Raw genomic sequence first — 287,663 nt, forward strand, 5'->3', positions numbered from 1 at the left:
GGGCCATGGGAGAGGTGCCTCTCCCCACTGCAGCCCTGAATGTTTGCGCAGCCCTCGATAGGCTGCTGCTCGGCCACACAGCTTACAGGGAACTTAGCCCTTAACCTTCTGTTTGTTAGGCTAAATAGATTGAACTCCTTAAGTCTGTCACTATAAGGCAGGTTTCTAACCCATTAGGCATTGTCATGACTCTTCTCTGAACCCACTCCAGTTTTTTTTTAATTGTGGACACCAGAACTGGACACAGGATTCCAGCACCGGTTGCACCCTGCCAAATACAGAAGTAAAATAACCTCCCTGCTCCTACTTGTGATTCCCCTGTTTGTGCAGCCAAAAATCACATCAGCCCTCTTGGCTACAGCATCACACTGAGAACTCAAGTTCAGCTGATTATCCACCATGACTCCCAGATCTTTTTCAGAGTCACTGCTTCCCAGGACAGTCTCCCACCCTGTACATTTGTCTACATTCTTTGTTCCTAGATGAATACGTATGCATTTAGTCCTATTAAAATGCACATTATTTGCGTGTACCCAGCAGTCCAAATCGCTCTGTATTAGTGACCTGTTCTCTGCATTGTTTACCTTCCCACTCCCACAATTGTTGTGTCATCTGCAAACTTTATTAGTGATGATTTTATGTTTCCTTCCAGGTCATTGATAAAAATGTTAAATAGCATAGGACCAAGAACCGATCTCTGCAGGATGCCACAAGAAACATACCCACTTGATGACAATTCCCCATTAACAGTTACATTTTGAGCACTAGTAATTAGCCACCTTTTAATCCATTCCATGTGTGCTATGTCGGTTTTATATCATTCTAGTGTTTTAATCAAAACGCCATGTGTTACGAAGTCCAGCGCCCTACCGAACGCTATGTCTGTTCCAGCAACACTCTCAGCTTTATCTGCCAAACTTGTCATCTCATTGAAAAGAGATATCGAGTCAGTCTGGCGGGATCTATTTTCCATAAACCCATGTTGATGGGCATTAATTGCATTAGCCTCCTTTAATTCTTTTTTAGTCGAGTCCGCTCTCAGCTGCTGTATTATCTAGTCCAGGATCAATGTCAGAGTGACAAGCCATTCACACTGGATGCTAGGCAGGGCTCTGCAGCACCTCTGACACATAGGGCTTGAAGGGGAGTCCAGCAAAAGGGCACACACTGGAGGTTAGTACAGAGAGGGAGCTAACACCTACCCTCGCTCCATGCCAGCACGCACACTTTTCTCCTTGCTCTGGCCCCAACCTTACTGCACCGCTGGTGATGCCCAGCTGTCCTGCTGGAGCACACAGACCCCAGGGAGAACTAGAGCAGTGGGAGAATGGTAAGTGCATTTCACAGTGGAGCTCAGAATTACGAATATTTCAAAATTCACCTAGAAACAGACACCAAAAGAAATTCTTTTTGAAAAATCAGAACAGGCTGTTTCAATGATTTCTAAGTGATGTGCCACCTGGTTGGTTTATGGGGAACCTGGAAGCACAGCTGAGCCAGAGCATAGGCATGTGAGTGCTAGCACCCCCAGGAACTGCTGGCTCTCATCTCCCCTGCAGCTGCAGCGTGCCTGGCAGGCTGAAGGGGAGCTGGGAGCCTGGCAGGACTGCCTGAGCCAGGAGCTGGTGCTCCCAGGGATACCAGGAGCTTTGCTCTGCATTAGCTTGCCAGACAGAAGAGCCAGGTGGGTGAGCTGGCAGGAAACCAGGCAGGCTTGGCTCTCTCAGATCTTCACTAGAATCAAACCATCTCTGGGAAGGGTTTTGAGTTCAAGCAATCTGCATCCTTTGAAGGAAAACCATTCTGACCAGCTCCCATGACAACAAAGATTGTTGAACTGACTCCATGCTCATTCCGCATGGTTCAAGGCTGCTATCCAGAGGTGGAGCCCTCGAACCTCAGCCAGATCCGATTACAGCACCAGCTCCTGTCACCATCGCTCTCCTGCAGTGAGCCACCACCCTGCCGACTCTCCTGCTGTGAGAACCACTCCCAACAAACCATTGATTCCAGGGTGGTGCATGTCTTCCGGACGTGTTCATTACTTACCACTGTCCAGGGAAGAGCTCATTTACCCTTGTGACTGTTCACTAAACGGTCACTATGACTATTTGCACTTTGTGACTGCTCACATGGCATTGTTTCTGTTCCCTGATTGGCTAATCTAACATTTTATAAACAGGGAAAAACCCTTTTCTGCTGTGAGTTATCCATCCTCGTTCAATAGATCCACTGAGCAAACAACAAATGAGCTTTTCAAAATGTCAACAGAGCACAGCTAGCTTCAATATCCCCGTCCTCAGCCCAGCTCCCAGCAGCTTCCTGGAGGTCCTGCTTTCTGCCAGCGTTCTCAGGAAAAAGTCTTGCTTCTCTGAATGACAAAGTAAAGGGGTCATGACTAGTAAGCAGGGGAATTAATGGATGCAATTCCCACAAACATAAAAATGCCTCTCTGCTTTGTTCCCTGAGCTTTAATCACAGGTGAGCACATACTGCTACTGAGGGCTCTGAGTCCTCACGCTCAAGGCCACTGAAACGTGTTCTTCCAGTTATTTGTTCTCGTGATGAAGTATCAAACAGAGACTTACCTTGCTAGGCAGAAATCAGCAATTCTGGGATCCGGGAGATTCCCCAGATTTCACTGGGACTCTCAACGGCTGCTTAATGCAGCAGCCTTTGGTTAGATGCTGCCTCACGGCTAATACTTATAAAGTTCACATCTGGTTACATTGCTCCATTATACTGACAAGCTGCGGTACAGATACCCAAGGAGCCACGGTACAGCTGCATTTAGACTGTTAAAGCAACATTCATATGTGTCTGAGCGGGTGCTGCATAGATTAGAGAAGGAAAGCGTCAGGATCTTCTATACAGCCCTTTTCAGCCAAGGATCTCAACGCACTTTATAAACGCGCATTAACTGAGCTCCCAGGAAAATCGGTGTCACTTCCCATTGTGCAGACAGGCAAAGGAGAGAAGCAGAAGGATAAAGTAACTTGTCCAGTGGCAGAGATGGAAATGGAACGTCTGATTGCTAGCCCCTTACTCTAACCACTAGCTTCACTCCTACCTTTTCCAGAGAAATCCACCAAGCTGGATGGCCAGTGTAACTTGATCATCAGCCACAGCGGGAAATGCCCTGGCTGGCTAGGAATGCCTTCACGATCAGCATGTGACAGCACCCAAAAGTGTGCAGGACACTTGAGCGGATACTCAGCCAGATCGGGCCCTTTCAGGGTATTATCAGGGACAGTATAAATACTGCTCTTGGAATGCTGGCCACTTCGCTTCAAAGGTAGGAAAGAGGACTTTGGAGAGGCTCCTTAGAACAGTATGGACAAAACTCTGCAAAGATTTTGCTCAGTTGCCAAACAGTGCAAGGGGGGACAGGTGCCTCTGAAAAGCACAGAGATCTGCAGGAAAGGGCAGCCCATACACTCTAGAACGTGTACCATTAGCCTCAGGCCAGATGGTGCTAATAAGACATAATGAATGAGAAGGTGGGCGTGCTTTGTGGCTCTCAATGTCCCTAAAGACGTGGTTATGTCACGCTACTCACACCCTCGAGTGCTGCCCTGCTGAAAATGCACTGGGCCAGCAAGTATTTGCAAATCAAAACCAAGCCCTCTCACCTGGGAAATGTCCAGGGTTCAGCTCCCGAGAACCCTGTAAAATCCCACCCCTTTGAAAGCATTTATTAAGCAGAGTGCATCTGGCCTGCCAGGAAAAACACACCCGCCCCACATCTGTCTCTCATTACCTTGAGTGATGGGCCTTCCCGGGGCTCCAGTTCCTATCCCATGCAGATGGGCTGCTGCTCCACTTTTCCCTTACAGGCACTGCCAGGGCTCCAGTGAGCAGCTGCAGGTCCCAACGCACCGCTCTAGCTCTTAGCACAAACTTACCGTCAGGGTTAGAGAACTAACACAGAGCAACTTTCTGCTCCTTCTAGAGCATTTCCTCCATATCGCTGAGGGCAGGCAAGTTCCACTATTGGGACCGTGTCTGCTGAGACAATCCCTGCTATCTTTCAGCAGCGCAACGCACGGGATAAGTTCTAGGACAGGCATTTTGCCAGGGTAAATATTGCTGCAGCTCAGTGCGGGTGCACCCCAAACACCGAGGGTGGCAACAGCATGCCAGGTGTACCACAAAGTGGAGGCAAGCACCGTAGGCCATGGGGAGGTCCCAGTGACCGCTCAGACAAGAGGCCGAGGGAGAGGGTATTTCACTGGGGCTGGCAGGGAAGGGGCGGTGGCAGATGTCCTAGGTACAGAGGCTAAAACAGTCACAGTTCAAAGTCAGCAAGAGCAGTTCCTGTTGGGGTCCCTGAGGCAGCCCATCCGAGCCTCAGGGCTCTTCAGCTTAATAACTGGGCTGCCCTCTCCAGGCCTGTGTCTATTCAAGCAAATAAGCCCTGGCAGGTTTCCAGGCCAGGCTCAGTCAGTGCCTCTCACTCAGACCCCTCTGCCCTGGCTCCCTGCCCAGCTACTGCTGCTCCCCCATGAGTGACACACAGACCTGCTCCCAGCCAGCTGTGATGTCTAGCAGCCACAGGCCATTCCACAGGCAGCTCTGGGGGCTTCCCTCTGCCTCCAGCTTTTCTGCAGCTCCTGGCAAGCCATGCAGCCACCACTCCCCAAAAGTAGCCAGTCCCTTCCTGATTCAGGACCCAGTGCAGTGGGAAAGGATGAGTTGGGAAACATAGTTCTTGCTTAGCAGATCCCTCACTAGCATGTCTTCATTAATGATCTGGAGAATGGCATGGACTGCACCCTCAGCAAGTTTGCAGATGACACTAAACTTGGAGGAGCTGTAGGTATGCTTGAGGGTAGGGAAAGGATACAGAGGAACCTAGACAAATCCAGGGCCAGAAGATATCCGATGAGGTTCAACAAGGACAAAGTCCTGCACTTAGGATGGAAGAATCCCATGCACTGCTACAGGCTGGGGACCGAGTGGCTAGGCAGCAGTTCTGCAGAAAAGGTCCTAGGGGTTACAGTGGACGAGAAGTTGGAGATGAGTCGACAGTGTGCCCTTGTTGCCAAGAAGGCTGATGGCATTTTGGGCTGTATAAGTAGGGGCATGGCCAGCAGATCGAGGGACGTGATCATTCCCCTCTCTTCAACATTGATGAGGCCTCATCTGGAGTATTGTGTCCACTTTTGGGCTCCACACTACAAGAAGGATGTGGAAAAATTGGAAATAGTCCAGCGGAGGGCAACAAAAATGATCAGGGGGCTGGAGCACATGACTTATGAGGAGAGGCTGAGGGAACTGGGATCGTTTAGTCTGCAGAAGAGAAGAATGAGGGGGGATTTAATAGCTGCTTTCAACTACCTGAAGGGGGTTCCAAAGAGGATGGAGCTCGGCTGTTCTCAGTGGTGGCAGATTACAGAACAAGGACTAATGGTCTCAAGTTGCAGTGGGGAAGGTCTAGATTGGATATTAGGAAACACTATTTCACTGGGAGGGTGGTGAAGCACTGGAATGGGTTACCTAGGGAGGTGGTGGAATCTCCATCCTTAGAGGTTTTTAAGGCCCGGCTTCACAAAGCCCTGGCTGGGATGATTTAGATGGTGTTGGTCCTGCTTTGAGCAGGGGGTTGGACTAGATGACCTCCTGAGGTCCCTTCCAACCCTGAGATTCTATGTCTCTATGAAAGCCTGAACCTGGTGTAGCTTCACGCGTCCATTGTCCCTAGCACAGGCTGAGCTGCCCCTGTGCTGGGCAAATGGTGTTAAGTCCTAATGGGACCACCCTATGAGACGGTCACAGGGTGTTGTGTGTGGGTGTTCACCATGTGCTGTATATTGCAGTCAGGGGCGTTTTCATTTCTCACTACCATGTTTTCAAGGTATAAAGGACCATGGGAAAGTCACGTTCAATTCAATCTAGAGATGGATTCAGGCTGCAACATTCCGATCCCATGAATCTCAAACATCCCAGCACTCAGGCTGTTCAGACGTAGGGACCAGACCAGGAACCTAGAGTTTAACTGCACTTATCCACGAAAATGGGCCTGAGCTGAAAGTTTGGGGTTGGCTCCAAATCTGGATCCAGACTTTTCCAAAGCCCAAGGATATAAAGATCTGGGTCTTTGGTTGAGCTCATTGCAAAGAGAGAAGGGGCACTGGATCAAACACCTCAGTACTCAGTGGTGTCCCCCCAAACAGCTTTGGTCTAGGCCCATTCCCAGCACAAAGCGCTGGCAGGTTTCTGGATACACAGGAGTCCTGCTCTCTGTATCCTCTTCTGCTCAAAAAGCCCTTCGAGTATAACTTTGCCTTTCCCCTCTGAGTAACCCAGAAGACAGTGGAAAGCCAGGCTGTTCTTTCCTTAATATTTGGCTCGCTGTGTTTGTTTTCTTCTGCTTTGTGTCCTCTTAGATATTCCCACACTGGGATGACATTTCAGAAAGCTGCAGAAACTTTTCAATCTCTGGATCCAAAACTAGCGAGGAGGGGACCTCTACAACGTTTAGAGCTCTGGCTAAGTTTGAATCAGAGGCAAAAGCCTCACCTGAATTCTATTTATATATTTATTTATTTTTTTATTTATGGATGCAGATACTTTCAGTCACAATGATTTATTTCAGACTGAGAACAACAGAACAAGAAAGAACAAAAATAAAGTCTCAACATTGCCAACACCAAGCATTCAAAACACATGAGTCAGGTCCCAAAAAATCACGGGCTTGTAATGTAATATACATTTTTAGTCCTTTTATTTGCCTTCTGGGTTGAGCCTTTAAGGTTCACATTTCAAGCTTTTCTCTGCACTCATGAGGGCTTGAAATTTACATTTTGTTTTGTTTTTCCAAAGGAAACTGAGATTCTCACTTACTCACCTCACTCCAGGAGCTGGGACTTGTAAAAAAGGCTATTGTGAGACCGATGATAAAACGGAGAGTTAGCGACACTGAAATCTCCAGCGGAGAACACACAATGTGTCTGTCCCCTCTGTGACAGGCTGCATTGAATGGAACAAAAACCTGGCTCCCTGGCTCTGCAAACATGAGCTCTTCGAGAGGTAAAGGTGCAGTACACTGCAAATGAAGGCATAAGAGTTCCAGAGCTGATACACTTATTATCCAGAGCTTATCAGATCTACCTGAGCCCTTTGGGTCAGCAACTGCACTAAAGATTTCATGGGAACAACTTCCTAGTGACAGCTTTGCAACTTCCTGCTAGGCCAGGACAACCACGGTGACAGACTCGGTGTAGTTTGGCATGTACCTTTCTGCTGTGAGCTGGTGTCCAGGATCACAGAGTCGGGGGCACACGTCCAAAACCAGGAGATTAGCACAATTTGCCAGACTTGGTCTGAAGTTCAAAGGAGAGCTGGAGTCAGCTGAGGATTCTGGGGAAGGTTCAGGTCAGTTATTGTAGCTGAACACACTGGCCTGTCCCCCGCCAACTACAGCTCCAGGCAGCACATTGGCCAGGCAGCATTTGAAAGAGGTGGCGGGTTTGTTGTTTGCTTTTTGCGGGGAGTAATTTAAAGGAAAAGGTGCTTATTCTCTCTCTCCCCACCATTGTTTCAGGGGAAATTTCCCACCTCGGGGTGCACAGCGCTTTCTGCCAGCAAGTTCTGGTTTAGGACCTCAACACTCAAGCAGAAGACGAGGAACAGAACCCATTGCAGGAGGTTACAAGGAGAAAGACCTTGGGATAAAAGCATTCGCCTTGTCAGCAGGTTAGTACAAGGCAGCAGAAGCCCTCTAAAGTCAATGGGAGCAGGATCGAACCCTGTGTGCCTGGCCTGTCCCTTGGGAGCTCAATTGTCAGAGGCAAAGATGATGATCAGCTTTGTCAGAAACAGCCCAAACCAAGTGCACCAGGGCAATGCAAATACCCAGTTCTGGGCAGACACCCATGCGCCCCTATGGGCTGTCTCGGGCAAATGAATTTTAGAAATGAAGGAAAAAGAAAGCAGATAAAAATGGGCAGAGGCCCATGAGAGCACAGCCTCCCTTACTCCAGTGCTGCATGGCATAAACCCAGGCTGAACCACATGCAGGACTCCCTCCGTGTCCCATAGTCCCCAGGACCAACAGGGAGAAAAGTCCTTCAGACTCAGCTGTGGCGATGAGCTGAACACTTTGCCTGTGGTAGAGGTCCCAGAGCGACCCAAAGGAATTTGTCCCAATAACTGTCCATTATTTTTGTGCCACCCCAGCCTGGTGGATTATGCCAGTACTTCCAGATCCTTTAGTCTCTATTTCCAGCTCCTGCAGCCTGTCCCACGCACTGCTGCTAAGCAAAGTGCAAGGTGCTGTGTAAAGCTATTGGGTAAAGTCAGGGGCTGGAGCGTCAAACTGTAGTAGCCCGTGGACAGGCGGGAAGCAAGGTCACTGGCTGCCATTTGGTGCCATCTAGCGACTCTTTGCAGAAAGAGCTGTCAGAAGATTTCCAGGCCCAGTAACCTGTCTGATACCAGCGCTGTCCTGTTTTCCCTTAGCACCTTTGCCCGTTTTCTCGGTGATGGGCTGTGCACCCACCCTCTGAGGCAGAGATTCCTTCTCCCCTCCCACAGTCCCAGTCCCCTCTCCCCCCTGCCCCCAGGCGCTGTCATTGTCACAGGAGACCCTGTATGAGCGAAGTGAGCGCTGGAGGCAGGTCAGCTGCCCGGTTGAGTCTGCAGCAGCAGGGATGCCAGTGAATGGCACCCGCAGCCCCATGGGTTCAGCTAACCCTGCAAACAATGGGGGGGAGGTGAGGTGCACCCACACAGCACTCACCAGAGGGATCCCATCACGGGGGGGGAGGGGCACGAGACACTTACCATGATGGCCAGCGTGAGGGTAGGGGCTGCAGAATAGGGCAGAAGGACTCAATTCCCAGAGACCAAGATGAGCACAGACACCCCCTGTTCTGGGACACCCAGAGCCCTGGGCACCGGGCCTCCAGTGTGGGGAGCGTGTTTAAAGGGGCAGCAGCGTGCCTGAGCTGCCCCCAGGTCCCTGGCAATTGAGGGCCTGGCTGCACTGACAGAGCAGGCCGGTGTCTGTGAGGGATGACTGGGCACTGGGCTGCACTTGCTATTTACTTATACTGCAAATGCTGCCTGGGGCCCCGTGCAAAGCCATCTAGGCTGGTCTCCCCTCTGTCCAGCCTATGTCAGTAGCCCCTGCTGTGGGGGGCAGATGGCTGGGGAGGAGACAGCACTGGGGACAGGTTGGGGGAACTAGGGCTCCCCTGTGGGACTCAGGGTGCTTGCCTGTCTCCGTTTAACTTGGGTTTTTCCTCCTGGCTGAGCTCTGCGCCAGGACCAGCTGCCCCCCTCGCTGCCAGGCGACAGGGCAGAGTGCCCTAGGATGGCATCGCAGCTCATCCCGTGTGTCTCACATGTGGGATGGGGGCCGGGGGCTGAGATCATTTCCTGTTCTAGATGTTGGATCAGATGATGAACTGTCTGATCACTGGTGCACCCAGCGGAGCCACAAGAGGGGTAGTCACAAGGCAGCCATAAAGACACCCACGTGTCACAGCCCAAAGCGTCTTGCGGCTAGCGATAGCCCCCATCCGTGGGCACTGAAGCCTGGACCTCCAACCCCACACACAGACCTCCACCTCCTGAGCTGAGGAACACAGGGCCCTGGGCTCCTGCTCCACTGATCACCCAGCCGTGAGTGCCAGGGGCTGTAACTGGGAAGCTGGAGGGCAGGGTAAAGCGTGTGGTGCCTTTGGCAAAGCATGGAAAGGGCTCTTGCTGGCAGCAACGGGAATGGGCAGCAGCTGGTGCCCCCGCAGTCCCAGTGCAAGAGCATGACCCATTCCACAGGGGAGATGGTGCAGAGAGCAGGGGCTGGAGGCCCAGGTTAGTTACTTCCGAGGCCTTCTCGGGGAGAAGCCAGTCCCACAGAAGCCTTGCCTGGGGCCCTGACATTTCTGAAAGACACGAATGGTGCTGGAAGCTGAGCTCACGACCCCTCAGTTTGCTGGGGAGGTACTTGAGTTCTAGGGTCTTGGCCCGTGGCCTGTCACTCCACACCTCAGCTTCTCTGCAGCTCACAACTCGGCCAACAGCCCCTGGGGCGACAGCCATGGCACTTGGCAGAACCTCTGTGTTCGTTCTTCTGTACCCAGCCACTTCCTCACCTATGGGTCCATGCCCGGAGAGACTCGTAGTGGTATTGCTATGGCGAGAGTTCGCCTTCCTGTATCAGCCTTATCTGGGTGTCTGCTTGTGAGCAGCTGTTGGGCCTCTGCAGCGCAGATAGTCATTGGAGTGCAGCAAGACTGAGAGACAAAGCAGCCCTTGGCCAGCTCCTCTCCCGAGTTGCCAGACAGACAAGGGGGAAGAGGTCTGAGAAGGCGCTGTCACATCATTTCACTCGCATGAGTTCACCTGATGCTGGCAAACCCAGAGCTGGATTCTGATCTCAATGCCACCAGCCCAAGTCAGAGGGGTTGGTCGACAGTTCACGGGCACACCTCTGAAACATGCCTCATTTCAGGGACCATCGTCAGGTCAGCACGAACTTCCCGCCTGTCATCACAAATTTGGGGTGTCCCGTCCCGCCCCCCGATTTTTTTTTTAGAGTTATTTACATCAGGAACAAAGAATCATGATGAGCGAGTTGGTTGCACTCAAGGAACGCTGATGTTTGAAGAATCACACAGGGGCCAGACGTGATGTTCAGACCTGGAACCAAAGTTCCTGAAAGGTCAGAGGTGTTGGAAGGAAACTCCACTTACTGATACATTTGAGTTTTCTATACCAGAATCCATTTTAATTTAATGAAAGAGACATTGGCCAGGCTGCACTATATAGTGTGACCAGATGTCCCGATTTTAAAGGGACAGTCGCGATTTTTGAGTCTTTTTCTTATATAGGCGCCTATTACCCCCCACTCCCATTCCAATTTTTCACATTTGCTGTCTGGTCACTCTAGCACTATAGCTTTTCTTTCCTCTTGATCTTTTCTCTCACTGCCCAGCATGAAAACTTCAGAAAAAAACAGATTGAAGAATTGAAGGAACAAGAAGTTAGTTCCAAAGTGTTTTTTTTTTAAACAGACAGTTGGCAATTCCTGTGGGACAATTGGCCTGATACATGATGCAATTGCTAATAACCAAGCTAAATTTGCATTTGATGAAGGATCAGCCCTGAAGAAGTTTCTCAAGGAAACAGCTGATCTCTCTCCTGCAGAGAGAGCAAAACATTTTGAAAATAACAAGGCTATTCAGGAAGTCCATAATGCTGCTGCACAAGAAGGACAGTGTCAAGTAGAGGAGGATAAAGTGAACTTCCATTTTATTCTGTTTTATAGACCAGTTTTACAGGTGCAAAGGGCTGATCTTTATAGCGTGTGGCTTTATAGGAGAGAGACACAAACTTACCCAAAGGGCAGTGTGGCAGATATCCACAACAAGCACAGACAAATACAGCACCAGAGACAACTGGCAAGACCTATAATAAGTGGAACTCATCTGGAAACCCCAAGGATGGAGCTGGGAAGGGGATGAAGGAGTGGAGACAGGAGGGCTAGAGCCCTGGCTGTGGGCTGGCATTATCACAAGAGTGGGGAATTCAGCAGGTGCCCAGAATATGCTGGCGCCTGTGTCACGGAGTCCCCGGGCGATGCTCTGGAACAGCTCCCCACAAAGCCAGTCAGGACTTTGGGGAGCCTCCTCTCCCTTGGAGCAGACTTGTTCAAGGCAAGAAGCTCACACGTCTTCACCTCCTGGGTCTCTCCTTGGAGCATTCAGCATCCTCTGCCCCTCCGTGCGCTTCCCACAGTGAGCCCACCTCAGCGGGGTCCTGGGGAAGCCACTGGGTCCTGCACCCCCACTTCACAGTCAGACGTGACTCTCAGCCAGCCAGTAAAACAGAGGTTTATTCGATCACAGGAACAGGGTCTAAAACAGAGCTTGTAGATACAGCGAACCGGACCCCTCAGCCGGGTCCATTCTGGGGGCAGTGAACCAGACCCCCACGTCTGTCCTCAGCCAGCTCCAGCCTAACCACCTCCTCCAGCCCCTCCTCCTCTGCTCAGTTCCTTTCGTAGGCCAGGAGGTCAACTCAGGGAAGCCGCAGCTGCCTGGGTGGGTGCATGGGCTATGCAAAGATCAGCCCCTGAAATTCTTTTCCACACTCACCATAATTCATCACCAGATATCAAGGTAGAGCTCATCCTGACTCTGCTTACGTAACTCTAGCGGTACAATTATACCTTTCCATGCAGAGCAGCCCTGAGGGCCAGGGCACCCCATGAAGTCTGCAGCCCTGGCTGGTGGGCACAGCACAGCACCAGCACAAGCTCCTCCCGGCTGCTCAGAGGGCAGTGGTGGCTGTCCCCCAGCCAGCTCCCTCCTCGCCTCACTGCCCTCCTGGTGGGACAGCTTGGAGCCGAGAGGGAACTAGGGGAGGCGCACAACATGGGGAAAGTGTAAACACAGTTTTTCCTCTAGCCAGAGCTTGCAGGCTTCCCTCCCGTCTGCGGAAGAGGTTGTTTGGGTGCTGGGCGCCCATGTCTCTGTAGACGATCAGCTGTCTCCATTTCAGCGGCACCCCTGCTTTTGGCCACCAGACGGTGCTGCAGCACAGGCCTCTGAGTAACTTTCCTCTGCAGCTTGGAGCCAGGCGGGGTTATTCTGGAGTCACCAGTGGCGTTTTCAGTTCACAACCTGCCTTAATCCGAATTGACTTTCCAGTGCAGACCAGCCCTCGCGGCGGGAGGGCTCCAGATGGCAGGGGCACACTCACACATGCTTGGGCTGGGCTTGAGGCTGCAAGGGGCTGGGGCACAGCCAGGAAACTGGGAACAGCAGAGCAGTAAAGCAGAGTTAGGTTCATCAGTAACTGACCTGCCCACAGACTGCACAGCCCAGCCGGGGCTGGAAACGGCCGGGGGCTCAGCCAGGCTGCGGGGAGCAGCCACACAGGAGAGCAGGGGGACGGTCTCCTCGCAGTGCAGTGCAGTGGGACCCTAGTGCCAGACTCTGGGCCCGCAGGGCTGGACAGCACAGAACTGCCCAAGAGAAATGAGATCTGTATCTACTTTTCTCTTTCCCTGCGAATGTGGCGCTACTGCAGTGAATGGGACCCGGGCTCCAGCGACTAGCGAGCTCCTTCCACAGCGTGGGCAGCAGCAGTGCACAATCCGGCCCTGGAGGGGCCCGTGCGACGGTCACCGGGCTATCGCCATCCCTGTCCCCTTTAGGCAGCACATGGGCATGGACGGACCAGCCCACTTCACTCCAGCCACCAAGTGGTAACAGCCTCGGAGCTGGGGAGCTGCCGGTGAAAGGGTTTATAACCCCTCAGCAGCCCCCTGTCCAACCACCCTCTGCCTCCCCCTCCATGCGATGGGAATTGGTGACACTGCGCTCCAAGGTAGCTTGGGTGGCTTTCCCTGGGCTACCGCAGCAGTGGTGATGTGCCAGCTGGACACGCCCACTGGGGGATGTGCTAGGATTGCTGAGGCCTGCACCCCTGGGTGGATGGTGCTGGGGCTAGCGGGAGAAAGCTGGCAGGGTAAGTCTCACTGAGCTGCAGCCACACCTTGGCTTGCAGGGTAGACACGCCTTCTGGGGCTGGATTAGGCAGCCAGTGCTGTGCAGTAAAAACAGGGGCAGGGGGTTGTTGTTATTTGTATTAGCTTAGTGTCCAAGAGAGCCAGCCACGGCCCAGGGCATTAGGCACTGTACAAGCCCTGCCCCAGAGAGCCTGTAGTTTTTACTACTGAATTAAACAAAGCCCTGTGCAGCAGGGGGACCCCGTGTCGCCCAGGCCAGCCATGCAGGCAAATGTCCTAGCCCGGAATGATAGTACACAGATCTCAGACCGAGATTTCCTGCCTCATAGACGTGGTTTCTCAGCCTGAGCGAGGGGTCGCTCTGCATGCTGAAGGAGCCAGAGACTCTCTTGACTAACCTCTGGTACAAGGAATGCACCGACACGTGCACTCGTTCATTCCACATGGATCAATTACTTTGGTGTCCTCTGCTCGCCAGCCCAGCTATCCACAGCCGCGGGCGTGACCTCGGCGAGGGAAGTCGCCAAGCAGGGGGTGGGGGGCGTGGACGGTTCTGAAAGGACAAACACTACGTTTATGACCTAGGAGAAAAACATCACTCACCTGGCCAGACACTGCACAGCACACCAGCCCTCACCAGACAGACGCTCAGGGAAGCCTGAATGGCAAAGCAGGTGACTAGCTGGGGCCTTCCACAGGGCTGGCTGTCACCGGGTCCCGCCCCGCGTGACTGCTGTCATGTCCATCCCAAGCCTGCGCATGGATAAACAGGGAGATCCTCTGGGTGGGCAGCCTACTCCAGGTGCGTACAGCAGAGCCTCCATTCCGGAAAAGAGAGAATAGGGCAATCTGCTCTGTGTACCCCCAATACTCCTCCCCCGCCCCTGTGACACTGGCAGACCAGGCGACAGCTGATGCCAAGGCCTGAAAACTTACAAAGTCATAGCTGGAAACAGACTTGCTTGCCTGTGCGTTAGCGTGATCAGCCTAAGGATTGGCTGTGAAGTTGGTAACACTGAACTGCATTCAGTGTTTAGACTTCATGAAATGCTTGTAGGATGCAGCACGTCTTGCTCTCCCCTAGAACCTCGCTAGCCCATGGGGCTGCTCTGTTGCTGGTCGGTTGTCAACCTCTCTCATCATGTAACTCACCACACCGGAGAAGCAGCATTAGTTAGTTAAAGTCTTGGCCTGAGGAAGGCCAATTAAATCTGGTTAGCATCAAAGGCGAGAGGCCCCATGGTGCGCAGGCCTCACTCCTCCAGCAAGGAGAGACCTAGGCATGATGCATCCCAGGGGTTTGGCCTCTGGAGTGAAGGGGATAAAATCCCTGCGAGGAAGAAACTGAATCTCTGATGCTGTCTGAACTGGGAGGGGCAAAGCTTCCTAGACATAAGCAGAGAGATGCGCTGCTGCTTGGCCAGGGTCAGCCCTAGGAGGCCATTTGAACTGCGAGATTGCTACAACCCTTGCCAATCGGAGGCTTCGGCGACAGTGCCAGCCCATGTCAGTTTGACGACGTCATGGTGATTCCCCCCAGCGCAGATGGGGGAGCTTCTCCCGGCAACACAGCTACCAGCTCTCGGGAGGTGGAGTAACTACACCGAAGGGAGACGTTCTCCTATCAGCACAGGTGGCGTTGTCACTAAGTGCGACAGTGGCACAGCAGGTGTAGACAAGCCCACAGACTGACACTCACAGGTGTATCTACACCTGTCGCTTTAACTGGTAACTAACTCTCGTCTTCCTTTCTCCTGGTTAGTTTATTACAGGACTGGCTACCAGCGCTGTCTTTGCTGTGAGTTCTACGACACAAACTGACCTGGGAAGTGACGGTCTCTTGGGACTGGGAGCAACCTGAATATTGTGTCATCCTTGGGATAAGTGACTATTTATCCCCGGGTGTCACGACAGACCAGAGCACCCAAGGGACCTGTCTGGTGAGACGGTTACACTGCTTCAGGTGTTCACATCTGTACTGGGCTGGCGACACTGAATTGTAGAACATGCGGCCAGTCTGGGATCTTGGCTGTCAGCCTGCCCTAAGGAAGTGAACCGCTCCAGACAGCATGACCCCCCCCCGCCCCCCACGCATTCGGGGGCCTCTATGTCCCAGCTGGAGACTGGGGCCTGATTTCCAGATGCGCTGAGCAGAAGAGAGGAGGATTGTTTATTGAAAACCCTCCCCCGTCTCTGTGCCACCCCACCCCCACCCCTTTGCATAAGTACCCCGGTGCCCTTGGAACAGCTCCCTTGGGCCTGGCTATTCAATAACTCTCTCCCCACTGACACCCCCAGAAGTGGGGTCACAACCAGGCCCCTCCTGCTGGCAGGTCAGAGGGACACCCTGGATAGCTGCAGCCCTGCAAGTATTTATCTTGGTGACCGCGAGGACGCCTCCTGTGCACCGCCAGAATGGGGGATGCAGCGTCACCCTGGGAGCAGCTGCACGTTCTTTACTGTGGGAAACTTTGAACTAGGAATAACATTTAATAAAACTTGAGCTACAACCAATACATAGAGATGCCCAGAAACCCATAACAATGCCTTGCGGACAATAAATGCACAGAGCAGGGGATAAAGGAGATGAACAATAACAACCCATCACTCCGGTTGTGTCTTTTAATGGCACCAGCCCACTGGGGAGAGCTTCGGTCTAAGGCTCAGAATAGGGGTTGTGAGAAACAGCCTCTTCCTCCCTTGCCATCCCTCCTGGCTCTGCACGGATGGTGACCCAGACCCTCACTGTGCCACAGCTGGAATTCAAGACCCAGTCGCTATTGTAGGCCAGTCCCCGGCCAGTCGAGTCCCCTTGTGGAGGGAGATGAACCGTTAACCGGTGGCATGCGGCTGTGTCACAGGCGAGCTGCACGGTGCCTTCAGGGTCATCGTAGGTACATGGGGCCCGGGCTGTCTCTGCTTCTCCCGAGGACAAGAAGGAGTCTGCCGGGCCCGGAGCAGCCAGACACACCAGTTGCTCTTGAGGTAAAGCCGGGAGCGCCCATCCCTTTAGGTGGTCAGGGCTTGTGCAGAAGGTCTGAGAGTTCAGGGGCGCGGACCAGTTCCGGATCCAGCCAGAGAGAGAGGCCAGCCGGCAGTCGCACACCCAGGGGTTGTCCTTCAGGGCCACACCGAACAGGTAGTCGTTGGAGTCAAAGATCCCCTCAGGCAACACCTGCAGGCGGTTCCCAGCCAGGTCCAGCACCTCTAGGCTGAGGAGGCTGTGGAAGGTATCCCCCGCCAGGGCAGTGAGGTTGTTGTGGTCCAGCTGCAGCGTGGTGAGGCTGAAGAGGTCTCTGAAGGCCCCCACGGGCAGGTGAGTGAGCTGGTTGTGTGAGAGCACAATGGTCTGCAGCTGGAGCAGATTGCTGAAGATCCCCTCAGGGATGGTCTCAAGCCGGTTGGAGGCAGCGAAGAGCTGGCCCAGCTTAGGCGTGCCGCGGAGCAGGCTGGCAGGGAGTGCAGAGAGGTGGTTGCCCTCCAGGTTTAGGACCTCCAGGTTCGACAGGTCGGAGAAGATGCAGGGGCGCAGGCTTGTGAGGGCATTGTGCTTGAGCTCCAGTCTCTGCAGGTGGGAGAGCCCGGAGAAGGCTCCCGGGGGCAGATCCGCCAGCACGTTCCTATCCAGAGAGAGGTCTTTGAGGCTCCTCAGGGGCTGGAAGATGCCGAGCGGGAGGCGGGTGAGGCTGATGTTGCTCAGCTTCAGCACTTGGAGCAGGGCGAGCGGGTCAAACAGCCTGTCAGGCAGCTGGGCCAAGGGGTTGTGAGACAGGTCGAGCACCCTCAGCTCCCTCAGCGGGGAAAAGACCATGGGGGACAGGGTCTCTATCTGGTTCCCTTGCAAGTGAAGTGCTTCCAGGCTGGGCGTGCGGTTGAAGAGCCCTGGCTCCAGGGCTCGGAGGGCGCTGAAGGTGAGGAAGAGATTGCGCAGCTCCAGCAGGCTGCTGAAGGCCGCGCTGCTCAGGGCTGACAAATTGCTGCCTGAGACCTCGAGCTCGGCGAGGCTGGACCGCTCCCCAAAGGCGCCCACTTCCAGGGCCAGGCTTGGGTTGTTAAGGAAAACCAGCCTGGCGAGGCTGCTGCAGTTGCTGAAGGCCCCGCTCCTGACAGTGGTGAGGGAGGTCTCCACGAAGAAGAGCTGAGTGGCATTGCCCGGAAGGCTCTCGGGGATGCCCCAGATCTCCTCCCCAGAGCAGAACACCTTTGTTCCGTCATAGCACTGGCAGGGGGGCGGGCAGGTCTGGGCAAACCTGCCCAGCAGCAGGCCCTGGAGACACAGCAGCAGGGGTCTGGGAAACATCATCCTGCGCTAGAGAAAAACACACAGGTCAGTAGCCCCGCACAGCCCCTTTCCAGATGCCATTGGCTGGGGGGGGATGGACTGGAAAAGTCACAGAAAGCGGAAGCTCACCGGGGGCTGCAGCCTTTCCTTTAAGGCAAAGGTTGCTCTGAGTGACAGCGGGCTGGTCTGAGCCGTCTGCTGAGGTCGGCTCTTCTCACCTCTGCCACCAGGCTGCTAGGGATCTCCACAGGCTCCCCACGGTACAGCCATGAGCAATGCCTCTCCCCCAACAATCCTGGCCTCAAGAGATCTGGGGATCTACTGGCTTTACCCCAAAAACTTCTCCCTGCAGCTCCGCAAGGAGCCTCCCCCCGACCTGGCAGCCACTGGGTGCCCAGCCCCTGCATGTGGCCGCAAGTCGCGATCCTGCGCACCCACCCGCCCCACTCCAGTGGTCCCACTGCAGGCAGCTCCCTCCAGCCGGGTGGAGGAGGGGCAGGATTTGGGGGACAGGCGGGAATCCCGATAAAGCTGCTGGGAAGTGACCTGCAAGGCAGGTTAAGTCCCCCCGGCTACGCAGCAGGAGGAGCACAGGGGGCTGAGACAGGGGCAGGAGCAAAGCAAGGTTCTAATCCCCGTTCCGCCACAGAGCCGTCGCGGGGCCTTTCCCAAGGGACATGGCTGGAGCAGGTCAGGGGGGCTGCAATTGGGCGTGTGATCCCAGAGCCACGCACCCAAAGATGTGGCGAGTTCTCAGCCCTGCTAAGGGCAGGCTCAGGCTCAGTATTTCGCAGGGAGCCCTGAGACGCCCACACAACTGCTGCCACCAAAGTCAAAGTCTTCTTTGACTTATCACCTTTAAGTGAAGCACCTGGTGCCCATTTGTGTCCATAAGGGCTGTGATCCAGTGCCCAAGGCCTCACCACCCCCCCGACCCGACCCGCTTCTCTAAGCAGAGGGGTTTGTCTCTGCCACGTCTCCTTGGCCTCCTGCTCATGCAGTGTTTGTTATTAGAGCCATGTGCTGGGCTGGGAGCAGAACCACATCCGGGCTCTGTGCCAGGAGGGGAGAAGGATCCTTCAGACCGATTGCTGCAAGGGCCAAGCGCTGCGCTCGGCGACACCAGGGGAATTCCTGGGGAGTGACGCTGAGTCAGCAGCCTTACACCGGGGAAGAGCGCTGGCTGGCCCCACAAGTGTGCATTTGCCGCTGATGTTTGAAATCAGTGGTGAAGAGGGACTAGGCCTCACGGCTAGTTAAAGTGTTTGGGGGGAGCAGGAGGGATTTGGGGGGGTGAAAGTAAATGTCTAACTGGGATTTATTACCACATCTGAGGAGCACACAGTGAGACACTTGATACGGTTATGAAAATACTTGTTCTGCGACAAGGCGCCTGTCGCTCTTACGTACATAACGTCATTATCCGACCCTTGGGAAAAGGATGTTCTGTGGAATTGGTCTACACTAGAGTGTCTAATGAAGGTTCAGGGGCAGTGAGCCAGATCCTCAGCTGGTGTAAATGAGCTCCAGTGACTCCAATGGAGAGATGCCAACGTGGCTAGATGAACCTCTGCCCCATTAGGCCTGGTTTTGTGTAAACGGGTCTCCAGGCATCGCGCACATTCAGTGATGCACCTGCTTTATGTTAGTACCATTCTATCTGCATTTGGAAATGTGTGGTTTGTGGGTGCACAAGGCACTTGTTTTGCCATGCATGTGCACAAATCAGGGATTTAGAACATACGTGTAGCAGCGTGCATGCACATGCCTGCACACCCAGGTAGGCAGGTACAGCCAGAATCAGGGAGGTCTGTCACAGAAGCGATATGCTTAATGGATTTTTGTAAAGTGGCTTTGCAAACCTTCTATTTACAAGTCACACTTCAGCATCAAACATTTAGTGAGATTGTAGGGGTGTGTCTGTACACAGGCAAAGTGGCCTCACTTTGTATGTGCACTGCCAGGAGTGCAAGCACAATGCTCCGGTTTGCACATACAACTGGCAGGTTAACTAGCGGTGTTTACATGTCCGTCCAGTAGGACGTGTAAAACATCCCTGCACTCTTGTAGCTGCAATGCCCAGGCAGAAAGAGGGCTGCTCACACTCACATTTATAGAAACCAGTTAACATTTCAGACAAACCCACCAACCATTTCACGTTTTCCCCAACCTGCAAATCCTTGGTGCGCTTTGAGTTTTGCACAACCCTTGCTATCAGATGAAACGTCATTGCCTTTCTCAGACCATACTGGGTGAGCTGAATAGCTGCAGCCAACATTAGGTGATATTTTGCTTTCCCAGTGCCTGGTCCTAGCCTATATGGAATCAGACAGTGACAGAGATTTCAGACCCCTCAAGCAACAAGTCACCTCCAGAACACAGCTGTTATCGGCAGTATCCGAAAGCATGCACGAGTTACACGAACAAGATATCTGGCCAACTTCTTCTCTCCACGGCACTGCTGTCAACCTGGAGTGACGCCACTGATTTTATTAGGGAGACTCTGGATTTATACCAGGGCAACAGAGCTGGATTTGACCCACCCTTTTTAGCTCTACAACCCATGCTGTTTTTCATGCAAAGCCAAAAGCAGCTGCAATAGTCCCTGTTCCTGCCAACAAACCCAGGATCCCAAGCACCTGAGAGGAGTGACAATGCAGACACCTACCGTCGGACCAAGCCAGGCAGCCGGTGCAATTCTGCTGTTTCCTCGCAGGAGGGATTTGCCCCTTCAAAAGGCAACATGTTTACTGAAAGGGACACGGAAACAACTGACCAAGCACTTTCAGCCTGGGTGGGGCCAGTGATTTCTGCTTGGCATCAACAACATCCTCTGTCCTGAGCGTGCTCTGAAAAGACTCAGTGTGTCGGTGTGAGCAGAGAGAAACGCTTTGCTTCTCAGTAAACCAAAGAGCAACATAACACCATGTCACGGAGTCCCCGGGCGATGCTCTGGAACTGCTCCCCACCAAGCCAGTCAGGACTTTGGGGAGCCGCCTCTCCCTTGGAGCAGACTTGTTCAGGGCAAGAAGCTCACACGTCTTCACCTTCTGGGTCTCTCCTTGGAGCATTCAGCATCCTCTGCCCCTCCGTGCGCTTCCCACAGCGAGCCCGCCCCAGCGGGGTCCTGGGGAAGCCACAGGGTCCTGCAGCTCCACTTCGCAGTCAGACGTGACTCTCAGGCAGCCAGTAAAACAGAGGTTTATTCGATGACAGGAACAGGGTCTAAAACAGAGCTTGTAGATACAGCGAACCGGACCCCTCAGCCAGGTTCATTCTGGGGGGCAGTGAGCCAGACCCCTCACATCTGCCCTCCACTCCTCGACCCCAGCCAGCTCCAGACTAACAACCCCTCCCAGCCTCTCCTCTCTGCTCAGCTCCTTTCCCGGGCCAGGAGGTCACCTGATCCCTTTGTCTCCAACACCTTCAGCTGGCACCTTTGCAGAGGAGGGGCCCAGGCCATCAGTTGCTAGGAGACAGAGTGCCAGGCATTTAGGTGCACTGGCTCTTTGCTCTGCCAGATACTTAAGAACTGCCATGGGGACACTGAGGCACCAACACAGTATTCAGAGAAACATTAAGAACATTCCCAGTTCGTCACACACCACCACTGACCAGCTCCCCCAAAACAAAGGCACTTCCCAGGAGTGGGAACAGCTTCTGGAACACCCAGCATCAGCCGTTTCTAAAATATTAGAATGCAACCAGCAGCGTGTTTAAATTCCCCCTCGACTTTAATGAAGCTCACGCAAGAACGGGCCTAGCAAAGTGGGTAGAATATAAAAATCTGATGCTTACAGAGCACCTTTCATTTAGGAGGATCTCAAAGCTTTTTACAAACTGCCTGCATGGTGAAGGGCTCTCCCCCTTCCCCATAAAGCAGCCACCACCGGGGTGAAATACAGCAGCTGCTTGACATAACACCGCCCAAAGCTTTTAGGGGAAGAAGTGATCAGTAACTTCTTCTGTTGCTACCAAAGGGGGAATGAGAGGGATGCAGAATGTGACCGTTAGAGACAGAAATCCAGATGCAAACTGCAAACATCCCCCCCCCCACACACACACACACACTTTGGGGACATTCAAATCCAGTCCACACCCCAATTTCTCTGTTAAGGCCTTTTAAACAAATGCCTAGCTTGGCCCCGTCTCTAGCCATTAGGAATTGGCCAGAAACTAGCACTAACACTGATGATCTTGCAGAAAGTTCCACGGGATTAATAAACCACCAGGGTTTGAGGGTTTGGTTTTACATCTCATCCGAAAGGCATCCATCCCTTCCAGCAGCGCAGCCCCCAGTGCCAGGCTGGGAATGCTGTCAGAATCACCATCTCCTGATCAGCCAGCACTGCTTCCTGCAGCCCCCGGCTAGCCTCACATCCAGCCCCCGAGCTTGCTTGGCGTGGGAGAGCAAAGATCTTGTCCAGCTGTGATATGGCCAGAGAGACACCCTGTTCCCCAGGCCCTGTCAGTGAGTCCTAGCTCAAAGGACCCCCTTCAAGGGCCAAGAAAAAACAGTTGCCTAAGCTAGCAGGGCTAGAGTTGTATTTAGTAAATCTGGGGGGGTCGCTTGTGGGGAGATGATCACATACCTGAGGAAGTTGTCTGGTAAGGGGCGGTTCTTGTGTAGGTGTCACCAGCTGGTTGGATGCCCAGAGCTGCTACTGTACAAAACTTCTGTCATAGTCATATCCTACACTAGCCATCAGGAACTGACTTTTCTAAAGCCAGACTAAGCCCCCAGCTGCGCTGGGTTGTTTAAGTGCCTCTTAGCTCCTGCTCTCTGCGGGGTGAGACCGGGCCACAGAAGGTGGGAAGCGTCTCTTGCTGTAGAAGCAGAAAAAGAAAAACCAGATTCAGCACTTTGTCAGCTGAGTTAATGTGAAGCAACCGCTTCCTCTCAGCTGTGCTGGGCTCAATGTAATTTCTGCCCTGTGGTGAAACCTCCTGCCGCTACTTAACACGCATAACCCAGGTCTAACCAAATGCCCAAGAGGAGCAGTGCGGTGAGTCCCTGCTCGCTCACGATGCTGTGAGTCAACTGGAGCACCACTGCCTCTGAGGGCACTACTCCAGCGCAACACTGGTGCAAGCAAAGGGGGATGAGATTCTCCATTGGGACTGGCACGGAGGTCTCTGACCCACCCCACAGCTATCACCCAGCCCTGGCTCCCAGTGAGCTAGAAATGCCCAGGGCCTTCTCCCTGGGTCTGCCAAGCCCATGCACCTGAGTTTTGTCGCACTAATCGCCTCCTCCACCTGTTTCAGGATGTGTGGCAGATTCTCAGTTGGCGCCAGTGGCCATGGGGTTACTCTGAGCCACACCCGCTCAGAGCGTTCAGCACACTTGGCTAAGGACCAGAAGATAACTCAGAACGTGTGTAGTGTGGCTTGACGTTCACGCCAGGTTATTCACACGTGCAAGCTAAGGCCCCAACCACTCTGGGAGTGACACGGCCACTCACCGTGTCAGTAGGAGAGGGTGTGGCACCTACCAGGCAGGGCTGGAACCAAATGGGCACAGGGCACTTTCACGTGCTTGCAGGAGGTTTTGCACAGCCAAATGCGTGGCTCTGAATAAAACGCGAAGGGCAGGTGCTGTGGCAGGAACACATGTGACACGGGAGGCCGGCCATACAGTTTCAGGGGCCTCAGTGGCTGGACGTTCACCCACTCCCTGTCAGTGCCCTAGAGCTCCTGGGGTGCCCATGGCTAGTCTTGTGCCAGTGTCAGGACAAGCAAATCCAGTGGTGGGGTCCCTGCTTACGCTTAATAAAGACATTCTCCCTCTCTCACACCAGCTTTTCTCCCCAGAGAACTGTGCTGACCCCAGTGTGTGAGAAGGAGGTGGTGTGGGGGGGAAGCAAATCTGGCCCTTTGATATTTCAATGCTTCCAATAGGCACCAGCAGCACACGGTCTCCTCCAGCCAGTGCCCTCCTGCTAGCACAGAGACAGGGCAGCATGGCCACTGGCAGCATAGCGGAGATAGATCCAGCCTGGTGTCCGCTCTGCCACGGCACCTCCATATCAGCCCTGCTGGACTCGCTTTCCCCAGTAAGCTGCCTCTGACATGGCCACATGGGGTTCAGCTGCCCACTGGCCTGAGTGCCAATTGGGGCCGGACACCGCAGGGATTGGGCAGGGCCTCAGCACTCCAGAGGAGAAGCAATCGAATCACCTGACTGGATATAGTATTTCTGGACCTTAAAAGTGTATCAAGCAAAGCATCATCTAAGCCCTGGTGATGCGCTACCCCTGCCTGTCAGTGCGTGCCGTCTGCACAGCTGGGGTGTAAAACAGTGTGCGTGTGTATGCTGGAAGTGTGTTCTTTACCTAGGTTTTGGGGCACTGGATATGCCAGCCTGCCCTAGGCAAAGGAACGGTGTTTCGTCTGCCTGTGTCTCCCCCATAAATTGAGCGCAGAGACCATGGAAGGACATTTACATCTAAGGTAAACAGTGATTAAGCCACCTGGAGAAGAAAATTCACCGGCCTGGGAGGGGGACAGCCTGGAGTCTGCACAAGCAGCAGGGGAGAAACCGTTACCCACGAGTCACTGGACACTGAAAGGACGGTGAGGGAACCCCTCCGTCACCTAGGGGACAGCACCCTGGGACGGTGGATGCAGGGTTGGGAAATGCTGGCAGCCTGATGGCAGCGAGGAAGCTGTGGAGGGAAGATTGTAGCTTGCTACAGACAGACACTGAAAGGCCTGTTTGATTTTGTTTGTAACCATTTGCCATTGCTATCATCTCTGTTTAGTATCACATCAATCTCTGAGCTTTATTAATGAAAGTACTAGCTGTGCTCTTAGCTGTCTCCGTGCTGGTATAGTGAAGTAACGAATGAGTCCGCAGGGACCGAACGGGCTGGTGTGTGTACTGTCTCTCTGGAGACAGCAGCCGTGGGTCAATTCTGTGGGTGTCCTGGCAGAGAGACACTGCAGAGAGGCATCTCGGGGATGCTCAGGAACTGGGTTCACTGAGTGCTAGCAGCAAGGCTTAGTCTGGCAGAGTCCTGAGGTGGAGGGGTGGACAGACGGGTGTGGCAGAGAGCTGACAAGTCCCAGCAGAGGTAACACAGCAGCTTACGGGTCTGGGTATCCTAGCAGAGCGTCATGCCTGTCCTGGGTGGAGGGCAGTGAGGGGAACCCTGACCCTTGTCACCAGCTCACTGCCAATGCTTTCCAGTTAGCCCACCCCCTGGCCAGAATTTTAGCCATAATTAGGGTTTGAAACTAAAATGGGGAAGGGCAGGGGAGGGAATCTGGCTTTGAAACAAAAATCACTGCTCAGGCCAGGGGACGCCAGTTTGAAAAATTGCAGCAAAGCGCGCCCCAGCCTGGGCACTACGAGGCTGCATTCTTGTTAGCCACACAGGGAACCCGCCCCAAGGAGCGTCCTTGTCACTTGGACAGCGGCAATAGACACGCAGAGATCGCTGTGGCCTGGAGGGAGTACACAAGAAGCGAGAGTTACATGGACGCGGGAAGGAAGGACGAAGTGCTCCTAACGCTGCTGACCAGAGCAGGGCCAGCACGTTCAGCCCCTGGCTGTGAATGCGAGGAGGAGCTCCAGCAACACAGGCGGATGACAAGACAGGCGAAGGGCTGTGGTTTGAGGTCAGTGAAATAAAGAGGATGTGCACAAGGGGGAGACATCGAGCCAGGCCCAGGCTGGGGAGAAGCCGTGCCAAAGGAGTGGGGGGCGTGCTTGGTGTGGAAAGAGAGCCCAGCTGACAGTGCTATGCCGTTGGCTGAAAGGTCACACCCAACCCCGCTCTGGGGCAGCGCCAGCCATCAGCCTGGGCACTTCCCCAGCGTTGGGCAGATTTTCTTGCCACTCCCAATTCCAGTGGAGTAAACACCCACTGCAGACCCGGCGCATGTCAGAGCCTTCGGCCCAGAGGGGCAGAGTCTGGCCTCAGCGACTCAGGTGTAAATCCAGCGTGAGTGCAGTAAGGTCCATGGGGTTACCCTGGATTTATAGCCGGCGTCACCAGGGTCACGCTCTGGCCCTTGCTTTCCAAACACTGGGCCTGGAGGTTTTGTTTCACCAGTTTACACCGACCCCCCCCCAATGCTTCCGAGAACATCAGAGGAGTCTCTGACCAAAAGAGCAAGGGAGCTGTTCAGCCTGCTCAGTCACCGCATGCTTCAGAGGGTAGGGGAGATGCAGCTGCCTGGGGCCTCACAGCAGGCGGCTCTCAGAGTCCGGTGTCTGGAGGAGTGAGAGAAGAGGTTAGTGACCAGACAGAGCGGAGTTTGGTTGGGTCAGTGATATTTTATTGTCACTTAGTCTTCATATTGCTGTAGCACTTGGGAACCTCAGCCCTGGACCAGGACCTATTGTGCAAGGGGCTGTACAAACGCAGAGCAAACAGAAGGTCCCTGCCCCAGAGGGCTCACACTCTAAGTATTGGCCAAGAGACAACAGGTGGATACAGACAGGTCAGTGGGGAAGCACAAGGAGACGACACTGGTCAGCACGATAGGCTGGGGAGTCGGCTCCGGAGTGGGGAGATGGCTCTAGCCATGGTAGGTGAGGGATATCAGCCCATACTGGAAATGGGGGGATGGCAGAATGTGGGGTGTCGTGCCATAGTGATTGGGGGAGAGGCAGACACTGGGCACTGCTGTGGGGGTCAGTGTTATGGGTGCTGAGAGGTGAAAAAACAGGAAGGTCCATGCTCCATAACAAACAGCATGCAGTGCAGGAGCACAGGGACGCCCACCCCAGCTGATTGCACGGCAGACACACACTGATCCAGCCCAGTCCTTGGGCCACAGCGTTTCCGGGGCACCAGGCATTTGGATTGTGCTCGTTTTTTTCCTGAGTTTCCATGCAGTATAATTGTTTGCCTGAATTGGGCTGATTGGTTCTGCGAGTTGCTCATGGGTATGGAGCCTGATTCTACGGCCAGCTCTGCCCCAAGGCTGATGGGAGCAGGAGCTAGGGAGGGCTGGGGCAACCCCACGGACACACTCTGCCACAATACACCTGTGTCACGGCTGGGCACGAGCCCCAGCAGAATCAGTGTGCAGCACCGGGGACCCCAGGCCCAGCTGGCCTGGGAGTGGAGCCTGCCCTGTCCTGACAGCAGGGCCATGACCATTGGATCCCTATGCACGTGGCGCTGTGGGGCTGGCAGCTCAGAGGCCAGGCAGAGCGTCAGGCTGGCCCTGATCCTTGCAGGCCCCTGGCCCTTCCTCAGCAGAGCTCTGGACCCTCGCAGGCGACAGAGCTGGGACAGTGAGAGGGAGAAGGGCCAGGGACTGACTGCGCCAACTCCTCCTCAAGCGCCCACGGCTCTGCCTCAGAGTTGCTGAGGGAAGCCAGCGTTTTGTGCCCCTAGCCTACATCCAAGGCCTCAGGCTGACCCCACCACGCAGCACATGGGGGGAGCTGTGCCACTCATGGGGTGGCCATGGAGAGCCCTGGGGGGGGCTACTTCCTGTGTGCCAAGGCTGGGCACATGGGGGCACCCACAGGGGCGAGGGTGACAACAGGCCTCAGGCTGTGCCTACAGGGCAGGGTGAGGAGGTTTGGGTCAGTCTCTGAGGAAGGCAATTTAGCCCCAGTCACTATAGTCGATGTAAGGCCTACTGGTAGCATATGGACTGAAATCCTCCCCCTCTCCCAGCCCCACACTCACTGGCCATGCCCTGAGGGGGCAGGGCACAGAGGGACTCTGCAGTGCCAACGCAATCCACACAAAGCTTCACGGTGCCCAGCCTACGCTTTGTTCTGCCCCTTCCTTCGCTCCAGGACCACCTGGCTCCTCTTCCTGCAGCTGTAGGCTACCAGCCCCACCAGCGTGCAGAGCACAGCCAGGCAGCCCAGTGTGATGACAGCGACCACCACCCCGCTCTGTGTGCGAGTCAGGCCCCACAGCCCCCTCTGGGCGACGCCAGGGACGTCCGGTGACCTAGTTAGGGACCCACTCGCAGTCCCTTCGCTTGGCTGGTTGGCCAGCGAGGGGCTGAAGGGTGTTGGTGGAACTTTCTCTGGAGCCTGGTCGGATGGATGGGCGTAGGGTGATGTTTCTGGGTGACTGAAGGAGGTGGGGTTTGGCCTGTATGTCATGGCCCCAGAAGGGGTCTCCGGAGAGGAGTGCCCCTCATCAAACGATACGACTGGGGCACCCCTCACAAGGAGCGGTAGGGCGCACACAGGCAGGCTGTCTCCCACCTTCAGCAGATTGACTCGGAGCCAGTTCTTCAGCGCCAGGATGCTGGCATCGCAGCGCCAGGGGTTGTCGTGCAGCTTCACTTGGCGCAGCTGGGCCAAAGGATCGAGGAGGCCTGCGGGCAGGTTCTCCAGGGAGTTGTTCTGCAGATGGAGGCTGAGCAGCCCAGTGGCATTCCGGAACAGGTCCCCAGGCAGGGCACGCAGCCTGTTGTTCTGCAGGGAGATGTTCTGCAGCTTGGGCAGGCCCTGCAAGAGCGCTCCCTCCAAGTTGCGCAGAGCGTTGGAGTGCAGAGACAGCTCCAGGAGCTCGCTCAGACCCTGGAAGGCAAAGGTGGAGATGGTGTGGATCTGGTTCCTGCTCAGAACCAGCAGCTGCAGCTGGGTGAGGTTGCTGAAGACGAAGTCTGGCAGGGCGGTGAGCTGGTTATCATAGAGCCACAGCTCCCTCAGCTTAGGCATGGGCCCAAAGGTCCCAGGGGCGATGTCTCGCACCGCGTTCCCATACAGTGTCAGCTTGGAGAGCTCAGGCAGGTGCAGGAAGACCCCCTGGGGAAGAGCTGCTATGATGTTGTTGGACAGGAAGAGCTTCTGCAATTGGCCATTGTGTGCGAAGAGCCCGGCCGACAGGCGCTTGATCTGGTTCTGGTGCAGCCCCAGCTCCTGCAGCTCCCGGAGCCTGTCGAAGGCGCCCGCAGGGATCTCACGAAGCTGATTCTCGTACAGCCTGAGCACCTGCAGCCTCGGCAGCCTCCGCAAGGCCTTGGCCGGGAGGGTGGTGATGCTGTTCTTGGCCAGGTTGAGCTTGGTGAGGCTGGGCAGCCGGTCGAAGACCCCCTCCGGGAGGGAATGCAGGTTGTTCCCATGCAGCTGCAGCTCTTTGAGGTTGCTGAGCTGGGCAAAGTGGGAGGGCTGAATGTGCAGGATCTGGTTGCCCGACAGCAGCAGCGATTCGAGTTTCCCCAAGGTTTGGAAGAGCTCCACGGGCAGCTCTTGCAGCTTATTGCTGGACAGGCTGAGGTAGCGCAGGGCAGCCAGGCCCTGGAAGGCTCTGGGGCTGATCCGAGACAGGTCGTTCTTCTCGATTCTCAGCGCAATCAGCATGGAGACGTTGCCGAAGGGAGCGTCCCCCAGCTCAGCGATGCGGGTGTTGATTATCTGCAGGCTCATGGCGTTCGCGGGGATGGGGCTGGGAAGTTGCATGATCCCTGCTCCTGAGCACTCCACTTGGGCTGATTTGGAGCACTGACATTCTTCAGGACACTGCCCAAGTGCCAAGCGAAGGACTTGAAACCCCACGAGCAGCGGGACCCAGCCTGTCAGTGCCATGGGGCCTGGAAGCAAAACAAACAGAGACATTCAACAGCCATGCTTTCCCATCAGCTGCCAGAACCCCAGGCGGGCTGGAGGTTGCCAGGGCCATCAGTCACCTCACCAGAGACCGGCTCTTACAGCACCAGGGCTGCAGCAGTTTCTCACCGTACAATACGCAGGACAGGCCGAGGAAATCAGCGTTCAAGCAGAGATGCCCTGCACTGGCTGGGTGAGATTAGTAGCCACCAGCATCTAAGTGACACACACAATGCCCCCAGAGACACTAGCAAAGAGTGAGAAGGCCTTAGCACCTAGAGAGCATGTGGCCTCAGGGGCTGCAGGCTCTACAGACATGGGCCTTGTTACCCCCACTTCGCAGAGGGGCCTGAGGGGTGGAGAGAGGATGTGGCTGGCACAAGGGCCCAGCAGGTCTGTGGGAGTGCTGGGGTTAAAGCCCAGATCCCCTGGTGCCCAGTGCAGGCTCTAACCATTAGAGAATGCTACCTCCCTTATTAACATCTTTGGGCTCCAGCTGCAGCTGCCCTGCCCGTGACCTGCCCCTTCTTCCCAGTGTGCACGGGGATGACAAGGCAGACAACATTGCAACAGGGAGCTCTCCCACTACTGCTGCGGCTGGAACAGGGCCTTTCATAGAATCATAGATTATTAGGGTTGGAAGGGACCTCAAGACATCATCTAGTCCAACCCCCTGCTAAAGCAGAACCAATCCTCAAATCCCTAAATGGCCCCCTCAAGGATTGAACTCACAACCCTGGGTTTAGCAGGCCAATGCTCAAACCCCTGAGCTATCCCTCCCCCCCATCCCACAAGGATGCACCAGATTCCCCATTCCCAGGATGGCAACACGCCGGGAGCCCCTCACCCGCAGCAGGGGCCAGCCACACACCTTCACACCCTGGGTTCAATGAAAGAATGCTAATACACTGGCAGCGGGCACATGGGAACAGATCAATAGCCCCTCTAACCCTGGAGCTGCAGGCAGGGCCAATGACTGATGCTTCCACAGGGAGTAGATGCACCTGGACTGAGCAGTGCTGTTCTGTGGGAGTTGTACTGTCAGAAATGAGGCGCCCAGAGGCCTAGCTGGCTGGGAACGGGGCCAGAGGATCCTAGCTTGGCGCTGTGATCTGGATTTTGTACACGTTACTAAAGCCAGTTACAGTTCCTTCCCAAGCCAGCCCCTTTCCCTGGAGAAGATTCAGGCTGGAGGGCTCGACCACCCCACTGAAGATGCACAGACCTCCCACCCACCCGAGGGATGGGAACGGGATCTCGGAGTGTCAGCCTGGACGAACAAAGGGCAGACTGGAACAAACTGGGAGCAAAGCCAACGAGTGTCTCACACGCAGCCCAGCAGCCCCCGCACCCCACCACAGCTATTAGAATCATTCACAGACTTCTCGCAGGAAGAGTAAAAATTGCTCTGCTCCTGCGCAGCCCCCAGGGGCTGAGAGTGTGGTTTCCTGTGCTCCGGCAGAGCAGCGTTCGTGAGCTGTTCCAGCTGGAACCAGCTTTGGAACGTCTCCAGAGCAGAACCCAGTGGAAAACTCAAACCAGCAGTTCCTGGCATCCAGTCAGGGTTTAGAAATTCAACCAAACCCCAGGACAATTAGGTGAGCAAAGCTGCTAACAATAACACTGGGCTGTTACATAGCCCAATCCATCCTCGAACAGTTAGTGGAGCTGAATAATTACATCCACTGCACGAGCAATAATAATAGGTGTTAACTGCACTGTCCAGCAGGTTCCCCACTGCAATGAGCCTACAGCTTCCTCTGCCACAACATCATCTCTGGGGCTGGGGCACAGCGGTGCTGAGCATAGACACCCAGGCCTGCGTGCTTGATGGCAATAACCGGAGGGGGTCAGGCTGATGGCTGGAAACTCTGAGCCCTGGCGTTTGCAGGGCTGCTGAGCAGGCGTAACTCCACCCGGAGCTGGGCTTCGGACGGTTTACAAGCTCCGGTAACTGCACATTCACTGCTACCTAGTCAGCCCCAGTGGCTCACTGCGCAGGGTTCACGGAGCCCAGGGGATCTTTCACAGACGCATCGCAGCTCCGCTGCATGCCGGGACAGGCACCTCCAGGCACCGTGCAGCCCTGGCTGGGGTGAGCTGTGACTCACATTAAGTGCCAGGCTCTTTGGAACCATTGCTAACGCTCCCAGAAAGCAGCTCTTTGCTTGGGGTTAGCCCTGTGGGGAGACAAAGGAAATGCCTTGGGGGCAAGTTCTTTGGCTTGCCCTGTGGGCCAGTGGCCGGTGGCCCTGGGCTGTGGGAAGGAGCCTGCTGATGGAGTGCCAGGATGCTCTCCGGGCCAGGCCCCTTTTCTTTCTCCCTGGGCTTGTTCAGGCCAGCAAAAGGCAAGCAGGTGCTGGCCCCCTGCCAACTCTGGGGCTGCCTCTTGGGGTCAGGAGCACAGGGCCCTAGAGCTATTCTCAGAATGGGGCCTGGCTCTGGCTCGCAGGCTAACTACACAGGAGCTTGGCCGTCCCCAGAGTCTGCAGCATCCCCAAACCTGACTGGCACGGCAGCAGCAGCAAGGGCCACCAGAGGGAATTCACCGGGAAGGCCACCATGGGCCTTGCTGGAGGGCAGGCCTCAGTGCCAGGGGGACCCTGGTGTGGGGGACAGGCTGGTTCCTTCCTAGGGAGGAGTGCGGAGATGGGGCTGTGGGGCCGTCCTGCCTGTGCAGGGTGGGGGGGATGAAACACACCTGGCTTCTGAGCCCACAAGAACTAGGACATGCCCCTTCCCCCACCTTACTGCAGCCCCGGCGAGGGGCTGAGCAGTGAGCCCAAACTGGCAGACGCCTGCCCTGAGCAGGAGGGCACCCCACACCCACACACAGGGTCCCAGCACGCAGGCCCCAACACGGGCTCAGCAGCTCCAGAAAGGCTGTCCACAGCCCTGGAGTGCAGCTCAGATGGCAAAATCCTCCCAGATGTATCTGGTTGTGGCCCTGGAGCACATTCCCAAAGAGCCACACCCATGAGACAGGCCTAAAGTGTCCAGCTGGCGTCCTGAGGAGGGGCTGGCCGGCCGCGACTCATCCAGGGCTGTGGTGCATTGAGGAGCCTGCAGCTGGACAGCAGAGGCTGGCCAGCCTCTCCCAACCCACCTGGAGAGAGAGTCAAGTGATCAAAGGCAGCCTCCTCCTGCCAAACACAGCAGGCAGCTGTGCGGCCGGGCAGAGACAGAGCCCACGCTCAGGCCCTGGTCCTGGGGAGGGGGCGCTCTGAGCCTAGGCAGCCCAGGGGAGACGTTTGGCACGATGGCATGGTGCCAGCATATGGGCTGCCTCGGGATGGCACGTGGGTGTGAGCACTGGGGTAATAATGCGGCCACTTTGCACTTCTCTGGCACGCCCGGGCTCCTGGCTCTTTAAGTGGGTCCAGAGACCCTTGGCAAACCCTGCCCCAGGGGTGGAGGTGTCTGCGTAAGGCTCGCAGCAGCCCGGCCCACCTCACCTTGAGGGGAGACAGATGCCCTTTGGAGCCCAACCGTTCTCAGCCACGGGGGGCACTGCAGAGCCCCAGCACCCATCCCCAGCCCCTAGCCTCCCACACTGGGCTCATGACCTTCACCTCCGCTGGCCGCACCCATCACTGGATGGAGCCACAGCCCCCTGACGCTATCACAGCCCCATCCAACCCCCATCAGTTCAGAACTCAACATAGAGGCGCTGGTCCACACAGGGTAGAAATGGAAAGTTGCTGTTTGCCCCCCTCTCCTGCTGCCCAGGACTCAATCGCCAGCCCCTGGCAGCTTCCCAGGAGCTCTGACCCCTGACTCCAGTAACTCATTCTGACACCCCCTTTACCTGCCGAAGTGCTGGGTGAGCGTCCCAGTGTGGAGCTGGGAGGACTCGCTAACTGGACTTGCTGTATCGCTGCCAGGGAAAATATTTGCTTGCAAGAGGGAAAAAATCCCTAAAAAGCCATCACATTCTTTTGGTTTACAGATGGAAACAGTTTGCATCTGAGAACAATTTTGTTTACATCAAGCAGCTTATAAACTTAACCAAGCACTCTGCACATCAAACGGTCTCTTCACGTCACACCCTTTAAAGTGAACTTGAACGATTCCAGCACCAGGTCATTAAAACCAGCTGAAAACTGTTATATTCCTTTGTCTTGGTCAGGACAAGAAGTTAGCACTGTACAAAGGAAGTGCCTGAATATTACACACACACAGACACACTGTTCCCCTTTAACAATCAACCTGTCTGAAACTTTGATTTTACTTTCTCTTTTCACCCATTCTTTAGGGATTATTATTTATCAGGCTTTGATTTTTACTTCTCTTCTCTAACTATTCTCTAACTCTCACAAGAATTCTCTAGAATTGGTTTGCTGGATAAGAACAAACCCTCGAGCTGCTAAAGGGACTGGAAGGCTGGTTGAACACACTGACGCCCCTCAGCCCTGTCCCTGAAGAGCTGCCCTGAGCCTGGAGCCAGCACTCTCAACAAAGTACATGAAAAAGTCACTTACCAGCCCTGTGTCTTGCTGCTCAGATCTCGCAGAGCCAGGGAGATGTTGAGCAGCAGAAAGCCCAGTGCTGCTGTGTGAGCAGAGTGCTGTGTCCCCTCCCAGTATTTAAACGGTCTGAATCAATGAATCAGCAACAGGGCAGCGTCAGAGGCTAGAGAAATCATTGGAATAGAAAAACATTGGGACTATTTCTCGCCTGATGTTCCCAAAGCGAAGGGAGCATTTGTGTGAAGAGCTGTAACGTAACCCTTTATATGAACCCTTGTGAGTCCTGATGCTTTTGTCTGGAGGAAGCAGCAAGCCCTGAGAATTGGACGTTACAACAGCAGAGATGTTGCCCAGATCCCAGGTCCAGGTCACAGGGAGCTCCCCCTCCCCAGCGGATCACAGACAACCCTCCAGTGAGACACACAACCGCTCTCGCTCCTACATTGAGACTAACCATTTCTGTGCCTACAAATCTGGGACGAGGGGGAGCTAGGCTGACGATTAGCAGAGTCTTATGCTGCTTAGACAGAGCCTTTCCCCGCTGACCTCAGCGTGCTGTACAGAGGGAGGAGGCTGCACTTCTCAGATGGGGACACTGAGGCCCAGGGAAACTAAGTGTCTTGCCCAAGGTCACACAGGGAGCCAGGGATACAGCAAGGAATAGAGCCCAGGGCTGCTGCCTCCCAGCTCCCTGCTGTAACCCCACTCAGCACTGCCCCTGCCCACTGGCAGCTTTGACACAGCGTGCGCCCCACTGGGGGACAGCCCCATGCCCCCCATAACAGTGGGAGGAGAAACTTACCGAGCATCAGCAGCGGCCAGGGCCGGGGGCGCACTGCTTGTCCAGGCCAGCCCCCCGCAGTGGGGCCCCTCAGGTGGCTCCTGGGCACCGGGCCGTGAGCCAAGGCCTTTGGGAGCGACCCGCTCTGACCCGCCACAGCCAGGCAGCCTCATGCCACTTCCATGCGAGTCCTGGTCCAGCTCGCCCCATGGGGCAGACACGTGCCTAGCTCCATCACACTCTCTCCACTCTCCCCATGGGCCTAGGACAACCCCCAGCAAAACCCTGCTCAGCTCTGCCTCCGGACCCCGCAGCCGGGGTGAGTCCCCAGCACACACCTGGCCCAGCAGCCTCTGGTGACTGCCCCCCACCCCTGTGCCATGGCGGTCCCTCTGCCTGGCCGGGCGGGGAGTGAGGGACAGAGCTCGGCTGGGGGTGAGGGGGGCTGGCAGGGCAGGGCTATTTGGGGCTCCGTACAGTATGTGGCCCAGGCCTCAGGCCACTCTTGGCTTTCGAGGAGCTGGCTAAGTGGCAGGCTTGGAGCTAACCACAAAGTGCAGGCTGCAGTCAGAGCCACGGTCAGGGAAAGCTCACGGCCAGCGCGCTCGGTCAGTCCAGCTCACACAGTGCCACGCCTGCAAAATGGCCCTGGGCTGGCCCTGGGGCGAGCGTCTGCCCTCGAGCCCAGCTGTGCTGCTTCACGGACTGATGGGTGATCACCGGGCCTGATCCCACAAGCTCTCCCCACAAGCCCTCCCCACAAGCCCACCGCCAGCCAGGCTCCGTACAGGGCACACGAGCGATGGGTTAGAAGGACGAGGCACTTCCAGCTGGTATACAGAGGCAGCTGTAAAGCTTGTGCTTAGCCCGGCTCAGCACTGCATTGCCATCCATGAGCGTAGCAGAGGCACAGCCACGGTGGGGTTCCAGGCGTCCCGTTTTCTACTGGAATGCTTGGTCGAAAAGGGACCCTGGCAGCTCCAGGCAGCACCACTGACCAGGCTGTTCAAAGTCCGATCGGCAGCACAGCAGGGCTAAGGCAGGCTCCCTGCCCGCCCTGGCACCGCGCAGCTCCCCAGAAGCAGCCGGCATGTCTGGCTCTTAGGTGCAGGTGTGATCAGGGAAGTGTCGCATGTCTGGCCCCCGGCACCAGCTCCACAGCTCCCACTGGCCAGGAAACGTGGCCAATGGGAGCTGTAGAGGCCGTGCTTGCAGGCACAGATGCCACGCAGAGCCGCCTGGCTGCACCTTCACCTAGGGACCGGACATGTCGCCCACTTCCAGGAGCGGCGTGGAGCCAGGGCAAGCAGGGAACCTGCCTTACCCCACCTGTGCCAGTACCGCCCAGCTGGAGCCAACATCCTGAACCCCCTGCCCCAGATTGGAACCCTATCCCACACCCTGACTCCCTCCTGGAGCCCGCACCCCCACCCCCTGCCCCAGGTCAGAACCCCATCCCACACCCTAACTCCCTCCCGGATCCCGCACCCCCACCCCCTGCCCCAGGCCAGAACCCCATCCCACTCCCTAACTCCCCCCCAGAGCCTGCACCCCTCCTGCACCCCAACCCCCTGCCCCAGGCCAGAACCCCATCCCACTCCCTAACTCCTTCCCGGAGCCTGCACCCCAACCCCCTGCCCCAGGTCAGAACCCCATCCCACACCCTAACTCCCTCCCGGATCCCACACCCTCTCCCGCACCCCAATCCCCTGACCCAGGTCAGAACCCCGTCCCACATCCTAACTCTCTCCTGGATCCCACACCCCTCCTGCATCCCCACCCCCAGGTCAGAAAACTATCCCACTCCCTAACTCCCTCTCGGAGCCTGCACCCCCTCCCACACCCCAACCTCCTGCCCCAGATTGGAACCCTATCCCACACCCTGACTCCCTCCTGGAGCCCGCACCCCCACCCCCTGCCCCAGGTCAGAACCCCATCCCACACCCTAACTCCCTCCCGGATCCCACACCCTCTCCCGCACCCCAATCCCCTGACCCAGGTCAGAACCCCGTCCCACATCCTAACTCTCTCCTGGATCCCACACCCCTCCTGCATCCCCACCCCCAGGTCAGAAAACTATCCCACTCCCTAACTCCCTCTCGGAGCCTGCACCCCCTCCCACACCCCAACCCCCTGCCCCAGATTGGAACCCTATCCCACACCCTGACTCCCTCCTGGAGCCCGCACCCCCACCCCCTGCCCCAGGTCAGAACCCCATCCCACACCCTAACTCCCTCCCGGATCCCGCACCCTCTCCCGCACCCCCACCCCCTGCCCCAGGCCAGAACCCCATCCCACTCCCTAACTCCCTCTCGGAGCCTGCACCCCCTCCCACACCCCAACCCCCTGCCCCAGATTGGAACCCTATCCCACACCCTGACTCCCTCCCGGAGCCCACACCCCAACCCCCTGCCCCAGGCCAGAACCCCATCCCACTCCCTAAATCCCTCCCAGAGCCTGCACCCCTCCTGCATCCCAACCCCCTGCCCCAGGTCAGATCCCCATCCCACACCCTAACTCCCTCCCGGATCCCATACCACTCCTGCACCCCAACCCCCTGCCCCAGGTCAGAACCCCATCCCACTCCCTAACTCCCTCCCAGAGCCCGCACCCCCTCCCGCGCCCCAACCCCCTGCCCCAGGTCAGAACCCCATCCCACTCCCTAACTCCCTCCAGGAGCCCGCACTCCCTCCCACATCCCCTACCTCTACCCCAGCCCTGAGCTCCCTCCCATACTCCAAACCCCTCATCCCCAGCCTCACCCCAGAGCCTGCACCCCCAGCCAGAGCCCTCACCCCCCTCACATCCCAACCCCATGCCCCAGCCCAGTGAAAGTGAGTAAGGGTGGGAGAAAGCAGAGGGGGGCTGGGGCGGAGCTTCAGAGAGGGGGCGGGGCAGGAGTGAGGCCTCAGGGAAGGGTCGGGGCAGGTTCTGTGCAATTAGAAAGTTGGCAGCCGTACGCCACGGCCTGGCAGTCCGGCCAAGCTCCAATGCCCTGACATCGCACTGCGATACGGGAACTCGCCCCCAGGACAGACCCGAGTCTGCTCGTCAGTGGTGATGGCCCCTGCTCAGGCCTGCCTGCATGGCCCCTTCTGCTGGCTGCATGAGGGGACTCGCTTCTTTTCCTCGACATGGGGTGGCCACAACTTCTCCTCCTGATGCTGCGCATATAGCACGTGTGCACGGCAGACAGACAACTAGGCACTGCACGATAAATGGCAGCAGGAGGGGGCGGAACGGGGGGGAACCGCTGGAAGAGAAATGGGATCAAGGGCAGAAAAACAGAATGAGGGGAAAGAACGAGAAACTCGGCAGAAACTGGAAAGTACAAGAGAGACCAGAGAGTTTGTAGCTGGGGCTGGAAGATGGAGCACGGGAGAACAGCAGTGCCAGAATCACGGCAGGAGACGTGGCACACGCAGTCACTGCACAACATACCGAGCTTTTTATTCACAGGCAACAGCTGGGCTTGGTGCAGAGCAAGGACGGGGGACACAGAGACACACATGAGGACATGGAGCCCCCGGTGTGCACACACGTGCTCATGACAGCCATGCAGTCAAGGAGTGTGCCTCTGCCATCCTGCAATAAACCGGGTGCCTTCGTCCCTGCCCTAATCAAATACACGGAATTGCATGGGCTAGTGTCCTGAGCACAGGACTGGCGGCCTGGTGCTCTATCCCCCACTCTGGCATAGGCTCCATCTGCGGTCGAGGGTGAGTCCCCATCCACCTCTGTGCCTCAAGTGCTGATACGAACAAACAATGTCTGGAGGAGGAGAGGCTCCAACGTGGGCTCTTTAGCAAAGGCATTTCCGAGGTTTTCATGTTTTACAGGCTTCCTCCTGTTTTCCTCGGTGGGCAAGGTGGGCTCTTGCAATTATCTGAGCCTCACACTGCCTCCCTGCCGACACAGGAAACACCTTGCAACAACAAACAGGCTTTGCTAGGCAGGGGTGAGCCGTGAGCTTCCCCCTCCACACCATGATGGCTCCCTGCATTCGGGGAAGTGCTTTTCCCCTACCCAGGGCCAAAGACACCCTGCAAAGGGAATGAGTCACAGAGCACAAGTACATTGTTGTTAAGCCATATGCCGCAGAGGAAGGGCCACTCCAGAGAAGCAGCTGCTTTCCCAGAGAAAGTGATTCCTGGAGCCAAACACTGCACCTCTGTCCAGCCAAGGATTCACCCCTGCACCAGTGCCATGGATGTCACTGAGCTAGTAAAGGAGGATGGAGGAAAGCAGAGATCTATTGGGGAGCAACATCCCCCCTCAAGGCTGCCTGGAATCTTGGGGTCACTGGTCCAATCACCCCCGAGGGGGAGCAGCCGATGAGTCCCTGGCCCTGTCGGGCAGGGTGTTCAGGGGAATTGCAGACACACGCAGGCTACAGACTGTCCATGTTGCCACGTCTGCACGAAGTCAGAGAGAGGACCACTCCGCCTGTCCAATCTGACCTGGAGGTGCCCCCAACCTCAGATCAAAGACAACTAAAGCCAGCCCAAGACAGCAGGTTCTCAGTCAGCACTCCAGCCTCCACACCAGGCCAACTGCAGCTCAGACAGCATTGGCCTTTGGAGAGGTGACAATGCTCACTTAGGACCCAGCCACGAATCTGTGCCTAAGCAGCACGCCCAGTGATTGCTCACCCTGAGAACCACGCCATGGGAGCTGGGTGACTCTGGGATGACACCAACTGAAACAAAGACTCTTCTTCACAGCCTGCGCGCGAGTCCATTCCTGGGGCTTTGCTCAGGCAGAACTCGCTAGCCGTTTGGATGAGTTATGCTTAATTATACTTTCCAGGCTGAGACTCCCAAACTGCTTATGTGGGGCTGAAACGGAGCAGCCCTTACATTCTTCACAGGGCGTCTGCGTTTGTTCTGCCGCCCAATCCCTTAAAAGAATGAGTTTCCTCTTAATTAAGGCCTAGGCTGATTCTGTATGTACCCAGCCCTCCAAATGGAATCATTCAGCTCATTGCCACATGAATGAATGAGTCTGAGTTTCCAACACCATCCACCAGTGACTGATGTAGAGAAAGCTGTTTGTTTAAATGAACATGCACGTGCACACGCAAACACACCCCAGAGAGGAAAATGCTTCCCTTCAGCAGCTATTCCCTTCTCTATTATTTCATGTACATCTAAAGCCCCTTCCCCTATCCCCTGCCATGGATTCGGGGCTCCTTACACACAGACATTCTTGCACCAGGGTTTGCTGCAGTAGCAGTATAGTCGCCTCAGTTCCTTTCAACAGAAGGAAGGGTCGGACCGACTGATGTAGAGTCACGGGGTTCGGTCACCCACCCACCTTTCCACACAGTAATACTCATCCTTTGTTCGGCCATGACCTGCTGGGTACTCCGCTGTGATGCAATTTTGGTTCTTTCCCCACCAGCTGAGATCTGCTGCTGTAGACAAATGCCTGCAGGCGGAAGCGAGTCCTGAAATGAGACACAATTTACCTGGGTTCGTCAGCACTTGAAGCCTTACCTTTAAATCGAGGTTGGATGTCAGTTTCTAAAAGATCTGCTCTGGCTCAGCCAGAAGTTATGGGCCGGAGGCAGGAATCCTTGGGTGAGGGTCTCATGTCTGTTCTGTGTTGCTTTTTACACCACACGTATCACTGCAGCATCTGGACGCCTTTCAGTCATGCATTAATTAATGCAGCTAATCGCTGACACATTGCTTCCTCAGGCAGACGTGTGTGCAGCTGGAGAGCTCTTGGAAGGAAGGTGGAGAGCTTGGGGTGGTCTTTGGTTCCTGGGGGTGTTCTTCCTACAGCCTAGCACCAGCCCCGAGGAAGCTCTCTCTCCCGCACACAGACAAGTTTTGCCTGTACAAAGCCCCACTGGGCCAGAGGAGCAGAGCTGCTGACCAGTCTCCATCCCAGAGCTTTAGTTGATCTTTTAAGTACCAAGGGCCGAGGACATTGGCCCCTCGAAGATGAGGGCTGAGACCATGAACTTGATTCGCTCTTCTGTGTGAAGCTGGAGGAGAGAGGGGAGGACAGGTGTGATGTCAAATTACAAAGGATGAATATAAAAAAACAACACAAGCACGTAGGGCCAAAATTAGAAAGGCCAAGGCACAAAACGAGATTAAACTAGATAGGGACATACAGGGTAAGAGGAAAATATTTTACAAATACATGAGAAGCAAGAAGACAACCAGGGACAGGGTAGGCCCGTTACTCAATAATGGGGGGAAAGACAATATCAGAAAACACAGCGGTGTGCAAAGTGGTACATGCCTTTGTCGTTTCAGTTTTCACCAGAAAGGTTAGCAGTGATTGGACGACTAACCAGTGAACATCAGTGGAAACGGGGTGGGATATGAAGCTAAAAAAGGGAAAGAAGAAGTTAAGAATTCCTTAGGTTAGATGTCCTGAAGTTGTCAGGGTCTGACAAAATACACCCTAGGATACTTAAGGAACTGGCTAAAGACATCTTGGAGCCATTAGCCATTATCTCTGAGAATTTGTGGAGGACAAGAGAGATCCCAGAGGACTGGAAAGGGCAAATATAGTACCTATCTATAAAAAGGGAATAAGGACAACCCAGGGAGGGAATTATAGACCAGACAGCTTCACTTTGGTACCTGGAAAGATAATGAGGAAATAATCAATTTGTAAGCACCTGGAAGATAATAAGGTGATAAGTAACAATGAACATGGATTTGTCCAGAACAAATCAACCTAATATCCTTCTTTGACTGGGTAACAAGCTGTGTGGATAGGGAGGAAGCAGAGATGTGGTATATCTCGACTTTAATAAAGCTTTTGGTACTGTCTCACAAGCTTTTGGTACCGTCTCATAAACAAACTAGGGAAATGTAGCCTAGATGAACCTCCTAGAACAGTGGTTCTCAGACTTTTGTACTGGTGACCCCTTTTACATAGCAAGCGTCTGTGTCTGCTCCCCCCTTAGAAATTAAAAACATTTTTGTACATATTTAACACCATTATAAATGCTGGATGCAAAGCAGAGTTTGAGGTGGAGGCTGACAGCTTGAAACCCCCCATGTAATAACCTCCCAACCCCCTGAGGGATCCAAACCCCCAGTTTGAGAACCCTTGTCCTAGAAGGTAGGTGCACACCTGGTTGGAAAACCATTGTCAGAGAGTAGTTATCACTGGTTCACACTCAAGAAGGAAGGGCATATCAAGTGGGGTCCTGCGGAGATCTATCCTGGATCCAATTCTATTCAAAATTTTCATCAATGATTTAGATAATGACAGAGTGTACAGTTATAAGGTTTGCAGATGATACCAAGCTGGGAAGGGTTGCAAGTGCTTTAGAAGACAGGATTAAATTCAAAATGATCTGGACAAACTGGAGAAATGGTCTGAAGTAAATAGGCTGAAATTCAATAAGGACAAATGCAAAGTACTCGACTTAGGAAGGAACAATCAGTTGCACACATACAAAATGGGAAATGACTGCCTAGGAAGGAGCACTGTGGAAAGGGATCTGGGGTTATAGCGGATCACAGACTGAATGAGAGTCAACACTGTAATACTACTGCAAAAAAGCAAACATCATTCTGGAATGTATTAGCAGGAGTGTTGTAAGCAAGACACAAGAAATAATTCTTCCGCTCTACTCAGCACAGATAAGGCCTCAACTAGAGAAATGGGCACCACACTTTGGGAAAGATCTGAACAAACTGGAGAAAAGCGAAAAGAGCGACAAAAATGATTTAAGGTCTAGAAAACATGACCTATGAGGGAAAATTGAAAAAAATTTGGGTTTGTTTCGTTTGGAGAAGAGAAGACCGAGAGGGGACATGATAACAGTCTTTGAATAGGTACAAGTTTGTGATATAAAAAGAGGGTGATAAATTGTTCTCCTTAACCTCTGAGGACAGGACAAGAAGCAATGGGCTTAAATTGCAGCAATGGGAGGTTTAGGGTGGACATTAGGAAAAACTTTCGGTCAGAGTGGTTAAGCACTGGAATAAATTGCCCAGGGAGATTGTGGAATCTCCATCATTGGAGATTTTTAAGAGCAGGTTGGACAAACCCTGTCAGGGATGGTCTAGATCATACTTAGTCCTGCCATGAGTGCAGGAGACTGAACTAGAGACCTGTCGAGGTCCCTTCCAGTCCTACGATTCGATGTGCTGGCAGTAGCCAGCATTGCTGAGGAGCTGCACTGCAGCATTCGGTACCAGCTGGAGTTTCCTAAGCACTGAAGGTGCTCTTGGTCTGTTACACAGGACTTCAGACTAGATGATCCAGTGGTCTCTTCTGGCCGCAGAACGTACAACTCTCTGAAGGCAGTACGGCTCTGGTTCTGACTGCAAACCCGACAGCAGGTGGGGTCGTGGAGAAGGGAAGGGCATTCCAGACCTCCTGCCTGAACTGCTCCTGATGGAATGGATCTCGGAGAAGAGCTCACCCCTTGTTTTGAACGTTTGCAGCACGGCAAGCAGGTACTCTGTGTCTGTGTGCAGAGAACACATCTGCGGCTAAAGCTGTGTCTACACGAGGCTGTTTCCCACCGTCACAAGAGCTGATGAGTAATGGCCAGAGCACTAGTGTATGCAGCACTCCACCCTGCGGCCTGTCCTTGCTCACTGGTGGCCTAGAGAACAGTGGATAAAACCCCCACAGCCGCAAGCACTTTGGCTGCTTTAGTGCTCGTGCTGTGGCTCCTGCCGCTGAAGCTGGTGGTGGGGATCTTAGGGTTATACAAAGCCAGTGCAGACAAGGCTGATGGCACTGGGACTCTTCTGCAGCAGGGAGACCTTTCTGCTTTCACATTCAGGCCTGCTCCCATTTGGGATCTGTGCAGCTAGCACCATCTTTAATCAGGGGTTGATGGAGGAGCCACAATGAACACCCAAAGACACTGCTCCCAAGTCCAGAGCTCTCCATCTGGGGTGCTGTAGCATTAGCACATGGTTGCAAAGAATGATCACAGGCAAAACAATAACCTGCCCTCCACCATCTGCACAGATCCCACAGCACTGCCCCTTGTGCATGGGCTGGCATCTCTGTGTGTCAGTATTAAGCATCTTGTACCTTCAAAGCACTTTGCAAACTGCAGCTGATTCTGTTTCACCACAGCAGCCCTTGAGGCAGGTACATAAACACTGTTAAACCCATTTTCCAGGTGGGGAAATGCAGCGAGAAAGTAAGTGACTTGCCCTCTGCCACACACCCCAAAGGCAACAGCAGAGTCAGCAACAGAATCAAGGGACGGCAGCTCCCAGGCCTGAGCTCCCTGCACAAGTCCGCACTGCACAGCCCTCTGGGATGTTAGCAGAGACTGATCTGGAATGTACTCAGCATAGCTGGAAAGCAAAGGCAGGGCCAAGCACGAACATATAGACACAGTTTAGGATGAGATAAACATTTGTCAAAGCAAATCTGTTTTGCTGTGAGCCTGTTCACATAGGACAAGACTAAGTATGTCTAAAACAACTAGCTAGCCTTTAAAAATAAGCAAGCACTAGAGATTTTTCCCTCATCCAGTTGAAATGATTGAAATAGGGTCAAATCCTAAGGCCCTTAGGCAGTTTTTCTTAGTTTTTGACTTGCGCAGAATTCACACTGCCAGCAGCGGGATTTGGTCTGAGATCTGGCCCACGCTGTGTAGGCCAATAGTCTGCAGACACTGGGGGCGCTCAGCTAATAGAGACACAATGGACAAGGTGTTTGGGATCTTGCTGGAAAGCAGGCTGAGTTTTCAGAAGGGAGCGGTCTCCTCTCCATACAAGCCAGGACAATGCTGAACAACTAGGTCAGGAAATGGCAGTGCATTAAGAGCTAGAGGCTGTCCCAGGAGAGCAGGCAGCTCTCTGCTGTCTAGGTCAGGGGGTTTCTCTCACAAGGAAACTGTCGCCGTCCTTTTGAAAATGCCGTCCCACAGCCGCAGTGTCCCCGCGAGGGCTGGAGCAGTCTGCTCTCCTCACTGCTCCTGGAGCTTTCACTCGTCAGCTGCAGCGAGTGCCAAAGAGCACCAGATGCTCCTCCTCAGAAGCAGAGGCCAGCCCCAGACTCCGGCATCCCTCACTGAGGGTGGATTCACTGCGTGTTTGTGATGGCTTTTTGCTCCAGGGCAGAGGTGGCTCGAGCAGATCACAGGCGTGTTGCTAACCTACTGCACCCACCAGTACTGGAGCTCAGATGGGCGGCGGCGGCAGCACCTTCCCAGCAGCCCAATACGTCTCTGCCATACCCCAGCCGCAGCGTCTTTATACAGCGTTAGTGTAAGAACAGAACGGCCAGGTTGGGTCAGACCAAAGGTCCATCTAGCCCAGTATCCTGTCTTCCAACAGTGGCCAGTGCCAGGTGCCCCAGAGGGAATGATCAGAACAGGGAAAAGACGGTTACTCACCTTTGTAACTGTTGTTCTTCGAGATGTGTTGCTCACATCCATTCCAGTTAGGTGTGCGCGCCGCGCGTGCACATTCGTCGGAAAACTCTTACCCTAGCAACTCAGTGGGCCGGCAGGTCGCCCCCTAGAGTGGCGCCATCATGGCGCTTGATATATACCCCTGCCGGCCCACCCGCTCCTCAGTTCCTTCTTGCCGGCTACTCCGACAGTGGGGAAGGAGGGCGGGTGTGGAATGGATGTGAGCAACACATCTCGAAGAACAACAGTTACAAAGGTGAGTAACCGTCTTTTCTTCTTCGAGTGATTGCTCATATCCATTCCAGTTAGGTGAATCCCAAGCCTTACGTAGGCGGTGGGGTTGGAGTGAAATGTGGCAGAATGAAAACTGCTGAGCCAGAGGCTACAGCATCTCTTGACTGTTGAACCAGGGCATACTGCGAAGCAAAGGTATGGACCGAGGACCAATGGAGCTGCGCGACAGATCTCGTGGGTAGGAACATGAGCCAGCAAGGCGGCAGATGAAGCCTGAGCCCTGGTAGACTGTACGATGATGTGGCTTGGGGAAATATGAGCCAAATCATAAGAAGTGTGGAAGTCTGCCATCACCCAAGATGAGATCCTCTGAGAGGAAAACAAGCAAGCCCTCCCTTTGGCCCGCTACCGTGACAGAGCTGGGGCACCTTACGAAATGGTTGTGACAGCGCAATATAAATGCGAGCACTCCACAGATGTCCAAGGAGTGCAATGGTTGTGCCCATTGCGTTGAGCTGTGGGTAACATGAAAGGCCGAAACCACCTTAGGGAGGAAAGCCGGGTGCGGTCATAACTGCACCTTGTCTTTGTGAAACCTAGTGTACGGCGGAACCCCCGTAAGAGCTCTGAGCTCGGAGACCCGTCTGGCCGATGTAACAGCTACGAGGAAAGTTGTCGTCCAAGACAGGTATATCAGAGGGCCAGTCATGAACGGCTCGACTGGGGGAGACATAAGTCTGGTTAAAACTAGGTTGAGGTCCCAGGTTGGGGCTGGGCGGTGCATCCGAGGGTGCAAGCTCTCCAAGCCCTTGAGGGATCTCGAACCCATAGAGCGTGAGAACACGGAACGTCCACCTTAGCCTGGCTGGAAGGTAGAGATGGCTGCTGAGTGTATCCTCAGCGATGATACCGCCAGGTCCTGCCGCTGAAGGCCAGAGGCAGGCCAAATAGAGGGGATCGAGACCTCAGCAGGAGCAAGATCGAGCGTATTGCAGCTGTAGAAGAAACGCTTCCACCTGGCCCGGTACGTTGACCAGGTGAAAGGCTTCCTGTCACCCCGGCTCAGTTACACAGCAGCCACACCGTGAGGCGAAGAGGCTGCAGGTCCGAGTGACGAAGCCTGTCATTGCCCTGAGTGATGAGGTCTGGGTGGGGTGGCAGGGTAATTGGGTCCGTTATTGACAGGCCGAGCAACGTGGTATATCAGTGCTGCCTGGACCACTCTGGAGTGATCATGATGATGCGCGCTCTGCCCCTGCGGAGTTTGAGCAGGACCTAATGAACCAGTGGGAACAGTGGGAAGGCATAATGGAGTTGGCCTTTCCACGGCATCAGGAATGCGTCCAAGATCGATCCCGAGGAGAGACCTTGGAAGGAGCAGAACATCTGGCATTTTCTGCTCTCTCGGTGAGCGAACAGGTCTATGTGAGGAAACATCTCCGCTTCTGGAAAGCAGAACGCCTCACATGGGGCAGAGTGATCACTCGTAAGACAGGAAAGACCTGCCGAGTCAAAGCACCAAGACGTTCCGAACGCCTGGGAGAAAGGACGTCACCAGCTCCATCGAATGGGCCATGCAAAAGTCCCGGAAATGGATGGCCTCCTGACAAAAGGGGGGAGGACCATGTCCCTCCCTGGATATTTATGAAGCACATGGCCGCTGTGTTGGCTGTAAACACCGAGATACAACGGCCTCGCAGCTGCCGCTGGAACCCCTGGCACGCCAGGCGGACTACTCTCATTTTTGGGGCATTGATGTGGAATGCCAGCTCCCGAGAAGACCAAAAGCCTTAAGCTCGGAGGTGACCATGAGCACTTGAGCAGAGAGATGACGCGTCCGTCATCAGGGGCAGTGAGGGCTGGGGCGGATGAAACCGCATCCCTGCCCACACCAGGGAGGGAGTTAGCCACCACTCCAGGGAGCCTAAGGTGCTCGAGGGAACGGTGACTACCATGACCATTGGCTCCCTGTCTGGGTGGTACGCCGAGGTGAGCCGGACTTGGAGAGGACGGAGGCGGAGCTTGGCGTGTTTGGTTACAAACTTGCGGGCAACCATGGACCCAGGAGACTGAGACAAGTATGAGCCGAGGTCGTTGGGAAAGCCTGCAGACCTCAGATGATTGTTGCCATCGCCTAAAACCGCAGTTGTGATAAGCAGGCTCCGGCTAGGTAGGAGACCAGGATAGCTCCTAGGAAGTCCAACCTCTGCGTGGGAACCAGAGTGGATTGCTCTATAGTAATCATCAGGCCTTGACCTGTGAATAAGACCGTGACGATGCCCACGAGCTGAGTGGTTTGTGTCTCAGAGTCTCCTCGGATAAGCGAATCATCCAGATACGGAAAAACGCATATCCGACATCAGCGAAGGTAGGCGGCGACTATGGCCGTAAACCAGAAGTACTGACAGTTGGCTAAAAAGCGGAGGTATCTCCTGTGCGGAGGGAAGATGGCGTTGCGAAAGTACGCGTCCTTCATATCCAGGGCGGCATAGTAGCCCCCAGGAGGCAAGGATGGAATAATGGTTCCCAGGGATACCGTGCGGAACTTCAACCTTATCCTAAACCGGTTGAGTCCGTGCAGGACTAGGAAGGTCTGAGACCTGCGTTCGAGTGGGGGGGACTAGGGCATAACGGGAGTAAAACCCCTTGCCCCTTTCGTCCATCGGCGTCTGCACCTCTTGTACGAGGAATTGCTCGTGAGAGGGGTCCCTGAAGGGGGGACAGGGCTGGAACAAATTAGAGGTGGTACCTATGCTCCACCGTGCGCAGGATCCAGCGATCTGAAATTAACTGGGGCAACGCCAGGAGAAAGCGGGATTGGGATCCCGGCCTGTGACTGGTACACCGCCCTCAGGCGCACCTTGGAAGGTTCGTCTTTGGTCCCAGTGGTAATTGCGAGGGACCTTGACCTTGGCTCTTTAGGGGTCCTGACGTTCGTCTGCGACCACCTTGGCCTCACCGTTTGCCAAAGTCCTGTCTCTGGCTAGGCACAGAGTATGGCGGCTGGGGACAGAAAGGCCTGCGTTTGGTCGCTGGCATATGCATGCTGAGAGAGCGCATTAGGACCCTATTGTCCATCAGGCTTGGCAGCCTGGGGCTGTCTTTGCCGCGAAAGGCCTTTACCAACAAAGGGTAAATCCTGAATGGCATACTGCAGCTCCGGCCGGAGGTTTGAAACCTGAAGCCATGAGATGCACCTCATGGCGGCACCAAAGGCCAGAGTCCTGGCTGCAGAGTCTGCTGCGTCCAACGAGGCCTGGAGGGACGCTCTGGGTACCTTTTTTCCCCCGTCCTCCAAGATGGCAGCGAACTCTTGGCGGGAGTTTTGAGGGAGAAACTCCATAAACTAAACTACATTCACCCAGGTGCTATAATTATCGCAGCTAAGCAAGGCTTGTTGCTTTGCTACCCAGAGCTGCAGGGCCTCTGCAGAGTACACCTGGCAGCCAAACAGGTTCATTCGCCAAGCCTCTTTCGGTTTCGGGGCTGGCGCCCGCTGGCCATCGTATCAGAATCGTGGTCCTGAGCATAAGATCTGCGCATGTGGGATGACACGAATGCGTGTCCAGATGGCCATGGAGGTACTAAAAGAAGGCACAGGCAGAGTCTCTGACTCTATCGGACCTTGCCCAACTCGGCACCGGGAACCGGCACCGGGAGGCGTACCGGTACCTGGAACGAGATCCAGACCCGCAACCAGAATGGTGCCTGGAGGTCGACCGAGATCTCGAGGCTCAGGGAGAGGCTACAGGAGTCAAGGTACCTGTCGCGGTGCCGGGAGTCGGAACGGTGCCGATAGCGGGTCGGCGAACGGGATACCGACCGGTGCAGCGAGTGCGACCAGTACCGATGAGGAAAACAGCACCGGGACTGCAAGTGGTGTCGGGCATGCCGACAGGATCTGGAGTGTCTGCGGGACCGTGATCATGAACGGTGCCGCTCTGCTGTGCTGACAGAGGATGGTCACATGAAGAGACTGTATTACCCGCACCGGCGGTGCCGGGGTCAGGCAGCATCACTCTGTCATGGCAATGAGATCCCTCGCCGTTGGTAATGTCTCCAGCGTGGAGGGAACAGCAGGCTCAACCACAGTGCATACTGGGGAGCTGTCAGGCACCGGATTCGACGGCCCTCGTGGGACCGGGATCGACGGTACCGAGGTCGTCAGAGCTTCGGTAGGCGTCGGTGCCGGGTGATCCGAGTTAGATGAGCTGTCTGGCTGCGGTGCCGTTGGCACGGAAGCAGCAGGAGCAGTAGCTCAACCATGGCGCGTGCCGGGGAGCCGTCAGGCACCGGATTCTACGGCCCTTGTGGGACCGGGATCGACAGTGCCGACGTCGTCGGTGCCGCAGCAGGTGTCGGTGCCAGGCGATCCGACTTAGACGAGCTCTCTGGCTGCGGTGCCATTGGCACGGAAGCAGCAGGAGCAGTAGCTCAACCACGGAGCGTGCTGGGGAGCCGTCAGGCACCGGATTCTACGGCCCTTGTGGGACCTGGATCGACAGTGCCGACGTCGTCGGTGCCTCAGCAGGTGTCGGTGCCGGGCGATCCGACTTAGACGAGCTCTCTGGCTGCGGTGCAGTTGGCACGGAAGCAGCAGGAGCAGTAAGCTCTACCACGGCGCGTGCCGGGGAGCTGTCAGGCACCGGATTCAATGGCTCTGGGGGACTGGAATCGACAGTGTCGATGTCATCGGTGCCTCTGCAGGTGTCGGTGCCGGGCAATCCGACTTAGACGAGCTCTCTGGCTGCGATGCAGGTGGCACGGAAGCAGCAGGAGCAGGGGGCTCAACCACGGCGCGTGCCGGGGAGCCGTCAGGCACCAGCAGGAATTGTAGGCTCTCTCGACCTCGGAGGAAGGGAGCGGTGCCGAGTTGACTTCGGTGCCGGCGACGGCCGGTGCCGAAAGGCCTTGGCAGTACCGGCGGGGTCCGGTGCCGAGGAGGTGCTTCTGCCAGCCGCTTGATCATCGCTCGGCGCCAAAGGTGGAGGGGTAAGTGAAAGTCCCACTCCTTTTTGTTCTCGGCTTAAAAGCCTTGCAAATGGGGCACTTAGCTGTCAAGTGTGATTCCCTGAGGCACTTCAAAGAGGAGTCGTGTGGATCTCCCTTCGGCATCGGCTTCTGGCAGGCCGAGCCCATTTTAAAACCCGGTGAGCCGTGCATGGGCTCCGGCACCGGGTTCATGGAAGGGGCTACTTCCTGAACCCCCCTAACAATTACTAAACTAACTATGTTAGCAAAGAAAAAATGTATAACTATACAAATATATATATAAAAGGATTATAACTGCATAACTATATACGAGAACTACGAGTAGCTAGGGAAGTGGAGGTCAGCTAAGCCGCGCTCCACTGTTCCAACGACCGACACGGGCGGTAAGAAGGAACTGAGGAGCGGGTGGGCCGGCAGGGGTATATATCAAGTGCCATGATGGCGCCACTCTAGGGGGTGACCTGCCGGCCCACTGAGTTGCTAGGGTAAAAGTTTTCCGACGAATGTGCACGCGCGGCGCACACACCTAACTGGAATGGATATGAGCAATCACTCGAAGAAGAATCACCAAGTGATCCATCCCGTCACCCATTCCCAGTCAGAGGCTGGGGACACCCAGAGCATGGGGTTGCATCCCTGATCATTCTGGCTAATAGCCACTTATGGGCCTGTGTGGGGCTGGCTGCTGCCTGAGCCCCCAAGAGGTGTGTGGTGCTCTGCCTGTCCAGTACACTCTGCAGAGAGAACGTGGGCTCTGCCTCGAATCCGAGTAGGACACGCCAGGCAGGGGCTCACAGGGCAGCCCCATAGAGGGAGGGGTGGGATTGCTGTGGGAAAGGGGACGTAGGGGGGCTTGGGGTGGGGGTTCATGGGCTGCTCAGCGGGGAAGACAGCAGGCCCTGCAGCAGCCCCCCTCCCGCTGGTATTTCACTGGTGCTACATCTCCAGCATCCCGGGAAGCTGTGTGAGCAGGAGATCAGCTCCCGGCACAGCCACACAGAGGGAGGTGAATGAGGGAACAGGAAATGAGGCAAGGTGCCCGGGGAGCGTTGTAGCAGGCACGTCCGCCCCGGCTACCCGGGAGTGAGCCAGCTGCTCTGGGGAGGGAAACAACGGTGCCCAGACTGCAGCTGTTCCACAACACTCGCCAGGGGTGTGTGTGGCTGTCCTGCACCTCCTCACACCCACTGCCTGTGCCTCAACCCCCCACCCCCAGGCACACGGCCCTCCCCATTGGCACCCTCCACTTCCCCCACAAGTGCTCACCTCTCCCAGCAGCCCCACCCCTATGTCCATGGTCCCACAGGCCCTCCCTGCCCCCCTCTCCCTCCCCCAGGCACTCCCCCTCCTTGCCCCTCGGGCACTCCCCCTCCCCGAGGCACTCCCCCTCCCCGCCATCCCAGGACATGCCTAACAAGGAACAAAGGTAATGCCACACGAGAGCACTGGGGCCTGAGTGTTCCCATGCACCAGTCACAGGGAAGCTCCCCCAGCCCCTCTCCCGTTTGCCACCCGCCCCCGCACGCCGATCACTTGGTACCTGCTGGTTGTGTGTCATTGGGGCAGGGACCATCTCGGATTTCCTACCAAAACAGGCCCCTGCCCCCGATGGCGCCATTAGCCCTGGCACCAGCCCAGCCATTGCCCCGAGAGCCCGTAGCAGGCCCAGCACTCAAGAGACCTGGGCAAGACCCGCTCCCCTGCGGACAGGCCAGTTCTCGCCCCGCACCCCCAGAGCTGTGCGCCCAGCTCCCTTGGCCAGTGCGGGGCTGCGGGGCAGGGCTCCGGCCAGGGCCCCAGGGCTCTATTCGGAGATTGTCTGGTTGGAAAATCAGAGTCACGGCTAAAATTAGCAGCTCCGTGGGCTTGGCCTTGGCCCCAGTTTCTCACACTGCTGCCAAGCAGCCGGCAATTCTCTCCGGCCGCCATGCAGTGAGACAGCACAGCCTGCTGGAAACACAGCCAGCCTGGGAGCCAGCTTCTCCGCCAGCCCTATCAGATGGTGAGAGATGACATCAGCCTCTGAGGCAGGATTAATCACAGCTTGGATCTCGCTGTTCCTCGCACAGCAAGGAAATGGCAGCATGTCCTGTGCCATGGGAGGGGATGGCCCACATCTGAGGCAACCGCACGAAGCCCTGCAGCATGTCCTCCCCCTACGCCAGCTCCCGCCAGGGCCTCGGACCCCTCCGCTCCCTGTGCTGGCTCCCCCTGGCCCCCAGAACAGGACGTGCGGCTGAACCACATGGGACAGACGTCAGCAATGGCTCGTCTGAGCAGCAACTCAGACCCCAGGGACGAGGGTGGGGTAAGAACCCGTCGAGAGTAGAACAAACCTCGCTAGCCCAGGCCACTGCTCCCCATGGGATTGAAGCACGACACACGCCACCATTCTCGTCTCACCGCATTGTCCTCTGCTCCTAGCCCAGATCCCCCGGGCACCCCAGTTGCTGGTCGCTGCTGGGGAAGACCTGTCTCAAAGCACTGGGTCTTGTGCTCAGATCTGACCTGGAATCGCTTTCCAGGAGTGCACGAGGAAAACACATGTACACAGAGGAAACCGTCTGCCTCCGCAAACACCACACGGCCTCCAGCGAGCTGACCTCACTCTCACCAGTCACCTCAGGGGGCGTCTCTCTCCAGGTACCATCACCCCATTGCTTCCCCCCATACTGCACATGCCGAGATTCCTGCAAAGTTATTTCACGTCCTTCAATCTACCCCCTTCACCATCTTCGCCCTGCCAGGGCCGTCTTCCTCACACTCCTCCCTCTTCCTTCTCCCGCTGGGCCAGGCTGCTGCTGGTGCCTGGAAGACCTGCCATTCCCAGGGCGCCAGGTCAACAGCTGCCATTCAAACCACTGCTGAAGAGAGAAGGATGGAGCAGTGGTTGGACTGGGACCCAGGACCACTGGCTTGATGCTCCTTACAGCCTTCCTGTGCAACCTTGGCCAGGTGCGTGTGCCTCCACTGCCCTCCATCCCCCAGGGATGAGAGCCCTGCCCTACCCCCAGGGGGTTGCAGTAATAAATACAAGAAAGGGCGCGAGTGCCCAGACTCTGCAGCAAAGGGGCCATTTATACCTCCGATAAATAGAAAACTCCACCTCCAGCCAGACGCTGTCCTCTACCTAGACCAGGAACTCTGTGTCCCCAGACACCAGCCTCCTGCTCCCCCAGCCTGGCCCTAGACTGTGGCCGGCTTCTGCGTGATTACGAGGGTGCAAAGATCCAGCCACAGCATGTTCTCTGCACCCTCACGCACACACCACTCCATGCGGAGGAGACGTCACAACGGCACGTGAGGGAAACCTAGCTGCTATGTCCTGCTACGGAGTGATGACTGGGGACCTCGGTGCCTCCCCATGTTCCCCCCAGGGCACCCCTCATCCCTGCCCAACATGGGGTATAAATCACCACCACACTTGGGTCTCCCAGCCTGCAGCCACCATGTTATCCTGGGTCTCTCCCACCGCACCCAGGCTGCCACTTAAAGACTAGAGCTCCCCCTCTGAAGGGGTAGGGCCTCTGCCACAGGAGAACTTGCCACTTGCCACTGTTATGCAGGACCCATCCAGCGACGGCTGAGCTCAGCAGCCCGGGGAAGAGGGAGCAGCGCTGTTTCTTTCACAAGGACATGACAATGGTAGGAGCACAGCCCAGCTGTGAACCATGTTCAGATGAGGAAGCGATCGGCTGCCCAGATGAGTGAGATAAAATTAAAACCTCCACTGAGTTAACAGAAGGAAAGTGACTGTTTATGAAAAGTCCAAACCTTTGTGTTTCCACCCCTGCCCCTTCCTGGAAAAGCCCTGACTGAGCCCAGGTAATGGGAACGGACGGGACCTAGCAGCGTCAGCAACATGGGGCTTTGGCCAGGGCCCCAGGGCCGTGTTCACAGAGGAAGGAATGCGGAATCCCAGCCAAGTCATGCTGCAGAGATAATCCCAAGCGGAAGCGACATGTTTGAGGGCTGGGGATGAATGGAAAACTGGATTGCAGGGGAGGTGGACCTTGGACCTCCCCATGCTCACGGGTTGAAGTGGAGGAAGAGGCTCACTGGAGTTTTGCCAGCCCAGGATTTGTTCCAGATCAGCCTTTCCCCGCTCCACCAAAGCAGGGGTCGGCGTTTAAAACGCAGCCGTCCCCATCCACCCTGCAACCACCAAGCCATCAGACCAGGCAGAGCACCAGACACAATGCGCTCCCCCCACCTCTGCCTCCAGCTCCCGCAGGTAGAAAGGTGAGGTGTTATTCTCCCCTTTTCCAGAAGGGAAGCACCCAAGAGGGGAGCCCCGAGCAAGCCAGCGTCTGAGCACAGATCAGGTGCCAGGAGGTGCTGGCTCCTAGCCCTGGCCATTCTCCTCTGAACAGAGAGCAGATCAGCCCCGTCCCAGAGAGACGTACTGCACGGCAGCAGGCTAGGCTGAGGAGTGGGAGTGCGGCCACAAGGCGATCCAGGTGACGTGGCTGGCTGGCACACACTCAAAATACGAGTGCCCTTCCCACAAGAGTGAAACTGCATCGCCCGCCCGCCAGTACCAGCCCTTAGCCCTCACACAGAGTGCTTTGCAAACGGTTGCCCCCGCATGGCAGGGGACTAGAAACCCGAGTTTGAGAGGTTAACACTGAAAGTTACTTTCTCCAGGCCTGAGAAGGCAGCTGTGAGCGCTGGGATTGGAATGCAGCAGTCCCAGGGCCAGGCTCCCTCTCACTTCATTTCCCTGATCATTTTCAGTTTATAAACAATAAGAATAATAACCCTTGGCTGCACCTTGTCCACCAGCTCCTCCCAATCTGTTACCACCAGGAAGTGCCTTGGCTCCTGCATTGCTATTGAAGTAACTTCACTGGGGGAGATGCATTGGCACAGAACCTAGATTCATCACACATCTAGTCCTCCGAGACCTCAGCCGGTGAATTCTGTGGCTCTTTACACATCCTTCATCGTTAACATTAGCCAATACATGCATCTTCTCCCGTTGCTGGGCCAGCTCCTTGCTGATGGCCTCCTAAGCACAGTGATTTTCAAGCTTCATCTGCTGTAGGAAAGATTTTAGACTTTCAGCTTTGCAAAACTGCAGTGCAGCGGCAACACAAGTCCGAGGATGGACAGCAGAGATGCAGCCGATGGAAAGGGCCACTGTGGCCAGGGAACTGCATGGCGCTAATTGTGTCAAGTCATTTAACCCAAAACCACAGCACTGAATGCTTCAGGGGCAGGCGGGAGGAAAGGGAGAGCACCGTGAACAGAGCCCGGTAGCTCTACCAGGTGGGTGTGGGAGGGACCGTGGGGAGACTCTGGAGCTGAGGAAGGATTAGGAGGGGAAGCGGCTGGTATGGTCTAAGGCAGGGGTAGGCAACCTATGGCACGGGTGCCGAAGGAGGCACGTGAGCTGATTTTCAGTGGCACTCACACTGCCTGGGTCCTGGCCACCAGTCTGGAGGGCTCTGCATTTTAATTTAATTTTAAATGAAGCTTCTTAAACATTTTAAAAATCTTATTTACTTTACATACAAAATAGTTTAGTTATATATTATAGACTTATAGAAAGAGACCTTCTAAAAACGTTAAAATGTATTGCCAGCACGCAAAACCTTAAATTAGAGTGAATAAATGAAGATTCTCCACACCACTTCTGAAAGGTTGCCAACCCCTGGTCTACGGGAACACAGGGTGTCTTAGTCCCAGGGCAGCCTGGTAGATGGCAGGGATGTGCTTGGAGCAAGGGGCATGGGAGTTAATACCTTCTTTCTGGGTAAATTTGTAGAGAGCTGGGAAGAGTTTCAGCGCCCGGGAGCAGACTGGGGGAAACAGAGCAGCAGCTGTGATTACACTGTGCTGCAAGCATGCTGCATAGCCCTGCATGCCAATGCAACATTTCAGAGCTGCTCCTCCCACTGGGCCAGCTGTGTGTCAAACAGGGTCCAGCCAAAGGCTGTCCCAAAGGGAGCAGGCCCATGGAGGGGCAGGGGTGCTGAGCAGGCACCACAGGGCATAGAGCAGCTTGCAATGATCCCAGAAGCAGCAGGAATTGGCTGCGGTGTAAAGTTCACACTGCACACCAGGTCCTATGCATCATGTGCACCCCTCGGAGGAGTGAATCCAGCCCCCAGAGGTGCAGAGCCACCTTGGCGTGGAGGTGACGGGACTTTGCTGCACAGCGGGTGTTTAATGGGCCAGGCCTGTGCACAGCAGCCTGCAGAGTGGATTGGGCCAGGAACCCCTGTGACGTTTCTCTGCCACCCCCTGGCCCCATCCCTAGGCAGGGCCTCATTCGTAGCAGTGTGCAGCCATGGGGCTGAAATGGCTCCAGTCATCCTTGGGGAGCAGATCCCCAGCACTAGGCCCAGTGACCGTGGCTAAGCACTGGCCACCAGGGCACCAGGGGAGCGTAAGTGGGTCCAGGGACTTGCAGAACCCGTTGGCACCGAGGCGAGTTTCACCCTTGGAGCTGAGGGGGCTCAGCACCATCCCGGATCAGGCCTGAGAAAGAAGCTGCCCCCTTGACACAGGCGTGAGGGCACAGAATTAAAGGCTTTCCCCTGCGTGTGTCCATGTTGGGGGTTACTACCACCAGGGGGCCAGGCAGTGCCCCCCAGAGAGCAGCACGTGGGTTTAACGCAGAGGAGCTCCCTGTGTGGGGGCAGCTTGACACACAACTGACTTCAGGTTCCCATCCTGCATGGAGCCCCGACGTCCAGCCTTCACTTTGCCCAGGAACCAGACTGGTTTGTCCAGGCCCTAGGCAAGTCCCCACACTCTGGGAGGTCTGGACTGGGAGCTGTACCGCACAGCTCAGCCCCTCTCTGGCACTGGGCAGTAACAGTTAGTCAGAGCAATCTGGGCCTGGGAGAGGAATGGCGCCCACCCAGCCTTCTATTCTTATCACTCCACTGACCTCAGAGCCTTGCACCAGGTTTCCTGTTGTGAAATCCAGGATGCCAGGCCATGGAAGGAGATCACGCTGCTCTGAGTGAATGTCTGACTGTGCTGCAGTGAGCTGAAGCCTCCAGTGTGCTCAATTTTGGAACTTGGTCATTACGAATGAATTTGGATTCAGGTCTGGATTAGGGTTAGGCTAGTCTTAGGGCTTGAGGCCAAACTGGGACAAGGTGTGTGTCACGGAGTGTGGGGGAGTCCGGCCCTGCACCCCTCTTCCTGGGACCCACAGTGACTCTTAGCCAGCCAGTAAAACAGAAGGTTTATTGGACAACAGGAACACAGGTTACAGCAGAGCTTGCAGGCACAGTCAGGACCCCTCCACCGAGTCCTTCTGGGCTTTCAGGGTGCTTGGATCCTAGCTAGGATACCCTGAATTCCGCCCACACAGCCTCAAGCCCAAACTCAAACTGCTTCACTCCTGCCACTCCCTTCCTTTGTCCCCTTCCCGGGGAAAGGTGTTGACCTTTCCCCTCCCTTACCTAGCTCAGGTTACAGGCCCTGGCATCGTCCATCCCCTAAAGTCCTCCCCTGCTCTCCCGCTCCCCACACAGACAGTCCCTACTGCATCACATCTCTCCCCCCTTCGAGACTGAACTGAGCGGGGTCACTCTGCCCAGTGACCTGGGGAAGTTCAGGGTCCCCTCTCCGGGACAACGCATCCGCTGTCAGGTTGGCACTTCCCTTCACATGGACCACGTCCATGTCATAGTCCTGCAGGAGCAGGCTCCACCTCAGGAGCTTGGCATTGGCTCCTTTCATCTGGTGCAGCCAGGTCAGGGGAGAGTGGTCGGTGTACACGGTGAAGTGTCGCCCAAAGAGATATGGCTCTAGCTTCTTAAGGGCCCACACCATGGCCAGGCATTCCTTCTCGATGGCCGCGTAGCTTTGTTCCCGGGGTAGCAGCTTCTTACTCAGGTACACGATGGGGTGTCTCTCCCCCTTTTCATCCTCCTGCATTAACACCGCCCCCAGTCCCGTGTCTGAGGCATCGGTGAACACCATAAAGGGTTTGTCAAAATCTGGGTTTGCCAGAACTGGGTCGCTAACCAGAGCCTCCTTCAGCGCCCGGAAAGCCTCCTGGCACTGCTCAGTCCAGATCACCTTGTCTGGCTTCCCCTTTTTGCACAGTTCAGTGATGGGGCCGGCTATGGCACTGAAGTGGGGCACAAACCTTCGATAGTACCCTGCCATCCCAATAAAGGCCTGGACCTGCTTTTTGGTTTGGGGAGCAGGCCAGTCTCTGATCACCTCCACCTTGGCTGGTTCCGGCTTCAGGCAGCCGCTCCCCACCCGATGGCCCAGGTAAGATACTTCAGCCATCCCCACCTTGCACTTCTCAGCCTTTACTGTTAACCCAGCCTTTCGGAGTCGGTCCAGGACTTGTTTAACCTGGGACACGTGGTCCTCCCAGGTCTGGCTGAAGACGCAGATGTCGTCAATATACGCCACGGCAAAACTCTCCATCCCCCTCAGTAGCTGATCCACCAGGCGCTGGAAGGTGGCCGGCGCTCCCTTGAGGCCGAAGGGCAGGGTCAAAAACTCATAGAGCCCCAGAGGGGTGATAAAGGCCGATTTCAGCCTGGCATCTGCGTCCAGCGGCACTTGCCAGTAGCCTTTGGTAAGATCCATAGTGGTGAGGTACCGAGCACCTCCCAGCTTGTCTAGGAGCTCGTCAGGCCTGGGCATAGGGTAGGCATCAGATACGGTGATGGCATTGAGCTTTCGATAGTCCACACAGAACCGGATTGACCCATCCTTCTTGGGAACCAGCACTACTGGCGAGGCCCAAGGGCTGGAAGACGGCTGGATCACCCCCAAAGCCAGCATGTCCCTGACCTCTCTTTCAAGATCCTGGGCAGTTTTACCAGTGACCCGAAAAGGGGAGCATCTTATAGGGGGATGTGACCCGGTCTCCACCCGGTGGACAGTCAAATTAGTGCGTCCAGGCTGGTTGGAAAACAGCTGTCGGTATAGATGCAGCACCTCTCTGATCTCAGCATGCTGGCCCGGGGTCAGCTGATCAGAGAGGGGAATCGCCTCCAGGGGGGAACCAGCTTTTGTCCCAGGGAATAGATCTACTAAGGGGTCATCTCCCTGCCCCTCCCAATGTCCACACACGGCCAACACCACATTCCCCCTGTCATAGTATGGTTTCATCATGTTCACATGGTACACCCGACGGTGATGTGCCCGGTTTGACAGCTCCACCACATAGTTTACCTCATTCAGTTGCTTGATAACCTTGAAGGGGCCTTCCCAGGCGGCCTGGAGTTTGTTTCTCCTCACGGGGATGAGGACCATCACCTGATCTCCGGTAGCGAAGGCACGGGCCCGTGCCATGCGGTCATACCAGACCTTCTGCCTCCTCTGGGCTCGGGCCAGATTCTCCCTGGCCAGGCCCATGAGCTCGGCCAGTCTTTCCCGAAAGGTCAGGACATACTCCACCACTGACTCTCCCTCGGGAGAGGCCTTCCCCTCCCATTCGTCCCTCATCAGGTCTAGGGGCCCCCTTACCCTCCTTCCATACAACAGTTCGAAAGGTGAAAACCCGGTAGATTCCTGGGGCACCTCCCTGTACGCGAACAGCAGGTGAGGTAAGTACTTGTCCCAGTCCTGCGGGTGCTGGTTCATAAATGTTTTTAGCATCATCTTCAGCGTCCCGTTGAACCTTTCTACCAGCCCGTTGGACTGGGGGTGATATGCTGAGGCCCAGTTGTGCTGGACCCCACATTTCTGCCATAAGGACCGGAGCAGGGCCGACATGAAGTTGGACCCCTGGTCCGTTAAGACCTCCTTGGGGAACCCCACCCGGCTGAAAATTGTCAGCAGCGCATCTGCCACTGTGTCGGCTTCGATAGAGGACAAGGCCACCGCCTCGGGGTAGCGAGTGGCAAAATCCACCACCACCAGGATGTATTTCTTCCCTGACCGGGTCATCTTGCTGAGGGGTCCCACTATGTCCATGGCCACCTTCTGGAAAGGTTCTTCTATGATGGGTAAAGGCCTCAAAGCCGCTTTCCCCTTGTCCCGGGCCTTCCCCACCCTCTGGCAGGGGTCACAGGATTGGCAGTACTGTCGGACATGGGTAAAGACCCCAGGCCAGTAAAAGTTCTGTAGCAGCCTCTGCCTGGTGCGTCGGATTCCTTGGTGCCCTGCGAGAGGGATGTCATGGGCCAGGTACAGCAGCTTGTGACGAAACTTCTGGGGAACCACCAGCTGCCTCCTGATCCCCCATGACTCTACTTCCCCTGGGGGAGCCCATTCTCGGTACAGGAACCCCTTCTCCCACAGGAACCTCTCCTTGCAACCTCTCCTCATGGTCTGTACCGCACTAAGGTCAGCCCGGTCCCTGTGCTTCCGCAAGGAGGGATCTTTCTGCAACTCGGCCTGGAACTCAGCAGCTGGGACAGGGATGGGGACCGGCTCTCTCCTGCTGGCTGGGTCTGAGGCCGCAGCCTCTCTGCACTGTGCCCCTGGGCGTTCCCCGCTCCCTGGGTTAGGGTCCTGCACCTCGGGTCGAGTACCTTCCCCGTTGTCAGGGTGCAGTGCCCTTTGCCGACTCTGACTACGAGTCACGACCAGGGCACTCTGGGTGTTACTAGGCCAGTCCTCGAGGTCCCCTCCCATTAACACGTCAGTGGGCAAATATCGGTGTACCCCCACATCCTTGGGGCCCTGCTTGGCCCCCCACTTCAGGTGTACCCTTGCCACAGGCACCTTGAATGGGGTCCCGCCCACGCCCATCAGGGTCAGGTAGGTGTCGGGCACCATCCGATCTGAGGCCACCACCTCGGGCCGGGCCAGCGTCACCTCTGCGCCCGTGTCCCAGTACCCAGTGACCTTCCTCCCATCTACCTCCAGGGGAACAATGCACTCCTTCCGGAGGGGCAGCCCCGCGCCCACCCGGTAAACCACAAACCCGGAGCCTGGCGCATCCACAGGTGGTACGTTGCCAGCCCCCCTTTCCTGGGAACGTAGCCCCTCCTCCGATTGGGTTTTTACCCAGTCCACCCTCTGCGGGTTGGGTCTGCTTGGTCTGTCCCTGAGCTTGGGGCACTGGGCCCGTATGTGACCTCGTTGGCCACAGCGATAGCAGCCCATGTCTCGTGGGTCCCCTTGAGTGAGTCGGAGGGACCTGCCGCTGGATGTTCCCCTTTTGAGGGGGTTCTCCATAGGACCCCGCTGGGAGCTCCCATGATGACTCTCTCTCTGCGTTGAGGCAGGCTTGCTCCTTCGAGACTCCTCCCTGCCATCCCCTGCCCGACTGTCCACAAATTGGTCGGCCAGCTGGCCTGCGTGCTGTGGGTTCTCCGGCTTCTGGTCCATCAACCACAGCCTCAGGTCGGACGGGCACTGCTCGTACAGGTGCTCCAGTATGAATAGGTCAAGCAGGTCCTCTTTAGTTTGGGCCCCAGCTGTCCACTTGCGAGCATACCCCTGCGCCCGGTTGACCAGTTGTAGGTATGTGACCTCACGGGTTTTACGCTGGCTCCGGAACTTTTTCCGGTACATCTCAGGAGTCAGCCCAAACTCGCGGAGCAGGGCCTGTTTGAACAGTTCGTAGTCCCCTGCCTCCGCCCCTTTCAGTCGGCTGTACACCTCCACGGCTGTGGAGTCCAGTAAGGGGGTGAGAACTGCGATCCTGTCTGCAGGGTCAACCCTGTGCAGCTCGCAGGCATTCTCAAAGGCCGTCAGGAAGGTATCTATGTCCTCCCCCTCCTTACGCCGGGGCAGCAAGTGCTTATCAAAGCTCTTTGTAGGCTTGGGTCCCCCCTCACTCACCGCAGCCGGGGCCCCACTGCTCGTCAGCTGGGCCAGGTCCAGCTCATGTTTACGCTGTTTCTCCTTCTCCTCCCGCTCATGTTTACGCTGTTTCTCCTTCTCCTCCCGCTCATGTTCACGCTGTTTCGCCTTCTCCTCCAGCTTTTGCCTCTTTAACTCGAGCTTCTCCCTTTCATATTCCAGCCGCGTCCGCTCCACGGATGCCGAGCGTTGCCGGGAGGATCCCCTGCTGGCCGGGGGTGTCACGGTGCCCTCGGTATACACTGGGCTCCTCCCCGCCCTTCCCCTAGGCCTAGGAAGGGGGGGTCTCGGGAAGCCCTCGTCCGCCGCCTGACCACTCCCAGCGGGGACAGACACTGGTGCCTGCGCTGCATCTGCCCGGCTGCTTCCCTCAGAGACAGGGCTCCGTTCATTCATGCGGTCTCCCTGCTCCAGCTGGGCAATCAGCTGGTCCTTGCTGAGCCTCCCTGGGTGCAGCCCCCTCTGCTTACACAGTTCCACCAGGTCACACTTGCGCCGCTTGGCATACATCTTCCTGCTGGGCACTCACAGGCAGGGGTGTTCGCCGCTCCCCACGGTTTCCAGGGGGACCCCTAGTGCACCAGCCCTTCTTGAGGTCACCACCTCTCTGCCAGGGTCGAGCTGCAGACTCCTCCGCCCCTGGGACCACTCGCTGCAATCCCCCGGGGGACCCTGTTACTGCAAAGTCCTTCTCACTGGGCACACACTCCCAGGGGCTAATCACCCCTTCGTTTTACTGCTCCCCAGCCACTTACTGCAGGAAGCGCCGTCCACGGGGTGCAGTATCTCCCGCCGCTGCCACCAGTTGTCACGGAGTGTGGGGGAGTCCGGCCCTGCACCCCTCTTCCTGGGACCCACAGTGACTCTTAGCCAGCCAGTAAAACAGAAGGTTTATTGGACAACAGGAACACAGGTTACAGCAGAGCTTGCAGGCACAGTCAGGACCCCTCCACCGAGTCCTTCTGGGCTTTCAGGGTGCTTGGATCCTAGCTAGGATACCCTGAATTCCGCCCACACAGCCTCAAGCCCAAACTCAAACTGCTTCACTCCTGCCACTCCCTTCCTTTGTCCCCTTCCCGGGGAAAGGTGTTGACCTTTCCCCTCCCTTACCTAGCTCAGGTTACAGGCCCTGGCATCGTCCATCCCCTAAAGTCCTCCCCTGCTCTCCCGCTCCCCACACAGACAGTCCCTACTGCATCACAGTGTGTAAATCTCTCCACGTGTTGTTCCCAGGAGACTTCTGGTATTTTGGGCCACAATCTTGCACAAACAGTTTTTGCAAGATTTCCAGTGCATCCACTTCTGGAGGAGACAGCTCCTGCCAACTTTGGATCCAACCCTATTCATCAAACCCCACTGCCCCGAAATTTGGGGGCACCCTCTCTAATATATATGGCAGGAAGGAACGGTAGCCCCTGCTAGTCTGCAGGACAATTTCCTCTCACACATACATGCTGCCTACCTTCATTTCTTTCCTGATTATAGGTAGATTTGCAGTATAATATTGATATGACAGGTACCAGAATTGGTCTGACACCAAGTGCTCATAAAAACGTGCATAAGCAGGAATCCACATGTATGGTAGCAGCCTGTGAAGTCTCAGTATGCGTTAATCTGGAAACAACTGAGAAACAGTTTCACACTCTTCCCTCTTCTCTTTGAGCACACTGCAATAAAACATACTCCTGCTTCTATTCATGGTGCTTCCAGGCAGATCCACGCTTGCTGTAACAAAACAGACTCAACCCTCCCACTCTGACGGGGTTTATCACATTGTGCTACAAGGCAGATTAAACACAGATGAGCCTGTTTTCATCAGCAAGACAACTGCTATTCAGCACAAGTTGAGGAAAGGGCAGGGAAGGCTATGTTGCCTCATTTTGGTACCTGTCCTAGGTTGAGGTGTTAGTAGAGGAGGTTTTGGAACAAACTGATAAATTAAATAGTAAGAAGTTACCAGGACTAGATGACATTCACCCGTGTTCTGAAGGATGAAACTGCAGAACAACTAACCATGCTATGTAACCTAGCACTTAAATCAGCCTCTGTACCAGATGCCTGGCGGTTAGCTAATGTAATACAGATTTTTTATAAAGGCTCCAGAGGCGATCCTGGCAATTACAGCCTGTAAGCTTAACTTCAGTACCAGGCAAATTGGTTAAAACTATAGTAAAGAATAGAATTGTCAGACAAGAAGATGAACACAATATGTTGTGAAAGAGTCAACACGGCTTTCCTAAAGGGAAATCATGCCTCACCAATCCATTACAATTCTTTAAGGGCATCAGTGAATGTGGACAAGGGTGATCCAATGTATATAGTTTACTTGAACTTTCAGAAAGCCTATGACAAGGTCACTCACCAAAGGCTCTTAAGCAAAGTAAGCTGTCTTGGGGTAAGAGGGAAGATCCTCTAGTGGATCAGTAATTGGTTAAAAGATAGGAAACAAAGGATAGGAATAAATGGTCAGTTTTCACAAAGGAGAGAGGTAAATAGCAGGGTCCCCCAAGGATGTGAACTGGGCCCAGTGCTGTTCAACGTATTAATAAATGATCTCGAAAATGGAGTAAACCGTGGGGTGGCAAAATTTGCAGAGGACACAAAATTACTCATGAGAGTTAAGTCCAACGCTGACTGTGAAGAGTTACAAAGAGATCTCACTGAATTGGGTGACTGGGCAACAAAATGGCAGATGAAATTCAATGCTGATAAATGCAAAGTAATGCACATTAGAAAACAATCCCAACTACATATACAAAATGATTGGGTCTACATTAGCTGTTACCACTCAAGAAAGAGATCTTGGAGTCATTGTGGATAGTTCTCTGAAATCATCCACTCAATGTGCAGCAGCAGTCAAAAAAGCTAACTATGTTAGGAACCATCTGGAAAGAGAGATTAGACAGAAAATATCAATGCTACTATATCCATCCATGGTACACCCACACTTTGAATACGATGTGCAGTTCTGGCTGCCACATCTCCAAAACAATATATTAGAACTGGAAAAGGAGCAGAGAATGGCAACAAAAGGGATCAGGGGTATGGAACAGCTTCCATACAAGGAGATATTAGAAAAGGGATGACTAAGGAGGGCTATGAATAGGTCTATAAAATTGTGCATGGTGTGAAGAAAGTGTTATTTACCCCTTCTCATAACACAAGAACCAGAGGCCACCCAATGAAATTAATAGGCAGCAGGTTTCAAACAAACAAAAGGAAGTATTTCTCCACACAGTGCATGATCAACCTGTGGAACTCATTGCCAGGGGATGTTGTGAAGGCCAAATGTTTAACTGGGTTCAAAAAACAACTAGATAAATTCATGGAGGATAGGTCCATTAATGGCTATTAGCCAGGATGGGCAGGGATGCAATCCCATGTCTGGCTGTCCCTAAGCCTCTGACTGTCAGGAGCTGGGCCTGAGTGACAATAAATTGCCCTGTTCTGTTCATTCCTTCTGAAGCACCTGGCACTGGCCACTGTTGGAAGATAGGATACTGGGCTAGATGGACCTTTATTGTGTTCTTAGACATTACAGCGGGGTGCAAATGCAGATCATTAGACAATAAAACTGACCAGAACCAAAGGAAAGTGACTCGTTTATTTCCCATTGTCTAAACAGAGTAATGTCCAAAAAGTGAACACCCTGTGGAAGCGATGAACACCAATAATCTAAGGTGCCATCTGCAAGTCCAGTGAGGAGACAGATTTTCTAATAACGCAGTTTAGTCCTTTTCAAACACACACAATTTGAAGGCCAGGCAGGGCCATTATGATAATCTAGTATGAAACTCCTGCCAGGGCTGGGGGAACAATTGTATAGTGGGGGTGCTGAAAGCCAATGAACCAAACTGTAAACCCTGTCTGGGATGGAAACCACACATTGGTTGCTATTATTTCTGCAAGCCATGGGGTGCTGCTGCATCCCCATCACCCAACTTCCAGCACGTCTGCATCACACAGGTCAAGAACCTCACCCAGCCATTCCTGCTTCAAGCCTATAGCTTCTGTTTGAGCTGGAGCCTCTCTTTTAAAACCAACAAAACAATACATATAATGGAGGGTACAGAATTATCCTTCAAACAGCTGAAACCAAAAGCTATTCAAAATGCGCAAATTGAAAATTCCTTACGATTACATCAGTCTGACTCTCTACAGCAGCATTAGTAGTTAAGCATGATGGCCAAAAACTCTATACACAACCTCTACAACTAGTTTGTGGGCACTTCAAAAGCTAGACAACTGGCTGAAGCTGGGGTCGTTATTGTAGGCACATGCTATAAAACACACAATAGATAAAGTACATTTTCAATATACAACGCTGTGCAGCTGAGAAACGCACACAGTCTCCTGTTTACAGTGCTCGCTATGCAAGATCTGTAATGTCCAAAATATGAGGCCTGTGCCCAGTAATGCAACTAATCCTCTATGTTTCATTAGTGCCGAGCTCCTAATCTGCATTCCTAACCCCATGTAAAATTCTCACCAGTACAACGGATTGAGCAGGGCTATTGCTGCAGTGCACAAGCTGCCTGACTTCATACACCACGTAGAAAGTGGTCACAACAGTTAAAACTTGGACTGTTACAGCCAAAACATAGAGATACAAAAATATTTGAATATATGGAATGTTACGTTTAAAAAATGGCTGCGCACTGAGACGGTCTTGTGATCCACTGAGTGGTGTGGCAGTGGTTGAGACAATTTCTCTTACTCTGTTCATTTCTCTCCTTATGCCGGTGGGAAGTTGGGTTGGAATTTCTGTGGGGTGAAATTCAGATGGCTCAACATCTCCAGTGACGGAGTCAATAAAATATGGAGTTGCAGATGGAGCCAGCAAGGGGGTGTTCGTATGTATCACAGGCACAGGAGCTGTGGAGGACTTCCAAGTGAAAGGCAAGTGTTCAGTGACAAGAACAGATGATGTGTGGGAAAGAGTGGAGCTCTCAGGTGTGTGGTGTGGAAGGGCTGTGGTAGAGGGGCAGTGAAAATGATCATCTGGTAGAGACAAGACAGAAATATTCCTTAATGCTATGGGACTGTCACAAGTTAGGAACGTGACATTTTTTACTATGTCTAAATTCCTCTGCAGCCACACTCTGAATTCAGCTATTTGACAATCACATTTCCAAGGATTGTTGTCAAGCACGACCTCTTGCAGCTTGGGTAACAACGCAAAGAAGTCTCCAGGAAGAGACTGCAGGCTGGTACAATTTAGGTAAATTGCTTGGAGATTATTGAGATTATAAAAGAGGTTTTTAGGAAGAACCTCAATCCTGTTATTGAAAAGGGAAATCTCCTGAAGTTTCTGCAGACCCTGGAAGATGCCGTCCGGGAGAGTAGAGAGATTATTTGTATGCAAAGACAAACGCCGAAGTTCATGTAGACCACTGAACACGTTCCTTGGGAGAACACTTAACTCAGGATTGAAAGTCAGCACAAGTAACTCTAAATCTGTCAAATTACCAAACACAAAATCTGGCACAGTTGAGAGTTTGGTGTCATATACCCACAGACTCCGGAGAGTCCTAATTTCTCCAAACAATATTTCTGGAAGGGATCCCAGTGGATTCCCATACAAGGTCAATTTAGTCAAATTGTGCAAATGCAGAAAGAGCCCATGAGGTAACAACTGCAGTTTATTTTGAGAGAGCGTTAAACTATTTAGTTTAAGGAGATTGCGAAATGCACCCGGGGCAATGGACTGAATGTCATTTGAATGCAGAAGTAGCTCCTGCAGCTCTCTCAGGTTATCAAACACACCAGAGTCTATTGAACTGAGCCTGTTCATATACAGAGTGAGCTTCTCAAGTTTGGTTAATGTGCTAAAGATATTTCTAGGTAAGGCTGCCAAATAGTTTCTGGATAAGTTCAGTAGTTTAAGCTTGGCGAGGTTTCTTAGTACTCCATCAGGAAGCTCTGTCAGATGGTTTTTGTTCAAAAACAGCTCCTGCAAATTGACTAGTTTGTCAAACAGGCTGTGCTCAACATCTTTCAGCAAATTCTTTTCAAGGATCAACTGCTGAAGGTCCACCATTTCATCGAACACTCCTGTGGGAAGCTGAGTTAACTTGTTGTCAAACAGTTTGAGGGTCTTCAGCTTTACTAAGCCTTTAAAAGCTCCTGGCAAAATTAGGGAAAGCTGGTTTGAAGACAGAATGAGACGCTGTAGCACTGTCATTCCGGAAAAGACTTTGTCCTTCAACTCTGTTGCTTTAGTACTTGTTATCAGAATTTGTGTCATGTTGGTAGGCAGACCTAATGATGCTAGGTCTTTGATACCGGAACCAGAGCAACGGATGGCATCTTTCAGAATACACTCGCATTTCTTAGGGCAAACAGATGCATTCAGCTGAAGGAACAGATGGATGATTACAGCTAAACGAAAAACCAACATCCTTGCTGAAGTGCCTGGAATATGAGCAGTTATAAATTAGTACTAGAGAATCCAGTTTCCATTTTACATATTTGTAACAATTTGGTACTAATCATAAAATTTCCTGTGTGAATGACTGTAGCAAAAACCTAAAAATGTACTAAACTTCGGTTTGGTTTATGATGAAAGCTCCCCAAACGCTATGGTTTTATTTGATTACGTGCATTTCAATGGTGCTTACTAGGGTTGCCACCTTTCTAATTGCTGGTAACTGGACCCCCTGTGGCCCTGCCACTTCCAAGACTCCACCCCATATTCCACCTCTTCCCCCTGGCCTCACCCCTTCTCTGCATCTTCCCCCAGACCTTGCCCTTTCTCCGCCTCTTCCCTCCAAGGCCCCACTGTTGTGGTGCCTCTTCTCCGAAGGCCCCACCCCGACACTAATTCCTCCCTACCCCCAATCACTCGCTGGATCGTCTCCAACTCCCTCCCCGCCCCAACTGGGCTCCCTCTGCTCTGGGGCGTGGACAGGAGCTGCTGCAGCCTGACAAGGAGCTGGCCTGCAGGTAGGAGGCAGCGGGGCTGGCAGGGGTTAATGACCCCACAGTATCCGGATGTTGGTGCCCGGTCAGTACATCTGACTGGACACTGCCAGGTCCCGCTTTCGACCAGACTTTCCGTTCAAAAACCAGGCACCTGGCAACCATAAATGGCACCCGGATACAGAAGCCAAAAAACAGACTGTCCGGGTAAAGGCTGGAAGGATGGCAATCCTGGCGCTCATCTTTAAATTCAGAGTACTGAAGATTTATCCTCTTGATTTTTTCATATTTGTATTAGCCACAATAAAAGCATATAATATATCAATATTTTGTGATCACTATTCATATTTAAAACTCTTCGAAGCATGCTCTTCTTTGAAGATTAAAACATTGTATGTTTTATCATTGTTATGCAAAACAAGCCCTCTTACAGATATGGCCAAACAGCTCAGCGTAAGCCATCCTCCACATCTATATGGTTACATGAAATTTCTCTCCCAGTTGTACGTCACCTAACATTTGGAAATTGTATGTATTAGCAGAAGCCCAATAGGGTTTTAGATCCTGTCATACCTGGGTAAGAGTTTAACTGCTGAGAGAGATCAAAGAGGCAGCAAAATCTAACAGGGTGATGATAATGGAGGACTTCAACACTCCACCTATAAACTGATCAAATGGTACAACAACACAAAGTCGAGAGAAGCAATTTCTCACCACTTCAATGATTGCATTTTGGAACAGCGAATTCCTGAGCACACAAGAAAGGATATTCTTGACTTAGCCTGAAGTCATATACAGGAGCTAATTCAAGAATTAACAGGAACTGAGCTGATAAGTAATAGTGACCATAATATAATTAGACTCAACACCCAAGGGGAGGTAGGTACTAGTGGTACTAAACTTTAGAAAAGGAGATTTCGGTACAATGAGGTTTGTCAGAAAGGCTCTAATGCTACAAGCAAAGGAAGAAGGAAGTAAAATCCTTAGAAGTGGCATGGAATATACTTACCCCCCCCCCCCCCGCCAAATAATAATAGAATCTCAGAAGACACACACATCACTGAACACAAAGAGAATTAGGAAGGCAGCTAATGAACCATTATGGTTAAATGGCAAGGTCTGAGAGTCTAATCAACCCAGAAAGAAACCCTTCAAAATGTGGAAATCTGACTCTTGTGAAGCCAATAAATAGGAGCATAAGTGCAGCAGGCATGAAGTAAAAGGGAAATTAGGAGGCCAGAATGAATGTAGAAGAGCAAATAGCTAGAAGTATAAAAACAAACACAAGACTCAAGTACATAAGAAGCAGGAAGCCTGCGAAAGATGAGGTGGCTGGTTTAGCAAGGTTAAAAGGGGCCAATTAAGGAAGATAAGGACATTTTGAAGAAGCTGAATGATTTCTTGGCATCATGTTTCACCACAGAGGATGTTTGGGAGATTCCTATCCTGGACCTGCTCTGAGCTGCTCTCAGAGACAGAGATGACAGAAGAGGAGTTGCTGGTGCAAAGTGATAATTTAAAAAGCAGTAAGTCATTAGGCCTGAGGGTCCATCCAAGAATTCTGAAGCAGCTGAGCTGCTAACAGGAACATAAAATCATTCATTAAAAACAGTCACTATTCCAGGGGACTGAAGGGAAGCAGATGTCGTATCTGCTTAAAAAGGCTGTGAGATTCAGGGAAGTATGGACCAGTAAACCTTACATCTGCCTCTGGCAAACTGCTTGAAATGATCAGTACATCCAGGTGTTTTGCTAGTCTATGTTCCTGATTTGATAGGGTGTAACCAGCACGCTTTCTGCAGAAGAAAATTCTCTCAGTAGGACGCTAGAATTCTTTGATTGTATCAATAAAGAAGCAGATTAAGGAGAACCAGCTGACAATTTATTCAGAACCCTCCTCGTCCCCCCAGGGCCTACGATCCCAGACAAACGCCTGCTACAGAATCTCATCGCTGGGTGAGAGGCGAAGCATCCTCATGGATCAAAAGCAGAGTAGGATTGAATTGAGACCAAAACGTCAGAAGATTCAAAATAGGATCGGACATTTATATGGATAACAAGAATATCCAAATTGTTATAATTAAGCTGAAAATTCTGTAGGGGATATTAAACCTCATGCTTCAGGGTTTAAGCCATTTCCTACTGAGGGGCAATTATCCCACTTCCACCTACTGTAGGGTTCTTGCATCATCTTCTGAAGCCTGTGGTGCTGGGTACCATCAGAGACAGGACAATGGGCTAGATGGATCTTGGGTCTGCTCTAGTGCAGCAATTCCTGTGTTCCTAAAGATTTCTCAGTGTATTGTACAAGAATCCCAGAACTCAGTCCATGAACATGTACAACTGACAAGTTTACAGACCAGGACTTGAACCCACATTATTGGAAAATCAAATATACCAGATTCAATAACACATTATCTAAACTATTGTGAATTACTCTCTTATGTCAAGTATCAGAGGGGTAGCCGTGTTCATCTGGATCTGTAAAAGCAGCAAAGAATCCTGTGGCACCTTATAGACTAACAGATGTTTTGGAGCATGAGCTTTCGTGGGTGAATACCCACTTCGTCAGATGCAGTGGGTATTCACACACGAAAGCTCATTCTCCAAAACGTCTGTTAGTCTATAAGGTGCCACAGGACTCTTTGCTGCTTTTACTATCTTGTGCACATTCTAAACCCAGTCCCCAGTGGAATGTTAAATTAAAAAAAAAAGAAATAGGTGCTTGAGTCTTACCTTAGAGGCAAAGCATCCTAGAGGCATCCAGCAAGCATATAGCAGACAAGTGAGGACTCTGAGATGATTCTGCATTTTACATGGGAAGGCTGACAGCATAATGCATCCTCAAGATAACACCTTTTAACTTATGCGAAAATAAGTGGCATTTTAAAGGCAAAGGACAGCATTTATTTTAACTTCACTGCCAAAAGTGAAGTCATATAAGAGAAGTGGACTGATTTTTAGAGGTTCCCTGTACCCACAGCTCCCATTTACTCCATTGGGATTTGTGAGCGTGCAGCAAAACACACACACACACACGGCTTTTGCAAGCAATGTGCCTTGGGACAAAAGAGGAGGTTACTTACCTTACAGTAACTGGTGGCTCTCTGAGATGTGTGGTCCATATCAATATTCCACGCTGGGTATGCATGCGTGCCATATGCCTGGAGTTGCCAAATTCTTGTTAGCAGTGTCCGTTGGTGCTTGTCCATGTCCTTGCCCTCCTCGCGCTTCCAACCAAAGGCATAAAGGGCAGCGCTGTCTGATTGCCTCTCCAGTTCTTTTTCTATGACAAATCTAGTAAAGAGATGAAACAAAGGGGGGGAGGGTGGATAGACTAGATATGGACCAGCTCCAGTTACTATAAGGTAAGTAGCCTCCTCTGAGTGCTGGTTGTTATGTGCACTCCACGGTGGGTGACTGACAAACAGTACTCAAGTAGGGGGACGGTGTGCAGATGCAGGCAGCAGAGCTGTTTGGAGAACACTGTCCCAAAGGAAGCATCAGTGGGGAGTTCTGCACTAGAGCATCAGATCCCACAGACATACGGATGGAACACCAAGATGCTGATTTGCAAATGTCACGCAAGGGCACTTCCTGAAGCAATGCTGCTGGAGTCGCTCTTGCAGAATGAGTTCTCACCCCATGATGAGGAGGAAGATGGAACTAGTAACAGGATGCAGCCTGAAATCCACTCAAGGATCCTCTGGGAGGATACAGTTTGACCTCAGACTCATTCTGCTATAACAAGAAACAATGCAGGTCATTTTCTAATTTGTTTTGTTCTTTGCAAATAGAAGGTAAAAGCTTGTCACACATGGAGAGAACGAAGTCTCTGTTCTTCTTCAGATGCATGGAGCTTCAGAAAAAACAGATACGTGGACTGACTGGTTCAAGTGAAACTCCGAAACTACTTTGGGGGAGGAACTTTGGATGTAGTTGTAAAGAGACTTGGTCCTCATCAAATATAATGTGTAGCACACCCACCACTAGGGCTCCCAGCTCACCCACCTTCCGGCTGAGGTGATGGCCACAAGGAATGCAACTTTCATTGATAGGTTAGACATGAACACGTAGCTAACGGCTCACAAGGAGGCTTAGTGAGTACCGTAAATACAAGGCGCATGTCCCAATGAGGAGCAGGTTTCCTTACTGGCAGGAAGATTCTGATTAGGCCCTTTAAGAGAGTCTGCTAGCCAATGGGTGAATGAAAATTGAATGATCACCTGACGATGGATGCAATGCACTGATTGCTGCCAGGTGGACTCATATAGAAAAGACGGTTACTCACCTTTGTAACTGTTGTTCTTCGAGATGTGTTGCTCATATCCATTCCAATTAGGTGCACGCGCGCTGCGTGCACACTCATCAGAAGATTTTTACCCTAGCAACACTCGGTGTGTTGACTGGGTGCTCCCTGGAGTGGTGCCGTTATGGCGCTGGATATATCCCCCTGCCAACCCAACAGCCCTTCAGTTCCTTCTTGCCGTCTACTCCGACAGAGGGGAAGGAGGGCAGGCTTGGAATGGATATGAGCAACACATCTCGAAGAACAACAGTTACAAAGGTGAGTAACCGTCTTTTCTTCTTCGAGTGCTTGCTCATATCGATTCCAATTAGGTGACTCCCAAGTCTTACCTAGGCAGTGAGGTCGGAGTGAGATGTGGCAGCATGCAAAACTGCTGAGCCAAAGGCTGCATCATCTCTAGACTGTTGAACCAGAGCATAATGCGAAGCAAAGATGTGGACCAAGGACCAGGTAGCTGCGCGACTGTCACGGAGTGTGGGGGAGTCCGGCCCTGCACCCCTCTTCCTGGGACCCACAGTGACTCTCAGCCAGCCAGTAAAACAGAAGGTTTATTGGACAACAGGAACACAGGTTACAGCAGGGCTTGCAGGCACAGTCAGGACCCCTCCACCGAGTCCTTCTGGGCTTTCAGGGTGCTTGGATCCTAGCTAGGATACCCTGAATTCCGCCCACACAGCCCCAAGCCCAAACTCAAACTGCTTCACTCCTGTCACTCCCTTCCTTTGTCCCCTTCCCGGGGAAAGGTGTTGACCTTTCCCCTCCCTTACCTAGCTCAGGTTACAGGCCCTGGCATTGTCCATCCCCTAAAGTCCTCCCCTGCTCTCCCATCCCCACACAGACAGTCCCTACTGCATCACAGCGACATATCTCCTGGATTGGTACATGAGCCAGGAAGGCAGCCAATGAAGCCTGAGCCCTGATAGAATGTGCGGTGAGATGGCCCGGGGGAACGTGAGCCAAGTCACAGCAAGTGCGGATGCACGTCGTCACCCAAGAGGAGATTCTCTGGGAGGAGACAGGTAGGCCCTTCATTTGGTTGGCCACTGCAAAGAAGAGTTGAGGCGATTTACAAAAGGGCTTCGTCAGTTCAATATAAAATGCGAGCGCCCTACGGACATCTAGGGAGTGCAATTGTTGTTCCCGTCGAGATGAGTGTGGCTTCGGGAAGAAGACCGGAAGGAAGATGTCCTGATTAGTATGGAAGGCAGATACCACTTTAGAGAGGAACGCTGGGTGTGGTCGCAACTGCACCTTGTCCTTGTGAAAGACAGTATACGGTGGGTCCACCATGAGCACTCGTAGCTCGGAGACTCGCCTGGCCGATGTAATGGCTATGAGGAAAACTGTTTTCCAGGACTGGTATAGCAGTGAGCAAGTTGCCAATGGCTCGAATGGTGGAGACATAAGTTTAAGACTAGGTTGAGGTCCCAGGTAGGGGCAGGGCGACGTACTTGGGGGTATAGGCGTTCCAAGCCCTTAAGAAATCTAGTAATTATAGGGTGCGAGAACACAGAGCGGCCACTCTCCCCTGGGTAGAAGGTAGAGATGGCCACCAAGTGCACTCTCAATGAAGATACCGCCAGGCCCTGCTGCTTAAGAGACCAGAGGTAGTCCAAGATGGTAGGATTGCGACCGCAGTAGGAGTAACATTCTGCATTCCGCACCAGCAGGAGAAACGCTTCCACTTGGCCAGATACATTGACAGAGTGGAAAGCTTCCTGCTACCCAGGAGTACTTGTTGTACCGAATCAGAGCAACGCAACTCTGACTGGTTTAGCCACGCATCAGCCACGCCGTGAGGTGAAGGGCCTGCAGGTCTGGTGGCAAGGACTGCCATGGTCCTGAGTTATCAGGTCTGGGTGGAGTGGCAGGGTAATTGGGTTGGCTATCGACAGGTTTAGCAGCGTGGTGTACCAGTGTTGCCTGGGCCACGCTGGGGTGATCATGATTAGGTGCGCTCTGTCCCTGCGGAGTTTTATCAGGACCTTGTGAACCAGTGGGAACAGTGGGAAGGCATAAAGCAGCTGGTTCTTCCATGGCATTAGGAATACGTCCGAGATCGACCCCAGTGAAAGACCCTGGAAGGAGCAGAACATCTGGCATTTCCTGTTCGCGTGGGAAGTGAACAGGTCTATTTGGGGAAATCCCCACTTCTGGAAGACTGAATGAATAACATCCGGGCATATTGACCACTCGTGGCACAGAAAGGACCTGCTCAGTTGATCCGCTAGTGTGTAGCGCCAGTTCCTGAGATGATCGGAGGCCTTGTGTGCGAAGGCGTCTGAGGTGAGCACCCCAGCCGAGAGAGGACGCGTCTGTCGTCAGGGATATGGAGGGCAGGGGTGGATGGAACAGCAGCCCCGCACACACCAGGGAGGGAGTCAGCCACCAGTCTAGGGAGCCTAGTGTGCTCGGGGGAATGGTGACTATCGTGTCTATTGGGTCCCTGCCCGGGCGGTATACTAGGTTGAGCCACATTTGGAGAGGATGGAGGCGGAGTCTGGCGTATTTGGTCACGAATGTGCAGGCAGCCATATGACCTAGGAGACCGAGACAAGTGCAAGCCGAGGTTGTAGGGAAATTCTGTAGACCTCGGATTGTTGCCATTGTCTGAAACCACAGATATGGTCAGGAGGCCTAGGCTAGAGCGGAGCCCAGGGTAGCTCCTATGAAGTCTAACCTCTGCGTGGGAACCAGAGTGGATTTCTCCATATTGATCATCAGGCCTAGATGTGTGAATAGGTCCCTGATGATGCCCACATGCTGGGTGACTTCTGTCTCGGAGGCTCCTCGGATGAGCCAATCGTCCAGATACGGAAATACGCGTATCCGACGTTGGTGACGATATGCGGCGACTATGGCCATACTCTTTGTAAATACCTTTGGGGCCGTAGAAAGGCCAAAAAGCAGGACCATAAACTGGAAGTGCTGACGGTCGGCTACGAAGCGAAGGTACCTCCTGTGCGGAGGAGGGATGGCGATGTGAAAGTACGCATCCTTCATATCGAGGGTGGCATACTAGTCTCCAGGATCCAAGGACGGGATAATGGTCCCCAGGGATACCATGCGGAACTTCAACTTTATCATAAACTTGTTGAGTCCTCGCAGGCCTAGAATAGGTCTGAGACCTCCCTTTGACTTGGGGATTAGGAAATAATGGGAATAAAATCCCTTGCCCTTTTCATCCTTTGCTACCTCCTCTATCGCTCCCATGGCGAGGAGTGTCCGCACCTCCTGCAAGAGGAATTGCTCGTGAGAGGGGTCCCTGAAGAGGGACGAGGTTGGAGGGTGGGATGGCGGGGTTGAAACAAATTGGAGGTGGTATCCATATTTCACCGTGCGTAAGACCCAGAGATCTGAGGTTAACTGGGACCACGCCAGGAGGAAGTAGGAGAGACTGTTGGAGAAGGGAGGGAAAGAATCCTGGCCTGTAACTGGTATGCCGTCCTCGGGCGCACCTTTGAAAGTTGGACTTTGGTCCCACTGGTGGTTTTGACGACCTTAGTTTTGGCCCCCTTGGGGTCCTGACTGGCTTCTATGCCCATCTCGTCCGAGCCACCTGCCCAAGTCTTGTCTGTGTCTAGGCAAAAACTATGGGCAGTGAGGTTGGGGACGGAAAGGCCTGCATTGAGTTACCGGCATATGCATACCTAGAGAACGCATTATGACCCTATTGTCCTTCAGGCTTTGCAGTCTAGGGTCAGTCTTCTCTGAAAAAAGACCTTTGCCATCAAATGGCAAGCCCTGGATGGTATACTGCAGCTCCGGTGGGAGGTTGGAAACCTGCAGCCATGAGATGCATCTCATGGCAACACCCGAGGCCAGAGTCCTGGCTGCTGAATCGGTTGCATCTAGCGAGGCCTGGAGGAAGGTTCTGGGCACCTTTTCCCTTCCTCCAAGAAGGCAGCGAACTCTTGGCAGGAGTCTTGAGGGAGTAGCTCCGTAAACGTACCCACCTCTGCCCAGGTGTTGTAATTATAGCGGCTGAGTAGGGCTTGTTGATTAGCCATCCAGAGCTGTAGGGCACCTGCCGAATACACTTTTCGGCCAAGCAGGTCCATTGCCTAGCCTCTTTCGACTTCGGGGCTGGCGCCTGTTGGCCATGGCACTCCCTCTCATTCATGGATTGAACGACTAGTGAGCAGGGAGGATGGACATACAAATACTTGTACCCCCTAGAGGGTACCATGTATTTACGCTCGACTCCCCTGGCCGCAGGAGGGATAGAGGCTGGGGATTGCCATATAGTGTCGGCATTGGCTTGGATGGTCCAGGTAAATGGTAGGGCCACTCTGGTGGTGGGCATCCACCGACAGAATGTTCACTACCAGGTCCTCTATCTCTGGGACCTCCTCCACCTGGAGGTTCATATTGAGTGCTACCCTCCTGAGGAGATCCTGATGAACTCTCAGGTCGATTGGAGGAGGGCCTGAGGATGATGTTCCTGCCACCGCCTCATCTGGAGAAGAGGAAGAGGAGATGCCGGGGACGAGCGGGTCCTGTGTGGCCTCTTGCTTGTGGGCCACTTCCTGCTCCAGTGGGACCAGGGAGACTGGTGGGTGGACTAGTGCTTCCTCTGTACTAGCCGGAGGGGGACAACTAGCTGTAGCCTCTGGCACTCAGTGCTCTGATGGGGCAGAGTGAGACGGAACTACTGGAGCACCTTGGGCCTGGTGGTACGCCCAAGGTGTCCAGAAGGACTACTGATGTGGGTCTTGGTCCTGGGTCTGGGCCTCCTGAAAGACTCCAGTGGGCACATCCGAATCGCAGTCCGGTGCACAATAGCTGTCCGAGTGGGACGACACTGAAGTGTGTCTGGATGGCCATGGAGGAGTGGAGAAGCCCTGGGCAGAGTTTCTATCTCTGGCGGACCTTGCTCTACTCGGCACCGGAGACCGGTACTGGGAGGCATACCAGTACCGGGGATGAGATCGGGACCTGCGACTGGAGCGGTGCCGGGAGGTTGACCGAGATCTCGAGGCTCGACGTTGGGAGAGGCTACAGGAGTCACGGTGGCTGGAGCGGTGCCGGGAGCTGGAAAGGTGCTGAGAGTAGCGGGCCGGTGAAAGGGATGCCAACCAGTGCCGCGAGTGTGACCGGTACCGAGGAGGAGAACGGAGCTGCGACTGCGAGCGGCGTCGGGAGTGCCGACCAGACCTGGAGCATCTGCGGGACCGTGATTGTGAACGGTGCCGCTCTGCTGTGCCGACAGAGGATGGTCTTATCAAGACATGCTTGCCGATAGACTGTATTACCCACACCGGTGGTGCCGGGGGTTGAGGCAGCGTCGACTCTGTCAAGGCAATGAGATCCCTCGCCATTGAGAATGTCTCTGGCGTGGAAAGAACAGTAAGCTCAACCATGGCACATACCGGGGAGCTGTCAGACACCAGATTCGGCGGCCCTCGCGGGACCGGAATCGACAGTGCCGAGGTTGTCGGTGCCACGGCAGGTGATGGTGCCGGGCGATCCGACTTAGACGAGCTCTCTGGCTGCAGTGCAGGGGGCACGGAAGCAGCAGGAGTCTTAGGCTTTCTCGACCTTGGGGAGAGGGAGTGGTGCCGAGTCGACTTTGGTGCCGGCGACGGCTGGTGCCGAGAGGCCTTGGCAGTACCGACGAGGTCTGGTGCCGAGGTGCTTCTGCCCGCCGATTGACCAACGCCGAAGGCAGAGGGGTAAGAGCCGCCTCCATGAGGAGCTGCTTTAGCCGAACATCTCGCTCGTTTTTTGTTCTCGGCTTAAAAGCCTTGCAAATGTGACACTTATCTGTCAGGTGAGATTCCCCAAGGCACTTAAGGCAGGAGTCGTGTGGATCTCCTGTCAGCATCGGCTTATGACAGGCCGAGCACGGTTTGAAACCCAGTGAACCGGGCATGGGCCCCGACACCTGGTGCGGGGAAGGGGCTAATCCCCGAACCCCTCTTAAATATATACTAACTATGAACAATAAAAATTAACTATAACTATATAACTTTGAACTATATACACAACAAAATAACTAGAGAACTACGAGTAGCTAGGGAGGTGGAGGTCAGTGAAACCGCACTCCACTGTTCCAACGACCGATACAGGCGGTAAGAAGGAACTGAGGGGTGGCTGGGTTGGCAGGGCTATATATCCAGTGCCATAGCAGCGCCACTCCAGGGGGCACCCAGCCGACCGAGTGTTGCTAGGGTAAAAATCTTCCGACAAACGTGCACGCAGGGCGCGCACACCTAACTGGAATGGATATGAGCAATCACAAGGGATAGCCCAGCGGTTGTGAGAGAAAGAAGATAGTCCAAAACAGGGGAATATCTGACAACTCAGGAGATGTTTCTGCTGTGCCCAGATGGAAAAATGCATCATTTGGCTGAATAGCATTTCCTAGTGGAACTGTTTCTGCTATTATTAAGGGTGGTTTGTCCAGCTTCTGATCAGGAATGTTCTAATGTTGATGTCCATCCAAAAATCCAAGCCAGGAGATGAAGCACTTTGAGGCTGGGATGCTTGATCCTGTGCTTCTCCTAGATCAAGAGATCAGGGAAGGACTGGCTGATGAGTGGAGAATGAGATGACTGTTGTAGTAGATTTGGGAGCCAATAGGGGAAAACAAGGATGAATTGTACCCTGTTGTGACTTTGTAAGATCCAAGGTAGGAACGATAAGGGAGGAAAGACATCGCTCAGATGGTCTGATGAGGGGAGAAAGACAGCATCGCTCTGAGGGCATAGTCTAAGAGCATCTCTGGAGCAACGTATGTTGCACTTCTTGTTTGTTCAGCAAAACAGATCCTGACTGGGTCACCCACTGAACAAAAATGTTATTTATTATTGAATCATGCAACTCCCTCTGATGGAGACATACCTGCTGTGGGTGTCCATTAACACGTCCTGAGTTCCTGGAAAATAAGGTGCCAACAGGGTGCTTCGATTCCTGATGCACCACTTCCACAGGGTGACTGCTCCTACACACAGGGGGACTGATCTCACTCCTCTCTGGTTATTGATTCATGAGGCAGTTGTCAGGTTGTCTGACGTTATGAGGACATGGTGGGATAGGATGAATGGTAGAAAAACCTTGCAAGCGTCTTGCGGTGCCTGGAGTTTCAGAAGGTTGATGTGCATCCTGGTCTCTTGGGACATCTAAGTACTGCACCATATGGTTGTCCATGTGGACTGCCCAGCTGAAGAGAGAGAGGTCTCTAATGATCATCTTGTCTGGCAAGATAATAGGAAGGGGACACCCACACATACCTGATGGGGATCCTTCCCCCACACCAAGGAAGATGTCACTCTGGATGGAATTATCACTAAGGTATTCATGCCGTGTCTGACTGCTGAATACACTCTCTGGAGCTACTCCTGAAGGCAATATAGGTGACGTCTGGCGAATGGGATAACGTACGTCCATGAAGCCATTGGCTCCAGAAGGAAAAAAAACAAGTTCTGACTGGAACTCAAAGGTTGCCTATAACCTGATCTATTAGCGTGCTCCTGGTGCACAACCTGTCCCTTGGGAGATGAACTCTCGCCATGACTGAATCTAGCATGGCCCCTATGAAGTCTATAGTCTGCATGGACTGAGGACACTTTTCCAAGCCCCCACTGACTCCTCAGTAAGAAAGTCGTTGAAGCATTGATGAGGTTGACTCATAGGCTTCCAGATATGTTTTGGCTATGAGACGCCAACCATCGACATAAGGGAAAACAGTAAAGCCGTTCTGTCTGAAAAGAGCTGCTACTACCAGAAAGATCTTGGTAAAGACCCTGGGGGGCAGTGGTGAGGCCGAATGGGAGGACCCTGTATTGGAAGTGGTCAGGGTCCACCACGAATCTGAGAAAATGCCTGTGGACGGAGTGAATATCCATGTGAAAGTACATGACATTCATATCAAGAGCTGTAAACCATATGTCTTTTTCCAGGGATAGGATATTGATGCCAGAGCCACCGTGTGAAATCTCAGTTGGTGAATAAAGTGGTTGAGATTACAGAGATCGAGGATACGTCTCTGTCTCCAACTACCCAACTTTTTAGGGACTAGGAACTATGTAGAGTAAAAACTTTTTCCTTGGTGTTGAAGAGCTGCGCACTCTATTGTTCCTTGCTGGAAGAGAAATTCCTCGTGAGAATGGGGGCTTTGGAGAAGGTAGGTAAGTAAATTTAATTGCATAGCTGGGATAGATGATATCTAATACCCACTTGTCTGCTGTGACACTCCAGTTGTGGAACTGGAGTGCTAAACAATAGCCAAGGGGTACGTGGGGATCATGTAGAGGCATCATAAATGGTTTGCACCTCTTGAGCTCCTGTCACTGTCACGGAGTCCCCGGGCGATGCTCTGGAACTGCTCCCCACCAAGCCAGGCAGGACTTTGGGGAGCCTCCTCTCCCCTGGAGCAGACTTGTTCAGGGCAAGAAGCTCACACGTCTTCATCTCCTGGGTCTCTCCTTGGAGCATTCAGCACCCTCTGCCCCTCCGTGCGCTTCCCACAGCGAGCCCCCCCCAGCAGGGTCCTGGGGAAGCCACAGGGTCCTGCACCCCCAGCCACTTCGCAGTCAGACGTTGACTCTCAGCCAACCAGTAAAACAGAGGTTTATTCAATGACAGGAACAGGGTCTAAAACAGAGCTTGTAGGTACAGCGAACCGGACCCCTCGGCCGGGTCCATTCTGGGGGGCAGTGAGCCAGACCCCCATGTCTGCCCCCAGCCAGCTCCAGACTAACAACTCCCTCCAGCCCTTCCTCTCTGCTCCCTTCCTTTCCCGGGCCAGGAGATCACTGATCTCTTTGTCTCCAACACCTTCAGTTGGCACCTTTGCAGAGGAGGGGCCCAGGCCATCAGTTGCTAGGAGACAGAGTGCCAGGCATTTCGGTGCACTGGCCATTTGCTCTGCAGCAATCAGACACCCTTATCCCAACACCTAGATACTTAAGAACTGCCATGGGGACACTGAGGCACCAACACAGTATTCAGAGAAAACATTAAGAACATTCCTAGTTCGTCACAGTCACAAAATATCTTTTTACTGGGGGATAAGATTGAGATGGTGCTGTAGGCCTGGCAGGTGCAGGAAAACGAGAGATCCATACTCTTTGTCTCTTACCAGGAGGGTCAGAACACTGCTGTTGAAATAATTATGGAAATGCCGGTCTAGATTTGTAAGGCTGCCTGTGATACTTCCCTTTTAGGGCAGCTGTATATATTCCCATGGAGCGGAGGGTGGCCCCGGAGTCCTTTAAATTATGTAAGGACTCATGAAGGAAGGCAAAGGCACATGCACAGGGCAACAGATACTGCTTGCAAAAATTCTCTGACCCCCAGGGCATGAAGTGCATGCGTTCCCACAGTGGAATACACATAGAAACCTGCATTCAAAGAGGCAAGACAGTTATGGTCAGTGTGGATGTGGTACACCAGAAAGAGTGGCGTATGTGCCTCAACAGCCCAGTAGAAGTCTGAGTAGAGCCAGAATTCTTTATTTCATCCACCCCCCCCCCACCCCGCATCATGAATAAGGTACAGAAATACACGCCTAAGAGGAGCAGAATGTCTTGCTTATGTTATGTCACATGGCCAATACATAACTGAATATACAGGCTTCTGTAGCAGACCCAAAGGAACATCAGTCTCAGATTCATGCATGTATTTATTTTGAAATCCCCTGTACTTCTGCCAAAGTGTAAGGGTCTGGGAAACAAGGTCCTCCAGTTCCAGCCACTTCTCCATCACAAGGCTTTGCTGCATCGTGGCAGCACCAGCAGGGAATGGGCACCTTTCTGCTCCAGACTTGGGCTAAGCAATCCAGGCTGGGCCCTTTTTACCTCCTTTCTGTGTCTCCCCAGTTGAATTCCCTTGCCTCCATGAACTGTCTGCAACAAAAACCTAAGTCAATAAGGATCTTCGTGAAAGCAAAAGGTTCATAAAATATTGTTTTGGTTCCAGGTTTGTGTCTGGGTTTTTAAAAAACCTGTCAAGCTTCTGGGTGTTGGCTGGACCCCTCTCAAACACATTCTACCTTAACTTTTCTTAAACAAAGTTCTTTGTCCTAAAATATTTAAATGTATTTCTGTTCTGCAGTATAGAAAGGGTCTCAGCCTAACTCATGAAGTGATGTTTCCAGACTCAGAGCAGGACGGATAAGGCAGTGGCAGGAACAACATTATTTGCAGGCCGAAGACTGGCAAGAAATGAAAGTGTCACCATAGAAGAAATGCTATCAGCACACCACGCTGCAACCATGCAGCACTGGAAGATCTCAATAATGAAGCAGAAATGCATCACTATCCTTAGTAAAGTACAATTTACAGCCTCGACAGGGCCTTTATCAATCCATGATGCAAGACTACGGTCACTGTCATTGTTTCCAGATATTAATCTGGTGTGTGTATATGCGCACACATGCCCCTTACTCAGGAAGAGTGCATAGAGACGGGGCTGAGCTGAAGCCCACTGAAGCCAATGGGAGTCATTCTATCCATCTATTTCAATGGGCTCTGAATCGAGCCCTAAATGTGTGACAGGGGGAATTAGAGAAACATTTCTGAACACTAACAACAAAAGCTATGAAAGTACACGCTGTTCATTTACATTTTTATTTCAAATAGCTTCAATCGTAAAAATGATTTTACAAGGCTATTTACAATTGTAATGTACAGTTATGCATGTGTGCCTCTTTGACAACTGGGTACCATTCTAGAGCAGCATTACATGTTTTTAAATATAAAGACGCAGTATCACTTCTGATTTAAACCAGCTTTTTAAAAATAAGAGGAAGGTGAGCTTCCAGAGAACGCTAAAATCACAAGCCTTCTATTTTTGTTAGTTTCAAGGAAGTCATCACCTAAACTAAAAGTAGTTTCTGGTTCAAAATTATCAAACAAGCTGCAATTGATTGAAAATAGCTGTAAAACCCTGAAGCTGTACTGTATAAAATTAACATATTCAGGACTCTAAAAATTGTCAGAAAACCACCCCTTTCCCTCAGACATACAAAAATCTAATTTTATAATTCAAAATTTCATGGGAGAAATTCTAAAGCACTTACTAAATCTTGAATGTTGTGATGACCAAGGAAAATACTAAAAAATTTGCAGCATAAAAAAGCATCCTGTGTGTGTTTAATGTTAATATAATACATACATAATACAGTAGAGGATTATTTACCAAGATCAGATGAACTGGTTCAGCACAATTTTCATAAACACAGAAGAAATAAAATAAATAGAATAAAAACCTGTGACCATTTTAAAAATAAAAGTGCAATTGTATGAGTTCCCAATTTAAAGTTTACAAACGAATCTAAACAATCTTTGCTTTGTGGTTGGCTTCTCCACTTTGACTCAAGCATTATTTGCAGCCTATTTTACAGCGGACTTAGTTATATAATGTCTGAAATCTACAGTTACCACTAATTATATCTGAAGGGAAGGAGAACTTTAAAAACAACCCTGAGGGATAGACATGTTAAAGATTTGGTTATTTATTTAAAATTTTTTAAAAGTTACATTTATTATTTAACAATTGCTTTCCTGGGTAGACCATTCCTTTAAGTATGTGCATAAATAATATTTATATCAGTCATATTTACAAATCCTAACACAGTGAAGTAAGACATATACAGATTTAAATTTAGGTCTGTATACACTTAAATAATTTAATAAGAAATTCTGAATCAAACTCTTCAGTGTGAGGCTGAATTATATAACAGAAAGAAAAAAGACCATCAAGAGTATTTAGTAGGACCCACTACATAGTTCTGTTCATCTGAATTCATTAGCTTTCAAGAACAATTTACAAAAAGGTTTCTTTTAAGCACAAACTCTGAAGTCCAACATACTTCAACATATGAACTGAACTTGCTAATTTGGGGGCAGATCTAGTCTGCTAGCTTTCTGTACACCTGACAAACCATATCGTCCTCTCAAAGTGATACACAGGCAAATAGAGCTGAACCCTGCCCTGAGGTAAGAAGGTGCAATTCCCAGGGACATCAGTAGGAGCAGTGCCTACTTCCATGGCTGTATTTGAACCCTCAGAAGTACAAAACCTTGTAAGAAAAAGAAAAATTTTAAAGGATTTTTTCCCAAAAAAGACAGATGATCTGTTATTCTTAACAATAACCAACTGTTCTTGGTCAAAGACCCTAGCTGCTCACTCATATGATGTCAAAAACATCCACTACGTTTGGTGCCCAACTTGAAGAACACAGCACCGGACTCTCAGAGGTGCTGAGCACCCACAATTCCATCTGGAGTCAAAGAAACCTGCAGGTGCTCGGGACCAGTGAAAATCATGCTCTCGTTTTCACAAGCCATGCACCCAAAAGTAATGGACACACTTGACAATTTTGGCCCTAATTAAAAAAGTCAGAATACTCTTTAAACAAACTCACTGCTCTATCAGTACTTTACTCCTTATTATCTGGATATTTCTAATGGGCTGGTACATGGAATATTCTCATCACAAATGAAAGACTGACTTTAACATCTGACCGAGGACAGACAAATTAGCAGTTTGTGGGAAGAGCACTGAGCAATAGTACTTGAAAGATGCAGAGCATGTGCACATTTTTCTCTTCACTTTTGACTGAACAAGCAAGTTAAAATGAATTAAACTAACTCAACCCCCCTGTAAGTTAACATTTAAACAAATATAGGATGTGGTCGTAAGTCACAGCTCCAAGGTCCAAGATGCATAGCTTCATGGAATCTTTCCACTAAAGTAAAATATTTTCTATAAAAGGGAGATATAAAGAATATTCACTCAGCTAGCAATAGCCTTTCCCCCCAAATTCCACACTAAAGAGATATTTAAAAGACTCAACAGCAGCAACATCATAACAGTGATCCAGTTTTTACACTCTTCTAAAGTTACAAATATTGTTTGAAGTTTAACAGAATAAAAGGCAGGAAAAGGACAATTCTGGTCTGCACTACTGATTAAAAGCTGGTAAATGCCTTCCTAAAATAAAACAGGAAGAGAACTGTCAGTTGCCATAGGGGATAGTACACCACAAGTGTACTATTAATTCATGAGGAGTAACTGTTAATGTAACTGCTAATCTTCACAGTCCTAGAGGAATCCTCCAAAGCATTTATGCCCCAATTATTAATCCCAGCGTTGGCATGGCATGTTCAACACCATCAAGGCAAGGAGGATATTACCACACACTGCCTTATATGAAAACACAAAGGAAATAGGCCTGAGCTGCAAAACTCCTCTTACTAAAGAATCCTAGAGAACGATATCCTCCCTAGATAACTTTAACGAGCTATCCCCGGGATTTTATAGAGGGGAACACTCCCTAGAGTGGAGCAATTTCCACAGTTTTCATTCAGCCCTACATACAGTCCTACAGGATTTTTAGTATAAGGGTCAGAGCTGGATTTCTGGTGTCCTCTCCCAAAGTTCAGAGTTGCTTAGATCAGTCAATTTCATGGAGTTAAAAAAGGCAGTCCAACTTTTAGCATGTTTTATTCTTTCAAAAGAGCAATAGGAACTGACTGGAGGAGTTTTTCCTCAATGTTTTACTGTTTTTTTGGTTGCCAAAGGCTTTGGGTTTTTTACCCATTTTGATAGGCTTCTAAAACCCAACCTTTTTGAAGTTGCTGCTGCTTACCGTCTCATATTTGCAATTTCATTTTCCAAGTGGCCTAGTACAATGCTCTCTGGCACCACCTCATGGTGAAACTGTGCACTGACACTTTAAGTACTCGGCACCACTGGGTGGAAAAGGTGGTTTGTTTGTTTGTTTTTAAAAAAAGAAAGATCCAAGGCAGCCCAATAATTTTATAAAAAGATCTGGACTGTGGCTCATCTGTTTCCATCTTAACATTGCTGCACACAACTACATGGTAATTAAAACACTGGCAGACCAATCCTTTGGTATTTATAAGCCCTTGTGCCCAGGATTAATATTTGCTAATGCTAAGGGCATGTGAAAACCATTTTCTGCCTCCTAGCAGTAGTTCTGCCTTGCTGGTGCAAAGGTGTTAAAAATCACCCAAATGATACAAACAAAACCTGGTCTGATAACAGTAATCTAATCCCTTTGTTGGACAGAGTAAGAACGTATGGAGCCACCAGTCAGTTAAATGCAATAAAAGTAAGATGTAAGGGAAGAATTATTTGGCGTAGGTTCTTCAGCATCCCCCTTCTCAAAGACCCCAACAACCTGTCCTCTGTAGCCTATGACAATTCAGGATTAGCTGAAGAGGATGGTAAGAGGAGAGTGATGCGCTTCCTTCCTCCTAGGGACTGAGCACACAGTTTTTACTGCATTCCCAGTACTTGGAGGGTCAGACTTCAAGACTAGCTGCAAGTCCAAACTCTTACCTGTCCCACAGCTGGGAACGCTCTTGAACTATAAGGTAGGAACCTGGGTTTAGTCCATGTGAAATGGAGGGATACACACTAAACTCCAGGATCATCTTACAGTCACAATGCTTTCTGATAAAAAGTGAAGAAGAAATAACTGACAACCCTTTCCATGTGGTTTCTATGAGTCTCTAGTACTGCTGTGAAAAGGCTGTGTCAAACAGCACACTGCACTCACACTGCTGTTGGAACACAGGGTGGAACAATTACCACCAAATATTAACATTCCCCAAATACTCAAAGGACCCTATTTAACCGCCCTCCAGTTTAAACCTTTAAATACAGCTCACTTTGGACAAGTGAGGTTTCAAAATGTAGTAAAAAAATGTTTCTTCTAGCTCAGTGTTTTTTCATGTATAATTTGTACGATGTCCAGCTCTGAACTTTGTATTCAGAGACCAAAGAACCGGAAATGTTTCTACTAGGAGAACGCTTAGCATGCTGCAATACTAAATAAAGCCATAAAATTACATAGCTCTGAATACTGCTAAAGAAACATACCACTGAGATTCATTGTTATGTTACAGTGATTATTGGATATGAACCATTTTCCTGGGTTGGATCTTTAGCTTCTGTAGTTGTTCTAGGTTTTGGTGGCCATTCTGGATCAAACAACAGTTCCTGAGCTAAGTGCATGTACTTGGCTTTTGGAATCTTCTTTCTGCAGCCAAACAGGGAGGAAAGGAAGCATCCTCTCCAGCGATCCAAAGGCTCCTGCAGACGGGACAGGGAAATGAACAGATATGAAAACTGGGCTGCTAAGAGCAAAATACTTTAAAACCACATCAGAAAGTTTACAATGAGACATCAGAAACGAATCTGACTTTGGCCTGGTCTACACTACGCATTTAAACCAATTTTAGCAGTGTTAAACTGATTTAATGGCGCACTCGTCCACACTACGAGGCCCTTTACATTGATATAAAGGGCTCTTTAAATCGGTTTCTGTACTCCTCCCCAACAAGAGGAGTAGCGCTGAAATCGGTATTACCATATCGGATTAGGGTTAGTGTGGCCGCAAATCGACGGTATTGGCCTCCAAGAGGTATCCCACAGTGCATCACTGTGACCGCTCTGGACAGCAATCTGAACTCGGATGCAGTGGCCAGGTAAACAGGAAAAGCCCCGCGAACTTTTGAATTACATTTCCTGTTTGCCCAGCGTGGAGCTCTGATCAGCACGGGTGGCGATGCAGTCCCAAATCCAAAAAGAGTTCCAGCATGGACCATACGGGAGATACTGGATCTGATCGCTGTACGGGGAGACAAATCTGTTCGATCACAGCTCCGTTACAGAAGATGAAATTCCAAAGCATTTGAAAAAAATCTCCAGGCTACACAAAGCTCCGTGACAAGCGTAACGGAAAGCCAAAGAATCAAATGGACGCTCATGGAGGGAGGGAGGGGTTACGGAGGACTCCAGCTATCCCACAGTCCACAGCAGTCTCCGAAAAATATTTACATTCTTGGCTGAGCTCCCAATGCCTGTAGGGTCAAACACATTGTCCAGTGTGGTTCAGGGTATAGCTCGACAATTTACTCCCTCCCCCCCCGACGTGAAAGAAAAGGGAAAGAAATCATTTCTTGACTTCTTTCAATGTCACCCTATGTCTACTGAATGCTGCTAGCAGACACGATGCTGCGGCAGTAAAGAGCAGTATCCGCTCCTCTCCCCCCCCAGTGACAGATGGTGCAGTAGGACTGGTAGCCGTCTTTGTCATCAGCCCGTGAGTGCTCCTGGCTGGCCTCAGGTAAGGCTGGCCGGGGGCGCCTGGGTAAAAATAGGAATGATTCCTGGTCATTCCCAGTAGATGGTACAGAACGGCTGGTAACCGTCCTCATCATAGCAACTGGGAGCTGCGCTCCATCAGCTCCCTCCCTTTCCTGTGTAAAGAAAAGATTCTGTGCTGCCTGGACTATCATAGCAGCGGGATGCTGGGCTCCTCTCCCCACACCGCTTAATGTCCTGCCTGGACTGTCATAGCAGCGGGAGGCTGCCTCCCCCTCATTTTATCTCACTATAACAAGTCATTGTTTCTTATTCCTGCATTCTTTATTACTTCATGACACAAATGGGGGGGACACTGCCACGGTAGCCCAGGAAGGTTGGGGGAGGAGGGAAGCAACGGGTGGGGTTGTTGCAGGGGCACCCCCCGTGAATGGCATGCAGCTCATCATTTCTGCGGGATCTGACATGGAGCAGCTGTGCTCTCTGGTACACTGGTTCTCTAGTACACTGGCCCCATATTCTAGGCAGGACTAACTCTATTTTTAGAAACCATAAAGGAGGGATTGACTCAGGGAGTCATTCCCATTTTTGCCTTTGTGCCCCCGGCCGACCTCAGCCAGGGGCATCCATGATAGCAGCAGACAGCACAGAAGGACAGATAACCGTCATCTCATCGCCAATTTACAATGGCAGCAGACGGTACAGAACGACTGATAACCGTCTGTGCTGTCATGCAAAAGCAAACAAATGCTGCTGTGTAGCGCTGCACTAACGCCTCTGTCAGCGGCATCCAGTACACACACAGTGACAGTAAAAAAAAAAGCTGAACGGGCTCCATGGTTGCCGTGCTATGGCATCTGCCAGGGCAATCCAGGGAAAAAGGGTGCGAAATGATTGTCTGCCGTAGTTTTCCTGGAGGAAGGAATGACTGACAACATTTACCCAGAACTACCCGCGACAATGATTTTTGCCCCATCAGGCACTGAGATCTCAACCCAGAATTCCAAGGGGCGGGGGAGACTGCACGAACTATGGGATAGCTACGGAATAGCTACCCACAGTGCAACGCTCCGGAAATCGACGCTAGCCTCGGTACATGGACGCACACCGTCCAATTGATATGCTTAGTGTGGCCACGTGCACTCGACTTTATACAATCTGTTTTACAAAACCGGTTTATGTAAAATCAGACTAATCCCGTAGTATAGACGTACTCTTTCATTATGAATTGTTTTAGTTTCTGATTCAGAAATTGTTGTCATTATACAGGATCAAGACAGTGTGGTGAAGAGTCTATATATAGGATCGCCTACCCCCTCTTCTGCATTGTGGCAGCAATGAGATTTTAAAAGGTACAAATGCGAGGAGAAAATAAGAATCGGCATCACAGTATCTAGGTCTCATGCACCAGCAATCATTTTCATGTACATTTCAAAGTGTTCATGGTACGGCCTATAACCGTACTGGTTCAGAGGAACTAGTCAACTCCCAAAGTAAATTATTGAGAAGTAATGGCCTTAAAACACTTTTTGTGATGTAACTGTGTCTGTCTGATGCCCAAGTTTTGTGAAAAAATGTCTAAATATTTTACACATATACACGTTTGTTCAATGGTATTCAACCAACAATAAGCAGTAAGCAATTTAAACTAACCGTGCCTATCTGACCGTGTGTGCTATTAAAAAGCATGCAAAGCAGTGAATTAGAAGTAATCTGCTAGTCTGTCGGAATAAATCACTCCGTGTTTACTTATTTTTAAAGTCTTCATCACTCCCCGCATACTAAATAGGCAATACATGAACCTTAGAAATTTTACTCCACTAATTGGAATGAATAGACAAACACACTGCTATCATTCTCAAAATATTTGGTTCCTCCCATTTCTCAGTCTACTGTGTTTACTGGGTATGACTGCCATTTTGGTGGATATAAGTGATTGCTCTTATGCGTCGTGGCTTAGATTTTCCCCTGTGCCCAATGCTAGCACGAGCCCTAGGCATCACGACAGTTCTCAAAATCGGGCTCAATTTTGACTGAAGCAACGGCTGGGCCTTGTGCAGGCTCTCTGCCCAGAGGCAGACAAACACTATAAGGTGTTAAAGGTAATAACCAAGCCAACAGTGTTTTACTACATTGCATTTTCCATAGACAGTAGCCTCGGGGTGGTACAAAACGCAGTTTGCTGACTATCTCTTGAGGTGGAAGAGCTGCCAAAACCGTCACCTTCTACAGCAGCTTAAAAAGTAGTAGTAATTTACTATGTCTATCATTTTGTTTCCTGTTGTTTGTATGTACCATAAATTACTGGTCACACACCTTTTTCCCCAACACCAACACCTTTTGAAGTCAATTTAATTCATTTCATTGGGAGCTGGCTCAAACCCACAGTTAAGAACCCTGATTTCATGAAAATTAAAACATTTCTAGTCCCACTCTACTGATCTGCTGACATGCAGACTACTATTACGTATCTGGAATGAACATTGGTGACACTGAACGTGTTAGTCTCTAAAATTCTAAGTGTGTCATTTTGGAGTGAAAAAACAAGTCAATGGAAAAATTAGAGAGGTCTCACACTGTTTCTCAAGTCCTGTAAGTGAAGCTAAACATCTTAATGTACACTTACCTGCTTAGGACATGTTTACAATAATATTTAAAGATGCTTCTGTTAAATTCCCTTTTAATTGTAAAGTTACAGAAATATGATAAGACACTTTTTAAAAACAGGTTTATACAGGCAGAAAACAAACACACCCATATATCGCTACGAAATGCATGGTAAAAAACTAAACTAATCTGCATACAGTTGAATGATTGACAGCAAAAATACTGGTCTCCAACCTGAGGTGGCTGGGGTATGGTGAGGCGATATTCTCCTTGTTTGTCTCGACTGAACACAACCTTCCAAAGGATCATGTCAAGGAGGATATTCTGTGAGACATTGCAGTGAGTGGGAAGAATTAAAAAGACTAATGATCATTTGTTGTTAGTGTGCACATAAAAATAAAATCTGAAACAGTGATGTAGGCATAATTAACTCAGTGCAGAACTAAACTCAGTTTTCATTTGACAACATTTTTATTAGTATTTAAGAGAGAAACCATCATCAGTATTTAAGTGCTTAAATGAGGGTTTTAAGAGCACGAATATATGCTTTACATTAATTGCAATAAGTATGACAACTGCATTTACACAAATAGGATTTTTTTTTTTAAACAACAAGTTTTGACACTACTATTTTAAGAATCTCCAGTAAGCACTGAAAGTTCTAAGGAAGCTTTGAATTAAGATTCTTTTCTCAAATCATGTTCTGCATTGTGATTAGTCTGATATTTTGGGTATTTATTTAACAGTGTTGATCATAGTCCAAAGTTAGTTAATAGGTGAACCAGAGCAGCAAACCGGTCAGGGTTTCCGAGGGCACAGATGCGGATGCTGTGCTCAAAGGCGGAGGGACTTGGTGAGCTGTTCATCTGGTCTGTCTGTTCTCTAGGAAGGTTGCGTGGCTGGGCTGTGGAACCCTGACCAGGCTAGGTGAGACAGGTCTGTCTATGTTGCAGCGAGGGCAGTGTGGCTGCAACCCTGTGGTCTTTGAACAGCCCCAGGGTTTGAAGTGTCCGAGAGGTTAACCCTGCCCTGTTAAAGCGGGGTAGAGCTGAGCAGTGAGGTTTAGTATGTAGTCAGTTGCCAGGTGAACTCCTGAGGTAGGCAAATAAGAGTGGCAAGCTGGTGAGTTTTGGAGGGAGTCTGGCTCTTTCTGTTGGAGGTATAGCTCTACTCCAGGTAGCAAATATGGACAAGAGAACAACTGTGTCCTGCCTCAGACATGCTATGCTTACGTTTCTGTCAGAAGACCAACTAGATCTCTGGTGCATGAATGTAAGCTGGTGGCCATACTACAGGAGAAAATGTGTGGTCTGGAAGCACAAGTTTCAACACTTTTTTGACAGCACATTTGGAAATCATTACCACAGACATGACAAGGGGAGGAGTCTGTGAAAGGAGAACTGGAGAGGACAGAAACCAAAGAAATGGGCTGATGATTCAGGACAAAGAACAGAAATTCAACCCAGCTAAAAGTACTCATTCAGTATCAGGTACTCAGTGAAGCAACTGTAGAGGAATCTGTTTCCGGAGGAAGAGAAGAGAAAGCTAAAAGGGACATCCCTCATGGGCATCCTTGCGTTATGAAGCAAACAGCTACAAAGGCAGGTTTTTCACCTGTCTCAAGAAGGCAAACAATCCTCATCAGTGACTCCAAATGAAGAGTGGACACTGAATTTAGTAAAGGACACAAGGAGAGCAGGATGGTGTGCTGTCAACCCAGTGCGAAAATGTGAAATGAAGTGCAAGAAGGGTGGGGTTATTAAATCTTCTGGCAAGTCTCCATTGGTTCCAATACTATGGCATCCCACAGATCACGGAAAACTTCTGGGATCTTGGAGGGGAGCTGAAGAGAAGGAACGTCCAAGTTATCTTCTTGGAGAGCCTTCCAGTCCCAAAAGCAAGGGAAGGCATAAAATATTGGACATGAACCATAGACAGTGCAACGGGCGTGAAGCCGAAGGTTTGGATTTGTGGTGGACTAGGCCATATTCCAGTGAGAGACAGGGCTATATGAATGCAACCAGCATGCATCTCACAGGCAGCTCATCATCTCGCTCAGACACTCACTAGCTGGGGCCAATGAGGCAGATAGGGTATTAATCCAACAACCCAAAGGGCAGATGCTAAGGGGGAAAATGCGGTATTAATTCAAACTCCGTGTGTCATGAACTGAACTGATATGAAAATATGAAGAGCAAATCTAAAGAATGTAGGGGTCTTAGTGGACAAACAAGATGATGCAGAAAAGAGCCACAAAGATGATTCAAGAAAATGCTTTACAATGAGATATTTAAAGAGCACAATCTGTTTAGTTAATCAAAAAGAAGAGAGGTGACTATTACAGTGTGTAAACACCTTGGGGGGGGGGGGGGAGGGAATACCAGGTATGAAAGGACTTTACTCTAGTAGTGAATGGCAAGACAAGAGCCAATGGCTGGAAACAGAACCCAGAACAGCACAAAGTAGAAGTTAGAGACACATTTTTAACAGAGGATGATTAACCATTGAAACAAATTATCGATGGAAGTGGGGGATTCTTCATCTCTTGATCTCTTCAAATCAAGACTGAAGCTGTTCTGGAAGATATGTCTGAGTCAAATTCAATTTCCTGGGTGAAATTTAATGTGATATACAGGAGGTCAGACTAGAGGATCTAATGGTCCCTTATGCTGTTAATAGTTATGATCCCTATCACATAAGGACAGTGACACACACTAAAAAAATCAAGAGTCAGAAGTCTGTGTTCAACATAGTTCACTGCTGCTGTACATTACATTGAATTCAATAACGATGCTTAACTCAATTATTCACCGTATTTCTTATTATATTAATTATCTGTATTATGAAACTTTAAGCTTTGTGGCCTTAACCTTGCCTGAAAATATATTAGAAGTACAGACATAACCGTACTCCATCAGCATTTTATACAGGATGTACTTGTAGCCCAGGAAAAGGCTACATGGAAAAGGCCACTTGTTAATCTGAGCTACTTACCTCTACCAAGACGGATACAATTGCATTGATGATGATGATGATGAGAATTGTTATACGCCACTGATATGGTACACAAACTAGCTGCAAGACAAAGTTGTCACAGGTGAACAATGTCCACTACATGCATTGAACAGTTACACACAAAAAAATGTGTACATATGAAATAAAGCAAATTTGAAACAATCTTGGTTGTAAACCTTGAATTTTAACTCCTATTTTATTACTTAAACACGACTCTTTGTGAGAGGGCAAATCATGCTTATCTGCAGAGTGCATTCGGTAGTATCACTCTCATTCTACAGTATCTTGCTGAGAAATTGTTAAGGGTTTTAAACACATGCTGCTTCTGCATTCGTTAGAGCTAAAGGGATTTTTTTTTAAATAAAAATTAAAAAATGGTGAAACTAAATTTATATTTGGCTCTCACTTAACTCTATAGATATATGCCAGAGTTTCACTAAGCTTACCTTCTGGTAAAATTTGAACTCTAGCTTTCAAAGGGTCAATCCAGCCAATGGGAACTTCAGACTGGAAGAGAAGCCAGCTAACTTATTTTATGAGGTATGAAGTTTATGTACCTGCTTGTTGAATCTTACCTCAAGAACCCTGTCAATGGATTCAACTGGACACAACATGATGAATAATGTGAAGATATAAATAACTATCACAGATATAACAAACAGAACTGTAAAAAGAAAAAGAGAAATACAACATTAAACACACTGTCACGCTTCGTGTTTGCATATATATCTATTACAATAACCCCTGAATAACAGTTCACAACATGTATTTTGCATTGGTAGACCATATACAAGTACATATTACATGAAACAGTCTTGGATTTCTCTCCTGTAAAATTATACCGCAATGCTTTTATTGTATATGCAAAAAAGCCACCTTAAACACCTGGTTAATTCTCATTAACTTATGAAAACAATGTAGCTTATGTGACACTTAACTTACAAGAAGGCTTCCCCTTTCACAACAACAGAATATACATCTCAAAGCACACTGCAGTGGTGGATATAATCCTCATTTCACGTTAGTACGCATGCACATATGTGTATATCTGTGTGTGTGCGTGCGTATGTGTGTGTATATATATATATATTTTCCTCCATTAATCTTCTAAAACAAATATATACCATACATATAATTTCAGATAAATACAAAATGACTAAATTACAGAAGTTCAAATCAACCACTGCCCTAGCAACAAAAAGTTACAGATTTTAGATTACCCTTTTTTGCACTCCCAAGAAATGACCATTTTTAAAAAGTAAGTTTTGAGGCCCATAATACAGACCAGAATCTTTCAGAATTCTGAAAAACATTAAAGCAACTGAATCTAAATCTAAAAAATCTGCATGTGAGATTTCTAAATACACAAAACTATCTTAAGGATATTAGCGAGCAGATTTAGTGTATGCAGCAAGCACACAGATTTAAGAAGGTACAAATGTTATTATCCCGTGTCTTAAACAAAACAGCAGTGGAATGCAGGAGTATTCTGCTACCAAAATCATTGAGTCAATAGAGAAACTTCATTCAATATAGTGGTAATGACTGTATTTAGGTGGTTTTCCCAGAGAGCGCATACCATTTAAATTTCATGCATCTTACTTTGGAAAAAAAAGTTAAAATTTGTAGAATGTGAGAATTTCTGCATTAACCTTCCCAAATTCCCAGAGGAAATCTTGACTATTCTACAATACTGCCCCATCTCTTTTCACCTGAGAAACTATCCCCTCCTTCTTCTCTTGGGGAAACCCCACATTCTTGCAGCAGCAAATCTGTTACTGCAAAAGCAGCACAACACGCGCCTGAACAAATGTGCTAAGTGAACAAAATACACCTACTGTAATTTGGAATTCTTACTTAGAAAAATACAGAAGAATTGTATATAATGAGAAGAGACTTACCATTTTTGTAGCAAGGCTGCCTAAAGGGCTTCCCTTTAGAAAAGACAATTGCCACTATGAGGTACTGGAAGCTGGAGATAAAAAACACCGTTGTGTTTTCATAGTTTTTGATATTGTGCTCATCGTGAAGAGTTTCATTCTCAGGTTGGGAGGAACTGGTGTTTGTGGCTGCTGATAAGTTACAGGCACTGCAACACAGAAGAACATTCAACATGGACTCAAAGTAGAAGACTACAGTAAGTTTTAGCCTTGTCTTTATTGTGAAAATAATTCCAGTATAAATTGCTACAGAGGTTATGGTGGGTATGTTTTGGACATTTTACCACAAGTAATGAAGTAATTCAGAAAGGCCTTTGTGTTAGGTGGTGACAGGTCATGAACTGGAGTTTCTTCTGTGCCCTGTGAGTTCTGGGTTTCCATTGTGTCAGTTAGTGATACGAATTGTATAGGACTTATTGTTCTACTGCCTGTTAAGTAAGTGAATTTTACAAACTGAAAAACAAACGAAGCGAGATAGGTATAAATAACAGCCTGTAGCCCAGTTTGCTGCTGCTTCATAACAGGATGATAGAACTTCATTATACAGAGCTGAAATAAGCATAAAACCCATGAAGTTTGGATCTGAAAATTGCTCTGAAGTTCAGGGTTCTTCAGCTTCAGGGATCCAGTGCAGGCCCCACTTCTACTAACATTAACAACTGGATGTAATTGCTAAGACTCTCTCTTAGTACACAAAACTATCATACAAAGGTTATTACTTTCCCTTCCTTTCCACCCTCCAGACAGTGATGTAAACACTGACAGTCCATCTCTGATGGTCTCTTGTGGCCCTTGCAGCCATTCCTTATAAGGCAGTCACAGAACTCCCCCAGTACATTATCTTCAACCCTTAGAATACGGTTCTGTAGTGTTATACATCGTGGTACTGCAGCTCAGTGAAACTTCTTCTGTACTTCACCTCCTCTAGCAGCCCAATCCCATAACACTCACTTCACTAACCCTCCTAACCCGGACGAAATGAACCTATTACGTCGCTGGCCCTGATCTAACTTCCTGAGCATGAGACGATTATTCCTCTTCCCCCTAGAGGGCAAATCATCTCTCATTCTCTGCTTCCCTTGCAGCATACCCAGCCCTTTGCCAATTCTTCCACACACTATATCCTGATCATCTGACATGACCCCACCTTTTCCTACTGGTCCCCATGAGTCTTACAGGCAGCAGGAAAGAGGGAGACCTCCAGTTCTGTGACAGAAGCTGGCAGGGCAAGCTGAGGCCCACTCAAGGCAAGAATCCCACTGTAGTTTGATTCCAAGAAATCAGATGCCTTTTCTCCTTCCACGGCAAGGAAAACTGCACATTAGCCATTTGCCATGCGAAATGCACCTTGGAATTTCCTAGTTACCAAAGGGCATTAAATTATTTATAAACCATTCCCCCTAATCAGTGCTACCATATTCTGTATTTACCCGTGTACAACTTACTCTGCCTGTGTGGTCCAGGGCTCATACCAGGGTTGCTGTTTGACCCAAATAAATCCTATGGTTTGAAAACCAAGGCAGGTGAAAATCTGAGACAGAACTGAGCAGAGAAGTTGACCTGAGATGAGACCTGAAGGTGGCCTCTGTGCAACAAGCTCCTTCCAGGCAGGATTTAAACTCACTGTATTGGGAGAAAGAAAATCAAGGACAGTTTATAATCTGCACGTTTCCCAGTATTATTTTGTTTAACTTTTATGGAGTGAGGCTATGTCTACGCTAGGAGCTCTGGGCAGGGTGACCAAACGTCCCAATAAAATTGTGGCCATCCCAATATTTAGGCATTTGTTCCGCGTCCCGATCGATGTTAGGTCAGGACGCAATTTGTCCCGATATTTCGCGGTACTCCATTTTGGGGGTGGGGGGTTGATCCGCCAGTGACTCCCCCTCCCCAATGTGTCCCTATATTTCTTTCCTCTCATCTGGTCACCCTACCTCTGAGTGTGATTTCCCTGCATCTGCACCATACCACACTAGCTCTCCTGGGACTTGCAAGAGGATAAGTAGCCATGGTAGCACAAGTAGCAGCCGCCTGAAACTGGGAGGGGTAAGCACTCAGCATGGTTCAGCCATGCCTCTGGGCTACCATGATTACTCACCTATTTATACTCACACAGGCTTGATGAGAGCTAGTACAAGTATGTGTCTGCAAGCCGGGGACTCTCACCCCTACCTCGTAGCCTAGACAAAGCTTCAGAACGTTCTACTTGTGACTTTCAGATATTTGCATTGTCTCAAGTTGCTTTGGTGGTTCTGTGTGTGTATCAGTTTGTATCAGTTTGTACAAGGCAGCATCTCGATAGGCTGCTGATACAGAGATGGTGAAAACCAGCCTCCCATTGGCTAACCCAGCCTTGTGGCACCCAGGGGAGTAACAGCAGAGGTAGACCGAGCTTCCCATCTTCATGGCACCTGTAAGAATCACCAGCAATTACAGGTGCCCTGTCTGTGTTTTCAGACAGTATACCTCCATTTCAAGAGCAATAATTCTTCTGTTAATATCCCCTGAGCTAATCATTCGCTGCTTGCTTTCAAGTGTGGATAAATACATATGCCTACAGCGCAAGTGAGAATGTAATCTCTTTGTGCATGAAAAAAATCCACCTGTGAAAATGTAAACAACAAAGTGTAATCGCACCATGATCTTTTGGATTAAAAGAATCTTAACTCTTTAAATAACGCCTACTCGCTTTTGGTCAAATTTCAGCCTCACTGTACTGTCAAGAGCTGCATTCATGACATCATGGCTGCTAATCAACTTTGCGTGGTGGCACAACGTCACATACCTGAGCTAGCGCCGATTTAGTGCAATACTTTAGCATTAGATTTTCTAATTCATACACTCTTTGGGGGATATTCCCACGGTTTTGTTCACCCTTTTCTGCTACATTCCCTTAAGGAGAGACAGACGTAAGTGGCATCGCTATCTTGGGATAGAAAGGGAAGGAGAGAAGGAGGTTCCTGTGTTCTTGCCTGCTGGCGTGTATCAGGTACGGAGGTGGAAGGTCAATCCCTCCTCCTACCTATCCCTGGTGCACAGAGACTGAGAGAACAGCTGGCAACGAAACAGTAACTACTGACTGAAAGTAGAAATCACCCAAAAAAGGACAAGGGCCACAAGAGACCTGTGGCTGCACAAGGACAACCAAGAACATACTTACTTGCATGACAGACGTAATTAACAATGTAAATTTAAACCACTGACATGAACAATGGGACTGAAAACATGAAACAACGGGATTTTTACCTTCAGGTTTTTTTTTAAATAACCCCATCTCCCTCCCATACTATAGCTACATGCAGAACCGTAGAAGAAAGATGCAGTGAGACACCTGTCAGAAACTTGGGGACTTTATCATATGGTTTATTCATACTTTTGAGATGGTACCTTTACAGTTACCAAACCAAAAGTCATATTGATGTTAGTAGGAATATTTAACAAGATACTAAAAAGTATGTGCTTGAGATGCACAATTTGCTCTTTTTTCATAGTTAAACAGCTGATTGCTAATAAAACAAAACATCAGAAGTAATTCAGCATAATACTCACTGGTAAAGACAACAACCAAAATGATTGCCAGATCGATGAAAAGAAACTGGAAATCTCCTAAATTACTCAGGATCTATACAGAAAACACAAGTGCAATATTACTCATTTCTTCACAGTAAGAAACATTTTATAGCTTTTTTAAAAAATTCATTTGCATGAATACTTGCCCAGAAACTTTATAAACCATGGGTTGATCCAGTAATGGGCTGAGTATCCGAACTCTGTGGGAGTCAGGAGTACCATGCCCCTTGCAGGATCAACCCCTGTGGTAGCAATGTTCTGTATGACACTAAAGCATGCAGATTCAAATCAATTTCTAGGTAGTTTTTCAGTGTAAGTTGTTTTTTTTGGCCAAATTAGTAGATAACAATGCTGCCTACACCCAGCAAACAAAGGCGACCTTAAACTTTGAAGTTCCCCAAGAGCTCTACACAAGAAAATCCCATTCATTTAATCACACAGCAAATGGCTCTAAAGCTGCCACTCCAAAACTCCCTTACTACTAACTGGTATTCTGAATTAAAGATACAGAGGTGAATTAACCAACAACAGTTAAAGTGGAGGGAATTTCCACCGAAGGCCTTTAAATTAAGAGATTTCTGCCACAATACACCCATTTTCTTCCCCACAACTCACTCTCTTCCAATTGCTCTCTCTCAAGCTGTATGTCATTACTGACATGTCATTTTGTTTACAGTACTGTTCCTTTGGTAGTTATTGATACTATGGCATGGTAACCAATGGAAAAACAGGGTTTCATTCTACACGGTCTGTTAGGTTTTAGTATATTATTGCTCTCTCTAGGTACATACCTCCATCACAGCAGTTCTGAGAGCCGTTATAACCTGATTTGGTTTTTATTGTCTTTAATAAACAGAAATTGTTACCATTGTATTCCTTATACTAACTACTGAGAAGGACATGAAATGCTGTGAATACCGTGGGAATGTTAGCTAGTCATCAAAGGCAAAGTTGTAATATTTCTAGATGACCATTATATATATTATCTAGAGAACGAAGGCACGATTAATCTTACCATAATCATCAAGCTCCCAAAGAAATTGACAGTACGTTAATTTGCACCAGCCAGAGGTTAATTTGCTTATCTTAAACCCTTTGAAATATATTTAATAATGTTTGAGTGCTATATTGTCAAATACTCACAGAATATAGTAGGGTAACGCTGAAATACTGGATAATGCTGTACAAAGCCATAAATTTAAATACGCAAAAGGAAGTTATTAAAGCAGCACGGCCTTCCCTGTAAAAACAAATACACCCACATAACTATAGCTATTTAAGCCAACAATTATAGCCCGGTGAACAAAAAGATAGCTAGCACTGAACAGAATAGCCAATGCAGTGAGATATTTTCTGCTAAAGATTGAAAGGTCAAAGACATGTAAAGAAACTGAAATGAAAAAAAAGTGGGGGAAGGAGGGTGAGAATATATTTGCTAGCTGATCACAATTATGAACATGCCATCTACAGAGAAACACCACATTTTTGCTTTATGCTGTTTAATTTAAAAAAGGTTTACTGGAAAACCAGTAAATAAATTAAAATGCATCTCTCTTCTACGGTGGCACATTTTTACTCGACAGATTGCTCTGTGTGTGCATTCAGAATCAGATCTGCTGACGTCAGGGAGACAAATCACTTTTGAGCCCTTATTCCAGAGCCTGCACAGCTGCAGTGTCCTGAACCAGATTCTATTCTGCCTCATGCATCAGGAACGTTGTTAACCAAGTTCCAGTTGCTGGGACAAAAATCAGTTCTCAGCAACTCCATTTGAAACATCAATAGGTTTCTCCCAAACTTATAGTTAAGGCAGAAGTTCCTCAATAATTTTTATTGCTGGTGATTATGCACAAGCAGGAAAGAACATTGCTTGCCTCTCAGACCCCAAGTTAAGTTTGCAGGGACTGACAACACCTAGAAAGAGACACCTTTATACATGTAAACAGAGTAAATCTGGTCCAGAAATCATTGAGATAAACATGAAAATGCACGTTTCTCCTTCACTGTCACTCTTCAGAGCAGAACTGCACTTCAGGGCATGAACAGAATCTGTGTCGCGAACAGCAACTTTTTCAGTCCTGAATGGTCTCTCTCCAAGAGCACAGATATCAGAATTGTTAAAGCTGCCTGTAAATGCCAAAAAATTAAGCCTGATTTCTAATGGCAGCAAATCAATTAATTCTTAGGAAATTTAATATTCCTTCAGACTACTTCGGATGGATAAAGGCCCACTCACAACTTTAAGGAAGAAATTAATTTTACGTGGACAAAAATTGGGATAAACACATATGGGATCATGCTGTGGAAATACAATACATTACTCACAGAGTGCCTTTACTAAAAGCGAAAAATATTAAGGGTTATGTCTGATCCTCAGGATCCAAACTGGGCCCCTCTCAAATCAAATAGGAATTTAAACAGTATATGGAGAAAAACAGGCAAGCACTGCTTTGATTTCATATTGGGGGCACATAGGATATTGCCTTGCACACAGTGCTACATCACTTCTACTTACGGGAAACAGCTTGTTGAAAAGTCTGAGGTGCGTTACCTGATAAGGTTTGGCACACAGGAAATACTAGGAGTTCTGGAGGTGAATGCTGATGCCACAGAAGCCTCAAGTTCAGACAGGGATATACCACCATGGGCCTTCTTCAGTGCCTGCCAGTTATCATGAGGATAGTAAGAGATTTTTTAATAATCTTTTAGCTTTAAAATTCACAATAATGTGACAATAGCTCCTTAAACAAAATAGAAGTGTACTTACACCACAGTCATTTGCACCATCTCCACACATGCCAACATAGTAACTATAAAAACCAGACAAGTGTCAGCATTCTACTTCATTCCACAACTGTAATACTTATTTCATCTATACTGAACACTTCTATACAACCTGACGCTTTCCAAGTGCTGTGCAGACATTAACGAATCCTCAGGATAGTAGGTTATTACTATTATCATGATGTAGATAGGGAAACTGAGGCAGAAAAGTTAAGTGACTTGCCCCAGGTCAAGAAGCAAGCGATGGTCAATGACATAGCCAGGATTAGAACTCAGAACTTTGTGACCACCTTTCCCATACTTAATCTACTGAACCATGCTGCCTCTATAGCCTGGGAAAGGTGTATCTTGCATTATTTTGTTACATATTTTTCAATTTATTTCTAAGGTATCAGATGGAAACTATCCCTAACACTAGGGGAAAAAAATACAGCTGCAAAAATAAATCAGCCATTAGACTAATCTCCACTAAAAAAAAGGTAAGAGCCGATTTGACAGGACATGAATAACAAAATAAACAGAATTCATCCCACAAATATTTACTTGTTTAATAAGTAGAAGTTAACTGAGGATATTCACTGTTCACACTAAGGCAAGTAACAAGATTTTTGATTATGCCTCAGAAACACATTGGTCAATTTGTCTAAATTGATGCTGTACCAAATTTAATTCTTCCGTTGCAACCTCCTAAAAAAGCAGCTACTTCAAAAAGCTGCGTTCCACAGTCCTCCAATAAATGACACTATTTTTGAAAGAGCTCTATTAATTGTCCAATTTGCCAACTGAGATGTTATAGTCGAGCCTTTTTACCAGGCTAAATGTAAATAGCTCAAACAGTAAAATGCTCTGTTTTCCCCCAAGAACATTTTTCTAACACACTAAACACCCAACGTTTGCAGAAACAAACAAATACTCACTCCACATTTTGTAATGCTTCCACTAGCTGGGTTTTCTGATCAGGTGCCATGCGGGCAAATACAGTGCCATGCAACACCAGCTGAAAGACAACGGATTTCTTACCAACATTAGTCTCAGTGCAAAATCTGCACATCATCCAAAAGGCCAAACGCCAATCAGGTTACTAACCTTGGGCACAAGGTCCTGAAAATGCTCCAGTATAACTGCGAATGACTTTCCATTCATTGCAAAATGGTATTTAGTCAGCTGGAGGTCCTCAAGACTTTCATGGACCAATTTAATTGGAATATCCTGTATCAAAAGAAGGAACTTTGGTTATTTTAGTCATAATATACTTACTCATATTCTTCATATTTTAAGGCACTATATAAAGGACCAACAGAAATAGTAGCTTTGGAAATACAGCTTTAATAAAGGTTGCTGAGAATTTTAATTTGAGCTGCAGGAAACCTTGTAAGATTAAATTACACATATTTAATGGCAAAAATTCTACAGTTTATTACACAGTTAATTATAAATAAATATTTTAGAACAAGCCCTTTAATAAAAACAGATTTTTGATGTTTGAAAGAATCACCTGCAGCTGCAGCACCAATCTACCAGATATTTTTTAACATGTGTTTAGAGTAACATTTGATATTTTACTGCTGGTTGGTTTTTTAACACTGAAAGCAGTAAGCAGAACTAGAGTATGCAGGGTCCCAGGGCACAAATGACATCGAGTAACAGGTCTCATATGTGAGGATGCTGCTGTGTCTGGGGCCAGTCTCTGCAGTTTTTTGCTGCTTTGGAAAGGTGGTTGTTTAAGACACTACCCTGCAGCACTGATGACAAATGTTTTTTTTTAAACTGACTCAAATGGGAATAAGATCAAGCCCTTAAATGGAGGCAATTTAACACTGTATAATATATCCTAGGATGGTATCTTTATGCAGGCCAGTGTTCAGTAAAGCTGTTTGTCCTTAAGACAGGTTTCATTATATTTACTTTTTCCCCTGAAGAGGACAAAACTCAGCACTAAATAGATCTCAAGAGCAGAGTTCAGTTTCAATGTAGTTTCATTATTTTAATGTACGCACAGTGCTTTGAAGAGGAGAACAACAATATAAATATCACTATTATTACTATCTATCTCTCAGCTGTACTTAATGCTAAGGGCCTTAAAATTATGCTGCTCTACCACAGGTAGCTGATGGCTTACCAACCACACCGCTCGTCAGGATTTTGGTGTGCTGCCAATGAACAGCTTCTGCAATAGTGAGGCAAACCCTGTTGGCCAGCTGAGTGCAGACCCAGATTTCCTCAAATTTTCCCAAACAATTTTTCCAGACAGAAAATGAATCAACTCTGAGCTTTAGTTGTTAATTAAACCAAGCAGAGTTCAGCGAAAGACGAAATCACAAGAATTTCTTTCTTGAAACAGTTAGCGGTTCTAAACCCAGCCCCATATTATGAATGGCAGGATTGTGCTGTACTTCTGGGATTGCATTTCATGGGTAAGTTAAGAAGTGCACTTATGATGACTTGTACAACTATGTACTAGAATAATTTAAGGAAACTAAAGAAGTGAACCTAGCAGCGACTCTCATGCTAACACTTGTCGAGATAAAGCAATGCAGAAATTACCTGTGAGTTAATGGCTGGTGATGAATTAGTGCATTTTGTAAGGGTATCTGCATAATGCCATTTTATCCTGGCAACTTGCCCATCCTTTGGAGGTAGCGCTTCAGCAATAATGACCTTATCCTGAGGTAGAATCATTCCACAGTCTCTAGCCACAGAGATAGCAGTTAACATGTTATCACCTGTTAAGCAAGTAAAGTAAAAAAAGGGTTTCATTAAACAAATGGCAATATAGATGAACACCAGGAAAGGAACATACTTGAGTGAAACCTGCTTTAAAATAGCAGCAGCAGCAGATCTGTCTGACTGGCATCAGTGACTTCCTTACAACAATTCAAATCCACAGATAGCCATGATATTGTACTTCCTGGTACTTAGTCTTATTTAGTCTGCAGAAGAGAAGAGTGAGGGGGGATTTGATAGCAGCCTTCAACTACCTGAAGGGGGTTCCAAAGAGGATGGAGCTCAGCTGTTCTCAGTGGTGGCAGATGACAGAACAAGGAGCAATGGTCTCAAGTTGCAGTGGTGGGGGGGGCCTAGGTTGGATAGTAGGAAAACCTATTTCCCTAGGAGGGTGGTGAAGCACTGGAATGGGTTCCCTAAGGAGGTGGTGGAATCTCCTTCCTTAGAGATTTTTAAGGCCTGGCTTGACAAAGCCCTGGCTGGGATGATTTAGTTGGTGTTGGTCCTGCTTTGAGCAGGGGGTTGGATCAAATGACCTTCTGAGGTCCCTTCCAACCCTAATCTTCTATGATTATTAAATACCTACTATCATCAATTTCATTGTATTGGGGGGAGGAGGGAAGACAGAGATACAGCATTGAAAGTCTTGTGCATGTTTCAGAGGGTACACAGTTTGTTCTGGGGTACTTAGGAAGTATGCATCCTTTTAAAAATATTGTCCAAAGTGACTTATGCAAGGTCATATGAAAAGCATGCCATATAACAGGCAATAAAATCCCAGTCCTGACTCTTTGTCCCTTCATTTATATAGCACCTTTCATTCCAGGACAATATATAATTGTGTTTGCTCATTTCCACCTACTTGTGTCTCTACGCCCTGACTAATCTGCCAAACATTTTAAATTACAACGATATTTCTAGCTTTCCTCGTGTTGCAGTTGCAATATCATTCTAGTTTGCGCAAACCTCACAAAACTAAACTTGGGTGACCCACTTTACTATTTCACAGCCAAATCTTTTTTCTTTTCTCTTCCAGGATAGTAATGTAAGTGGTACGGTATCTTGTGTGTTTGAGTATCATTTCTGCAAGATCTCCACTACCATTTCCATGGGTAACAGAAGTCCCATGTCTACTCCACACCTACCAAGATGTAAAAGCTATAAACAGAAATATTCCTGGAGAAAGAACGAAAGAGGCAGACGGACACACCACTTTTAATTCTACTGAAATACAGTGGAGCAGGAAAGTTTATTCAGAAGGACCATAGGTCAGATCAATTAATTCAATCAAAATAACTATCAATAAATCACAGGAACACCACAGCATTGTTCACAGTTCACTCTTGGATATTATTATAGTAAGGTAGAATTCTGGTATATCTATACAAAAATTTAAATTTTTCCCCTTCAAATGAATGCATAATTTTTAACAAATAGCACAAATCATATTAATGTGACTTTCCATTGCATCTTCCTTCCAAGCATCTCAAAAGTGCTTTATACATATTACTGAACTAAACCTCATACAAAAACGGTTACCCATCTTTTAGTAACTGTTGTTCTTCGAGATGTGTTGTTCATGTCCATTCCAAGCAGGTGTGCGCGTGCCGCGTGCACGCCAGCCAGAAGATTTTCCCCTAGCAGCGTCCATAAGGTCGGCCCTGGCGCCCCCTGGAGTGGCGCCACCACTGCGCCCTATAAAGCGGCCCACCAACCCTCCACCCCCTCAGTTCCTTCTTGCCGGCACTCCGACAGAGGGGCAGGAGGGTGGGTATTGGAATGGACTTGAACACCACATCTCGAAGAACAACAGTTACTAAAAGGTGGGTAACCGTTTTTTCTTCTTCGAGTGGTTGTTCATGTCCATTCCAAGCAGATGACTCACAAGCCTGAACCTAGGTGGTGGAGTCGGAGTTCACTGCTGACTGGAGAACTGCATGCCTGAAGGCTGCGTCATCCCTTGCCTGGTGCGTGATGGCGTAGTGCGACGTGAATGTGTGGATGGAGGACCACGTGGCTGCTCTACAAATCTCCTGAGTCAGGATCTGAGCCAGGAACGCCGCAGAGGAGGCCTGCGCCCTAGTGGAGTGGGCTGTGACCGAAGGGACAGGGGTCTTAGCTATGCAGTAGCATTCCCAGATGCAGGTCACAATCCACGAAGAGATTCACTAGAGGAGACCGGGAGCCCTTTCATTCTATCCACCACCGCCATGAAGAGCTGCGTTGAGCATCTGACCAGCTTGGTACGCTCGATGTAAAAGGCTAAGGCCCTGCGGACATCTAGGGAATGTAACCTCCGCTCCTCACTGGAAAAGTGAGGTTTCGGATAAAAGACTGGAAGAAAGGTATCTTGTCCCATGTCGAACTGTGAGATGACCTTGGGGAAGAAGGCCGGGTGAGGTCTAAGTTGGACCCTGTCCTTATAAAAGACAGTGTACGGGGCTCGGATGTTAACGCCCTGAGCCCCGACACCCTCCTGGCCGAGGTGATCACCACCAGGAAAGCGGTCTCATACGACAAGTACAACAGGGAGCACGAAGCCAGGGGCTCAAAGGGAGGCCCCGAGAGGGCGGACAGGACCAGGTTCAGGTCCCAGGCAGGAGCTGGCTGACGAACATGCGGAAATAGCCTGTCCATACCCTTGAGGAAACACCCCACCAGCGGGCTCACAAACACCGAGGTACCCCCCTCTCCCGGATGGAAAGCCAAGACGGCCGCCAAGTGAATGCGAATCAAGGAAAGGGAGAGGCCTAGTTGTCTGAGATGAAGCAAATAGTCTAGGATAATAAGGATTGGGACCCCCAGAGGACCGTGACCTCGCTGACCCGACCATATGGAGAAGCGCTTCCATTTGGCCAGGTAGGTGGCCCCGGTTGATGGTTTCCTACTACCGAGCAGCACTGGTCTGACCTGCTGGGAGCACTGCATCTCCATCGGGTTCAGCCATGCAACATCCAGGCTGTGAGGTGGAGAGATTCCAGGTTCGGGTGGCGGAGGGAGCCCCGGTCCTGCGTGATCAGGTCCGGAAGCAGGGGCAGCGTCAGGGGGCGCCTGAACAGACAAGTGCAGGAGTGATGTGTACCAATGTTGGCGCGGCCATGCCGGAACTATCAGAATTACCCGTGCGTGGTCCCTGTGGATCTTCAAAATCACCCTGTGTATCAGAGGGATCGGAGGAAAGGCGTAGAGCAGACTGACCTCCCAAGACTGGAGGAAGGCATCTGACAGAGACCCCTGACTGCGGCCCGGGAGGGAGCAGAACCGTCGGCACTTCGTTTTCCCTTGAGGCGAACAGGTCTAACTGGAGAAAGCCGCAGAGATGGAAGATTGAGCATACCACATCCCGTCGGAGGGATCACTCGTGACCCCGGGACGAGTGGCTGAGGGTGTCCGCCAGGCCGTTCTGTTCTCCTGGAAGGTAGAAAGAACGCTGTCAGGTGGGAAGCATTGTGGATGCAGAAATCCCACAATGCGAGGGCTTCCCTGCACAGGAGAGAGGAGCATGCACCCCCCTGTTTGTTGATATAAAAGACTGTCAATGTGTTGTCCGAGAGGACTGAAACACATCTGCTGGCCAGGTAGGACTGGAAGGTCAAGCAAGCCAGGTGGACCGCTCTCAGCTCTCTGACACTGATATGCAACTCGAGGTCCTCCAGTGACAACAAGCTCTGTGTCCTGAGATTCCCCAGGTGCGCTCCCCAACCCCGATCCGAGGCATCCGTTACCAGAGAGGGGGGGGGTTGAGGGGTGGCAAAGGGGACGTCCATGCACACTTTCTGCGGGTCGAGCCACCACCATAGCGAACTCAGCACCAAGGGGGGAATGGAAACCACTGAGTCCAAGGGGTCCCTGGTCGGGCAGTGTACTGTTGCTAACCAGGACTGTAGCGGGCGAAGCCGGAGTCTGGCATGGTTTACCACATAGGTGCACGCTGCCACGTGACCCAACAGCTGGAGGCAGATCCACGCTGTGGTAATCAGGGCACGCTGGAGTCCGAGGATGAGCTCGGAAACCGTGTGGAACCTGGATTCCGGAAGGAACGCTCTGGCGTGAGTGGAGTCCAGAACCGCCCCTATGAACTCTATTCGTTGCGTAGGAGACAAGGTGAACTTGGCTTCGTTCAAGAGGAGATCGAGATTGAGAAAGGTTCGCCTGACGAACAACACCTGAGCCTCCACCTGCTCATTGGTGTGGCCCTTTATGAGCCAATCGTCCAGGTAGGGGAATACCTGGACGCCCCGCCTGCACAGGAAGGCCGCCACAACTGCCATGCACTTTGTGAAGCCCCTTGGGGCAGCTGACAGGCCAAACGGGAGCACCGTGAACAGCAGATGGGCGTTGGCCACGACAAACCTGAGGTACCGACGGTGTCGGGGAATTATGGCAATGTGGAAATAAGCATCTTCTACGTCGAGGGCAGCGCACCAATCTCCTGGATCCAGGGAGGGAATGATTGAGGACAGGGAGACCATGCGGAACTTGAGCTTTTGTACAAACTTGTTCAGCTGCCGCAAGTCCAGGATGGGTCTCAGGCCCCCTTTTGCCTTCGGTATTAGGGAATACCGGGAGTAGAAGCCTTTGCCCCTGAGCTCCTGTGGGACTTCCTCCACCGCCCCTGCCTCCATGAGGGACTGCACTTCTTGAATTAGAAGTTGCTTGTGAGATGGGTCCCTGAAGAGGGACGGGGAGGGGGGCTGGTGGGGTGGGAGGGAGGAAAACTGGATAGAATATCCTCTCTCTACAGTGCAGAGCACCCCAGCTCTCCGACATGATTCGGGAACAGGCATGGTAGAAGGGGGACAGACGTGACCCACAGGTAGGGGTAGAAGGATCCAGAGTCTCGATAGGTAGGTCGCCCTCAACCGTACCATCAAACAGGGGGCCTAGGCCCCGATGACAGTCTCGATTGACGGGATGCCTGGCCGGAGGGGTGGCATTGGTGACGCCTCCTGCCATTTCTGCCCCGCCTGTGCCCCAGCTCCTGGCGAGTCTGAGGCTGGTAGGGGCGTGGGGCCGCCTGCGGCCTAAACTGCCTGCGCTGGGTCATAGGGGTATGCAAGCCCAGCGAGCGAAGTGTGCCCCTCAAGTCCTTTAGGCTATGGAGACGCTTGTCCGTTTTTTCTGAAAACGGCATCTGCTCCTCGAAGGAGAGGTCCTGAATTGTCTGCTGGACCTCACAGGGAAGGCCTGAGACTTGGAGCCAGGCTCCTCGCCTCATGACCAGGCCCGTGGCCAGGGTGCGCGAGGCTGAGTCCGCCGCATCTAAGGCCGCTTGGAGAGAGGCTCGGGAGATCAGTTTCCCCTCCTCCACCAGGGCCGAAAACTCTGACTTCGAGTCCTGGGGGAGGAGCTCCATAAACTTCGACATGGTTCAACATGCGTTATGACCATATCGGCTTACGATCGCCTGTTGGTTGGCAATACGGAGTTGTAGGCCTGCCGTAGAGTACACCTTTCTACCACAGAGGTCGAGTCTTCTGGCGTCCCTGTTCTTTGGTGTTGACCCCTGAAAACCTTGACGCTCCCGTTGGTTGGCTGCATCCACCACCAGAGAGTCCGGGGGGGGGAGTGAGTGTACAAGTGTTTGTGCCCCTTAGAGGGGACGAAGTAGCGTCATTTCGTTCTCTTGGCAGTAGGGGCCAGTGAGGCTGGCGTCTGCCATAAGGTGTGGGATGTATCCGCTATGGTCTTGATTAACGAAAAAGCCACCCTGGATGGCCCTGAGGGAGCCAGGATGTCTACTACCAGATCCGCGTCCACCTCAATTTCCTCAGCCTGGACTGCGAGGCTCTGAGCTGCTCGCCTGAGCATTTGTTGGAGGATCCGAGTGTCCTCCAGGGCCGGTGCAGCAGTCGTGCCCGAGACCACTTCGTCCGAGGAGGAAGACGAGGAAATTACTTGGATCGGCCCTTCCTCAGGTGCATGTAGCCCTTCGGGGTCCTGCGGCACACAGTACTGTGGTTGCACGGCTGGTTCCGATTCTAAATGCGGCACCGCGACTGGTACCGGGGTCGCCAGTGAGCGGCTTGGCGTATCGGGCGGTGCCTGCTGAGCCCAAACTGTAGTTGCTGCTGGTGTCGCTGCCCAGCTAGGGGGTGCTGAACTTGAATATGGCACACCCCTGCCCGGCGACGGTGCCGGTGGAGGAGGCAACTGCACCGCGGCCACCGAGGCTGACCTTGATCGAAGACCACACGCCTGGCCTAGCGACTGGTGGTAGGCCCAGGGGGTCCAAAATGGCCACTGTAAGGGCGGATGCCATTGTTGCTGCCACTGTGGGTAATGCCCGAAACCGATCTCCAGCTCCGCAACCGGCTGGAGCGGTAGGAATCTGCCTCTGAGTCTGAAGTCTCTGAGTAAGAGGACCTGGGGGGAGCAGCACCCCATGCCGTTGGAGAGCGATGCTGAGGCGGCGGGGAGCCTCCTATCTGGTCCGGTGCCACCCGGGTGGCGCAGGGCGGAGAGGGAGGCAACATCATGGCCGGCTTGCCCCTAGACTGTACTGGGGGACGAGCTACAGTCTGCAACTCCCTACTACGATGCAGGGAGGCTGGCGCCAGGAATCCCATCAAGTCTGAGGCCACCTCGAATGCCTCCAGTGTTGAGGGGAGGCGCAAGTCTCCGCTGAGGTCCGAGGATCTAGGCCAGTCCGGACTTGACCGCCCTCTCTGCGGTGCGGGAGTCAACGGAGCAGCCGAGGGCTGTAGCCCAGCCTATCCGCTTGCACCCGCGGACAGCATCAGCCTCTGGATGTCCCGGTGGGGTGACTGTTCCCTCACCAGCTTCCTCTTCTTAGCGGGCACCGGAGACAGTGAGCGGTGCCACACTGAGGCTGACTTCCTATGACTCGACTCTGTTCGGTGCCTGGTTTTAGAAGACTTGAGCTGGGCCCTAAGTTCTGATGCCGGTGCCGTGGCGCTCCGCACCGAGGAAGATGTGCTGGGCACCGCCTCGGCTGGTTCCAGGTCCGAGGGTGGCCACAGGGCAGCCTCCATCAGGAGGACTCTAAGTCTTTGAGCTCTGTCTTTGAGAGTTCTCGGGCGGATGCCCCTGCAGATAGAGAACTGGTCCTTTTGGTGGCTCTCTCAGAGCACCTCAAACAAGCAGAGTGCGGGTCACTCTTGGGCATGAATTTCCCACAGTCTTTGCAGAGTTTAAACCCGGGGGACCTCGGCATGCCCCAACGGGCGACAAAACGTGGAGGGGGAACCTCCCAACTACCAAGAACTATATACAAATGACCTAAGTAAACTAACTATATACTAACTATATACACGGATTATACACGATGATAGGACACTGCTAACTTGCTATGCGCAAGAGAAGTTCCAGCTAGCCATCACCAGCGGTAAGAAGGAACTGAGGGGGTGGAGGGTCGGCGGGCCCCTTTATAGGACGCCGTGGTGGAGCCACTTCAGGGGGCGCCAGAGCCGACCCTACGGACACTGCTAGGGGAAAATCTTCTGGCTGGCGTGCACGCAGCGCACACACACCTGCTTGGAATGGACATGAACAACCACGCGAAGAACCCCTCCTTTTACAGATGGAAACTGAGGCACAGACAGTTAGACAACTTGCCCCAGGCCACACAGGGAGTATACAGCAGAGTAAGGAACAGAATCTAGATCTTCTGGCTCTTAGTCTTGTGGGTTGTCACAAGATCATACTTCCTCTCTTCAGATACCAAAAGCAGAAATGTTATTGTCCCTGTCTTGTCTTGTTTCTGTACAATATCAAACTTTTTCTATATAAAAGAGAGTGAACTTGGACCAGAGAAACTAAATACAACTCAGCTTTACACTCTGGATGTCAAATGTAACAACCCACATAGAACATATAACACATAGATGGGAAAAAGCATTAAAGCCTTTCAAAACAATACATTTATTTGTTCTCAAAATGTTGGATTAACTATATTCTAACCTGTGACCATAACAGTGCGAATATTGGCTTTATGCAAGTCTTCAAGTACAGCAGGGGTTTCTTCCTTTAGTTTGTTTTGCATTATAATTAACCCCATAAAATCCATGTTGCTTTCAATGGCATCTCTGTAACAACAGGGGAAAAACATTTTCAGAAAAATTACAGCTAATTGATGTAAGGTGGACTGCTTTTTTTTTTAATAATGTGACTATGCTTTTATGGCAAAGCAAAGAGAAAGATTTTATTTTTAATTGTGAAAAATAATAAAAAGATTCATCCTCATAAGCAATTTGAGAAATAATTTCTGTTAATTTTTAATTAGTTTATTTAAGGGGAAAAAATGTAATCACAAAAGTGGAAAAGAAGTCACTCATTTTGTGCAGTAACTGCATTTCTTTGAGATGCGTGTCCCTGTGGGTGCTCGTGCACCTCTGGAGTCCTTGATCCGAGATTTTCTGTCCATTCAGCCCGTGCATGCGCGCTATAGAATCTCATGCCACACACAAGGGCACATAGGGCTGCATATTTTTTTACATTTAGCTGGAGACCCAAATCTAGGAAGAGAGAGAGAGCTGTCTGGGGAAATTAGTACCTTTTTCTAAGATCAACCCTTGAGTAGCCAGTCATCGAGATATGGGAAAAATCAAATTACTCCTTGCCAAAGGTAGGCAGCGCCTACTGCTAGACCCTTTGAGAACATCCTTGGGGCTGAACAGAGACCAAAAGGAAGCACTCGATATTGAAAATGATCCTGGCCCATAGTGTTTCCTCTGTGCAGAATGTATTGCAGTAGGGAAATAGGTGTCTGTAGACTGAGCGCCAAAAAACAATTCTCCTGCTTCTAGAGAAGGGATAACAACTGCCAGAATCACCATCCCAAACTTTTGAGACTTTACAAATTTGTTCAGTCATCTTAGTTCTAAGATTGGTCTCAACTCCCTGTCCTTCTGTGGCATGAGAAAATACTGTGAGTAAAACCCTTCCCCCCCACGTGAGGGGATGGGACCAGTTCGGTCACTCCTAAATGATGGAGCGAGTATACCTCTTGACTCTGTATAGTCTTATAAGTGGGGTCCCCGACTCACTTGTCTGTTTTAATATGCTGCCAGGCCTGTTGGAGATGGGAAAGATCCAACAGTGATGGCAAAAGTTTGCAGCTTGCAACCTAGAGGTGAGGGAGGGGTCAACCCTCAGCCAACCCAAACTGTTGATTCAATGATAACTGGGTACTCACTGAAGGGGCTGGGATGCTCTTTGCCTCTGGAATTTGTCTCTTTCTAAAGGGTTCAGTGATTCTGTGAAATCCAGAGAACTGGGCTCGGCACAGTTTCTGTGCAGTCTGAGACCTGCTAAATCTCCTCTTGTTCATAGGAATGTATCTACCAAGGACATCAATATGGCCCGGTAGTCCTTCCGTGTGTGCAGAGACTTGTCCATAGTCCCCAAGAAGAGCTTCTGACTATCAAACTGCAGGTGCTCAACAGTATTCTGAAGCTTTCTTGGGAACCCTGACAGCTGGAGCCACAATGTCCGTTGCATGACAACTGCTTTGGAGATAGTTCTGGTGGCAGTGTCTGGGACATGTAAGGACACTTGGAGAAAGGCTCCAGCTAATAACTGACCCTCCTTAATGATGGCCTGGAAGTGCTTTCTATGCTCCTGTGGAAGATGATCAATATAGACTGCAAAACTGACTGATAGTTTAAAATCCGAAATTGTAAGGTCACGGATGAATTGGCCTTTTTGCCAAAAAGGTCTAAACTCTTCAGGTTGTTATCATAAGGAGTAGACCTGGAGTAATACTGGTTACTCTGCTCATTTATGGCATCCACCAGCAGGGAATTAGATGGGGGATGGGAAAACAAAAATTCTGAGTCCCTGGGGAGTACATAATATTTCTTATCTGCTTGTTTACCAGTTTGTGGGACAGTGGAAGGAGTTTGCCACACAGTCTTTACTGGATCCTGAAGCACTTCATTAATGGATAGCACAATTCGGGTGGGTGTTGTCAACTGTAGAATGTCCAGGAGTTTGTGCTGTGAGTCTTTACCCTCCGCAAGAGGTAACTGGAGGGTGTCAGCCATCTTCTTCAGAAGGTCCTGGAACTGGTGAAAACTGTTGGCCATCGATGGTAACGGAGGCATGACTGAATTGTCCAGAGATGAAGACAAAATAGGAGTTTGAGGGGTAGCCTTTGTCTGTCCTGGCCTCTTGTTTTCAAAGGACTCCTCGTGTTGGGGGTTTGGTGGTGGAGACTGTGTAACTCATCTCCCAGTGCGACCCAGATGTCTGGCAAATTGCTACTTATGCACTGCCCAAGGATCCCAGCATGCCCACTGACAGGCCCAGATAACGGGGGGATGGTACCCAGGACTGATCCCACAATCCCAGATGTGGGGAAGAATCCTTGTTGAAGGATGGGTTCCTGAAACAATGTGGAGGGAACCCCACAGTGAAAGGGGAGGACTGACTGAATGTCTCCTTCATCCTCCTCAATGTCCTCCAATGCCCCCCCCCCCCCCCCCCCGGCAACAGAAAATGGCAGAGAATCTTGTGGCACCCGGAAGCAATGGCAATCCAGACACCAGGGTCTCAGTGCCAAGAGCTGTTCAGTACACATAAGCCGAGGGGACACCAGCTTGCCTAACACTGACACATCCTGGGAGTAGCAGACTTATCCTGTGCGAAATGGGTTGAGATTGATGCAGCAGTTGAGGCGGATGGTACTGTTGATCTGGAGCACGTAGGCGGCAGGGCTAAAGGTGTCTGGCACTGTGATTTTGCTGGTACTGATGGAGCTGAGTGTGAAGGCACCATTAAAAAGTCTGATATAGACGGTGCTGTTCTAGATGAGTATATGCCCTGGGCCTTGCTGTCCTTCTACACAGTACCCCAGGGCCTGCTAGTGCCATACTTCTCTGAAGTGCTCTGGCATCTCCCAGCCCCACTGGTACCGGAAGAAGAGTCATTCATCTCCATGGTACCAAACTGAGAGGTCGAAGATTGACACCGCAGACTTAGCAGGGGACTGAGGCCTTTTGGGAGCCAGCTTCTTGTGGTGGGAGACCTGGGACAAGGTTGAAGGAGCCCTGGGTCTGTCCGGAAACAGATGTATGCAGGGATCTGCTGACATACTCAGAAGCAGGTTGAAGGGAGCATTCCATCATCGGAAGGTTCAGTTTGGTCTCCCAATTCTTCTGTGCTCTAGGATTTGAGAGCCAGGCAAAAGTTACCCTTCTGGAACTCTCCCAAGCAACACACACACTTAGAGTGGCCATCACTGACTGAGACGGCCTCCCAACAAGAAAGGCAGTGTTTGAAAACCGGCAAGGCAGGTATGCCAACCAGACCAAACAAGCTCCCTCCAAAAAAGGGGGGAAAGGGAGAGGAAAATACCCACAACTCTCACTAGTATCTAATTAATTCTATAATAACAGCAACTAACACTAACTAAACACTAAACTAACTACACATCAACAATAAAACGCCCTGAGGCATGCCAACAGTGGACACACTAGAGCCCGTCTCAGGCAGAGGCAGTAGAGAAGAAATGGAGGGCAGTTCACCCACAGAGCCCTATATACTTGCAGTGCGCAGCACATGGCTGCACAGACCTCATGTGCGCCAAACATACACCGCTAATGGAAAATCTCCAATCAAGGACTCCAAAGGCATACGAACACCCAAAGTGTAACACCCACAGGGATATTACTCGAAGAAGCAGCAGCAGCAGCAGCAGCTTTTTAAAAAATATCCATGTCTAGAAAGTATTTCTCAGGGAAGAAACTAAACTGAATTTTGGCTTTACAAACAGAGCATCTTATGGAATACTTTGAAAGTCATTAGAATTATAGCCACATTTGTGTCTTTGTTTCAAAGCCACAACTTTAATTACTTTCCCAGGAAGCTTACATGGAAAGGTGCAGGTAATAAATGGGGATGATCACAGAACTCTGGAGGTTTCTAAATAGACACATGATCTACCATACTTTCATTATTTTCTTCTGTCACTTCTGTGACAGAACAACATGGAAGTATGCAAGACACTGGCGTTTTTCGTGAATGTTCAGTTGCTTCTGTTGATTCTTCCACATCTGAAACATGAAGTCTGATTCTCTACTCTGGTCCATCAGCTTTGAGCTGCTGTAACTCCCTTACTCAAATAGAGTGCAGACCTTGTGCAACAGTGTGTAGAATCAGGTTCACAATCCTCATTATGTCTTCCATGTTTGGTTGTTGTCAGGAACACCACATCCAGTGACTCTTTAATGGATGCGTTACCTTCTGCTACATAAATATACTTATATTTAAGAAGAAAGTAGGGATTGTCATGTTAATCTGTATCAGATACCGCAACACAACAGTTATGGTACACTGTAGGGTCAGGGCTTTTCCACAGCATGCACTTTATCACCAAAAGACACTTGCTTGCCTTAGGCTTCTCTGCCTAATGTCCAGGATACTAACATCACTGCACAGTTCTGCAGGTGAGTAGACACAGAAGAAAGAGCTAGACAGGAGATGTAATTTAGGTAAAACCAAAACAAGCAGCCTCAGGCAATTCAAGTAGTACAAAGAATGTAAATAGTGCATGTTTTAGTATGAATGGTCTTAAATATGTTAGTTCTCAATTAACAGTAGCCCCTCTTACCTGTTAATATTCTGGACTTTGTGCCATGAAAGTTTTGATTCCAATTTTCTGTGAGCAAGAGCGATAACTCTGAAGCCCTGCTTAGTGTAGTCTTCCAAAATGGTTTCAAAATCAACAGGAACTTTAAAAAAATAAAATAAAATAAAATAAATAAAATAAAATAAAATAAAAGGCAATTACTGAATTATTAAAACCGCCCATATCACATCTGAACTCTATGAGAAAAGTCAGTTTATTCCTTTACCTGTTTCTTGTTTACACAAACTGGCAATCACCTCTGGGGCACCTTTCATGAATGCATCCATTCTCTTCTCCCCTAGCACTCTTGCTATTACACACATGCGTTGCAAAGCAGAAGAAAATGGAAACTGACGCACAATTCCAATCTCATAACTGGCCTGTACAATTAATCAGATACAACAAAGAGGGAGAGTTGTTGGGTATATCTATCCCCTTTATTTTTATAAAAGCCATTTTCTTAGGAAAAGGGAAAATATTCACACTTACCGAGAGCTCAAATAGTTCCTAAAAAAGAGACACAAAAAAATCTTTGTTTCTAACAATCTATTACAGAGCCTCATTTCAAAGCTATATTTCCAGTGCTATTATCAGATATGTATCATATCAGCAATACATCTGAATAATATGATATGGCAGTTGCATCCACAAGATAGATTTTCAAATTTAAACAGCACTGTATTGTAATTAGGCTTCACAAGTTTGATATTAATGTCTTGCATTTATATAGTGCCTTTCACCCCCAATGATCCTAACGCACTTCACAAACGCGGTGTAATAGTGAAAGCACGAACCTGGCATCGATAGATAAGAATTTTATTCCCAGCTTTGCCACAGAGGTGCTGTGTGTCCCTGTGCCTCAGTTCTTCCACATGGGGAGAAAACTTGCCCACCTCAGCGGGTGGTGAGGTATAACGCATTAGAGTTTGAAAAGTGTTTGGGGCATATCTATGCAGCAAAGAAAACCTGTGGCTGGCCCATGCCAGCCAACTCAGGCTCACAGGGCACGGGCTGCAGGGCTGTTTCACTGTTGTGCAGACTTCCAGGCTCAGGCTGGAGTTTGGGTTCTGGGACCCTCCCCGTACACCCTTAGAGACTCATGGATTGAAGGTGCTAGAGAATTGCTAAGTACTATTCTTTATTGCTATAAATTCAGCGCTGTTATACAAATTAAAATGCAGAACCCCGTTGTGAAATATGGTATGAGTTTAACAATGCACTCCCAACTCCACTCAACAACTAGGGCCAGGAAGTAAAAAGAGAATATTGCAGCTAATACATGGGGAGCATACAGAGGCAAACTAGTTACCATGTAAGGATACCTAATTGTTCCAAAAAGCAACATAGTATCTTTAAAACAACCAGAAGTGATCAGAGCATCATCATACTGATGCATTAATTTGGCGTCAAGTAGTGCCATCTACCCAATCACCAACTCCTGCAATACCTGAGTGCTCCCTATATTTTCCCTTCAAAGTAGCCATCAGTCCTGATCCTGTTTAGGATTAAATCTGCAGGACCACAATAGAGAGGAATATGCATCCACTCTTCACTCCTCTAATGAGCTAAAGAACAAAATGCATGCAGAACAGAGATTTATATTTGCTTGAAATTTTGTACCATTTCCTGATTTTTGGCAGGTTTGGATTCTGGAAAAAGCTGTTTTGGAGGTCGAACCACGGTTGGCATTATTCGATTATGAAGAGCTGTTTCCTCTTCAGTTGCTTCTTCCAGAATCTATATGAAAACAACAGCTAATTCACTTTTTTCATTAACTAACTTTACATCAGACAATTATATTTCTGAAAACAACAAAAATTCCAGTAGTCAACATCAAGAGCTCTATCTTTCTCGACAGGATTTCTATTAAGAATCAACAATACTAAATACCAATGAAAGAGCAGATAGGCCAACGTCCGTTCAAAAACTTTAGCTAAAAAAAGGGTGCACACATTGTGCCAGAAACTGACCCACACTCCCAAGACTGGAGAAAAGCGCATTAGATATTAAGAACTCTTTCAGTGTCAATAATTTAGGTTTTCGTATGAGACATAAGTATTTTTAAAAGATGAGTTTCTGGCTTGACACTCTCCCTTTAGAGTGACACTTCAGTACTGTAGCACATCTAGGAATTTAAATCTTGCAATCTGAGGATGGGTATAACAGATCATATATCATATGACTATGTGACATTTCAAATTACTGCACTTAGAAATGCTGATTCCCTTGAAAGAACCAATGAACTTACCCATCCTATGGCTTCAAACATCTTTAAATCGAGCGGGTCCCCAGAAAGCACTCCTTCAATTTTCGTGAGTGAATGACAAGTTGCCATGCAAGCAACAAACTGAGACGTCACCAAGCTCTCATTGCAAGCTCTCTCTTCTGGAAAAAGGAAACTAAAGCAGAAGACAGTAAAGCCAAAGAAGCGATGATGTGCTCTACGCTACAATGATTTATTATGAGATCATTCCCAAGGGTTATATCAGCAGAGCACTGGCTACACAAGTCTTTTGAAGCTTGTCCTTTCCACACAACACAGGGAATGGATTAGGACTCCAGGCTGGGATTTACAGTAGAGCCTAAGGGAGTTAGGCAACCAGCTCCCATTGAATTTCAATGGGATATAGGCATATACACCCTTTTGGCTTCTTTGAAACCCCCATCCTCACTATGTAAGTAGTCAACCACATCTGGTTTGACCACATGCAACTTCACATGGGGCCTGTCTACACAGGAAGTGAAACTGGTTGCCTAAATCAAGTTCATGCTAACTCAGATAAAACAGCCTGACCAGCCAGTGACGATAAAGCCAAAACCAAGTGCATAGACCAAGCTCACAAATCACTGTGCATGGTTTGTGTGCTCTGTTCATAATTCCATTGTGGTCTCTCCCCCCTCAGCTAGCTAACACATTTTCTAGCTGTGTCAAAGTGTCACGGATTTTCCACCAAGTTTTAATCATATTTTAATACCTACCCTTTTCTAGTCACTTTTTTTGTGCACATTGAGGAACACAAAAGATCAGTTTCTTTTCTACTTTATGCAAGTTCTTATATCATGCTCATCACCATAGTCAGGAGGCCAGTTACATATTTGCTCTCATGTCACCCTGTACCAAATAATGAAACCAAACTTCTCTCCCATGCAAATATTGCAACACATTTGTCCTTACCGAGCATTTTCCACTCTTTGGATCCCCCAAAGATCTAAGCCATCTTCAGTAAGTGTGCCAGTCTGCCACAAAAACAAATTAATAAAACAGTCAGTGTCAACAGGAAAAGCCTTCAGAGCCGAGGTGGGCTCTGAAAAGGGCCAGGGGATACAGCAGAAATATCAGCAGAAAATGAAAAAAAGTTACACTTGAGCAGTAACTGTTGCACTTTTACTTCCAGCCAAAATATAGATTTGGTATTTATTAACTGATCTCCACAAAACGAAAGAAGAGCACATTTCCTCATGGATTCTGCAGATAACTGCATATGGCTTTGTGGAAACATTCATTTTGTAAAAGAGAATTGTATGACTCTGTCACTGGCCCAGTGCAATGTATTCACTGCTCAGTGTCTGTAATAAGAACAGCAGCTATCTGTACTCATGGGGACAGGATGGAACACACAGCCCCTCAACCCTCAATTATGTGGAAGAGGAAGAGGAAATTCTGAAACTTTTACACAGAATTAATTCTAAGTGAAAAAGACAACAGATGGACAAAGAAGCAACAGCCCAAGCTGGGGAGGAAGAGTTGAAACTAAACTGTTAGCCATGGCAGTAGTTGTTTACACAGAGTTAACACACCATTTTGAATACATCTGCCAAACAGAAATAAAACAGTTGTGCAGACAGTTTAAGGAGTTAGACAAAAATGTAGAGGGGAAAGAATTTTGGATTAAGTACTAGCTGAAAGGAAGAGACAGACTAGCTGTGTTTACTTGTACTATTTCTGATTTTTAATTGTGCCTATTCCTACATAAGGAACAACTTCAAACATACGAGCTTGGCCTTTCATTTGAAATAAAGTTAAATGAGAAATATGGCCGAGCTACAGAGTCTGAACCCAAATTTTCCTGAAGCTTGGGGGCCTTCAGACAGTTTCAGTTTGGACCCAATCGCCACACAACACTTAGCTTCTCGGAACTATTGACAAAGTAGCATCTGGAGCTTGGAGAGGAACATTCCACTCAGATTTTTAACTATTTGCTAGGGTTATTTCTATGTTTACCATCTACCTACCACCAATGAATTCACTTAGGATCTGTAGCTATTGGAATAGAGTTTTTTTATTTTAACAAGTTAGCCCTTAAATCATGATTATGAATGCCACTGTAGCCACTACTATAACTGCTACTTTTTAAAAACTGCACATAACACTTCCCAGCCAATAACCAGCAAAATATTTTTAAAATGTATCTGACCTTGTCAAAACACACGAGATTCAATTGGCCACAGATATTTATCCTCTGAGGACTGATGCAGAAGATACCAATCTTTTTCAACCGTCTCTGTGCATAAACGATCCCAGCAGTCATTGCAGCAGGAAGTGCAGGCGGTACAGTGATGGTTATAATGTCAAGAGACTCGATGATTATTATATAAGCAGGAACCTAGAGTTCAAGAGAGTACACTAAATGAATAACAATCCAGAGCTTGTCAGATTCACCAGTCTCTCCTTAGTACATTAAATGTAATGTAATATTGGGCCACAAATTTCAGAGGTGAAGCTCCTTTCATCTCTTCCTGGATTATCGCAGGTAGCTTCTGCTGTGCTCAGAAAGTTAACAATGTTGCCACAACCTTTACTTGCACAATACAATTTTAGCAATCTAGTGCAAAAAGGTTTACATATTTACGCCTCTGATATCTTCCCCCATATATTAGTTAAAAGTCAAAGGTGAGTGAATAATGTGCAACGAATCTGATAAATTTGTATTTTCTATAATCTCACTAAATAATTTCTATGAATGATCCTTGGTATGTAGCTCATTTCTGTGTAAAATGTTTTGCCTATGCAATATCTAGTTCGTTTTGATTAGATGTAATTCACACGGTATCCTATTTCTTCTTTGGATCACAGTAACTTCTAGAATCAATTTTCTGATGCAAATGCTTGTGATTAGAAATTCAAATTTCACTTTCATCTAATATTCCTTTAAATTTTGCTTTTTTGCTGAACATTCCCGTCAGTAAATTTGTCTGCTACAACATTCACGGAAAACAAATGCAGCCATAAAGGTTTCATTTAAAAATTAGACTTAGTATTTGCAGAAAGTTGTCTTGTACAAGCTCACCCAGTCCTACTAACAAAACACCGATCAGCCTCTACAGTTAAAATAAAATAGTAGGGTGATAGAGAGATGGCAACCATACCTCATTTAGTATGCTATTGACAACTGTGTAAAGAAACCCAACTCCTGCCACCACCACAAGGAACAGCAGAAACATGTAGGCATCTCTGTAGAGTTTGAAGTCAGTTGGCTTTGGATACAATATAGAACGAACAAGCTGTCCTTTTGACGTACTAAAGCCTATAATGAGAGGGATTTTAAGGTATCAGATTAAAAATGCAAACAATGGCAATGTCATAGAATGCACCAAAAGCCTTTGAGACACTAAAATCCTGAGCTAGTCTTGATCCTCAGATTTTGTAAGTGCTAAACCTATCTGCATGCTGTATCTGCAAATTCTGACTTCTAGAATCAAATCATTAAAAAGATGAAGAGCAAATTTAGTTTTATCAGTGTTCCACTCAGATGGTCTTTATACTTTAGCTGCAACCCTGCACATAGAACTGTTATTTACCCTAGAATAACTGGTTCTTCAAGATTTATTGTCCACACGAACTCCACTCTAGGCATGCATGAGTTAATAAGCACGTGAGATTGGATTCTCTTTAAATAGCCGTACCTGTTGGGGCCATGCCCGCACTCCACCTGCCCTTGTGTCCACCGCAGCTGGAGGTATAATGGGCAGGGTGGCCTCAATAGCCACTCAGTTCCTTAGTCAGTGAGAATTCCAAGAGGAAAGGATTCTGAATTAGTGGGGAAGAAGGGGCGCCATGGAATCTGTGTGGACAACACATCTCAAAGAACCATAGTTACTGCAGAGTAAGTAACTGTTCTTTTTTTCAAGCGACTGCTCACAGAGATTCCACTCTAGAGATGACTAACAAGCAGTTACCTCAAACCTGGAGGTGGGAAGTCTTATTTTCAAGAAGTCCTATTTTCAAAGTAACAGCAGAAGAGCCCTGCTGAAGTTGGCCTCCAATATGGATTCTTGAACCAAGGCATAATTAGAGGTAAATGTATGAACTCAGCTCCAGGTAAGCAGCCCTACACAGTTCAGATATTGGTGTATTACCCAGGCAAGCACCAGAAGCTGGTGAAATGGACTCTAACATGACCCAGATGATCCTTGCTTGCTCTCTGATACCAAATCTTACTACAATCCAAAACCTACTAGATAATCTGAGTAGAAAGCGGTTGCCCTCTAACTCTTTCTGCAAAAGCCAGCAACGGTCTAGGTGAGGCTCTGAATGATTTTGTTCTGTCTGAACTGAAGGGCAAAGCCCTCACCACATCTAGCCTTCGAAGCCTTGATTCCCCCAGGGTGAAAGGAGGTTTGAGAAGAAAACTGGTAGATGGATAGATTGAGATGTAAGTCAGACTACCTTAGGAAGGAACTTGGGGTGAGGCCTAGGGATGATCTTATCCTTGTGACATATGGTGTATGGAGGACCTGCCTTGAGGGTCTGGACTTCTCCCACACTCTTAGTAACAAGTAACAAGCCATAAGAAAGACACCTTTCATGGAAAGATGGTACAAAGAGCAGGTTGCCATAGATTCAAATGGTGGGTCAGCATTAATCCAATGAGGACTAAGCTGAGGTCCCAGAGGTGGAAAGGCATGGCTTCTTAGAATAGTGTTCATGCCCCAGGGAGAACCTGAGGGCCAGGGCTGATAGGCATACTGGAGTGGAGGGCACATAGGAGGATACCAAGACGGAGAGCCCCAAAAGAAACCCTGTCCTTTTTCTGTGTCCTCTGATGGAGTTGTCCCTGGATTCCTATGGAGACCTATATGATGGGAAGGAGAGGGGTCTCCACTGTGATCTGAGGATAATCAAAAAGAGTAGGCCTCCAGCAACAGTGGAGCGGAGCTGTCCAGGAATCCATGCTGGATCCGGTGCATTAGGGGAGAAAGTCTGGTTGCTTGCACATAACATCACTGAGGCACTCCAAACAAGACGACTCTGGGACTGCACCTATAGATCAAAGCCCTTCATGAGACCAGCCAATCTGTGCCGAAATATCCAGCACTGAGACAATCAGTGCTGCAAAGTCCATTGGTACCGTGAAGGTTGTGACTGGCCCCGAAGGAGAGGTGGTGGGTGCTGCAGGTTTCAGCATGGAAATTGGTGCAAGGGAACATGGTACTAGCACAACGTGACGCTGGTGGTGAAAAGTGCTGTTGTGCTCTTTGGCACCAGAATGGGTCTACAAGCTGCGACTCTTGGTGAATGAGGCCCCAGGAGAAGTTTTAAGTCTCTTACTCAGGGCTGGTGAAGGAGTCTTGATCCTGGACCCCCTCTGGAGTGGCACTCGTTCCTCCTTCTCTCAGAAGTTACTGAGATGGTAGGGGAGTGGTGGGGGGTCCATGGGGGGTGGCAGCACTGAAGCTGGAAGCTGAGCCACAGCTGGCTGGTGCTGAAGCAGGATCAGACTGACCCACGCTGAGTTTCTCTGAGGCAGAGGTTGGAGACTCCATGGACTTTTCAAGCAGGAACAACTTAAGTCTCACCTCCCTGTTTTTAAGAGTCTGTTTGGAGAACAAGAGACAAACAGAGCAGCGCCCTTATGCGCTGTCTCCCAGGGAAAGAAGATAGTGGGAATGCTCAGCATTTATTAATGATCTGGATAATGGGATGAACTGCACCCTCAGCAAATTCGCAGATGACACAGAACTGGTGGAGAGGTAGATATGCTGGAGGGTAGAGATAGGGTCCAAAGTGACCTAGACAAATTGAAGGACTGGGCCAAAAGAAATCTGATGAGGTTCAACAAGGACAAGTGCAGAGTTCTGCACTTCAGAAGGAAGAATCCCATGCACTGCTACAGGCTGGGGACAGACTGGCTAAGTGGCAGTTCTGCAGAAAAGGACCTAGGGATTACGGTGGACAAGAAGCTGGATGTGAGTCAGCAGTGTGCCCTTGTTGCCAAGAAGGCCAACGGCATATTGGGCTGTATTAGAAAGGAGCATTGCCAGCAGATCGAGGGACGTGATCATTCCCCTCTATTCGGCATTGGTGAGGCCACATCTGTAGTACTGCATCCAGTTTTGGTCCCCCCGCTACAGAACGGATTTGGACAAATTGGAGAGAGAGTCCAGCAGAAGGCAACGAAAATGATCAGGGGGCTGGAACACACGACTTACGAAGAGAGGCTGAGGGAACTGGGCTTGTTGAGTCTGCAGAAGAGAAGAATGAGGGGGGATTTGATACCAGCCTTCAACTACCTGAAGGGGGGTTCCAAAGAGGATGGAGCTCGGCTGTTCTCAGTGGTGGCAGATGACAGAACAAGGAGCAATGGTTTCAAGCTGCAGTGGGGAAGGTCTAGGCTGGATATTAGGAAACACTATTTCACTAGGTCACTGGTGAAGCACTGGAATGGGTTACCTAGGGAGGTGGTGGAATCTCCTTCCTTAGAGGTTTTTAAGGCCTGGCTTGACAAAGCCCTGGCTGGGATGATTTAGTTGGGGACTGGTCCTGCTTTGAGTAAGGGGTTGGACTAGATGACCTCCTGAGGTCCCTTCCAACCCTGATATTCTATGATTGTACGGGCTTGGCAGAGTCACATAATGGCAGTAACTATGCTAAAACTACATTCTGTGGTTGAGGGATATGGATACCGCAGGGTTCCAGCTCACAGCATTAAAGAGGAACTGAGTGATGGATAAAGCCGCTCTACTCCATGTATCCTAAGCTAGAGTGGTCACAAAAACATGTGTAGCCACAACAGACATTGCTATTCAAAAGGAATCTGATCTCAGGTACAGGGGGCATATGTACACCTGGAGTGAAATCTGTGTGGCCACTAACTCAAAGACAAATTGTTAATGCTAAGGGTTTAAACCTGAAAGGTGCTGAGCATACATAACTCCCTTGGATTACTTCTGATACTTAGAGTGAGGCTAGTACTTTACATCTCAATATGCATAAGGAACAATGCGTAACTGATGTCCCAGGAGCAATGCAAGAAGTCTGGAATTTTAAAAAGTCACAGTTCATTCTGGCTCAGAAGCAGATTAATGTAATATTCACCAGCCTCTTACTCAGTGATTACTTCACCTCTTTACATCAGACAGCACATTTGGAGTGTGGAACCACAGCTGCAGCTGTTCCCCTACCAAACGTACAGGCAGGGAAGTAGTGTCTCCTTTGAACCCACACTCCCCACTGCACAGAGCAGGGATTCCTGTAAGCCAGGGAGAATAGGTAGGACTTTACAACACCTTACTCCCCTATGCAGCCACCTTAAGAAGATGTTTCTTCCAACAACACAGTCCACAAATCCATTAAGCGGGTACTTCAGTCTGCACTCAGCATGGGGGCAGACCACATTTGTCAGTTACTGGCTGCATGAGAATCCCCTGCCAGCTGAAGCTCCCTTCAGTTGAGACAGCTCTCACAGGCAGATTCATTCAATTCTAATTTCCTAAATTATAGATTTTGTTAACTACACTTTGAGGAAAAAGCACAGCAATTTCACCTACTGGAGGATCACAGGGAATTCCACCTAACAAAGTAAATCCAAACTCTTTGTCTATTTCTATCTCTAATCTAGATCATCTATTTGTCACAAGGGCAGATTGAACATCTGGCCCTTTTTACTCAAAGAAAGGAAATGTTCATGTAAGCACAGAACATTTTCCTATTCTTCATCAAGCTTCGGTCCACAGATCTGTTCCAATGGGATTTTCGCAGTCATGTGCCTCCACGGTGGGAAGGAGAACCATTCTTTAAACAAGGAAACTCAAAACAAGGTGCATTATACATTTCCATCTTCCCCTAGTGTGACGGAGTGTGGGCCTAAAAGGGTTAAGTAACCTGACAGGCCACACCTGAGGGACATTTAGGCTTGATAAGCTATCCCTGACTGAGGATGGAGGCCAGCTGAGCAGGAAGGGGCTGGTATAAGGCCAATTAGCAAAGGCAGGAGGAGGCTGCAGCGTGGAAGCCTGTAGTCACTCTCTGGGCTTAGAGAGAGAAGAAGAAAACAAGCAGAACCCCTGGGATCTTGGCCCTGAGGAAGATGGAGCAGAAGGAAGCTTAGTAGAGGTGAAGTAGGAAATGGCAGCAAGGTTTATGACAGTGCACAAAGACCTGTAGTAGAGGGCGGGTCTAGGTTCCCCTGCAGTGATGGGGGAAGTGGCACAGTCTGGGTAGTGAATTGGAAGACTGCCTGAGACAATTCTTACAGAGAGCCTTTGATACTGCAGAAGGGAGAAGACACATAGGGACCTGGCTGGAAGGCCATGCCATGAAGAAGGAGCTTCCCAACTCTCAAAGAGGAAGCACTGTAACTCCTGGAGCATGAGAGAAGCCGTTGCATGTGCAGAGACAGAAGGAGGCATCATGCTGGTCACAGCTATTCCCCAAATGATGCCACAATGAGGTGACCCAGCGGTGAGAAAAGAAACCCGTGACCCCTGGGCCCTAACGCATGGAGAAAAAGTCTGCCTCAAAATGGCACTGGCTAAAGATTGGATGGCCAATACGTAAAATTTGGTGAATTTATGAACTTGTGGACATTTGCCCACATAGCAGACTTCAATACATGAGAATTCACTTCTCCAGCCTGAGACTGTCAGCACTTCTAGGAACTGAACTTTGATGTTCAAAATAAATAATATTTTTGAACATACTCAGGGAATGAGTGCTATGACAGGACTACCTGTCAGAATTAAAAGAACAATATTGGGTCTAATCTGAGAAAGCTCCTAATTTCAAAAATGTATCTAAGCAGAGACAATAGCTCTTGGGAGGTCCTTAATGGACAGAAAGAATAAGGATACTTCGTGGCAGGGGTTCAATCTGGATAATTCCATAAGAGGCAGAATGAAGGTTCAAAGTTTTGCTCTATGACCTTGTGAGTCTGGAATAAGGTTGTTGCCCTAAGGAAGCATTTAATGTTGGGATTCGTACAAAATGTCCTTTTCTTCAACATGCTGGTAACATCATACTACAGAGACTTGACCTTTTGGCTTGGACATTGGTATATCCACATTAAGGCCCTCCTGAAAGAACTCAAAGCTAGGTTTTACTTGAATTAACATGATGCTTAAACTATAGACTATGCAGAACTATGGAGGTCTGTGGACCTCAGCATGACAAAGGGCAATTTATGATATTGCCTTTAAATTGAAGTCAATGCAGGAAGTGAGACTACTGGGCTCCCTTGCCAGAGGTTATTTGCAGACTACACATTTTACATGCAGAAAGAAAACCACATATAATTTTAAGAATGTTTACATTTAAAATACCTGCACTGACCTTCCTCAGCTTCCAATCCTCCACTACCAAGAGAACTCAAAAATCAACAAGAATGAAAAACAAAAGGAATCAGAAAAGAAGTAAGAATTTAAACTGAACATAAGCAGTGTTTCTATCAGAATTTGTCTTTTGAAAATAATTTTTGCTTTTTAACAGTAGTCCAGGGATATGTCCACTAGAAAAAAAATTACTATAAAATAAAAAGGAAATGAGATTAAAATAGATCAGTTAGAGGTTTTAAAAAAACACACAGCAGTAAGATTAGAATAGAAGATGATTAGTCCATGCCTATATTAAAAATGAAAATCATCTATCCATGCATCTTATTCAGGCATTGATGAAAAGCTGTTAGAGGTTTAATGCTTTTACGGGGAAACTCCTTTAAAAAGCTCACAATGTTTTATTCAAGCTAAACCTACCTCTCCTATTTAGAATTATGGTTTAAGCATAGGTCTATAGGTAGGCTGCTTTGTAAGAAACAGACTTGCAACATACTGACGGTTCTTCTGGGGAATCCTATGCAGAGTTTTAAAACAATACTTCTCACTACTGCAAACTGAGTTTAATGCTACTGTAAATGTTTCTGGGCATGTTTTAAATCCCTTGACTCTAATGGTTAATTGATTTGTCAGTGCTGAAAAATCAATAGCCTGCAGCGCATTATCAAGCACTATTGTAATAAAAGTTTTTAAAGTAACTTTGTTAAATGCTTTGGGGAATATCTGTTTAATACAACTAAATTAACCGACAAAAGGTAGAAAGCAGCAGATAGACATAACTATAAAAATCAAACGGTACGCGAATAAGTGAGAACAATTAAAATTTGTACCTGTTCTCACTACTATGGCTTTGACTCGTTCTCCAGTATAAAAACGGGTTTGAATGACATTGGTCCCACAGAACAATGTGTGTCGCTTATGTACTTCTGGACTGTATATTTCATCTCCCATTGCTTTTGGGTCTTCTGCAGGATTTGGGAGATTAGTCTTTGTTACAGGAACACTTTCACCTTAAATAGAAAAAAAGTTCTTCAGTTCATCCGAATCAAATACAAATAATAAGCACTTCTCATCCATAGCTCTCAAAGCACTTTCTAAAATAGTGAGTGTTATCCCCATTTTATAACAAAGAAATAAAGTGATCTGCTTAAATTAACTCAGCCAGGCAGTAAAGCTGGGGAAAGACCCAGGAGTCCTAATTCCCATTACCCCATTCTTTAACCTTCTAGACCTCCCACAGAATCCAAGAGTCTCGCTCCCAGTCTTCCCTCCTCTAAATCACTACACCGGTTAGCAAAACATGAAAATGTTGCTGCTTGTAGTACAGAAGGTAAAAAATAAAAACCTGTCAAACAATAAATTTAACTGTTGCTGTAAAGAGTCATTTGATACAGGCAAGGATACCTTTAGTAAGCTTTGCTAGCATATGTTCCTACATGTACCTTTATCCAGTTTTGATCAGCGGCTTGCTAATTATTCATGTAGCAATTTCAATACTTATAAACAAAATACTAGAGTTTCTAGCAATTAAACATGACCCAGATCAAAACTACTACTCATTTTGCCTAAAGGAAAGGCAATCCAAAAGCTTTCTATAGATGTATCTTTTAGTACGGTTCACATTTTAAGACTTCACATTTGAGAATTCCTAAACTCTCAGCTTGCAGATTCCTTACTTAACAGAAACATGCCTATTTTAATTAAATAGTGAAAATAAAAGAGAGGTAAATAAGAACAGTGAGATGAAGACACCTCCTCATTATCCCATTAATTATACAGAGACTAGCATCTTGCACAATAAGGCCCTGATCTGGTTGGCTTATAGGCAGTACAGTACTACAATATAAATGCTTATTAAATAACACTAATATTGCCAAGATTTGAATAAATACTATCAATACTGTCTTGAGTACATTATAAAAATACACATTTCAGGGTACGTAAACAAATTCCTTCTCATAAGGTAAGTTGCAAGTCAGAAAAAGAACAATGACATAACTTTACCAACTAGCATTTTTAGTCGCATAGCTCAGCCATCCAGGATGTAAATTTTACTTCACCTGTTAACATGCTTTCGTTAACGATGCAAGTACCACTGACAAGTACTGCATCACAGGGCATGATTGTCCCATTAGATGGAATCACCATGATGTCTCCAGGCACAAGGTCTGTGGAAAGGATCTCTTCTATTTCTGAAAGTAAGGTAAGAATTTAAGAACAAGCTCTTTTTCTGCGACTGTAAATAAAGTCTTGCAAATCAGCACCTGCAACAGAATCCTACATGGATGTAGTAGCCATGGCCCGGGCTACAAAAATTATGCCGCTGTTTCTATTATTAATAGTATAACTTAAAAGGATTAAGCTAATAATTCGCTAACACTCTGTATGGACCCTTGATTTTACACTGATGGTGCCTCAGAAATAATACAAACAATTTGCTACATAAAGAACCTAACGCAGCTCAAGACTCCTGTTCCCCAGATAAGAGTGGCCATGCTGGGTCAGACCAAAGGTCCATCTAGCCCAGTATCCTGTTTTCCAACAGTGGCCAATGCCAGGTACCCCAGATGGAATGAACAGAACAGGTAATCATAGAATCAGAACTGGACAGGACCTCGAGAGGTCATCTAGTCCATTCCCTTGCACTCATGGCAGGACTAAGTATTACATGACCAACCCTGACAGGTGTTTGCCTAACCTGCTCTTAAAAATCTCCAATGATGGATACTCCACAACCTCCTTAAGCAATTTTTTTCCAGTGCTTAACCACTCTGACTGAAAGTTTTTCCTAATGTCCAACCTAAACCTCCCTTGCTGCAGTTTAAACCCACTGCTTCCTGTCCTATCCTCAGAGGTTAAGAAAAACAATTTTTCTTTCTCCTCGTAACAAGCTTTAACATACCTGAAAACTTATGTCCCCTCTCAGTTTTCTCTTTTCCAGACTAAACAAACCCAATTCTTCCCTCATAGGTCATGTTTTCTAGACCTTTAATCATTTTTGTCGCTCTTCTCTGGATTCTCTCCAATTTGTTCACATTATTTCTGAAATGTGGTGCCCAGAACTGAACACAATACTCCAGCTGGGACCTAATCAGCATGGAGTAGAGTGGAAGAATTACTGCTTGTGTCTTGCTTACAACACTCTTGCTAATACACCCCAGAATGATGTTTGGTTCTTTTGCAACAGCGTTGCACTGTTGACTCCTATTTAGCCTGTGGTCCACTATGACCCCCAGATCCCTTTCCACAGTACTCCTTCCTAGGCAGTCATTGCCCATGCTGTATGTGTGCAACTGACTGTTCCTTCCTAAATGGAGTACTTTGCATTTGTCCCTATAGAATTTCATCATATTTACTTCAGACCATTTCTTCAGCTTATCCAGATCAATCTGAATTTTAATCCTATCCTCCAAAGCACTTGCAACCCCTCCCAGCTTGGTATCGTCCGCCAACTTTATAAGTGTACTCTCTATGTCATTATCCAAATCATTGACGAAGATATTGAACAGGACGGGACCCAGGACTGATCCCTGCAGGACCCCTCATGTTTTGCCCTTCCACCATGACTGTGAACCACTGATAACTACCCTCTGGGAATGGTTTTCCAATCACCTTATAGTAACTCCATCTAGGTTGCATTTCCTTAGTTTGTTTATGAGAAGGTCATGTGATATAGTATCAAAAGCTTTCTCAAAGTCAAGATATACCATACACCTCTACCTTGATATAATGCGGTTGTGGGAAGCCAAAAATCCCTACCGCATTATAGGTGAAATGCCGCTATATCAGGGTAGCGGTGGCAGGGCTGCAGCGGTGATTTCAAGGGCCCAGGGCTCCCCGCAGCAGCCAGAGCCCAGGGCCCTTTCAATCGACAGAAAGCCCCGCTGCTGCAGCCCAGAGGGAGCAGCGGCAGGGCTCCAGCGGTGATTTAAAAAGCTCCAGGATCCGGCTGCTGAAGAGCGCCCGAGCCCTTTAAATTGCTGGCTGAGCCCCACTGCCGCAACCCCACGGTAGGGCAGCAGGGCTCCAGCAGTGATTTAAAGAGCTCTGGGCTCCAGCCTCTGCGGGGAGCCCGGGCCCTTTAAATCGCCAGCGAGTCCCACTGCCGCAGCCAGAGGGTAGTGGTGGCAGGGCTCCCCGCAGCAGCCGGAGCCCTGGACCCTTTAAAGCGCCGCCAGAGCCCCGCTGCTACCGTACTATATGCGAACCCAAGTTATAGCGGGTCGCGTTATAGAGGGGTAGAGGTGTATCAACCACTTCCCTCATCCACAAGGCTTGTTACCCTGTCAAAGGAAGCTCTCAGATTGGTTTGATACGATTTGTTTTTGACAAATCCATGCTGACTGTTACTTATCACCTTATTATCTTCTAGATGTTTGCAAACTGACTGCTTAATTATTTGCTCCATTATCTTCCTGGGAACAGAAGTTAAGCTGACTGGTCTGTAATTCCCCAGGTTGTCCTTGTTTCCCTTTTCACAGATGGGCACTATATTTGCCCTTTTCCAGTCTTCTGGAATCTCTCCTGTCTTCCACCTCCGCAGTCAGCTCCTTGAGTATTCTAGGATGCATTTCATCAGGCCCTGGTGACTTGAAGACATCTAACTTGTCCAAGTAATTTTTAACTCTTTCTTTCCCTATTTTAGCCTCTTCTGATCCTACCTCATTTTCACTGGCATTCACTACGTTAGACATCCAATCACCACCAACCTTCTTGGTGAAAACCAAAACAAAGAAGTCATTAAGAACCTCTGCCATTTCCAGATTGTCTATTTCCCCCGCCCCCCATTAAGTAACAAGACTACCTGTTACTCAATGAAGGACCATCAAGTGATCCATCCCATCTCCCATTCCCAGCTTCCGGCAAACAGAGGCTAGGGATACCATCCCTGCCCATCCTGGCTAATAGACATTGATGGACCTATTCTCCATGAACTTATCTAGTTCTTTTTTGAACTTTGTTATAGTCTTGGCCTTCACAACATCCTCTGGCAAGGAGTTCTATAGGCTGACTGTGCGTTGGGTGAAGAAATACTTCCTTTTGTTTGTCCTAAACCTGCTGCTTGTTCATTTAATTTTGTGACCCCTAGTTCTTGTGTTATGAGAACAACGCCAGCAGAACCTGGAACAGTTGACAATGTGGCTGTCAACGGAGGTTACAGCCCTGCTTTGATTCACTGAAAGGTACTAGAAAATGTCTCCCCGTGGGGTTTCTATTTTTATCCTTTAGGCCAGAAGTAGGATATTGCAATGTTAGCTACATGCATGGAGAGGTAGATAAACGAAAATGGGGGAGGGACACGAGGGGCTTGTCTTGACCTGCTCCAGCATAAATGCTGATCTGATCATCTGGAAAAAGACACTCAAGTAGATTATCGTCTCCAACTTTTAACGTCACACCTATCCCTTCCTGAGCAGTGCTGTTAAGAGATCACAAGGACCCAATTACTTTAATCATACAGAACTATGCAAGGACCTGTATTGATTTTAAACTATTCATTAAGGATCAGTTTTAGATTTATCTTTTCAACCAGGGAAACTTACCTTGATTTGCTCTGCTGATAGAAACTCTGACAATGCTGTGAGCCGCCACCATGTCATGTAACATAATATATTGCTGGAAGGGGGGAAAAGAACAAGTCACTAATTAGAAGCACTAACAGCCTTCTAGATCCATAGAGAGACAAGATGGGGGAAGGAATATCTTTTATTGAACCAACTTCTGTTGGTGAGAGACACAAACTTTCAAGCTTACACAGAGCTCTTTATGTTTAGCAGAAGGAGCTAACAAGGAACTCAAGGGACGATTCAAGGTGAAGTGGCTCTTTCCCCCCATGGCTGGGGAGATGTTAAAGGAAGTGGGAGTGTGGCAACTGGGGGGCGGGGGAGGAGGAGGATTGTTGTTAGTGGGTTACAGATTGTTGTAATAAGCCATAAATCCAGCATCTCTGTTCAGTCCATGATTTGTCGTATCTAGCAGAATTATGAATTTAAGTTCCCAGACTCATATTTTGAAGGTGTTGTGCAAGTTTCCTTTGAGGGTGAGGACTGATAGGTCACATATAGAGCAATGACTTTGTGAAGTGTTACAGGTGATAGGGTGTTTTTGTCTTTCATCATTTTCCTATGAGAGTTTATTAGAGTGCACAGCGATTGTCTGGTTTCACTCACATGGTTGTTATTTGAGCATTTAGTGTACTGGATGAGGTGCACCACATGTTGTCATGAGCATATGTTGGACACATGGATCTCGAAAGGTGTGTTGAAGGGGGTGCTGAGCATCATAGCAGTGGAGATACGACTGCAGGTTTTGCATCTGCTGCTCTGGCAGGGTCTGGTGCCGCTCTGAGTTGATGTAAGGGGCTTGCTTCTGATGATGAGCTTGGAGAGGCTGGAGGGTTGTTTGAAGTTGAGGTTCAGGAAAGATTTCTCTCAGGATCAGGTCCCCATAGAGCATGGGTTGTAGTTGTTTGAGGACACCTCATACGGGTTCCAGCGTGTGGTGGTAGGAGGCAGTTTTATTTCTGTATTGAAGCAGGTTCTCTTGGGGTATTTGCATGGCCTATTAAATGATGTGATCTACTTCTCTTGTGGAGTGTCCTTGTTTGGTGAAGGTGGCTTTGAGTGTGTTAAGGTGTATATCCTGGACTTTCTCCTCAGAGCATATTCTGTGGTATCTGAGCACCTGGCTGTAGATAACAGATTCCTTGGTGTGTCTGAGGTGGTTACTAGATCTGTGAAGGAGGTGCGGTGATTTGTGGGTTTCTTATATATCGTTGTCTGTTGGGTTCCATTACTGAAACTGATTGTCGTGTCCAGGAAGTCGATGCTCATGTGAAAGTGCTCCAGAGTGAGTTTGATGGACGGGTGGTAGTTGCTGAAGTTGTGGTGGAAATCTTGAGGGAGTTTAAGGTGTCTGCCGAGAGGATGAAAATATCATCCATGATCCTCAGGCATATTATTGGTTTTGTGGTCCATTTGTCCAGAAATTCTTCTTCAAGATGGCCCATAAAGAGATTGGCATATTGAGAGCTATCCTACTACCCATGGTTTGGACAAAGTGACTGTTGTTGAATGGAAAACTGTTGTGAGTGAGGATGAAATGAATGAGTTTAATGATGTGTTTCAGGTGCATATCTGAGGGTTGTCCATTGTCCTGTAAATATTTGAGGCCGGCAGTCATGCCGTCATTGTGAAGGATGTTGGGGTATAGAGAAGTGCCATCCGTGGTTGGGAGGATGGTGCTTTGAGGGATGCTGTTTATGTTATAGTGTTTGTGAAGTCGGTTGTACCCTGGAGGAAGCTGGCCATTTGTGTGGTGAGCGGTTTGAGGATGGTTTCTATGAGTCCTGACATTCCTTTAGTGAGAGTGCTCTGGCCAGATTTGACAGGTCTTCCTGGGTTCCCTTGTTTGTGTGTCTTTGGAAGCATGTAGAAGGTTCAGGGGTGGGTTCTTGGGGAATGAGTTTGTAGACTCTCTCTTGGAGTTTTGTGTGGAAAGATTTGATGACATCCTTAAATTCCTGGGTAAACTGTGGCATTGGTTCTTCTCTGAGTTCTTTAGAGTAGGTGTGACAGAGAGTTGCCAGTTGACACTGCATGTTCTAGATCCATAATCTATCATACCACAAAATAAGCTTCTTTAAATGACCTTGAACTGCATAGTACTATGGGACCCGTTCATGTAGAATATTTTAGGAAATGGATTTGGACCAAAACACCTGGAATGTGTCAATCTTTAAGGAGCAGTGCAAGGTCCATATTTTTACCCAGGCTTCTAGAGAGGGATTGCATATTCACTGAATAAATGCTAATTAAAGCTGATCAGAAATTTTCTGATGAAACTTTGCTTCCTCAGACAACACTGATTTGTTGAGCCCAATATATTTGGGTTCAATGACATTTCAGCGAATCCAAAACAGTGTTTCCACAGCAGGGTGCCAGTGACCCCAGTGCTGCCAGGTTCACAGCTCCAGGGCAGACCCACTAGGAGACTGCATTAGAGCTGCAGACTTTGGCATTTCTAGGGTCTGTGGCTCAGGGCACACCTGCCATGCCAGGGTTTCCAGGCTCCCAGCTGCAGAGCCAGGAGCCTGTGTTATAAACAGATAGCTAAGGGTTAATGTCTCTTTTACCTATAAAAGGGTTAACAAACAGTGACCTGAAACACCTGACCAGAGGACCAATCAGGAGACAAAATACTTTTAAAACTGGGTGGAGGGAAGTTTGGGGGTGAGTTTTTTGTTTTTTGTCTTGGTTCGGTGGCCCTTTTGGCTCTGAGAGTGATTTATCTATCTCCAGGCTTTTTAATCTTCTGTTTCAATACTTTCAAAACTGGGTGGAGGGAAGTTTGGGGGTGAGTTCTTTGTCTTGGTTCGGTGGCCCTCTCGGCTCTGAGAGTGATCTCTCTATCTCCAGGCTTTTTAATCTTCTGTTTCCAAGTTGTAAGTACAAGGATAGTAAGACAATAGGTTTATATTGTTTTTTGTATTTACATGTGTGTAGTTGCTGGAATGTTTTAAATTGTATTCTTTTTGGATAAGGCTGTTTATTCATTTTTTCTTTTAAGCAATTCACCCTGTATATTGTCACCTTAATACAGAGACCATTTTTATGTCTTTTTCTTTCTTTTTATATAAAGCTTTCTTTTTAAGACCTGTTTGAGTTTTTTCACTGGTTAAGGCTAACAAACAAAGGGTGGGGGAAAATCTCTTCGTGTTAGATTTACTAAGCCTGACTTTGCATACTCTCTGGGTGAGAGGAGAGAGAGATTTGATCTCTCGGTACTTGTGTTTCAAGCACTTGAAGCAGGGAATATCCTAAAGTACCCAGGGCGGGGAAATCTGGGAGGAGGTAAAGAGGGGGACTGGAAGTGGGTTATTTCCCTTTGTGGTGAGACTCAGGGCATCTGAGTCTTGGGGTCCCCCAGGGAAGGTTTTGGGGAGACCAGAGTGAGCCAGACACTGAAATTTTCTGGCTGCTGCCAGCGATATCAGATCCAAGCTGGTAATTAAGTTTGGAGGTTTCATGCTAGCTTCTCATGTTCTGAACTCTAAGGTTCAGATCTCAGTAGGAAAGTTATGACAGCCTGGCAATCCTGGAAGCCCCGGGCTCCCAACTCTGGACTCCAGAGGTAATGCTGCACTGAAATAAAACACCATGGCTGGCCCACGTAAGCTGAGTTGTGCTCACAGGACCGGAACATCTACAGAGCCCGAACGTCTACACTGCAGTTTTACAGCACTGCAGCCTGAGCCCCATGAGCCTGAGTCAGCTGGAGGTGTTTTACTGCAGTGTAGCCATCCGCCTGGAGTCCTGATGTCCCTGGCCGGGAATGGCAGGGCTGCTCCAGAGCTGCAGGCTGTCGGAGCCCCGCGCTGCTGAGTGAAACTGACATTGTCAGTTTCATAGCTCTTAACCAAGCAGCTTCAGGTCCTGAGGAGTAAAAATCAAAATTAATTTGGGGGGTTTCTTTGTTTCAGTGAAAAATCTAAAAATGTCAATTTTGGCTTAACCCAAACTGATTTTATCATCATATTTTTCGGTTCATCTCTCAAACTGAAAAATGAATTATTCTCTCTGCTCTAATTCTAATGCAAACATCATGCTCACTAATTTATATACATTTTAAAAATGCAGAGTTTGATTGTGAACTTTAAATGCTGCTGTTTTAAAAAAAAACACCAAAGTCTTCTCTGACCTCAACTATTGAACATTGCTTTTAAATGATTCCATGGTAGTTCTGTCTTCAGTCAAGACTTTCTGACTCTGAATTCAGAGTCCCACAAACTATATTATAATCTCATTAATCTCAACTTCAGTAAACTGCAACCTCCATCTCGGCACTGAAAGTGGATCACCAGATTTGCAGTTCACTGTGCGACAGTGCTGAGGCTAAACCCTCTTCATTCTCTCTTCCAAGGAGGAGGAGTCCATACAAGGTGGAGTAACCAGTATCAACAAACAATCTTTTGTAAGTGTTGTAATGAACCGTGAGACTGAACTAGGAGTTGTAGTGCCATTCTTCCCTTTGGCCAACAGGAGATAAACATCCATAACGACCCAACCCCAAGGCCACATGTTTTTCAGTGTGACCTCTGTGTATTCTTTATGGGGGTCAAACTGAGAAACCAAATCCAATGACCTAGGAACTCTGGATCTGACTGCACCAACTTTCATAACATGGACCATTCTCTTACCCTCACTAATTCACATAAATTAGGTAAATTTTTGGAGATGTAAACAGTATCTCCATAGAACAGAGCACATGAAGGACTTTACCTAAAGGATTCTTATACACTTTAAACATAGCTAATTGGTCTTATCTCCCTTTCTGGGGGAAAAAAGGGTTTGTTTTGTTGTTTTAAATATCGAGTCAAAATTACACACACAATGAAGTTAAACTTTAAAGGGGTTTTCAGGGAATGATTTTGAAATGTGTACTCTAGTGAAAATCATATTATTGATGACAGCTATGTTAATTTGAACTTACCTTTCTAATGGTGTACAGTGAGCTAACAATGGATATCACAGACATAATCACAATCGCTAATGCATAGTAGTAATATTCATCAGTGACCCACAGTATCACGCTGAACAGTTGGAAAATGTAAAATGGATTTAGAACCTGAGAGAGAAAAAGAGAAAACACATACTAAGGTTACACCAAATGTAACCTTCTCCTATATTAGTCTGAAAGAAATTCAACTTATTCTCAGTGGGAGAAACTTAGGTTTTTCAGTTCCTTCTGTCTTACAAAATGTTTTCAAAGTTTTGCCTATGTGCATCCTGTTTCTCACAAACATCTCACTTCATGTGCCAGAGTAAATTATAAAATCAGAGTGATTTCCTTAAAAAGGAACAAATTCCAAAGTCAATGGGAGTAGCATGTGCAAGTGACAGCAAAAGTCGGCCAAAACATTTTCTCCAACTTTTGCTATCTCTGCTACCAATGACACTGAACACTTCACAGCATCCTCAAGAAAAAAAAGACAATTTTAACTTGACTAACAAGGGAACTGGTATCCAGACAACTGCACAGCTGGAGGTCTGGCAAGTTTATTTTCCTAAGGAGCCCAAACTTCAGGAGTAACTGCTAGCTCAATGAGTTTAAAAATGTTATCCATAAAAAAGAATAACTCTAGTCATTTGTTTGTACCTCCAAGAGAAGATACAAAGAAAATGGAACAAGATAAATATGCAATTTAGACTTACTTATCTGGTGAATACTCTTATTGAGTCTTTACCACGTTTACCGTTTGGGACGAGTATATTTAGTGCTCATGAGTAGAGACCTGGCAAGAGCCAGACGCAGCATGGGTTTTTGCTGTTTAACTCTCTCCACAGAGCTCTGATATGATCTGTAATGCTCTTGTTATTTAGACTCAGAACTGGCTTCTGGGACCCACAAAACGTGCAGCTGTTGGCTCCCTCTGATCAGGAGGTCTAAGAAATATTAAGGTCTGTCAGGGTTCCTGCCCCACTCTGAACTCTGGGGTACAGATGTGGAAACCTGCATGAAAACCCCCCTAAGCTTATTTCTACCAGCTTAGGTTAAAACTTTCCCAAGGCACAAATCCTTTCCTTGTCCTTGGACGGTATAGCTGCCACCACCAAGTGATTTAGACAAAGATTCGGGAAAAGGGCCACTTGGAGTCCCTGTTTCCCCAAAATATTCCCCTTAAGCCCCTTCACCCCCGTCCCTGGGGAGGCTTAAGAATAATATCCTCACCAGTTGGTACTATGTGAGCACAGATCAAACCCCTGGGTTTTTGGGACACGGAAAATCAATCAGGTTCTTAAAAGAAGAATTTTATTTAAAAAAAAAAAAAGTAAAAGAATCACACCTACAAAATCAGGACAGAAAGTAACTGTATAGGGCAAATGAAAAGATTTAAAAATACAGGAGGATTTCCCTCTAGGCTTCGCTTCAAAGTTACAAAAAACAGAAATAAAATTCCCTCTTAGCATAGGGGAAATTCACAAGCTAAAACAAAAAATCTAATGTATTTTCTTGCCTTTACTTACAATTTTTGTAATCTTAGAGTATCATTTCAGTTAGGGTTTTAGGAGATGTTCTTTCCTGCCTGGTCCCTCTTTCGTCCAGAGAGAGAACAAAACAAAGAGAGCACAAACAAAACCTCCCTCCCCCAGCCCCCCAGATCTGAAAGTCTCTTATGTCCTTCTTGGTCCTTTTGGTCAGGTGCCAACCAGGTTATTTGAGCTTCTAAATCCCTTACAGGTAAAGGAGGGATTTCATGCTACCCTTAGCTGTATGCTTATGACAAGGTCAATCTCACTAGTGAAGAAAAGGGTTAAAATTTACTTTATACAAAATAATCCTCATTTAAAACCTCACACACATTCATTGCCACTCCAAATATTTATTAATTCGATATAGTACTTTTTTTAATAAAAAGTTCTTACCTCCTTAATCAGAAGCTTCAAAATGGAAGGCACTTTCACGGCAATTTCATTTACTCCATAGAATACTTTTCTGTATGAAGTCAGAGCCAAAAAGTTAGTTGCTCTCTGGTTACAGATAATTTATACCACACTACTGCTATTTTAACCTTGATTATTTTAAAGCACTTTATCTTCCCATTCATTTGAGAGTGTTAGGTGGTCTTTCACACAGTCAATATAGCCTTTTAAATGCTAGGCGAGGATGAATAATAGACAAATGTATCAGCAGTGAGTAGAAAAAAAATTATGTCTGGATGAGTCACTGCAGGCCTTGAATGTTAAGGTATTTATGATCTAGGTGTACACTGAACCACAATCAAATTTTCTGGTGATGCCAAAAAATCTGAGAGGTACCAAGCATACAACAGAAAAAAAACCTAAACACAAAGTGACCTGAAGAGATAAAGATAGTGATCTACATACAATGATATGTGATGCTACAAGAAACATAGAACTGTTGAGAAGAAACACACATACAAAACCAAAGAACAGTTACCTGGAAATAGTAAGAGAAAGATTTAGAGACAACAGTGGAGAGCAAACTACATGTAAGTGTGATATCACTGACAATACTACATAAACAAGAGATGAGCCTAAACAGATTAAGAATAACTATAGGACTCTGAGAATGAGGGTGAAAAAGTCGGGAGCTCAGGTGGTGTTCTCGTCCACCCTGCCAGGCACAGACAGACACATCCTGGAGACGAATGCACAGCTACACAGATTACTTTGACAGGAGGGCTTTCTTTTCCTCGACCATGGTATGCTTTTCCATGAAGGAGGACTGCTTTTGTCCACCTGACAAAGAAATGGAAGAGACTTTTGGGACATCAACTTGTCAATCTCATGAAGAGGACTTTAAACAAGTTGCAGAGGGGCCAGCTGACAAATGCTCACAGGTAGGTATTAAAATAGGTGACCCTGAAGAGGGCTGGAAGTAGGGGAGGAGGAGGAGAAATGGAAATTTACAACAGGGTCATAGGAGTAACAAGAGGGAAATCTCTGCAGGAAACTGCTCACTATCTTAGAAGTCTATACACAAATGCAAAGAATATGGAAAATAAACATGAAGAACTGGAAGTCTCAGTACACAAGCTAAATTGTGACTTAAGTAGCATCTCAATGGCTTGGTGAGATAACTCTCGTGACTGGAATATTGCTTGTTCAGGAAGGACAGGCAAGGACAAAAGAGAGGAGGTGTTGCATTATACAGCAGGAATATATAAACTTGTTCTGAGGTCCAGAAAGAATTGAGAGGCAGACTAACTGAAAGTCTCCGGGTGAAGATAAAAGGGGGGGAAAAAACAGGGGTGACATCATGATAGGGACCTACTACAGACCACCAAATCAGGAGGTGGAGGATAAGGCATTTCTAGAACAAACAACAGAAATATTCAAAACACAAGACCTAGTAATAATGGAACTTTTCCAATAGATATCTGGATAGTAAAAGTAATATGGCAAAACACATGTCCAGGAAGTTCTTGGAATGTGCTGGGTACTTCTTTCAGATGATGGAGGAAGTGGTCAGGGGGACAACCATTTTAGACTTGATGCTGACCAACAGGGAGGAATTGGATGCGAATCTGAAGATGGAAGGGAACTTGGCTGAAAGTGATCATGAAATGATAATTTTGTTATGATCCTAAGGAAAGGAAGGAGAGAGAGTAGACTTAAAAAAAAAACACAACCGACACTGACAAACTCACAGAACTGGTAGGTAAGGTCCCATGGGAAGAAAATCTAAGGGAAAAAGGAGGCCAGAAGAGCTGGCATTTCTCAAAGAAACAATATTGAAGGCACAACAGCTAACTAACTCAAATGTGAAGGAAAGATAGGAAGAATAGTAAGAGTCCAATATGGCTCCATGAGGAGCTCCTTAATGAATGAAAATCAAAAGGAATCCCACAAAAAGTGAAAACATGGACAAATTTCTATGGATGAGTACAAAAGAACAGTGTAAAGACATAGGAAGAAAATCAGAAAGGCTAAGGCACAAAATGAGTTACCCCAGCAAGGGTCATTAGAGGCAATAAGAAAAGGCTCTATAAATACATTAGGAATTTACAAAAGAAGAGTTTCCTCAAGACAGTTAGGTCCACAGCATGCTGAAAAGTTACAGAGATATCTCGGTGCCTGGGCAACAAAATGGCAGATGAAATTCAATGTTAATAAATGCACAGAAATGCACATTGGAAACCATAATCTCAACTATACATATAAAATGATGGGCTCTAAACTAGCTGTTACCACTCAAGAAAGAGATCTTGGAGTCACTGTGAGTAGTTCTCTGAAAACATCTACTCAATGTGCCTCAGAGTCAAAAAAAGTTACCAGAATGTTAGGAAGCATTAGGAAAGGGATAGATAAGACAGAAAATATCATAATGCCACTACATAAATCTATGGTACACCCACACCGTGAACATTGCCTGTAGTTCTCATCACCCTGTCTCCAAAAAGGATATTAGAATTCTAAAAAGTACAGAAAAAGCAACAAAAATGCTGAGGGGTATGGAACAGCTTCTATATGAGAAGCGATTAAAAAGATTGGGACCATTCAAGCTTGGAAAAGAGGCAACTGATGGGAGATACGATAGAGGTCTATAAAATCATGACTGGTGTGGATACGGAAGTTTTATTTACTCCTTCACATAACACATGAACCAGGGGTCACCCAATGAAATTAGCAGGCAGCAGCCTTAAAACCAGCAAAAGGAAGTACTTCTTCACACAACACGGAATTCATTGCCAGGGGATGTTGTGAAAACCAAAGGTATAACTGAGTTAAAAAAAGAATGTTAAGTTCATGGAGAATAGGTCCATCAGTGGCTATTAGCCAACATGGTCAGGAATGCAATCCCATGCGCTGGGTGTCCCTACACCTCCGACTGCTAAAAGTTAGGACCGGACAACAGGGCAGCAATCACTCAAAATATCCGGTTCTCCTCCCTCCCTCTAAAGCATATGGCACCACCCACTGTGGGAAAACAGGATACTGGGCTAGACTGACCATTGCCCTGACCCAGCATGGCCATTCTTATGTTCTTATAAGTAAGAGAAAGACAAAGGAAAGCACAAGTCCACTATTTAATGGGGAAAGCAAGTTAATATGACACCAAGAAGTCTGCTTAGAGTTTAATGGCTATTTTTGCTTCAGGTCTTTGCTAAAAAGGTTCATTGTGACCAGATGCTTAACCCACTTAATATTAACTAAAAGGGGGAAGGAACACAAGCCAGAACAGGGAAAGAACAGATTAAAGAATATTTAGATAAGTTATATATATTCAAGTTGGCAGGGCCTGACAAAATTAATCCTCATACACAGGGCCGGCGCTACCATTTAGGCAGCCTAGGCAATCGCCTAGGGTGCCAGGATTTTTCGGGGGGCAGCATTTTGCCGGGCGGGCGGCAAGCGGCTCCGGTTGACCTGTCGCAGTGGTGCCTGCGGAGGGTCCATTGGTCCACGGCTCCGGTGGAGCTGCCGCAGTCATGCCTGCGGACGGTTGGCTACTCGCACGGCTCCGGTGGACCGCCCGCAGGCATGCCTGCGGCAGCTCCACCGGAGCCACAGACCAACGGACACACCGCAGGAATGACTGCGGCAGCTCCACCAGAGCCACGGGATCAGCGCGGGGGGTGGCGAAATGGCCGTGCGCCTAGGGCGCGAGAAACCCTAGCGCCGGTCCTGCTCATACACTTTAAGGAACTAGCTGAAGCAATCTCAGAACCACTAGCTACCATCATCAAGAATTCATGGAGGACAGGTGACATTCCAGAGGACTGGAAATGGGAAACCACCCTACCTATCTTATAAAATACACTTAAAAGTCAGAAGTTGAAACAAAATTCCTCTTTATTAATTACCATAAGATAAGTGAGATGGGATGACCAGGCCCTTTGAGGCCCCCTGCTGGAGGCCCCAGAGTCCCACCACACTCTACCCCAGGAAGGAGCAGTCGAGATGGGTCTTCCAGGCCCACCTAGATGGGCCTTGTGGAAGCAGCCAAACAGAGCCCAGCAGGCTCAGATAAAAGGACCTGCAGGACTGAGCAGGTCAGTCTCTGGCTGAGACCAGAAGGGTGCTCCTCCATGGTCAAAGGAGCTTGAAGGGCTGCATTTACTAAACCTGGGAGTGAGAGGATCTGAGAACACTAGCCCTAAGGTACCAGACAGAAGTAAAGAGGTCAGGTGGGATGAGGCCTAAGGAATGTAGCAGCAATCAAGTAAAGGAAGCAGTAAATGGCTGCTGTGTTGGTCCCTGGGTTGGGATCCTGAGGAGTGGGTGGGCCAGGTTCCCCCTCCGGGCAGTGCTGGAGTGTCCCACACCTTGACAAGGGTTAAAAGTCCAGGAAAAGGGGCTAGATTTAAAGGGCCCAAAGACAGCACCACAGCCCTCAAATCTTTTTCAGAGTCACTGCTTCCCAGGATAGAGTCCCCCATTCTGTTAGCACAGCCTACATTCTTTGTTCCTAGATGTATATATTTTGCTCCCATTGTGTTCACCAAACGCAGTTTCCTCCCAACTTTATCACCTTCACCTCGCCAGCTCATAAGAGCTCTGTCATATCTCTTACTCGCCTTACTGTATACGCAATTGATTTCTGAATCTTTTGACAATTTGTGGATTTGAAAAGATTATTAAGCATCACAAGAATTTCCTGCCAGGAATTAAGCAATTAAAGCCTTTATTTTTCAAAGACAACAGGCACTGCCGATTCCACTGTTAATGGTAATGCTATTGCTGAAAAAATGATCTGACATGATCTGACAGTTTAAGAGACTAGGAAAAAAAACACTTCTATCTATATTCAATGCCTATATAATCAATCACAAAGGAGACCATTCAAATTTAATGAGATTCCTCAATTCAAGGCTATACATGTAAAGTGTTCTTTTGAAGGGAAGTTTAACTTCCAACCATAAACACTGATCACACTGAATTTTATTCATTTATGAGAAATATACCATAAACTCAGCTATCTAATAACCATGTACCTTTCTGACATCTCTTAAATTCATATTTTAGTCTGAATATTGTATTACCTGTCGTCATGCACCTCCTTAGTCAAACCTTTACTATGTTCATTATGAATTGAAGAGCAGGAAGTAGACTCATCCAGTCCCCTAAAATAATTGTAGAAATTAAACAAGTTCTCAGAATCAAGCTTTTAGCTAATATTCTTTTTTAAAATATCCCATGAAGATGCTTAGGAACTGTAAAGACCAGACATTTGTATTAGAAGTTTAAGTTGCATTATACAAGAACAATATTAAAAAGCAGTCAGTTATGAATGTCATTCCACTTATTTTTGTCTAGCTATTGCAAGTATCAATTAGGTAAATTAAAGACTGAGCAGAAGACCACTGAATTCATCTCTTGGTTAGGTCAAGTCTGCCCTTTGGTTTTACATCATTTATTTTTTAATTTAAGTTTTTATTTTAAACACCTGTGTAACTAGCATTGGACGCTTCCACAAAAAAACAGGCAAGAATTTATTTAATTTGTATTTAATAAAATGAATATGATATGGATTAGCTTTGACCTATAAATTACTATTCAAATCCCTTTTTAAAATTCTTTTCCAAGAGGCCTACAAAAATTGACAACAGTTAGACCACTGCCACAATGAAATCACTGCCATTGTCTCATTGTTTCTTTCTATCCCCTCCCACGCCCCCATACAACCTTAATTCAACCCCATTGTGCATATGCATTATGATACATTTTTAAATTATATGACATACCAATTTTCCCACAGGACCTCTGCCTCATTCAGTGCACAGGATGGATTCAATATTTCTTTTTATCTTCATCATTCAGTGTGTGGCCCCATGTATTTACTGCACATCATCCAAACACTACCCTAAATACAGAATTATTAGTTTCCTCATGGGTTTTCTATAGTATTCATAGTATCAGCTTACCTCTTTACAAAGATTAATTAACGTACCTTCACAACATTCCTGTGAGGTGAGGAGGTATTCAGTTTCCTCATGTACAAAATGAGGAACTGGACACAGAGATTAAGGCCAAAATTGTCAAAAGTGTCCATTAATTTTGGACAATCAATTTAAGAAGCCTAAGGCCTGATTTTTTAGAATAGTTAGCATTTTATAGCACTTTATATGTTTGACAATAGAGCTCCTATGCACCTCATTTATAGTTGTGAACGCTTAGCTCTTCTGCAAATCTGACCCCAGATGTGTTAAGTTGGGTACAAGGAAAATGAGGAATACATGTTGGCCATCGGAGAAATTCTGTGACTTGCCCAGAATCACATAGGAACTCTATGGCAGAGGCCACGATAGAATTAAATTCTCCAAGGGAGGCCTCAACAACAATGCAAACTTTTCTCTTCCTGCAGTTCCCTGCCACATTCACTATGCACTTTCCAACTTGTGCAACAAATGAGACAGGGGTCCTACACTGACAACAACCTCATTCGCTACACAACCCTGCTTCACTCCCAGAGCAAAGGAGAGAAAGTCTCATGTACAGAGTTTCTGTGCCTAGTGCCACTGGCAGATGAGATGAGCAACTGCATAGGAAACCTTGCTCAGCTCCTGAAGCTCCTTGCTCAGCTCCTGGAGCACCCTAATTTACTCTGCAGGAATGGCATATGCACAGTCCAGTTCAGCAGGTAGGAGCTGTGAAGGGATGATGAATGTTCAGCGCACATGGAATCTTCAGAGAATTTAGCAGTCAAGCTCTAACAAACTTCTTCTAAACACATGCAAACAGATTTTTCAGAGGCTTTTTCAGAGAAACAGCAAAAGACATCCATGACACACAGGCAGCACCCTCTGCCAATTTCATATGTCTGCTCCAAAGCATGGAAGGGGTAAAGCTACTTAGGCCTGGTCTACCCTATGCGTTTAAACCGATTTTAGCAGCATTAAACCAGTTTAATGCTGCCCCCGTCCACACAACGAGGCCCTTTAAACTGGTTTCTGTACTCCTCCCCGACGAGAGGAGTAGCGCTCAGATCGGTATTACCATATTGGATTAGGGTTAGTGTGGCCGCAAATCGACGGTATTGGCCTCCGGGCGGTATCCCACAGTGCACCATTGTGACTGCTCTGGACAGCAATCTGAACTCAGATGCACTGGCCAGGTAAACAGGAAAAGCCCCGTGAACTTTTGAATTACATTTCCTGTTTGCCCAGTGTGGAGCTCTGATCAGCACGGGTGGCGATGCAGTCTCAAATCCAAAAAGAGCTCCAGCATAGGCCGTACGGGAGATACTGGATCTGATCGCTGTATGAGGAGACAAATCTGTTCTATCACAGCTCTGTTACAGAAGACGAAATGAGAAAGCATTTGAAAAAATCTCCAGGCTATGATAGACAGAGGCCACAGCACAGTGCTGTGTGACAAGCGTAACGGAAAGCCAAAAAATCATATGGACGCTCATGGAGGGAAGGAGGGGGTACTGAGGACTCCAGCTATCCCACAGTCCTCGCAGTCTCCGAAAAGCATTTGCATTCTTGGCTGAGCTCCCAGTGCCTGTAGGGTCAAACACATTGTCCAGCGTGGTTCAGGGTATATGTCGTCAATCTTCCCCCCCTCCCCCCACCATGAAAGAAGAGGGAACAAAATCGTTTCTTGACTTTTTTTTATGTCACCCTATGTCTACTGCATGCCGCTGGTAGACGCGGTGCTGCGGCAATGAATAGCAGCATCCTCTCCCCTCCCCTCCCCTCCCCTCCCCGGTTGCAGACGGTACAATATGACTGCTATCCATCGTCATCATCAGCCCGTGAGTGCTCCTGGCTGGCCTCAGGTGAGGTCGGCTGGGAGCGCCTGGGTAAAAATAGGAATGACTCCCGGTCATTCCCGGTAGATGGTACAGAACGGCTGGTAACTGTCTTCATCATAGCAACTGGGGGCTGAGTTCCATCAGTCCCCCTCCCCCCCTTCATGTCTAAAGAAAAGATTCTGTACTGCCTGGACTATCATAGCAGCGGGATGCTGGGCTCCTCTCCCCTCCACCGTTTAATGTCCTGCCTGGACTATCATAGCAGCTGGAAGCTGCCTCCCCCTCATTTTACCTCACTAAAAACTCAGTGTTTCTTATTCCTGCATTCTTTATTACTTCATCACACAAATGAGGGTACACTGCCACGGTAGCCCAGAAAGGTTGAGGGAGAAGGGAATCAACGGGTGGGGTTGTTGCAGGGGCACCCCCCGTGAATGGCATGCAGCTCATCATTTCTGCAGGATCTGACACGGAGCGGCTGTGCTCTCTGGTTCTCTGATACGCTGGTTCTCAAGTACACTTGCCCCATATTCTAGGCAGGACTGACTCTATTTTTAGATAAACCATAAAGGAGGGATTGACTCGGGGAGTCATTCCCATTTTTGTCTTTGCGCCCCCAGCCAACCTCAGCTAAGGCCAGCCAGGAGCACCCATGACAGCAGCAGATGGTACAGAACAACTGATAACCGTCATCTCATCGTCAATTTACAATGGCACAGCATACGGTACAGAACAACTGGTAACCATCTCTGCTACCTTGCAATGACAAACGAATGCTGCTGTGTAGCGCTGCCGTACCGCCTCTGTCAGCGGCATCCAGTACACATACGGTGACAGTGACAAAAGGCAAAACAGGCTCCATGGTTGCTGTGCTATGGCGTCTGCCAGGGCAATCCAGGGAAAAAGGGCACGAAATGATTGTCTGCTGTTGCTTTCACGGAGGAAGGAATGAGTGACGACCTTTACCCAGAATCACCCGTGACACTGTTTTTGCACCATCATGCATTGGGATCTCAACCCAGAATTCCAGTGGGCGGGGGAGACTGCGGGAACTATGGGATAGCTACGGGATAGCTACCCACAGTGCAACGCTCTGGAAATCGACGCTAGCCTCGGTACATGGACGCACACCGCCGAATTAATGTGCTTAGTGTGGCCGTGTGCACTCAACTTTATACTATCTGTTTTACAAAACCGGTTTATGTAAAATCAGAATAATCCCGTAGTGTAGACATACCCTCAATCAAACAACTGGCAGTTTTGTTAGTGGGGATTTTTAACAGAGGGGAAAAAACATACTTTCCCCTAACCTCGTTGTCTGAAACAGATGAACCATTTTAGCTGAAAGTAAAAACAAACAAACAAAACAAAAACTCACCACCCACACCTGAGGCAAACATGGAAAATCCAACCTAAACAGTTTAAGTCTGGAAAACTACAAGCAACTGAAAATAGGGTCCTATCATGCAAAGTGCTGGGCAATGTTACCTGTAGGCACTGCTCTAATTAAGGTAAGTTTTGGGATTGAATACAGACTTCCAGTTACAAGATCTTTGCACTCAATTGAAACTAGCCAAGATATATATTTTCGTCCCCAAAAAAGACAGTAAGTTTCCTTACAGTTTTATCACCACTTGTACTCTGATGTAGTGGTTTTGCTAACTTTTCATACTACTTTTTACAGATTTCTTTAGAAAGCAAGAAATGTTTGTGGGGCAACATGACTGACAGGCTTTCACTGACGTACCAAAGTTCCTTAATAGTGGGGTTTCCGTTATTTTTGCTTGCCTCCCTTCCCCCACCCCTTTTTTTTTTTTGGCCAAACACGAACTGTGTCCTAGACTTGTTTTAGCCTTAGGAGCTGTTTGTTTAGATGGCTGTTCAGTGTGGTGAACCGGTGGTTAAGACTGCTCCAGTTTGGTTAAGACAGCGGTTAAGCCTCTGAGCTGTCTGCATCTCCCACTGTAGGAAGCTGCTGTTGGAAAGTGGAAAAATGGGACCGTGTGTTCGTTTTGCCTTTCAGCATAAAAGGAAAAGCTTATCTGCAGGGCACTGGTAACTTTCTTCCTCAACCCCGATGCCCCATGCACTGCTACTGAATGAGGGAGGCGGTGGAGGTAATAACACTCGGGAAAAGCAGCTGGGGCTGTAACTCCATCTGGAAGCACTGTTAGGTCAACGATTTTCAGACCAATTTCATACCTCATTCTATTATTAATGAGAGAATTCCAGCTCCGAAGCAGGATTAATGTGGAATGGCCGGGGTACATTCATAGAGAGCTGGATAACTGGCCACTAGGGCGTAATCCTTCCCTACCTCCCTCTGCTTGGACCTGACTGAACAGCAATATAAGAGGTGAGTATTCCCCCACTGTGAGCTCTATATTGAATGGTTGCAAAAGAAGAGAAATGTCTCTTAATGCTTGGCCTCTGAAACAGCTTGCATCCCCAGGCTTGCCTGCCTTTGGGAAATAAGTCAAGATCCCTCTGAACCTTCCAACATCTCTAATTTAGACTGCAGATCACTACAAAACAGTCACAAGTGACATGGAGCACAGGGGATATGTAGAAGTAAATCAGAGTGGACTCACTCAAGAGCACACCATCCAGGAATCAAAAGTTATAGAAATATTCTCCTAACTTAACTCGAAGTAAAGAGAAAATTACTCTTATCAGTTCCGTAGGGCACCAAAACAGAGTTATGGCTAAGGTGCTTACAACCAGATTCTGCTCAAAATAAGATGTAAATAAAAAGTCTCAGAAGTGACAGGCCACAACGCTGTGATCCCAGGAAGTGGAAGTCATTCAAAACAGTGGTTGAGAGAGTTTTGAGCACCTAGACACGTGATCCAGACAGAGGACCTAAGCTTACTCACACTTCACATGCAGAATTCTCACCATTTCCAGCTGTGCCTCAGGGCAGATGGCTCAATATGGGCCAGGAAGGAGGAACACACATATAGTGGGGCACAGAACACGTCGGTAGGCTACACCCCTTCACCAACAACAAACCAAACCTTCTTAGGATATGTCTACATTGCAGTTAAAAACTCATCGCGGGCCTGTGCCAGCTGACTTGGGTTCGCAGGACTGTTTAATTGCAGCGTACATGTCCAGGCGCAACCAGAGCTGGAATGTCTACACTGCAATTAACTAGCCCCACAGCCCAATCCTGTAAGCCCAAGTTAGCTGGCACAGGCCAGCCCCAGGTGTCGACATACTCTTAGAGATGTGGTGTGCTAGTCGGTGGATTAACCAACACTCCTCCCCTAACAATCAAGAAAATCCTGAAGTTCATTGGGGAGATGGAAAAGGCTCAAACCAGACAAAGATTCACAAGAAAACAGAATTGGAAAACAGTACTGGAATACTGTCATTTTTTTAAGCTTTTTGGGAACAAAGTTATGGCTACCAAGAAAATATACACACTTGCTCTTCAAGGCAAGGGTAAAAAAGAAGTATTCTTACTTTATGATGACAAAACTTTGGACTGCATCATTCCAGAAATACTTCACACTGTGGTGTGTGAAATAGCGAATCTGTAAGGCAAATACATGCAATTAGGCATTAAGCTGGTATCATTCAACATGGATTTCTGTTTAATTTAGTATCACTGTTAAAAATTTATAACAAAACTGAACTTAAATCAGGTACACTGTTTTAAAAATGAAATACAAAATGTTTCCTGTGTGCTCTCTCTCCAATACTGACAATGTATTTTATATAAGATAGTTTACTTTTCAATAGTCTTATTCTTTCATTAATCGCACAATATACTGAAGCACAAGATCTTTACAGTTTGTGACTTAAAATATAAGAGCACATTCTTTTCATAGCTGCCTTGAAGATTAAGGATTCAGATTCCACAGGTCCACTTACAGGAGAATATTTGTTCGGGTTGTTTCTATTCTCTTCAGCAGGGCTTTCACATGAATGACCACTATGGCCATTTGAAACTTTGTCTTCAATAGACTGAGGATTCTGTAATGGGCTGTCTCCCCGAGAAAGCACAATACAAATCTTTGCACAAAACCATATCTTGAATTCATCCTAACAAAGAAAAAAATTGTTACTAGAGAAACAAAATAGCAGAATACTGTTTAATACCTTATAAGGATGCATCGAAGTGAACCTAGGGATATCTTTCTTGTCTGTAATAAGTACCAATGTCAGCTAGAAAACAAGTCAATTAGAAAGGTCCACATACACTTACAGAAATGAAAGACACCATGGGATTGATACCAAATTACCCCCAGGACAAGGTTTTTCCTTTTATTTATAAAAACATTTTACCACTCTAACTCCACATAACACTAGCAAAAAACTTTCAAAGCTCTGATGTGTGCTAGTGAACCCTCAGACTTAGTTTTGGAATCTTTCAGTTTTTATAAATAAATGGCATGGTATTTCTTCCATATATTCAACAATAATCTATTATTTCAGAGCACAAGGGGGATTGGTTTACGCTAAGTGGAGGGGTGTCACTGGTATAGGGGATAGGAAACACAAAAGGAATGGCATGAGTGAAATGACTGCACCCCTTAACTATTTATCTCCATGTTTTCCTATTTCTGAGCTATTCTGAAGTATAAGATTTTTTGTATAGAAATGTACAGCCTCAGCTCATGGTCTTCCAAAACCTAGGTCTAATCAGTTCCTGAAATCTTCTATAACTCTAACAGAAAACTAAGTGGGATATGAGGAGTAAACTTTGGAGGAAGATTGTATTCTTTAGAAATTTACATACACAAATTAAATTCTACAATAATATTGCTTTAGCTAAAAAGGACACTGTCAAGATATTGCCTGTATATTTTTCATATATTTTGCCTGTACACCTACCTTATAATCATCCCTTCTTAAGAGTGAAATCAATTTCTTGATATTTCTTTTTCTCAACTATTTAATAGAGTTATGAATGCAAACAATGTGGAATAATGAGTGCAAGACTATCAAACCTTTTGAAAAATCCTCCTCATGAAGATGTTAAAAGTTTCTCTGAATGCTACTTAGTTTCTATGACTTATCCAGGCAAACACAAAATACTGAAGTATCAAAAGTCCTTACTAACAACAGCAAACATCCTTTGGATATTCACTATTCTTCTCAACACACAAAGCTACACAAGCAGAGTACAACCTTTTACAAGTTTCATAGCAAATAGAGTATTTTTTCTGAAGTCCTCAAGATTTAATTTACCCCAAAGCTTCCTTCATGTTTTCACTTTGCTTACAACTGGCAAACTGCCTCGGTCATTTATTTATAAACTGTGATGCAAAGGAAGTAATATCACTAGGGTTACAAGCCTGAGAGCTGATAATTAACTTTTCTGTTTCAAACACTGCATTCACAAAACTAGAGCACGCTCAGTGTACAAACTTACAGTCGTTCTCAGTAGCACCACTTCACAGTCCTTAAGTGTAGTCCTTTTGCACGTTGCTCTCACACGCCACTCAGGTATCCAGTAGAGGAGGAGGAGGAGGAAGCCACCAGTACAAAGCACCCCTGTAGCAACTAAAACTAGCTTCCAGTGGCACAGATTATAACCATAAATCTCCTGTACAGAAACAGGGAAACAAATAATGAACAAAGATATCCTTAATTGCTTCGGCTGAAAAATTCAGGAGTAACCTGTGACAAATGGTGGCAGATAAATGTGTATATTTCAAAGGTTTTTCCTCCTTTTCTTTGCTGGGGGAGGGTTCAAAAAAGTTTATTTACTATATTGTGGCAATTGCTTTTGTTCAGTCTGACACCCATAGATCATTAAAACCCACGGAAGTGCTACATACACACCAATTTAATAACACTGCAATACAAAAGCAGACTCCTCCCTGGACTGCTCCTGAGGCAGTTATGCAGGGAAACTTGCGTTACAATCTAACCTTTCGTTTTTAAGGATTGGTTCTGGTCCATGGTTCTGAAGATGTAAGGGGACATGGCATACAAGCCTGCTCTACACCCCAATAACAGCTGGGAACAGTTTAGTATACTTCTTTCTGCTCACAACCAGACAACAAACATGAGTGGATAAAATTGATAATTTTTTGGAAAAAAAACTGATTTAAATCTTTATTTAAATTATATAGTTTTTTAAATAAACCAGTTAAAATTAAATCTGAATTTAATATAAAATATGTTAAGACCTAAACTTATTATAATCTCTTGAAACAATAAAAAAAAATGCTGAATACATGAGCCTCTATCAAAATCTTTGAGTTAAAGACTGCTTTTCTATATAAAGAATCAGGGGTAAAACATCTAATTTTTAGGTCAAGCTTTATAAATAGGGCACTATAGGTCACGTATTCTAGTGAGGGCTTGTTTTGTTTAATAAGAATACATTTTATGCGCTGTTTTGGGTGTTTAATTAAGTTTCAGTTACCATCCTAATGCAACATGACACAAATCATGAGCAAAAGGTTAATTATCTATAAGATAGCATATCAGTCACTATTTTCTAACATACTAAAATGCATAATTAATAATAACCTGAAAATATTAAGCTATATAATTGCTTCAATAAATGTATATAGTTATAGTGTACCCTCCCAGACAGGGAACAAAAATGTAGCAAATCTAGTGTAAAGGCTCTATTTAGCTGTAAATCAGCATGTTTTAACCGTTATTATATGAACCAATGAAAAAGCATCTTCTTTAGAAAATAACAAGTACACGTTGATTAAAATTGAGGACTTAAATCAACACTTTGCTGACAAATGGTTTTTCATTCTCTGGGGAGGAAATAAAAAGGGGTAGTTGGGAATGGGGGGGAAGGAATTAAGTAAGTTACTCTGATTTCATCTCAAAATGTAATAACAGCCAAGCCTCTGAGCGTAAGAAGGTACTTTTCACCCACATGACACTTGGGAACCTGTTGTATCAGAAGTAGTGCAGCCCACTGTAACGCTCACGTACAGCTGGCGAAACACTAGCCCGAGACACAGCAAAAAACAAAACAAAACCATGCTTCAAAAACGGCAGTTACTGTGGCAACTGGAGAAAGTCCACTCACCTCCTAGTAGAATGCAACATGAAATATATTCAGAGTACTCTCTTGTTACAATGAAGAACATACTACACAAAAATAGGAAGTGCCTCTTAGGATAATAAATTAACAATCAAAGGTAAGTACCATCACTATCTGGGTTCAGCCTGGGGCACAAAAATTTGGCTGAGTGTTTCAATGCAGTAACACAAAGGAAACTTTCAGATGCTGACCTGTATTTCCTCTGTCTCAGATTACAGGGAACAGATTTCCTTCTCTGACGTATCAATAAAATGGAAGCTATCACTGAGACCTACCAGCATCATTCACATTTATGAAAATATTACACTGAACGATATTTGCAAAATCTCTTTCTGAAACATCATTACACTCTAATTGCTAGAGCTCATTTATTTTTGTCAAAAGATTGTTTTCTTTAAAAAGGGTTTTGGCCAGGACAGTCCCTTCCGGAAGCCCTGTCCCAGCCACCCCGACTTTTTTGGCAAAAATGGATGTTTGTCCCATTTATTCTTGCCAACTTGATCAGCTGGCCAGAGCACCTGGGACAGATGCTCACTTTGGTCAAAACAGTTGGATACAGAGGAATATGCTGGGTGGGGGTTGAGCTACAATGCCAGCTCTGCGCACGGGGGGTGGGGGGGGGATGGACAACGGCTCAGGCAAGCAGCAATGCCAGCCACAGCCTTGCACGGGGAGCAGGCAGGCTCGGGGGACTGGCCCCCCACAAGGAGGGGGGAGGAAGGGTTGGGTTAGCCTCACATGGTGTGCCGTTTTCCCCAAATCTATGGGACAGGAACTGCATCTGGGCGAGTGTGCCAAGTGCGTGCACAGAGGACAGCCAGGCCCACAGCTCTAGCCACACTCCAGACCACACGAGAGCAGGGCCATGATTTGTTTTTATGAAACACTTCACTACAATTTTCCTTTCAAAGGGTATTGAGAAGTAACACATACAATGGGACCAGTTAGATTTTTGGCTGTAGAGAGCTGCTTGGTTCTTCATACTCTTTTTAGGAGTTTGAATAAATGGAAATTTGTACCCCAAGGCTCATGGTCTACAATTCTAGAAGGGGCTCATGAGGACTGTGCCTTAAGCAATATGCCCCAAACAGAAAAGCAACATTTTCTTCCATTTGTGAAACGAGACCATAAAACCGATTACCATCTCATCCTCCTCGCCTGTATTGACAATCTTCTTTTCTTCCTTTTCCATCTTTACTGAGATAAGGAAGTTCTCAACTTCAGATACCGGAAGACCTCTAGCAAGAGAAGTATTGAAAAAAAAACGTTGAAGCAATATTTTGACTACTGTGCACATGCATTAACTTTTGATGGGTCACTGGCATAACTCCATTCACAACATACATGTACATGAAATGCATTGACACAACCTGCTTTCATCCAACTCTTAACAGAATAGTAGATGTTGAAGTATTTTGCTGTTCAATATACAGTAACTCCTCATTTAAAGTCGTCCTGCTTAACGTTGTTTTGCTGCTGATCAATGAGGGAACATACTCATTTAAAGTTGTGCAATGCTCCACTCTCACGTTGTTTGGGTACCTCCTTTCTCCACAGCTAGAAGCCTCCCTATGCCCTCCCTCCACACACCTCCTGCCCACTGCCATCAGACCCTGCGGATCAGCACCTTCCCCCTCTCCCCCTCCCTCCTGCCCACGCCAATCAGCTGGCTTGCAGCGTTTTGGAGGCAGAAGCGGGGGAGGAGCAAGGACTCGGCACACAGTCTCCCCCTGCCTCCCAAACGCCGCAAGCCAGCTGATTGCCCTGGGCAGGATGGAGGGCGGAGGAGGAGCAAGGACTCAACGCTGGCACTTCCCTCCCTCCCCTAATTGCATTTTTTATTTATTATTATTATATATCAACATCAAGACTAAAGCACCTCAGTAAACATACACACCATTATATATCCTTAATATGAACTGTATTTTTAGATTCTTATGGAGGTGGAGATGCACAGCTGGAGAGCAGTACCAAACAGAACACAAGAATTAGAAATTCTTATTAATTTTTTTGGGGGGATGGTTGGGTATTGTGACAGCACCCAAGGGCCCCACTCAGGAGCAGGCCTAAACCACACTAGGTGCTGAACAAATGTACAGAAAGACAGCCCCTGCCCAGACAACCCATTTCCAAACTCAAAAAAAGACAAGAAGTGAGTAACAAACAAAAGACAAGCGGAAAGTGGAGGGTGACAAAGGTAACAGTCGTGTGGTCACACAGTTATATGGATTTATTATGTGCCCACATTGATGTTTCTGTCTCACTAGAAAGGTGCTCTCTTTTACCATTAAATATTAACTAGCCATGGACTTTCATCCTAGCCATACCAGATGGACGGTTTCTTGCAGGGTACACACCAGACATCAAGAATTGAGAAGTGGTTTATTGAGAAGTAGGATTATTTCTGGGGTTTCGATGCACCTACATAATACTTGGTCTTGCGAGTGCAAGGGATGGAAATAGATGACTTCTTGAGGTCCCTTCCAGTCCTATGATTCTAAGACAAAGGATAGCACGGAAGAAACTGTAGAGCAGTGGTCTCCAACCTTTTTACACCCAAGATCTGCTGGCATATTTCTCATAACAAGAACTAGGGGTCACCAAAATGAAACTAATAGGCAGCAGGTTTAAAACAAACAACACAACCTGTGGAACTCCTTGCCAAAGGATATTGTGAAGGTCAAGACTATAACAAGGTTCAAAAAAGAACTAGATAAATTAATGGAGGATTGGTCCATCAATGGCTATTAGCCAGGATGGACAAGGATTTTGTGCCTAGCCTCTGTTTGCTAGAAGCTGGGAATGGGCGACAGGGGATGGATCACTTGATGATTCCCTGTTCTGTTCATTCCCTCTGGGGCACCTGGCATTGGTCACTGTCAGAAGACAGGATACTGGGCTAGATGGACCTTTGGTCTGACCCAGTACGGCTATTCTTATGTCATACTCTACGTGAGTCAGCTCTGGAGGGGCATGGGCACTTTGCCAGCGGGTCTCACAGCTATTTGCTAACAGCAGAGAAATGAGAACACTCAGGCATCTTGCGTTCCCATGCCAGGCTCTGGACGGGAGTGTGCTCTAGTAGGCACAGACTTTTCTGCCCATTTCCTCCAAAGCGTGACCCTTTCTGCCCTCCAATCTGCCCCTGTCCTTCTCTCACCCATCATCTCAGACTTCTCATCCTAGTCCCAGTCTCCTTGACCACCCATGCCCACTCCCTCCCAACTCCTCTGGCTCCTTGTTTCCAGTCTGCTTGGCCAGCCAGTCCCAGTTTCTCCTCTCCTGCACCTCATCTGATCTCTCTCCACCCCAACCTCCAATTACTACTGACCACATTCCTCAGCCCCACTGGCTCCCCATCTCCCTTCCCAGGACCTTTGTCCAACATCACCATCCCTCACCCCAGGCTCCTTTTTCAGTCTCTCTGCACAGCCAGTCCCAGTTCTCTCCTTTCCAGCATTCAGACTCTTGTATCCCACCCCTCCAACTCCTTTCCTCGCCCCACCCGAGTTCCCAGTTCTCATCCAACCGCTTCCCTCTCTTGCTCCCAATCTTTCCCTCCACCTCTCAGTCCCAATCCCCCTGCCCTGGCAGTGCACTGCCCCCCACCCCCCCGCAATCACTTCCTACCCCACTGCTTTCCACTTCTTGTCCCTTCTGCATTTGAATGAGACAGCTTTTTCCTCCACACTGCCGGGGCAGGGGGCATGAGTAACAGGCGAGAGGCACCCTGCTCTCAAGTCTTGTGCCCAGCCCCAGCCAGGGCTGCAATTGCAGTGAAAGTCAGCCCTAGGCTGGCGCATGTCCAACGAATACATAATCTTCAGAGAACGTAGCTGAAAAGCACTAGCTCTAGGGTAGACAACCTATGGCACCTGTGCCAAAGGCGGCACGTGAGCTGATTTTCAGTGGTACACATACAGCCCGGGTCCTGGCCACTGCTCCGAGGGGCTCTGCATTTTAATTTAATTTTAAATGAAACTTCTTAAACATTTTAAAAACCTTATTTACTTTACATACAACAATAGTTTAGTTCTATATTATAGACTCAGAGAACGAGACCGTCTAAAAACATTAAAATGCATTACTGGCATGCGAAACCTTAAATTAGAGTGAATAAATGAAGACTCTGCACAGCACTTCTGAAAGGCTGCCGACCCATGCACTAGCATGTCAAAATTGAGCATGTGTGAACTGCGATGTTTCAAAGACTTATCACTTGGCCAAAGTTGGGCAGATTTTTCACACAGAAGGCAAAAGGCATATATATCCCTGCCACAAAGGCTACCTCTCAGCCAAAAATCAAGTCACTGCTCCAAAGCATAAGGGTGCAAGAGTTTCTCAAAGAAGGTCACTGGAATTTTTTAGTATGGACAAAACAACGTTTTTCCCTAACTTCATTCTCAGAAATGACTGAACCATTTTAGCTGAAATATCAACCCAAATGGTTAAAGTTTGGCAAAGTTACAAATGACTGAAAACGGTGGGGGAACCATCAGGAAGCATTAACTGGGAATGCTTCCACCTCCACCTGTAATAGAACATGTATTATTGTTTGCTTAGGCCTTGATCCCTCTTGGAGAACTGTGCAGGCAGCCCATGTTCCAACACAGACAACCACCAAAGTCACCTGGGATCCAAATGGGTGCAGGAGTCCATCTGCAGGGAGCTCCTTGCAGGATCAGGTTCTTAGATAATAATACAAGAAATAAAGATTAAAAATTATTTCTAAAGAATCTTTTTTTAAATAAGCATCACTTCTAGTCAGCTGAATAACTGTGTCAGTGTCCTCTCACATTTATTTGAACCAAGTAAGTAACCTCTACAATATTAGCCGTCACAGTTCCAATGGAAGCAGATCTCAACAAACAAGTTATTCAGAAAAATGTACTGATACCTAGTGCACTGTACAGCTAGAGAGTCCCCATTTGTCTTCAAACTATGCTCTGGCACAATTCGCTGACATGGCTGCACAAGACAGGACTCTTAGAACACTGTGACGCTAAAATGATTTCTCCTAATAAAAATATTTGAATTTTAAAAATCCAGTTGGACTACTCTGGACATGCATTCTAGGCGTCTACATTGCTAAAAATGCTTCCAGTCATAGAAATACAAATACGACAAACTCAATTTCCCATTCCATTGCTAAACTGACATTTTTATATCACATGACAAACTAAAGTTGAACCATTGGTGTAAATTTCTATTACTCTAGTTTGACTTCACTTTTTTTTTTTTTTTTTAAATTTCAAATGCACACCACTCCTCCATGGAATACACAACTGTTAAATGAAGTTCTCTCTAAAACCAGGTATTTGAGTTTATTAAAATTGTCACCTGTACGTTCTTCACTACACAGCAGATTAATTTTGAAGAACCTTTTTAACTGAGGAAAATATCTTGGAAATTTTATTAGTAAAAACTGCCCTAAATTAATTAATGGTTTCTAACAAAATTCACAAACCTGACCATTGGATTAACAACACGTGTCAAATGCAAGTTTATGTACACACCCCAGATAAATCACAGGATCTTTTTTTCAAATTGGTTTGTTTAACCAGAAAAGTTTTTGGTGCCTAATGAATGATAGTTTCTAGTAAAGTTCACAGCAATCATGAGGAAAGTGCAAAAAGACGTCCATGTATCATGTTGGAACTAACTTGCTCCATCCCTAAAAAATATAGGCATGTTACTCTGCTGCACTATCAGTATCCGTGCCTGAAGGCGGGATTTAGATTCTTGATGAGAACAGGGAGCCAACGCAAACAGTTGCCAGCACCGAGGGGCAGAAGAATAAATGGTACCGAGAAAGCACTGAGGGAGAGAGGAATAAATGGTATTTGATTATTCATATTTGCATATCTGTTTGCAAATCTGGATCAATTTAAATTCTTAAACTTGGAATCATTCCACAAACCACATGGCACCGATAATCCAAGTGTATTTTATTACACTGCTAGGCATTCAAACAAGTAACAAAAAAGTGAAGTACGCTGAAACAGAGTTTTCATTTTGGTACTGAAAATCCTGTTTCAGAAATGAGACTGTTACTTTAAAAATTAATACAAATATAACAAACTACTCTCTCATGCCAGTTCTATCTTTTCTAATTCCAATATGCAAACACCATGCTGTCCAGCCACCAGAACCCAAAACAACCAATATATGCATTCCAATGTGAACGCATGAACACACACTCACCCTGTAAATATCAAAAAGTTGCTGCAATTTGCAAATTAAACGTTCAATTCTGAAAACCTTGTCTCATAGCTTTCATAAGTATCCCCAGTGGCACTCCCTGAGTAAAAGCTACTCACATGAATAAGAGTTTGCAGGATCAGGACACAACCTCAAATATTCAAACAGTTGGTACAAGTAGTGTGTCCTCAAAACTTTCCTAGCATAAATTAATGTTAAGCAGATAAAATTCCTTCATCTCACCACTGCCAGCTGCTCTCCCTCTACATCTCCCCACCCTCTAGCTGGGCTCCAGACGAAGCAGCTCCTGGAATCTGAAGGCCCTGCAAAAGCAGGGCGTAGATGCTTGCTCTGCTCCCTGCTGCACAGCTAAGTCACAGAAATGAACAGAAACAGACACCTGCAAATAGCAGCAGTAGTAATGGATCCACCCCCCTCTTTGCCAATCGTGTCCCTGGTAAAGAGCAAGTCACTTTGGTCTTCAGGCAGCCATGGACCTGAGGAAAATGCCAAAGTTCAGCTGGTTCTATCAACAGCATGGAGAAAAGAGAGTCAAGATTAGAAGGAGAATAAAGGAAAACAGGGGGAACAGGAAGAGTGGCCAAAAAAAAAGAAAAAGGAAGCTGAGGGAACCCAATAAAAGGCAGAATGAAGTAGAGAGAAAAAAGACATGAGAAACAAGATGGCAGATGTGAAGAGAAAGAGAAAGTGAAGAAAAAGCAAGTAGTGACAGTTTAAGAATAGCAAGTGTATTTATATGTTTTACTTATTCTAAATGCATCACAGTGAATGCAAATAGACACAAATTAAAAATTATATCAAATTGGTTTAAGAGCTTATGTCCCTAGCAGCTTGCCAGTATAGTCCTCTGCTACAAAGTTGGGTCTTGTTAAAAGCGTTCTAGCTGTACTCAGCCATAATACAAAGAATGACTATAGTCTCCTCCTAATTTTCTCAATTTCTCATTTCAAACGTTAATTTGCACTAATGTGCAAATGAGGCAAAAAGGCACAAACATACAAAATCTGTTAAAATTAACATTTCATGGTAATTTATCTATCAAAAGCCTTTTTAAAGCCTAATGAGATTCCTGAGGACCATTATTAGACTATTTTCTTTGGTTCTGAAATCAACTTTCTAAGATTTTGTATAGTTAGTAGAGAACATTTGTAACAAATTTATATGGAAAGGATTTTAAGTGAACAATGCTGAACATTTGTCACAGGTATGAGTAAATCAAATAAATAAATAAATAAATAAATAAAAATTTCTGCTGAAAGCATGAGCTGTTCCAATAAATTAAAGAACCAGAAAAACCAAGTTAACTGAAAACTGCAAGATGGTAGGAGAAAATGAGAGAACCTCTTAGCTTGGGAAGGATATCTCCACACAAGAGGAAAGAATGAAGTTTTGAAGGGAGACATTCCTGGTGCCTAGATGTATACAATACCATGTTCTAAGATGGCATCGTAGGCACCAGTACAGGTGGGGGGAGTGTGGAGGGTCGTCTCTTTGTTTGTTTGTCTGAAGTGTTTTGCCATTTAGTTAGGTCCTCCAATACCATCCTCTTCTTAGTCTGTTTTAATTACGTAAGTATTTTTATTTTCTTAGTTTAATAGTGAAAAAAAGAAGTTTAATCTTTAACATCTTTTGTTCAACTGCTTCTCAGATCTTTGGAACAGCATTTAAGTAACAAAAAAAAAAAAGTTTCTCTTACCAGTAGCAGTCTATCCCCCAGTCCTCACCAAATGCTTTTGTTATCACAAGTTCCACGATGCAGTTCTTAATAACTGAGACTCTATCTACAAGGGAAGTCCTGCCAATGAACTATTTTGTCTAAAATCTAAAAAAGTCTCCAAGGGCTTTTCAAACTGTGTTATCAAAAGATTAAAATATCGCAGAACATTTGGCACTGCTTGGGTCTGGGTTTTTTTGTTTTTTTGGGGGGGGGCGGGGAGAGGGTTGGACAGGGGGGAGGATGGAAAGGGAACAATTGAAAAACTTTAATTGGATTTGTATAGAGGGTATGACTCCAGCCATCAGACTGTTGGTACAGCTCACTCTATTCAAACTAGCACAACAGCTCGCTAGGGTCCTAGGACATAGTTTCATGTGCAAGCATGAGCCCTGATGTTATCTGCATGGCTACACGCATATAGGATATTATGCTTCTGACCAAACCCTTCCTTCTATTTACAGGGAGCAGCTTTGAGCTCAACATTTTTATATGACTAACCACACAATACAAGACACACACAAAAAACTCATCAGTGGGCACAGGTGAAGTAGAAAAATATATATATATATATTTTATTCTTTGCTCCACAAAAATGTTGTAAAAAAAAGTTAATCAATGACACGGCCATGGTATACCCTATTAGAAACCCATCAGATCTTGCAGTAAACAGGAGCTGGCTTGATCAATGCCTGAATAGGGAGACCTTCAAGGTGCTGCAAAACCTGGTGTTCATAATTCAAATGGTTATAAAGCACTCTTCCTTAGGGTGTCAGAAACAAACCAGCACGGTGTTAAAGGACTTTGTGCTTGCTGGAAGTGCACTTTTCATAGAACATACAAAAATCAAGTTACTAATCACAAGAGATTCTAAAGAAACACCAAAAGGTAAGGCTATTAACTTGGGTCCATGGCTGAATGCATGTAGTAACAGGCTACCTATTTAAACCTAAGAATAAGAAACAATCTGTTTGTTGACAGACAGCCAGAGCACAAAACAACGAGAATACTGGTCAGCCAACAAAGTGGGGGTCACAGAACACCACCTGCCTAACTATAGTTAAGAGACAAGGTGGGTGAGGTAATATCTTTTATTGGACCAACTTGTGTTGGTGAAAGAAAGAAGTTTTTGAGTTTACGCAGAGCTATTTCTTCAGGTCCGAGAAAGGTAACTGGAATGTCACAGATAAAAACAAGGTGGAACAAATAAGAACTTAACTTAAGGAAGGAGCATGGCAGAAAGAGATCTAGGGGTCATAGTGGACCACAAGCTAAATATGAGTCAACAGTGTGATACTGTTGCAAAAAAAGCAAACGTGATTCTGGGATGCATTAACAGGTGTGTTGTAAACAAGACACGAGAAGTCATTCTTCCACTCTACTCTGCGCTGGTTAGGCCTCAACTGGAGTATTGTGTCCAGTTCTGGGCATCGCATTTCAAGAAAGATGTGGAGAAATTGGAGAGGGTCCAGAGAAGAGCAACAAGAATGATTAAAGGTCTTGAGAACTTGACCTGTGAAGGAAGGCTGAAAGAATTGGGTTTATTTAGTTTGAAAAAGAGAAGACTGAGAGGAGACATGATAGCAGTTTTCAGGTATCTAAAAGGGTGTCATCAGAAGGAGGGAGAAAACTTGTTCACCTTAGCCTCTAATGATAGAACAAGAAGCAATGGGCTCAAACTGCAGCAAGGGAGATTTAGGTTGGACATTAGGAAAAAGTTCCTAACTGTCAGGGTAGTTAAACACTGGAATAAATTGCCTAAGGAGGTTGTGGAATCTCCATCTCTGGAGATATTTAAGAGTAGGTTAGATAAATGTCTATCAGGGATGGTCTAGATAGTATTTGGTCCTGCCATGAGGGCAGGGGACTGGACTCGATGACCTCTCGAGGTCTCTTCCAGTCCTAGAGTCTGAGTCTGAGTCTAACACAAGTTGCAAGAGACCAATCAAGATGAAGCTGGCAGATAACATCTCTACAGTCATAGGACAAAGAACAGTTAGTACGTTACAGATTGTTGTAAACTGAACATAATCATCAAAAAAACCCAGATAACAGCCATGCAACACAAAAACATAAAGTGGAACCAACTACAACTCCGACAACCCACAAAACAGCATCTCCAGAAGAAACCATGACTGGGACTCAGCACATGGACATTACATGGCACTTCATCATCATCAATTTACCAAGATTACCCCTCAGCAGAGCTGAACTACCTGTTCTCTCCAAGAAACGGTACTTCTGCTCCACCACAGAAACTGATACCTTATTATCAGAGGAACCAACTAGGGGCAGAGCTCTTCTTGACCTGCTGCTCACAAACTGGGAAGAATTAGTAGGGGAAGCAAAAGTGGATGGGAACCTGGGAGGCAGTAACCATGAGATGATCGAGTTCAGGATCCTGACACAAGGAGAAAGGACAGCAGCAGAGTATGGACCCTGGACTTCAGAAAAGCAGACTTTGACTCCCTCCGGGAACTGATGGGCAGGATCCCCTGGGAGAACAACATGAGAGAGAAAGGAGTCCAGGAGATTTGGCTGTATTTTAAGGAATCCTTATTGAGGTTGCAGGAACAAACCAGGCCGATGTGTAGAAAGAATAGTAAATATGGCAAGCAATCAGCTTGGCTTAACAGTGAAATCCTTGCTGATCTTAAACACAAAAAAGAAGCTAATAAGAAGTGTAAGCTTGGACAAATGACCAGGGAAGAGTATAAAAATATTGTTCAGGCATACAGGAGGGAAATCAGGAAGGCCAAATCACACTTGGAGTTGCAGCTAGCAAGAGATGTTAAGAGTAACAAGAAGGGTTTCTTCAGGTACGTTAGCAACAAGAAGAAAGTCAAGGAAAGTGTGGGCCCCTTACTGAATGAGGGAGGCAACCTAGTGACAGAGGATGTGGAAAAAGCTAATGTACTCAATGATTTTTTTGCCTCTGTCTTCACAAACAAGGTCAGCTCCCAGACTGCTGCACTGGGCAGCACAGAATGGGGAGGAGGTGACCTGCCCTCTGTGAAGAAAGAAGTGCTTGGGGACTATTCAGAAAAGCTCGATGAGCACAGATCCACGGGGCCAGATGCTCTGCATCTGAGGGTGTAAAGGAGTTGGCGGATGTGAATGCAGAGCCATTGGCCATTATCTTTGAAAACTCATGGAAATCGGGGGAGGTCCCGGATGACTGGAAAAAGGATAATGTAGTATCCATCTTTAAAAAAGGGAAGGGGGAGGATCCGGGAAGCTACAGGCCAGTCAGCCTCACCTCAGTCCCTGGAAAAATCATGAAGCAGGTCCTCAAGGAATCAATTTTGAAGCACTTTGAGGAGAGGAAAGTGATCAGGAACAGTCAGCATAGATTCACCAAGGGCAAGTCATGCCTGACTAACCTAATTGCCTTCTATGATGAGGTAACTGGGTCTGTGGATGAGGGGAAAGCAGTGGATGTGTTATTCCTTGACATTAGCAAAGCTTTTGATACGGTCTCCCACAGTATTCTTGCCAGCAAGTTAAAGAAGTATGGGTTGGATGAATGGACTATAAGGTGGACAGAAAGCTGGCTAGATCGTCAAGCTCAACAGGTGGTGATCAATGGCTCCCTGACTAGTTGGCTTGATTTCTAATTAGCCTTTGTAAAGCATTTGGTCAGCTTCCGGAGAAAGGAATGTACAAATTAGGTGCCCAATCAAGAAGCACTTAAGGGACAATGGATCTTGGGAGGCTCCAATCCACATAAGGAGTCTAGATGAGGACGTTCGAGATAGCAGGTAAGCCATGGCTGCTGCCTGTAAAAACTGAGTCATGCATGGACAAGTGACTTGCCCACATGACTCCAAAACTCCATCCTGGAGCTGGACTTTGCATAGGCGAGAGGAGGGGGTCTCCACTCACAAGAGAAAGTCTATTTAAGCCTTTGGGAAACCCCTCCATTTTGTCTTCAGCTGGCTAAAGAGAGAGCCTCTCCACCCCCAAGGATGCCTGAAAGAAACTGGAACAAAGGACAGTAACTACAAGGGGTGTGAGTGATTGCTGAACCCAGACTAGCAGGAGACTAGTCTGTAAAAGGAAGCTTACTGGAACTGGTGAGGTTTTATCTTCATTCAGTTTTCTTAGACATAGACTTGCGTGTTCTATTTTATTTTACTTGGTAATTCACTTTGTTCTGTTTTTTACTACTTGGAACCACTTAAATCCTACTTTCTGTATTTAATAAAATCACTTTTTACTTATTAATTAATCCAGAGTATGTATTAATACCTGGGGGGGGGGGTTAACAGCTGTGCATATCCCTCTATCAGTGTTATAGAGGACGAGCAATTTAACAAATTTATTTGGGGTTTAGACTCCACTGGGAGTTGGGCATCTGAGTGTTAAAGAGAGGAACACTTCTGTAAGTTGCTTTCAGTTAAGTCTGCAGCTTTGGGGCACGTGGTTCAGATCCTGGGTCTGTGCTGGAGCAGACTGGCATGTCTGGCTCAACAAGACGGGGTGCTAGATTCCCAGTCTTGGCACATCAGTTGGCAGTTCCCAAAGGGGGTTCTGTGATCCAACTCGTCACAGTACTAATAAAATTGCATAAAGTTTTTCTTTGCCCTGAGTGTGTCTCTGTTGTGCACATGAGGGTTCCCAGCCAGACATTGAACCTGATAACCGATTCTAGGCCTAGAATCCAGCTCTTTAATTAGTAATTAATTGGAAACCAATAATAATCAATAACCACTACAGAGTCAGGCAACAGCCTTCACAACATCCCCTGGCAAGAAGTTCCATGTTCTGACTGCGCACTGTGTGAAATAGTACTTAAGTTTGTTTTTAACTTGCTGCCTATTAATTTCATCAGGTGACCTCTAGTTCTTGTGCTACATGGAATAAATAACAGTTCCTTATTCACTTTCTCTACTTCATTCATGATTTTTTTAGACCTCTGTCATATCCCCCCGGACAAGTCATCTCCTTTCTAAGATGAACAGCCCCAGTCTTTTTACTCTCTCCTCATATGGAAGCTGTTCCATAACCCAAATCATTTTTGTTGCTCTTTTCTGTACTTTTTCCAGTACTAATGTATCTTTTTGGAGAGAGGGTGCCCAGAACTGCATATAGTACTCCAGGTGTGAGTGTACCATACATTTACATAGTGGCATTATGGTATTTTCTATCTTATCATCTATCCCTTTCCTAATGGTTCGTAACATTCGATTCATTATTTTGAGTTCTGAGGCACATTGAGCAGATGTTTCAGAGAACTATCCACGATGACTCCAAGATCTCTTTCTTGAGTGGTAACAGTTAAATTAGACCATCATTTTGGAAAACATAATACCAACTATATATACAATGTGCATTATTTTGCATTTATCAACACTGAATTTCATCTGCCATTTTGTTGCCCACTCACCCAGTTTTGTGAGAACCCTTTGCAACTCTTTGCAGTCAGCTTTGGACTTATCTATCTCGAGTAATGTAGTATTGTCTACAAACTTTGTCACCTCACTGTTTACCCCTTTCCCAGATCACTTATAAATATATTGAACAGCACGGGTCTCAGTACAGATCCTTGGGGACACCACTATTTATCTCCCTCCACACTGAAAACTGAATATTTATTTCTGCCTTCTGTTTCCTATCTTTCAACCAGTTACCAATCTACGAGAGGACCTTCCCTTTTATCCCATGGCTGCTTAGTTTGCTTACGAGTATTCAGTGAAGGACCCTGTCAAAGGCTTTCTGAAAGCCCAAGTACACTATATCCACTGGATATCCATATTTGTTGACATCCTCAAAGAATTCTAATAGATTGGTGACAAAAGCCACATTGACTCTTCCCCAACATATCATGTTCATCAATTTGCCTGGTACTGGAGTTAGGTTTATCAGCCAGTTATTGCCAGGTTCAACTCTGGAGCCCTTTTTAAAAATTGGCGTTACATTAGGTACCCTCCAGGCATACGGTACACAGGTTGATTTAAGCGACAGTTCACATACCACAAGGAGTAGTTCTGCAATTTCATATTTGAGTTCCCTCAGCACTCTTGCGTGAATACCATCTGGTCCTGGTACCTAATTACCGTTTAGTTTATCAACTGGTTCCAAAACCTCCTCTATTTACACGTCATCCCAGGACAGTTCCTCAGATTTGTCACCTAAAAAGAATGGCTCAGGTATGGGAATATCCCTCACAACCTCTGCAGGGAAGACCCATGCAATGAATTCATTTAGTGTTTCCACAATGGCCTTCTCTTCCTTGAGTGCTCCTTTGCCACATTGGTCATCCAGTGGCCACACTGATTGTTGGACAGGCTTCCTGCTTCTGACGAACTTTAAAAAAAAAAAAATCCTGATAGTTTGTGTGTCTTACTAGTTGCTCTTCAAATTATTTTTCAGCCTGCCTACTTCTACTTTTATACCAGACTTGCTATTTTCCTCAGTGGGATCTGACTTCTAATTTTTAAAGGATGTCTTTTTGCCCCTAACCACCTCCTTTATTCTGTTGTTTAGCCATGGTGGCATTTTTTTGGTCCTCTCCCTGTTTTGTTTTGTATTTGGGGGATACATTTAGTTTGCGTCTCTATTATGGTGTTCTTAAAATAGTTTTCATCTAGTTTGCAGGCACTTCACTCTTGTGACTATTCTTTTTAATTTCCGTTTTAAAGGAATGAAAGAAAAGGAAAAGAAATTAAGTCTTACTAGCAATTACTGCCTGATCCTGCAGCTGCTGCAAATACAGAATTCCAGTGGGCCTTCTACATACAGGACAGATGGAGAATTGGGTACATAAAACAAAACCTTTGTCAAGTTTTATTGTTAAAAACTGTTGCACAACAGAATCATGAAAAAGGGTGAAGGGAAAAAACATAAGGCCCAAAGACAGACTATGGAAATATTTACAAACACAATCTTACTAAACTATATTGCAAAAGAACAGCATCTTTTCCAAGTAAAAAGAAGCCTATTTTCTCCATTAACTAACTTTGAAACAGCTGGCAGAGCCTGCAGCTAAATTTAATTTTTTTTTCCCCTTTCAAACTAAGGAGGTTTGATTATATGACAGTCATACACAAACTCTGACCTGCATGTGGTGGGACTTCAATACCAAAAGATATTTTAAACAAGCATTCACTGAAACCTGGATTCCACATGCCCCTTCCATTTGCAGCCACTCTCTCTTATGGGACCTGTCACTTTCCTCAGATCCCTTGCCTATGATGTCCCCAAAGGAAAAGCTGCTTCCAAAACCTCCCTCCACCCTTTCTCATGCCTTCTCCAAGCAACATTCTTTTAGTACAAATGTCTAACCCAGAACTTTTGCTCTGATTTGAAGTAGAGTTGATCACCAATGCTATTTCCATAGGGTGAGTATCAGTGAATGTCCACTATACTGTATGAGAAAAGTAAAAAAGTGTTCCTGGTTTGTATGTTCAAGAACAGTGGTTCTCAAACTTTTGTACTGGTGACCCCTTTCACATAGCAAGCCTCTGAGTGCGACCCCCCGCCTTATAAATTAAAACACTTTTTAATATATTTAACATCACTATAAATGCTGGAGGCAAAGCAGGGTTTGGGGTGGGGGCTGACAGCTCACGAACACTCCATGTAATAACTTCATGACCCTGAGGGTTCCAAACCCCCAGTTTGAGAACTCTTGTTCAAGAAACTTCAGATCTAGGATTAGAGGTCGTCTTCTCCCCACATCCATTATACTCCTGATCACAAGAAGCTCAAATTCCTGTGATGTTTCATCTTCAGAAGTAAGATGCTCTTCTAGTGCCAAAAGGTGTAACGTCAGTCCAATATACCCTGTTATAAATTTGAAATAAAATGCCCTTTTTTTTTGTTCTGTTTACGGTGCATTACAAAAAAGGTTGTTTTTAACATCTTGATTTTTGTTTCAAGTTCCAGAGAAAGTAATTAAATTAGAATAAAGAGGGCAAAAGAGGCTCTGACAGAAAGACATTTCTAAATTGAGTAATGCATCTTCACAGAAATTTAAGACCCTGCCATTTATAATTCTGCAGTGTTTCTTCTGTAGACAGACACCCTTAAATATCATTCTTTATCCCCATAATGTAGAATAAATATTTGGATAATGCATACAATTTGTAAGAACTATTCAAGTTCAGAATTTTCCAACTAAGTTTTGAAAGGAGTGAGGGTTATAATTTGTCATGGCAAACAAAGCTTAACACTTTAGTCAACTAACCAACTTCTAACAATAAGAATGACATAAGAATTTAATGAATACATGGAAATTTTACAAGTACACCAGCTAAGTTTTAACAAAGCCCTCTACTCAATACCCATTTTATCACTTCCCATCTTGGGCTTTCTGTTATAATAATGTAGGCTTTTGTTTCTGTGCTTAGGCTTAAGGAAGACCATTGTATCCAACATATACTAAACAAAAACTGTCTTTATATTTGTAAAGTGTTTTCTTTGTATAATTATACTTGTCTGTAGGCTGCAATAGAGATTTCAATGTTTATAATAAAATACATGCTACACTCAAGATAATTTTATATCCTATGTTACATTCAAAATCATACACATCATTATAACTAAACAAAGTTTTATAATTAATGATGTACTGAAAAACCCATTTTTAGTGTATCTGCCTGCATATCTTCAGTTTCAAAAACTTGTTAACTATAACTGTACCTAATAACAACTTGCTAACATTTGTTACAAAAGTAGTTTGGGAAAAACAAAATTTGTTTTATCAACCGGTGAAATATCTAATTATCACCTGCATTTCTTGAACTCTTATATTTTTACTATTTTAAACTGCAGACAGTCACATATTAATGCAGATCTGTGGTTGAGAAATCCAACACTCAAAGCTAAACAATTCCTAAAGTTAAATAGTTCCCAAATGCTTAGACAAATATAGAGGTAATATTTATTACTTGACCAACTTCTGCTTGACAAAAACTCTCTCTCACCAACTCTCTCTAATATCCTGGGACCAACACAGCACAGACATACATGGTCCTTTCTATTCCTCTCTTCCCTATTAATTGCATTATTCTCCACCATCAGATGTGAAGTGTGGCAGAGTAAATGTCATGAGATCAAACGTTAACCTTTGGAATTAAAGTGTTTTTCCTTAAACTTTCCTGAGGCTGTTTAAAACCAACCACACATAGACGCACACACGCACACAAAGAAATCCTCCTCCTCCCCATTTTTTTAATCTGTGGAGCCCATGAGCACTGCTTGCTTTCCCACTGCAGCTTATAAAAGTTTCTTGAATCACAACTGCACAGTTAAAAATGTTAATGGTTACCTTTGTTAACTGACTAAATCAGCAGAAGAATGTCAAGTTCTATCCTCTCCATGTGAACTTGTCAACTTCGTATGTTTACAGGTTTAAAACTACAGAATTTACCAATCTGACTTGTTTGAATGTTATAATTTTTACAAAACAAAACAAGTATTAAATCTGTAGCTTCAGCTTTTGAGTTATCCAACATCAGCATTACTGAAAGGCAATAAGAGAATATATTAAGAAATTTTAGCAATGGCACAGGCCCATTACTAAATGGAGACAGTAAAACTGTTAATAATGCAGCAAAAAAAAAAAAAAAAAAGGCAGAAGGGTTCAATAAATATTTATTCTGTATTTAGAAAGAAGCAGAACAATGAAGTATTTTCCAGTCCATTAGTAACCGAGGAAGTTAGATTATACCTACTAGGATAAAGATTTTTAAATCAGCAGCCCTGGATAACTTGCACCCATGAATCCTAAAGGAGCTGGCACAGGAGAGGTCTGGATCACTTATGAACATTTCTAATATATCTTGGAAAATCAGTGAAATTCTAGAAGACTGGAAGGGTCTAATGTTGTCACAATATCATAAAAGGGCAAATAGGTTGACCCGGGAACTACAGGCCAGTTAGCCTGACATCAAGCCAAGGTAAATTATAAAAGATTGTATAGGATTCAATTAATAAAGAATTAAAGGATAGGAATATAATTAATGCCAGTCAACATGGTTTTATGGAAAACAGGTCATGTCAAGCCAACCTGAAAACCTTGAAAGAGGGGTCATAGTGAACAAACAGTACCTGAGCTCCAAGTACGAGGTGGCAAAAAAGGCTAGTGTGATTGTTGGATGTATAAAGAGGGCAGTAGTAAGTAGGAATAGGGAGATGATTTTGCCTGTGTATGCAGTGGTGAGACCGATACTAGAATGCTGTGTACGGTTCTAGTGTTCACATTTTAAAGAGAGTGCTAAAAAATTAGAGAAGGGGATAAGAAGAGCGACAAAAATGATGCAAGGGCTGGAGAAAATGTCTTACAGTGAGAGACTTAAAGAACTCAATCGGATTAGTTTATCACAAAGAAGACAAAGAGGTGGCATGATTTACAGTGTCAAAGTACCTTCATGGGGAGAAAATACTAGGTACTGAAGAGTTCTTTAATCTAGCAGAGAAAAGCATAACAAAAAGCAGTGGCTGGAAGCTGAAGCCAGACAAATTTAAACCAGAAATAAGGCATAAGAAGTTTTTAACTGCAAGGTTGATTAGCCGCTGAGGGTAGATTCTCCATCTCTGCCTTTCTGGAAGATCTGAATTAGCCAAACACAAGTTACTGTGCTCAATACACAGGCAACGGGGTGAAATGTAATGGCCTGTGATATCCAGTGAGTCCTCGAACTTACGATGCCCGACTTATGTCGGATGCCACTTACGACACTTTTCAATTGACTGCCCACGAGGCTGGTTTCCCACTTACGACGCTTGATTTGCATAAAGTTCACTTGAAATCACCTCCTGGTTGCCTTATACTGGTATGGAGTGAGAAGGGGTTGCATCTGATTGGCTTCGAGGCAGCAGGGTAGCTTGTTGCCAGGTAGGGTGGTCGCTTATTGTTGATTGGCTCCCGGCCCTGAGCTCAGCCAATCAGGAAGTTTGAACAGTGATTGGCTGAGACTCAGCATGTGTGCAGTTCTCTCTGGCTTTCTGAGCCTGTGCTGCCGGCATTCTGAGCAGCATGTGTGAGTTTGTGTGTTTAGCTGAATGATGTTTTCAAAATACAGCGTACAGTAAAAAGGATGTCAAGTATCAGGGTAGCCGTGTTAGTCTGGATCTGTAAAAGTAGCAAAGAGTCCTGTGGCACCTTATAGACTAACAGACGTTTTGGAGCATGAGCTTTCGTGGGTGAATACATGCATCCGACGAAGTGGGTATTCACCCACAAAAGCTCATGCTCCAAAACGTCTGTTAGTCTATAAGGTGCCACAGGATTCTTTGCTGCTTTTAGAAAAAAACGATGTTTCAACATTAGTCATCTATAATTCATTTAGTACAAAAATCTGGGTTATTGTGGTGAAAATAGTGCATCAAGCCTTGGTTCAGAAACCAATCCCCCCTTCATACCATTGATTCCTATGGGAAAATCAGTTTCGACTTGCAACATTTCAACTTACAACGCAATTCTGAGGAACAAATTGTGTTGTAAATCCGAGGACCCCCGGGACAGAATGTCAGACTAAATGATCTTCTAGCCCTAAACTCTATGAATTTTTGAACCTGTAAGATACTGAGAAGTTCTCATGCCCATTCATCTCAGAGTCAATAACATACCATATGTAACAGTGATGCTTTTAATTATTGTACAAAATAATCTACTAGGAAATGAATTGCAGATGAGGAGTTAATTTCTGCTTGCCACGGACCTAGTCTGGATTCACACCAATGATCTAGTGGTGAAAAGCCTCCTTTCTAGACGTCAAAACAAGCTCACAGTACCAGCTGAACATCAGCCTATGCTTTAATTCCCTATAGCGATATCACCTCATTTGCAAGTCAAGCTAAACTACTTAGTATTTTAGCAAGACAAGGTGGGTAATGTAATATCTTTTATTGGATTACGGTCTGTTGGTGAGACAAACTTTCGAGCTACACAGAGCTCTTCCTCAGGTCCAGGAAAGGTACGGAGACTGTCACAGCTAAATACAAGATGGAACAGACAACTTAGCATAAGTAATTAGCACGTATTCTAAGGGATCATTCAAGGTGACAGTATTTTAGCACTATTTGTATCTACATGCTTCCATTGGAATGTACGCATAAACTCACATTAAAAGCTATTTCTCTTATTTAAATATTGGTGCTCTTATGTGAAAGAGAGCAATTAGATAAGGTGAGTGAGGCAATATCTTTTACTGGACCAACTTCTGTTGGTGAGAGACAAGCTTTGGAGTTCACACAGTTCTTCAGGCCAGAAGAAGAGCTCTGTGTAAGCTCAAAAGCTAGTCTCTCTCACCAACAGATGTTACTCCAATAAAAGATATTCCCTCAGCCACCTTGTCTCTAATATTCTGGGGCCAACATGGTTACAACAACACTGCATACAAGAGAGCAACTGTCTTTTTGAAAGAGGGCTCCCCAATATTTAGAAAGGCTGTTAATTTTCTAGCTTTAAAATTGTTAAAGTTACCCTATAAAATAAGGAAAATTGAAGATAACCTACCGTAAAAGGATTTTAAAGAAAACATCACTATATAATATACTAAGTGTTGTACTTCCAAGGGAATGTTTAATTTAAAATTATCTTGATAAAACAAAATTTTTGGACCAATTAGTTGCAGATCAACAATAGTGTCACAGCCACACAAGGGCATTCTTAAAAAATAATCTAAAAAGAACTCCTAGTTTCCAGAGAGAAGGGAATACTACAAAATCACACACACATATCCCCTACCCCTATAACTTTCCACAGGCTAGGGCAGGTGACATTTCCAAAGTAAATCCAAGTAAACAAACACTGTTACATGGTCTATGTCATCAGTATTAAGAATGTGAAGATTTACATCCCTCTTAATATCAACCAGGAGAGCCTTTCGAGAAAAAATGAGAAGTTGGCTGTCCTTACCTCTTTTTCTGAAACAAAGACAAATATCTATTGACAAAATACATTCTGAAAATTCCAACAGTTATGCTATGAGACAAGGACCACTTGTAATGAATGTCACCAATTGCCTTGAATAAGTTGTGCTCACAACTGTATCCACTGTTGAGGCAACAAGAAGTTTAAGATGATAACCCTTCAGGGAGATTTTTATCTCTACGTGTACTGCTGACTCTCGGTATACTATTATTTGGTAATCTATGCACAGAGTAATCACAAGGTCTAACTCAAGTCTTTGAGTCAACTTTAAGAGTCAATCTTACAAATCATTTCCAAGAATGTACACTTTTTTTGTTTTTAAGAAGTGAAGAGAAAGAAAGCCATCTATGCCCTCTAGTGGGCATACACACTGTACACTGAAAAGATCCCACGTGGCAGCTAGTCACCAGACCAGGGCGAGGTGTTCGAGGTGTCCGGCAAGTGGGACGCCAGCAACCACTTTCTCCCTGGGGGCAGCTTCACCAGGTTCGCTGACTGGTGGTTCATCCACAGGGCCCGACTCAACTGTGCTCCCCTCAACGGAGCCATCCACCATGGCAACTGGGACAAGCACTGCAGGAAGCGCGGCTACACAAACAAGACCCTGCTCCATATCCTGCGTGGATGCAAACAGCACTCTTGAGCCAAACGGCACCACCACAATACCATCCAGAACCGGCTGGTGAAAGTCATCCTGCCGTCACTGTGGAAGATCACCCTCGACTCGGGCATCCCCAGGACAGACAGCAGACTGCGGCTCGACATTGTAGCGACAGACGCAGAAAAGAAGAAAGTCCTCATGGTAGACGTCACGGTGCCATTTGAAAACAGATCATCGGCCTTCCATGAGGCCCGAGCACGGAAGGTGTTGAAGTACACCCTGCTGGCTGAGACCCTGAGAGCCCAGGGCTATGAAGACCAGAGACGCGCCCTGATCATGGGAGCTCTGGGCTCGTGGGACTCCCACAACGAGCCGGTTCTGAGAGCGTGCGGAGTCAGCTGACACTACGCCCGGCTCATGAGACAGCTCATGGTGTCCAACACCATCAGGTGGTCCAGAGACACTTATACAGAACACATCACAGGACACCGTCAATACCACATTGAGTAATTGAGACCGCCAACAAGGGAAATAATCCAATTCCTTCCCTGACAAACCAAGGGACGCACCCCACCCATGTACCTATCCGCTCCACCGATACTGATTTGGACTCCTTATACATTCCATGGGTGGCGTACCCAAGTCCACTTATCCACTGACATTTTAAAAACTCTTGCACCCCAATCTGGGTCTATGCCAGTTATGTGATATGTATGTATCTCTTCATCCTTGCAACCGATACCTGTAATCCCTCATAACTCAAGCCTGACTCCAGGTGTACAGTACCTTCCCTCTTAACTTGTGTATATTTAATTTTAAACATTAACGTTAATAAAAAAATTTAAATCAAATACTAAGAAAGCAATCACATAAAAACATTGGCTCACTGGCAGCAATCATCAGAATACAAACACCTGCCAGCGATCTCTTAATCTGTACTATGGAACCAATCTTGTTTGCTGTGATGAGCAGGCAAGCAATCTTAGGGTACATCTATACCTGAGTAAAAGACTCCTGGCCGAGTGGGCTGGAGTCAGCTGATTAGGACTCACAGGGCTCAGGCTCCCAGGGCTCAAAACTGCTGTGTAGACAATTGGGCTCCCCCTGGAGCCTGAGCTCTGGATCCCTGTGAGGGGGGGAGGGTCCGAGAGCCTGGGCTCCAGCACAAGCCCAAATGTCAACACAGCATTTAACAGCCCCACAGCCTGAGCTGCACACGCCAGTCAGCTGACCCCGGACAGCTGCCAGTGTTTAACTGCTGTACACATATACCCTATAAGGTAAACCAAAGACACTGCTAAAAACAAAACTGGTTTGTAAGTTTCTAAAGTACATTGGCACGGTATACAAAAATTAATTAGGGTGGTATTCCAATAAGATTTTAGACAAAATTAGCACCTCCATGAGATCTTGAGATAAGTGAATCACAGACACCCTAATTTCTCTGCCAAAGTAAAGCATCATCACAAGTACCAAATGCAATGGTCTGAAAGAACTAGTCCATTGTAACACTTATTTTGTAAACTGACATGTATCAACAAATTTATTGTTTGGAATGCAGAGTTTTGTTTTTGTTATACAAATCCAACTACAATCAAAAAACAGCAGTGATGCTACAATACTACATTTTTTGACCTACTCATCTGATCCCACAAGTGAACAGATAAGCTAATAATTGTAATCAGCTGGAACAGCATTGATAAAAATAAATGAACTGACTTGTTAGACTTATACAAGGAGTGTATTCAAAGTCCGGGGCAATTTAGATAATAAATTAAGTAACATAATGACAACGAGTGGAGACAGCACAAAAGAGATTTGGGGAACAGAAGGACAGACACAAATGATGGAATTAGATATTTGGGGATATTTATTTTTGATCCTGAAAAGTAAACAAAATTATGGCAGCAATTCTTTTAGAGAGATATCTATCTAGTTTGTCATTGTGTTTACAATAGCAAGTCACTCTCGGTGTACAAGCTGTCATTCACAGCCTGTTATTTTGAGAACTTTAAGTTTTTCATTTGAACTTAAAGAACATATTGGACAGATCCTGAGCTCAGTGACTTTGATATAAATCTGAAGGAACTCCAGTGAAGCCAATGGGTTCACTTTACTTTAAACAAAATAAAATCCAACAAAAAGACTCAAAAATTAAAGAAAAAAGTTAATAGAGAGAGTGCAGCAATCCCAAACATTCCTTAGCCATCTATAAACTCACAGTAGGAAAAGATGACCTCTCAAAGGAATATGCACTTGGGAACTGTCAGATGTTTTAAATAGTTTGTATAGATTTATGGTACCAGGTGAGATTTTAATCCTCCCTCACACATTTGCGTTCTCTTTTCTATGGTACTTGTGATGTCACTAACTCTTAGAAACAAAGATATCTACAGCTCAGACTTCTTAGGGAGGTGCACTAGTTTTGTTAGAATACAGTAAGGCCTCACTAATTTACATCAATCAGAGGATCCTTCGTGAATCACAAAGTTTTTAAATTGGCAAATAAATTGAAGAGTACAACATACACAACCAGGGACAATAACTGATGACTGTAGTTTTACTGCTGACATTTAGATCATAAACTCCAAGGGGAAGAAAGAACATGGCTTCCTGTATGTTGAGTAGAATGTTATTTCAGTACTAGTAAATGTAATGTATATTTTCTAAATGCTGACATCATGGTACTATAATACACACACAACCACACCACAGCATTCAAATCTGAAAGATAAGTGAAAGACCATTTTTTACACAGATTACAGTATGTGTAATATGTTTTTCTATATGGCAGGGGTGGCCAACCTGTGGCTCCAGAGCCACATGCGGTTCCTCAAAAGTTAATATGTGGCTCCGTGTGTAGGCACCGACTCCAGGGCTGCAGTTACAGGCCCCAACTTTCCAATGTGCCGGGGGGACTCACTGCTCAACCCCTGGCTCTGCCACAGGCTCTGCCCCCACTCCACTCCTTCCTGCCCCCTCCCCTAAACCTGCAGTGCACTCCACCTCCCCTCCACAGCCTCCTGCACGCCAAGGAACAGCTGATCGGGAGGCGCTGTTCGGTGGGGTTGTCAGTGAGTGCGAGGCGCTGGGAGCGGGAGATGGGGGGGAGTGGAAAGGGGGCTGCTGACATATTACTATGGCTCTTCGGCAACGTACATTGGTAAATTCTGGTTCCTTCTCAGGCTGGCCACCCCTGCTATATGTGTTAGCTGATTTTAAACATGCACTATTTTTCTGTTCTATAATCCTGAAAACAAGTTTTTAACTTTAGTAAAACCTCTTACATTTACCATTAAGAGAAGGCTTTACCCACTCAAACCAAGGTAATGTAAATGTAAGTATATAACAGATATCTCATTACCCTGAAGTGTGGGCCATGTTCACCTTAATTAGACTGTAAACTCTTTGAAGAAGGGCAGGGGCTGTGTTTTCAATATATGCCTAGCACACTCAATACAAACAACATGCATTAAGGGAATTAGTGATGATAGCTCATTTTTAACATATGTAAACAGTCATTTTATTGAATAATGTTAAATTTTAAAACTAAGAGGTTTGTATAGTTTAAGTTATACACAATTTATGTGCTTGTTAGCTGAAGGGCAGCAGCAGAGACCACACACACACACCAAAAAAAAAAAAAAGAAAGAAAAAGAACAGAAAATACAGTACTATGTTAAATGTAAACAACTAAAAAAATAAAGGGAAGGTTTTAAAAAAAATGACAAGGTAAGGAAATTGTTTCTGTGTTTGTTTCATTTAAATTACGATGGTTAAAAGCAGCATTTTTTTTCTGCATAGTAAAGTTTCAAAGCTGTATTAAGCCAACGTTTATAATGTTTTGTTCAGCGTTACAAGCGCTTCAGAGTTATGAACAACCTCCACTCTCGCGGTGTTCATAACTGAGGTTCTATTGTATATAAAAAGCCACTGAAACACCAGTCCATACATCAGTTGAGAGATTGCTGCTGATGACAACTTACTTATTTACAGGAATATATATGGTTATGACCATATAATTTAGCCTCACAACAGCCTCATGAGGTGGGAAAATAGCCTCATTTTGCAGATGGGGAAACTGAGGAAACGGTCACTTATACATGCTCAGACTGCATGTTTCTGACAGACAGGAAGAGAACACACATCTGACTCACCATCCTGAAATTTACCCTCAATGCCATCACATTCCTGCCAAGGTTCAAGCCATGGTCAATCTAGCTGCTTCTGAGTCTTTCAGAGTAGTCATACAAATCTGGATTACCCCTTTTTCACCCTACTAGCTAGTCAAAGTCTGAGGCCCTGGGATGTTACAGTTGGCAGTAGAAATTGATGGAGTCTGGTATTTTCTTTTATGCAATCTTGTTTATTTGCAAGGAAAGTACAAAGCTTCTCCAAACACAGGAGGAAACAAGAACGAAGGGGTAATGTCTTAGTTTACAACCCCAAGGTTTACTCTCTAGCTTTTTCCAGGATCACATGTGCTCAAAGGCTGCTGCTTGGCTGGCACGCGTGCGCACACACACACAGACACAGAGTCCCAAGGATTTGTCTTAGGAGGGGGCTGTGATTTATCTATCCTAATAACTATGTTAACTGAAAAGGGCATTCACACCCAATCTCAATGTGATTTTAACTCAACTCATAAGAGGGTTTCACCCAGCTCATAACCATAACGTATCCACCATCTCACACAATTAGGGCTTGCCGACAGTTACAACACTACAGCAGCACAGCTCTGCCATTGTAGCACTTCAGTTCAGACACTACTGATGTGGACAGGAGGGATTCTCCCATCAGCGTAAGTAATCCATCTCCTGGAGGGGCGGTAGCAAGGTCAACAGAAGAATTCTTCCATTGACCTAGCACTGTCAACGCAGGGACTTATGTCGGCTTAACAACGCTGCTCAGGGGTGTGGATTTTTCACATCCCTGACCAACATAGTTAAACTGACCTAATTTTCTCATGCAGACCAGGCCTTATATTTTACAGCCAGCTGGAATTAAATCCTGACTGAAACCTGCTGAAATACTCACATTTCATCCCCCACTTAAACTTGTTATTTCTAAATCTGACTTCCATCATTGTTTATGTAAGTGAATATATCTGTGGAATACCTCATGCTGTTGATGCTATGCAAATAATCACCTTTTGTAAAACTGAAATATTAAAACTTCAGATCTTGTATTATTAACAGTCTGGGTTTGTTGCAGGTTCTATCACCAAACTAGTGAATTCTGACAGTTGGTAAGAGGCCCTTCAGTTTCAGCTCTGGAATACTTATTTCTTTCAGAACAAGAGCTATTAATCACAACTCCACTTATTTTTAAATTCTTCCTCATACTCAACTGTGTATGTAGTGAAACTGTCCTTACAAACATTAACTGCGCTAATAAAAGTATTTTGTAGTTCTAAGGCTGACTAACTTTAGAAAACTTGTGTGCAGGAGGAAAGACATTCTTCTTCACATGGGCTCTGTTAAAGATGAAATTTTATTCCTTTTCAGCTCCTAGAACAAAAAAATTTCTTCTTGAAAACAGAGACTGAAACACGGAGGACAGTAAGGTTCTTTCTCTGCTATCCAAATTAATAACTTATTCACCCAGGGATACCAATCCATAGTTAAATTTTCAAATGCAACCTCTGTACCCAAACACCTCTATTTGTGATTCTCAACTTGAGTTACCTGGGGTCTGATGTTCAGAGGCGCTGAGCACTTGAAAACCTGAGTAAAGTCAAGTTGGAGGCTATTTTTAAAAATAATATGCACACTGACCTATACCATCCTTCACATGAGAGAAATACACAAATAGCTTCTACACTCCCTTCATCAAGACCATTGGACGATATGAATGAAAGGTAAAAATATGTGACCCATGTAGGATAATCCTGGCTGGGGACTTCGGGTGCTATTAGAATACAAATAAATAATGAATTATCCCTTTGGGAGCTAGGTTGGATGACATAATAGATCTTTTCCATCACTTGCATTTCTGACTCTTTGGGAAAAGAATATAATATTCTATATACAATAGAATTTTAAGTGCTACAGTGACTGCACTATAACAGCTTCTGACTATGCTTTGTAATAAACTCAGATTACAGGACAGGAATTTCTGATATCTTCCTGATAACTCATAGACTCATAGGTCAGAAGGGACCAATATGATCATCTATTCTGACCTCCTGCACAAGGCAGGCCACAGAACCCTACCCATCCACTTTTATAACAACCCCTAACCCAGGACTGAGTTATTGAAATCCTCAAAATTGGTTTGAAGACCTCAAGCTGCAGAGAATCCACCAGCAAGCGACCCATGCCCCATGCTGCAGGGTAAGGCGAAAAACCTCCAGGGCCCCTGCCAATCCGCCCTGGAGGAAAATTCCTTCCCGACCCCAAATATGGCGATCAGCTAAACCCTGAGCATGTGGGCAAGACTCACCAGCCAGCCCCCAAGAAGGAATTCTCTGCAGTAACTCAGTTCCCATCCCATCCAACATCTCCCCGCAGACCATTGAGCAGACTTATCTGGTGATAATCCAAGATCAATTGCCCAAATTAAACTATCCTATCATAACATCCCCTCCATATACTTATCAAGCTTAGTCTTAAAGCCAGAAAAGTCTTTTGCCCCCACTACTTCCCTCGGAAGGCTGTTCCAGAGCTTCACTCCCCTAATGGTTAGAAACCTTCGTCTAATTTCAAGTCTAAACTTCCTTATATCCAGTTTGTACCCATTCGTCCTCGTGCCTACATTAGTACTAAACTTAAATAATTCCTCTCCCTCCCTAACGTTAACCCCCCTGATATATTTATATAGAGCAAGCATATCCCCCGCAGCCTTCTTTTGGCCAGGCTAAACAAGCCAAGCTCTTTGAGTCTCCTTTCATAAGGCAGGTTTTCCATTCCTCGGATCATCCTAGTAGCCCGTCTCTGGACCTTTTCCAGTTTGAATTCATCCTTCTTGAACATGGGACACCAGAACTGCACACAATATTCCAAATGGGGTCTCACCAGTGCCTTATATAACGGTACTAACACCTCCTTATCCTTGCTGGAAATACCTCGCCTGATGCATCCTAAAATCGCATTTTCTTTTTTAACAGCCGTATCGCATTGGCGGCTCATAGTCATCCTGCTATCAACCAATACCCCAAGGTCCTTCTCCTCCTCTGTCGCTTCCAACTGATGCATCCCCAACGTATATCTAAAATTCTTATTATTAATCCCTAAGTGCATGACCTTGCACTTTTCACTATTGTATTTCATCCTATTACTATTACTCCAGTTTACAAGGTGGTCCAGATCTTCCTGAATAGTATCCCTGTCCTTCTCCGTGTTAGCAATACCCCCCAGCTTTGTGTCATCCGCAAACTTTATTAGCACATTCCCGCTCTTTGTGCCAAGGTCAGTAATAAAAAGGTTAAATAAGATCGGTCCCAAAACCGATCCTTGAGGGACTCCACTAGTGACCTCCTTCCAGCCTGACAGTTCACCCTTCAATACGACCCGCTGGAGTCTCCCCTTTAACCAGTTCCTTATCCACCTTACAACTTTCATATTCATCCCCATCTTTTCCAATTTAACTAACAGTTCCCCATGTGGAACCGTGTCAAACGCCTTACTGAAATCGAGGTAAATTATATCTACCGCATTTCCTTTATCTAAGTAATCCGTCACCTTCTCAAAGAAGGAGATCAGATTGGTTTGGCACGATCTACCTTTAGTAAATCCATGTTGCAATTCGTCCCAATTACCATTGACCTCTATGTCCTTAACTACTTTCTCCCTTAAAATTTTTTCTAAGTCCTTACATACTACAGACGTCAAGCTAACAGGCCTATAATTACTCGGATCACTTTTATTCCCTTTCTTAAAAATAGGAACTACATTAGCAATCCTCCAGTCGTACGGCACAACCCCCGAGTTTATCGATTGCTTAAAAATTCTCGCTAACGGGCTCGCAATTTCATGCGCCAGTTCCTTTAATATCCTCGGATGGAGATTGTCCGGGCCCTCCGATTTTGTCCCATTAAGCTGTTCAAGTTTGGCCTCTACCTCAGTTGCGGTAATATCCACCTCCATATCCACATTCCCGTTTATCATCCCTCCATCATCGCTAAACTCCTCACTAGTCTTATTAAAAACTGAGACAAAGTACTTATTTAGATATTGGGCCATGCCTAGGTTATCCTTAACCTCCATTCCATCCTCAGTGTATAGCGGCCCCACTTCTTCTTTCTTTGTTTTCTTCTTATTTATGTGGCTGTAGAACCTTTTACTATTGGTTTTGAATCCCTTTGCAAGGTCCAGTTCAATGCGGCTTTTAGCCTTCCTCACTTTATCCCTACATGTTCTGACCTCACCAAGGTAGCTTCCCTTGCTAATCCCACCTTTCCTCCACTCCCTGTAAGCTTTCTGCTTTTTTCTAATCCCCTCTCCGAGTTGCTTGCTCATCCAGCTTGGCCTACAACTCCTGCCCATGGTTTTTTTCCCCTTTCTTGGGATGCAGGCTTCCGACAATTTCCGCAGCTGCGACTTAAAGTAATTCCAGGCCTCCTCCTCATTTAAATCCACAAGTTCCTCCGTCCAATCCACTTCCCTAACTAATTTCCTTAACTCTTTAAAATTAGCCCTCGAGAAGTCGAAAACCCTAATCCCAGATCTACATTTGTTTATCCTTCCATCTAGTTTGAACTGAATCAGCTCATGATCACTCGAACCAAGGTTGTCCCCTACCACCATTTCTTCTACGAGGTCCTCACTGCTCACCAAAACCAAATTAAAATGGCATCCCTTCTCGTAGGTACTTCAACTACTTGATGAAGAAATCCATCCGCTATCACATCCAGAAAAATCTGACCCCTATTATTCTTGCAAGCACTCGTCCTCCAGTCTATATCCGGGAAGTTGAAGTCTCTCATAATCACACATTTCCCCTTTGTGTTTACTTCATTAAAGACATTAAAGAGGTCTCTATCCATATCCAAATCAGATCCCAGTGGTCTATAGCACACCCCAAGCACTATCTCAGGGGAAGCTCTAGTTGCTTTTTTACCCAGTGTGATTTTTGCCCAGACAGACTCTGTCTTATCCATTCCATCGCTTCTTATTTCATTACAGTTAATCTCATCATTGATGTACAAGGCTACTCCACCACCTTTGCCTTTCTTCCTGTCTTTTCTAAACAGTACATAGCCTTCAATACCTGTACTCCAGTCATGAGTACTATTCCACCAGGTTTCTGTTATCCCTATAATATCCGGTTTCACTTCCTGCACCAGTAGCTCCAGTTCCTCCATCTTGTTACCTAGGCTCCTCACATTAGTGTACAGACATTTTAATTTTTGGCATTTGGCGTCAGTGACATTCTTTCCCCCGTCGTGCACAGACCTTCTACCACCAGCATCACCCGTTACTCTGGTTTCTACTCCACTATTCCTCCTTGGATCAATTCTTTGGTCCGCAAGGGTATCCCCTCTCACTTTGTTTACTTCCCTCTCCAGGTTATATTCCAGCGTGGAGATCTCCTGAACATCTCCCAACCATCTCCCCCAACTTCCTAGTTTAAAGCTCTCTTGATGAGGTCGGCGAGCCTCCATCCTAGAATTCTATTTCCCTCCTTACTTAGATGAAGTCCATCCTGAGCGAACAGTTGTCTATCTATAAACGCTTCCCAATGACCGTACATCCCAAAGTCCTCCTTATAACACCAATGCCTGAGCCATCTGTTGATTGCCATAATCTTGTCATTCCTTCGTCACCCTGCTCTAGGAACCGGCAGAATCCCACTGAAGATCACCTGAGCCTCGATTTCTTTGAGCGTCTTCCCCAGTCTGGCATAGTCCTCCTTGATACAGTCCAGCAAGTAACTAGCCGTATCATTCGTTCCCACATGAAGGACAATCAACGGATTCTTTCCTGCTCCCGCTAGGATCCTATTCAGCCTCAGGTCCACATCCTGTATCTTAGCCCCTGGCAGACAGCACACCCTTCTGTTCTCCCGATCAGGTCTAGTTACAGGCCTGTCTATTCTTCTCAGTAAAGAGTCTCCAATCACGTAGACTTGCCTTTTCCTGGCGACAGTGTGATTCTCCGGTCTATCCCCCACACCAGCTGGCCGCAAGTCCTCTCGATTTGTATTCGCCCTTACAATCCTCCTAGGGCTCATACTTGGTGTCGCCTCCATTGACTCCTCCCCTCCTTCTGCAGGACTAGCTGCTCGTCTCTTTTTCCTTGCCCTCTCTCCTTCAGCAGCCTGCTGTGCTCCATCTTCATTTTCCAACTCAGCAAACCTGTTCCTGAGTTCTATTTCTCTATCGCTGGCCCGTCTTTTCCTCTGCCTGGTTCTCCTAGTCACATGCTTCCACCGTCCACTTTCCTCACCCAGCAGCCCCTCCTCAGAGTTCTTTGGTCCTGCTTCTATCTGCTCGTCTGAGCTTATCCCCTGTGCCTCATCATGTCTGTGTTCCATCATCTGCTCAAACCCCCTTCTAAACTCAGCCAGAGTTTCCACCTGCATCTCCAGTCCTCTTATCTTTTCTTCCAGCAGCTCTATCAGGCGGCACTTCATGCAGACAAAACTCCTTTCAGGTGCCCACTCCAGGACCATGTACATGCCACAGCTACTGCATCCGGTCATCCTCAGTGTGTCTCTACCTGCTGCCTCCGCCTCCATCATAACCTTCCAACTCTGTGCCTGGCAATCCACGCCTCACACCACACCACAGGCCACCAACACGCACTGGGCTGCTGGCAGACCCCTGCCCCTTCCCTTGTCTGACTTCCTGGTTTCTCTGCCTTGGTCTCCCCTGTAACCTCCCCCTGGGAACTCCCACTGAAACTCCCCTGTTAGCCGCTCTGTTCGCTGGCTCCTGTGCCGCTGCAGCTGTCTGTGCCGCTGCCTGAGTGCCTGGCTCCTTATATAGGACCCCTAATCAGGTAAGCCCCGCCCCCAACTCAGGGCTCAGCCTCGCTCCCAGCACACGGCCCCTAGCAGCCTCCACACACACTCACTCACACACAAACTCCACAATACAATCCACAAACTACAAAAACTACAAAAACCTGCTCCTCCAACAGCACTCCCACTGAAACTCCCGTTAGCCGCTCTGTTCGCTGGCTCCTGTGCCGCTGCAGCTGTCTGTGCTGTTTGGTCCTTGCAAGTCAATATAAGAAAAGCTGCATGTATTTTCTGAAACTTTCTAGTTATTGTACCATATATTTTGATGAAAAGAAGTAAGCCTGTCCATGGTTTAAAAAACAAAACAAAACCTGTTAAATACCACCAACTACATCATGGAAACTGAAATATTCCATTAAAAAAAGAAAACAAACCACAGAGGCAGATGTCAGATGTCGTTAACAAAGAATAAAGGAAAAGAAAAACTATGAGACTTGCAAGGCAAATTGTTCTAAAATAGGATATTTTCCCTAGTTTTTGATAAGACACTAGGAACTGACCTTCCCTTCAGTTGCACATCCACAGGTCCCAGATCTTTAAGGGACACTATACCACTATGGCATGAGCTCTACAGATTTATTATTAATACCAAACCTAAGTTATTTACCCTGGATAAACTGTAGTTCTTTGAGATCATGTTGTCCACTCTCTGTGCACATGTACACCAAATCAAATTATTCTGGCCAGCAGTCTCTACTGAGGTCATGCCTGCAGCTTGGATCACCTTGTGCACCATCATTCAAGGTCGTAATGAGCTCAACTGTTCCTCAGTTCCTTTGCCAATACAGAATCCAGGTGTTACTGGACTGCCGTAGTGGGGAAGAGTGGCAGGTTTTGGAATACATTCAAGCAACACATTTCAAATTAGTAACCGTTTTCTTCTCTGAGTGACTGGCCACACATACTGCACTTCTGATGACTTACAAACAGCAACCTCATGGACAGCAGGTGAGTACCTGGAGTGTATTTACATATTGATTATAGGACAGTTCTGCCAAAATAGGCATCAGATCTTGAGGAGGAAATAATGCCTTTTGATTTCTGAAACTGATATGTTTCTTAGGGGAGCCGCAGAAGCTGCCTGAGCCATGGTGGAGTAGGCTTTAACCTGCCTGATGGATCCAGTCTAGCTAACTCATAGCATGATTTAAGGTACTAAGAACCCATTTAGTCAGTCTTTCCCTCTGCCCGCAAATGCTACAGTCTGGGTAAACTCCTGAATGGCTTTGTTCTGTCAAGAGTCCTAACTACATCAAAGGTATGTAGTTTAGCTTTCCTTAGTTGCAGTGGGGCTTGGCAAAGAAAACGAGCTGATGAATCATCTCTTTCAAATCAAAGTGAAAAACAATCTTAAGTAAAAACCTAGGATGAGGCCTAAGGGTTACCTTATCCTTAACATGTACATGTAAGGTGAACCAGCCGTAAATGCCTGTACTTCTCCTACACTTTGAGTTGGTTGGTATAGCTTTAAAAAAAGAAAAAAAAGGCCATATTAATAGATAGATGAAGTAGTGATAATGTTGCTACAGGCTCAAGAGGAGAACCTATTAACCCAGATAAAACTACATTAAAATTTCAGGAAGGGGGGCTCTCAGAGTGGGGAAAACTCATGATGGATTCCCTTATGGAATCTAGCAACAGTAGCATGGGAAATATGTTGTAATCCCAAGCAGTGGAATGATGTGCTGATGCTACCAAGTGTACCCACATGGAGTCGATGGATAACCCTGTATTCTGTAGGGATAGCAGACAGTCCAGAATACCAGGAATCAGGGTTTCTAGGGGTACAGCTACTCTGCAATGTAAGCCAGGGTTAGTAAATCTCAAACCAGCAAACCCACAGTTTGTTAATTTAGGGATTGAGAAGTCTACTCTCATTTGTAACCCCAGGTTAAGAATTGTTGAATCCTGGATCCCAAACTGGGACTCCAGCTTCTACACTGTATGATGAGAGCCCAAGTCCCACTACCCATATCCCAGACATCCCAGCGCCTCCCAAAATGTGACCATTCTGGCCCTTTGTTTGTGGTGCAGCGTGGGAAAACTTGACTGGCTGCCAAACTTGACTGTCCAAAGGACACAGAAAGTTGGTCCATGGGATTGTGGGATACTTTTGGTGGATTCCAGAGCACAAGTGCAGAGGGGCTGCGTCTACACTGCAGAGCAATAAGGCTTGAACCCTGCGTCACAGCTTGACTCGGACTCAGACCTTCCACTTCTGTGGAGTTCTGGGACCTCAGATCTGAACCCTGGATTAGTGCCATGTGTGTGCAGATGGAAGGGAGGTCAAACTCTGGGCTTGTAATGCAGTACAGACATATCCTATGAGAAGTACGTGGCACTGAGCTGTCGAAATAGAAAACCTCTTCCATTTGGCTGCATAGGTCAGCCTACTTGAGTCTTTCCAGTTCTGCAACAATAAATACTGGACTTCAGCAGAGCAGCCTCCTCTCATGATAGTTAACCAGCCAGCATCCACTCTGTCTGGATGTAGGATCTAACCTTCATCTGAGATAACCCAGTGGGTGAGACAGGTAATGTCAGGGGCTGAGTTGACAGTTATATTAGGTCAGAACATGAGAATGATCTGGTTGCCAACAATGCGGGGGGAGGGGGGGCAGAGGGGAGAGAGAGAAAAGGTAGAGGTTCCCCAAATTCTCTGTACAGCTCTCGATATCAATTTTGTAGTAATGAAATGGGCAGCTGTATAGCTGCAGGCACATAGCCAGAAGGCCTCCTTTGTTGAAACCTCTGTTTCTTCCTCATGGTTTCAGGGATCTTTTGAGGTTGAAATAACAGAAGGATAGCAACTGTCTCAAGTAACTGTGACCCATCCAGTTGTCTCCTAAGAGCTGGGATACAGACTCCCAAGGATCACAGAGTGGCCATCAAATCCTTCAGAGAGTACAGAGTTTCATTGTTTTCTGCATTAAACAGGTCACAACCTTCAAAAGGGAGATCCTCAACTGTTGTCTGGACCTCCTTCTGTATCTCTGAAGACTGCAGATGTTGCCATGGATCACACTGCAGGGTCCAGCACATCTAATGCTGCCAGCAATGATGTACAGGCCACTAATTACCAGTCAGTTACAAGGAAGCCTAATGGGCACAACTAATCCAAAAGTTTCAAATTAGTTCTGTGTGCTACGCTGCAGCCAATAGTCTTACTGAAGTCCCACAAAAGGCTTTTCTAGACCATACTAAAGGTTCAGTCTGCTATCCCAAACTATGTGCCAAAAGACTGTAGGGGATCTGTCAGCTCCAAAGGAACACTCTCAACTTAATTTACACCTGAGCTGGTACATGTCAGACTCATCATTCATTAATAACGTCAATAATTACAGCCATTTATTGTGCAGTCTGTTTTATATCTGTGTATTGTGTTCCGGCCACATGCATCCCTGCAACTACATTAGTTCACACTAACTCAAAACACAACCATCTTAATACACTTTAAAGAGGATTACAGAACATGTATTAACTGGCCAGTTAATACACTTTCAGCTTCTGCATCATGTGGACACAGCTCAACTGGGTGTGCACTAACTAAAATGAATTAACAAGCAGCCTTGGCCAGGAGGGAACTTTGGAAGATATAGTCTCCTGATTCTAAAACCTGTGCAAGTGGTCCAAAAGCAGAAGAAATACAAGCAGTATAGTTCAACTGTGCGTGTGTGGTCTCATTTCTCTCATGTGATTGGTTTATGCTGTGGACACAGAGGATTTTGGATACTGCACAATTCTCTCTACTCATCCCCAGACAAGGGCTAACATTAGTGCCCTCTTTTGCCTCTCTCATCTACTACTGGTACAGGTGATGGCATCTGTTGGCTCTGGAAGGGATTTTGGGGTCTCAAGTTTCACAAGAGTGGGGTCTCAATGACTCTGTGTGTTGGAATGGTTAGTTAATGAAATTTCATAAGGTATATTTACCTGCATTTCTTGTTTAGGTTTTATAAATAAAGTTAGTTTTAGTTATCCAGCAGAGAGAAAGGATATGATTAGCTGCACGTCCTGAGCAATGAATTTTGTTTAGTAATATACTTTAAGAGGTAAGCAGAAGTTATCCTCCATTTTTTAACAAAAATAAGGCTCCAATCCCTAAAATACTGTTAAGTCCAATTTTAGAACATGACTTTCACATTGGGGAAAAAAATCCATCTGTTTTTCAATCTTTATTTTTTTCTAAAAAAATCAGTTACCTTCTCGTAACTGTTGTTTTTCGAGATGTGTTGTTCACATCCATTCCAATCAGGTGTGCGCGCACCGCATGCACAACAGACGGAAGATTTTTCCCTAGCAGTATCCATAGGGTCGGCCTGGGCACCCCCGGAGTCATGCCTTTCATGGTGCCCAATTAGGCCCTTGCCACCCCTATACCCCTTCAGTTCCTCTTGCCAGCTACTCCAACAGAGGGGTAGGAGGGAGGGTATTGGAATGGACATGAACAACACATCTCGAAGAACAAGTTACAAGAAGGTGAGTAACCATTTTTTCTTCTTTGAATGTTTGTTCATGTCAAATCCAATCAGGTGACTCACAAGTCCAAGTTCAGGAGGCAGGGTCAGAGCTGTCCACTGATTGGAGCACTGCATTACCACATCGTCTCTGGCCTGCTGGGTGATTGCATAGTGCGCAGTGAAAGTGTGTATGGAGGATCAAACTGCTGCCCTGCCTATTTCCTGGGTCGGAACCTGAGCCAGGAATGCCGCTAAAGAGGCCTGCACCCTGGTGGAGTGCGCAGTGATTGGAGGGGGCAGGTACCCCTGCCAGGCTGTAGCACTCTTGGACACAGGACATGATCCATGACAAAATTTGTTGAGAAGAGACAGGAAGACCCTTCATTCTCTCTGCCACAGCCACTAATCGTTGAATGGACTTTCAGAACGGCTTTGTTCTCTTGATGTAAAAGGCTACCTTTGGGAGGAAAGCTGGATATGGCCTGAGCTGAACCTTGCCCTTGTAGAACACGGTGTAAGGGGGCTCTGATGTTAGGGCCTTGAGTTCAGACACCCCCCGGCTGAGGCTATTGCCACCAAAAATGCCACCTTGTACAAGAGGTAGAGCAGGGAGCACCTCGCTAGCAGTTCAAAAGGTGGCCCCATCAGCCTAGAAAGGACTAGGCTGGGGTCCAAGGCTGGGACTGGTTGTCAGACGTGTGGATATAGCCGGTCGAGACCTTTGAGGAAATTGCTGATCATAGGGTTGGCGAAGATTGACCGGCCGTCTATGCCTGGATGGAAGGCAGAGACGGTGGCCAAGTGAACCCTTACTGATGACATGGACAGACCCTGCTACTTGAGATGGAGACGGTAGTCCAGTATGAGTGGCATAAAGGTGAGCATCAGGGATGAATGATGCAGCGCTGACCAGACTGAAAATCTCTTCCACTTGGCAAGGTTAAGCAGCTCTAGTGGAGGGTTTCCTACTGCCAAAAAGGACGCATCTAACCTGGTCCAAGCAGGAGAGCTCCATCGGGTTCAGCCACGGAGCTTCCATGCCATGAGGTGTAGGTTCGGGTGCCGGAGACGGTCATGATCCAGAGTTAATAGGTACGGGAACAGCAGCAAAGTAACTGGAACATCCATAGACATTTGTAGGAGCAATGTGTTGGCAAGGCCAGGCTGGAGCTATCAATATCACCAAAGCTCATTCCCTACGAATCTTGAAAAGTACCTTGTGAATGAGTGGAATGGGCAGAAAGACAGAAAGGAGACAGCCTCCCTATAGGAGGAGGAACGCATCTGCGATGGAGCCTAGGCTGTGATTCAGGAAGGAGCAAAACTGTTGGCACTTCCTGCCACATCATGTGGCGAACAAATGCATCTGGGGAAATCCCCACCAACGGAAGATTGAGTTTGCAACATCCGGGCATAGAGACCATTCGTGGCTGTGGAATTACCTGCTGAGATAGTCCACCAACTCGTTCTGTACCCCAGAAAGGTATGATGCTTGCAGGTATATCGAGTGCTCTACACAGAAGTCCCATAGCATGAGAACCTCCTGGCACAGGGGAGAGGAGCATGCGTTCCCGTTTGTTGATATAAAACATCGCCGTGGTGTTGTCTGTCATTAAGAATATACATCTCCCTGTTAAGTGGGCTCAGGAGGTCTGGCATGCCAAGCACACCGCTCTCAGCTCTTTGACATTAATGTGAAGAGCGAGATCCGCCTGAGACCAGTCTGGTAAGGGGGCAGGGAGCGGGGGTCCTGGGGAGCAGTCAGGGAGGAGGAGGCGGTTGGATAGGGCAGAGGTTCTGGGGGGCGGTCAGAGGATGGGGAACAGGGAGGTTGGCAGTGAGAGCCCCAGGGGGCCTGTCAGGGGGTGGGGATGTGGATAGGGGTCGGGAGAGCAGTCAGGGGACAGGGAGCAGGAGGTCTGGATAAGGGGGTGAGATCCGAGGGGCAGTTAGAGGCAGGGGGTCCCAGGAGGGGGTGCTCAGAGGACGAGACCAAAAGGGTGGTTGGATAGGGGGTGGGAGTCCCAGGGGGGAGGCTATCAGGGGGCGGAGGTGTGGATAGGGGTCAGGGCAGTCAGGGGACAAGGCGCAGGGGGGGTTGGATGAGTTGGGGGTTCTGAGAGGGGCAGTCAGGGGACAGGAAGTGGGAGAGGTCAGACGGGGGCAGGGGCCAGGCTGTTTGGGGAACCACAGCCTTCTCTACCCGGCCCTCCATACAGTTGCACAACCCCGATGTGGCCCTTGAGCCAAAAAGTTTGCCCACCCCTGCTGTAGGGAGCAAAGAGGTCGGAGTCTGCCACAAAGTTTTTGTGGTCTCGTTTATTGTTTTGATGAGTGGCAGCACACTATGCGAGGGCCCAGAGGGGATGAGGATGTCCACCATGGGATCAGCATCCTCTACCAGCTCCTCTGCCTGGATCCCCAGGTTCTGGGCCACGCTGCGCAACAACTGTTGCAGGACCCTGCTATCCTCCAAGGCTGGGGCCATTGAAGTGCCCACAACGGCCTCATCTGGGAAGGACGAAGACAAGAGCACCAGCACATGGTCTTGGTCACTGCCCTCGGCGACAAGAGGGTCATGTTGTTCACTGGGCTGCTGTATTGCCTGCATCAAGGTGGTTGCCGGCACCGAGTACAGAGCGGCAGGCAGATGTATTGGCGTCGTCTCCGGTGCCAGCTGCTGTGAAGGGCTGAAGGATGCTGACACGACCAACACCGACCTGGATCTCAATGCCTGGCTCTCAATCTGGGCTAGATGCTAGGCCCAGCAAGTCCAAAAGGGCCACTGAGCTGGTGGTTGCCAATGAGTTGGCCATGGCGTCGGAGGAGGCTGGTGGTGTCGCCGAGACCTAGATCTCCTGCTGCTGGACAATAGGACTCCACCTCACACTCCGAAGTCTCCAAAAAGGAAGACCATGGAGGAGCAGCATGGGTGGTGCCGATGAGCAGTGCCGGGCCTCTGGGGATTGGTGTGGTCCCTCCCATGTGGGTGGCCAGCACCGGGGACTGGCACAGAGGAGATGGGGAGCAGTGTGACATCATCGCTGGCTTGCCCTTAGATGGAATAGGTGGCCAGGTTAACACTGGTGCCTCATCCCTCCTTGGAGAAGGCAGTGCCATCAGGGAAATAAGGTCCTGCACCACCCCAAAAGTCTCTGGAGTGGAGGGAAGTTAAATGTCCCAGCCAGGATGGTCAAGAGGACGGTGTGGGCCGGACTCCACTAGATCCCTTGGGGGGCGGGAGTCTACAAGCCCCTGGGAGGCTCAGGGCCCCAAGTAGGCTGCATGGGCTGAGGCCTCCCTGCTGCTGGCTCCTTAGGCTTAGGAGGAGGAGCACTCCCCTTCTCTTGCCTCTTTTTCTTCTGGGGCACCGGGAACGAAGATCAGTGCCTGACAGAAGTCTTATGTTTGGTGCTGTGTCAGTGCCGGGAGTCCTTAGCCTCCTTTCTTGGTGCCAGTGTGCTCAGCACAGAGGAGGCAGCACTCAGCATAGGCTCCGCTGACCCGGGGTCAGACTGCAGGTGGAAGGCTGCCTTTGTGAGGATAATTCTGAGACTCTGCTCGCGATCTGTAACAGTCCGCAGCCAAAATCCCTTATAAATGCGGCACTTGTCCTTTTGGTAACTCTCACCAAGGCACTTCAAACAAGAAGTGTGCGGGTCACTATCTGGCATCAATTTACCGCAGATTCCACACAATTTGAACCCCGGCAACAGAAGTGTTGGAGAATGAAAAGAGGGGGAAGGGACGAAGGGAGACTCTGTAATGAAAACCTAGAGAAACCACTAACACTGCTACTACTACTAAGAAACTTAACTCTATACAACTGGAAGTGGGACACTGATAAAGGCGCTTGCAGAAGCAAGAGTGAGGGATGTTCCAGCTAGCCATCACCAGCGGTAAGAAGGAACTGAGGGGGTGGTGGGTCGTCAGGGCCCTATACTGGGTGCCATGAAGGCATGACTCCAGGGGAAGCCCAGGCCGACCCTACGGATACTGCGAGGGGAAAAATCTTCCAGCTGTCGTGCACATGGCACGCGCACACCTGACTGCGACTGACATGAACAAGCACTTGAATATGAAGTTTCGCCTGCCCCCCTGAAACTCATTTTTCCCACATGCTTGCCTCTTGTACAGCAATAAATACTGAATTTCTGTCACCACAATAATTTCAATAGCAATACACCTACCAGTAACAGGATATTATGGGCTTGATTTTCAAAAATTATTCGGCACCAACAGCTTCTGTTCAAATCAAAGTGCCTGAGCATCCATTAGGAACTCAGACCTTAAGTCTCCAATTTTAGATCAAGGAAAATGCTAATTATTAGTGAGAGAAAAACCACTTCCCAATGCAATGACAGCAAGCAGCAATACAAAAGAAGGCAGACATGCAGACAGTGTAACCGCAATCTGCTTAAATCTTCTTTTACAGTATTCAATCTGAGTGTATACAATTCTCCTCCACCAAGATAAGGTAAGAAATAAGACACTTCTAGCTTGTGCTTTTTTATTATTATTATTATTATTATTTAATAAAAATCCAATCAATTAATTCATTGTTTTTGGTATTTTACCAAAACAAATTGCAAAAACTAAAGCTTAACTGGAATAGTGTATATTCCATTCAGCTTTAAAATAGCACAGTAATCATTAACCTGACACTTATCTGTAATGCCTTTTGACCCAACTGTAAAAAGGAGGAAAACTGTTCATCTAGGGAAACTTGCGGAAGACAATGTTCAAGGTCAGAACATTCTCAATTTATGCAAACAGGAGCGGCTAACAGTGGAGTTTTGCGAGGGAGTTCTCCAGGTGAAAGAGCAATTACGTGACCCTTGGGATAAGTCTGTTGTCAGTTGTGTGTGTGTTTGTATGTGCTGTGATGTGTTTGCTGTTGGACTAAAATATACGGTGTGGTCTGTTTGTTTGGAGGACTGTGTGGGTGCTGAGCCTAGCGGCCTACTAGGCAAGGCTGAGAACTGAGAGCTTCTTAATGAGGCTTTGATCGCTAAGCCTTTTAGCACCCATCAACCCTTAACCGAGGGACAGGGTTCCTCAGGAAGACTAGAGCTTTAAAAAGCCCGCCTCTAAGCGACCAGAGGAGCTAGGTAACAGGGGAATTTTGCGAGGGAGTTTACAGCATTGTGCGGGGAGGGGGGCTACATACACTTAACATTCCTTAAACGTCTTTAAACTTAAGCCAAAAAACACCCCCAGATAAAAACAAAACAACAAAGGAACCAGCGGCAGGAGTAAAAAGATAACACAGGCAGAAGTCCAGCAACAGAGAGGGGGCTACCCAGTTTATTGCAGCATGTCTGATTACCTGCCCTATGGGCAGGTGCAGTATAGGTGCATTCAGCTCCTGGCTCTCAGAGACTGTGTATAGGCTTTGGAGACCAGGGTGGCTGAGCTGGAGGAGCTAAGGGAGACAGAGAGGTATATAGATGAGACTTTCCGAGACACAGTAGAACAGTCCGACCCCTGATCTGACAGCCTCTGTGTTGCGGAGGAGGATGAAAGCCTCAGGGAAGGAGAACATCCAACTAGAGCAAAGGGAAACAATCCCACTGTTGGGACTCTCCTTCTGGATGACGTGAGATCCTCTTGCACTGAGGATATCTCTTTGGGCGAGGGAACTCCAGTTATTAGAAAGAGACAGGTATTAGTAATGGGAGATTAGTTCATTAGAAATATAGATAGCTGGGTTTGTAATGACCGGGAGAACCGCATGGTGACTTGCCTGCCTGCTGCAAAGGTTAAGGATTTCTCAAGACATCTAGATAGATGTTTGTGTAGAGCAGTTTTCAAACTACGGGCTGGGGGAAAGCCAACAGGTGCGGAGGAGCACATGGTTCGGATAGAGACACCCCTTAGGTGAGGATCTACTAATGGAGATTCTCTATATCCTAGTAAGGAGGAGAGTATGGAAGATAAAATACAGGTAGGAAGAGAAACAGTCAAATGAACAAAAGTCTCATTCAAATACATCATGTAATGGGAGACAGCTAAAAAGTGACAAGTTTTTAAAGTGTGTATATACCAATGCTAGAAGTCTAAAAAATAAGGTGGGTGAAGTACAGTGCCTCGTATTAAAGGAGGATACTGCTATAATAGGCATCACAGAAAGTTGGTGGAATGAGGATAATCAATGGCACACAGTAATACCAGGGTACAAATATATGGGAAGGACAGAACAGGTCGTGCTGGTGGGGAGTGGCACTATATGGGAAAGAAAGCGTAGAATCAAATCAAGTAAAAAACTCAGATGAACCAAACTGTACCACAGAATCTCTATGGATAGTAATTCCAAGCTGTACTAATAAGAATATAGCAGCAGGGATATATTACTGACCACCTGACCAGGATGATGATAGTGACTGTGAAATGCTCAGGGAGATTAGAGAGGTTATTAAAATAAAAAACTCAATAATAATGGGGGATTTCAACTATCCCCATATCACCCCAGTACGGGATGCTGAGATAAAGTTTCTTGACACCTTAAATGACTGTTTCTTGGAGCAGCTAGTCCTGGAACCCACAAGAGGACAGGCAATTCTTGATTTTGTCCTAAGTGGAGCACAGGATCAGGTCCAAGAGGTGAATATAGCTGGACTGCTTGATAATAGTGACCATAACATAATTAAATTTAATGTCCCCCTGACGAGGAAAACAGCACAGCCACCCAAGCACACTTGCATTTAATTTCAGAAAGGGGAACTACACAAAAATGAGGAGCTTAGTGAAACAGAAATTAAAGGGTACAGCACCAAAAGTGAAATCTCTGCAAGCTGCGTGGAAACTTTTTAAAGACACCATAATAGAGGCTCAACTTGAATGTATACCCCAAATTAAAAAACAGTAAGAGAACCAAAAAAGAGCCACCATGGCTAAACAACAAAGTAAAAGTAGCAGTGAGGCAAAAACGCATCCTTTAAAAAAGTAGAGGTTAAATCCCAGTGAGCAAAGCAGAAAGGAGCACAAACTCTGGCAAATGAAGTGTAAAAAGCTAATTAAGAAGGCCAAAAAAGAATTTGAAGAACAGCTAATCAAAGGCTAAACAGTTTTAAGTACATCAGAAGCAGGAAGCTTGCCACTGGACAATCTAAATGCTAAAGGAGCACTCAAGGACAATAAAGCCATTGCAGAGAAACTAAATGAATTCTTTGCATTGGTCTTCACGGTTGAGGATGTAAGGGGGATTCCCAAACCTGACTCATTCTTTTTAGGTGCCAAATCTGAGGAACTGTCCCAGATTGAGGTGTCACTAGAGGAGGTTTTGGAACAAATTGATAAACTAAACAGTAATAAGTCACCGGGACCAGATGGTATTCACCCAACAGTTCTGAGGGAACTCAAATGTGAACTTGCAGGACTACTAACTGTAGTTTGTAAAAGCAGCAAAGAATCCTGTGGCACCTTATAGACTAACAGAGGTTTTGGAGCATGAGCTTTCGTGGGTGAATACCCACTTCCTCAGATGCATGTAATGGAAATATCCAGGGGCAGGTATATATATGTGTGCTAGCAAGCAAGCTAGAGATAACGAGGTCAGTTCAATCAGGGAGGATGAGGCCCTGTTCTAGCAGTTGAGGTGTGAAAACCAAGAGAGGAGAAACTGGTTCTGTAATTGGCAAGCCATTCACAGTCTTTGTTCAATCCTGAGCTGATGGTGTCAAATTTGCAGATGAACTGAAGCTCAGCAGTTTCTCTTTGAAGTCTGGTCCTGAAGTTTTTTTGCTGCAGGATGGCCACCTTAAGGTCTGCTATAGTGTGGCCAGGGAGGTTGAAGTGCTCTCCTACAGGTTTTTGTATATTGCCATTCCTAATGTCTGATTTGTGTCCATTTATCCTTTTCCGTCAGATCCCACTGAGGAATACACTAAGGCCATGTCTACATCTAAAATTTTGCAGCGCTGGTTGTTACAGCTGTATTAGTACAGCTGTATAGGGCTAGCGCTGCAGAGTGGCCACACTTACAGCAACCAGCGCTGCAAGTGGTGTTAGATGTGGCCACACTGCAGCGCTGTTGGGCGGCTTCAAGGGAGGTTCGGGGAACGCGAGAGCAAACCGCGGCGAAGCTGGTCTCCTTTCACGGTTGGCTCTCTCGTTCCCCGAACCCCCGAACAAGCAGGTCTCCTTCCCTGCGGTTTGCAGGGTGGTTCGGCGAACGCGAGAGCAAACCGGGAAAGGAGACCAGCTTCGCCGCGGTTTGCTCTCGCGTTCCCCGAGCAAGCAGGTCTCCTTCCCTGCGGTTTGCTGGGTGGCTCCGGGAACGCGAGAGCAAACCGCGGCGAAGCTGGTCTCCTTCCCCGGTTTGCTCTCGCGTTCCCGGAACCACCCAGCAAACCTCAGGGAAGGAGACCTGCTTGCTCGGGGTTCCGGGAACGAGAGAGCAAACCGGGAAAGGAGACCAGCTTCGCCGCGGTTTGCTCTCGCGTTCCCGGAGCCACCCAGCAAACCGCGGCGAAGCTGGTCTCCTTTCCCGGTTTGCTCTCGCGTTCCCGGAGCCACCCAGCAAACCGCAGGGAAGGAGACCTGCTTGCTCGGGGTTCCGGGAACGAGAGAGCAAACCGGGAAAGGAGACCAGCTTGATTACCAGAGGCTTCCTCCTTCCACGGAGGTCAAGAAAAGCGCTGGTAGGTGTCTACATTGGATTACCAGCGCTGGATCACCAGCGCTGGATCCTCTACACCCGAGACAAAACGGGAGTACGGCCAGCGCTGCAAACAGGGAGTTGCAGCGCTGGTGATGCCCTGCAGATGTGTACACCTTCAAAGTTGCAGCGCTGTAACTCCCTCACCAGCGCTGCAACTTTCTGATGTAGACAAGCCCTAAGAAACTACAGCATCTACTCAGGACACTCCCTACACTAACACCAGAAGAAATCAACATACCCCTAGAGCCCCGACCAGGGTTATTCTATCTACTACCCAAGATCCACAAACCCGGCAATCCTGGACGCCCCATCATCTCGGGCATTGGCACTCTCACTGAAGGACTGTCTGGATATATGGACTCTCTACTCAGACCCTATGCCACCAGCACTCCCAGCTATCTCCGCGACACCACTGATTTCCTGAGGAAACTACAATGCATTGGTGACCTCCCAGAAAACACCATCCTAGCCACCATGGATGTAGAGGCTCTCTACACAAACATCCCACACACAGATGGAATACAAGCTGTCAGGAACACTATCCCTGATGATGCCACAGCACAACTGGCTGCTGAGCTCTGTGCCTTTATACTTACACACAACTATTTCAAATTTGATGACAATATATATCTCCAGATCAGTGGCACTGCTATGGGCACCCGCATGGCCCCACAATATGCCAATATCTTCATGGCCGACCTGGAACAACGCTTCCTCAGCTCTCGTCCACTCACACCCCTTCTCTATCTACGCTACATTGATGACATCTTCATCATCTGGACCCATGGGAAGGAGACTCTGGAAAAATTCCACCATGATTTCAACAGCTTCCACCCCACCATCAACCTCAGCCTGGATCAATCTACACGGGAGGTCCACTTTCTTGACACCACGGTGCAAATAAGTGATGGTCACATTAACACCACCCTATATCGAAAACCCACCGACCGCTATGCCTACCTTCATGCCTCCAGCTTCCATCCCGGGCACATCACACGATCCATTGTCTACAGCCAAGCACTGAGGTACAACCGCATCTGCTCTGACCCCTCAGACAGAGACCAACACCTACAAAATCTCCACCAAGCATTCTCAAAACTACAATACCCACACGAGGAAATAAGGACACAGATCAACAGAGCCAGACGTGTACCCAGAAGCCTCCTACTGCAAGACAAACCCAAGAGAGAAACCAACAGGACTCCACTGGCCATCACATACAGCCCCCAGCTAAAACCCCTCCAACGCATCATCAAGGATCTACAACCCATCCTGGACAATGATCCCACACTTTCACAGGCCTTGGGTGGCAGGCCAATCCTTGCCCACAGACAACCTGCCAACCTGAAACATATTCTCACCAGTAACTGCACACCACACCATAATAACTCTAGCTCAGGAACCAATCCATGCAACAAACCTCGATGCCAGCTCTGCCCACATATCTACACCAGCGACACCATCACAGGACCTAACCAGATCAGCCACACCATCACTGGTTCATTCACCTGCACATCCACCAATGTAATATACGCCATCATATGCCAGCAATGCCCCTCTGCTATGTACATCGGCCAAACTGGACAGTCTCTACGGAAAAGGATAAATGGACACAAATCAGACATTAGGAATGGCAATATACAAAAACCTGTAGGAGAGCACTTCAACCTCCCTGGCCACACTATAGCAGACCTTAAGGTGGCCATCCTGCAGCAAAAAAACTTCAGGACCAGACTTCAAAGAGAAACTGCTGAGCTTCAGTTCATCTGCAAATTTGACACCATCAGCTCAGGATTGAACAAAGACTGTGAATGGCTTGCCAATTACAGAACCAGTTTCTCCTCTCTTGGTTTTCACACCTCAACTGCTAGAACAGGGCCTCATCCTCCCTGATTGAACTGACCTCGTTATCTCTAGCTTGCTTGCTAGCACACATATATATACCTGCCCCTGGATATTTCCATTACATGCATCTGAGGAAGTGGGTATTCACCCACGAAAGCTCATGCTCCAAAACCTCTGTTAGTCTATAAGGTGCCACAGGATTCTTTGCTGCTTTTACAGATCCAGACTAACACGGCTACCCTCTGATACTTGTAGTTTGTAACTTATCATTCAAATCAGCTTCTGTACCAAACGACTGGATGATAGCTAATGTGATGCCAATTATTAAAAAGGGCTCCGGAGATGATCCCAGCAATTACAGGCCTGTAAGCCTGACTTCAGTACCAGGCAAACTGGTTGAAACTATAATAAACAACAAAATTGTCAGCCACATAGATAAACATAATTTGTTGGGGAAGAGTCAACATGGTTTTTGTAAAGGGAAATCACATCTCACCAATCTACCAGAATTCTTTGAGGGGGTCAACAAGCAGATGGATAAGGGGGATCCAGGGGATACAGTGTATTTAGATTTTCAGAAAGCCTCTGACAAGGTCCCTCACCAAAGGCTCTTAAGCAAAGTAAGCTGTCATGGGATAAAAGGGAAGGTTCTTTCACGGATTGGTAACTGGTTAAAAGATAGGAAACAAAGGGTAGGAATAAATGGTCAGTTTTCAGAATGAGAGAGGTAAACAGTGGTGTCCCACAGGGGTCCGTATTGGGATCAGTCCTATTTAACATTCATAAAGGATTGGGAAAAAGGGGTAAACAATGAGGTGGTAAGATCTGCAGATGATACAAGATACCCAAGATAGTCAAGTCCCAGGCAGACTCCAAAGACCTACAAAAGGATCTCTCAAAACTGGGTGACTGGGCAACAAAATGGCAGATGAAATTCAATGGTGATAAATGCAAAGTAATGCATATTGGAAAATATAATCCCAACTATACATATAAAATGATGGACTCTACATTAGCTGTTACCACCCAAGAAAAAGTTCTTGGAGTCACTGTGGATAGTTCTCTGAAAACACCCACTGAATGTGCAGCAACAGTCAAAAAAAGCAAATAGAATGTTGGGAATGATTAAGAAAGGGACAGATAAGAACAGAGAAAATATCATATTGTCTCTATATAAATCTATGGTACCTCCACATTTTGAATACTGCGAGCAGATGTGCTTGCCCCATCTCAAAAAAGATATATTGGAATTGGAAAAGGTTCAGAAAAGGGTAACAAAAATGATTAGGGGTATGGAACAGCTGCCATATGAGGAGAGATTAATAAGACTGGAATTTTACAGCTTGGAAAAGAGACAACTAAAGGGGGATATGACAGAGGTCTATAAAATCATGACTGGTGTGGAGAAAGTAAATAAAGTGTTATTTATTCCTCTCATAACATACAAACTAGGAGTCACCAAATGAAATTAATAGGGAGCAGATTGAAAAAAAAAACAAAAGGAAGTATTTTTTCCACACAAGACACAGTCAACCTGTGGAATTCCGTGCCAGAGAATGTTGTGAAGGCCAAGACTATAACAGGGTTCAAAAAAGAACTAGTTAAGTTCATGGAGGACAGGTCCATCAATAGTTATTAGCCAGGATGGGTAGGGATGGTGTCCCTAGCCTCAGTACGCCAAAAGCTGGACATGGGTGACGGGATGGATCACTTGATGATTATCAGTTCTGTTCACTTCCTCTGGGGCACCTGGCATTGGCCACTGTCGGAAGACAGGATGCTTGGCTAGATGGACTTTTGGTCTGACCCAGTAGGGCCGTTCTTACAGGCCTGCACAACATGCCGCCCAGGGGCCGCATGCAGCCTGCATGGGCTCACTGTGCAGCCAGCAGAGGGTGAGTAGATAAGCAGTGGGTGAGGGAGGGGGGCTGAAGGGGCGGGTAGGAAGTGGCGGGGGATGAGGAGGCGAGCTGGGGGGGGGGCTAAGGAGACGAGCGGGCAGGCAGTGGCCGGGGCTGAGTAGGCAAGCCAGGGGGTGGGGGGCTGAGGAAGCAATCAAGGAGTCAGTGGCTGACCTGTTCTACTGATCTAGTCTGGTTCCCACCCCCTCTCCAAGGGTTGCAGCTGTCTGGAGGTGCTGCCTTCCACGCCTTCTTCAGTCACACCTCATTCATTCAACTGGGCAATTGATTACAAAGTGAGGGGAAGATCTTATTCTACTTCTAGCAAAAAGACGTTTTTCTTTTATCTTAATTATACTACCTTAGGGGCTCGTTATAACATATTACCAAGGTTCAATACCGCTGTTTTGGTGGGGCAGCGCTGGGGAAGGAGGGTTTGTTTCCGTGGGGTGGGCGGTGCTGGGGGTGTGTGTTGTGTTTCGGGGGCAGGGGGGCTTGGCAGCTCTGGGGGAGAGGTTCAGCAGGGCCAGGGGGGTTCTGCCTCAGCTGTTTTCTTTGGAGTAATATGGCCCTCACCACTTTACGAGTTGTGCAGGTCTGTTCTATATACTCATTCCATAAAAGATAAACACGTCATGCTTTTCTGATACAGTAATCTGTGCTCTTAAAAAATAAAATAAATAAATAAAGGCACTGAGAAATCACCCTATTTCCCAAATAAATAAAAGGCCACTGACATAAATTGTGTTTGTTTGTTTTTTAATTTGGAGAAGGCAGGTTCGAAGGGATAGAGAATTAAGGATCATGCAAACAGTTTTAAAACAAGTGAATGAATCAGAAGTAACAAAACTAGGTATGTTTATGACCACTTAAGCCTCTGGCATTTGACACAGGGATCACTCAAAACATAATTTTAACTTAGGAAAGCCACTCTGATAAGCTATTCTTAAAATAGTTTAAAATGAATGCAGAAACTTAAGCAGTAATTCTACCGCAGCTGTTGCATCATGTACAGTCTGTTACTGGTCTCTTTTCTCTGCTGGGGTAAGAGGCTGGAGTCGAGTTTCAGTTAGGGACTGGACCATTTCAGAGCTGCGAGCAGAATACAACCACGGCAATGTTACCTCTAATTTTTCCAACACACGTGCAGAAAGAATTTTGTTATGTGCACCAATATGGAGGTGATGTGTGACATGACCCTGTTTATGTGCACCCATATTGGTGCACATAAAAAATTCATGCGATGGGGAGTGGAGCTGAGGGATTTGGTGTGTGGGAGGGGGTTCAGGGTTGGGACAGTGGGTTGGGGTGCATGGGGGTGCAGTCTCTGGGGTAGGGTCAAAGATGAGGGGTTCAGGGCTGGGACGGAGGGTTGGGGTGCAGTTGGGGGTGAGGGCTCTGGGGTGGGGCTATGGATGAGGGGTTTGGGGTGCAGGAGGGGGCAAGGGTTTGGGGTGCAGGGGGGCTCCAGCTGCAGGTGTGGGCGGGGGTGAGGGGTTTGGGATGCAGGCTGGCTCGGGGCTATGGCGGGGAGAGAGGATTCCCCCCAGCTCTCTCTCGTCACAGCAACCACGAGGATAGAACCATGGATTAACATCAACTGATCCTTATTCTCAGATATGTAGGTTACTTAACAAAGGACGTAGCTTTTCCTCAATGAAACTCTTCATTTTTATCTTACTGTACAACAACCTGAAACATGAAACACTTCAGCATACAATTTTAAACATTCAAACACAATTATCTAGGAAAGACTATTAGGTAACTAGCTATAAAATCAACAGGTTTTAGTTTTGTTTGGTTGGGGTTTGTTGGGGTTTTTTTGGGGGGAGGGAGGGGTATTTAAACTTTCAAGATCTACCATGTCAACTGCATATACAGATTTATCTCAAGGACGAGCTGTAATAGGCACCCTATGTATTTGTAGTAAAAGACAGTTATCACCCCAAAGAGCTCACAGTCTAAGGCCCTGATGCTCCAAATAGTTAGGCCTGGTCTATGCTTAAAAATTAGATCAACCTAGCTATGTCACTCAGCACTGTGAAAATTATTGAGCCTTGAGCGCTGTAGTTAGGTTGACCTAGCCACCAGAGTAAACATGGCTAGGTTGATGAAAGAATTCTTCCATCTAACTATCACCTCTCAGAGTGATAGTTTAACTACATCAACGGAAAACCCCTTCCGTCAATGTAGAAAGCATCTATACTACAGCACAACAACAGCATAGCTGCAGCTCCATACCAGTGCCACTTAGCAACTGTAGCGTAGGTATGCCTGAACATACACATTCAATTTACTGGGTGTAATTCAAGTGCTTGCATGATTGTAGCCTCAGAGACTGCATTAAAGAGTGTGGTGTGTACTTAAGCAGTAGCTACATAATGTGTGTTTTGGGGTGAGATAGTGGAAAGAAATCCAAGCTAATCATGGAAATGAAAGTAAATCTTTAGAAAATTCTTCCTGAATCTTTTAATTTCAGGAAAATTGCTTTTGCTTTAAGAAGTGCCTCCCTCAGTATATTGAGGAATGTATTTTTCCTACTTTTCTCTAGCATAAAGAAAGACAAAGCAGATTGAAACTCAGTAAGGAAAGTTTTAGAACATTTCCGCTGGGTTTTCTTTAAATCTGATAAGGCAAAAGTTGTTGAATTCAGCGCTTCTAGAGGTAATAGCTTATGTCCACTTTCTAAAACTAACTTTAGCCAAGCAAAAGTGTAGAATCTAACTGCTTTTTGTATTTGACAAAGAGGCAGCATCACGAGGATCTAAAGTCCTCTAGAAAAGGAAGGATTGTCCAGTGGTTAGGTCGCTAGCCTGGAACTTGCCTTGTCCCATTTCAACTCCTTGCTTTACCATGGACTTCCTATGTGTCCTTGGGCAAATAACTTAAGTCCAGATATTTGAAGGTATTTAAGTGACTAAATACATTTAATTATATGGGCCTTAGTGTCTTTGTGCCTCAGTTCCCCATCCATAAAATGGGAATAATAGCATTTTTCTAGTCTATAGGGATGTTGGGTTGATAAATACATTAAAAGATTCTGAGGCACTCAGATAAAACAATACAGGACCATACAAGAACCTCAGAAAGTCAAAGGCCTAGCAACATCACTGCACAAAAGACAGGTATAATAAATTACTATTCCACTTGAAAAAATCTGTAACTCACCTTCCAGACTAATGTTATAAAATAATTTATTTATTCATTGCTGAGATAGGCATTGGAAAAGCCAAAAAGCCAAAAATATTTAGTCATCAGTGAAATAGAAGAGACCAGAAATGGATGAGAAGTGTGAGAGTTAGAAACATTTAGTATGGAAGTAGAGTGGAAGAAAGAGTGTAAATGGAAAGTGGCATTTCCCATAAACAAACAATTTCCAGAACAGCAGAAGCTAGAACATCGATGACTGGATAGGAAAATGAACAATTCAACACCTTTGGCTTTTTCAACACTATGTTGGCTGTGTGCCCTGGTTCATACTTCAAACACTATAATTTCTACTACTTCTAGTGCCAGATGGGAGTGAAGACTTCTTGAAGTTGGTACAAAAGGTGTATTCTACAACCATTTCTTAAATTGGACCATGATCTCTGAGCTTAAGCACGGTCAGCCCAGCTCCGTACTGGGAGAGAAGACCTGCAAGAAAAATCAGTTTCTACAACAAATTACATAAGAACATAAGAACGGCCGTACCGGGTCAGACCAAAGGTCCATCTAGCCCAGTATCTGTCTACCGACAGTGACCAATGCCAGGTGCCCCAGAGGGGGTGAACCCAACAGGTAATAATCAAGTGATCTCTCTCCTGCCATCCATCTCCATCCTCTGACGAACAGAGGCTAGGGACACCATTCCTTACCCATTCTGGCTAATAGCCATTGATGGACTTAACCACCATGAATTTATCCAGTTCTCTTTTAAACGCTGTTATAGTCCTAGCCTTCACAACTTCCTCAGGTAAGGAGTTCCACAAGTTGACTGTGCACTGCGTGAAGAACTTCCTTTTATTTATATAAAAAAATACATATAAAATTTGTTTTAAACCTGCTGCCTATTAATTTCATTTGGTGACCTAGTTCTTGTATTATGGGAAAAAGTAAATAACTTTTCCCTATCCACTTTCTCCACATCACTCATGATTTTACTGACCTCTATCATATCCCCCCTTAGTCTCCTCTTTTCCAAGCTGAAGAGACCTAGCCTCTTCAATCTTTCCTCATATGGGACCTTCTCCAAACCCCTAATCATTTTAGTTGCTCTTTTCTGAACCTTTTCTAGTGCTAGAATATCTTTTTTGAGGTGAGGAGACCACATCTGTACACAGTATTCAAGATGTGGGCGTACCATGGATTTATAAGGGCAATAATATACTCTCAGTCTTATTCTCTGTCCCCTTTTTAATGATTCCCAACATCCTGTTTGCTTTTTTGACCGCCTTTGCACACTGCGTGGACATCTTCAGAGAACTATCCACAATGACTCCAAGATCTTTTTCCTGACTCATTGGCGCTAAATTAGCCCCCATCATATTGTATGTATAGTTGGGGTTATTTTTTCCAATGTGCATTACTTTACATTTATCCACATTAAATTTCATTTGCCATTTTGTTGCCCAATCACTTAGTTTTGTGAGATCTTTTTGAAGTTCTTCACAATCTGCTTTGGTCTTAACTATCTTGAGTAGTTTAGTATCATCTGCAAACTTTGCCAACTCACTGTTTACCCCTTTCTCCAGATCATTTATGAATAAATTGAATAGGATTGGTCCAAGGACTCACCCTTGGGGAACGCCACTAGTTACCCCTCTCCATTCTGAGAATTTACCATTAATTCCTACCCTTTGTTCCCTGTCTTTTAACCAGTTCTCAATCCATGAAAGGACCTTCCCTTTTATCCCATGACAGCTTAATTTACGTAAGAGCCTTTGGTGAGGGACCTTCTCAAAGGCTTTCTGGAAATCTAAGTACACTATGTCCACTGGATCCCCCTTGTCCACATTTGTTGACCCCTTCAAAGAACTCTAATAGATTAGTAAGACACGATTTCCCTTTACAGAAACCACGCTGACTATTGCTCAACAGTTTATGTTTTTCTATGTGTCTGACAATTTTATTCTTAACTATTGTTTCGACTAATTTGCCCGGTACCGACATTAGACTTATCGGTCTGTAATTGCCGGGATCCTTTTTAAATATTGGCGTTACATTAGCTAACTTCCAGTCATTGGGTACCGAAGCCAATTTAAAGGACAGGTTACAACCTTAGTTAATAGTTCTGCAACTTCATATTTGAGTTCTTTCAGCACTCTTGGGTGAATGCCATCGGGTCCCGGTGACTTGTTAATGTTGAGTTTATCAATTAATTCCAAAATCTCCTCTAGTGATACTTCAATCTGTGACAGTTCCTCAGATTTGTCACCTACAAAAGCCAGCTCAGGTTTGGGAATCTCCCTAACATCCTCAGCCACGAAGACTGAAGCGAAGAATCCATTTAGTTTCTCCGCAATGACTTTATCATCTTTAAGCGCTTCTTTTGTATTTTGATCATCAAGGGGCCCCACTGGTTGTTTAGCAGGCTTCCTACTTCTGATGTACTTAAAAAACATTTTGTTATTACCTTTGGAGTTTTTGGCTAGCCGTTCTTCAAACTCCTCTTTGGCTTTTCTTATTACACTCTTGCACTTAAGCTGGCAGTGTTTGTGCTCCTTTCTATTTACCTCACTAGGATTTGACTTCCACTTTTTAAAGGAAGTCTTTTTATCTCTCACTGCTTGTTTTACATGGTTGTTAAGCCACGGTGGCCGTTTTTTGGTTCTTTTACTGTGTTTCTTAATTTGGGGTATACGTTGAAGTTGGGCCTCTATTATGGTGTCTTTAAAAAGGGCCCATGCAGCTTGCAGGGATTTCACTTTAGTCACTGTACATTTTAACTTTTGTTTAACTAACCCCCTCATTTTCGTATAGTTCCCCCTTTTGAAATTAAATGCCACAGTGTTGGGCTGTTGAGACGTTCTTCCCACCACAGGGATGTTATATGTTATTATATTATGGTCACTATTTGCAAGCAGTCCTGCTATAGTTACCTCTTGGACCAGCTCCTGCGCTCCACTCAGGATTAAATCTAGAGTTGCCTCTCCCCTTGTGGGTTCCCGTACCAGCTGCTCCATGAAGCAGTCATTTAAAGTATCAAGAAATTTTATCTCTGCATTTCATCCTGAAGTGAAATATTTCCAATCAATATGGGGATAACTGAAATCCCCCACTATTATTGGGTTCTTAATTTTGAGAGCCTCTCTAATTTCCCTTAGCATTTCATCATCACTATTACTGTCCTGGTCAGGTCAATATAGATCCCTAATGTTATATTTTTATTAGAGCATGACATTTCTATCAATAGAGATTCTATGGAACATGCAGATTCGCTTAAGATTTTTACTTCATTTGAATCTACATTTTCTTTCACGTATAGTGCCACTCCTCCCCCTGCACGACCTGTTCTGTCCTTCCGATATATTTTGTACCCTGGAATGATTGTGTCCCATTGATCGCTCTCAGTCCACCAGGTTTCTGTGACGCCTATTAGATCAATATCCTCCTTTATCACAAGGCACTCTAGTTCACCCATCTTATTATTTAGACTACTAGCATTTGTGTACAAGCACTTTAAAAACTTGTCCCTGTTTATCTGTCGCCCTTTTCTGATATGCCAGATTCTTTTTTATGTGACTGTTTATCATTTGATCTGGCCCTTACATTATCCTCTTCCGTTCTCTGCTCCTGACTATAACCTGGAGATTCTCTAACATCAGACTCTCTCCTAAGAGTAGTCTGTGTCCAACCCACATGCTCCTCTGCAGCATTCGGCTTTCCCCCATCTCCTAGTTTAAAAACTGCTCTACAACCTTGTTAATGTTTAGTGCCAGCAGTCTGGTACCACTTTGGCTTAGGTGGAGCCCATCTTTCCTGTATAGGCTCCCCCTATCCCAAAAGTTTCCCCAGTTCCTAATGAATGTAAACCCCTCCTCTCTACACCATCGTCTCATCCACGCATTGAGACTCTGAAGCTCTGCCTGCCTACCTGGCCCTGCGCGTGGAACTGGGAGCAATTCTGAGAATGCCACCATAGAGGTCCTGGATTTCAGTCTCTTCCCTAGCAGCCTAAATTTGGCTTCCAGGACATCTCTCCTACCCTTCCCTATGTCATTGTGTTGGTGACTTGACTTGATCTTTGGCCAGGAACTCTCTTTTGTTCTGTTTGTACAGTTATGATAATACAAATAATAAGAACAATGCATGATTCTTCTCTGAACCAGTACTGAACTGGTGCCCAAGCCAGGTGACTGGGGGAACTGCCTTCTTAGAGGTGCGTTCTATAAGAAGAAAAAGTAAGGTCCAGATCCTGTGGAATTTTTCACAAGTTTAGAAATGCTAACCCAAATATGTTAACCAAATTCCTATTTTGGTAATCACATTCTGCCTTTCTAAAATTTCCCCTGCAATTGCTATTGAATATTAAAAAAAACAAGGCAAAATGTATTCTAAACTTCACTGTTTAAACATACTAGCATCAGGTTGGATCTGAAAAATAACCTGACCCTTTGGGGCTCCCGTGAGTCATCTCTGTTCACCTCCTCCTGCCTGGGGGGTCAGCACAGGGGCAGCCGTGTGCCCCACTCCTGCCAACTACCACCCACGTTGGTGCGCGTTGTGCATGCTGCAAAGCGAGCATGCCAATGAGTCACTACACTTCTCACTCCACAGCACACACAGCTCAGCAAAGCTGCAGTATCTGGCAGAAGCAGGGCATGCAGCCACTGCCATGACAACTCCAAGGGCAGGAGGTGACCAGAGATGGATCACAGACACAGGGAGCAGAAAGCCCCCATCAATCCAAGCCCCAAGGATGAGGTGGCAGTAGCGCTGACAAAGGTTTGGGTCCTATGGGTTCTGAAAACACTAGACATTCTTGGGTCAAGTTTGGGTCAGCTTCTGGGTTGGGCTATAAAATTAGGCCTGAGCAGATCATTAAACTAGACTGCTTTTGTCACTTCTCGCTCCACCATTCATATGTTTGTGCATTATCTAGCTAGACTGTTTAGTTCTTTGAGGCAAGAGTCTGTGCCTTCTTACCTATCGTTAAAGCACCTCACATATAGTTGGCCGTATACAAGTAACAGGACGCAGCATGGGCCAGGAGATACGGCACTGGACTGACAGAAGACCTTGGTTCTTCTCTCAGCTCTACCACTTGCTGTGTGACCCTGGGCAAGTCATTTAACCTCTCTGTGCCTCAGCTTCCCCATCTAACACAGGTATAATAATGCTTAACCACTTTTGTGAAGTGCTCAGTATTGTTATTAGTACAGCATTTTTCACTTGCCGCCCTAAACTGCTGGGTGGCATTGACATGTGCTATTATATAGACACAAGAGTTCTTCCAACAGGTGACTACGCTGAGGACTTGCCTAAAACACTACAATAGCACAGCTGCACCGCTGCAGTGCTTCAGTGTAGCGGCTACCTGTGCCGACAGGAGAGATTCTCCATCAGTGTAAGTAAACCACCTCGAGAGGCAGTAGCAAGGTCAACAAAAGAGTTCTTCTGTCAACCTAGTGCCATCTACACAGGGACTTCGGTCAGCTTAACTTCACCACTCCGGGGTGTGCATTTTTCACACCCCAGACCATCATAGTTAAACCAACCTAATTTTCTAGTGTAGACCAGGCCTAACACTGTACAAAATGCTAGACATCTATCATACACAAGCAAGCCATCTTAACAATCAAAAAGAATCGGGGGTAAAGGGAGAGATGATCCTAGCTGATTACAGAATTATGAGCAGAAAATGAGAAGCTAAACCAGACATCATTAAGTTCACAAGTGAAATACTTCTCTTTGGCTCTTGAAGGATATGTCTACAGTAGACTTTTTTTAAAAAAAACCAAAACTCTCAAGTGGACTGATTGCCAATTAACTCACAGTAGTAAATACACTGTGAAAGCTACCCTCAAAAGTGCCCAAACATTTATTTCTTTCTACAGAAGTTTGTGCATTATGTTAGGGCTTAGCCTAGGTAAAAGTCAAGTGCACATAAACCCAAAGTGAAGAAAAGAGTAAAGATCCATAGATTGAGAACAGCAGAAGCATAAGTAACTGCAACTTACAGTATCTAACTCTTCAAGAAGTTAAAAAAAAAGAGTAAAACAGATGTGGCCATCTGTTTTTCACAAGTTAAAAAGTAATCTCATCATCTACCCTAGGAGGACAATGTTTTACAAAAGTCAACTTTATTCTAAAAGGTAATTGAAGAAAAGCAGCAATGCTTTCAAATGTAGTTGTTCACAAAAAAGCATGGCTAACCTGTCTGAAAATTCAATGTGGACTAGATTCAGCTTCTGAGTCCCCTGCAATAAAAAGGGGGGGGGGGGGTGGTTAAAACAATAGTTGACATTTAGTTTCAGTTGCACTGGCAAACCAAAAAAGTTGAGACTAAACACTACACCACTCTGACAATACAAAGTGATAAATGTCTTCACAGCTGTTTTTTCTAGAACTACGCAACAACTGAACCAGACTTCTCAGCATTCAAAATATAATATTTTAATAAACCACAAGGAAAAACAATTAAAACATTAGACTTGGATAACTATGATCAGATGGTCTGAAGCTATACTCACTAAACATAGGAGTAGCAATGTTGTTAAAAACCCAGCACGGTGGATTTTTTCAGGGGATGTTATTGCTTTTTTCATTTTTGGTACTTCTGTGACATTCTGAAGTAATTACATGACCATATATAGGAAATTTTTTATTTTAAATTGAAACAAAAATTAGAACCTAATTAATAAAAACTAACTAGTCTAAGAACTTAAAAGAGAAGTGATAACAACATCAAGGTTTGCTTATGAGGAAACCAAAGATTTAGAACTGTCTAGATAGAAGCCTAGAGGGGAAGAGGGAATGGATTGAGTGATTACCAATGACAAAGGCATGCCTAGTGGGCTAACCAACTATCACTGACTGTTCATGTGGAGAGTGAGGGACGCAGTAGGTAAAGCTGTAAATTGTGAGAGGCCTTGGCTTTCTAGAATTCAGGAACTTCTGGAAGTTGGACAGGGTATCTGATAATATGGTTCTGTCCAAAGCTACTGAGCTCATCTTGTTTTTCAGTTTTCACAATGCTGAATTCACTTGGTGGTTGTTTCTGACTATAAAGGTAGTAAATGTGAAAGTTGATCAATCATGCAAATGTATGATTGACTGGTGATTACCAAACATCAGTACACAGAAGGAAAGGATAGAAGCAAATTAGTGGATTGAAGGAGTTAAAATTAGAAGACTCCTTTGTCTCAGTTGCTAAAGATACTATGTAAGACTTCAGAATAAGATCTGCCATTTGTTCTGAAAAATAAAATGGAAAAGATGAGAGAACTATTCAGATACAAACATCCTAAGCTTCTGATGTATAGGTGTTTAGTGCAGTTTGATGCAGAATGCAGTGGCACGCCTGTCCAGTGGCCATTCACAGAGAGAGCATGCTGTGCGCTCCGTGAGTGCACTAGCTTCCAATTAGTTTTCTGATGGAGTTTAGATTGTTAATTTAGACCCATAAAGCCCTAAATGGTTTGGAACCTAGCTAATGAAGTGTCTCTCTCTGCCTGTGATATACTGCAACAACTCCAAATAGCAGAGGTTGGTGGCTGGGTCCTTGAAGGGTTCTCAATGCTTGAACATGATCTCCTTCGTGGTCTGATAAAACGCTGATTTATTGACCTTCGGAAGATGCTGCAAGGCTCACGTCAAGCTCATTCCCAGGCCTTTGCTAAGGAGATGGGTTGAGGGATAGAGGGTGGATGTTTGAGAGAGGTTATTTTGCTGCGCTGTTGCTAACAGGGTTTAAAGCGGTTATAGTTTGGAATTATCATCCTTGATTACATACTTCAGTTACATAAATACGAGGAGCCAGCTGGGATAGATGCTTTTAAATAAATTTGAAAACATACAAGAAAGCAACGAAAGGTCTAAATACAACTGGAAAACTTGAACATCAGGTGAGTTTTAAGTTCTTAAACTCAGCTGAACCATATCCTATCAAAACTGAACAGATATGAAGGTTCCTTACAGGGAATACATTTCTTGCAAAAGTTAACAACTCATGGTTGCGTTGGTATAAACTGCAGTTTTACTGAACAGTAAGAACGTACCTGATGTCATAAGAAAGTAACAGTATTGCCTCAGTTATACATAAAGGTGAAGTTTAATCAAGGAGCAAAATTCAAGGGATTTGTTAATGAGAATACTCGCTACCCTACAATAGAGTTAGCCAGACACTAATTCAGGTTATATCTGGGGTTAACAGTGCAGTCACTTAATAATTAATATATTTAATTCAATTAATGATACTGGAGAAATTGAAAACATTTTACATTAACAGCTGTGTCAAGCTGCTGAAAGACCAAGGTGTTAGTGAAGCCTGCATTCTTCAGATCCAGGTTTCTCAGGTAGCTATTTCGTACTTTTGATTGAATTTGTTGATTCCTGAAAAGCACTTTACAGGAGCACTATCAGAGCAGTTTTCCTCAGGGTTTTACTGCTAAATACCACCTCCAGTTCTGATTTTAATCAGACCTCAGAAACCATGGTCAAGCTTCTTCAGCAGTCCTTGGATGGGGAAAATTCAGGGGGTTGCAGGAAGTGGTGTTCTTCCCTCTGAATTAGTGTCTGTACCTGATGTTAGGAGTACTGGATGATTGGAAGAGCCAGATTTGCAGTGAGTGCTTTTGGAATGAGATGTAATAGCAAAGTCTTGACCCCTGTGGTCACTAAAACAGTGACAGTATGCAAGAGTATAAGCAACTAGAGCCCTGGCTAAATCTCACTTTAGCTGATTACATTCTGCCTACCTATAATTCCCTGGAAGTTACAAATGGTCATAGTTTTCTTCACTGCCTGTCTTAAATTGTGGTGAGGCATTACTGTGAACTGTTCTCAAAGACATGTTTCACCGCAGAAGTGGAAGCATTTCAGTGACAAGTGAAATGTATAGAATGCAGTAGTTATAAATTGCTTTGTGATCCTTCAGGATGAGAGAGACAATGTAAGCATTTCAGGTTTTGTCTACACACAAAAATTGTACTAAATTTGAATAAATCTGTTTAGAAACGTGTTTAATTAAATCAGTGTAGCCCTCAAGTGGACCCTCTAAAATTGTTATAAGAATACTTTATATTAACATAGCTTCAGTCACTCATGTAAAGCACTCTTAGGCTATGTCTACACTACACAGCTTTTAGCGACATGGCTGTGTCGCTAAAAGTCATGCAGTGTAGCTGCTATTTTATCGACTTTCCTGCTGACAAAAAACTTCCAACCTCAATGAGCAGCATCTTGCGTTGTCGGCAGGAGCACCTACTTGTCATGGCAAAACTTTTGTCTTTCAGGTGTCAGGGGACGGTTAACACCTCTGAAAGAGAAAAGTTTTGCTGCTCAGTTGCCAATGTAGACATAAACAAGAAGGCTCACACAAGGTAAATGCACCAAGTTAACTAAATCAGTACAACTTTTATGTACAGAAAAGACCACATTTCAGGCTGGATAAAAATCTTTTTTTTTTTGGAAACAATAAAAAAATCAGATCTTTTTAGTTAAATTGGATTTTTTTTATTTTGTCATTTAAATTATAAGTTTTTTTTTAAAAAAAAACTATTTAAAATGAAATCCAAATTTAATACAAAATGTGTTAAGGACTAAACTTCTTATAATTTAGTTGTAAATGTGAAATATGTTTGGATAAGAGAAGTTTATGTATCCCAGACAGTTACGGTTGTTTTGTTCAATAAAAATAAATTTTATATGCTATTTAATGTGTTTAATTAATTCCAGTTAATATATTTTAATGGTTTTATAAACCAATGAGAATGCACCTTTCTTTAGAAAATAACTGAAATCTAAATAGCAAAGTTGATTAAAATAGATTATTTAAATCAAGACTTTCCATTTAATGATTTAAATCACTCTAGAGATTAAGAGGCTAGGGACCTTTCAGCTTGGAAAAGAGGAGACTAAGGAGGGATATGATAGAGGTATATAAAATCATGAGTGGTGTGGAGAAAGTAAATAAGGAAAAGTTATTTACTTGTCCCTATAATATAAGAACTAGGGGTCACCAAATGAAATTAATGGGCAGCAGGTTTAAAACAAATAAAAGGAAGTTCTTCTTCACACAGCGCACAGTCAACCTGTGGAACTCCTTGCCTGAGGAGGTTGTGAAGGCTAGGACTATAACAGGGTTTAAAAGAGAACTGGATAAATTCATGGAGGTTAAGTCCATTAATGACTATTAGCCATGATGGGTAAGGAATGGTGTCCCTAGCCTCTGTTCGTCAGAGGATGGAGATGGATGGCAGGAGAGAGATCACTTGATTATTACCTGTTGGGTTCACCCCCTCTGGGGCACCTGGCATTGGTCACTGTCAGTAGACAGATACTGGGCTGGATGGACCTTTGGTCTGACCCGGTACGGCCGTTCTTATGTACCCTACCTTATTGCACAGGTTCCATGAAAGCATTCCTATTGGCTGAAGGTAATTTTTACACCTAAGTAAAAGACAAATGGGCTTGATATTTTACTAAAATTTAAATTCAGTTATATTCCAAAAGTAAGTAAATCTAACACAGTCTGTAGCTCGGCTCTTCTTGTTCCTTATTGCTTTGACTAGGACTTGTTCTAGGCCAATTCTGTGAAATCCTCCCATTTGAGTGGAAAAATGCACGGAGACATGGAAATACATAGGGTTCCACGATCCTTCACCAGAACTGAAACCCGAAAGGCTCCTATGTCTGAGGCAGTGTCTACCTGCCACTTTCAGCACTAAAACTTTGTCATTCGGGGTGTGAAAAAAACACACCCCTGAGCTACAAAAGTTTTAGTGCTGAAAAGCGCCAATCTAGAGAGTGCGTTATGGCGGGGGGTTGCGCCTGTTTCACGCCTTGTTCAGGGCAGTTATTTTTTATTGCCCAGGAGAGTTCTCCCTTGGCGATGCAGCATGACTACGTTGCCCACATCACCGCGCTGCCATGGCCGTGCTGTAAGGTGGGCAGTGCAGACATACCCTAAGGGCTGTACGTAATACTCTGAAATGTACCTACAATTCAGAGTTGGGGAGGGGCATGGCCAGTAGGGAACCAAAAACCTCAGGGATGATAGTAGGAGAGGGGACCTCCTAAAAGAAATATAAGAATGAAAGATAACAAAAAAGTGCGGCAGAGAAGTGCTGAGAATTTTTTTTTCTTCAAAAACTGGCAAATAGCGCCGTGCCGTGCCGTGCCGTGCTGTGCCGTGCCGCTGGAGGCAGGGGCATCAGGGCTCCTTGGCCTTGGGGAGCGCAGGGTCAGTCTGGGGCTGGGAGGCCCCTGAGCGAGCGGCACAGAAGTGTCTGTGGCCCCCGGCCCCCCGCCCGGTACCTGCAGTGCGAGGCCCACTTACCCGCAGAGCTTTCCCTCTGCAGGACCCCGGGCCGGGCTCTGGGGCTGCCATGGCGACGGGCCAGGCCCGGCGGCAGCGCTCAGGCCATGGCTGGGGGTGCAGAAGGGGCCCGGACCCGGACCCAGCCCGGGACCCGGCGGAGCGGCAGGGCCGGCCCAGCTGTCCCGATTTGGGGGTTTCTCATCCAGGCTCCCCCCCCCATCGCACCTGCTGGGGGCCCCGCGGCTCGGGCTCGGGCCCGGCCCTTCCCGCGGCGGCCGGGGCTGGCCGGGGGGTGGGGGCGCGGGGCGCAGCCCGCCCGCCGCCGGCAGCTCCGGGCACGTGGCAGGCGCGTGCGGCGCGGCCCGGGGCTCCCCCCGCCGCCCACGTGCTCCCCGGCCCCGCAGACTCACCCGGCGGCGCGGCGCCCCCTAGCTCAGCCCCATGGCGCCGGCGGCGTGAGCGGGGCCGGCTCCGCGCTGTGTGCGGCGGGCGGGGAACCGCTTCCAACCGGCTCCGCGCGCCGGGGGGGCCGGATGTGACGTCACCCCTCAGGTGCCGGAACCCCCCCCGCGGGGCTCCCAGTGCCGGCCGGCCGGGGGGGTCACGGCACTGCGCGGCACCGGCAGGGAGGGGCCCCTGGGGCGGGATTGGGGAGGGGCTGTCGGGGGGGGGGTCCGAGATTGGGGAGGGGCCGTTGGGGTGGCACGGGGGGGGTCTGGGATTGGGGAGGGGCCGTTGGGGTGGCACGGGGGGGTCTGGGATTGGGGAGGGGTCGGGGGTGCCGCACGGGGGGGCAGTCAGGATTGGGGAGGGGCTGTCGGGGTGGCACGGGGGGTTCTGGGATTGGGGAGGCGCTGTTGGGCCGGTGGGGGAAGTCTGGGATTGGGGAGGGGTCGGGGGTGCCGCACGGTGGGGCAGTCAGGATTGGGGAAGGACTGTCGGGGTGGCACAGGGGGGTCTGGGATTGGGGAGGGGCCGTTGGGGCAGCAGGAGAGATCTCGGGTTGTTGGAGGGGTCTGGTCAGGTGGGGCTGAGGCTGGGGTCAGCATTGGAGAGGGGTGTGGAAGTAACTGGTGGGGAGTCTGGGTGTGTTGGGGGGCGTGGGGCATTCTGGGAAGATGAGGATGCTGTGGAGCTTTGGGGGTTGTTGAGGGGTCGCTGGAGGTCTTGGAGATTGCATGAGGGGCTTTGGGCACAGGGGGAGGTGTGGTATTTAGGAAAGTTGTTGAAGAGAGTGTGAGGGGTTGTTGCTCAGGAAGTGTGGCTGTAGGGTGCTGTGAGGTGGTTGTTCCTGGTGGGAGAGGGACACCTATAGCTAGGAGAGGAGGAGTATTTTGGGCAGTGTCAGGGGACTCTGTGCATTCTTGCCCTTTCCCAGAGTGGGGTCATCCTAAGCCGGGGTGGGCAAACTTTTTGGCCTGAGGGCCCCATCTGAATGGGGAAATTGCATGCAGGGCCATGAATGTAGGGCTGAGGCAGAGGGTTGGGGTGCAGGAAAGGGCTCATGGCAAGGGGTTGGGGTGCAGGAGGAGTGTGGGGTATATGAGGGGTCTCAGGGCAGGGGGTTGGGTTGCAGGAGGGGACTTAGGGCAGTGATTTGGGTTGCAGGAGGGGTGCAGCTCAGGGCAAGGGGTTGGGGTGCAGGCTTTAGCCTGGCGCTGCTTATCTGGAGCGTCTCCAGGGTGGCAGCAGCACGCAGCAGGGCTAAGACAGGCTCTCTGCCTGCCCTAGCCCTGCACTGCTCCTGGAAGCTGCCAGCACCACGTCCCTGCCGCCCCAGGGGCAGGGCGGGGAAGAGACAGGGACAGAGGGCTCCATGCGCTGCCCTCGCCTGCAGGTACCTCCCCCAAAGCTGCCATTGGCCATGGTTCCCCATTCCCAGCCAATGGGAGCTGCAGGGGGCGGTGCCTGCTGATAAGGACAGTGTGCAGAGCCCTCTGCCCCCCGCCGCCCCATGAGGGCTGCAGGGACGTGGTGCTGGCCACTTCCGCGAGCAGCGCTGGGTCTGCAGCGTCACAGGGGTGGCAATTGGCCATGGGCTGCAGTTTGCCCACCCCTGTCCTAAGCCAATTCACTGGTAGTTATTGGCATGCCAAGTTATGCAATTGGTGGGTGAAAGACATCTTTAAGTCTTTGTCAGAGGGGTTTGCTGTTGGTCTTGGACAGGCCTTTACATTGTGGGTTTGACGCAGTGTCAAGCAGGGCTGGCTCTAACATTTTTGCCGCCTCAAGCAAAAAAAAAAAAGAGCGCCACCCCGCCGTAACATCCTCCCCCCCCCCCCCCCCGCAAGCGCCGCCAAACCCCAGCCAAGCCCCCCGCGCCGTGCCATGCCGCCTGGCCAAACCAAAGAAAAAAACCCTCCAGTGCTGCCCCGCCCCAAGATGCTGCTCCAAGTACATGCTTGGTTGGCTGGTGTCTAGAGCCGGCCCTGGTGTCAAGGCATAAAGAAGAGAGAGCATTTAAGCGTAGGTGCTGTCCCTTTCCTCTGTCAGAGACAGAGAGCACAGTAGTTATAGGTTAGATTAGTTAAAACAATTTTCCAGACTGTGGTCCTCAGGGCTGTAGCTGGTGGGCTGCAGAAAGCTGACAGGTCCAGTGGTGCTGACCTCCTCCTTGTTTCCAGCTGCTAAATTCCATTGATAGAAGCTAAAAGTACACTAAATGCCTTCCTAATTTTGTTCTTCCATATGAGTAACTGTTGCAGTTGACACAGCATGTGATTGTGAAAGGAAGAGGAGGTTGTCCATGGAAAATCTCCCTATTAAGATGAGATCCACCCTTGTGAAAATGGCGGACTTAGCCATTTGTAGTGGCTCAGCAGGGGTACCCATGTGCAAAATTGGTCCAATAGAAACCCTGAAACGGCTGTGTCCAACATCAAGATCGCGTGAGAAATCCAAGTCCCACAGCTAAATGTAGGAGAAACAACTGTCCCAAATGCAGATCACTAGGCCTTCCATTCATCATAATTCAGAAAGAGTTTAAAGTCCATGCATTCAGCACCCACAAACTGTAAGGTATGCCTAGTATATGTTTGTGTTATTTAATTAAGATATAAATACAGACCAAAAAAGTGCCCCCATTCAGCTGCTTTACCCTCAGCATCTCTTGCCACCTGCCCCTCTTCATGGAATGCCCCAGCTCCAGTCCAACTGCTATCCTCTCCTCATTCAGTTCCCTCCTAAGGACTCACTTCTTCCACTGTGACCTACAGAGATGAGTCAGTGCTATAAACTGTAAAAGCATTTTTCCTTGTTATCTTCCTAACTAAATGTCTTAATGCATCTTGTCTGCTTATTAGATTGTATGCACCATGAGTAAGGCTATGTTTTAGTGATGGGTATTTTTAGTAAAAGTCATGGACAGGTTATGGGCGGTAAATAGAAATTCACAGCCTGTGACCTGTCCATGACTTTTACTATATACCCCTAACTAAAACTGGGGCCACGGGTGCTCTGGAGGGGGCAGTCCCGGGTGCCATGGGTGCTGGGGTACGGTGGCCAGGGACCCCTGCTGGTGTTGGGGGGAGGGGATTAGTGGGGCTGGCAGGCTCCCTAACCAGCTGTGGCTGGCATGTCCCTGCAGCTTCTGGAGATGGGGTGGCCAGGGGGGCCCTATGTGCTGCTTTCGCCACAAGGGCTGGCTCCACAGTTCCCATTTGCCGGGAACCGCAGCCAGTTGGAGCTGTGGGGGTGGCACCTGCAGGGGCTGGCAGCACACAGAGCCCTCTGGCCCCGCTGCGGAGCTGCAGGGATATGCCAATGGGAGCTGCGGAGCTCCTTTCCCCGCCCCCCCCGAGGTAAGCACCACCCCACACCCTTTATCCCAGCCCTGAGCCCCCTCCCTGCTGGCCCTTGAACCAGCACCAGCCACTGCAGAAGTCACGGAATCTATGACTTCCATGACAGACACGCAGCCTTAACCATGAGGCATCTGTATCATGGGTCTTGCCCAGCACCAAGAATGTTCTGAATAAATGAATACAGAGAAGAAAAGCTAGATGGAAGCATATACATATTTGAAGTTGTTAAATACACAAGTATATGTTCTAACCAAAGCATGCACTGTTCTTCCCATAACTGACTCTGCACTACCTTGTTAAGCCTATTATAACTGGTTGCAAAATTAAAGTCTTAACTATAAATATGGCTTTGTGTCCACCCCCAAGTTGGTTAACACTCAATAAAAAAAAGTGTTTCTCCCCTGTTAGCACCTAGGGCAATACATGGTTGTCTTCCTATAACCAGCTTGACAAATTATTTTGCAGTGTAGAGAGGACCTGCTACCTGCGCCTGATAGGAAGAGTGTAACCAGTTTAGCCTGGTAGGAACAGCTTGATAGGTGTTGATTTATTACCGTGGTGAGGGGACCTGTGACAGCTGTCTTGAGGGAAAAGCTGCACTGTGAATAATACTCAGTTGTGTTTGTTGCAACAGATTCAGATAAGAATGTCAAACTAGTTACAGAAATGCAGGTATAGTGTACACAAGGTACTTCTTGGCACAGGTCCTTTTCGAAATGCTTAGTAAGTTAGCTCTGTCTGTATTTGGGATTCATCGGTGCAACCCATATTCAATGGATGAAAAATTGGGTAACTGATGGATCTCAAATGATAATTGTAAATGGGACGTTGGCCTCCAATGGGGCTGGGGTCTCAGAGGGATCTGTTCTTGGCCCAGTGCTATTCAATATCTTTATTAATGAGCTGGAAGAAAGTATGAAGTCATTTCTGGTAAAAATTTGGAGATGACACAAAAACTGGTTAAGACAGTTAAGAGGGGACTTGATCATGATCTACCAATACTTACAGTGAGGTACTCATTAGTAGCAACATATCCATGGCCTTTTGCTGTATTGCTCCTAAGCAGCTGTTACGCGGAGCATCGACAGTTCACAGTAGGGAAAGTGTTCCTGGGGAAACAGGGCTTGTAAGTGGCAGTTGCTCTTAAAACGTATTGCTGCAAACAAGCATCTACTGTAGTAGAAAACTTTAATCTAGCAGAAAAAAACATAAGATCAAATGGCTGGAAGCTGAAGCTAGATAAATTCAGATTGGATATGAGGTACAAGTTTTTAACGGAAGGCTATTAACCATTGGTACAACTTAACCAAGATTGTAGTGGATTCTCCATCACTTGAAGTCTTTAAATCAAGACTGCATCTCTTTCTAAAAGATAGACTATAGCTTGAAAAGAAGTCATGGTCTTGATGATCATAACGGTCTCAGCAGGGATTGAGTGGTCTGTAAAAATAACTGTATTTATAAGGTATCAGAGGGTAGCCGTGTTAGTCTGGATCTGTAAAAGCAGCAAAGAATCCTGTGGCACCTTATAGACTAACAGACGTTTTGGAGCATGAGCTTTCGTGGGTGAATACCCACTTCCTCAGATGCATGAGGAAGCTCATGCTCCAAAACGTCTGTTAGTCTATAAGGTGCCACAGGATTCTTTGCTGCTTTGTATTTATAAAGTTATCATTGATGTTAAAATGAAGTTCTCTCCAACCATTTCCTGTTGGTGAAGATAGTAATGAAGGAAATTACTTTTAGACATCATTTTTCATTGAAATTCCTCTAGTCTTTTACAAATAAAAAGCTAATTGGTCTTCATATTTTTCTATCCATAGCAAGTTCTAATACATATCTTACCCACATCAGAAGATTTCCTTTATACTATTATTTTTCTATCCTCTGGCAAATTTGAATTCATTTATTGCTTCACAAATTCTATTACCATGCATACTCTTATTCATTCAAAATTTAACTTGCAGCCAACTGCAAATGACATGTTCCCTCCATCCTTCTCTTTAAGTTGCTGCTTGGCCTCTTTCCAGCTCTTCAGAAGAGAGGGGGGTAGAGATGCTCTCTTGCAATGTATTAGTAATTTTCTAAGAAAGGGGCATGTTAGAAAACTTAATTATGATGAGTTGAGATTAATCAAATTGTTTTGTTGAAGTCTTTTACGTAAGAACATAACAATGGACATACTGGGTCAGACCAATGCTCCATCTAGCCCAGTATCCTGTCTTCCACCAGTGTCAATTGCAGGTGCTTCAGAGGGAATGAACAGAACAGGGCAATTATTGAGTGATCCATCTCCTGTCACCCATTCCCAGCTTCTGGCAAACAGGCTAGGGACATCCAGAGCATGAGGCATCCTATACCAAATTGTCTAAGAGCCATTGATGGACCTATCCTCCATGAACTTATCTAATTCTCTTTTGAACCCAGTTATACTTTTGGCCTTCACAACATCCCATGGCAACAAATTCTGCAGATTATGCATTGTGTGAAGAAGTACTTCCTTTTGTTTATTTTAAACCTGATGGCTATTAATTTCATTGGGTGACCTTAGTTCTTGTCAAGTATCAGAGGGGTAGCCATGTTAGTCTAGATCTGTAAAAGCAGCAAAGAGTCCTGTGGCACCTTATAGACTAACAGACGTATTGGAGCATGAGCTTTCGTGGGTGAATACCCACTTCGTTGGCATGCATCTGACGAAGTGGGTATTCACCCACAAAAGATCATGCTCCAATACGTCTGTTAGTCTATAAGGTGCCACAGGACTCTTTGCTCCTAGTTTTTGTGTTATGCAAAGGGGTAAACAACACTTTCTTATTCATTTTCTCAACACCATTCATGATTTTATAGACCTCAATCATACCCCGCTGTTAGTCAACTCTTTTCTCTCCTCATATGGAAGCTGTTCCATATCTAACCATTTTTGTTGTCCTTCTCTGTACCTTTTCTAATTCTAATATCTCTTTCTGGAGATGGAGTGACCAGAACTGCATGCAGTGTTCAAGGTGTGGGTGTACCATGGATTTATATGGTGGCATTTTGATATTTACATTTTGGCTATCCCTTTCCTAATAGTTCCTAACATTGTTAGCTTTTTGTCTTTTGCTGCACACTGAGTGGTTGTTTTCAGAGAACTACCCACAATGACTCCAAGATCTCTTTCTTGAGTAGTAACAGCAAATTTCGATTCCATCATTCTGTATGTATAGTTGGGATTATGTTTTCCAATGTGCATTACTTTGCATTCATTAACATTGAATTTCACCTGCCATTTTGTTGCCCAGTCACCCAGTTTTGTGAGATTCCTTTGTAACTCCTTGCAGTCTCCTTTGCACTTAACTATTGGCATCTCACTGTTTACCCCTTTTTCCAGATCATTTAAGAATATGTTGAACCACACTGGTCCCAATACAGATCCCTGGGGGACACCACTATTTACCGCTCTCCACTCTGAAAACTGACCACCTATTTCTGTGGTTTGTCTCCTATCTTTTAACCGGTTACTGATCCATGAGAGGACCTTCCCTATTATCCCATGACTTCTTTTAAAGTATAAGGTATTTGATCAGCTCAGTATGGCAGGAACAAGGAAGAAAGCCAGTGGCAACAATAAGAGGAAAACTAACCGTGTAGCTCAGCTGTATGATTCAGTCCATATTTCAGCTGCTCAGCATGGGACTCGTCAACATGAGGAAATGAACCCTATAACACAAAATTCATTATTGTCATTACTTTTGAAAATATACTGGGTGTGAACAGCCATAATTTCCTAGAGACCTTGCTTTACATTTCAACCCACACATATGTGGGAGTGACATAAAAGTAACTACAGCAGCCTTGTTTCACCAAATCCAATGGCCATTTGCAGAGTTCATGGGCTTCCCTTGGATATTATGATCATAGATTCACACACCTTCCCATCTGCATCTGGTCCATAAATAATCTGAATTGATTTGTCTCATTACTTAAATTTGGTATTATTCCTAAATATGCTTTCCATGCAGGAAGTTCTTTTTGGCCCTTTCCCTACACAGACCAGTCCTAACCTTGTTGCTGTCTGTCACCATACCCTTCACAAGCTCCTTTAAATGTAGCATTCTCTTACTTGTGAATTGGCCAGTGCACCCTACAGAATAATAAAAATTATTCCTCCTAGATATGTACTTTCTCTCCCCTACGGTAATTCATAGACTATATACCAACTCCAGCTTCCCTATACGACATTGTCTTTTACCTGGTGACTGCACTAACGTCATAACACAATGGTCAGGCTGCTAGTGTGCTGTGAACACTGCTTATGCTGACAATGTTTCATTGTTATTGTGGTCCCCCGTCTGCCTGTATCTACTTGTTGTCTCATCTCTGACAGAATGTACCTCTGTATTCACTCACTATTGTAATAATCTTTGTACAGAGTATGCCTTGTGAGGTGTCATTTGAAAACTCATAATTTGCTAATCATTATTGTCCTGGTAAAGTATGTGTGGCAACATTGTATGTGAAGTTATAAGATTCCATTGCATGGTGTTATTAACACATGTCCCAAATCCCAGAGCCCTGCCCAACCTGAGGTTGGCAAACAGGTCTGTCTTAAACAAAACAAAAAAAAGTGCAATTTGTATTTAAGCAGTAAACGGAGTCATAAAGCAGAAAGGGAAACAAAGAAATCTCAAATAGGTGAGGGGAAAATAGCAACAGGGAACATTCTTCCATATAGATTCTTTGTCTCCTGGTGTCCAGCTGGGAATGTTTTTCAGGAGAGGGACTGAAACTATAAACAGAGGGACAAACACCCCAAGCCTCCCCACCCCCAACCCATTACATTCACTGTGCCTGAAGCACCCAAGGAAGCAAGTGTTGGAGAAGGGGTCCTCACCTACAGGGTTTGATGAGTCAGACTGCTGAAAGCATCTGATGAGAAATTTTTCTTGAATGAGATATAGTTTTAAGTTATATGTTAATAAACGTCTTATCTTTATTTCTGACTTTTATGCCTCATTACTTGTACTCTTGTAAAATCTCTTTGTAGTTAATAAACTTGTTTTATCTAATCTAGTGTGTTTAAATTGAAGTATCTGGGAAACTCCATTTGGAGTGACAAGTTTTGTGCATATTTTTGTATTAAAGGAATAACAGATTTTATATAACTTGTATTTTCCAGGATAGGACTGGGCAGTACAGGACATACATTTCTGAGGGGAAATCTAAGACTTGGGATGTGTTGGGGTCATGCTGCAGTATAACCAAGGATGGTGAGAGCCAGAGTATAACCTGTGTGTGGCTGGCAGGCTGCAGTCACACACACTCAAGGTGTGACATGCATGCTGGAAGACTGTTTGTGAGCGGCCCAGGTGGGAGCTAATTCAGCAAGGCATTGTAAGGCACCCAACATTGCAGGACAGGGGCAACAGCCCCAACTGGTCTGGATTGTACTCTGGTGTGTCTCAGTCTCATACTTAGATTGTAAACTCAGGGCAGAGACCACCTCTTTTGTATGTGTTCAGTGCCCCAGTCAATGGGACTAGAGCCTAGGAGGTGCTGCAATATGAATAACCACTAAATCATTTGGCCTTAAAAAATCTGTAATAGGGTCCAGGCTTTACACCTCAGATCATAACTTAATCGGCACCCAAGGAGATCAGTAACAAGTTGTCAAGTTTTATACCAAGTAAACACTCAAATACTCATAAATTAGATAAAGCAAAATATGCTTGTTACTTTTTCAAACTTTGTATGTGAGCACATCCTGCCACACAAAAGCTCATGCTCAAATAAATTTGTTAGTCTAAGGTGCCACAAGGGCTCTTGTTCTTTTTTTGAAAATTCACGGGGCCAGAGCAAGTGAGAGGGCAGCACTGGCAGACTGTTGAGCATTAGGCCTGTCAGGGATAACATTGCCCCATTCCCTGATGTCTGGGAGTCCCCTGTCTTTAAGGGACTGATGCAGCCACCCACACTCGAGCAGCGAAGCACCTTATTATGGGCTACATTCTGCCACCCTTACAATGGGCAGTACCAATGGGTACCACATGAGCAAGGGTGATAGAACCTGACCTTTAATTTGCAGCGTTGGAGATATTTCCTGCAACATTATTGATTAGCTTAAAAGGACTTGGGCCCCATTTATCATAGAAAAGTTTCCAAAAGATCGAAAAAAGTGTGCCTGGTCACAGCTCAGGCAGCAAACATCCTAAGCGAGCCTTGCTTTCACCCCATATAGTCTGTCCCAATTTGCACATTTTAAAATGCAGTGCAGTGCCAGCTCCCAGAAGTGCTTTCACTCTCAGAGGAAATTTGCTCAAGATGCTTTTCCAAGTGCTTTCAACAGAAAAATGATCCATCCCCAAAGTTTCACACAGTTCTTAGATCAAAAGCCATCCCTATCTACACTGGTCATGGAAACGATTCTTATACCTCCCGCACTAAATACGTGCCGTGGTTTTAACAGTAGGGAAGGAACAAAGCAAGAAGGATTATAGCTACTGCATTTAAGAGGTTTTGTTCAGCTGACTGAAGCTGGTTGTGTAATCCTTGCTAGTTTTTATACAAACATAACCTAGGACAGCCCATTATTAAGCATCTACCTACCCACTCAACATGCTACTGTAGTGCCACTGTGCCTTTCTCTATTTCCATCCATTCCAATAATCCCACACACACGGCTCTTGGACACTGTTTCCTTGTGTATATATGCTACATCATCATTTTTGTACCATAGTTAAATTGCTTTTAGGACTGTTGTCACCCATGCAGCCTTCTAGATCCAGGACCTTTCACTTACTGCTGGACGTGGACAGCCCCCATGTGGCTGCACTCTTATCCCCAAGCCTCCCCTTTCAGTCTTCCTGCCCCCAGCCGTGCCATGAAACACACTCTGATGCGGTCTCCATCACCCTCAGGCACCACTTCCCTGGAAAACTGAACTGTCTTTGTAGCGTACAAAGGGCTGGTCAGTGGTTTGAGCAGGGGTATGAGATTCATGACTTCTTGAGTTCCAGCTCTGGCTCTGCTGGTATCTCCCTCAGGGTGGAGTTACCCACGATTCTCGTTTCCCCAGGCAGGTCTACACTGTGCATGGGAAAAAGCCTCCAGTCTGGGCCCACACACGTGAATAGGGCTTGAGTTAGCACTGAAATGCTGTCTAGACATCGCTCAGGCTAAGCTCACTCCCTCCCCTAGGGCAACCAGACAGCAGACATGAAAAATCGGGACAGGGTGGGGGGTAATAGGAGCCTATATAACAAAAAGACCCAAAAAATCAGGACTGTCCCTATAAAATCAGGACATCTGGTCACCCTACCTAGGGCTGAGAGCACAAGCTCCAGCCCAAGCTACCCTTGCTATTTTTAGCACCTAGCACAAGCCCGACGCACAAGAACCTGTGGCCCTGGGCTAGGCAGCTCACTCGCAGATGCAGTGTAGACGTACCGTTAGCTGCCTGACCGGCTGTTTCCTAGTTACTGTCTGCCAGGCACCACGGCTGTGGCAATCGCACCGATTATTAATTAGCCAGGAAGCCCACATGCTCAGGGTTTAGCTGATCGCCATATTTGGGGTCGGGAAGGAATTTTCCTCCAGGGCGGATTGGCAGGTGCCCTGGAGGTTTTTCGCCTTCCCCTGCAGCGTGGGGCATGGGTCGCTTGCTGGTGGTGTCTCTGCAGCTTGAGGTCTTCAAACCATTTTTGAGGATTTCAATAACTTGGTCCTGGGATAGGGGTTGTTATAAAATTGGATGGGTGGGGTTCTGTGGCCTGCCTTGTGCAGGAGGTCAGACTAGATGATCAGATTGGTCCCTTCTGACCTATGAGTCTATGAGTCTATGAGTCTATGAGAAGCCGCTGGTGGTGTAGAATGTCACCTCCACCCCAACAGGGAGTGCCCAGGCATCTCTTCATTAAGGGGATTTATTTTTCTTTTGGAGTTAGAGCCACACAGACCCACTGAGCCAGCTCCTGTGCAGACGTTCAGTCCAGGCAATCTCATTGCAAGCCCAGCATTTGGCCTGTTGTACTTTGCACGCACGCGCTACTCACCACCAAGCTCACAAGCCCAGGACATGCAGGACTCACACAACGCAGGGTGGTGGTTTCATTTCACTGAATGGCATTAAACTGGCTTTTGTTGCTGAAGTAACCTTCTGAAAACATACTCACTTGACACAAATAGAGGCTGAGCCTGAGTAAACCGTTGTCAGCTCTATTTTCCTATGCAGTAGTCAAGCTGAAAGGGGACAGTAGGGTGGAGAAATGGGCTTACAAGCCACTAACAGAGTTCATCCCCCTCCGTAGCTAGTGGCAACCCATCACCAGTGATGATTTTATAACAGTGCTTCTGAGAGCACGGTTGTTGCCTTTGGAATACACTAGACCAGCGGGTTCTCAAACTTCACTGTAACGTGACCCCCCGCTACTGACAAAAAATTACTACATGTCCCCAGGAGGGGGGACTGAAGCCTAAGCTCCCCTGAGCCCTGCCCCCCATGTGTGGGGGTGGGGGGCAAAGCCCAAGCCCCAGTGCCCCAGACAAAGGCTTTAGTCCCAGCTAGGGGTCCTGTAACCTGAGCCTGACACCCGCCACCAGATGTCAGGGCTTGGATTGAGGCCCCAGGCCCCAGCACGTCTAGGCCTGCCCTGGCAATCCCATTAAAATGGTGTCACAACCCACTTTGGGGTCCCGACCCACAGTCTGGGGACTGCTGCACTAGACGATACCAGGTGGGATGCAGTTCCTACATTTTTTCCTGGATGCAATTTTCCTCAGAACACACCCCCACCCTACAGGGATAAAATTCCCCTTTCTGAACCTTTCCCAGTTCAGACACTGCTCCTAGGAAGTGTTTCTTGCAGTAGCTCTAACAAAACATTGGAGCCTGGTGCATATTGGCAGTTTGAGATGGTTTGAAATGAAAATGATTGTACCTATCAATTCAGCTGGCATCCCACAACTCTACAACACACACACTCCCCTTGTAACAGAAGGAGATAAACATCTTCGTGTGCTTGCTGAAACAAATATGTGCTGAATAAGTGCAGTATCTAATGCTGGAGATACACCTCTGAGGCCAATGCAAAGGGTAACACAGTGAACTTTACAAACTTTGTGCCATGTGCCAGCCTGCAAACAAAGTCATCCAGCTCCATCTCTTGCTACTAGTGAAGGTGATAAATAGTCTGGCAGGGGGAATTGTGCAGCCAGGGAGAAAATTGCTACCACCCCCTGTCCAAAGTCTACTGTGGTTAGAATATCAAGGTTGGAAGAAACCTCAGGAGGTAGCTAATCCAACCCCCTGCTCAGAGCATAGCCAATCCCCAGACAGATCCCTAAATGGTCCCCTCAAGAATCAAACTCACAACCCTTGATTTGGCAGGCCAGTGCTCAACCCCCGAGCTATCCCTCCCCCCTCACCTAATACAGGGTAGATGTTTAGCCTCATGGCCAAGATCCAGAGAGGTAGTTTAACAGATGACCCTTGACAGACGAAGTAACTCGATTCTGTCCTGGCAGGAGATTGCAAGCAATGCTCTCAAGCCAGTTTTCCTCCATAGCTGCTAATGGAGGAAGTAGAGGATGAAGGCTCATTTTCCCCTGACATTGCACTATTAATCTTATAGAATTTTTAATTCACTAGAGCACAACCTTACACCCATTTATTGAGATCAGTGCCACAAATTGATTTGCTGCTGTGTATCTGGTGAGAATAGTCTTTTTAATGCACTGCCACCAAGCCACACATAATGGTTCAGTTCACCACACCCTGCTGCTATCCAAAAGTGAATGAAGAAGATTTGAGGCCTATTTTAAGCATGCACAGCAGTCAATGAGAGGACAACATGTACCCCAGCACTCCTCATGTTGGGCCCTGAGCGAAGGACCCCAGCAAATCTCTTGTACGGCTTTCTGGAAGGGGAACAAAAAGATATAGACCAAGGGTAGGCAACCTATGGCATGAGTGCCAAAGGCAGCACATGAGCTGATTTTCAGTGGCACTCACACTGCCCTGGTCCTGGCCACTGGTCTGGGAGACTCTGCATTTTAATTTAGTTTTAAATAAAGTTTCTTAAACATTTTAAAAACCTTATTTACTTTACATACAACAATAGTTTAGTTATATATTATAGACTTATAGAAAGAGACTTTCTAAAAAGGTTAAAATGTATTACTGGCATGCGAAACCTTAAATCAGAGTGATTAAATGAAGACTCGGCACAGCACTTCTGAAAGGTTGCCAACCACTGCTATAGACCATTTGAATGACAAATACACTACAATCCCAAATTGAAAAATCTGTGACACTTGTATTTTCATGTCTGATTTTATAAGCAAGTAGTTTAAGTCAGAGGAAACTTAGTGGTACACAAGATAAATCAGACTCCTGAAAGATGTACAGTCATCTGGAAAGGTTGAGACTGAGCCACTGGTTTATCCCATCCTGGCCCAAATAAATGAAGTGGGGTATAGGATATAATTGGAACCCAGGACTATATCAAAATTATCCCTAAGGACCACTTGAGGAGGTATCAGGAGGACAGGGTTTCAGTTTGGCTGCACCCCAAAATTGAGCATATATGTCTATAGCTATGGAACCTGAGGCTGGAAGGGTTGTGACAGAAACGAATTCTCCGTTAGACTCATATAGGCAGGTTCATCTCAACCAGCAGATTTCACAGAAACAGATTTTTCTCTAGGGCTCACTGAGAGAAGCCCGTCCTGGGTGCTTGAAAGGGAATCGGGCAGGGAGACAAATAACTCCTAAGGGATTTGGAAGGGAGTAAAAAGGGGAAAGAATCCTCTCAAAGCACAGCAGTCCCATGAACTCGGTCCACTCCTCTGGTGGCATTTCCAGCATGGTGCCAGTCAGTGACTCTGTGGTGTTCATAGAAAGGAAGACAGAATCACTGGGCAAAAAGAGACCAGTCTTTCCTGGGCAATGGTCTGAAATTCTGCCAGTTTTGACTCAAAGCCCTGGTTAAAGAAGGGGAGAGGGGTGGAAACAGCAGAATCATCGCAGTCCTTCACTAGTCTTGCCCACATCTATCCCCTTTCCCCAGGTTCTCTCCAGGACTTGGTCCATTCTGGTTTTCAGTGACTAATGCAGCAGAGTCCCCTCACATCCCTGGGGAGATGACTCCACAGTCCAGTGGACTCACTGCGAGAAGACAAGCAGCGCAGCGGGCCTGAGATCACCACTCTGAATACAATGCAGACACTTGATGCAGAAGCTGCAGCATCAAGTAGCTGATTGTGTCCAAGTCCTTCTCTCTCCCACTCCCCCCATCCTCCTGCCATGACCTTAGTGCTCAGTCTGGGCGTGAGGCACTGAAGTCCCAGCTTTAGGCTTTGCTGTGACACAGAACTCCCGTCAAACACTGCCAGTGCTGCCACTCACTCCGTCCTAAGTTATCTTGGTCAAAGCTCCCGTGGCACCTGTGTTCTGGTCGCGCGCTGCTGCTCCCACTAGGCACCTAGAGGCCTGGCTCCTGCCTAAGCCCTGGCACAATTCACCAGGCAGGGGCAGGGGGTGATCACTAGCCTGTCTCACGTTTGGGGCTGGAGCCGGTAGTGCTCAGAGGCTGCTGTTGGACTGGGGCCAAGCAGGAGGAGGTGCTGCTGGTGCTCGCCGTAGCCCTAGGGTTAGCGCACTAGCCTGGGCTGGGAGAGCCCCAGGTCTGATTCCCAACTCTGCCTGAGGGGAAGACAGGATTTGAACAGGGGTCTCCCACATCTCAACCACTGGGTTAAAAGCTGGCCTGTGGGCACCAGAACCAGCACCTCCTCCCTCTCCTCCAGGCATTCTGCGCCTGCCTCACGCCCACAATAAATGCCTGCGCTGCCTGGCCCAGGGGCAGGTTCCCGCTCAGAGCCAGGCGCCTCCCCAGATGTGGGTGCCAAACTCTGCAGAAGGGGCAGGGCTTAACACCCCCCACCTCTGGTCAGCAACTCCCAGGGCTACCTTAAGGGGATCCCACCAACCAAGCCCGTTGGCTTTTGTGGATCCCATTCTGAAGGCCTGTGCCTCTTCCCCGCTGGAGAGCCCAGCTCTGCTGGGTGGATTGCTGTCTGTTCCTGTCATTATCTAGGCACCTAAAAGCTCCAGGCCACCAATGCTGGGCTTTGCAATACCTGAGCCCCTTCCTGGATCCAGGCCCAGAGCATCCAAACTCCCCACACACACCCAAACCCCAAAGAGGTTGGCTTTGCTGGGAGCTCTGACCTTATTCCCCAAGCCCGGCTTCCCTGAGCTCTTCCTGTATGCCCTGTTCGGAGCAAATGGCCCCATGTGTCAGCACGATGCAGGAGTAATTATCCCACACTGTATCTTGGTGCCCCTGGGCTGTAGGCAACACTGCAGCAGGGCCAGTGAGCTGCTCACCAGGACTGTGGTACAGGGCCTGGCTACACAAGCATCCAGAGATTTTCTGGTGGCTGGTTTACAGACACCCTGCAATCGAGGGGTTACAGCAGGGATGTAGAAGTCTGGACTCTTGGGTTCTCTTTCCAGCTTTGACACCCATTCACTTGGTGATCTGGAGCAAGGCACCTATCCTCTCTGTACCTCAAGCCCCAGGCAAGCTGTGAGGGTTAATTGGTTAACACCTCTGAAGCGCTTCGGCAGGAGTTTCCTAAGGAGACTTGCAGGAACTGCCTTTCCTCCAGAGCTCCCCAGGCCTTGTCCGCTGCCTCAGCAAGGTGCTGTTCACCCCACAGGGACCCACCAATGCTTTCTGCATGTTAATAGCACCTTTCATCTCCGGAGCGAGGCAGCCGTTCACCAGCACAGCCTCCCCACACTGCTGGCCGCTTGCCTCTCAACTGTCCCGCCAGGAGACAGCAGGCTGAGGGGGTACCTGACTAGAGTGACCAGATGTCCCAATTTTATAGGGACAGTCCCAAATTGTGGGTCTTTTTCTTATATAGGCTCCTATTACCCCCTACCCCCTGTCCCAATTTTTCACACTTGCTGTCTGGTCACCCTATACCTGGCTCACCCGCAGCCAGCACACGCCTCCTGGAGGTGTCTGGTGCAGAGGGCAGCATGGCCTCCTCCTGCTCAAATATCAGGCTACCCAGAGTCAAGACAGCAGCTTAAAAATCCTGAACTAAATAAGTAAAAATCCTGGCTCTTGTCCTGAGGTCTGAGCCTTTCGGCCACACATGGGTCACCCTTTCCCACCTTTCTCCACAGCAACAAACGCTGGAAATGTCACTTTTCTTCAGAAAGACTGAGACTCTCACCTGTTCGCTTGGTGCCAGGCACGGCGATTTTCAGAACATCACCAGACTTGCTCTGAAATCCCAGCTCAGGAACAGGTAGGGTCATGGTGAGTTTGTTTGAGTCTCCTGCTCTCTTCCCAGGCCCCCACCAACAGATGGTCCCTCCTACCCAGACACAGCTGTGACAAAGCAGAACAGGCAGCTTTGATGTCTGCTCACACTGGCAAAGTCCCCATTTATAAGGTGAAACCAGGCCAGGGGATCCTCCGCAGCCCTCCTGCCCCGCCCTTATTAGCCCAAGAAATGACTAATTCCTTTTGCCTCCCTAAGCAGTTTCCAGGCCTGCAGCTGTTGAGCGGATTCCTGAAGCTCTGCATAGGCCAGGTGTGTTCTAACCGAAGGATGGGCCAAGGCTCTAGCTCAGGGGTCAGCAACCTTTCAGAAGTGCTGTGCCGAGTCTTCATTTAATCACTCTGATTTAAGGTTTCGTGTGCCAGTAATACATTTTTAGAAGGTCTCTTTCTATAAGTCTATAATATATAACTAAACTATTGTTGTATGTAAAGTAAATAAGGTTTTTAAAATGTTTAAGAAACTTCATTTAAAATTAAATTAAAATGCAGAGCCTCCCAGACCAGTGGCCAGGACTCGGGCAGTGTGAGTGCCACTGAAAATCAGCTTGTGTGCCGCCTTGGGAATGCGTGCCATAGGTTGCCTACCCCTGCTCTAGCTGCATGTGTGCTGCTGCCTGGCTAGTGCGCTCCCACGGGCCTGGAGCGAGCAGGGGTGGAAGAAAGTCCAGGTGTGTTTTCACAGGACACCTTTGTGGGCCCCCAGGTGGGAATGCCTTCCTGTGCTTCCCTGGGGCCCTGTGTGCTGCAGGGGGATGCCCAGCACCTCAGCCACAGGCCCTGCCACTACCAAAGACCTTGGCACCCTGTAGGCAACTGTGACTAGGCCATCCCCTCTGGATGTTGCAGAAATGGCCCAGCTCAGGGTGCCCCTCCAGCAAGCAGTGGGGAGAGACCCTCTGCTCCCCACTCCAGCCGTGCAGCAGCCACCCTGGGACTGGGCAGAGGTGGGGCAGAAGCCCCTGGAACTGCAGAAGGAGCAGGGGCTGGGGAGGCAGGGAAGGGCAGTGATGGGCAGATGTGAGAAGGAGAGTTCGTTAATAAATCTGGGCACCTTAATAAAAATCACCGTAATAAATCTGGGTGAGGGGGTGATGCTATTTGTCCAGGACTGGCGCCAGTGTTTTTGGCGCCCTTGGCGCACAGCCATTTCGCCGCCCCACATGCTGCTCCTGCGGCTCCGGTGGACCTGCCGCAGGCGTCCCTGTGGAGGGACTGCTGGTCCCACGGCTCCGGTGGACCTGCCGCAGGCGTGCCTGCGGGAGGTCCACCAGAGCCATGGACCAGCAGACCGTCCACAGGAACGCCTGCGGCAGGTCCACCAGAGCCGTGGGACCAGCGGACCCTCCACAGGGACGCCTGTGGGAGGTCAACCGGAGCTGCCTGCCGCCCCCCCGGCAAAATGCCGCCCCCAAATAATCCTGGTATCCCAGGTGATTGCCTAGGTTACCTAAATGGAAGCGCCGGCCCTGTACTTGTCTCTCTCTTGCACACACACAGAGGAAGGGAGGAGGGGTTTGAGTGATTAAAAAGAAAGCAGTTCACCTTCCCTGAGAAATCAGGGTCAGTCCGAGAGGGTCCAGACGAAGTCACTTCTCAGTTCACGAGCCAGAAAGAACCAAAGAGAATCGTTCTCATGAGCAGGAATATACATCAGTGACCTCGTGATATGGTGCAGCCTGGCTCCCATGCGACATGCAATTCGTGCCTAGGGTACCATGTCTACACTTCAAGCACCACAGCGGCCCGGTTACAGAGCTGCAGCTGCACCGCTGTGGCGCTTCGGTGTGACATCCCATTGCTGTAGTTAATCTACCTCCCCGAGAGATTCTTCCGTCAGCCTCGGGCTGTCTATGCTGGGGGTGAGGTCAGCAGAGCTACACTCTTGGGGGGGTGGGGTTGGATTTTTCACACCTCTGAGAGATACAGCTGTGCCAATGTATGTTTTCAGCGTAACCAGCCCTAAGCGGTTGCCCAGCTCCGCACCATCTGGGTGCATTTTAAAGCCTTAAACTGGATCAATTAACATTTCAAGGACCATGACCAAAACCCTCTGCTGCCCACAATGTTTAACCAACCAGCCAGATAGGAACCCTGGATTCCATCATTCACTCAACAGGAAGCGACTAGAAACACAATGACTTGGAGCTCATCCTGCCTGCAACCAGGAAGGGAATTCACGAGGGGGCAGATCTGCTGGTGAGAGCCCTAAGCCCTACTTCCCACCAGCTCTCCCTTGGGCTGTGGCACGCCAGCCGCCCAAGGAGTTGGAGACGGGGGCAGTCCACAGGAGAACCTGGTGCCTGTATGCAGCAGGCTGTTGAGATCCCGGGCAGTCACCTGGCAGTCAGCACACTGGGGAGGGGTTTCATCACCCCAGGGCAGCTGCATTCTGGACCAGGTGGCTTTGTCCCAGGCAAGAGTCTAAACCAAGAGGTAACAAAGGCCCTGGTTCAGGCCAGAGCCACACAGGAAAAGCACCAGTGCAGGTCCTGCTGCCCATAAGTAAAAACAATCCTTTCCTGGTGACCAAACAACCTGGGAGTGCAGTGCAGGGAGGAGCTGGGAGTAAGCCTGTGCCCGCAGGCTAATGGTTGGGTAGACACCTCAGTCCACAGAGCACTTCTCCCACCATGAGACTGTGACCCTGTCATAAACAGATAGCTAAGGGTTAATGTCTCTTTCACCTGAAGCACCTGACCAGAGGACCAATCAGGAAACCGGATTTTTTCAACTCTGGGTGGAGGGAATTTAGTCTCTGAGTCTTTGTTTTCTGCCTGCCTGCTTTCTCTGAGCTTTGGAGAAGTAGCTCTACTTTCTTATTTTCTGTTTCTAAGTGTAAGGACAAAGAGATCAGATAGTAAGTTCTATGGTTTCTTTTCTTTGGTATTTGCATGAATATAAGTGCTGGAGTGCTTTGATTTGTATTCTTTTTGAATAAGGCTGTTTATTCAATATTCTTTTAAGCAATTGACCCTGTGTTGTATCATCTTAATACAGAGAGAACATTTGTACTTATTTTTCTTTCTTTTTATATAAAGCTTTCTTTTAAGACCTGTTGGAGTTTTTCTTTACTTCAGGGAAATTGAGTCTGTACTCACCAGGGAATTGGTGGGAGGAAGAAAAGGGGAGATCTGTGTGTTGGATTGCTAGCCTGATGTTGCATTCCCTCTGGGGGAATAGGAAAGTACTTTTTGTTTCCAGGATTGGGAACAGAGAGGGGGAGTCCCTCTGTGTAGTTTCACAGAGCTTGTGTCTGTGTATCTCTCCAGGAGCACCTGGAGGGGGGAAGGGAAAAAGGATTATTTCCCTTGGTTGTGAGACTCAAGGGATTTGGGTCTTGGGGTCCCCAGGGAAGGTTTTTCAGAGGGACCAGAGTGCCCCAAAACACTCTAATTTTTTGGGTGGTGGCAGCAGGTACCAGGTCCAAGCTGGTAACTAAGCTTGGAGGTTTTCATGCTAACCCCCATATTTTGGACGCTAAGGTCCAAATCTGGGACTAAGGTTATTACATGGTGTAGCAGTGGTGGGATATAGACAGAATCCAGAAGCCAGTAGAAATATTATATTTTTCTTTTCTCTGCTAAGGGCTTTTTAGCAGAGAGAAACAGTTGGTTTTAAAAGGGAACCAGAGAGAATTTTTTTCTGCTCTCTCTGGCAGTTTGTGGCTTGCATGTTAAGGGTCTTTTGTCATGCAATAGCCCTCCCATTAGGAGGCAAGTACCAGCACTTATAGGCATGCAAATAAAGTGGTTTTTCTGGTTTCCCTTCATTGAACATTAGCTAGAGAGAGAAAAGGACAAAAAGCACTGTTGCTAGGCAGACTTCAGGAGGCAACAGAACCTGCAGTTCAGAAGATAAACACCGGAGGGCACCCCAACCCAAGAAAACAGGAACCATGACTTCTAAGGCAAAAATTGAGGCCGAAGAACAAATCAAAGAAGCTGAACACAGGCGAGAGATGGAAAAACACAAACAGCAAGTGGAAATAAAACAAAAAGAGATGGAGATGAAAGAAAGAGAAGAACAGATCAAAGAGGCAGCCTACCAAAGAGAACAGGCAGCCTACCAAAGAGAACAAGCAGCCCAAGAGGCAGCACACAAAAGAAAACTAGAGGAAGAAGAGTTCGCCCACCGAAGGAAACAAGAAGAAGAAGAGTTGGCCCACCGCCGAGAAATGGAAAAGCACCAAAAAGAAATGGAAAAACAACAAAAAGAGAATGAAGAGAAGGAAAAACAGAGAAAACATGAACTGGAGTTGGCAAAAGCTGGGCTGCCTGTGCCAGCCAACCCTAACAACCCGGCGCCAAATATTGCTCCACAGCACAGGAAATTTCCCACCTACAAGGCAGGTGATGACACCGAGGCCTTCTTGGAAAATTTTGAAAGAGCCTGTCTTGGGTACAGCATTCCCGAAGACCAGTACATGGTAGAATTGAGGTCACAGCTCAGTGGACCTTTAGCAGAGGTGGCAGCTGAAATGCCTAAGCACCAAATGAATGACTATAAACTTTTTCAAACCAAGGCCAGATACAGGATGGGGATAACCCCAGATCATGCCCGTCGGCGCTTCAGAACCCAAAAGTGGAAACCCGAGGTGTCATTTCCCAAACACGCCTACTGCATTGCAAAAAACTATGAGGCCTGGATAACAGGAAACAACATTCAAACCTTGGAAGAACTGAACCTCCTCATACAAATGGAGCAGTTCTTGGATGGTGTTCCTGAAGACATCACACGGTACATACAAGATGGAAATCCCAAAGATATCGTTGAGGCGGGGGAGATTGGAGCCAAATGGATGGAACTGGCAGAAAGCAAGAAAGCTACTGTCAAGGGGAACGATTACCCCAGGGGGCACACAGACCATAAACCCTACAACCGAGGACAGCCAAAGACCCCACATACCACCCAAGTAAAGCCACAGATACCCTACCCTTCAACCTCACCAGTCTCCAGTAACTCACCTCGGCCCAGTGACCCATCAGATGGAAGATGCTTTAAGTGTAATGAACTGGGACATATCAAGGCCAACTGTCCCAAGAACACCATGCGAGTGCAATTCATTACACCACCATCACACCAAAGATCCCCAGGCCCGGATGCCTCTCAAATACCCTTGGAGCGAAGGGAAAATTTGAGAGTGGGCGGAAAGAAGGTTACTGCGTGGAGAGACACGGGGGCACAAGTGTCAGCTATCCACCAATCCTTCGTTGACCCCAAATTCATCAACCCAAAGGCCAAAGTTACAATTTACCCCTTCATGTCACAAGCTGTAGACTTGCCTACAGCTCAACTGCCTGTCCAGTACAAAGGCTGGTCAGGAATGTGGACTTTTGCAGTCTATGACAATTATCCTACCCCCATGCTACTGGGGGAAGACTTGGCCAACCAGGTGAGGCGGGCCAAGAGAGTGGGAATGGTTACACGTAGCCAAACCAGGCAAGCTTCCAGACCCATTCCTGTTCCTGAGCCGTCCACAGAGGCCCCGTCTGTGTTACCAGAGACCCAGACAGAGGTAGTGGACCCGGATTCCATGCCAACCACTGAAGCAGCCACAGCACCTCCAGTCCCAGGCCCGGAACTGGAACAGCAACCAGCACCAGCAAGTGCAACCACATCTTCAAACTCAACGCCAGAGGGCGCCAGCGAGCCACAACTGGCAGAAGCAACAGACAGCCATACCCAAAAGGCTCAGCCAGAGCCTGAAATACCCTCAGGTGCACCAGCGGAGAGCGGTTCACCAGCAACGGAAACAACCCCATCACCTACATCGCTTCCAGAGGGACCAAGCCCAAGTCCACAGTCTGAGGAAGAACTGGTGACCCCAGCCTCAAGGGAACAGTTCCAGACTGAGCAGGAAGCGGATGACAGCCTTCAGAAAGCTTGGGCGGCGGCACGGAGCACCCCACCGCCTCTCAGCTCTTCTAATCGATCCCGGTTTGTTATAGACCAAGGACTTTTATACAAGGAAATTCTTTCTGGTGGACACCGGGAAGAATGGCAGCCGCAAAAACAGTTGGTGGTTCCAACTAAGTACCGGGGGAAGCTCTTAAGCTTAGCCCATGATCATCCCAGTGGGCATGCTGGGGGTGAACAGAACCAAAGACCGGTTGGGGAAGTCCTTCCACTGGGAGGGGATGGGCAAGGACGTTGCCAAGTATGTCCGGTCTTGTGAGGTATGCCAAAGAGTGGGAAAGCCTCAAGACCAGGTCAAGGCCCCTCTCCAGCCACTCCGCATAATTGAGGTCCCATTTCAGCGAGTAGCTGTGGATATTCTGGGCCCTTTCCCAAAAAAGACGCCCAGAGGAAAGCAGTACGTACTGACTTTAGTGGACTTTGCTACCCGATGGCCAGAAGCAGTCGCTCTAGGCAACACCAGGGCTAACACTGTGTGCCTGGCCCTAACAGACATCTTTGCCAGGGTAGGTTGGCCCTCTGACATCCTTACAGATTCAGGGTCTAATTTCCTGGCAGGGACCATGGAAAAACTGTGGGAAACTCATGGGGTGAATCACTTGGTTGCCACCCCGTACCACCATCAAACCAATGGCCTGGTTGAAAGGTTCAATGGAACTTTGGGGGCCATGATACGAAAATTCATCAACGAATTCTCCAATAATTGGGACCTAGTGTTGCAGCAGTTGCTGTTTGCCTACAGGGCTGTACCACATCCCAGTTTAGGGTTTTCACCATTTGAACTGGTGTATGGTCACGAGGTTAAGGGGCCATTACAGTTGGTGAAGCAGCAATGGGAGGGGTTTACGCCTTCTCCAGGAACTAACATTCTGGACTTTGTAAGCAACCTACAAAGCACCCTCCGACACTCTTTAGCCCTTGCTAGAGAGAACCTAAAGGATGCTCAAGAAGAGCAAAAGGCCTGGTATGACAGACATGCCAGAGATCGGTCCTTCAAGGTAGGAGACCAGGTTATGGTCTTGAAGGCGCAACAGGCCCATAAGATGGAAGCATCATGGAAAGGGCCCTTCACGGTCCAAGAGCGCCTGGGAGCTGTAAACTACCTCATAGCATTTCCCAATTCCTCACTAAAGCCTAAAGTGTACCATGTTAATTCTCTCAAGCCTTTCTATTCCAGAGACTTACAGGTTTGTCAGTTTACAGTCCAGGGAGATGATGCCGAGTGGCCTGACGGTGTCTACTACGACGGGAAAAAAGACGGTGGCGTGGAAGAGGTGAACCTCTCAACCACCCTGGAACGTCTGCAGCGGCAACAAATCAAGGAGCTGTGCACTAGCTTCGCCCCATTGTTCTCAGCCACCCCAGGACGGACTGAACGGGCATACCACTCCATTGATACAGGTAATGCTCACCCAATCAGAACCCCACCCTACCGAGTGTCTCCTCATGCCCAAGCTGCTATAGAACGGGAGATCCAGAACATGCTACAGATGGGTATAATCCGCTCATCTACTAGTGCATGGGCATCTCCAGTGGTTCTGGTACCCAAACCAGATGGGGAAATACGCTTTTGCGTGGACTACCGTAAGCTAAATGCTGTAACTCGTCCGGACAACTATCCAATGCCACGTACCGATGAGCTATTGGAGAAGTTGGGACGTGCCCAGTTCATCTCTACAATAGACTTAACCAAGGGGTACTGGCAAGTACCACTAGATGAACCTGCCAAGGAGAGGTCAGCATTTGTCACCCATGCGGGTGTGTATGAATTCAATGTCCTTCCTTTCGGCCTTCGAAATGCACCCGCCACCTTCCAGAGGCTGGTAGATGGTCTACTAGCTGGACTGGGAGAATTTGCAGTTGCCTACCTCGATGATGTGGCCATTTTTTCAGACTCCTGGCCCGAACACCTACTACACCTGGAAAAGGTCTTTGAGCGCATCAGGCAGGCAGGACTAACTGTTAAGGCCAAAAAGTGTCAAATAGGCCAAAACAGAATAACTTACCTGGGGCACCAGGTGGGTCGAGGAACCATAAACCCCCTACAGGCCAAGGTGGATGCTATCCAAAAGTGGCCTGTCCCACGGTCCAAGAAGCAGGTCCAATCCTTCTTAGGCTTGGCCGGATACTACAGGCGATTTGTACCACACTACAGCCAAATCGCTGCCCCACTGACCGACCTGACCAAAAAGACCCAGCCAAATGCAGTTAACTGGACTGATGAGTGTCAAAAGGCCTTTACCCAGCTTAAGGCGACGCTCATGTCTGACCCTGTGCTCAGGGCCCCGGATTTTCACAAGCCATTCCTAGTAACCACAGATGCATCTGAGCGTGGTATAGGAGCAGTGCTCATGCAGGAAGCAACAGATCACAACTTCCATCCTGTCGTGTTTCTCAGCAAGAAACTGTCTGAGAGGGAAAGTCACTGGTCAGTCAGTGAAAAGGAATGCTATGCCATTGTGTACGCCCTGGAAAAGCTACGCCCATATGTTTGGGGACGGCGGTTCCAACTACAAACTGACCATGCTGCACTAAAGTGGCTTCATACTGCCAAGGGGAACAACAAGAAACTTCTTCGTTGGAGTTTAGCTCTCCAAGATTTTGATTTTGAAATTCAACACATCACAGGAGCTTCTAACAAAGTAGCTGATGCACTCTCCCGTGAGAGTTTCCCAGAATTCAGTAGTTAAAAAGTGTTCTTAAAATGTAGAAGTCTGTTAGTTATATACTTAGTAGTATATGTAAAGGTGCATGTGTTGTAGTAATCTGTTTATTTTAAAGTTCTAGAAGGAAATCGCCGCCAGTGAGCTTCCCCACTGTCTGCAATTTGGGGGGCGTGTCATAAACAGATAGCTAAGGGTTAATGTCTCTTTCACCTGAAGCACCTGACCAGAGGACCAATCAGGAAACCGGATTTTTTCAACTCTGGGTGGAGGGAATTTAGTCTCTGAGTCTTTGTTTTCTGCCTGCCTGCTTTCTCTGAGCTTTGGAGAAGTAGCTCTACTTTCTTATTTTCTGTTTCTAAGTGTAAGGACAAAGAGATCAGATAGTAAGTTCTATGGTTTCTTTTCTTTGGTATTTGCATGAATATAAGTGCTGGAGTGCTTTGATTTGTATTCTTTTTGAATAAGGCTGTTTATTCAATATTCTTTTAAGCAATTGACCCTGTGTTGTATCATCTTAATACAGAGAGAACATTTGTACTTATTTTTCTTTCTTTTTATATAAAGCTTTCTTTTAAGACCTGTTGGAGTTTTTCTTTACTTCAGGGAAATTGAGTCTGTACTCACCAGGGAATTGGTGGGAGGAAGAAAAGGGGAGATCTGTGTGTTGGATTGCTAGCCTGATGTTGCATTCCCTCTGGGGGAATAGGAAAGTACTTTTTGTTTCCAGGATTGGGAACAGAGAGGGGGAGTCTCTCTGTGTAGTTTCACAGAGCTTGTGTCTGTGTATCTCTCCAGGAGCACCTGGAGGGGGGAAGGGAAAAAGGATTATTTCCCTTGGTTGTGAGACTCAAGGGATTTGGGTCTTGGGGTCCCCAGGGAAGGTTTTTCAGAGGGACCAGAGTGCCCCAAAACACTCTAATTTTTTGGGTGGTGGCAGCAGGTACCAGGTCCAAGCTGGTAACTAAGCCTGGAGGTTTTCATGCTAACCCCCATATTTTGGACGCTAAGGTCCAAATCTGGGACTAAGGTTATTACAGACCCTAAGCACCAAAACCACAGGCCTCCCACCACGAAGGAGCACCCAGATTAGCTGGCGGCAGTAGTAGGCCCTTACCCACTATGTGGACCAGGAGCTAGAGGGAGACACTTGACATGCTCAAGGTGGCTGTCAGGTGAAGCGCATCCCAAGGACTCACATCGCCACCTGCATGCTGATTCTGCCACCTCCCCAGTGGGCTAGAAGAAGAGCTCTGCGGTGCCACGGTGCAGCCCTGTGCTGGCTGAGCAAGAGGGTCGCAGCTCAGTATATGCACTGATAGCTTTGCAGCCTGTATCGTCTCCCCATCTTCCCAGGCAGTTGCTGAATGAAGAGCTGACGGAAGCAAGCCCCTGGGGCGAGAAGGCTCAGCACTGATCAGCGCCCTCTGGAAGAGGTCAGTGCCCCCTGAAAGCACCCAGCCCGCCCCTCCACAGCCAGGGCCTGCGGTCATGGCACCAGTGCGTCGTCAGGGCCAAAGGCTGCTGGGATCGTGGGCAATATCAGTAAGGATATCTACCCTCTGTCCATTGTCTGCAGAGATGGGTTATGAGGCAGAAAAAAGGGAAACTAGATCTTTTAAATGTAGCCAACAAATGCTGCTAGATTGACTCTGCATTGGGGGTTGTGTAGGGTCACATTACCAGTTTAGTTAACGAGGCTCACGAAGATAATGATAGGCCAGAATTCAACCAGCAGAAAATGAGTTCTGAACAATAGGCCAGTCGCTCCAGATGGACGTGCCTTCAGCAGCAGGGCTGGGTCTGGGCATTATCCCCCTGAGAAAACCAACTGCAGAGAACTGCAAATCCCTGTGCTAGGACACAGAACAGCTCCTCACCACCAATTGCATTATTAAAAGCCAAAGTTCTTGGCAGACTTTCAGGGTAAGAAGTTGGATTCTGATGGCAATGCCATTTGTGGGTCCTATTGGCCCTTTGTTAGCAGAGCTCAGCTTGGGTCTCAGGACTGCTCGTGCACAGCAGCAGCGAGGTGGGATTGCCTGTTGAGGGACTTGCAGCAGCTCTGGCTAAGAGCTGTCTTCCAGCAGGCTTGGGACACACAGGTGTGTCCTGCTGGCAGGTCTGTGCCCGAAGAGCCAGATAAAGGTGTGCGGTTGGCTGACAATAGGAAACCTTCCTTAGCCCTCAGAATCACTTGTCCCAGGGGCATGAAATGTCGGGAGTACACTGTGTTTTCATGCTGTGAAACAGGACAATGTTTATCCGCTTTCAGGGGCGTTGTGAGCGAATCTGATGGAAGAGGCTCCATCTGTGCTAAGCATTAACACATCATGTGGGATTAACTACAGCCAAGGAATGGAACAGGCGATGCATATGACTGGCCGAAGAGGATGACTGATTAATCACAGAATAGAAGTGATGGCCTGGAAGGGACCTCAAGAATTCATCAAGTCCAGCCCCCTGTGGTGAGCAGGGCCAAGTAAACCTGGACCATTCCTGACAGGGGTTTGTCCAGCCAGTTCTTAAATACCTCCCGTGATGGGGATTCCAGTTTGTCCACAACTTTCCTGAAGAGGGGCACCTAGAACTGGACACAGTCCTCCCGCTGAGGCCTTACCAGTGCCGAGCAGAGCAGGACCATCACCGCCCGTGTCTTTATGACATTCCGGGGTGCAAGCCAGACCAGAGAGGGGCTGTGTCATCCCTTCCCTGCAACCTGGGGGACCTCACAATCTAAGTTCCCTCTAAGCTGCATGGCTGTGCGGCCACTCAGCGTCTATCAAGTGCTGCACACTTCACAAGCCCCTCCCCACACTGCCGCGCTCCTCCTGCCCTCTGCCTTGGAGCTCCTGGGCAGCTGCTCCGGGGAGCCTGCTGTCAGGGTGTCCCCCTCCCTCCATCCTTCTGCCCCTGTAGCCCGCCTCTGGAGAGTGTGGGTGGGGGGGCATGACAGGGCTCAGGAGTGGGATGTGGGATGGAGCTTGCTGGTGGCTGCTGCTGTGTCTGAAGAAGCAGGCGTCAGACTAGTGAGTACTGATCGACTTAAAGGAGCAGTGTCTCTCTCTCTCTCTCTCTCAAAGAGAGAGATTTTAAGTGAGCATAAGAACAAGGCATTAAATTCAGCAATGGCTACAAGAGACATAATGATAAACACTTTCTAGTGCTCAAACTTAACAAACTCGACTTGGCTCAAGGTAAAATTCTTAACACATGTCCCCAGTAACAGGGCTGATAACCAAATTCTCAGGCCAGGCTCTGCCCCCAAAGTCCAAAGGCTCTTTCTTCTGTCTTCTTAGCGGAGAGAGAAATGGATAAGGAGAGAGCCCTTGAGGTGGTTTTGCCCCTCACTGTATAGCCCAGTCCCCCTTTTGCAATGCATTTTCCTGAGGGTTACCCCAGATCAAGTTCATTCCTGCTGTGAGGCTGGAGTTATGCAGTCTCACAATGAAAGAGGTTCCATGCTGTTGTTTGCTCAGAGGCAGATCTGTCTGTTCCTGCCCCCCTTCCTTGCCAAAGAATGGCCATTTGATGGGTGATGGCCCATCAGCTTTGATGACACCTGGCTAGAGGCAACAGCTTGTCCTTTGTCTTTGAAAAACTGGTTTCCCCAGGCTTGTCTGGTAACTACACTGCAGACCCAATTTCTGCTTATGTTATAACTCCACACTGAATGTTACTACACCTTTCATCATGGTATTGTTATTGACAGTGAGTTAGTAGTATTCAAATGATACTTCACAAGGCATATTCTGCACAAAGACTATTACAGTCATGTGTAGGGTGTGAATACAGGGGTGTATTCGGTCACAGTCTTATATACGTGTGACGAACTGGGAATGTTCTTAATGTTTTCTCTGAATACTGTGTTGGTGCCTCAGTGTCCCCGTGGCAGTTCTTAAATATCTGGCAGAGCAAAGGGCCAGTGCACCTAAATGCCTGGCACTCTGTCTCCTAGCAACTGATGGCCTGGGCCCCTCCTCTGCAAAGGTGCCAGCTGAAGGTGTTGGAGAAAAAGCGATCAGGTGACCTCCTGGCCCGGGAAAGGGGCTGAGGAGAGAGGAGGGGCTGGGGGGGGGTTGTTAGTCTGGAGCTGGCTGGGGACGAGGAGTGAAGTGCAGACGTGGGGGGTCTGGCTCACTGCCCCCCAGAATGGACCCGGCCGAGGGGTCCAGTTCGCTGTATCTACAAGCTCTATTTTAGACCCTGTTCCTGTCATTGAATAAACCTCTGTTTTACTGGCTGGCTGAGTCACGTCTGACTGCGCAGTGGGGGGGCAGGACCCTGTGGCTTCCCCAGGACCCTGCTGGGTGGACTCGCTGTGGGAAGCGCACGGAGGGGCAGAGGATGCTGAATGCTCCAAGGAGAGACCCAGGAGGTGAAGACGTGTGAGCTTCTTGCCCTGAACGAGTCTGCTCCAAGGGAGAGGAGGCTCCCCAAAGTCCTGCCTGGCTTGGTGGGGAGCAGTTCCAGAGCATCACCCGGGGACTCCGTGACAACTGGTGGCAGTGGTGGGATGTACTGCACCCCGTGAATGGCGCTGCTTGCAGTAAGTGACTGGGGAGCAGTAAAACAAAGGAGGGATAATGAGGACCAGGCGTGCAGAAGGCTCAGAGAGGGACGGTTTCAGGGGGCAGTTAACCTCTGGGAGTGTGTGACCAGCGAGAAGGACTGTTGGAGTAACGGGGTCCCCCTGAGGACTGCAGCGAGCAGTCTCGGGCGGAGGAGCTTGCCGCTCGACCCTGGGAGAGAAAAGGATTTTTGCAGTAGCAGGGTTCCCCTGGGGATTGCAGGAGCAGTCCCAGGGGCGGAGGAGTCTGCAGCTCGACCCTGGCAAAGAGGTGGTGACCACAAGAAGGGCTGGCACACCAGGGGTTCTTCCTGGAAACCATGGGGGAGCCAAGAGCACAAAGGCCTGTGAGTCCAGAGCCATTGGGAACGGTGAAGTGATGGCCTATCACCATCTCCTTGAGAAGGACATTGTGATCCTGTGCACAAAGAGAGGGTTACGCATGGGGAAATTCACCAAGGAACAGTTAATCGTGCAGTTGGAGGAGAAGGACCACTCTGAGGAGCAGATTCCTGACTGAGATGGGGCTACAAGAGGATCTGGGAGCAGCTGGAGCATCAGCCAGGCATCCCCGGGAGTCTGGTCCCCAATCAGATGAGGGTCTTCATGACTGGATTCCCCATCAGGAGATTGGAGACGGATGGGATGGGAGCAGAGCCCGAGAGAGCGAGAGGACCGTGAGAGAAAGCAAGAGCCCGAGGAAAAGGTGCAGGAGAAGCAGCAGCAGCGTGGACTGGTGATGATGGAGCAGAGAGACATAGGGGGCTGCCCAGGGGTCAGTGGGAAAACACGCCTGCGGGGGCGAGACCCTGGGACAGAGAGAACTGTGGTGGTGCAGCCCCAGATGCTGAGGGACTGTGGGACCTGGGTGAAGTTCCCTGGGGTGAAGCCCCTCGCCCTGCCTATGGCCCAGATCCCTGTGCAGACCCAGGAGGGGTCAGGCTGGCTGGTAGTTGGGGTTCTCCAGGATATCGGCTGGGAGACCCTGTTGGGGGGTGACTGTCTCCCCTTGGGACAGGATCCAGGCCCCACTCCTGTAACGGCCGAGGGTTTGAATTCAAATGCAGGGAACCAATTGGCTAGGATGGAAATGGTCAGTGAAAATGCAAATAACCTGGCTGGCAGGGGGGGAGGGGCTGCTGGGCTCAGAATACCTGCCTACCTGTAACCAGCCCCCTGGGGCTGAGTGGGAGGGAGAGATGCTCCCCGCCCCCCTGCACACCGGAGAGGGGGCTCACGCTGGCTCTGATGCTGTGACCAGAGCAGAGAGCTCGCTGCCTGCCCCCACTGGGACAGCAAGGGCAGGGCTGAGCAGGGGGGGAGTTGAGACCCCAGCTGAGTGGGGGGACACCCAGGCAGGGCAGGTCAGCTGCCATCCAGGTTTGCCTGGTCCAGACGTGCTGCTGGGAAGTGATTACACAGCAGGGAGGGAGCTACCAGGGACAGGACTCAGGGGGGCTGTGACCCCAGGCCCAGCCAGTGAGAGGGAGCAGGTCCCACTCCCTGCCCCAGCTGCTGAATCCCAGACCGAGCTGCAGAAGGATCCCTCCTTGGAGAAGCTGAGAGAACTTGCTGGCCACAGCGCTGCAAACCCCCTTGGGGAAGGCTGCAGGGACAGAGTCCTGCAGGAGGAGGGATTCCTGTACTGGGAATGGGCTCCCCAAGGGGAAGTAGAACTGGGGGTAACCAGGAGGCAGCTGGTGGTGCTCCAGGAATCCACAGGGTTCTTCCCATTTGAGCTGCTGTATGGGAGGAGAGTGAGGGGACCCCTGGACCTGAAGGGGGAGGATTGGATGGAGAAGGGGGAAGACCCCCGGGGGGATCTCTTCCCTGAGGTGGGAGCCAATCTCCCCATCAGGTGTTCCCCGTTCAGAGTCACTGGGAAAGCAACCCAGATCCTGGAGAGAGAGGTCAGGAACATGCTGGCTTTAGATGGGATCCAGCCGTTTTACAGCCCATGGGCCTCACCCATGGGGCTGATCCCCAAGTGAGACAGGAAGATCTGGTTTTATGGGGGCTATCGGAAGCTTAGAGCCATCACAGCGTCCAATGCCGACCCCATGCCTAGGCCTGGGGAGATTCTAGACAAGCTGAGGGGGATGGAGAACTTGGCCCTGGCAGACACTGATAACGTGCATCTTTAGCCAGACCTGGGAGGAACAGGTGTCCCAGGTGAAGAGGGGGCTGGGCTGCCTCAAGGAGGTGGGACTGACGTTAAAAGCTGGAAGGTGCAAGGGGGGATGGCAGAGGTGTTGTGTCTGGGCCACAAAGTGGGAAGCGGCTGCCCAAGCCCAGAGCTGGCCAAGGCCAAGATGGGGGCTCTTAACCAAAACAGCCCGAATCGCAGCCCAGGGTGCTGGGAGAAGACCCCGTCCCAGTTTGAACCCCAGGGGTATTGGGGTAGCAAAAGGGTTCAAGCCGCATAAACCTTCCCACATGCGGCCTGCAATTGCCATCAAGCACACCCGACCTGAGGGAGGGCGTGAGACTGGACTGTCCTGGTGTAACTCACACCAAGGAATGGGAGAGATGCTGGGGCATCCATGGGAACCTTGGTGGGTTCTAACTTCCCCAGGTCACTGGCTGGAGTGACCTCGCTCAAGCGGGGAGAGATGTGACGAACTGGGAATGTTCTTAATGTTTTCTCTGAACACGGTGTTGGTGCCTCAGTGTCCCCATGGCAGTTCTTAAGTATCTTGCAGAGCAAGGGCCAGCGCACCTAAATGCCTGACACTCTGTCTCCTAGCAACTGATGGCCTGGGCCCCTCCTCTGCAAAGGTGCCAGCTGAAGGTGTTGGAGACAAAGGGATCAGGTGACCTCCTGGCCCGGGAAAGGAGCTGAGCAGAGAGGAGGGGTTGGGAGGGGTTGTTAGTCTGGAGCTGGCTGGGGTCGAGGAGTGGAGGGCAGATGTGGGGGGTCTGGCTCACTGCCCCCCAGAATGGACCCGGCCGAGGGGTCCAGTTCGCTGTATCTACAAGCTCTGTTTTAGACCCTGTTCCTGTCATCGAATAAACCTCTGTTTTACTGGCTGCCTGAGAGTCACCTCTGACTGCAAGGTGGGGATGCAGGACCTTGTGGCTTCCCCAGGACCCCGCTGGGGCGGGCTCGCTGTGGGAAGCGCACAGAGGGGCAGAGGATGCTGAATGCTCCAAGGAGAGACCCAGGAGGTGAAGACGTGTGAGCTTCTTGCCCTGAACAAGTCTGCTCCAAGGGAGAGGAGGCTCCCCAAAGTCCTGACTGGCTTGGTGAGGAGCAGTTCCAGAGCATCGCCCGGGGACTCCGTGACAATACGACACTTCTGTTCAGCGCCGGCTCCAGGCACCAGCTTATCACGCAGGTGCTTGGGTTGGCACCTCTGGAGCGGGGCGGCACTTTCAGCTATTCAGCGGAAATTTGGCGGAGGGTCCTTCACTCCGGCTTGGAGCGAAGGACCTCCCGCTGAATTGCCACAGATCACAATCGCGGCTTTTTTTTTTTTTTGGCTGCTTGGGGCGGCAAAACCCGTGGAGCCGGCCCTGCTTCTGTTAATACACCCTGGGATGATATTAGCCTTGTTCACAGCAGCATCACTTTGTTGATTCATATTTAAGCTGTGATTCATTAGAACACCCAGATGCTGTCCAGCCGTGCTGCCACTAGCCAGTTATTCCCCATTTTGTAGTTATGCGGTTGCCTCAGTGCAGTACTTTGCACTTGTCTTTATGGAATTTCATCTTGTTGATTTCAGACCAATTCTCCACTTTGTTACAGCTGTTTTGAATTCTAATCCTGCCCTCCAAAGTGCTTGCAACCTCCCTCAGCGTGGTGTCATCTGAGAACTTTATAAGCATGCTCTCCTCTCTACTGTCCATATCAGGGGGTAGCCGTGTTAGTCTGTATCCACAAAAACAACAAGGAGTCTGGTGGCACTTTAAAGACTAACTGATTTATTTGGGCATAAGCTTTTGTGGGTAAAAAACCCTTCTTCAGATGCATCTGAAGAAGTGAAGTTTTTTACCCACGAAAGGTTATGCCCAAATAAATCTGTTAGTCTTGATTGTCCATAATAAGTTTGGTTCCCTGAACTTCATGCCCCGGAGGTTTGTCTGGAGTCTTGAATCTGTACTGCCTTTCTCTGTCCTCTTTTAAATCCCTCTTTGAAAGAGTGTTTTGCTCTGAAACGGGGCTTTGTGAAACTGGCTTCTTCTGATGCAGCAGGCCTGCCTTGGGGGAGCAGGGTGAGAGGGCTCAGGCCTCCTGGTCATTCAGGGACAGACATTGACACTGGCCTTGCCCAGATCCCACATGCCGATGAAGCCTGAGTTGCAGCTTTGCAAATAACAGAACCAGGGGATTTTCCATAATTGCAACAAACAAAACCTCATTGTGGCAGCAGAACATTTCGGGGGAGTGGAGTGAGACTAAATCGTGACCGGAGTGCCCCAGACTGAGCGAGGGCCTGGCAAAGAGAGCCACATGGCCGCCCTCCTGGAGGTGTGCGTCAGGGCTTTAAGCAGCTGCTCTGCTCTTTAGTTCCAAAAAAGTGAGGAGAGAGAAACGGCACCACCACGAGACGGAAGCAAGCGGCTCATGGCTGAGCAGTGAACATTCACTTAACCAGCAAGGGGGGAGGCTGCCCACGCAGTGGGTGCGGAGAATGGAATCGGCGCTTTGGGCCCAAGGCATTCTGGGCGCATTCCCAGCATCCTTTGCGGCTGGCTCCTCCCTCCTCTTTCACCCATCTGCTATGTGGGTTCCTTCCCCTCTTCAGGTTGCTTCTGAAGCAGGCAGTGTCGTGTTTGGGGGCCCGTTCTGATGTGGGCAAAGGGGCTTTAAAAAGTACAGTGTTTTAATCATGCTGCTTGGCATGTCACACTGGAGACTCTCAAAGCATTTTACACAGGAGGGTAAATAGCTCTACCACCATTTTACAGATGAGGAAACTGAGGCACTGGGTGGTCCAATGACTTGTCCAACCCGCAGTGAATGAGTGGCAGAGACAGGAGTTTGTCACTAGCCACTGGGCTAAACCGATCCCTCATCTTTGCTGGCTATTCCCACATAGCCCAGCCCAGCCCACGAGATGGAAACCACCTTTCCATGCTCTATTACTCCTAGAATTTTCGTCTGATTTGCAGATAGCGGCTGGGACAGAGGCTCCCTGCCTGTTCCCTGGCATCACAGCCCCAGCAGGAATGAAAAACTGCGACTTGCTCCCACTAAGCCCAGAAAGGCCAAGATGAGCCTCCCTGCTGTGAGTGTTCTGGGGAGGGGAGCCGCAGCTGTCTCTCAGGAAGGGATTATTGTGCTCCCCGGCCCTGTCTTATCGAGGGAAATGAAAACGGGACGTTGACAAATTGGTTTGGTTGCTGCTGGAATAAGCATGTGATTTTCCGTAATCGCCCACAGAGGCTATTGTTCCAAGCAGTGGAGGGGCTGGGGGAGGTTACAGCACACCCTGAGCCCGGGCAGGGCTTGCTCTCTCCTCATTGTGTTCACAGCCGGAGCGCGCAGAGTCCAGGCCGCATGAGGCCGAGCCCGTTATCACTGCCCCGCGAGCGCTGAGCAGATTACATCGCCGGCAGGAGAGCGGGGACTCAAACTCCTTTGCAAGAAGAGATTTTATCAGCAGCTTCTGGCACCAAGTCACATTCCTCCGGCCTTGGCTGCTGGAACCAGAGCCACCCGGCACTCCTGACACAATAGCCACGGGGTGGTTCTGCCTCGCCCCGGGGCTGCTCACAACCTCTGACCACGCTGCAGCCGTTCTGGCGGGGCAAAGGGAGGCCGAGTGCAGGAGTTACGGGCTCAGAGAGAACAAAAGCTGCCAGGCTTTTCCTTGGGCACCGCAGTACCCGGGCCTTGGTGCTAACAGACAGGCTGAGCGGAGGCATGAGCGTCCCATGACCGATCTGGTGCATGCACACATCCGACAGGGCCCAGGCCTGGGCAAATGGGTGCCAGGAATTCCACTTCACCCCTGCTCCAGCCAGGCCCCAGGGGAACTGCCCTCCACACAAGGCCTGTGCCGATGAGCACTGGGCCCATCCCCAGGCGAGGCAGTGGGGTCTCTGAATGGGCGAGGGATGTGAAACCGGCGTTCCAGCCCCAGTCCATCCAGTGACATCCATCACCTCCTCTCACCGCTTCCCAGGGGGAAGGGATGCTTTGGGGGGCACCTCCTCAGGAGCAGCGAGAGCCTCACCACACCCCCGGCAGGTCCCAGCCCCAGCGCTGGCCCCAAGAGACTTTGCCCTTGACAAGCTGCACGGACAGGAGCGGCACAGGCAGAGCGTAATGAGCATGAGCACCCTGCACGGGACATCCTGGAGTACAGAGCTCACCCGCCAGCTACCCATATGGAAGCACAAAACGCGGCTGAATGGGTCCAGGCACCCCTTTGTTGGCCTGGGATATGCACCCAACGATGCCACAAACTAACGCCCGCTCTCGGGGCTGGAATCCATCCCGGGCAGAGCCAGCAGGGGCTGCATCCCCCATCGGCCAGGGAGCGAGGTCACTGCACCCCAGGCGCAAGTTATATCACTTCCACAAAGCCTGACCCCATCTGTGATGGAGAGTAACTAGGCTGAGGGCAGGCGAAGGCAGGAGGCAGCCAGCTGGGGGCCCGGGCCCGGCCAACACAAAGAACCGCATTGTGTCACCACTTACATAATGGCGCCTGTGGCAGGGGAGCTGGCGGATCCAGACCGTGCGTGGCAGCAGCATGCCTGTCACGGGCTGAGGGTTGCTACATAACAGCACCACACCAAGCAGGACTAGGGATTTTCCCCTTGAAAATGCTGCACAGTGAATTTAACCTCCACCAGCACCTCTGGCCATGGCGTTGGCTGGTGGAGGCAGGCATGGGAGCGGGAGGAGTTGTGGCTGCAGGCCAGGGCAGACAGGGGCGGACATTCCGGTTATGCCAGATGCTGAGACAGGGACACCCCAACTGGTGCTGAATATTGTAAAGTCCCTCACCCCCTTCAGCAGGGCCGGCTGTAGGGCAATTCCCCCAATTCCCAGGAGTTGGGCCCGGCGCCCAAGAAGGCCCCACACCCTCCGCCGAACTGCCGCCGGAAACAGCGGCAACCGATTGAGCTGCTGTCAAATTGCCGCTGCGATCTTCGGCGGCAGCTCAATCGCTGCGGCATTTCGGCAGCAGCTCTTTCAAATTGGGCCCCGCCCGTCCTAAAGCTGGCCCTGCCCATCAGCCCATGGGTCGTGATCCCCAGGGCTCACAAACGACAAACATGGGGGCCACAAGGCACTGAATGTTTTATTAATTGAAATCAAAGAAAATCTTGCAGCCCCACTCCTTGCCCAGCCTGACCCTTTAAGGTCCCATAGTGCCCCTCCCACAACAGCCCCGATATCACAGCCAGTCTTTACTCAGTTTTACAGTAAAGGTCTGTGGAAGGGCAAACACTTTTTGACCTTCTGTTCCCATACACATACTCTGCTTGCAGATTTTCAACCAAGCGTCCCCCTGGTTTGCACCCTGGAGTCAGCAGATTGCAGGGGAGCCGGCAGAGAACCCGCTCTCCTTGCATTGCAGGATGGAGGCAGATCCTGATGAATCTGAACACACTGGCTCAGGGATGCTGGAGCCAAACCCAAGTTGCTGGGACCAACAGGAGATGTGTGTGATGCAGGAGGCCAGACTGGGTGATCTAATGCTCCCTTCTGGCCTTAATCTCCATGAATCAGTGAAAGGGCCAAAAAGTGAGCAAAAGTGCAACACCCCTCCCCACCCTGCAAATCCAGCTCCTCCCCAGGCTGCCCAAGCCCAGCTATTCCCATCCGGGGCCCAGCAATGCCAGGTTCCAATTGTTCGATGCAGCAGAGCAGCTGGGGTGGGGGGTGTCCTCTGAGGCCTAGAGACCACCAGACCCATCACGCACACAATCACTGGAGACCAGCAGGGCTCATGAATACACTTCACTGCCACTGCCCCAGTGCGTAGCCTCTGCCCCCAGGGCACAGCACTGCTGGGCCAGGGATCCCCTGGAGGCCAGCAGGATTATTCGTGGGTGCAGGGAGCAGGACTTGCCCCGCTTGCTGTTGTTCAAACATCCATTCACTATCTCCCCTTCCCTGTCCCCACCGTGTATGAGCTGGAGGCCGCACAGTAACAGGGTACGTGCTTGCGAGACACGGGATCTGGGCTCTGCCAGACTGTTCACCTGAGTCTTCCAAGCCACCTCTCTTTGCCCATTTCCCCCTGGGCCAAAGACCTGCCTACATCCTGGCAGTGTTCTGCAGCTCACGCAGTTCACGTGTGCCTGGGGCTTTGAGATTCTCGATGAGAAGACACCAGGGACGTGCAAAGCATCATGAATATGACTGCTCACTACATGCCACCCTGAAGGCAGCAGAGCCCATCTCCCTCTTGGCCAACATGTGAGATCACTTGCTCCAGGGTTTCTCCTGGCATATCTGCTTTGGACACGAATGAGGCAGCCCTCCCCAGGCGCAGACTTGCATGCTCATATTTTATTGTGCATTATCTGAATAGGAAAAGGCAATACAGCAGAAGAATTTCCTTTCCCCTGCGTTTCCAGTCTTTGCATTGTCTGGATTTCTGAGCTTTACTACTAGGCAATCAATCTCCAGCCATTAGAAATATTACTGTGAAGATTTCTTATCAGCGCCGGCTCGGGACTGTTTTGCTGTTCTGGGCCAAGGGAGCGTCTGACCCAGCGCAGGTCACAGCCACTCGCTCCCTGAACAATTGCTGTTCGTTCGCTGCCCTAGGCAGTTGCCAGATGGGTCACCTACCTGGAGGGGGCAGCGCCAGCCAGGCTGGGGGCTGCGAGATCAGAGCGGGAGCGACAGAATGCCAGACGCTCTAGGCAGATGTCATCTTCTCGCCTGTGCTGCGTTCCCAGAAGCCAGGGGTGAGGAGAATGGAGCCCGAGGGTGAGGGCAGCTCAGCGTTCCAGGAATGCACAGCAAGGCCATCCTCCATCGGGCCTAGTGCTCCACAAGCCCCGAGCCTGGGCTCAGGGCATGGCTGGCTGTGGGCGGCGGTGCAGAGCAGAGGGGTTCCAGCTTTGCCAGGGGAACAGAGCTGAGCTGCGAGGGACTCTGGGGTCTATAGGTGCTGCTCTAAGACCCAACAGCATAACAGAAAAGGAAAGCCTTTACCACCCACACCTGCCTGGGCCTGCTCCCTCCAGCCAAAGTGAGCCCAGCATTACCCCTCTGCCCCAGCACCCCTTCCCAAAGCACCTGCCCTCTAGCAGAGCTGGCTCCACGTTCACACAGGGCGGGACACACCATCCTGCTGTTTGCTGCAGTGCGGGACCTCACATCTCCCAGCTGCACCCTCGCCTCGCCGCACGCAGCACACACAACCGCTGCTGCCAGTTTTTCACACTATCCTCTCGAGTCACAACAGTGCCCGCACCCCACTCCCTCTGACGTTCAGCTCTCGCAGCTATCCCTGGGGCGCATCCCGCTGGCAGGCTGCGATCCCACTCCCAGCAGCTTTGCTGCACTAGGAGCGGCTCGAAAAGGTGCAGAGGAAAGGGGGCCTGTGGCTCGACCAAGCAGTTTCACACACTAGTGATCTGCGTGTGAGGAACTGTGATACCAAGAGCCTGGAGCACACGGGGGCCCCCGAGGTGACAGAGCACCCCAACTGGCCTAGGAAATGGGGATTCCAAACCTGCTTCCCCCTGCAGCTCTTTCCAAGGGTTCCAGGACTGCCCTGCCCAGGCAGAAGGCCAGCACAGCTGTGGTAGTGGGAGTGTGACCCTCGCCCAGCTGACACAGCTGGTCAGCAACCGCCCTCATGCAGGTAACTCAGGAACAGCCAGCTCCTGGCATGGTGTAGCGCTGTGTGAGCCAGCGTCTCTCTGCCTGGCCAGTCACACCAGCAAACCATCTGGTCAGAATCCGGCCAGTTACAAGCAGATAAAGGGAGGCCTGGGGCCACGTACACCATTAGCGTCGGCAGCCTGTGCTTCCCCTGCTCATGCCAGCCAGGATGCTGGCTGCTGAGTCCGAAGCAGCTGTTTGAGAGGAGCCCCACACAGACGCCCAGGCCAGGCTGTAGGGCTCCCCACTGTCAGTCCAAGTGGTGGGCTGAACCAGAGGACAGCTGCCAGATGCCCGCTCTGGAAGTAATGGAGAAGCACTGCGAGGCCGGTCAGCTACCCTCGCGGTCAAACATCGGCACCTTGTTTCTCCTCTGAATTTCTCCTGGGACTGGCAGCTCTGAAGTCCCAGTTCCAGCCAGGGAGATGGACGTGCTCCTGTTACTGACCTGTAAGGGCACATTCCCGCTCCGGCACCAACGGGGCCCAGCTCAGAGGAAGCACACAGCCACAGCAGGGGTGCTTGTGAGACGTGCATCCCTGTAGCTCAGGGAGCAGGGCTGGAAACCCTGATCGATGGGCTATGGCCAACCCAACGGTGCTAGGGCGGGGAAACTGCCCCTATGCCCTCCCCCCACCCCAGGTCGGTTATACTCACTGGGCAATGGGCGCGGTTCAGCCCTGATTACTGCAGACACAGCAGCATCCCTGGTGAGGTGCAGTCACTGTAAGCCCCCACATTTTAACAGGGCCTGGGGTGGGCTGCCCCAGCGTCATGGTGAGTCTCTGGCAAAGGAACGCTGACCATGGGGCTCTTCTGCCATTCCCCACCCCCAGTGCATGCGGCCAGAGGAACAGGGCCATGGCCAAGACACCCCAGGCCATTCCGAGCCCCAGCTGTGTTTTCAGCTCCTTGGGGCTGTTTGCAGACAGGGTTGGTTTGTGTGGCCTTCAGGTTGCTCCAACCCAATGCAGAAGCAGCCACCCTGCACAAAGCTGCAGCAGGATCAGGGAAGTATATGGGTGAGATTTGAGCTACATCTGCATCTGCTCTCTGCCCTGTGCAAATGAGCGGCACCCCTGGGTCTGTCCCACAGTACTGCTGTACCTGGACCTTCCAGGGATCTTCTACAGAGGATCTTTCTTCTGCTGGTTTTTCAAATTCCCTGCTATGATTCCTCTGCCCAGGGGGCGTCATTATCACACAGTCTCAGCGCAGCTGCGGTTTGTTTGAAGCCTGCGTTCAGCACTGAGCTGCTGCCGGGCTGGAGGTTCGGTTCCTTGGTGCCATTTCTGTTCCACTGAAGATTCATGTCTCCAAAGTCCCACTGTGAAGAGAAAGGATTTCGGGTTACAGGACAAGGCAGGTCTGTAGCACCAGAGCTCCTCAGAAGTGGGGTTTGCGCTCCACTGGATGCAGACTGGCCACATGGGAGCTGCTCAGGCCAGCTTTACAGGGGGGAAAAACACCTGAATTCAAACTTCATCTGAAAATAGAAATTGTCACAAAATTCTCATTTTAAAAAAATTTTCAACAAAACTCCACATAGAAACCTTTTTGGGGTAGGTTTTTCATTCCCTCTGTGATGAAGTGGGACTGGTTTTAATGTTTCCTCTGAATACTGTGGGGGGGCCTCAGCTCTAGCCGACCCTCTGTCTCCTGGCAACTAATGGCCGGGCCCTTCCCCCCTGCAAGGGGATGCTAAAGGTGTTGGAGACAAAGAGATCAGGTGACCTCCTGGCCCGGGAAAGAGACTCAGCCCAGAGAGGAGGGGCTGGAGGGGGTTTAGTAGTTTTTGGAAGCTGGCTGGAAGATGGAGGGGAGCCCCAAGGAGGCTTGGGCCTCCCAGCAGGGAGGTGGCCTCCCTGGGCCCCAGATGGACCTAACTAAGGGGGTCCTATTGTCTGTACTGGCAAGACCTGTTTTGGACTGTGTTCATGTCATCTAAATAAACCTCTGTTTTACTGGCTGGCTGAGAGTCACGTCTGACTGCAAGGAGGGGTGCAGGACCCTTTGGCTTCCCCAGGACCCTGCCTGGGCGGACTCGCTGTGGGAATCACACGGAGGGGCACATGCTGAGTGCTACGTGTGAGCTTCTTGCCCTGGAGACAGTCTGCTCCAAGGGAGAGGAGGCTCCCCAAAGTCCTGACTGGCTTTGTGGGGAGCAGTTCCAGAGCATCGCCTGCGGATTCCGTGACACCCTCCTCTTCTCCTTCCCCCTCCCACTGCAAGTGGGAAAATGGAAAAAAACAGAGGAAAAAGGGGGAAACAAACTGAGAAAGAACATTTTTGAAATCAAACATTTTCAATAAAAATGTTCATGAACAAATGCGGAATGAAAGGAAAAGCCGCCCGCCAGATCCCAGCAGGGTAAAAACTCTCCAGAAACTCTCAGTGGTTTTCTAACCAGCTCTGGCCATTACTGCTCAGTTAATAACCAGAGACTGATCTCAACTAAGGTGACTATCGAGGGCTGCTAACCTGAGAAGCCTCAGCCAATTTTTGCTTCAAGGGACAATGGATCTTCTGTTGAGAAGAGGTCAGTACGAGGCTCACTGCACTGTCTGTGTGCCGCTGCCCCGGCCAGTGCTCTCTCCAGTGCAGCACTCAGCTCCCATCAGTAACAGTTTGTCACTTTGAACCTAACCCATTGTTAAGAGAGAACGATAGTGAGTGGTCCAGAACCAGCTGTTCATCACCTGGGAGTTTTCCTGGCACTCCCGGCAGGCACACTCTTGTGCCACACAGGCCACCTGACTGGTCAACACAGTTCCAGCTCAGTATTACTGGCCTTGGAAATACCTGCAGATATCAACAGAAGGGCTTTCAGTCATTCTGGAGTCAGGAACATTTTCTGCATTGTACTCACACCCATGCAGAACGAGGTCCATTGGATTCCAGGCAGTATTTACCTCTTTAGCCCTTTGTATAACCAGCCAGTGGATCTACAGGCTCACCCAGCTGATGGATTGAAGTCCACCATTTGAAGCCACTGCTTCAGAAAGGGTTTGAGGCAATGCTGTGTGATGGCACTAGATGCCAATTCATGCCCACCCTGAATGGCCCAGGTGTACTGAGCCCTCCTGGTGCTTTAGTGACACATACAAACTCCTCTAGCACGTAGGCAGAGCAACTCAATGCGCCTCCCTTGTCACAGAGAGCGGGTCTTCACTGGGGGGAGACGTGGGGTAGCCGTGATAAAGTGCACTAACATCCCACACACCCAGGTCACTCACCGCACTGCGGACCCAAGTGGCTTCCCACAATGCAGCAGGGATCACTCTCAGAGGGCAGAACAGGGAGAAAAGTGGCAAAATTCAGTCCTCAAGCACCACCCACAACTCCTATGGCTCGATGTGGCACATATGGGACCTGGGATCCCACAGCTCAGTGTGAACTCCCTTTCTGCCTCTGTTCATTGTGAGGGGGCACCTGCCTGCCCACGCTGCATACCAGCAGGGGGTGCAAGCTCACGCCACCCGGCCTGCACCCCCAGATCTGTCCTGGAGGGGACGGACAGCGCAAGCCCTGCTTGACCTCTCCGCCAGCTGTGAGAGTGGAGGGACGTGACTGCCCAAGCTATTCACACAAGCTGCTCCCAGCACGACAGAGCTGGACGCCCCTCTCCTTCCCAGCCCCTGAGTTATCTCCTTCCCAGGACCAGATGGGTGGAATTTCTTCCCTCTGCCCCACAGGAGACGTCTCTCTTGCTATAAAACTGCGAAGCCACAAGACAAACCTGGCGCTGGCTGCAGCGCCACATGGCTGATATGTGCCAGCCCAGGGGGATACTGGCTTTCTGGAGTCCAGGGCTGTTTGGAATTTATCATCATTGTTACTTTATCTCCAGTCAGTTAAAGCCAGTTGGAGGTGGGGTAACTTCCTTCAGGGGAGATTAGATGACTTCTCTCCTCTTTGACCTCAACTAGTTCTGTGACCTAAAAATGACACTGGGCTGGAGATCATGGGGGAGACTCTATTCTTGTGCAACAGTGTAAATCCAGAGTAGCTCTGCTAAGGGCCAGTGGAGTCCCTTCAGATTTACACTAGCGGGCCTGAGAACAGAATCACTCCCTGGGACTGCACTAAGGACAAAGCAAGCACATTATGTTTCTTTAATTTATGAGTGATTATTTCCTGCCCTGCAATCTGGCCTCTTTCTGGGGCTTGTGATGTCTCATGCATCTAAACCAAGAGACTTCAGTTGTAATGATTCATGGATTTAAAGTGAAATAAGCTTGGCAGACATAGGTGTCCCTGGAGCGCTGGTCCCGGCCTTCCTCGCACGGGACCAGCGCAAAGCAAAGTGACAGTTCTACACACTTGTTCTGAGTTTAAGGCCTCCCAATACTTTTGCTGCAGAAGAAAAACAAGCTCAAGAAAAGAGTTGGACCAGAGCAGCCCTGACCGAGCAGCCTAGCCCATATCCCTTCTCTTGACACCTCGCTCGGGTACCTAGCCAAGGTGGAGAGAGCCACATGGGCACATTCACAAGCAGCTTTTGAGAGCAGGAAAGCTGCAGTGAGCAGAGAAATATGAGGACTTCTTATTTTCAAAATAAAGGCAAAGAGAGCGGGTGAGTGAACGTGCAAAGTGAGCCAGGGGTAAGAACGACTGCAAGGAAAACATGATATCACAAGGTGTGTGAGACACTGTCACAGAAACACAACCCAGTCTGGCCAAACAAACGCAGGAGCCATTTCAGTGTGGGATCTGCCAGGGCCCAGAACGCCAGCAAAGGCTGCATGGGTCTGTCAACTAGCCCCAAGCTCCAGCCGGGGCCGTAACTTGGAAATACTGCCCCCCAGCCACCAAGAGTATTGCAGCCACTTTGGGCTCAAACAGGAGTGACTGTCAAACCGCGCTCAGCCTATGGAAATGGAGCGCAAACCAGCCACCTGAAGAGATTCTTTCTAGTGTGCAGTGCGGCTCCTACTGGAACCAGTTACCAGGTGCAGGTGTTTAAAAAAAAAAAAACAAACGAAACAAAACAAACTTTATAGAATCAAAATGTGTCTTTGTTCATCCCCTCCATATGGTAACTGTGCTGGTCCCGGTGCAAGGCAGAAGGGGCTTTGACCTGCTGTGATCTCCTGCCATAAACCCATTTGTTCCCACAGAGACGCCTGCTGAAACGCCAGGGACATGGTAACAAACGCCAGCATCAGACAGGAATCGCTCTGAACACCAGGCCGGGAAACCCAGGCCAGCATGGAGCACAGGGAGTAGTGCTGGCAGAGGTTTTCTGCACTCTCCGTTCTGTCAGGCTGAGGAGCAGTAAGGGCAGTGGGCCATCCATCTGCCTGTCTCTCAAGGAGCAGACACTGCCCCGTTTCCACAGGAGGGGAGAGTCCCAGAGCCCAGGGTGCTGGCAGGTTGTAACAATGGCCCAGGAATGCTGAGCATTCCCATTTATGTTCTGGAACAGAATGGTCCCATTTTTAGAACTACATAAAATAGTCCAATATTTGCTCCCCTGCCCTCCCTCATGCACGTGGGCTGTCCAGCTCTTGGGATCATAACACTGTGGGCCTAATTCTCCCTTCAGAGGGACGGCACTGCTCCAGGGCAAGCTGCATGCACGCAGCTCAGGACAGAAATCGCCCCAACAACTGTGACAGGCTTTGCAGAGTTTCTATGAAACGTCTTGCAGTTTGATAGCAGCAGCTGAGTCGATGCACAAATCTCCTACTGGGGAGGACAAAGCAGGCCCAGGAGGAGCTGGCATTTCCCCAGAACTGTGCATCAGTGAGAACTTTTGAAGGAAAAGGTTGACCGAGTTTTTAACCTGGCCCAAACAACATATTTTCCCAGCCCCGTTCTTGGAACCAGCCGAACCATCTTGGGTGAAATCTTCAAAATACAATTCAGCCTGAGGCAGCCCCCAGCCTGGGACTTTCAGCTCAGACGGTGACAGTCTGGCAAAGGTTGAAGCAACTGAAACCTGGGTCTTCTCCTGGGAGATGAGGTCGAGTTTAATACGGGGCAACGCACCCAGCCCTGCCTACGACGCAGTAGCTACGTGCTGAGCTCCGTTTCAGTCCACATCAGCCCTGCTAGCTCCTGCTAATGGCAAGCAGCACTTTGCCTGAGTGGGAACTGCCCTGGCCCTCCAGCCTGCCCCACGGCAGTCAGCGAGGCAGAGATGGAGAAGGGTCTTCCCGCAGCCCTGGAGGAGGCGTCTGTGTGTGTGGGAGGGGCGGGGGGGATATCTGGTTTTCAGGGGACCTGCCTTCTTGTGACTGGACCCTATCACGTGCCAATTAGCCAGGATGCTCTGGGGACTCGGCCTGCACTGGGAGTGCTCTCACTGCTGCACACACACCTGGGTGGGATGGTCCCCGGCCTGGGGCTAGCGGGCTCTGTGCCTCGTGCACCAGTGAAGGCAGCACAGGCCGAGTTCAAGGCAAGAGGCTGGGGTTAGCGCAGGATCCAGTGCAGACGACCAGCGGTAGCCACCTACCTCAAGCTCGGAGCTAATGGAGGAGACGTATGAGGAGCTGGAGGGGGAGAGCTTGGCGTGAATGACCTGGACTGGAGGGTAGGCAGGGGGCTCTGGCAGAGCAGGGTCGGCAGCACTCATCTGTCCATCTCCCGGCAGCCTCACTGCACCATGGCCAGCCTGGATGTAGCAGGGAGCAGGATTTACCAACGTGGAATCAAGGGGCACAGCAGGAGGACCAGAAACCCCTGGAGTGGGGAGAACACGGAGGGCAGAGGGTTGGGTGGCAGATCCCACTGCTTATGGGGGCAGGGCTCCCAAAAGCTGCAGACCGATGAGCCTCCAGTCACCCCAGAACGGGCGTGTGCACACACAGAGCCCGGCTCAGCTTCTCTCATTGGCTGGCCGCCCCCCTGCTGTGATCCTGGCCAGCCTCACTTCCCCTCGCAGCTCAGCTCTGTGCTGCTGTCAGCCCACTCAGCACCCAGCTGTTCTCCTGCCTCACCTGCTGCACCTGCTCGACGGTGAGATCCAGGCAGCGGCCAACGGCAGCCCCCTCGTGGAGCGACTTGGGTGCTGGGAACATGTTCAGCGGCAGCCAGTTGGGGGCCTTAGAGAGAGGCGGGGCAGTGAGCGAGCAAATCCCAACACGCACTGCGAACGGCAGGGCTGAGCTCTTCAATGGAGGCTGGAGCAACGACCCGTCCCTTCCTCCCTCCCTCCCACTGCGGCTCTGTACAACTAGCAGAGCATCACTGCCGGCTCCATGAAGAACCAGAGCAGCTGGGGGCTCCTGGGCCACAGGGCAGAGGGAGAGGAAGGGTGGTGGGGAGCAGGCACAGGGGATACCCTCAAGGGGCTGTCAGTGTGGGCTGTGCAGCCCCCCAAAGGGGGTGGGAGGAAGGAGCCGGGAGCCAGCTCTGCACACAGAGGAGAGCGGGGCCCTGGATCAGGCTGCGTCCCGGGCAGCCACGTAGCAGGATGCTGGGGTGCAAGGGCCAATGTCAAACCCAAGAGGCACAAAAACCTCAGCAGGTTCCCAACCACCTGTGGGCAGCACAGGAGCAAGCTCTGCAGCGGGCACAGCCGTCCCTGCAAGGGCCTCGCGCCTCAGCAAAGGCACCGGGGGGTGGGACCCTGCCTCCGGCCATTTCCCCTTGCAGGGCGAGTGGCAGCACCCAGTGCAGGGCAGGGGAGAAACCTTTCCCTCTTCGGTTCCCGTCCGCTCTTCCTCCTCCTCCTCTGCCTGTGCCAGCAGCGCCCACGTAGCCGGGGTCTCTGTTGCCTCAGCCACAAGGCCCAGCCGCTGGCTCATCTGGCTTTTCATCAAGCAGGACAGACAGGTGATCTGAGCTCCCAGGGTTAAGGAAGTGACACCGGCCCCACCTCAGCCCCACAACATGGCTGCCTGGAAGGGAACTAAACAGCACTGGCTCAGGGCCAATGCCCAGCCCACACTACCGAGCCCATCAGACCCAGGGGCCTAACCGCTGCAGCCTGCGTCGTGCCCTGGAGCTGAGGGGTGCTCAGTCCCTCGGCCGCCGTGCCAAACCCACCGTGCCAGCCCGTGGAGCTAGGGGGGTGGGGAAAGGATACAGCCATGTCAAGCGCAGCAGAGCCCAGGGAAAGCAGGAGCCAGGGCATGGCTCTCACAAAGTACGCGGGCCGCTGGTCATGAGTCACAATGGCTGCTGCATACAGGACGCTGGCCAGGGCCGAGGAGATGCTGGCCCAGTGCTGGGTCACTGGAGACAGCCTCCCTCTGCACTGAAGAAAGCAAGGGAAGGTCAGAATGGCTCCCTGAATCAGTGCGAGCCGTTCCCCTCGCCCTGTGGGGCACCCATGGCAGTAGGGCCAGTCCCTGCTTCGCCGGGCAGCATCCTGCAGCAGATCCAGCGCAGTGCACTCAACAGTGAAAGCACAGCGACTGCCCACAGCTGTCTGCAGGCCGGGAGCTGCCATCTGCTGGCCCGGCCTTCCCTGCCACCTGGTCCGTGTCCCGGGCCACAGGTATCTACCTCTGCAGCGAGACGGGAACAGCCAAATACCATTCTCTATGCAAACACGCAGACACTGGGGTCAGGTGCACTGCCTCCTTCTATGCCACCACCCTGCTGCCATGCTCCGCGCCCCCACGGGCCTTATTGACCTGGGATCTGAGCCCAAGGCAAAGGGCACATGTAAACCCCTCGGTCTGGTTCCCCAAGGGAGCAGCCCGGTCGATCCTGGATCTCGTTGCTGTTGCAGCAGGGGCAGAACAAACCCTGGGTTAGGGAGAGTGAGGCCTGCCAGGCAGCAGCAGGGACCGCGGCCCAGCCCTGAGCCTGCAAACACTCACACCCGAGCAGGCCCATGGACACAACAGGTTTGCTGCCATGGGTGGGCTCGGCCCTTGGGTCCATCAGGGACAGACTGTGCTGTCAAGTGCGGCCCAGGCCACAGAGAAGTCTTGCTGCAGGGCAGCGTGGTCGGAGCAGACAGACTGGGGGAACAGGGGGGGACAGGGTGCAGGATAAGAATCCCTGGACCTCGTGAAGCGACAGGTGACAGGCCCAGGGCAGGCGTGAGTGCTGAGGAGTCGTGGCAGGCTGGGAAGGGAGGCCCAGGCAGGGGGAAGACAGGGCGGAATTCACCCTGGCTCATGGGCACTCGAGAAAGGGCTGTCCAGGAGACTGTGCCATGCCCCAGCGTGCCGGGAGGGGCCACAAGACCCACATCTACCCTGGCCCAGGGCCCTGTTGCACCAGGGCAAGAGGTCCCGCGGGGCCGTGGCTGCAGCCCTGCGCTGTGGCTGGGGCGACACACCTGTTTGGAGCTAGCTCCCAGGCTGTGCATCCCTCCTGTCCCCAGGCCACGTGCACTGCACGGCCACCAGGGCCCCCACCCTATGCAGGGCTCCCAGCAGGGCAGTGGCTTGGCATTACCAAGCTCCCACCAGCTGCCTTACCGCTCCAGACAGCGCAGGGATCCTGGCCGTGAAGGCGACGAGCGCAGCGAGCATCCCCAGAGCAAAGCCCAGCACTTCCATATTCTCCTGCGGGACGGGAGGATGAGAAATCCTGAGCCAGTGGGAGCCACCAGGGCACCCCCCGCTGCGCGCCAGAGGGGCCCTGCCAGGCACTGCGTGTCACCCCCATGTGCTAATCTGCCCAGACACGCTGTCAGATCCCACACAGAACCTGCCTTCCTGCGACTGCTGGACCCACCACGGCACCCGCTCTCTAGGGCCGGGGTTCTGGGGTTACCAGGCAGCCTGCAAATGCCAGGCCTAGTGTCTGCTGTGCACAATGGGACTCACCTGCCCCTGCGTCTCTAGGGGCTCTCCAGAGCCCCACAGCTTCGCCCTTCGGTAGCTCATTAGAGCAGCATCACTTCCCAGAATGATGGGAGCTAGAGACAGAAAATCCGATGGGCCCATCCGGCGCCCAGCCAGCCGACCCACACGGCCGCGCGACTGGCCCTGTCCCCATGAGTGTCTGAACGCGACGCGCTGGCACACCCCGTTCCTTCTAGCGCAGACAAGCCCCTGGGCCCCCGGGCCTGGCAGAGCCCCCCACTGCCCTGGCCTCCAGGGTCACCTTGGCTACAAAGTAACATGAACACACTAAAGAGTCCCAGGTGTCCAGGCCAGACGGGCCCACGGTGATCACCCTGCCTGGCTGCCTGGAAAGCCCAGGGCAGAGACCCTCCCGCAGCCATTCCTGCGCCCAGAACCTCTGGCTGAGCTCAAGCAGAGCTGCTAGAACCCAGCTCTGGCAAGTGGTGCTGGGTGCTAGCAATCTGCCCTGGGGTCCCAGTCCCCATCCGTCCAGCCGCAGCCTTTGGGCTCTATTCCCTGCCAGGCCGGCTCCCAATTGCCAGGCTCCATCTGGGTTTAAACAGGGACAGCCCCAGTCCATCGCTAGGGCCTTCCTAATGAACCCAGCGGCCGCAAGCGCGGGGCCGTGTCTCTTAGGGATCATGTTTCCCTGGTGGAATTTTCACTGTCAGCAGTGAGAATAAAAGTGCCATGGTGGACTGGGGGGCACGAGCTGGGGGCTGCCCCTCACAGGGCATGAGGACCAAGGACTGCCCCTCACAGAGAGTGGGGGCTGTAGGGCTGCCTCTCGCAGGCAGTGGGGGCCGTGGGGCTGCCCCCCGCAGAGAGTGGGGGCCGTGGGGCTGCCCCGCACTGGGAAGTGGGGAGCAGGATGAGACAGTGCTGGGGAATGAAGGCGGGGATCTGGCAGCCCTGCTCTTCACTTGCAGAGAGGGCCCCAGGGCTCTGCACTGGCTCCTGGCAGGTCCTCTGCTCGGGGCTCGCCCACACCGCCTTGGCCCCTGCGCACCAGAGAGCTCCTTAGACCAAAGCACTGAGCAGTGCTGGGTACGAGCTCTGAGCTCACGGGTCACGTCTGAGCAGTGGCGTATTTGCCCAGCATGGCCCCACACCCCAAGCCAGGTGCCAGCCGGCACAGGGCTCAAGGCCAGGCCCAGCGTGGCATTTCTGGGGCTGCTCTCCTTGTGCCAGAGTCCTGCTCTGGAAGGCAGAGGGGGGTGTCCCCAAGACACGTTACACAGAGTCTCCTCCCCCCAGTACTGGGTACACCCTTAATGAACCATCTCCGGGTGCCTCGGCTCCTCTCCAGTGGAGCCGGCCCGGCAAGGACCAGGCTCGGGAAGCAGGGGGGCGGCTGCCAAGCTGTCCAGCCCACGGAGGGGAGCGAGGGTAAACCCAGCGGGGCTCCTGCAGTAACTGCCCCAAGAGGAATCCCAGCTCCACCACTGACTCCCTGGGAGCTCCTCGGCAAGTCACGTCCACGGTGAGTTAGTGTCTGCAAAGCCCTTTGGGAAGGTAACTGGTGAGCGTGAGCAGATCCCAGCATGGGGCCCAGTGTCCAGACACCCGCAGGCCTCTGAGCGGCTGCGAGGAGAGCAGGGGGAGGGCACCGAGCCAGGGGAATGGATGGAGAATACAGGACAAGGAGCAAAATGGCAGAACCACAGGCCCCCAAATCCTTTCAAAGCAAGCTGGAGAAACCCCGGGCAGCCCTGGGAGGGGATGGCCCCAGACTGGCTGGGCACATGCCAGAGGCCGCGGGGACTTTCCCAGCTCTGACGTCTGTGAGCCTAACGGCCTCTAACTTCAGCGGGTGAAACCACTCCCCAGCGCCGGCGCCCGACGCAGCTCCTGGCCATGGCTCCCTCAGGCAGGCGCCCCCCAGCCCCAGCAGGCTCAGCAAGGGGGGACACCGAAGTGCCGCTGGGAGCTTTGCCCTGACTGGATCCCTGCCAGCCCAGAGGGACACAGGCAGCGGGAGCTGCGTTACCTGAAGCGCCGTCCCCAGCAGTCTCCTCTGGGCGCCGTGGAACTCGGGGCAGGATGAGGTGGCCATCGCCAGGACGTACCAGCCAGGGCCCGTGCACAGGGCCAGAGCGAGCGCAAGGAGGCTGCTCCTCACCTGTCTCCTCCTCCTCTTCCTCCTGCCGGGCGAAGCTGCGCAGGACACAGAGTCTCAGCCAGGAGACACAGCGAGAGCCTGTCGGGGAACTAGCCCCGCACTGCAAGTGCCAGCCGAGAGCTCAGCGTAGGGACCGGGTTCTCGGCAGCACCAGCTTCTGCTGCTGGAAAACATCTCCCCAAAACGGGATCCTCGTCCCCCAAGAGCTCGCCTGCCCCCAGGTCACTGGCTGCGCTGCCAGTGGGGGCGCCACCCTGACCATCTTCCAGCCCTCTATTAGCCCTGCCAATCTCCGCTCCTAGGCAGCACCCAGCCCTCTCCCTCCACCCCCCAGCAACCAGCCCACCCCCTCCACGCCCAGTCCACTCCCCCAGCACCAGGACTTTCCCCCCCAGACAGCACCCAGCCCTCTCCCTCCACCCCCCAGCAACCAGCCCACTCCCTCCATGCCCAATCCACTCCCCCAGCACCGAGACTTCCCCCCCCAGACAACACCCAGCCCTCTCCCTCCACCCCCCAGAAACCAGCCCACCCCCTCCACACCCAGTCCACTCCCCCAGCACCAAGACTTCCCCCCCCAGACAGCACCCAGCCCTCTCCCTCCACCCCCCAGCAACCAGCCCACCCCCTCCACACCCAGTCCACTCCCCCAGCACCAGGACCTTCCCCCCCAGACAGCACCCAGCCCTCTCCCTCCACCCCCCAGCAACCAGCCCACTCCCTCCATGCCCAATCCACTCCCCCAGCACCGAGACTTCCCCCCCCAGACAACACCCAGCCCTCTCCCTCCACCCCCCAGAAACCAGCCCACCCCCTCCACACCCAGTCCACTCCCCCAGCACCAAGACTTCCCCCCCCAGACAGCACCCAGCCCTCTCCCTCCACCCCCCAGCAACCAGCCCACCCCCTCCACACCCAGTCCACTCCCCCAGCACCAAGACCTTCCCCCCCAGACAGCACCCAGCCCTCTCCCTCCACCCCCCAGCAACCAGCCCACCCCCTCCACGCCCAGTCCACTCCCCCAGCACCAGGACTTTTCCCCCCAGACAGCACCCAGCCTTCTCCCTCCACCCCCCAGAAACCAGCCCACCCCCTCCACACCCAGTCCACTCCCCCAGCACCGGAACTTTCCCCCCCAGACAGCACCCAGCCTTCTCTCTACCCTCCTCATCACCCAGCCTCCCTGAGTCCAGCCTCCACCTCCCATCACCCAGCCCCACTCTGAGCCCAGCCTCCAAGCCCCTGCCCAACCCCCACCCCCTCAGCATCCAGCTTTCCAAGCCAGGCCCCTCCCGAAATCCCACTCCCAGCCGCACGCTTCTCACCACTCATCTCCCCAGCCCTCCGTGTGGCCTGGAACGCATTCAGCCCCTGTAGCATGCTGAGCCCCCCAGCACACCTGTATGCATCTAGTCTTGGAGGGGACCAGGTTATCGCCTGGGGTTCCGCCCCGCCCCGCCCCCGCCATTCAGGACAGGGTGACCCACCAGGCACGTACCTGGTGCGGGTCTGGGGTCGGACGCACAGAGAGGAAAGAGAGTCAGCAGGAAGTGAATGATGTCGACAGCAGCCATGTACGCCCCTGTGAAGACCTGCGGAGAGACCAATCGGATCAGAGCCACGATCACAGGATGGGGAAACGCTTTATGGACGGTGAGGACCAGTCTCTCAACAGCCCTCAGAGGATGATATCAGCCTCCTTCTGTGCATGGCCCTGGCACGGAGAGGTGAACAGCCTTGGCCCAGGTCACATAGCCAGCAGGTGTCAGAGCTGGGAAAGAGCAGATGGGTCCCCACTTCCGGTCCCCAGCTCTCAGCACGGATCTCTGTGGCAGCCTTCGGGTGACCCCAGCGCTCCCTGGGCCTTCCCCACACCAACAGTGTCTGGAGCCTCCTCGTGGGCCATGGCAGAGCCTAGGCCAGAGCATGGGGCAGACAGCTCCTGCAGCAGGCTCTGGAGCTGAGCTAAACTCTGCCCGGGAAGCCGACACCCGGCACCCCTGGGAGAGCCAGCAGCTGACTGTAAGGGGCGGACGAAGGCCTGGCATGGTGACCTGCTCACGGCTGGGGTGGCTCTCCTGAGCTACAGTGCTTGGAGTTCTGTCACTCCCAGCCTGGCTGACAGCCCCTGGTGCCAAACGTCACCCCAGTGGGCTCCAAAGCTCCCAGGCCAGGCAGGGGGCAGACCCTGGAGCATGACACAGGGTTCAGATTTTACTCCAGATAAGCCAGTGACGCACAGAGTATCCGGCTTCTCAGCCCCCGCTGCAGACAGCCTGTTGGCCCCAGCACACCAGAGTCTGGTCTGATGCCCCCAAGAGTGCCCTGCACCACCCCAAGAACTCCCAGCGAGATGAACTCCCGCAGCGATGTCAGACAGGGTGAGGGATTCATCCCGGCCCCAGGAATTTGCCTGGAGAATTTAAGCAAAAAAGGAATTTTTTCAAACAGCTTCCAAACCCTCTGCCCCAGTGGCTGGTGGCAGTGCTGCTCCAACCGTCCCTGTGCTCAGACGACGCCGGATGTATAACACAGGACCCGCCTGCCCCAGCAAGCCCGGCTGTGAAAAGCTAAAGGGGCCATTCCATTCTGAGCAACAGTCCAGGGACTGGGAGTGGGCTGGGGGTGGGGGGAGGTGGGGGAAATTGCCCTGCAGGGCAGCGCCGCGAGGCTGTTCTCCCCCCTCAGCAATGGGGCTGGCCTGCCATGCTCGCCCGTTTCTCACATTCGCACTTAGCTCAGGAAACACACGGCGTACAGCCCCCTTTCCAGGCAGGTAAAGGCACAGCTGCTCCAGCTCTGACGTGCCTCCTTCCCCTGCAGCTGCGGGGCATCCCTGTGTCCACACACACACAGCCCATTTGCACGCCCGGCTCTGGGAATTGTGTGCACAAGTTAGGTCCTGCGGAGCCCCCATGTGGGAGAAGAGAACATCGCACACGTTTTCACTAACTGAGTTTGAGAATCCTACCACCGGTTAAACCAGAGCAACTGAACTAAAGGCAGCAGCATTCCTGGGTCCCCCTATCCTGCCTGCCCCATGCACTCGGGGAAGGGGTGCTGGCTGAGCCAGAGGGGCAGAACTCAGCGTGCTCACAGAACGAACGGCATACACTGGGATGGTCTGTCTAGGAGGGACAAGGACTGGATGTCTCCTTGTGTCTCTTTCTAATGCAGCTATCGCGGCCTCTGGAGGTACGTCTACACAGCAATCGCACACTCACGGCCAGCAGACTCAGGCTAAGGGGCTGTTTAATTGCAGGGCAGATGTTCGGTCTCCAGTGCAAGCCCTCAGACCCTGCAAGGGGGGCGGTCCCAGAGCCCGAACATGGACCTCGCAATTCTACAGCCCCGTAGCCAGAGCCTGAGTCGGCCGGCCCATGCCAGCCGCGGGCGTCTGCCTGCAGTGCGGACATACCCCAAGTGTCAGCCATGGATGTTGGGAGTGACCAATCACTCTGCACTGAGGAGACACTGGCAGTGAGCGAGGCTGGGCCCAGGGCCCTCCCAGACCGGCTCTGGCTGTTCATGACTCCACCCGGGAAGCAGCTGTTACTCTGTCAGCCCTGAGGAACAAGACAAACAGGGTGGGGAGTGTGAGCCTCACCCTGCCCCTGCCTCCAGGCTCCAGTGACTCAGCCAGGGAGACGCCTGCCCCGGAATGACTGCTCCGGGTCACGGGGAAGAAGGTGCAGCAGAGTGGCACCGAGGCTTAAAGAGCCATATCATCAGTGGGGGACTGAGGCCTCCCTTTTTTGTGGGGCAGGGACCCTTGCCCATGTACTGCCCCACTCCCTGTCATCGTCCCCCCCAGAGGTGTCTCTGTGGGGCCAGGCCTGGCTGGGCAGTGCAGGGAAACGCACATGGCCCCCAGCACAGTTTACAAGGGAAAGGCAGCTGGGCCGAGTCTGCGTTATCCTCACCCCGGAGTCCCCTCTTCAGCAGGGGGACCCTGAGGCAGCCGTGGCTGGGGCGAAGGGGGTGGCTTGTGTCAGAGTTGGCTGCCCGCATGGGGCGGGGGGTGGGCGGGCTGCCAGGGATCAGAGCTTCATTTGGATCTGTGCTGGCCTCCTGGGATTGTGGTTACCTCAGGGGAGGTGGGGCGGGGTCTCATGGTGGGGGACCGTGGCACCTGGTGGAACAAAGGGACAGAACTCAGCCAGGGAACCTGCCCCCTCCAGCCCTCGGGCATGGCGCCCAGGGACTGCAGGGCCAGCTGTGCCTGGCCAGGGCTGAGGGGTTTGGGGCAGTACTCTCTGACACGTGTTGAGACCAGGGGCGCACAGGGAGCGCCACCACCTGTGCCCATGGCCAAAGGCCTAGCCAATGTCCTGCACTGGCCGCAGGGGCTGGACTGGAGGCTGCCCCATGCCCAACCTCCAGGATCTGCAGGCCTCCGCGGGGGCAGGCCGGACGTCTCCCGCGTACCTGGATGGCGAGCTGCTTGGCGAGGAGTGCCCCAATCGTGTTGCACATGCTGCCCACAAAGCTGTAAAAGATGCAGAGCACCGACACCTCCTGCCAGCCCTTCCTCCTGCAGTGGGCACGGACCAGTCTGGGAGGGACACAGAGGGAGAGGGATCAGAGCAGGGGAGCGCTGCCCTTTCACCCAGGGGCTGGGCTTCTCAGTCCAGCTTTATCGGCTAGGATGAGGCACAGACTGAGCTACTTGACAGTGCCCAGGGTTCCCTAGGACTCCCCAGTGCCCCTGTAGCCCAGTACGTGGGGGAGTCAGTCAGAACTTGCCCCTTCAGTGGGGTCGCAGGACATGCTACTAACTAGCAACACCAGGCCCCACGGTCTGGGGTGCTCTCTGCCTTGCCCCAGGGCTGCTCCGGTAACCACACAGCCAGTGGCCCTAACACTAGGTCTGTGCCAGGGTGGCCAGGGCAGCTCACTTCCCCTCCCTGGGCCACAGCCCCCCACATGGGGGCCAAGGCTCAGCGGTGATGAGCCGCTGCAGAGCAAACTCAACACACCTCAGGGGAGGGGTGAATTCCAGATGGTGCTGAGCACCCACCTCTGGGCATCGGGCCCCTTCAAAGCACCGCAGAAGGGTCCCCCAGATCACTCGTCCTTGCTGGAGGCCCTGCCCCAGTGACACTGAGCCCCCACTCGGTCCCAGGTTGTGCGTTCTCCCATCTCAGGCTGTCCTGAGCATCCCCTTCCCAGCCAGCGCACAGGCCCAGCACCCAAGGCAGCCCCAGGGAACTCCCTGCACCCATGCAGTGGATCAGCCAGTGCAATCTCTGTGCCAGCCTCGCCCCGAAGGAAGGGCAGGAGCGCCTCTGGAGCAGATGGCACCGCTGCTTTGTTTAGCTGCTTGGTTGCCACCTCCCCAGCCGTAACCGTCCCCGTCGGTCACCAGGCCCAGGAGGGAGACCAGTGGGCGCAGGCTGGGTGCTGACACGCTGGGGAATGGGCTTGGGGCCACGGGTGGCAGCTACAGGGCAGAGTTGCCTCCAGGACCTGGGAGCTCCAGGCTGTGCAGCCAGTGGGGGGAGGTTTATTGTTCCCCTTTTCCAGGAGTGCGGCTTGCAGAGCAGCTGACCCTACAGGGAACGGCTCTCTGAGCACCCGGAACGCCCCTCCAGGCTTTCACACGGGAGAGCCCGAGGCCCCCACCTATGGTTTGAGCTCCGTGGGGTCATTATGGACACTGCAACTTCAGGCCAGCCTGAAACTCCTCCCCTAGGGTGACCAGATGTGCCGATTTTATAGAGACAGTCCCAGTTTGGGGTCTTTTTCTTATATAGGCTCCTATTTACCCGCCCCCCCATCCCCGTCCGGATTATTCACATTTCCTGTCTGGTCACCCTATCCTCGGCAGAGGGGCGCGGGGCAGGGCTGGGGAGAGGGGCACGGGGCAGACCCGAGGCCAGGGAGAGGGGCGTAGGGCCAGGCGGGGGACAGAGAGGTGCGGAGCCAGGCGGAGGGGTGCGGGGCCAGGCGCGGAAAGACCTGAGGCCGGGGAGAGGGGCTGGGCAGGCCCGAGGCCGGGGAGAGCGGCACTGGGCCGGGCGCGGGGCCAGGAGGAGGGGCGCGGCCGGGGGACAGAGGGGCGCGGAGCCGGGCGGGGGACAGAGGGGTGCGGAGCCAGGCGGAGGGATGCGGGGCCAGGCGCGGAAAGACCCGAGGCCGGGGAGAGCGGCACTGGGCCGGGCAGAGGGGCCCGGGCGCGGGACAGAAAGACGCGGGGCCGGGCAGACCAGAGGCCGAGGAGAGGGGCGCGGGGCCGGGCAGAGGGGCCCGGGCGCGGGACAGAAAGACGCGGGGCCGGGGAGAGGGGCGCGGAGCCGGGCGGAGGGGCCCGGGCGCGGGACAGAAAGACGCGGGGCCGGGCAGACCAGAGGCCGAGGAGAGGGGCGCGGGGCCGGGCAGAGGGGCCCGGGCGCGGGACAGAAAGACGCGGGGCCGGGCAGACCAGAGGCCGAGGAGAGGGGCGCGGGGTCGGGCAGAGGGGCCCGGGCGCGGGACAGAAAGACGCGGGGCTGGGCAGGCCAGAGGCCGGGCGGAGGGGCGCGGGGCCGGGCGCACTCACAGCCCGTGGGCCGCCATCCAGAGCAGCGCGGCCAGGCTCCCCAGCGCGGCGGAGGCGCAGGCTCTGTCCCGGGCTAGGCAGGCGGCCAGGTGCCCCCAGCTCCCGGCAGCGGCTCCCATCGCAGCCCCGTCGCTGGCCGGAGCCCGCCGAGCAGCCGCCCGGGGCATGGCCGGGCAGGGCGCAGCCGGCTCCGCTCCCAGCCGGGCCACACGCCCCTAGCGGGGAAGCCGCGAGAGGCGCCGCGTCCCGGGCCGGTCCGGGACAGATACGCGCCCCCCGGGGCCAGGACGTGCCAGGGCCCGTGTCCCCCACCTGCTGTTCCCGTGTCCGGTGCTCGGCTTGGGGGGGGGGCGGGTCTGGCTGTACAGCGCCGAGCACCAGCGACCTGCTGCAGCTGGGGCTCTTGGCTGCTACCCTGCATGGCCACAGGCCAGCACAGAGGGAGCTCATTTCAGCTCAGGTCTGCTGCTGCCCAGGGGCTGAGGGCCCTGTTTCTCTGTCTGGGTTTCTATATCACAGAGGTCGGCAACCTTTCAGAAGTGGTGTGCTGAGTCTTCATTTATTCACTCTACTTTAAGGTTCCCCGTGCCGGTAATACATTTTGATGTTTTTAGAAGGTCTCTTTCTAAAGTCTATAACATAGAACTAAACTCTTGTTGTATGTAAAGTAAATAAGGTTTTAAAATGTTTAAGTAGCTTCATGTAAAATTAAATTAAAACGCAGAGCCCCCCCCCCCCCCCCGACCGGGGGCCAGGCCCCGGGCAGTGTGAGTGCCACCAAAAATCATCTCGCGTGCCACCTTCGGCACTCATGCCATAGGTTGCCTACTCCTGCTATATCACATCTGTCACTGTAGTACCTGACCGAGTCACAGAAAGCTGCACAAAGGCCTTGATGGCATCTCCTCCATGCTGCTCTGGGGGCTCTCTTTTTCTTCAAGTCCATGGGAACGGAGGGCACCCAGCCCCTGGCAGGAGCTGGCTCTAAAGCAGTGGTCCCCAACCTTTTCCATGGGGCGGGCGCCAGACGACTAGCCGCCGAGGACCATGGCCGCCAGACAAGCAGCTGCCAAAATGCCACCATGAAGTAGCAACATCAAGAGGCATTGCCACCAAAATGCCACCAGGAAGGAGCATCATCAAGCGGTGTCGCCACTGAAATGCAGCTGATATTCGGCGGGATTTCGGCGGTAGTGCTTCTTGACGTTGCCATTTCTTGGCGGCATTTTGACGTCTGCTTGTCTGGTGGCCAGTAGGCGGGTGCACATGGATGCCCTGGTAGGCGCCACAGCGCCCACGGGCACCACATTGGGGACCCCTGATCTAAAGCATTTGCCAGAGCAGCAAGAGGATTTCAACATATGGGAGCCAGGAACAGGGAAAGTCACTCCACAGCTGACAGGGCCGAGCGTTCTCCTGCTCCACTGGCCACGGTTCCTTTGGAGTGTGGCTGCTCCTTCATCTCAGCCTTTTGTAGGAGCAATCAGGCTTCTACACGCAGGAGAAACCTTCCTGCTCTCAGGGAAACAGCTGCGAGGAAGCTACGGCACCTGTTGCCTCGCTTGACGAGAGAAATATTCATTAATGTCTGACCCATAAAAGCAAATCAAGTGCTTCAATAGGAGAGACCACTCGGGCCCCCAAGGGCCTACACTCCAGCCATCCCCTGCACAGCAGACAGGAACTGCCCCCTGCTCTGGCTGGAACATGGAAGGCAGGTGCAGCAAGAAAGGTTTTTGTCAGTGTGGTCAAGGGATTAGATCAGGGACAGAATCCAGGAGTTTCTAGTTCCTAGCCGTTCACTCTGCCACTGAGTCACTGTGTGACCTTCAGCAAGTCACATTAATCCGGTTTTCCCATTTCTAAAAGGAGAATAATGCACCTGCATCTCCTCTCGGCCTTAGTGTGCTTTAGTAATGGGACACATTGATTGCACCAGTGCAAAACAAGCCAACTCCACCTCCCACTGCAGCATGGAAACAGAACTGCCAGCTCCCTGGGCACTAGGCATGTCTTGTAAGCATATGGGACACACTCATAGACTCTAGGACTGGAAGGGACCTCGAGAGGTCATCGAGTCCAGTCCCCTGCCCTCATGGCAGGACCAAATACTGTCTAGACCATCCCTAAGAGACATTTATCTAACCTACTCTTAAATATCTCCAGAGATGGAGATTCCACAACTTCCCTAGGCAATCTATTCCAGTGTTTAACTACCCTGACAGTTAGGAACTTTTTCCTAATGTCCAACCTAAATCTCCCTTGCTGCAGTTTAAGCCCATTGCTTCTTGTTCTATCATTGGAGGCTAAGGTGAACAAGTTTTCTCCCTCCTCCTGATGACACCCTTTTAGATACCTGAAAACTGCTATCATGTCCCCTCTCAGTCTTCTCTTTTCCAAACTAAACAAACCCAATTCCTTCAGCCTTCCTTCATAGGTCATGTTCTCAAGACCTTTAATCATTCTTGTTGCTCTTGGAAACAGAACTGCCAGCTCTGTTTGTGTGCTTTAGTAATGGGACACACTGATTGCACCAGTGCAAAACAAGCTGTGTAAGTCTCATCACATCCCACTGCGGCATGGAAACAGAACTGCCTACCCTGGTGTCACAGGCCCTAGATTAACAGCAGCGTTAGGAAATTCTCCTCAGCTCGTGCAGAAGAGTCCTACGGTTTTGGAGCAGGAGGATCCGAGTTCTAGCCCCCCTGCTGCCTGGCATGCGGCACAATAACAGGAGTCCTGCGTTGTCGCAGATTTGTGACCTATTCAGGGGCTCAGCAAACCCTTGATTGTTTCCCAGGCAGACTGCGTGCCCAGCAGCAGTCACACTGTGCTCTGGAGAAGTTGTAAGCATTTAGCTGCAGCATAGTAAGAAATGACACCCACTGCTTAGTAACAGTGCAGGGTTGAATTTACTTGGTTAGATTGTAGAAGCAGCCCCTTGTGTCAGGTGCTGTCAGAACACAAGAAAAGGTGCAGTGCCCGCGCTGAAGAGCTCCTGAGACAAAGGGCAGAGGAGCAGGACACAGCACTGAACCAAGCCATGGGTGGATGGCCAGCACACAGAAATAACACTCTCAGATCTCGGCACACTCAAGAGAAGTTAGCAAGCCTTATTATCCCTATTCTCCAGGTGGAGAAACTGAGTCACAGAGGTATGAAGGGGCTTGGCCAGTATCACACACTGAGTCAGTGGCAGAGCCAGGAATAGAGGCCAGGTCTCCTGCCTCTCGCTCCTGGGCCCTATTCACTGCACCATGGAGTCATGTTGGCCAGAAATCCTCTCCTTCCCCCTTTGGTTACAGATAGGCCAGAGGGGTGCCAAGGATTGGATATTGGCAGCTGTCAGGGCAAGATCCAGTTCCTATATACAAAAGCACCAGGTGTGAGAGGCTTGTCTGTGTGTTGCTAGGTGGAATCCAGGCCAGGACCTGGGTAAATACAATGCTCAGGGTGCCAGCCATGGAGCCAGGGAACATGTGCATGGGTCCGTTGGTGCCCCTGAAAGAAGAGTTAGTCCCTAGGTGTTTGCTGCCCCACGCAGTTGCCCACCCTCTGCCATCACGAAGGACACTGCGTGTCCTCAGAGGACAGATGAGCACAGTACAAACACCTGTCACTTTCAGGTATTTTGGGGCAGGCCAGTCCATTTAGATGATTGGCCAAAGTTTGCTCTCTACCCCACAGTTGTGCAGGGGGTGTGCTGGGTGATATCCTCCCCCAGGCTGGGCACATACAGGGCCACATTTTAACGTCCTCACTCCTTTACTTCAATGGGAGCAAGTACTGCAGGGTCTGTCAAATGCTTTGAGATCCTTCAGCCTAGAAGGCACTAGAGCAGTGTACAATATTAATGTTATTGCTATTTACCAGGTTTTTCCAGTGGTATAATGAAAGAGCCATAAAAGCTTGTAGCTATATCTAGCATATGGAAGGAAAAGGTGAGGACAGGGTGGGTCCCATGGCTAGGTGGACATTGTGCCTTGAGCAAAGAAATATTGCTGCTTTTTACAGATTCCTGCCAAGCACTTTGTTTTGCTGGTTTGTGTGACGAGCCTCTCACACCTGGTGCTTTTATATATAGGAACTGGAGCTTGCCCGGACAGCTGTCAATGCTCACTCCCTGGCAGCATTAACGCCCTCACTTCCTGCTTTTCCACTTCCTTAACTGACACTTCAGGCCCTTCTCCCTCAGAAACCAACTGCAATTGCAAAGTTGCAGGCAGGGGCCAGACTAGGGGAGGCAGAACTAAGTTCAGACTCTGCTCCAGAGCCATTCCAGAACATTCTGTCAGAAAGTCATGATGACAGAAAATGCACCTCCCACAAAATCCAATTTTTCTGCAGGAGAATTTTGATTTTACTAAAAATCTTCAGTTTTCCATCAGGAAAATCAAGACATTTTATTTCAGGTCAGTTATTTTTTAACTGACTTGAAAAATTTAGTTTTGAATCAGTTTAAATAAATAAATCTGAGTTTCCCTATCAACAAGTTGCCTCATAGGATAGTAATTCAGACTTCCATTCACTTCTATTGGCTGGAGGACTACAACTCCCATACTGCAATGTGGAGTTCCCTGACGGAGCTGCATGGCACACCATGGGAGTTACGTGTCTTGTGGTACATTACGGGAGAGGTAGTTGAACCAGGTAGCCTGGCACTGAGGGGAAAATGGTACCATCAGTTTCCTAACCTAGAACTCTCATGAGGCAATGCACTACTATTGGGAAAAGTGGGGTTTAGTATTGAACTGACTCAGAACACTGCATGGCGAGTCAGTTCACTAAACCAAAACACTTCGAGTTGGGGAATGTCAGAACGTTTTGCCCAGAAATGTTGAAACAAAATGTTTCAAGTCAAATTTTGAAACTTCTTTTCCACCAGAATTTTTGCAATGTGCACTTGCTCACAATTTGAGACAAAACAAGCGTTCCCGTAGGGCAAAATGCCAAATTCCCCCCCCCTCCACTCCATCCACAGTCCCAGAATAACTGGACATGTCTGACGCAACAGGCTTCAGAATCAACCCCTCACTGTGACAATTTGAGGGGAGTGGTATAGAGCTCCCGGAGTGCATGAACTGTCCCTGCCGATTCAGTACATCACAGCATGGCTCACACGCAGCAGATTCACTTCAAACACATGAGAGGCATATTTATTTATTTTAAAATGAAAGCAATGGGGACAGTGATCTAGCACCATCACACCCCTTGTATATTCACTCTCACCCTAGGATCCATCTTTGCATCACCTCATGACTGGCACCTGCTGAGAGAAACTAAATCTGAGCTGTCACCAGGACAAGGCAGTTGTACTCAGCAAGAAGGAAGGGGACAACTTGGTCCAGCAGTAGAAGAAAAAGATAAAGCAAGAAAAATGTTGATTTACATGTATTGCTTGTTTGCTGCACTCAAAGCTGCCTGTTATACCAGCCCAACACCAGCATTACATTAAACACGAGACTGGACTATCTCCTGTAATCTTTGGAGCACTCTGCGTGCGTCTGGACTGTAGTGTATGGGAAATCCTTGGGCACGACTGTGCCCCCTCCTGCATACAGTGCCAAGCCAACAGCTGATGTAGAATGGAGCTGAGTAAATAATGCACACAGTTCTGAATAATTAATTATTCATTACATTCACTCCGCCCACATCTGCACGTTTTCTGCCTTCATTTACTGTAAATGATGTAGAGATTGCAGTCACTGGCAGGAATGTTTGTGGAAAGTGAATTTTGATTGTGTGCATGCACGTGCCCACCTGTACCTTTGTAGAAGTGAAGCTGGAACTTGTCAAAGTGAGTAGCTGCTGCAGAAATCCGGAACTGGAAATCAAGGAGCTGGAACAATAGCACGTGACCTGTACATCTAGTTGGCACAGCCTGAATTTCAGGTGTTGAATGTGCAGAACTGCTCATGGACAGTCTACAAAGCAAGATTTATGTGTAGAAATTATTCAGCAAATAATCTTGGCCACTGAATGAATGAAACACTCACACAGTGAAATTATTTTGCTCCAAAGAAGCAGGAGTGCCTCCTGTCCTGTGGCCATCAATGATACAGGCAAATCACTGCAGAGGAAGTGCCCTTTGTTCAGCTTTCATGTCTCTTCATTAGTAAAGAGCATCTTAAAATAAGCAGCCTGTTCTCCCATAAAAGCCAAGCACGAGGGTATGTCCTGGTGCAGTTGCCACACAGTGGTTGTGAAGTGAGCTGTAATATCTTACAGCTTCTTTTGTCTTCAGAAGAATGGTCCTGCTTAGTATCACAGGTAGACAGTAGCTGGAGGAGCACACCTGTCAGACACTCAATCTTTGCAGCTTTCAGCAGCCTCGGAGCCAGTACATCAGCGCAGTGTTACTTTAATTCTGCTTCCTTAGCTAAAAAAAGACACACACAACATGGTCCTTCCGGCCGGTCTGTCAGTCTGAAATTCATTGTGCATTTTGTCATGCATCCAGCAGCACTTTCACTCGGGTTCAAGTTGCCAGCACTGTGACGAAGTTTAAAAGTCTCTTACAGGGAAAGATGTGGGCTGAGGCCGAAACAGCAGTTCTACTGTCAAGTACCTGTGACATTTCAGACTGTTTGTTTATAGAGGGGACAGGATTTGTACTCATTAGCAGGCAATTCACAGCCTGCTCTTTTCCCCTCTTCAGAGCACGAGATTAGCCCCTACATTGATGTGGTGCATGAAAACCACATTTCTCTCTTACCTTCTACAATAGTCAGAAATAGCTTTGTAACACCATGACCAGAGCACTTCAACCAAGATGTCTGTCTTCTTTGCAGATTCCTTTCAGCTCTCTCCCCTGTCCGCCTGAGTGGGATCATCTGTCTCTGGGCATCCCATAGCACGGTCATTGGCGTACCTAAAGCTATTTGTAATGTCACACAAACACACTAACAGGGGCACTTGACTCCCATGTGCCCCCTTGTGGCCAGGGATTCCTCCTCCACCTACCTTCCAGGCTCCCTTTAAGTCTCTCTCCTCTGGGATGGAGCTTGGACTCTCATGGGGTTCCATAGAGTCCCTCTCATGGTCTCCGCACTCAGGGCTACCTGTCTGTCTTCTATACTCTGCATTAGGGTGCTGACATCCAGGCTACTTCCCTGAGTCCTTGCAGACCCTACTTCATGGCCTTCCACAGGAGCCCAGGTTGCTCTCTGTGGTTCCTCCACTAAACTGTGTTTTATTCCCTTTTATGAGGCCCAAGCTTCAGGCTGTGATCTGACACCACTTCGTTCAGCACCCATAGGCCGGGAGGCAGCTAATTATGGCATAGATGGGCCTACTGAACAGAATGGCCTCTAGCTCCAGGGAGGGGCGGCTCCAGGCCCCAGCACGCCAAGCACGTGCTTGGGGCGGCATGCCACAGGGGGCGCTCTGCCGGTCACCGCGAGGGCGGCAGGCAGGCAGCCTTCGGCAGCATGCCTGCAGAGGGTCCGCTGGTCCTGCGACTCCGGTGGACCTCCTGCAGGCATGCCTGTGGAGGTCCACCGAAGCCGCGGGACCAGCGGACCCTCCGCAGGCTCACCTGCGGGAGGTCCACCAGAGCCGCAGGACCGGCGACCGGCAGAGCGCGCCCCGCAGCATGCCGCCATGCTTGGGGCGGCGAAATGTCTAGAGCTGCCCCTGGCTCCAGGCTTCCTGGACCTTAGGAGGAGGCTACCCTGTTACACGCGCAGTTTAATACTATTAAGCACTTTTTGGGTTCAAGTTGCCAGCACTGGCAAGAGCAGGATGTTCCATTGTCCTGAGCCACAATCAGATCATGCCCTACACATGCCACAACCTGAATCTGAGAAATCCACCGAGATATTTCTAGATTCTCCATGACTTTTATGGCACCGTTTATCTATAGATCTCAAAACACTTTATGGAGAGAAGTATCACCCCTGTTCTACAGAGAGGGGAACTAAGGAGCAGGTAAGTTACAAGATTTAGTCAAGGGCCAATTGAGGCCTGGTCTCCACACACAGTTGCACCAGTTTAACTAAAGGTGTGATTTAAAACGCCTCCTCTCATATACAGAGATCAGAGCTCAGTGTCCAGGTTTCATAACAACAGAATAACCTCTTTATCAAGGGTTAAATCAATGCAGTTGTGTCTGTGGACACTTTATATTGTAAATTCACAGGGCAAGCTAAACAGAGCTTTGCAGTTTT

General features: G+C 48.8%; 5 protein-coding genes across 14 annotated transcripts; all 5 read right to left on the minus strand.

Annotated features, from left to right (window-relative positions):
* Positions 1–16,081: 16,081 nt before the first annotated feature.
* On the minus strand, positions 16,082–22,592 carry CPN2 (carboxypeptidase N subunit 2). 4 transcript variants are annotated; one of them, XM_050963931.1, is made up of 2 exons: positions 22,361–22,592; positions 16,082–17,790 (listed from the first exon to the last, which is right to left on the minus strand). In XM_050963931.1, the coding sequence occupies exon 2, from the start codon at positions 17,787–17,789 to the stop codon at positions 16,143–16,145; it is 1,647 nt and encodes a 548-aa protein (XP_050819888.1). In that variant the 5' UTR covers position 17,790; positions 22,361–22,592; the 3' UTR covers positions 16,082–16,142. The 4 variants fall into 4 exon arrangements, with proteins under 4 accessions (XP_050819888.1, XP_050819886.1, XP_050819884.1 ...); XM_050963929.1 differs by having other exon boundaries at positions 16,082–17,795; XM_050963927.1 differs by lacking the exon at positions 22,361–22,592 and adding an exon at positions 20,437–20,513.
* A 3,446-nt stretch (positions 22,593–26,038) lies between these two features.
* LRRC15 (leucine rich repeat containing 15) lies at positions 26,039–40,548 on the minus strand. 3 transcript variants are annotated; one of them, XM_050963925.1, is made up of 2 exons: positions 40,056–40,548; positions 26,039–29,291 (listed from the first exon to the last, which is right to left on the minus strand). In XM_050963925.1, the coding sequence occupies exon 2, from the start codon at positions 29,284–29,286 to the stop codon at positions 27,505–27,507; it is 1,782 nt and encodes a 593-aa protein (XP_050819882.1). In that variant the 5' UTR covers positions 29,287–29,291; positions 40,056–40,548; the 3' UTR covers positions 26,039–27,504. The 3 variants fall into 3 exon arrangements, with proteins under 3 accessions (XP_050819882.1, XP_050819881.1, XP_050819883.1); XM_050963924.1 differs by lacking the exon at positions 40,056–40,548 and adding an exon at positions 33,789–34,077; XM_050963926.1 differs by lacking the exon at positions 40,056–40,548 and adding an exon at positions 33,116–33,170.
* Positions 40,549–65,485: 24,937 nt separating this feature from the next.
* GP5 (glycoprotein V platelet) lies at positions 65,486–71,642 on the minus strand. Its single transcript, XM_050963915.1, has 2 exons — positions 71,558–71,642; positions 65,486–68,314 (listed from the first exon to the last, which is right to left on the minus strand). Exon 2 carries the CDS (start codon positions 68,298–68,300, stop codon positions 66,354–66,356), a length of 1,947 nt encoding a protein of 648 aa, XP_050819872.1. The 5' UTR covers positions 68,301–68,314; positions 71,558–71,642; the 3' UTR covers positions 65,486–66,353.
* Positions 71,643–83,690: 12,048 nt separating this feature from the next.
* On the minus strand, positions 83,691–221,456 carry ATP13A3 (ATPase 13A3). Of its 5 annotated transcripts, XM_050963859.1 has the most exons (35): positions 221,379–221,448; positions 161,882–161,939; positions 158,393–158,489; positions 155,605–155,778; positions 154,101–154,271; positions 153,690–153,760; positions 147,505–147,585; positions 142,421–142,490; positions 140,487–140,621; positions 135,539–135,611; positions 132,056–132,187; positions 130,826–131,005; positions 123,816–123,973; positions 122,864–123,052; positions 121,624–121,685; positions 120,697–120,847; positions 120,069–120,185; positions 118,938–118,955; positions 118,675–118,828; positions 118,431–118,551; positions 113,780–113,904; positions 105,677–105,855; positions 104,219–104,341; positions 104,050–104,129; positions 103,116–103,158; positions 102,900–103,009; positions 101,492–101,588; positions 100,328–100,400; positions 98,224–98,401; positions 96,740–96,927; positions 95,414–95,502; positions 94,818–94,898; positions 92,058–92,147; positions 87,990–88,202; positions 83,691–85,158 (listed from the first exon to the last, which is right to left on the minus strand). In XM_050963859.1, the coding sequence occupies exons 2-34, from the start codon at positions 161,908–161,910 to the stop codon at positions 88,005–88,007; spliced, it is 3,837 nt and encodes a 1,278-aa protein (XP_050819816.1). In that variant the 5' UTR covers positions 161,911–161,939; positions 221,379–221,448; the 3' UTR covers positions 83,691–85,158; positions 87,990–88,004. The 5 variants fall into 5 exon arrangements, with proteins under 5 accessions (XP_050819816.1, XP_050819815.1, XP_050819817.1 ...); XM_050963858.1 differs by having other exon boundaries at positions 83,691–88,202; XM_050963860.1 differs by lacking the exon at positions 161,882–161,939 and having other exon boundaries at positions 83,691–88,202; positions 221,379–221,456.
* A 40,713-nt stretch (positions 221,457–262,169) lies between these two features.
* TMEM44 (transmembrane protein 44) lies at positions 262,170–277,440 on the minus strand. The gene is made up of 9 exons (XM_050963932.1): positions 277,383–277,440; positions 274,453–274,546; positions 272,823–272,989; positions 270,461–270,547; positions 269,110–269,280; positions 268,715–268,861; positions 268,019–268,123; positions 267,535–267,693; positions 262,170–262,398 (listed from the first exon to the last, which is right to left on the minus strand). Exons 1-9 carry the CDS (start codon positions 277,428–277,430, stop codon positions 262,240–262,242), a joined length of 1,137 nt encoding a protein of 378 aa, XP_050819889.1. The 5' UTR covers positions 277,431–277,440; the 3' UTR covers positions 262,170–262,239.
* Positions 277,441–287,663: the final 10,223 nt, after the last annotated feature.

The sequence above is a fragment of the Gopherus flavomarginatus genome, chromosome 8 (genome assembly GCF_025201925.1).
Source record: "Gopherus flavomarginatus isolate rGopFla2 chromosome 8, rGopFla2.mat.asm, whole genome shotgun sequence".
Classification (NCBI taxonomy): Eukaryota; Metazoa; Chordata; order Testudines; family Testudinidae; genus Gopherus; species Gopherus flavomarginatus.

Excerpts from the sequence above, each read along its gene's own strand:
- CPN2 (XM_050963927.1), bottom strand. The coding sequence starts at position 20,513 with ATGTTGCCTTTTGAAGGGGCAAATCCCTCCTGCGAGGAAACAGCAGAA. Across the intron at positions 17,791-20,436 it reads CTGCCTGGCTTGGTCCGACG|GATGATGTTTCCCAGACCCC; the intron begins GTAGGTGTCTGC and ends TCTCTAGCGCAG.
- LRRC15 (XM_050963925.1), bottom strand. The coding sequence starts at position 29,286 with ATGGCACTGACAGGCTGGGTCCCGCTGCTCGTGGGGTTTCAAGTCCTT.
- GP5 (XM_050963915.1), bottom strand. The coding sequence starts at position 68,300 with ATGTTGGTTTTTCGTTTAGCTGTAATCATCCATCTGTTCCTTCAGCTG.
- ATP13A3 (XM_050963859.1), bottom strand. The coding sequence starts at position 161,910 with ATGGACTCCTGCACCCATTTGGATCCCAG. Across the intron at positions 135,612-140,486 it reads CACTGTACACCATTAGAAAG|CAATATATTATGTTACATGA; the intron begins GTAAGTTCAAAT and ends CCCCCCTTCCAG. Across the intron at positions 121,686-122,863 it reads ATCTCGTGTGTTTTGACAAG|ACTGGCACACTTACTGAAGA; the intron begins GTCAGATACATT and ends TTTTTGTGGCAG.
- TMEM44 (XM_050963932.1), bottom strand. The coding sequence starts at position 277,430 with ATGTGCAACACGATTGGGGCACTCCTCGCCAAGCAGCTCGCCATCCAG. Across the intron at positions 274,547-277,382 it reads CCAAGCAGCTCGCCATCCAG|GTCTTCACAGGGGCGTACAT; the intron begins GTACGCGGGAGA and ends GTCTCTCCGCAG. Across the intron at positions 268,124-268,714 it reads CGGGAACCGAAGAGGGAAAG|GCCCCCAACTGGCTGCCGCT; the intron begins GTTTCTCCCCTG and ends CCTCTCTCTAAG.